Here is a 286,897-nt window from a genome sequence, read left to right as displayed (position 1 = left end):
ATGAGACAGAGTTCCGGAGGAGCCTGAGAGCCAAGGTTCTCCTGCAGTAATGACTAACCTATGCAACACAAAGGAAGGGAATGAAAGTCTTGGTGTGCTAAGAGGGACTTTACCTAACAATTGCAATCAGTGTAACCTGGCTTATTGTACCCTCAATGAATCCCCAACAATAAAAAAAATAAATAAATAAATAAATAAATAATTGCTGTTAAAAAAAAAAAAGAAAAGGAAAGAAAGTCTTGGTGTGCTTCCACCTGACGGCCACAACGTAAGGGGATACGGCTCACCTCCTGGGCGGAGGGCAACTACAACCTGGACTCTACCTAACAAATACAAACAGGGTAACCTAATTGTTTGTACCCATATATCGATCTGAAATCTAAAGAGAAAGAATGAAAGCCACCAGCTTCCAGCTCAGAACAACATATTATGCAGCGGCTGCTCATCCCCTATGTGCATAAGGAGCTCACAAGGCGCCATGTTCCCATGACACGGTTCTGTCGTAGAGACCAAGCATTCTAGCCACTACCTTTTCCGGACTAGTTTGTTTATTTAAGGCAATTTTCAGCCCTGCAAAAAATAAATAAATAAAGCAAGTGCTAGGGACAGAGAATGCTTGTAGAAAAAAATAGTTTTGTATTACTTCCCCGCCATGGAAAAAGACGAAGGTCTTTTGTATCCTTCAACTTTGAAGCAGGATCCTCTCCTTACATTTTGAGCAGACCTATGTCAGCCCCTGTGGGCAGGAGCCGAAGCAAGTGAAAGAGGCTTTGCCTTTGCCCACCTTGTGGCTCAATGGTGACAGTGAGAGATTCAGAGCTGGGTGATCACCAGTAATATCCAAGCGTTCCACAGACACTCAGGCCGCCTCCCAAAAAAGCCTGAGAGAATGAAAGAAAATCAAGAGAACCACCATCCGTATGTTTTTTCTCAGTGCTCTCTCTTTAAGGACGAGCTGCCAGGGCTGTCTGGGATGCTCACACTGGACGTGGCGAGCGATTGAGCACATCCCCTGGTCCTCCTCCCACTCCCTCGAAGGGCAAAACAGCTGCCATTCTTTATTTTTTATTTTTATTTTTGCAGTTTTTTGCCAGGGCTGAGCTTGAACCCGCCACCTCCAGCATATGGGGCCGGCACCCTACCCCTTTGAGCCATAGGCGCTGCCCCAACAACTGCCATTCTTTCACTCATTTCTGACCACCTGAGGCTGGTTGATCCAGCCCTGCTGATCCAATTTAATCGCTGGGGCCTCCAGCAAGATTGAGAGATTGGGATTCACGGTAGCCAGGTGTGGAAATGTGTGTGGTGTGTGCAAGCCTATGTGCTGGAAGTCACGTCTAAGAAAACAAGTCATTGTGGGGCCTTAAGAAATGGGTGTCCTATACCTGAGGCAGGCTTTAAGGGCCCATTGGTTTCCATCCTTAGTCCACAAGCAAGAAGGGCCCTGGCTGGCTCCTGGTAATGCTGAGGACGCAGCAGGGCCCACTGAAGGCAGATCTGAGTGGATCAGGTACTACATGAAAGCAAGGTTCTTAAAGATCTGGACAGTAGAGCTCAGAGGGGTACTGGAGAGCCTGAGGTCACAGGAAGCTGGGAAGGTCAGGAATTCAACATGCAGTCCTCCCTCCCCCCATGCTGGTTCCTAGCCCAGAGCACCAGCCCATGACTAATACGGATCAGAGGCCAACACCTCCTGCCTCATGCAGTAGCACCCACACTCCACCAACACCGCCATGGCTCTAATCCACAGGGGACCCTCTCTGCCCAGGGTCAGACTGGAACTGGGGCTTGCGCTCCCGTGTGAGTTCAATGCAAGTTCAGGATGAGGCCCCAGGTTCTACAGAGACAAAAATTTCCCTCACAGAGCTCCACCTGAGTAGAAAATGTGGGGTCAAAATGTTCTCCGTCCTGTCAACACCCAGAGTATGCTCTGGGGGGCAGCAGCAGTGTCAGCACTGTCCCAGGGGGCTCATTGGATAGGCTAAGGCCTCAAGCCTTCTGAGTGTACAGGAAACTCCCAGGGAATCCATGGGCTGCATTTCTCAAGGCTGAAGAGACCCTGAGGTCAAGGCAGGGGCAGCCAGGGAGTCCTGCCCACTCTGGGGTTCCCTGGCTCTCTCTCTGGCAAGTTCTTGCCTAGCCCCAGGAGGAAGCCCTGGCAGACGCCCAACTCAGCCCTGCCCCAGTGCCACCCTCCCTGGGCCACAGTCTGTGGGCACCCCTAGGTAAAGAGGCCTTGCTGCAGCCAGCGGAAAGCACTGTGTCAGCAGCTCTGCAGCGGGCAAGTGTCAGCAGCTCTGCAGCGGGCAAGTGCAATTCAGATGCACTTCCGGAGAGCTGCTTGGCTGGCTGCAGGAGCTGGGAACCGCTCCTCACAGGAGGCTTGTGCCTTGGAGCTTGTGGCTTTTAGAGTTTGTCATTTAGTGCCCAACGTCCCTACTCTTGACAGAGAGGGTGTATGGGAGGGCCTCCCCAACACTCCCGTTCTGTGCCTTTGGAGGAAGGGAGAGCTCCCTCCCCTAAGAAACCCAAGCAGAAGCCACGGCAACCCTGGCCCCTACCCGGGCAGGCTTGTTCTGGGCACTTTTTATGCATTAGTCTCCGGGGATCCTCAGGTCACCTGATGAGGTAGGGTTTGCCTTCCAGATACAAGCAACTTGATAACCTGGCCAGCAAGACCCAGGTGCAGGGAACTCTCAACGGGCAGATACAGCCCTCTGCCCCACTGGAGCCATCCCTGCTTCAATGTAAGTTCAGGAAGAGGTCCCAGGTCCTACAGAGAGTGGAATGTACCCCACAGAGCTCCACCTGAGTAGAAATGCAAATGCATCTGTGGGGTCAAAGTGTTGGGGTCAGTCCCTGTTACTCATGGTTTCCCACCCCCCATCACACTTCCCACAGAGCAAAAAAGGTGCACCATGAGCCTTATTTGGATCAGGGCTTATTAGATGTTGCCCTAGCCCATCTGGGCTACTATAAAAGAACACTCATGTATATCTCCCAGTTCCGGAGGCAGCTTGGAAGTCAAAACTCAAGGCACAGTGTCCAGTGAGGGCACCTTCTCCTGTGTCCTCACATGGGGCAAAAGGCGAGGCAGCTTCCTGGGTCCCCTTTTGCAAGGGCATGAGTCCCATTCCTGAGGGCCCCACCCCGTGACCTGATCACCTGCCCAGAGCCCCACCTCTTAATGCCATCACCTGAGTGTTAGAATAACAACACACAGATGTGGGGGAGGGCACATTCAAACCCCAACACATTCGCTTTTTAGCACTAAAAAGAAGAGAGAATTTTTAAGTCACAGATGCCCCTCTTTGAGTCCTGGCTCCTCCCCTTTTCAGCTTCCTGACTGAAAAAGTCCCTGAGACAGGAGCTCTTGTCCCAGTGACTGATGGAGGCTCTCTCAGAAGAAGGGCTCAAGGAGAAGGGAGGAGAAGCTCAGCAAGGCTCACCTTGATGGTGAGCAAGGCAGAGCAGGTGTTCCTTTTTAGACTTTCCTTTTCTGCCTTTGCGGCCCAGTGGCAGAGCTCACATATGAGGTGTTAAGGCATGCTTTTCCACTTTCACTCCCTGCCATTCATCTTGAATTTCTATTCACGCAAATGGTAATAATTCTAAAACCATGCTGTGACCTGGTCTTAGCTCAAGGGGGCTCTCCAGCTGAACTGCCATTCTTCCACAAAGAGTGGGGCTCACATTTTCAGAAGGCAGGGGCTCCTGACAGGAGGCATGGTGCAGAGGGATGGGGCACCTCTGGGGACTCAGGCTGTCCCTTGACCCCTACAACCCTCTCACCTCCAGTCAACACCTGCCATTGGCCAAATCCAACCAGAAGGCAGCAGGCAGCAACCCACACAGTGCCCTCCTCAGACAGGCACAGTCAGGGCCGCAGAGGATGCAGGGCCTGTTAGAGAATAACAAGCACAATTTGGATTGTGCCTCCACACAAGATTTCTGATTTTTTTTTGTGCATGTGGATAACACAGAGTTTCACTGTGTTGCCCAGGTTAGACTGCCATTGCATTAGCCTAGCTCACAGCAACCTCAAACTACTGGGCTCAAGCAATATTCCTACCTCAGCCTCCCAAGTAACTGGGACTACAGGTGCCCACCACAATACCTGGCTAATTTTTCTATTTTTAATAGAGACAGTGTCTTGCCCTTGCGCAGGCTAGTCCTGAACTCCTGAGCTCATGCGGTTCTCCTGCCTTAAACTCCCAGAATGCAAGGATTACAGGCATGAGCCACTGCACCAAATGATACCAGATTTTTAAACTCATTGTATTAATTGATATTTTCATTACTCAAATTAGTGCGTGAAATCATAACATTATTTTTCCCACAACCAAGAGAAAAATGGTGAATTAACAGGGAAGGCTTGGGTTCTATTTGAAACCCTTTCCTCCCTGGCCTGCCCCACCCCACTCGGCTTCCTTCCTTCTAGGAGCTAGTTAGAGTCCTATGGCCTTGTTGAGAGACCTCTCTTTGCAAGAGATATCCCCCATGAACACATCCACACCCCTGCTGTCTACGAGACATTTCTGATGAAGTGGGCATACCTGGTGGGGACTGGGGCTAGGGTGGGGCACTCAGGGAGATCAACGTCCCGGAGGGTTTGCTTCTCAGAGAACAGGATCTGTCTCCAGGAAGAAAGCTGAGGCTCAATGGCGGATCAGAAAAAGAAAGAAAGGAAGAAATTGTTGTGGCTTCTCATAAAATATAAGATCTTCAAATTGTGAAGTATATCTGCTCCATTCCTATACTGGCTTTTGGTAAAGGTGTTTGATGAGGATGTTGATGAACATGTGAGGATGGTGGTGATGAGAAAAGGGCAAACCCTACCCAATTCTCACAATGTAGATAAACCAGTTTTGCTGCTTTATTGGTTCTGTCTCTGATTCTTCCTTTGAGTGCTCAGCATGCAGCCATTGGGGACCACATGGCGGGAAGCTCCAAATGTGCTCCAAGGAACACTGCATCCTTCCACCAGCCAACCACCAGCACAAGCCTAACCCAGACACTGTGTCAGATGCAAGGTAGTCAAGGTTAAACCCTGTCCCTCTCCTGCGGAGCTCTCAGGCTGAGACACAGGTCTCCCTAATGTGTAATAAGAGTTGTGAGGGAGAAGGGGAGGGGGCATATGGAGAAGTGGGAAGGATATTTGGAGCTCCAGTGACACTACAGGGACACCAACCTGTCCAAGGGCAAAAGGGGGCAGGGGTGTTAACCAGTGAGTACAGGATGGTGCCAGAGTCAGGGGCATGCACCTGGCAGTGGTGCAGAATATGGAACAGTGATGGTAGGGTCAATGGGAAGCCCCAGGCCAGCATTCTGGGCTGAAGAATCCACACTGCAGGTATAAAAGAGAGAGGCAAGCATGGTGAGGGAGCTCTCAGAGACACCACTGCAGCAGAGAGGGCAAGAGTTTTACCCTTGAATATCTCCTATTGCAAAAATTTGTGAGGACAGGTCCCTGGCCTGGGAAAAGCAAAGGCACCACAATGGCAGCCTTGCATCTATTCCCCATACTTGGGCTTCCCTGCAGACCTACCTTTAGAAGAGGACTGAGAAGGTGAATAGGAGCAAACCTAGAGGATATCCCCAGGCAGTGACAGTCCTCAAGGCTGTGCATGAGCTCCGCCTGCCTGAGTTCTGTACCACTTTTAAAGCTGTCACCCCATCCTGCCTGTCCCCTGGGACACTCAAGCTTCTAAGCATGACATTTGTGTATTTGTGCTGCTACATCTGAAACTGGATAATTTATAAAGAATAAAAATTTGATTCTGGAAATTCTGAAGGCTGGAAGTCCAAGACCAAGGCACCAGCAGGTTTGGGGTCTGATGAGGGCTGCTCTCTGCCTGTAGAAGGGCACCTTGCTGCTGTGTCCTCCAGGGAAGAAATGCTTTGTCCTCACATAGTGGGAGAATAGAAAGGTGAAAAGGGAACTAAACTCCCTCAGTCAAGCTCTTTCATAGCAGCATTGGTTCATTCACAAAAGCAGAGCCCTCCTGACCTCAACTCTTGGGACTTAGAGTCTAACATATGGATTTTAGGGGGCACAATCATACCACAGCCCATGGCCCCATCTAGCAAGCTCCAGAAGCCATCCTCTGAGCCTGCAGTGACCACTGACAAATGCCTACTGACAGCTCCTCAGAGGATGAGGTCAGGGGCACACCTCAGCTCCTAGTTTAATCCCCAGGACCCCTGCCTTATTTCATTTGAGCCACAGGCTAGTGTTGACCTCATATGGACACCACAGGGGTCTGATGACCAGCGGTGAGGAGAGCAGGGCTTCCCCTGGCCTAACCTCAGCTGCCAGGTTGCTCCTGGGGGACTCTGAAGGTAAGACAGTCCCTTTTCCTTGGAATGGGCTGTGCTGTTTTGAAGGGGTCTGCTTCTCCCTCAGTATAATCAGGATTCAGGGCAGAGGACTCAGTGTGGACAGGCGGCGCTAGGTGGTTACATTCCTGCCCCAGCAGAGTCCTGCTGCTTCTCCTGCTGCCACAGGCCCCTCCAGCACCTGCAACCCCATAGCATGAGGAGTTTTTTCTCCTGAGTCTTCCCTGTGCCTTTGGAGAGGCCAAGAATGCCCCAGGAGCTGGGACCACAGGGAAAGAGAAGAGCTGCCTACTCTGCTCAACACCATTAAAGGGAAAACTCTCTCTCCAAACCCTACATGGGCAGCATGACATCCCCACCACCCACCAGGACCCCAAACCCCTGGTCAGCCCAAGCTGATGGTGTGATGACACGTGGGCCAAACACCAATTCCCTGGACTTTGCTTTGATCATTGTTTGGGGTTTGCAGATCTAGGACTTGAGTTATTTGTAGAAATCCAAGGGCACAAAATGAGGGCACCAAGGTTTTCAGTGAGTCTTCTGATAACTGAGCCTAACCCACAATTCTTTCCTCCTTCCTGGAATGTTAGCATTAAATTCCTGCTTAGTGCAAGGAGTTCCATGAATTGCTTGGCTGCCATGAATCACTCTAGGGAAATTTAATCTTGCTACAAAACAGAATATTTTCTCCAAAGAGTGTCTGTTCCTTTCCTTTCAATTTTGTTTTTGACTGTTGTATTGATGTTGTTCCTTAGAATTTTATTTGCCTGAACTTTATCATAATAAAAATCCAACAAATTTAAATTATTCTTCTGAATTTCCCCACTCAGGGAAGATCAAATGTAAGTGAGGATGGGTATAGCAAAAGAGACAGTGTCAAAAACCAAAATCAATTCAAACAACCATGTTGCATCACTGCTGGGCTTGCAAACCTCAAACCAAAGCAAACTCTAAATGCTAAAATAAATGAATCATGAAACCCAGCAGCAAATTCCATCTCCTCTCAAGGTGATGAAAGGAAACCACATCAGTGGCTTGGTTTGAGATAAAGATGGCTAGTGGTTATGGATGAGAGACCTACTTTGGGGACAGCAGGAAGAAGCTTTGACATTCTTTCAATAAGTGTTCCCATAACTGACTGACTGTCAACCTTGGCTTCCAGACAGAAAGGCACAAGCTTTTCCTGTATCTCATTGATCTGCTTTCCCCACATCCAGAGGCTAGAGAGATGAACTACTCCTTGTAACAGGAAGCCTTGAGCAACAATGACCAAAAAGAACTGTGCTTTAACCAAAAAAAAATTGCATTTCAGGAAAATTAGGCCAAGTTCCAAATGTCACAGGCTACTGGAGTGCCCACTTTCCCATCCCATCCTCCTAACTGCTTTCTTCCTCTGGAGAATTCTGAACTCCGGGGCCAGCTTTCCTGTCCTGGGGCCATCAGCTCAGTCCCTCAGTCCCTGATCCAGATGCTGGGGGCGGCCCCAGAAAGCCAAGGAGGTCCTTGGTCTACTCTGAGAATAAGGATCCTTTGGTTGTGAAAGAAAAGCCCAGACCCAATGAGGAGGTCTGGACCTCCTGACTACAAACAACTTCACCTGTCTGCGCCCCTTTTCTCATCTCCAAAAAATAAGTAACAACTCCTCTTCCTTCCTACACTAAGAATCTGTGATTTTACAGCACTTGGGAAAATTTGATTTGGGGTGTGCTTTTAGGGATGGAAATCAACGATTTCAGTGACCCTCGGGTTTTTTACTCCACAGCTGCATGTGAGGGAGGGAAGATTGCCAGTATTCTACAGGCCTGAGTGGGCTCCAGGCTAGAACTAGGGACTGGACAAAAGCACAGACCCACCCACCAACCCCCAGTGACATTGGAAGGACCCTCCTCCAGACACTGCCACTCCCTTTGTGCACTCCCCACCTTGAATGCTAAGATGGAAACCAGCCCCCACCCCTACTCCAGGCAGGTGCCCAAGTACTCAGAGTATCCCACCTGCAAGTAGAGCCACTGTTTATTCCTTGAACTTGGCTGAGCTCCAGTGCTGAATGGGTTCTTCTGCAAACAGCTCAAGAATACACACAGTTGGGGCGGCGCCTGTGGCTCAGCGGGTAGGGCACCAGTCCCATATGCCGGAGGTGGCGGGTTCAAACCCAGCCCCGGCCAAATTAAAAAAAAAAAAAAAAAAAAAAAAAAAAGAATACACACAGTTCATGAAACAGGAACTGCAGGACCAGGGACCCAGGGTGTCTCTGGAAAGAAGGAGGAGCCCTGTGCACTACTGGGTCACGTGAGAAAAGGGGAGACACACAAGGTTTAAGACACAGTACAGGTAGACCCAACTGGAGCCTGAGAGTTGGGGGCAGGGGAGGAGGGGACCTTGACATTCCTGGCCATGGGGTGTTTTAATTACATATTGCTGTATAACAAGTAACCAGACTCAGCCATTTTGAACAATACCTATTTATGAGGTCACAGTTCTGTGGGTCCGAAGTCAGGTAGGCTCAACTAGCTCCTCTGCTCAGGGTCTCAAAGGCCAGAACCAAGCTGTCAGGCATGCTGGCTCTTCTTTTTTTTTTTTTTTTTTTTTTTTAATACACATTTTTGTTGTTGTTGTTGGGGATTCATTGAGGTACAATAAGCCAGGTTACACTGATTGCATTTGTTAGGTAAAGTCCCTCTTGCGATCATGTCTTGCCCCCAGAAGGTGTGGCACGCACCAAGGCCCCACCCCCTACCTCCTTCCCTCTCTCTGTTTTTCCTTCCCTCCCCATAACCTTAATTGTCATTAATTGTCCTCATAACAAAATTGAGTACATAGGATTCATGCTTCCCCATTCTTGTGATGCTTTACTGAGAATAATATCTTCCATTTCTATCCAGGTTAATACAAAGGATATAAAGTCTACATTTTTTTTAATAGCTGAATAGTATTCCACGGTGTACATATACCACAGCTTGTTAATCCATTCCTGGGTTAGTGGGCATTTAGGCTGTTTCCACATTTTGGCAATTGTAAATTGAGCTGCAATAAACAGTCTAGTACATGTGTCCTTTTGATAAAAGGATTTTTTTCCCTCTCGGTAGATGCCCAGTAATGAGATTACTGGATCAAATGGGAGGTCTAGCTTGAGTGCTTTGAGGATTCTCCATACTTCCTTCCAGAAAGGTTGTACATGTTTGCAGTCCCACCAGCAGTGTCAAAGTGTTCCCTTCTCTCCACATCTATGCCAGCATCTGCAGTTTTGAGATTTTGTGATGTGGGCCATTCTCACTGGGGTTAGATGATATCTCAGGGTTGTTTTGATTTGCATTTCTCTAATATATAGAGATGATGAACATTTTTTCATGTGTTTGTTAGCCATTCATCTGTCGTCTTTAGAGACAGTTCTATTCATGTCTCTTGCCCATTGATATATGGGATTGTTGGCTTTTTTCATGTGATTAATTTGAGTTCTCTATAGATCCTAGTTATCAAGCTTTTGTCTGATTGAAAATCTGCAAATATCCTTTCCCATTGTGTAGGTTGTCTCTTTGCTTTGGTTATTGTCTCGTTAGCTGTACAGAAGCTTTTCAGTTTAATGAAGTCCCATTTGTTTATTTTTGTTGTTGTTGCAATTGCCATGGCAGTCTTCTTCATGAAGTCTTTCCCCAGGCCAATATCTTCCAGTGTTTTTCCTATGCTTTCTTGGAGGATTTTTATTGTTTCATGCTTTAAATTTAAGTCCTTTATCCATCTTGAATCAATTTTTGTGAGTGGGGAAAGGTGTGGGTCTAGTTTCAGTCTTTTACATGTAGATATCCAGTTCTCCCAACACCATTTATTGAATAGGGAATCTTTCCCCCAAGGTATGTTCTTGTTTGATTTATCGAAGATTAGGTAGTTGTAAGATGTCAGTTTCATTTCTTGGTTTTCTATTCGATTCCAAGTATCTATGTCTCCATTTTTGTGCCAGTGCCATGCTGTCTTGACCACTATGGCTTTGTAGTACAGACTAAAATCTAGTATGCTGATGCCCCCAGCTTTATTTTTATTACTAAGAATTGCCTTAGTTATACGGGGTTTTTTCGGGTTCCATACAAAACGCAGAATCATTTTTTCCAAATCTTGAAAGTATGATGTTGGTATTTTGATAGGAATGTCATTGAATAGGTAGATTGCTTTGGGAAGTATAGACATTTTAACAATGTTGATTCTTCCCATCCATGAGCATGGTGTGTTCTTCCATTTATTAATATCCTCTGCTATTTCCTTTCTGAGGATTTCATAATTTTCTTTATAGAGGTCCTTTACCTCCGACATAGATTGGCTGACTGGATTAAAAAACACAAGCCATCCATTTTCTGTCTGCAAGAAACACACCTGGCTTCAAAAGACAAATTAAAACTCAGAGTCGGGAGGCAGAGCAAGATGGCGGCTGAGTAACAGCTTCCTTGCATCTGGGCACCGTGAGTCTGGGGAGATAGGACTCCGGGCATCTCTGGCTGGTGGGATCTGCCTATCATCACCCCTGCGAGGATGCAGGGAGTCAGCGAGAGACTTCTGGACCTCAAGAGGAGGACTAAAACAGTGGAAAACCGGCAAGTGGTCATGTGTGTTCAATCCGTCTAAACCCGCCCGCAACTGTAAGTTCAGTAGCAGTGAGACTGCAAACCAGAAAGACCTTACCTGTGAACTATTTTGGTGTCTTTGGACTTGGCACTCAGTTGAACTGCCTTGGGGAAAGCCTGAGCGGGAGTGCGGAGAACTTTGGCCGTTGTCTAGGGCCCCAGTCTTAGCTGCTGAGCCAGACAGAGCTAATAGTGTTTGGCTGTGGGTCACAGGGAGCCATTGTGAGCGATCTGCCCCGGCAAGCTCTGCCCTCAGGGTCGCAGAGCTAGAATTGGGTGGGAGCTGGTAACCCAGCGACCAAGTAGCCTAAGGGCGGGGTCTGAGCCGCCTTGCAGCCCTAACCCTCGGGGGCAGAGTGAGACCAGTTTTGGCACACTGGGTAATGGATAGCCACTTCAGCAGTGATTCCAGCGACAAGCACTTTCCTGGGAAAGCTTCTGCTCAGCAAGTTTACAAGTTCAAAGTGCCTTTTAAGTGGGCTGAAGAGAGATTTAGGGTATCTACCTGCTGGGGTTGGAGAAATCAGCAGCCTCCAGTCGTATCAGAACTGTGATTAACATCTCATACACCAGAAAACCACGTGTTGCCCAGACATTATTCAATAACATATACATACTGCTTTGTTTTTGGTTGAGTTTTTGTTTTTTTTTGTTTGTTTGTTTGGTTGGGTTTTTTTGTTTATTTTGATGTTGTTGATGTTGTTTTGTTTTTTAAGTTCAACCTTTTCCATACAGATCCTTTTTCTTTCTCAATTTTTCTACTTTAATTATAATTTCCCATTGCTGCCTTTTTCAATAATTAGAACTTCATTTTTGCTAGTGTTTCTACCACTATTATTTGATTTTCCACCCAATTTTATCCGGTAAAGTTTTCTGTTTGCTTGTTTTGGTTTGATTTATAGCATTTTTGTCTTTCCTCTCTACTTGGTGGAGGTGGGGTACTGTGTCTGATCAGGTTAGCAAAGAGCTACTGACCTCAAGGGAACCACCCGACTGGGCACCCACAGAAGGTGGGGTTTTTTTAAGGTTGTGTCAAAGTACCCTACTGTACACCTATATTGCTCTGTCTCCCTCTTTCTGTGCCTCTCTTCTTCTTGTCAATATTCCTTTTACACACCCCCTCTCCTTTCTTTATTTTTCTTTGTTTTTCTTATCACTCGGTCCTCCTCTCTTTCATCCCTTTTTTGGTCTTCATCTTTCTCACCCTTCTGGTCCTGTAACCCTTAGTCCACAGGCACGAGAACTTAAAGAGCAAGAGGAAGTGAAAGGAAAATTAGGGCAAGGAAACAGATAAAAGAAATCACTCATGAGGAAGAATCAGCAGAAAACTCCAGGCAACATGAAGAACCAGTCCAGAACAACCCCGCCAAGGGACCATGAGGTAGCTACTGCAGAGGATTCCACCTATAAAGAAATGTTAGGAATGACACAAAGGGAATTTAGAATACACATGTTGAAAACAATGAAAGAAATGATGGAAACAATGAAGAAACTGCTAATAAAGTGGAAAATAACCAAAAGGAAATCCAAAAACAGAATCAAATAAGAGATGAACGATATGAAGAATATAAAAAGGATATAGCAGAGCTGAAGGAACTGAAACAGTCAATTAGGGAACTTAAAGATGCAATGGAAAGTATCAGCAACAGGTTAGACCATGCAGAAGAAAGAATTTCAGAGGTAGAAGACAAAGTTCTTGAGACAACTCAGATAGTAAAAGAGGCAGAAAAGAAGAGAGAGAAAGCAGAACGTTCACTGTCAGAATTATGGGACTTTATGAAGCGTTCCAACATACGAGTTATAGGAATCCCAGAAGGGGAAGAAGAATGCCCCAGAGGAATGGAAGCCATACTAGAGAATACTATAAAAGAAAATTTCCCAAATATCACCAAAGATTCTGACACACTGCTTTCAGAGGGATATCGGACCCCAGGTTGCCTCAACTCTAACCAAGCTTCTCCAAGACACATTGTGATGAACCTGTCCAAAGTCAAGACAAAAGAAAAGATTCTGCAAGCTGCCAGGAGTAAGTGCCAGTTGACCTACAGGGGCAAATCCATCACATTGACTGCAGACTTCTCTAATGAAACTTTCCAAGCAAGAAGACAATGGTCATCTACCTTTAATCTACTTAAACAGAACAATTTCCAGCCCAGAATTCTGTACCCTGCTAAGCTAAGCTTAAAAATTGACGGAGAAATCAAATCATTTACATATATACAAACATTGAGGAAATTCACCACAATAAGACCAGCTCTACAGGAAATACTTCAACCTGTTCTGCACACTGACCACAACAATGGATCAGCAGCAAAGTAAGAACTCAGAAATTAAAGGACAGAACCTAACCTCCACACTGATGCAAAAGATAAAACTAAGCAATGGACTCTCACCAAATAAGACGAATAGAATACTGCCACACTTATCAATTATCTCAATAAATGTTAATGGCTTGAATTCCCCACTGAAGAGACATAGATTGGCTAACTGGATTAAAAAACACAAGCCATCCATTCGCTGTCAGCAAGAAACACACCCGGCTTCAAAAGATAAATTAAACCTCCGAGTCAAGGGTTGGAAGACAATTTTTCAGGCAAATGGAATTCAGAAGAAAAGAGGAGTTGCAATCTTATTTTCAGATACATGTGGATTTAAAGTAACTAAAGTGAAAAAGGACAAAGATGGTCACTTTATATTGGTCAAGGGAAAAATACAACAAGAAGACGTTTCAATTCTAAATATTTATGCACCCAATTTAAATGCTCCCAAATTCTTGAAACAGACCTTAGTCTGAGCAATATGATATCCAATAATATCATAATAACAGGGGACTTTAACACTCCTCTTACAGACCTGGACAGATCCTCTAAACAGAAATTAAACAAAGATATAAGAGATTTAAATGAGACCCTAGAACAATTGTGTTTGATACACGCATATAGAACACTCCATCCCAAAGGTAAAGAATACATATTCTTCTCATCTCCCCATGGAACATTCTCCAAAATTGATCATATCCTGGGACACAAAACAATTATAAACAGAATAAAAAGAATTGAAATTTTACCTTGTATCTTCTCAGACCATAAAGCACTAAAGGTGGAACTCATCTCTAACAAAAACGTTCGACCCCACACAAAGGCATGGAAATTAAATAATCTTCTGTTGAATAACAGATGGGTGCAGGAAGAAATAAAACAGGAAATCATTTACTTCCTCGAGCATAACAACAATGAAGACACAAGCTACCAAAACCTGTGGGATACTGCAAAAGCAGTTTTGAGAGGAAAATTTATCACTTTAGATGCCTACATTCGAAAAACAGAGAGCACATCAACAAACTCATAAGCCATCTTATGGACTTGGAAAAAGAAGAACAATCTAAGCCTAAACTCAGTAGAAGAAAAGAAATATCCAAAGTCAAATCAGAGATCAATGAAATTGAAGGCTGGCTCTTCTTAGCTGAGGCTCTGGGGAAGAATTCACTTCTGAGCTCATACATGCTGTTGACAGAATTCAATTCCTCACACCTTTAGAAATTAGGTCCCCATTCCCTTGCTGGCTGTCAGCAAAGGGCCACTCCCAGTTTCTAGAGACCACCCTCACTCCTTGTTTTGAGGGCCTCTGTCTTTGCAAAGCCATCAGTAGCGTATCTAATCCTTCAAACATCTAGAGTCTCTCCCTCTTCCCCAACCAGCCAGTCTGCTTTTCACAGGTTCATGTGATTAGATTTGGCCCATGCAGAGTATCTCCCTATTTTCAGGTCAACTGATCAGTAGCCTTAACAACATCTGTAAAATCCCTTAATCCCAAAATCCAGGGAGTAACACCAGGAGGCAGAGATCAGGGGCCCATGGTGGAATTCTGCCTCCTGATGAGACGTCTGCTGGGACATCCCTAGGAGGAGTCTACGGTTCCATCTGTCAGTGGGGCTTACAGGTGAGAGGCAGATACAGACCTGACCAATAGCTGGTGGGCCCTGCTCAGAGAGGGTGCCCATCCTGGATCAGGATGGGCAAGGAGACTTGGGGGCTTCAGGGAGTCCTCCTGAGACATTCACAGGATTTCTGTCAACAGAAAATCACTCATCTCTGGTATGGCTTTGTGGAATCCTCATGCTCTCAACAACAAGGAGATCTTCATGTAACCTTCACCAATTTGCAGCCTGACACTGTCAGCTCAGTTTCAAGCCTTATCACAGTTACCTGGATAGCTCAGTCTCAAGGGTCCAAACATCCATCCTGTCTATTCAGAGGACAATCCTGCTGCAGCCTGTACTCCCCAAGAAGCAGAGTAAACCCACCTCTGTCTCTTTTCTGTAACACATTCTGCCACCATTTCTGATCGTATTGCCCAGGATGGTGTAGCTTCTGAGATGTTAGTTATAACTCCTTTTCCTCCTTATTAGAAAAGTCAGGGAGGCCTGGGCCCATTCTGTTCTCCCGGAAAAACTGTGTTCTGTTCCCTAGCTCAGAGCCTCCCTGGGGAAACTGCCTTATCACAGTTAGCTGGAGCTCTTTCAGGCACGCATAGCCTTCTGCCAGCCTTCACCTGTGCCATTTTCCTGAGGACGGTGTCAGGGTGTGACAGGCAGCCCCCACCTCCTCCCATTCTGCCCCTCCCCCTGCCTCAGCAAGTGCACAGCCCAGGAGGATGCTCTTCCTTCAACCCAAGAGGAACAGCTGGTCTCTGTCGGATGCGCTGAGGCACTTAGGAAGAGGCAGGAAGATGGAAAAGGAAGCCCAGAGGAGCTTTCATCAGCATTCCCTGTGGGACACAGCCCAGGACACAGCCATGGACTGGGAGGAACTCAAAACAGCCACATCCTTCCATCTCTCCAGGTTCCTCCAACCAGAGGTCTTCCTGTTACCCTGAAGCTTCAACCAGACACCCCTAAAAGTGGGGGGCCGAGGCAGTTTAAGGTACAGGGCTGGACACTGAGGAAAAGGATGTGAGGGTCAGGAGCAAGAGTTGGGGGAGGATGGAGACAGGAGCCCAATAGAGAAAGTGTCATGCTACAGGCTGTGACTCACCCTTCACTGATGTCACCCACCCCATCCCTGGCTGCTGAGCTGTGAACCCACTTCAGAGGTGAGAACTGGACACCGTGGGCAGGGACAGGGAACAAGTGAGGAACCACATGGTCAAGGCCTGGGGGCTTATGGAGAGAACTTCTTGTGGGCTGGAGCACAGCAGCACAAGGCCACAGGTCCTGGGAACTGGGGCATTCACCTCTCCTTGGGGTCTCTAGCTCGTCTAAGATGTTCAGGGCAAGAGCTTCACAATAGGTGAAGGCAGGAAGGACAGGGACAGGGAAGGGAACAAGAGACAGGGAGGGTAGAGGGAGGCGAAGCAGGGATGGAGGGCAAAATGCAGAGGCAGGGAAGAACTCAGTGGGAAGCCCAAGCATGGTCTGGGAAGGCTTGGACTGGAGAAAAATAAGAAAAATGGAAATAAACTGGAGATGGTGAGAGGAGAGAGGCAGAGGATGTTCATAACACCAAAATGTCACTGAACACAGTCAGCAGCATAGTTTTTAGTTGACTTGCAGAGATCTTATAAAATTGGTGATTGGTATGGGAAATGGTGTCCCTGGCGCTCAGTGTTTTCATTTCCATCTTCATGGAGCTCTCTAGGTGTGAGTGGGGTAAGGTTGGCCCGGGGATGCAGGGCCTCATACCAGCACTGTCAGGGCCTCCAGGCAGCCAAGGGCTGGTGGGAGTGCATGCCTAGCCCTGTACATGGCAGGCTCTCAGGAAATGCAGCTGTATTGATGACAGATGAAGGAACACATGTTTGAACCACATGGGAGCAACTTGTGTCCCACCCCCAAGCCCAGCAGCCCATGGTAGGGCTTTCCTCATCCACTATAGGAGTTCACAGAGACCTTAAAGGTGGGCTGGAAGCCATGCACCCTGATGGCGCAACCATCACTCCCAGAATCCAGACTGCTCCAAGCAGCCTTTGTTCACCCTGTATAAGTGATCTTTACTTGCACACTCCTACTTGCCAAGAGTAGTAAAATTATTTAGCAATTTTATTCTAGAAGATAAAGAAAAAGATTGAGCTAGACTTGAACACAGGGCTACTTAGAAGACCAAGTATAAGTCTGCCCTAGCACAGAAATTGAAGCCAGGTCATCATGCCAGGCATCCCGTGCTCACCAGCTGGTCCCGCGTGCCAGCTTGGCCACCTGGCCAGCGGCTGCTGGCAGCTCAGACACGCCATGTGGGATCATGCCTCATTGCCCCCAGTAATGTCATAAAGTCTCCCCATGGTGACTGGAAAGACAATTCCTTTTTGACCTTTAGGGGGACATACCCGGGTGAGGAATATGGGCTTACATCTTGGAAAAACAACAGAAAAGCACAAGAATCTCAAAAAAGAAAAAGAAAAGCAAAAATGCGTATCTACTTACGGTGTTGACCTCACAAGTCTTGCTTTGTTTTCCAACAGCCTTACTTCCCCTCTGGAAAATTCGCTTTCCACTTTTTTTCAAGTGGCTCCTCGTAAGCCTCAAGAGCAATACACATCGTGCTATGGAGGCTAATGGCTTAATAAAATGTATAACACAGAGAATTATTGCCTTTAAAAATAAAATAAATCTCAGATCATTTTGTCCTGTCATCTTACCAGGGAAGGAACAAGGAGACCTCAGCTCCCTGTGTGGGCAAGACCAGGCGTGGACTAGGATCGCCTGAACCTACAAGCTTCTCCTGCCATTATTTCTGGATTCACTTCATCTTCTCAAATAGTTTTGTCAGTGTCAATTTTTACAGCAATAATCAAACGCAAAACATTTTTAAGTGAAAAATGAGTATGCATGGTTGTCAGGGTGGGATGACACTTAAAATCCTTCAAACAGCAGGCATCTTTCTTGTTTGGTGAGAAATGCAAGGTGAACAGGAGTCCCTAAGTGGACCACAGGCTGGAGTGTGCGTTATCACACTGGCCCTGGAGCCTGCTGAAGCCGTGAAAAGCCGGCTTCTTCCAGGTCATTCAGTTACATGGGGGCTGCAACAGCATATTAATAACAGGAGCAGGAAACAAAACCAACACATGGGGAGCCAAACACAGCCTCTTTCAAATTGCTGTGTGTATTCATGTATCTTACACAATATTTACACCCCGGAGGGAAAAGGTGATTAAGAAATACACCAGCATAGACCCATGGTCAGTTACAGGTGGTTTTATTTTTTCTTTAACATTTCTGTATTTTACAAGTTCTCTGTAACAAATGCCTATAACTTATAAATATAAAAAGTTACCTTATGAAAATAGCCTATCTTTCCAAGATAATCCCACAAGCGCTCCGGTACCTGGAAGCGCATGGCAATAGGTGTTGACCTTGGAACTGCCTAGATCCAAACTCCACTAGTTCACTTGAAGTTCGGTGGTCTTGTGCAAATGCTTTCATTTGTTTTTAAATGCTATTGTCATTAACATTCACTCAGCACTTTCTAGATGCAGGACGTTGGACTCAACAGTCTGCATGGGTCACTTCAACACACATATAGTACTAATTAGCATATAGTATGTTTCATCAGGTAGGACAGTCAGAAATGTCAAGTGCCATAGTGTTTTCATAACCACTGCCCTCTGGGTTAGTTCATTTTAATAACATTAAAAATCCATTCATCAAAAAAAGTTTTTTTGCACAAACTTTAGGCTTGGCCCTGGGTCTGAGCATGCATTTTTCTTCCTTGCAAATTCTCCTAGCCCCTGGGGCTTCACCGAGTGGCCTCACAGCAAGCTCTAATCAGAAAAAGGCAAAGGCTGCCAACTTAATGTTCTACAGGGGTCGCCTGGCCAGCAGGAGGATCTGTCCGCCTGCTCTGTGCAATGTTCTGCTGAATTTATTCATTTAAGGGTACATTTTAAAGTAATTATTCTCCCTTTGTGTTTACAATAGCATGTTGTGGCAAAGGGCCATTTTGCCAGAACACAGACTGGTACAGCTAGGCCCCACAAAACTGCTCTGCAATAAGAAAAACCTCAAGATTTTGAGTAGCTAATAGGTAAAACATTAATGAAACTTGGGCACAAACACAGCTGAGTTATTTCACTGGGCTTCTGTCTCATCAAGGGGTAGATGTTTTTAAGAGCTGATAAATGGGAAACAGGATGCTTTCATTATAAGAAGAGTAATTAAGCTCTTAAAGTTTTCCTGTTGTCTTGTGAATGCTTCCACAATTTGGAGACAATTTAAGTGGCACTCAACAAAGTAAATCAGCCACCCCCAAGGGCTGCTGATAACTCAGCAGAATGTCTTTCTTAGAAAAAACAGTACACTATCCCTCCTCTGCCCAGAAGGTTCTTGGCCTGCAGCAGCCTGGCTGACTACACAAGGGCCCACATGTATATCCCCCAACGAAAGAAGCCATAGTTAGGCACTGGGAGCAAAATCAAGATGGTTCTAATAAAAAAAGATTGATTCCATTTTTATATCTAGACCCTTCTTAAAGAAACTCATAGCTTAAAAGATTTAAAATTGTTTCCTTCCGTGTAAGTCTTTAAATGGAATGTGAATAGCAGGAGTCCTTGTAATGCCAATGTGGGCAGAGAACACCCAAAATAGTAGATAGCAGATGCCAGGCCCCCTGGGAATTGCTCACGCCTATTTATACAGATGCTACCTTCCACTTTTTGCTCAGATCTTCCAAGTTCTAGCACAGCCATGACAGAATGATGACTCATACTTAAATGCAGTCATCAGTGTCATATTTGATATTAATACCTTTGTAACATTACTTTGTGTCAGAGCACTTAAGAGGAAAAAGTTCCTGAAGGAACAGCCTGCCATCATTCCTCAGGGACCACAAAGGGCAGGGCCTGCAGAAGGCAATGCTCATTGTGCAGGGCTGCTGCGGCCTTCTGCAAGCTGTTCAGATAAGCAGCTGTCAGAGGAGGGAGGAGGGGAGACAGAGGTCACTGCTATCAGGCTGGAGGACAAGCCTCTAGCTGCAGCACAGAAGTCTTATCTCAAGTATGCAAGTATGAAATCTTCCTAAAAAGAGAGAAACAGGAGCTGGGCAGCAAGTTCTACTCTGCCAGCCTGCCTTCCCCCTCTGCTAGGGCCAAGGAGCCTGTAATTCTTGCCCAGCAGGAAGAGGGAACAGGTGCCATCAGTCCCACGGAGTTCCAGCAAATCTGAAACCCTACTCACCACCTCCCCTGAAAAAGGATCCCCTACCCTTAATAAAGACCATGAGTTTGTTTCAAAAAGTTTATTGTAAAATTCAAAGCTTCAACAGCAGCATCCTTGAGAAAAACGAAGCATTGCCTGGATCCGTTTTGAAAAAGCAGCGCAGTCTGCTAAGTCCGTTGCGGCTCCTGCAACTGTACCAAGTCCAGACCACGGCGCCGTTCCCCTCCTTCCTGCCGTGCGCAGGCTGCTGAGTCACGCCTGCCCGGCCAGTCGGTGCTTCCCGGCCCTGCGGCCAATGTCCCCGCCTCGGCCTTCCTGGGCGAGCAGCCGCTCCGGACGCTTTGCAGAGTCCTCAGCTCGGATCAGTCTGTTCCTGCCGCCGCCAGGCCCCCTCCTTGGGAGGACGCGCCTCCTCGCTCTCCAGGCGCCCCCTTGCCTGCCAGTCTCCACGCGCACTCGGGCGCCCTCCGAGGGCCCCTCCACAGAGCCAGCCGCGCACTAGGCGCCCTGGGGCGTTACCATGTCGATCAGACCAAGGTCCCGTCTGGGTTGTCACTCGGGGAGGGTGATGTTGGGCACCCAGTCGTTGACGCTGCGGCTCTCCTCACAGAACAGGCTGAGCTTCTCCAAGGCTGGGTTCTTTCGGGTGTCCTCATTGGGATTCTGAGTGAGGGGAGAGAGAAGGGGTCAGTCTGGCTGGCTGCGGGCCGGCCGAGGAGGGAAGCAGAGACCCGGGAGGGGACGGCACTCACCGAAATGAGGATGCAGTGCAGGTCGCCCGGCGCGCCGGCCTCGTCGCCGGCGCCCACGATAGCCGCCAGCCGCTGCACATCGCCCACGCGCACGATGTCGATGTCGTTCTCACAGCAGAACGCCTGGATCAGGGTGAAGTGGATCTGCAGCGCTATGTCACCCTCGTCCTCCTCGTCCGCGGCCAGCACGCAGAAGGTCACGTTGTCAGGGTCCCTGAGGAAGCAGGAGCGAGCCAAGGTCAGAACCAGCCACCCGAGGTCTCCAGTCATCATCGCCTGGATTCTCCGTCCTTCTCCCTCCGCCCCAATCGCCCAGGCCGCATCCATACTCACACGTTCAGGACTTTGGCTGACTCGTAAACGCCGGCAGTGAGGCAGCCCTGGCGCTGCGCCGACAGCAGCAGTTCATGTAGAGCCTTCCCGGCACCCTGCATCCTGCGAACGAGCCAGCGTCATGAGTCGGAGCCAGCCCGGAGGCGCAGTGGAGACCCCAGGCCCAGCCACAGGGACGCACCCCGGCTCCCCAACTCCATCCCGCACCCCAGCTCCAGAACAGCGTCTGCAGTGCTAGCTCCCCAACCCGGACCCGGTGCCCGCGCCCCCGCGCTCGGCTCGCACCCTGCGAACTCCTACCCTGGTGGACCCCGAAGGCCGCCGCCAGACTAACCGCACTCTCCACACCATCAGACCCACCTGGCAGTGCTTTCCGGAACGGTATCCTGGCTGCGGACTTCCTCCAGGGTCATGGTGCGGTAGGAAAGCAGCAAGTTATCCACAACCGGAGAGGGTGGGAGTGGAGCGTACGCGAGCAGCTCACACACAAATGACAGCGGAGACGGCGCGCCCACCACCTGCGAGTACGCCCGGGTGCCGCTGTGCGTCCTTATATAGGCCGGCGGGCGCGGCGCCGCCAGCTGGCGCGAGGCTGCGAGCCCATTGGCCAGCACCGGCTTTCTGATGCAAATGAGACGGGGAGCCCGAGGCTCGTGCCAGAAGGCCACGTGGGGAGGGGTGAGGGGGATGACAATGCCCTCAAATCTGCTGCTTTTGTCGGGATGTTACCAGGCAGACTGGAGCCTGTAGATTTCATCAAGCCTTTCATTTTTTTTGAAGTCCTTAAAAGGAAAACGTTAAAAAAAAAATAGAAAAGAAGGAAAGAAAACTCGTTTTCTATTACGATACTGCTGCAATTTGCGAATGCACCTTTGGAAAATCCGAAAAAAATTGTTTTTGCGTTTATTAATATTTCTACCTTTCTATTTTTTATTTAATTCTATTTTAAAGTTCATGAGACTGTTGCCTTGAAGCCGGAAATTAAGATAAAAATTAGCAGCCCCACTTTGGGGCTTGCAAAAGGCAATGGTCATAGCCTCTGCATGACATTAGCCGCCTGGATTGGACTGGTGATGCCTGCGGTACACACTCAAAGCCCTTCCTGTCAGCTCTGGAAGGTCCTACCCCACCTCCCTGCCTGTGGCCTAGCGCTGTGGGGAGCCGGGTGGGGGGAGGTGAGCAGATTGCCGCCGGCGCACGCGGCTCGTTTGCATTTCTATGGAGGGCGCACAATAGCCGAGGTCTGGCGTGTGGCGGTTTGCGTTGGGGACAATCAAGGCTTTCTCTTCATAGCAACACTGTCCACCTGCCGCTGGAAGGGGTGGGCAGGGCCGGGCGGTGCGTGGGGATCGCCAGACAGCTTGGCACGTGGGGTCGGGATAGCGTGCGGTTCCCCTGGCCTGGGGGCGCGCCCCTGCACTGGCCCCGCCACATAATTCCGTGCCACGCGGGCCGAGCAACCGCTCCAGTTGGGAAGGAAGCTGGGCTGCTGCGCAGTATATGCGACCTAGTGCCTGCCCTCCCGCCCGGCCCCCGCGCTTGCCTCCGGGACCCCGCGCCTACAACCCCAGGAGCTTGGGGCGTGCAGGTCGTGAATCCCTTTACGGCGGCGCCATCTGCAGGCCAATTGGAAAGAACCTGGCCCACTGTTTCCCAGCCCCCACCTCCCCGTACACACCCCCTTCTGTTGGCCTCTGGTGTGGAGCATGGGGTGCGGGGCGCGGGTAGGTCACGGAGCGGCCCGGCCGGACCCCCTGAGCCCTGGCTAAGCTGTACATTAGGTGGGAGTTCGAGAAAGCGCTGCAGAACCCCCAGAGTTACCCTGGGCGTAGAGGGTGGAAGGAAGCTCCTACCTCCTACCTGGTACTGAGGAAGTCAGCCCACATGGCTTAGGCTATTTTGAAATATTTTAGTTACGGAAATATGCATATAGAGAAAGGTTTTTTTCCAGTGATAGAGTAAGTCTGGAAGGGCTCACAAGAGGGTTTAGTAGACTATAGCTTGCTGTTACTTGGCCATACTAGCTGGCGCTTTCCGACGGTTCATCCACTGAGCGCAGCACTTTTGGCGTCTGCTTCTTTCTGTGCTACATGGAAACGCTAGCTGGGGACACTTAGTGCCCCCCTGTTCTCGGTGAAATCTGGGAGACCAGCCAGGACAGTGGGCGGGCAAGGCGGATTCTCTGGAAGCCCGGGCCCTGCTGCAAGACTGGAGCGACAGTGGGAAAGAAAACAACCGGATGGCTTTGTCCTTTTCATTCCCACTTTCTTCAGGTGGGTGGTGAAAACACCTTGTACTTCTGCGCTTGTTAAAGGGAAATTTTCTTTCTCTTGCGGTTCCAGGCAGGCACGTCTGCCAAAGCGAGTAGCTGGCATCTTGCGCCCCCAGGCGGCGTTCTGGCTAAGGAGCGCTGCAAAAGCGCGCGCTTCCCGGCTTCTGAGAAGCTTCTCAGAAATCCCAACGTGTCTTGTAATCGTGGGGGCAGGTGGCTTCATGACCCGTTTTTTTGCCACGGTTTCCTTTCTTTTTTTTTTTTCTTAGTGTATAAAATGACTATGTGCTTTGATTGGATAAAATATAATAATTTTTAGGTGATTGAGACTTATTGGTCTTTTTAAAGTATTAAATATTTCTTAAAATGTATGAGTTCCAGGTCCTCAGGAAATGTTAGAAATTAGACTTATCTGTCTGAGGTCACAATGTGTTGATGCTTCCGTGATATATACACCAAAGGCCCTGGTTCACAACAATGTAATTTATCAGTGCAACAAAATTGCACTTGTACCAACAAATATGTACAAGCAAAAAATCAATAGACAGAAAAGACTTAATGACATCTTAGCATCCTCCCTCCCCAATTTACAACACTAGTAATCTGTACACACACTAGGCCAGAGAAAATGGGGACCAGACCTGATGCTTCAGCCCCTTCTCCTACAAGAAGGCCACCTAGAAGGAAGGCTAGTCCTGGCTTGGGGGACATTTTCAGTCCCTGCCAAGCCAGCCCAGACCAGAGGGATGACTGGCAACTCCTTGGGGCTATTCTACTTTGCTCACATTGTTAAAATATTCAATTTCATGAAAACTGCCTTTCTGACACATGATATGGCTTCACATGGCTTTGTTAAGTCCGTTCCGGCACAAAAGCCCCCATCTCAATCAGGCAAGAGCCATTTTATCTGGAAGCAAAGTTGGCCTTCCATCAGACCCACCATCACCCTGAATTTCAGACAAATGCCAAAGTTGCTAAGTCTGGGAGGCTCCTGTCAGGGAGAGGGCAGTACTTCTCTGGAAGACATTTGACAGTAAGGAATGCCCCAGCCCTCCTAAACTGCATGCAGCAAGGGACTTTGCTGGCTTTGTGCCTCAAGTCACATATGCCTACAAGTACAATGTCACCCCAAACTCCCTGTACTGCACCCCTAAAACTTAACTTTAATACTGTTAGTGACAGTGCCTTTCTTAAAGAGAAATCTTCAGAGATGCTCTATTTTAAAACTTTTTGGAAATGGTTATACACTAGTTTAACTGGTCTTTTTAGCATGTTCTCTGAGATGCACTTCTCCTTTTCATGGCTTGACTGGGACATTGGTGGGGGTATGACCTTCATTTGGATAAGGAAGGAAGTAGCCTTTAAGTAAGCAATAAGCTTTATAACATATGCCTTGCTGAAATTTCTCAAGTTATTTGCATTTGAAGAGTGCACAGACATTGTCATCAAAATAGCAGGTTCCTGCCTCTTCATGTCTCCTGATCAATGTGCCAGAATCCACCATGACCCAACCTGAGGCTACAGGATGCAGAAAGGTGGTGCACAAGCCCCACATTCACTGCAGGTAGGGTTTCTTTGTCCTATAAAATGTCTTAAGAAAAGTCAAATTCATTGCTACCTTTCAAGATCAGCAACATTCACATAAAGATCTAGATTTCCAGCTTCTATTGGAAAATGGGAAGATTTGGCCAGCATGTGCCTCTAGTTTCCTGCTGTGGTAACCATCACCAGGGGCTAGGGGCACTGGACACCCCACTCTGCTCTCCCATTCACCACAGTGCCCACCAAATCAGCTGACAAACCCCTCACTGCTCATTTACATTACCTGCTCATTTGCAATCTTTGAAAATAAACTGAAGTTTGAACCACAGAATAAACCACCAGGCTCCTAAAGATGTGGTCAAGAGGTTAAGCACCATTTGCTTCCCAGATTGTGCAGGACAGTTTGTCCTGTGTCAGCACGGGGCTCTGGGCTGGGTCAGCCCCTTTCCAAATGGTCCCACGTTGCTCTCACTAGCCCCCATCCCCCCATTTGTCCAGCCCTTCCTCAAGGCAGGACAAGTCTTCTTGGGGTCCTGTGTTTCAAGAAGAGTGTTGGTGTTGGGTTTTTTCCCAAAATACTCCTGGATGATGAGTGGGCATCAAAGAGTTAGTGACAATACTGCATTAACTCAAAAAAAGAAACCAAATCTTGATGTAGGACATATGTCTATTAGTTAAAACCCAGCAAGGACATCATCACGTACTCGTCACCAGCACCCCATACCCCCTCCTCCCCAGGGGCAAAAAATGGACCTGTAGGTGGGGAGGCTTCCTGGGACAGCTGAGGTGGGGAACAGGGTGCTAATAAAGGGCCCATCCCCATAGCAAAAGCCGGACATCTCTGGTCAGTCCTCCTCATGGAGAGACTTTCTAGAACAGCAGTTCTCAACCTGTGGGTCGTGACCCCTTTGTAACAATGAAAATACATCGCGTCATGAGGAAGGTTGAGAACCTCTGTTCTGCAAGAAGCAGTTATTCTTTAATGACCATTGCATAGCATGAGAGAGAATAATGTTATCCCTAGAAAAGCTTGAAAGTAATGGGAGGGAACAAATTGTTCATGCATTTGGTCCTTTCTCTGTCAACAGTAGGAGAGGATTCGTGGCACCTGTCACAGTCCTAGATAGTGACAGGCAATAGTCCTCACCATAGCTGAAAACCCCTGAGATGTGTCAGATGTGCCGTTTTCCCAGCCTGGCCAGGTGTCCAAGTCTCCTGCACCTTGGTTTTCCCCATTTATGAAATGAAGACTCTCCCCTTTACCACTCACGAACCTCATGGGGGTTTTCTGAAGATTACTCCTGGTCACCATTTGCCCCACAGATGGGTTTAGTTTGGTGAGCAGTGTCCTAAACCGCTTACAAATTCAGGTCTAACCTGTCTGAGTCAGAGAGAATGGACAGTATGCATTCTCCATGTCACACGATGCAGTCCTAAATGTCGAATTAGGCTTTCTGGCATGGTATCTCCTGCCTGGGCCCTGCAGGCATTTGAGTTTGGGGTAAAATTTCTTTTTCTTGTGCTGCGGGTCTGTGGCTGCCTTTCTGAAAATGTTAACATATAAGTACTACATATATCCCAGAGTAATAAAATCACAGAACTTCCAAATCCCTTATGTTCTGAAAGACAAATTAAAATGAGTGTATTAATAACCACCAGCCCCCAAAGCAGTTAGCTGCTTGCTAACTTTGACCTGGGGCAAAAACATTAATGTGTGATTTAAATCATGAGGTTAAAAGAATTCATACTTTTCAACCACTTACATCTTTATTACTTAAGGTCTCTAAAGGAAGTGCATTGAAAACCGTAAGGAAATTTTCATTGCAACATTCTTTTAATAGTGAAAAACTAGGCTCGGCACCCATAGCACAGTGATTAGGGCATCAGCCACATACACCAAGGGTGGTGGGTTCAAACCCAGCCCGGACCAGCTAAAACAACCACAACTGCAACAAAAAATAACCGGGCGTTGTGGCGGGCGACTGTAGTCCCAGCTACTTGGGAGGCTGAAGCAGGACAATCGCTTAAGCCCAAGAGTTTGAGGTTGCTGTGAGCTGTGACACCTCTGCAATCTACGGAGGGCAACATAGTGAGACTCTGTCTCAAAAAAAAAAATAAATAAAAGTAAAGAAAATAGTGAAAAATTACAAACTGTAAAAGGAACTGCTATTAAGTCATGGTGCAGTCATAAATGAAACTTTATGCAAACAGAACAAAGGTTTTGAGAGTATTGGATGGTATAGTGCTCATGATATCATGGGGAAAAAGCAAGATTCAAAACTGTTCAATTCTAATTTTGCAAAAACATTTTTAGTGCACATCAATATCACTGTATAGAAATGATGGTTGTGTCATGAAGTGATGAGGTTATAGATGATTTTTTATTTTCTTCACTATGCTTTTCTGCGGTGAAACATTCTGGAATTCAGTTTTATAGAACACACACTGAAACTTCTCAAGCATAGTAACCTCAGTGCCAGATGTCCTCAACCTGGATGCTCTTTAGGCCATTGTGCCCTGTGATTTTTGACCATATGGTAACAGACCCAGAAGCCAGATGCCTGTGGGGCTTTGCTGCCAAAGAGGGAGTCGCTAGCCCATGACCTTTGATTCCTAAGCGGCACATCTTGCCTTTGACGCTGATCTGTTCCCGAGACTGAGTGAAAATCGTCATAACTGCACTCAGAACTTAACTCTGGCATGACTGGGATCAAATCTCAGGCACTGAAGGAAAGCCAAGGCCAGGAGCCAAGAGTCAGAGCTAAACTCCTGGAGTGCACTGTTCTGTAGACCTGTAGACACGTGGTTCCCTGGAGTGCACTGTTCTACAGACACGTGATTCACCACGACCCTCAGGAAATATGCTGCGCACATCATAGCAAGCAGCAATGGATAGTATTATGTTTCACTCCCTTCTTGGTGAAAATGCCAACTTTCCAGCAATGGATTACAGCAATAAATTATGAAAATTGTTTCCATTGTCTACTTAACTCATCAGAGAGTTCTAAAATTTCAAAATACTTAAGTATATTCAATGTGATTTTGAGACTGTTATAGATGTGAGTCAGTTTTTCAGAGTTGACTTTCATCCATTTGAGAAGAGAGGGGCCAACTATTGAGTACACTGTTAGTATCAATAGTATTGTTATTATTTTATTTACCAGATCTTTTAGGGCTTCCTTTGTGCTAGGTACTATTCCATGCCCTTTCAAAACATCTTTTACTCCCATAATAATCCTGTTAAATAGGTAATGGTATCACCATTTTACAGATGAGGAAACTTGGGTACAGAGAGGTTAAACACCTTGCCCAAGGTCACACAGCCAGACAAAGCTGAGCGTTCCAAACTCCTCTCAGAACCAAGAGGGAAGAAATGAACTTTGCTATAAAGCCGTCTCTAGAACCTTGAGAACAAGCCATTTGACCACCAAGGACAGGAGGTCATCCAAAAATCTTTCAAAAGATTTGAAAACCTTTTATGGTTGTCCTCAGGAGTCCTGAATCTAGGGCTGTCTGTCCCAGATAGCATGGTTCAGGGTGACATCTAGTGGTCAAAGAGAATATCACATCCGGATCTAAAAAGTAGCCCCTGCGGCTGGGTTGGTGCAAACCCCCGAGCACGGCCCCTCCAGCTTGTTTCTAGTGAGAGCCCTTGTCACACAATAACATTAATACTCAGACGCAGCAGACTCTGGTGGCAGGGAACTCAGATCCCACTGTGCTGTTGATGAGCAGCCTCTGAGCGATCAGGCAGACCTAGAGATGTTTCTGCAGGGTTTGGTGATGACAGGCAGCGAGAACGGCCAACCGCAGAAGAACACGTATGTGTCGGCTCTAGTGCCCACGCCCACTTTCAAGATGACAACACTGAGTTGCAGGGAGATAAAGGGCACACCTGAGGTCCTGCAGCTGCTGAGGGAGCCGGGATTCTAGCCAGCGTCTACTCGCCCCAGCCGCAAGCTCTTCCTGCCACACCACTTGGGTGGGTGCTGAGTGCACAGCCAGACCTCTGTGTGCGTCCGGCTTTCCTTACAAACTTGGGGTTACTCTGATCTCCCCACAGCCTTTGGACTTCTGTATGCCCCTCATCGGCCACATGATGGGAAGTGTGTAGACAATTTTTTCTTGCAAAACTTGGGAGGGACCTACAAGGCAACTTCCTCTGACACACTGCCCATGTTCGAAATGTCATCAGCAGGCTTTTCACCTGATGCAGAGAGCCTGTCATAGTTGGTGTCCACTCACGGCAGGACACCCCAGGCTAGGTGAGCACTCTCTCCCAAGAGAGGTTTAGACATGCGGTAGACATCAAACTCATTCGACAATAGAACCCCTTGTCATGGACCACAGAATGAGGGCTCCCCAGAACACAAGTTGGGGGTGCAGTTCCCAAATGTCTCCCAGCCTTAACACAGCATTGGGGTTTGATTCATATACAACGGTGGTTCTCAAAGCATGGTCTCCTCACCTGGCAGCAGGAGCCCTGAGGCTGGGACCTGAACATCTGTGTCATAACATAACACACCCTCCCCTGCAGTGCTTTCTGATTCAGGCTCCAGTTTGAGAACTACTGCAATAGGGAACAGGACAACAGCTGTGACACCCTGCCCTCCCTACTTCCCCTAGTGGCCCTCCTTCCTCACTCTGTCAAAAGAATCCCATTTCCAGTTTCTGGGGCTCTTTCATGAACCTGATATTGCCCTGTTGTGACGAGTGACATGTGTGCCTTCTGTCATGGTGCAGAGCGAGGTTGTCAGTCCCTGCCCCTGACCTCCACAGTGCACCACAGTGTCTGCCCACTGAGCCAGGCAGGGAGACCGTCTCCATCACTCCTGGCCAGTGCAGGATAGTGGGAGGACACCAGTAGCTCAGAGCACTCCTGGGAAGGGCAGAGAGCACAGCCCGACAAGGTGGGGGAGACAGAGAAGAGGCGAATCTCAAGTGGGAAGGCCAGAGGAAGATGTGGACAGGAGGCAAGCAGGAAGGCTCCAGAAGAATAAGGAAGAGCCGAAGGGGCGAATGTGAAGCAGCAGACACCAGCCAGCCCTGACCCCTGCCTATCCCACTGACCACTGAAGGGGACAGATAGAAAGTGGGTGGGGGACCCAAGGGGTGCTATAGAGGCTAAGAAGCTCCCAGAGAAAGGGACTTCAGAACTGTGATGGGGAAATGAGAGAGTTCTCCAAAATCAAAAGTAGCAGAGAGAAAACTTAACAGTAGAAGTGTTTGCCTAGAGCCACAGGCTACAGGGACAGGGCCCTCCCTCCAATGTCAGTATAGCAAATATTGGAGTGGGCAGATGGACTCAGGCCCCTCTGCAGCCAGAACAGGAGCCAAAGCCACAGCAGAGCTGGCCCCACCCCAACTCACAGGGATGCAGATGTCAGCCCGCACACGCGGCATGCTTTCTGACTGCACTTTTATTGCTGCAAATTGGGCCAAACTCACCAGAAGTAACGCAGTGACCCCTCGCAGGAGACTTTTGTGGCAGCTACTCAGGTCACACGAGGCAACAGTCTGAGGCTGAGGCCAGCTGGCGGCCCTGACACAGCCCCCGCCCCATCCCCCAGAGCAGACGCTGGCCTGGGACCACCCCTGGGCTCAGCCAAGAGACAATGGGTGAGATCTGCTTCGTAGGCTTTGTGGATGTTAAACACAGAGTCCATCCAGCACCTTCTTGATCTTTTCCGAAGCACTGGAAGGTTTCAGCTGGGACCATGGGCCTCCCCACCCTGGAACTGCATGGCTCAGTTAGGAAGTCTCCCTGTAACTCAAGGGTATGACATTTCGAGGGGAGACTCCCATGATTTGGGTCTGAATACACACATTTACAGTTTCACACAGTAACATTAACTCAAAACTCCAGAAGCCTGTTGGAAATTACCAGTTTCTGCCCTGACACCCACAGACATACTTGGCCAGGCCAGGCCCCTCTGTCTATATCACAGCAGGGGACAAGAGTAAAGCGGGAGCAGAGACCCTGATGCCTTCGCCCTGAGGGCTCCCTGAGTGGCCCACACCTCCCTCTCCACTCCCACTCTACTTAGCTTGGGTAGCTCCAAGGATCCAGCCCAAGTCATCAGACAGAGCCTCTCAGGCAGTGGTAAAGCTCCCCCCCCAAGTGGCTTCATATAGATTCATATAGGATTCATATAGACACAGCATCTGCTTCCAGGAACTAATAATATGAGACCAATTTTAACATTGTACCTTCCAGGTCATTTTCATAAAAACATGGAAACACTCCAGAAAGAGAATAATCTTCACCACGCATGAACCACACACACCTGACTCTAGTCTCTTCCTGACCTTAATTCAATCCTCCCACCCCACGGCCTCTGAGGAGCCAGGGACAGCTGCCAATCGGGCCGCCACCTCCTGGTCAGTTTGTAGTTTGTGGCCTCTCCTCCTTGGTGGCAGCAACTCTTGTTTTGTGAGTAGCACCCAGGCCATCACTGTGCACAGAAACCATACGTGACATCACAGGTGCCTAAGACAGGACTGCACACTAACCTGTGGCATCATGACGGTGGTCATGGCTCAGCACCTGCCGCACAGTGGCTGCGGCACCAGCCACATACCCCGAAGCTGGCTGGTTTGAACCTGGCCCGCGCCAGCTAACGAACGATGACAACTGCAACAACAACAACAACAACAAACTAGCCGGGCACTGTGGCAGGAGCCTGAAGTCCCAGCTACTTGGGAGGCGGAGACGTGAACGGTGTTCGTGTCATATCCTTCTTCCTTGAACGGCTAGAAGGTTTGTCATTGTTCCCCTGAAACCAGACCAGAACAAAGGTTCCCCTGAGTTGAGCAGACCCTTTTGTTGTGCTATTTCCTTTTGCCATTGTGAACACTAAAATATTTGATAATAATAATCACAGCCACTGAGCACTGCAGAGCACACACGCTCTCCCTTTGTTTTCACAGCAGCCCCGTGAGTGGCACTCATCATTACATTTTAACTAATGGGGAAACTGAGGCTCACAGGCATCTGGCAGTTTGCCCAACATCCCAGCCAGGAGAGTCAGGACAGAATCTTGGCCCTCTTGATCACATTGGAGGACTGCCAAAATCTTCAAGGGAGAAGAACCCTTATTTCAATATATAACCAAGATGTGATAAAAACTGTTTCCTCATTTATTCACTAGAAAAGTGGAAGAGGCCAGTTAGCCGTCTGCGTCAGTGAGATGAAAGGGCTTTGCTGCTGTAACATGCTGACCTAATGGAGGACAATGGAGTTTGTTTCTGTCACAGTAGTTCTGAGGCCAGCTGTCCAGGTGGGCCAATGCAGGTGCCCGGGACCCAGGTCCCTCTGCAGTCATTGCTCCCTCATTCCCTGGCTGAGATTCATTCTTATGGCAGCTCTAGGAGACTAATACAATCCCTACAGTCAGTTTAAAATGTGTCCAAACTTTCTTGACCTGATTTCCAGCAAAAGATGGAGCCAAGTTCACCTACCCTTAAACTTGCACCTGAGGACAAGGATGCAGTTGAAGTGCTGCCACCTGTCAGGTCATAAAGGTAACAGCCTGGCTCTCTCAGGAGCTCACCTAAGATCCAGCTGCCATGTTCTGAGGAAGCTCAGGCCACATGAGGAGGCCATGTGTTCTGGGCAACAGCTCAGTTCAAATTCCAGCCAACAACCAGTTTTGACCATCAGACATGGGAGTGGAAAGCACCAGAGATGACAGCTGTTGCAGAGAGGCCCTGAGTGGGAGAGGCCCAGCTCAGCCCAGCCAACCCCCAAGCCTGCAATGCTCATGAGCAAATCACAACACAACGTTTGGAGATGTTTGTTAGGCAGCGATGGAGATCTAAAAAGCTTTTTACCTGAATTGGTTTTGTACCACCTGGCTTTTTAAACATAAGGGACACAGTTATAATAACTATCTTTTAATGCTCTTCTTTGCCAAGGATCAGTTCTGGGTCAGATTCAATTGATTGATTATTCTCCTCATCATGGGTCATATTTCACTGGGTGCTCGATTATTTCTGTATTCTTAACAAAGTTCTGTATTCTTGAACTTTGTTCTGGAATTAAGATTCTTAAAAACAGCTCAGTCCTTTTGAGTCTTGTTGGATGGGTCCAGAGCAGACTATGTCCTGGGGCTAGCTAGCTCATCTCCACCATTGGGCTGAGACCTTTTAAGTACTCAGCACCCTACGGACTGTATCTTTTTCCAGCCCTGCTGGTGGGAACAGGCTCTATTCCCAGCCCTCTGTGAGTTCTGGTCTCTCTAATCCTCTGGTGGGTCTGTCGCACCACACAGTCACTGACCAGCACTGCTTAATACTGGAGGGGTCCGTTGCACATCTCTGGATCCCCTCCCCCCCATGTAGCAGTCTCCACTGGCTGCAGGGCTCTGCCCTGGGAAGTCCAGCACCTGGGCTTCCCAGGCTCTCAGAACCAGCAGCCCAATCCCAGCAGCACACCAGGCTCCATGGGGCTCTCCCATTATGCCACACCCTGGAAACTCCCTAGACAGTCCGCTGGGGCAAGGGTGGGACTCATCTCATTTGCTTCGTGTCTGTCTCAGGGAGCACTCTCCTTCCCTCTCTGATGTCCAATGTCATGAAAGGCATTATTTCACATGCGTTTGTCTGGTTTTCTTAATTGTTTCAAGCAGAAGGATAAATATGATGTCTGTGACACCTTCTTGGCTAAAAGTGGAAGTGTTGGACAAGTGCTTAATGTGAATCATCCTTTTCTGGAGCATAGAAAGTATATCTGCTTCATCTTTGTAGCTCCCAGAAAGTCTAATCCAGTGCCTCATACATTTGCTGTGATCAGGAGATGCTTATGATTAATTCATTCACTGAGTGGGAAGAAATGGTGTTTCTTTGCTGAAGACTGGGGAAATAAGGAAGATGAACCACTTTGCAGCTGCTCCAGAAGTAGACCATTAAAATATGGCTTTTATACATAAAAGAGTACATATTTTTGTTTTGGAATTTTTTAATGTTTTGAATGGTGAATATGTGTTGAACATTTAAAAACAAAAGCAAAGGTTAACTGGCCTACACCATACGACTGGATAGGTCAGACTACTGGAAGTACTAATACGCTTCTTCAACCTAGGAATTCATTTCTAAGGAAATGCAATGCTGTATTCATAAATTAATGTGTGTGCTCATCTGACAATTATTTGATGAGGACATCCATGTGCCAGCCCATCAGCACCAAGATTGGTGACGGCATGCTGGCTCCCCAATGGGCCCAGGGCCTGGCACAGCAGCTCAGTGGTGTGTCTATTGCCACAGCCAGGACAGCTCCCTGATGCTTCAGGGCCCGTCACACCCCGACCCCACTGAGGAAAGCCCACTTGGGGACAGGGAAGGCTTCTGGCCAACACCCAATGCACCAATACCCAATGCACACAAACGCACAGGCCTATGGCAGAAACCCTACCAATTAACGGAGGAAATTATCTCTCTTCTTTTTTTCAACAAATGCTGCTAAAACAATTGGGTGCAAATTTGTCCTATGCAAAAACAAAACAAAAAAATACCCTATCTCACAATATAGAAGAATAACCTAAAATGTATTATAGATCTTAATGCAAAAGCTGAAATATTTAATAGGAAACTTCTGGAAGAAAGCATAGAAGAAGGTCTTGGTCACCTGGAATTAGGCAATGATTTCTTAAATTGGACCTAAAAAATGAAAACTATATATTAGAAAATTACTGAAGGGGATTTCTTCAAAATTAAAAACATATGTTCTTCAAAGGACTCTATTAACTCAAATGAAAAGGCAAGCTACAGACTATAAGAAAATATTTGCAAATCAGATGAAGGTCTTCTATCTAGAATAGACAAAAAGCTGTTCCAACTCAAAGTAAGATAAACAATGTGCATTTTTTTAATTATCAGAAGATTAGAACAGACAATTCAGCAAAGAAGTTATCATGTGGCAAACAAACACATGAATATATGCTCGACATCATCATTGGGGAAATACAAATTAAAACCACAATGAAATATAACTGCACACCCAGCAGAGTTTAAAAGATTGCTAATGCCATGTGTTGGTGAGGGCGTGAGACACTGGAGCTCTCACATACAGACATACACCTGGCTAGAGCACAAAATGGTGCAGCCACCTTTTTTTTTTTTTTTTGAGCCCAAGTTTCACTTGCTCACCCTTGGTAGAGTGCGATAGCACCCATAGCTCATAGCAAATTCAAACTCATGAGCTCAAGAGATCCTTTTGCCTCAGCCTCCTTAGTAGCTGAAACTACATGTGCTCACTACAACGCTCAGCTATTTTTTAGAGACGGGGTCTCACTCGTGCTCAGGCTGGTCTCAAACTCCTGAGCTCAAGTAATCCACATACCTTGGCCTCCCAGAGTGCTAGGATTACAAGCGTGAGTCACCACACCCAACCTTGGTGCAGCCACTTTAGAAAACAGTTTGGGAAAAGTTGCTTATAAAGTTAAAACACATATTAATTACATGACACAGCAATTGCACTGGTTGGCATTTACTGAGAGATAAAAATATATGTCGACAGATTTACATATGAATACTTAGCAGTTTTATTTATAACATCTAAAAGCTAAAAGCAACCTTTTTTCTTTTTTTTTTTTTTGAGATAGAGTCTCACTTTGTCACCCTGAGTAGAGAGCTGGGGTGTCATCACTCACAGCAACTTCAAACTCTTGGACTCAAGCAATCCTCTTGTCTCAGCCTCCCAAGTAGCTGGGACTACCACCACCCACCACAAAGCCTGACTATTTTTTTAAGGATGGGGTCTTACTCTTGCTCAGGCTGGTCTCCAATTCCTAAGCTCAAGCAATCCACCCACCTTGGCCTCCCAGAGTGCTAGGACTACAGCTTTTTGGCAAAAGCTAAAAGAAACCTTAATGTCCATCAACGCTGAATGAGTTGGCACAGTGTTGTATACCCATACAATGGAATGTTACTCCACAATAAAAAGGAAGAAACTACTGAGTCACTTTTCAATGTGGATTAATCCCACAAGCATCGTCCACTGATTCTAGAAGGAAAAAAGTAGTGACACAAGCAAATCAGTGGTTTCCAGAAGCTGGTGGTCAGGAATAGGGGCTGCCACAATAAGGTATGAGGGAAGTGATTGGGTGATGAAAATGTTCCATATACAATTACAGTGGTGGTGACTAGACTACAGTATGCAGTTGGTAGAATTCTCTGAATTGTATGCTTAAAATTGTGGTATTTTATTATGTATTAAATTATACTCCAATAAAACTGACCAAATACATGAAAGAAAAGAAGCATTTTTAAAACATATGCCTAGTTTAGGGCTACTAAACTGAAAATTGAAAGGAGGGTAATAGTTTGTGAGTCATATTAAATTTGAAATGTTTAACCATTAACCCTGGATCAGTAATTTAGGGCAACAGAAATCAAACGTGGGGCACTACACCATCTAGTGGTTGCATTGCACATTTACAACGCCCACCGCAACCAAGCAAAGTTGTCCCACAAGTGGCAACATTGCAGTCTATTTAAAGATATTAATGTTACACATTAGCATGAAACGTCCAGAGAACAAAACTTAATTACTAAAAGTAATTTTATAACATTTAAAACCTATTAGTGATAAAAGGTTGAGAAAACTGAAAAGGGAAGAGTGTTATTCACTTTTGAACAACCACCAAAATCTTGAGATGCTTTCTCTTTAATTAGAAACAAACAAAAAATTACTTGCTATCAATATTATTATTTAACATTTTTCTGGAGGCTTCATCTGGTGCAAGTGATTAAAAAATAAATAAAACAGAAGGAGGAGGTATAATTATGTAAAAGAAGGAGATAAAATTATCACAATTGGAGGATAATAAAGTAATATACTGAACAAAAAAGAGAATCATCTTAAATTTTTTAAAATGCATTAAGTGATTAGATATAATGTTAAATGACATGAAATTGATAGCTTTTTTCAAAGTGCTAGGATTAAAGGTGTGAGCCACCAGGCTGGCAGACCTATGGGGTTTTTTTTTTGTTGTTGTTGTTTGTTTGTTTGTTTTGCAGTTTTTGGCTGGGGCTGGTTTTGAACCCACCACCTCCAGTATATGGGGTCGGCGCCCTACTCCTTGAGACCCAGGCACCGCCCAGCCCTATGGTTTCTTAATGGAAAAAAAATGAACAGAAAATTGAATTTTGCTTCTATTTATCTTGCATGTTTTATGGAACACTAATGAAAATCCCTATAGTATTGTTTTTAGAACTTATTCAAGTAATTAAAGTTAATCCAAATACCAATTGTGTACATAGGTATAAACACCACATTGTGTTGCATTTTTTTATACTTTGAATATACTTGGCATCAGACAAATGCATAGAACTTTAAAAATAATCATACATATGTGGGCATATCACTGTAATCCAAATTTATAGAATCATTTGTTACAAAATATGTATCTGACTGAAATGACAAAGCAGTTTTAGAAAAATATATATTTTATTGTTCATTTAAAACCAAAGAAGTTCAACTCTTCAGTATAAAAATTTTAAGAATTGCCTTAAAATGTATAATCCAGGATTTTTCAGATAATTGTTTCCTGATACTATAACATGGCTAATAGTATCACACTGATCAGGAATGAAGAAAAAAAGATATCTGAAACAATATAGTATACTTTATTGTCATTGCACATAAAATATGGTTCAGTGAGAAATATTTACACATATCCATCATGTGGTTTGTCTAGCTGGTACAGTATGTTATAGACAAAACATGGCTTTCCTTCCAGAAGGCAGAGACGTTTATGTTGGTTTGTTACCAGCCACAATACTGGTTTTATTTATCCATGAAAAATTCAATGAGAAATATAAACCAGCTAACTTACTTTATTTCTTTTCTCAAACTTTATTTTTTAAGCCACATATCAGACAAACCTCAGAGAGAATTAATATGTGTAGAAAAGGGAAATTAATGAAAATCTGAAAATGTTTTGAGCAGCGCGGTAGCTCTGCAGAGCAGTTTGGGAGCTAACTCCATTGGGCTTTGCAGACTCACCTCAGTGGCAACTGCAAAATGGGAGTCAGTAAACATTGGAAAATCAAAACTTTTCTAAGATTTGGCTTTACTTGAAAAAAATTTCAAGGCAGGCCCAGTGGCTCACACCTGTAATCCTAACACTCTGGGAGGCTGAGGCAGGTGGATAGCTTGAGCTCAGGAGCTTAAGACCAGCCTGAGGAAAAGTGAGACCCCCATCTCTAAAAAATAGCTGGGCCTTGTGGTGGGCACCTGTAGTCCCACTCAAGACGGAGGTGGGAGTATCACTTGAGCCCAAGAGTTCAAGGTTGCTGTGAGCTATGACACCATAGCACTCTACCCAGGGTGACAGAGTGAGACTCTGTCTCAAGAAGAGAAGGGAAGGGAAGGGAAAGGAAGGGAAGGGAAGGGAAGGGAAGGGAAGGGAAGGGAAGGGAAGGGAAGGGAAGGGAAGGGAAGGGAAGATTTCAATTATTAGAGTTGCTAAACATGAATCTAGGAACGGTAAAGGTGACCAGACATACCGTATAAAGCAAAGTGAAGATTTTCATGAAAACAGCATAGAATCTATCACAGTACTGAAGGACTGTGATATTCCAACTGAAACAAAGCAAAGTGAAATATCAATGACAAGAGAAAAACAATCAGGTTATCTGAATAAATTTTACGAAAACATATGTATTGTATGTAACAAAAGTGGAAAATACATTAAATGAAAAGTTCTCTCAAGTTACTGAATCGTAAAATGTGGCCAAATGACAGATTGTGGGTTGAATATGAACAAGAATTTAAAAACTCAAGCTAACTTCATAAATAGTTCGTTCCAATAACCAATTTTCATTGATTTGGTTGGCCATCTATGAGCAACTGAGCTTTGTTGAATCCACTGCAGCTAGTTCAGTATGCACAGAATCCGAGCAGTTCCATCTTGTGAGCAAAGCCGTCACCGTGTGCTGACCATCTGTTGGTGTCACGGTCAGGAGAAGGCTGCAGGAAGCTTCCTACTCTCAGTCAGGGTTCAGATGTGGGCCCCATTTACTGATTACCTGAAGCAAACCACGGATTGTGCCGATCGTTTCAAAACTTCATCAATGAAGTTTTGATGACTCAAACATTCAGAATGTTTTGCTGAATGATTTACACTACTGATTTCATCACTCAACACATAATTTTTTATACAGGGTGCAGTTTATTTTTAAAAAAGAGAATATACTTCTACTGTTGGATTTATGTATAAATCTATGCATCCTTCTGCATTTCTGTGTGGGATTTGTGTGGGTTGTCAGACACGGTGAGCCCCAGACTTCTGCAGTCCCACAGCCCCACTGGCCTCCCTAATGCCACCAAGCAGGAAGAGCATATAAGTATGGCTCTTTAGTTGGCAAGCTAGAGAAATTGAATCTGGGGAACTTAGAACAAACAAAAAATACGGGGCTTCTATTCCATAGACCATAGAAATGAGACAGCTGGGCAGCCAGGCCCTCAGATGCTTGGGACTGCCCCCCCAGGAAAGGCCCCACCAGCTCAGCTAGCTCTTTAGAACTTTCTGCAGGCTCACTTCTCACCCCTCTCCATTTTTGTGTGTCTCAGCTGAAGATGCAAATTTCTGAGAAAGAATCAAACTGGCCAGCTGAGGTCATGTGGTGAGAGTGGGTACATGCTGTGAACCTAAGCTGGAGACAGGGTACTTCTCTTGCCCAAGGAAGGGCAAAGCTCAGGGGAGGATTGAGTTTTAATGGCCCTGTGAGAACAGAGCAAGGGGTTGGCCTGTAGATGTTGGAGAATTATAAAGTCCAGGACCCCAGAAAGGCTACACTCAATGGCAGAAGATGGTAGAAAAATCCACCCACCGCTCAAGGGTGACAGCAAGAAAACATGTCTTTCCTGTTCAAGGGAAAAAATACTCTCCTGTGAAAGTTTTCAGTCTCCAGTGTTAACACGGGTTTGGCCTTTGCATGTGTACTATCCACATGACCTAGGAAACCTCAAGGCAAGATACGACAGTCCCTGGTTTGATGGCACCAGGGAACATGACAGAAGCAAACTTATAACCTTCTGGAAGGAGGCACCTCAGTCCAGGCCCCAGGGAACGCCCAGAAGTAAAGCCAAATACAAGCTCACGATCCAAAGTCACAAAGCAGGCAAGCAGTGAGCCCACAGAAGGGAGTCCGCAGACAGTGAAGGCAGGATCCATCTCCCCCAAACCACAGATCCCAGCATCACTAGGTACAGAATATAAAGTAAGTTTGAGGCGAGAGATAAAAAAGGGAATTGAAACCTGAAAAAGGAACTAAATACTAAAAGAAAGTAAATGTCTATTCGAGGTATAAAATTCTTTTTCCACTCAGCTGCTTCCAAGTTCTTTGTTCTGAAAAATTTGATGGCAGACTTACAGAGGTATCGGTTGGTAGATCATTAAATTATTTTTGTCTCAGGTGGCGCCTATAGCTCTAGCAGCTAAGACGCCAGCCACATACACCAGGGCTGGCGGAACCCGGGCCTGCCAAACAATGACAACTACAACTAAAAAATAGCCAGGCGTTGTGGCGGGTGCCTGTAGTCCCAGCTACTCAGAAGGCTGAGGCAAAAGAATCACTTAAGCCCAGGAGTTGGAGGTTGCTGTGAGCTGTGATGCCACAGCACTCTACCGAGGGCAATAGCTTAAGGCTCTGTCTCAAAAAAAAAAATTTATTTTTGTCTCTAAAAATAGCCAGGCATTGTGGGCCCAGCTACTTGGGAGGCTGAAGCGAGAGAATCACTTGAGCCCAGGAGTTTGAGATAGCAGGGAGCTACGACACCATGGCACTCTACCCAGCATGAAAGTGAGACTCTGTCACTTTCAAAAAAATGAATAAATAAAATAAAATACAAAAAGTTTCTTTTAAGGTAGATCCCTATATATGTTTATTTGGCATGTCGAAGCAGGAGTACAAATTCCATCCATACATTGTTATTTTTGTGAACAAGTTTTCTCTCACAGTATAGAATTAAAGACAGAAAGGGAGAAGGAGGCGGAGAGAGATACGTATCCAAAATGAGTTTACCAGGGCGGCGCCTGTGGCTCAAGGAGTAGGGTGCTGGCCCCGTATACCTGGGGTGGAGGGTTCAAGCCCAGTCCCGGCCAAAACCAAAAAAAAAAAAAATGAGCTTACTAGCAATGGCAAACTCTGCCGCACCTCAGCAATAAGTGAAATTCTGCCTCTGATATCTGAAGTATTATAATTGAAGAACAAAAGGATCACCTAGCTCAAAAGGAATTAATTGCCAATAAACTTTACTTTTTGTGTTTAAAATTATCCACATTTGTGAAACATTCTTTAATGTTTTACTCTAATAATTGTACTACCAACTCAATCCAGAAGATACATATATTTAACTTTAGAACTTATGCTCATGGGGAATTTTAGTCTATTTATGTGGAATTACTGCCTATGTTCCTGTACAAGAAGATCGAGATGGCCATACCAAATTACCACAAAATCTGTGGCTTAAAACAACAGAACTTTATTTCCTCACAGTTCTGCAGGCTGAAGTCTGAAGTTAAGCTGTCAGCAGGCCCACACACCCACCAAAGGCTCTAGGGGAGGATCCTTCCTGCCTCCTCCAGCTTCTGGTGGCCCCAGGCATCTGTGGCCTGTGGGCACATCACTCCATTCTCTGCCACTGCCTTCCCTCCATGTGTACACCTACTTCTCAAATCTCCGCCTCTCTTGTCTTATAAAGACACCAATTATTGGACTTACAGTCCACCCTAATCAAGATCTCAGACTTGAGATCCCTAACTTAATTAGACCTGCAAAGATCCTATTTACAAATAAGGTCACATTCACAGGTGTCAGGGTCTAAGACTTGGACATATATTTGGGGAGACATAATTCAACCCAATATAGCTTCCAAGAATTAAAAATAGGCCAGGCATGGTGGCTCATGCCTATAAATCTAGCATTCTGGGAGGCAAAGGCCAGGTAGATTGCTTGAGCTCAGGAGGTGGAGATCAGCCTGAGCAAGAACGAGACCCCATCTCTACAAATAGAAAAACTAGCCAGGTGTTGTGGAAGACTTTTGTAGTCCCAGCTACTTGGGAGGCTGAGGCAAGAGGATCACTTGAGCCTAGAGTTTGAGGTTGCTGTGAGCTATGATGCCATAGCACTCTACCCAGGAGTGACAGAGTGAGACTGTCTCTCAAAAGAAAGAATTAAAAGCAAAATACAAGAGGACACAATTTTGTAGGAAAATCAAGATACAAATATGAGTTCAAGGCCAGACACTGTGGCTCACACCTGTAATCCTAGCACTTTGGGAGGCAGGGGCAGGTGGATTGCCTGAGGTCACAGGTTCAAGACCAATTGGAGCCAGAGGGAGACCTTGTCTCTAAAAATAGCCAGGCATCATGACAGGCACCTGTAGCCCTAGGTACTTGGGAGGCTGAGGCAAGAGTATCAATTGAGCTCAAAAGTTTGAGGTTGCCATGCGCACCACCTCCTGCCCTGTTGCTGGATCCAAGTGTGTCACACTCCGGAGCTGCTTCCACAACCAGAACTCCTCAGCTGGGGCAGCCCCAGAGGAACTACACAGAGTCACTCCCTACAAAGATCCAGCAACAATAGAGTGATCCCACTGGAGTCTAATCTTGGAGAGACACCTCCCCAACTCTGAGGACAGTCAGAGGCAACGGTGAAAAACAATCATGAGGCAAAATCAACAGAAAAACTCTGGCAATGTGAATAATCAGAGTAGATCAACTCCCCCAAGGATCAATGGGGCAGACACAGCACAAGATGCCATGCACAAACAAATAGCCGAGAGGTCAGAAATAGAATTCAGAATCTGGATAGCAAATAAGATCGAATTAGAATTCCAAGCAGTAACCCAAAAGATGTCTCAAGACTTCAATGAATTCAAAGACCAAATGACGAAAGATGTTGACACATTGAGACAAGAAGTTGCAGCCCTCAAAGATCTGAGAAACACAGTAGAATCCCTCAGTAACAGAATGGAGTAAGCAGAAGAAAGGATTTCTAACACTGAAGACAAAGCTTTCGAATGCTCCCAAACCCTCAAAGAGGAAGAGAAATGGAGGGCAAAAACAAATCACTCTCTCAGAGAGCTCTGGGATAATTCAAAGAAAACCAATATTCGTCTTATAGGGATCCCCAAAAGTGACAAAGTGGCTTTACAAGGCACAGAGTCTCTTCTCTATGAGATTGTGAAGGAGAACTTTCCAGACATGCCAAAAGATTCTGAAATTCAGATACCAAACAGTTTCAGAACTCCAGCATGACTCAACCCAAATAAGACATCCCCCAGACACATCATAATCAATTTCACTAAAGTTAATATGAAGGAGAAAATTTTGAAAGCAGCCAGACAAAAGAAAACCATCACCTACAAGGGCAAGAATGTTAGAATAACTGCAAATCTCTCTGCTGAAAACTTTCAAGATAGAAGAAGATGGTCATCGACTTTTAATCTCCTAAAACAAAAATAACTTTCAACCCAGGATCCTGTACCTAGCTAAACTGAGTTTCATTTATGACAGAGAAATTAAATACTTCAATGACATTCACATGTTGAAGAAATTTGCCATAACTAAACCAGCTGTCCAGATATTCTCAGACCCATCCTCCATAAAGACCAGCATAATCCTCCACCACAAAAGTAAACCCACCCAGAAAATTCTGATCAAATTCCAACTTCCACAGTCGCAAAAGGATTAAAAATGTCCATTGGACTCTCGAAAGGCTTATCAATATTCTCAATTAATGTGAGTGGTTTAAATTGTCCTCTAAAGAGGCACAGGTTGGCTGACTGGATACAAAAACTCAAGCCAGATATCTGCTGCATACAAGAATCACATCTTACATTAAAAGACAAATATAGGCTCAAGGTGAAGGGATGGTCTTCTATACTCCAGGCAAATGGAAAGCAGAAAAAAGCAGGTGTTGCAATCCTATTTGCAGACACAATAGGCTTTAAACCAACCGAAATAAGGAAGGATAAGGATGGACACTTCACAGTTGTTAAAGGTAATACTCAGTATGATGAGATTTCAATTATTAATATTTATGCACCCAACCAGAACGCACCTCAATTTATAAGAGAAACTCTAACAGACATGAGCAACTTGATTTCCTCCAGTTCCATAGTAGTTGGAGATTTTAACACCCCTTTAGCAGTGCTGGATAGATGCTCCAAAAAGAAGCTAAGCAAAGAAATTTTACATTTAAACTTAACCATTCAACATCTGGACTTAACAGACGTCTACAGAACATTTCATCCCAACAAAACTGAATACACATTCTTCTCATCAGCCCATAGAACATACTCCAAAATTGACCACATGCTAGGCCACAAATCTAACCTCAGCAAATTTTAAAAAACAGAAATTATTCTTTGCGTCTTCTCAGACCATCATGGAATAAAAGTTGAACTCAAAAACATGGAAGCTAAACAAACTTATGCTGAAGGATAGATGGGCTATAGATGAGACTAAGAAGGAAATCACCAAATTTTTGGAACAAAACCACAATGAAGACACGAATTACCAGAACCTCTGGGATCCTGCAAGGGTAGTCCTAAGAGGGAAATTTATAGCACTGCAAGCCTTCCTCAAGAAAACGGAAAGAGAGGAAGTTAATAACTTAATGGGACATCTCAAGCAACTGGAGAAGGAAGAACACTCCAACCCCAAACCCAGCAGAAGAAAAGAAATAACCAAAATCAGAGCAGAATTAAATGAAATTGAAAACAAAAGAATTATACAACAGATCAATAAATCCAAAAGTTGGTTTTTGAAAAGATCAATAAAATAGATAAACCTTTGGCCAACCTAACCAGGAAAAAAAGAATAAAATCTCTAATTTCATCAATCAGAAATGGTAATGATGAAATAACAATAGACCCCTCAGAAATTCAAAAACTCCTTAACAAATAATACAAGAAACTCTACTCTCAGAAATATGAAAATCTGAAAGAAATCGACCAATACCTGGAAGTATGCCACCTACCAAGACTTAGAGACTTAGCCAGAATGAAGTGGAAATGTTGAACAGGCCTATATCAAGTTCTGAAACAGCATCAACTATACAAAATCTCCCTAAAAAGAAAAGCCCAGGACCAGATGGCTTTACATCAGAATTCTACCAAACCTTTAAAGAAGAACTAGTATCTATATTACTAAACCTCTTCCAAAATATAGAAAAAGAAGGAATATTACCCAACACATTCTATGAAGCAAACATCACCTTGATCCCCAAACCGGAGAAAGACCCAACAAGAAAGGAAAATTATAGACCAATATCACTAATGAATATTGATGCTAAAATACTCAATAAGATCCTAACAAACAGAATCCAACACATAAAAAAAAATTATACACCATGACCAAGTGGTATTTATCCCAGGGTCTCAAGGCTGGTTCAATATATGTGAATCTATAAATGTAATTCAGCACATAAACAAACTTAAAAATAAGGACCATATGATTCTTTCAATTGATGCAGAAAAAGCTTTTGATAATATCCAGCATCCCTTCATGATCAGAACACTTAAGAAAATTGGTATAGGGCGGCACCTGTGGCTCAGTCGGTAAGGCACCAGCCCCATATACTGAGGGTGGAGGGTTCAAATCCGGCCCCAGCCAAACTGCAACAACAACAACAAAAAAAAAAAAAAAAAATAGCCGGGTGTTGTGGCGGGTGCCTGTAGTCCCAGCTACTTGGGAGGCTGAGGAAAGAGAATTGCTTAAGCCCAGGAGTTGGAGGTTGCTGTGAGCTGTGTGATGCCATGGCACTCTACCAAGGGCCATAAAGTGAAACTCTGTCTCTATAAAAAAAAAAAAAGAAGAAAGAAAGAAAGAAGGGACATTTCTTAAACTAATAGAGGCCATCTACAGCAAACCCACAGCCAATATCGTATTGAATGGAGTTAAATTGAAATCATTTCCACTTAGATCAGGAACCAGGCAAGGTTGCCCATTGTCTCCATTGCTCTTTAACATTGTAATGAAAGTTTTAGCCCTTGCAATTAGGGAAGAAAAGGTGATCAAGGGTATCCACATAGGGTCAGAAGAGATCAAACTTTCACTCTTTGCAGATGATATGATCGTATATCTGGAAAACACTAGGGTTCTACTACAAAACTTTTAGAAGTGATCAAGGAATACAGCAATGTCTCAGGCTACAAAATCAACACCCATAAATCTGTAGCTTTTATATATACCAACAATAACCAAGCCAAAAAAACAGTCAAGGACTCTATTCCTTTCACAGTAGTGCCAAAGAAGATGAAATATTTGGGAGTATACCTAACAAAGGACGCGAAAGATCTCTACAAAGAGAACTATGAAACTTTAAGAAAAGAAATAGCTGAAGATGTTAACAAATGGAAAAACATGCTCATGGCTGGGAAGAATCAACATTGTTAAAATGTCTATACTACCCAAAGTAATATATAATTTTAATGCAATTCCTATTAAAGCTCCATTGTCATATTTTAAAGATCTTGAAAAAATAATACTTCGTTTTATATGGAATCAGAAAAAAACCTCAAATAGCCAAAACATTACTCAGCAATAAAAACAAAGCAGGAGGAATCACGCTACCAGACCTGAGACTATACTATAAATCAATAGTGATCAAAACAGCATGGTATTGGCACAAAAACAGAGAAGTAGATGTCTGGAACAGAATAGAGAACCAAGAGATGAATCCAGCTACTTACCGTTATTTGATCTTTGACAAGCCAATTAAAAACATTCAGTGGGGAAAAGATTCCCTATTTAACAAATGGTGCTGGGTGAACTGGCTGGTGACCTGTAGAAGATTGAAACTGGACCCACACCTTTCACCATTAACTAAGATAGACTCTCACTGGATAAAATATTTAAACTTAAGACATGAAACTATAAAAATACTTGAAGAAAGTGCAGGGAAAACTCTTGAAGGAATCAGCATGGGTGAATATTTTATGAGGAGGACTCCCCAGGTAATTGAAGCAGTTACAAAAATACACTACTGGGACCTGATCAAACTAAAAAGCTTCAGCACAGCCAAGAACATAGTAAGTAAAGCAAGCAGACAGCCCTCAGAATGGGAGAAAATATTTGCAGGTTATACCTCCGATAAAGGTCTAATAACCAGAATCCACAGAGAACTCAAACGTATTAGCAAGAAAAGAACAAGTGATCCCATCTCAGGCTGGGCAAGGGACTTGAAGAGAAACTTCTCTAAAGAAGACAGGTGCAGGGCCTACAGACACTTGAAAAAATGCTCATTATCCTTAATCATCAGAGAAATGCAAATCAAAACTACTTTGAGATATCACCTAATCCCAGTAAGAGTAGCCCACATAACAAAATCCCAAAACCAGAGATGTTGGCGTGGATGTGGAGAAAAGGGCACACTTCTGCACTGCTGGTGGGAATGCCCACTAATACGTTCCTTCTGGAAAGATGTTTGGAGAATACTTAGAGACTTAGAGACCTGGCATTCGATCCTATAATTCCTTACTAGGTTTATACCCAGAAGACCAAAAATCACAATATAACAAAGACATCTGTACCAGAATGTTTATTGCAGCCCAATTCATAATTGCTAAGTCATGGAAGAAGCCCAAGTGTCCATCGACCCACAAATGGACTAGCAAATTGTGGTACATGTATATACCATGGAATATTATGCAGCCTTAAAGAAAGATGGAGACTTTACCTCTTTCATGTTTACATGGATGGAGCTGAAACATATTCTTCTTAGCAAAGTATCTCAGGAATGGAAGAAAAAGTATCCAATGTACTCAGCCCTACTATGAAGCTAAATTATAGCTTTCACATGAAGGCTATAACCCAACTATAGCACAAGACTATGAGGAAAGGGCCAAGGAAGGGGAAGGGAGGGGGGAGGTTAGGGTGGAAGGAGGGTAATAGGTGGAGCCACACCTACGGTGCATCTTAGAACGGATACAGGCAAAACTTACTAAATGCAGAATACAGATGTCTACATACAATAACTAAGAAAATGCCATGAAGGCTACGTTGAACAGTTTGATGAGAATATTTCAGATTGTATATGAAACCAGCACATTGTACCCCTTGATTGCACTAATGTACACAGCTATGATTTAACAATAAAAAAAAAAAGTTTGAGGTTGCCGTAAGCTATGTGCCACGGCACTCTTCCGGGGATGACAAAATGAGACTCTGTCTCAAAATATATATGAAAATATATTAATATTTTTTTAAGAAAAATATTAATGATATATATTCCTGACTACAAGATTGATGGATTTTTTTTTTTTTTTTTTTTGTAGAGACAGAGTCTCACTTTATGGCCCTCGGTAGAGTGCCGTGGCCTCACACAGCTCACAGCAACCTCTAACTCCTGGGCTTAAGCAATTCTCTTGCCTCAGCCTCTCGAGTAGCTGGGACTACAGGCGCCCGCCACAACGCCCGGCTATTTTTTTGGTTGCAGTTTGGCCGAGGCTGGGTTTGAACCCGCCACCCTCGGTATATGGGGCCGGCACCTTACAACTGAGCCACAGGCACCGCCCAGATTGATGGATTTTTAAAAGGAAGCTGATGAGTGTGACATCATAAGATTTACTCTATAATGGAAATTTAACATTCTTTAAAGTTATTATATAACTTTTATATTATATAAAAGTTATATTCTTTATAACTATAATAACTTTATAGTTATAAAGTTATTCTTTATAACTATTTAAGCTTATGATGAAATTTTATAATTGTTGATTTTATAATATACAACAAAGGATACGATTTTTCAAAATTCTTACAGTGAGGATTAAAGACCAAAGCTTCTGAGGACCTTTGTCCTTTCTGGGACACCCTTGCTTTAAGGCTCATGGGACCCCCAGAGGTGGGCCAGGAGCCACCCAAGGAGAAAGGAGCCACTGGCTCTTGGAGCAAGGTGTGCGGTAAGAGGTCACGCCCAGAAACACCCATTCTCCAGCCCCAGTAGACTGAGCCACATTGTAGGTATGACCAGTGGTGGAATCTGGCTGCACACTGCCAGGCTCTGCTCTAAGTGAGAGAAGGGTTGGTATTTGGTTTTTTTTTTTAACCATCCATTTCTCCTACGTTGCATCCTTCTGTGTAGGGCTCCATCCCAGCCTCCAGACAAATCTTGCTCAGCAAACTCCAAACACAATTGCCTTGTGCTGACCTTGTGGAACAGAAAATTACTACTGAAGAGCTTCGTGATATCACAAGCATAGATCAGCTGGAAGTAACAAAGACCTCAGACCAACTGAGTAGCCGTCAGCCACCAGAGGCTGTCTGGTGGCTTGTCCCTGCCCATTGCTGTGCCATTGCTGTGAGTGCCCCCTGCCCACAGCTTCCTTTGTCCTCTGTGAACCGCTGGCTGTCGGTGTTTGGCCCTACCACTTTCTCTTCCCTAGGCCTCCTAGACACCCCACTTCCCAGAAGCCACTGTTCCCTTTGTGATCAACCACCCAGGAGGTGCTGTGTGGGGACAGTGCCCTGGCACCCGCCCGTCGGTGACAGAGTCCTGTGAGGACACCCAGCACACAGGGAGGGCCAGGACTGCCTGGGGAAGACTGGAAGCTGTTCTGCTAGAGGCTTCTCGGCAATGCTGGTCATTTCATAGGGACAGTCTCTGCAATCTGGGGACTGGTCTCCAGTGGAGGCGCATGTTCAGGGATAGGTCCGTGTTGACCAGATCAAAGACCAACATGCTCATTCCTTCATTACCTACTCCACAAATGTCAAGGTGAACCAGATGAACCACTGTGGGGCAAGGAGAGGTTGGGTATTGGCAATTTTCTATCTAATATTTTTACGGAGACCCTCTATATCTCCTGCACATGTCAAGTACTGGCACTAAGTGGAATTAGACAGCTAAGGTCTCTGGCCTCATGCAGGTCAGTCCATTCCAGAGGCACATGCAGTGATCTGATGTTAAGTCATTTTGTTCACAGTAGAAAAACTATTCCCTTCCCAATCCTCAGGCCTTAGGACAATGTTACGTATCACCCCATTCAGGCTCCGTGTATCTGGGAGTGTGTATGTGTGTGTGCAAAGATGTGTGAAGGGGCTGGGATAAGGGCAGTGGTCCTGCTCTCAGGATACTGCCGTCCCATCACACTGGTACCCTAATTGCCACATCGTATCATCTCCAGTCCTTGTCCCTACCATCTCTTTCTACATCTAGATATAAGGTGACCAAAAAAAAAAGATATAATGTGACCAACGTAAATTGAATCAGGACTGAGAAGCATCGGAAGACAAGTTGGACAACAAATATGCAATGGGTGCCAAAAAGTATGTAAACATTGAGGGTGGCGGGTTCAAATCCAGCCCCGGCTGAACTGCAACCAAAAAATAGCCGGGCGTTGTGGCGGGCGCCTGTAGTCCCAGCTACTCGAGAGGCTGAGGCAAGAGAATCGCTTAAGCCCAGGAGTTGGAGGTTGCTGTAAGCTGTGTGATGCCACGGCACTCTACCGAGGGCCATAAAGTGAGACTCTGTCTCTACAAAAAAAAAAAAAAAAAGTACGTAAACATTATAAGAAAGGAAAAAACTGTATTAAATATGTAATACCCAAGTTACATTTGACTTCTGCAATTGTCAGCATGACTTGTATTCATCTTTTATTACCAGTATATATTGAGTATTACAATTTTAATACAGTTTTTTTCTTGAGATGTGTATACATTTTTGGCATCCTCTGTATAATACTCCTTCTAATAATGAAACTATTCACTTTTTGGAAAAATAGGAAGCTGATTACATATATTAGAATAAAGGCAGCAGGCCCATGAATAATGTAACACAGTCAGTAATGAACAAGAAGATTTCACTGGAGAGGTGGCTGAGTACCTGATTGTTCTGTTTAGCATTATAACTAGCATTTTCCTTCTTTTTTAAAAATGTTGATTATTGTGACAACCCTTATGTAAATAATTACAGAAGAAAGAAATTGTCCCAGAAGAGACCATTACAAATATGAGTAAATTAATCTGGAACTTAAATATTGTGGGCAGACCATGCTGTGGTTAATCCTTAGCGGGCCTCCTTTCCAGGGAATAAAATAGGGCTTAATGAAGTGGAAAAGACAATTTACTAAGGTGATAACTGTGGCCTTAAGGAATTCTGTAACTATGGCACCCAAGTCATACCTAGTGTTTTTCGAAGCCTGCACCTGGCTCTCAAAGTCTTTTTTAAATTTCTCCCTAACTCTCCAGAGTCCCACAGTGTTGGAAGGAAAACATTCAAGGCTGACCAACTTAAGGATCTTGGAGATATTGAATGTCACCCACAAAGAAGGAGGCCAGAGAGCCAAGGAAGAGGAAGTCCTTCCAGGAGAGTTAATGGAGCCGCTTCCTCATGGCCACAGTGTGGTGGACAGTACTGGGAGCCGGGCTGGGAAGAAGGCACAACTCTGGCCCTGGCCCTTACAGGCCTGGCTACTGGAGATGGGTTCTGAGCTCCCTGAATCCAGCTCTGTGCCCCCTGCATCAGAGAGGGCAGGTCTCAACAAATGCTTGAATGATGGACCTAGATTCAAGAATGACGGACTTAGGCATTCCCACAACACAAAACAGAAACATTCCAGCATCCAGCATTTGGACTCATGAGGGTTGTGGCCACCAAGGAGCCCTTCAGACAGCCAAAAGCTACAGCCAGCTCTGAGACCTTTTGATGGAAGAAGTGAGGCTAAAAACATTCCACAAAAGTTTGAGAACTGGGAAAATACCCATGTTCTTTACAAAAGTAGGAATTAAAATTGTCTTTGCAGTATGATCCCAATTTTGACAATTTTTATGTATAGGCATGCATTGAGCAATTTGAGAAGAATACCACAAAATCTCCCAGGGGATAAAAACTGAATTATGTGACTATAAAGTTTTTACTTTTTATACTTTTTTGTATTTTCTCTGTGTACTACAACAAGCAGAATTTACTTTTTTCAGAAAATAATAAGTACTTTAATTTTTCTAAACTTATGTTATTCACTTTAAAAAATATTTATTTATTTATAGCAATCAAAAACATGGAAACAGCCCAAAAGTTCATCACCAGGAAGCGGGGATCACGGACACACCCAAATGTGGACGAGTTCCAGGAACACCACACTACAGTGACACTTACGTGCCCTGTTCAACATGTGGAAATGTGTGCGTTAGCAAGTCAAGAGGTGGGGTTCTGACTTCTTTTTAAGACCATCAGATAGAACCCATCCTACTGATTTACAACTAGATGAGCACATTGCCTATGCGCAGGACCCCAGAAAACATTCAGGAAGTTTGGGTTTTACTGGCACCTGTTTCTTAATGTTACATCTTCACACTGAGGCATCACAACTGAGTCCCCCTGAACTTTCTTAGAACTCTGGCCAGCCTAGCCCTTTCCCTGGAAGCCACACACCTGGACAGCGGCTCCATCTGAGCGTGGAGCACCCGCCCTGCAGAGGACAGGGGACAGCCTACCACATCTTCCTCACGGTCACACCCCTCTGCTGCCAGTCAGAGGCCATGGCTGCTCTAACTCCCAAGTGGCTCCTGAATCCATCTGGCGCTCTCCTCCAGCTCTGCACACCGAGGTCAGAAAAACCATTATTTTCCCCCGGACAGCGCAGTGATGTTTGCTCCAGTCCTTATAGTGTCTACACAAGAGCTGGAGTGAGTACCAGGTGACGTAACAAGCACAGAGCTGATGTTCTCCTCAGCCTGCTCTGTGTTTTTTGGTGGCTTGACATTGCTCTAACACTATGCAGTCCAATTAGGCAGCTACAAGTTATATGTGCTATTGAGATTTTATTTAATTAAAAATTAAAATTCACTTCCTCTGTCATGCTAAGTGCATTTCAAGGGCTATGGGTACGGTACTGAATGCCGTAGAGCTTCTCTCTCAGCGCAGAAAGTTTTGCTGAGCAACACTGAATCTAGAAATAAAGGAGGACCTTCAACTGACCCTCTAGGCATATCAGTCTTCCCAGCCTCACCTCCCATGATGTCCCCCTCACCCACCACCCATTAGCCATTCCAGTCCTACTGTCCCAGAATCCCTTCCACCTCAGGGCCTTTGCACATACCATTCCCGCCTCCAGGAGTCCTACCTCTGCCCCTCCTACCCCTTCCACATGCCTTGTCCAGCTTTTCCTTTTAGAATTCAGAACTTACTGGCTCAGAGATTTCCCTGCCTTTGCAGATGAGGTCAGATCCCCTTGCAGAACAATCTCCTAGCTCCCTGTACTCATCTTTCAAAGCACTTAAGATGATAGCATCATTGTAACTTAGGTAGTGAATCGTATCATATCAGGGGCAGCAGAACCAGGAATAAGAGCCAAACACTCACATGCGTTCAAGTTGCCCTTTAGTACTAAGATTCAGAATTCCAGGAAGACAGGGAGAGCACTCTCAAAGCCTGCCTTACTTGGAGAGAGTGTCGCAGAGCTCTCTCCCCTCGCCAAAGTGACTATCTTCAGCTGTACATCTTCCAGGCCTCTGATCTCCAGCTGACGTGCTCAGTGTTTGTGACTTTCCCAGGCTGTACATGTGGCGGTTTTTCTTCATCCGAGGGTGGTCATGGCCTTCACAGTGTTGGGACCAGGAAGACTAGGTGACGTGACTGACTGATAACCAGTTAGATTATTAAGTAACTTTTACATCTGGGGGGTGGTGAGGCTGTTTCTCCTCTTACATTCCCCACTCTTACTTCTAGATCTCATATCTATGAGGTTTGTTTTAGATTTGTAAGACAATTTCCAGGGCATTGCCATGTTCTTTGTAAACTGCCATGGCACTGGTGGGTGTAGATTTTTACTATGTTAATAAGGGTAGTTTATTCTGGGACACTGTTACCTCAACTGTGTGTATGTCCCAAAGACCCACTATTGAAACTTCAGTTGTATCTCTTTGTGGTTTCTCTGTCTTTTTTTGGTCGCTCAGTCTTTGGAGACCCTCTATTGTAGACCAAACACCTGGTCAGTCTTGGATAGCCCCTTGACACGTCATCTGTTCTTTCTTGGGAGCCCCTCTCTAGAGTCCTAATCAGGCTGTTCCCAAAACAACCCAAGTCATTATGACCAAGTCTGTCTGTCTGTCCATGTCAGAAAGTCCCTAGGATATTGATTAGCCTCTATCTCAAGGCAACTCACCTGCAAGGTCCCGATTAGCTTCATTCCCATGACAACTCAGCATGATGGCTCAGGCCCACCTGACTCAAGTCAGTCAAGAATAACCAAAATAACCTGTGTCTGCCACCCACCTGCTCATGTATAACTAACTGCCAGACTTCACATTTCACTCTCTTGTTTGCAGAGCCCAATTCTTTGGGAAATGGGCCACTAACCATTCTGACTGCTTCCCGCTGAAAACGGGCAGTGTGAGATGTGAGCTCTGCTATCAGCTCTGTCAGGGAAGGAGAGAAGGTCCATCCAGAGGGCCGCAGTCAGTGGGGAGCAGTTGCTCATAAGCATGGCGGAGCCCCACGTGGTCTGTGGTATTTCGTTACAGCGAGCCAATTGACTAAGACAAAAACACACAGTGAGGGCGGTGCCTGTGGTTCAAGGAGTAGGGCGCCGGTCCCATATGCCGGAGGTGGTGGGTTCAAACCCAGCCCCGGCCAAAAAAAACACACAGTGAACTACATTCAGGTGAAATGATGTCAGGGAGTTGCTCCAGCGTGAACAGATACCCACAGGAAAATGTGAACTTTAACCCCTGCCTCACACATACACAGAGAGGAGTATCGGATAGATTATGGATCCAAAATCAAAAGTAAAGCTGTCAAACTTCTAAAAGAGACCATAGACTTTCTTCATTATTGTAGTATAGACAGAGTCTTCTTAGACAGGTAAAAGCAAAAACCACAGAAGAAAAAATTGGCAAATTAACCTTCATCAAAATGTAAAATTACTGTTCATTAAAAGACATCACTAAGAAAATGAGCAGGCAGCCGCCTACTGGGAAAACACATTTGCAACACGTGCACAGTTGAGCCTCATTATTTCTGAAAGGTATGTTCTATAAAGTGCCTCAAACACCAATTTAGTGAACGCTGAACCATGTTCTTAGGGGAAATAAGGTTCCTGGGAGCTTCTGGTGATAACAGTTTCATCCGCTGATGAATCCATAATTTTTGTGTGTTTCTGTTTAAAGACACTTTATGAATCCTCACTGCTGAGTCATTCACAGCAAGTAGCTCCTATCTGAAGGAAGCGTCTCTGGCACACGAGCTTTGTCCACAGGGCAGCTCACAGCCTTCTTACACTCAGGAACACCAGACAGCACATTAGCACTGTGCTGGGCTTCGGCCGTTAAAAACTGTAAAATTCCAACCAAGTTCACAAAAATGTGAAAGATGCGGCATTAAATAGACCACGAAAAGGACACTTCCTTTCCTCATGACAGCTGAAACAAGAGGGCAGAGCTTCACCTTGCCCGGGCTCTGCTGGGAGCGGGCAAACGTCAGATCACTCACATTTTCGTGGCTCTGGGCATGTCCACAAATGACCACAAAAGTGCCTAGTATATTGATTTGGGGGGTTACAAATAAATTTATCAAGTAAGCAATTTGGAAAAATGGAATCCACAAATAATGAGGATCAACCTATGTGACAAAGGATAGGTATCAAGAACATAAAAAGGAATTCTACAACTCTAATAGAAAGATATCAGTGTTTTCAAATGGACAAAAGATTCAAACAGGACAGTTCATCAACAGGAAAATGCACATTTAAACCATATCGAAACACCACAACACACCCTTTAGCATGGCCAAGACGTAAATGACCAACAACACAAAACGTGGGTGGGTTTGCAAAGTGCAGGAAGCACTGTCATACCACGGGAAATGGTCACTTCTCTCAGAAAACATTCTGGCACTTTCTTACACAAATAAACATTGCTCATCGTCTAATCGAGCAATCCCACTCCCAGGTCTTTACCCAAGAAAAGTGAAGACATTCACACACGCACGCACGAACACACACAAAGACTTGCACAAAAAGTTCAAGAACCTTTATTCACAATAGCCCCAAACTGGAAACAGCTCATGCCCTGGCCCTTGTAACCCACGAGCAGCCCAGCTCGCCCACATGGGAGGACACATCATTGCAATAGGGGTCTGATCTGGGGGGACGCACCTCCTCTGTAGAATCAGAAGGCCTCGCACTGGACCAGATGCCCCTTCTTTTTTTTTGAGATGGAGCCTCACTTTATCACCCTCAGTAGAGTGCCATGTCATAGCTCACAGCAACCTCAAACTCTTGGGCTCAAGCGATTCTCTTGCCTCAGCCTCCCAAGTAGCTGGGACTACAGGCACCCGCCACAATGCCTGACTATTTTTAGGGATAAGGTCTCCCTCTGGCTCAGGCTGGTCTTAAAACTGAGTTCAGGGTAGCACCTGTGGCTCAATGGGTAGGGCGCCGGCCCCATAAATTGAAGGTGGCAGGTTCCAACCCAGTTCCAGCCAAACTGCAACAAAAAAATAGCCGGGCATTGTGGCAGGTGCTGGTAGTCCCAGCTACTCAGGAGGCTGAGGCAAGAGAATTGCCTAAGCCCAGGAGTTGGAGGTTGCTGTGAGCTGTGATGCTATGGCACTCTACCGAGAGTGACAAAATGAGACTCTGTCTCTTAAAAAAACAAAACAAAACTGTGAGCTCAGGCAATCCACCTACCTTGGCCTCCCAGAGCTCTAGGATCACAGGTGTGAGCCACTTCACCTGGCCCAGGTGCCCCTTCTATACTTAGACTACACCCCACATCCTCCTGTCTCCCCACTGGCCTTCCTGTGGTGGGGATGCCAGACTGACCCCTGGCCCTGGAACCATCTGCCCTCAGTCCTTTATTCAAATCTCATCCATCCTTCCAGGACACCATTAACCCACCTACCCCAGGCCACCTCTGACCCATCTCAACATCCCTCCAGGGCGGTTTGTCCTAATCCCATCTGTCTGAACAATTGTTTCCTTGGTTCTGTCTCGTTTCTTTGTAATCAACACTCACTGAGCACATCTTGGGCCCCACACACCAAGCACTTCAAGTGTATTTTCTTATTTAATCCTACAACCTGCAACATTGTGTTAGCGTTCTTCCAGAAGATGCTGAGGCAGTGCCACCAGGCTGCCAGCTGTTTTGTAAAGATGCAAACCCAAGCTGGGAGGGAGGTGCAGCAGTAGCCGAGAAGGAAGGGCGAAGGTGCTGTGGTTGGGGTAGGCAGGAGTGGCTAGAGGTCAGTGCACCAGCAGGGCCTGATGAGCGGCAGCAACATGCCCCAGGGGCACCCACTGCCCCGCGCCAGCCCAGCCAGCAGGGTGCTGGCAGCAGCAGCAGCCTGGAAGACGGGGACAGAGACCCTTCCCCAAATTGCCAACCCCAGGTTCTATAAAACCCCAAATGGCCCATGGCAGTCCTGGAGGCCCCAGAACCACTGAGTCAGACACATCTGACCTCAAAATAAAGGGGTTGGTAATGTCCAGCCGGAGAGGTCATGGGAAAGTGCACCAGCACTCGTTCCACCTACGCAGGGTCTGTCTTTCCACCTGGGAAAGCTCACTTCCCTCTTCAGTGACCACTGACCCAGTGTGCGCTGCAGGAACCAGTCCAGGGCCTGGCGTGCAGAGGCGGCAGAGACGGACAGGGCCCGCTCACGCAGCTGACACACAACAAACAGATAAGGAGAACATGGGGTTGTGACTGGAGGGAGACAGGAACTTGCAAAGGAGCAGGACGTTGTCAAGAGGGCAGGACAGTCCCCAGGGGCACCTCCCTGGGCCTCAAGTATGAGAGACGCAAGAGGTAGGAGCTGGGAAGGAGGCCAGGGGAGCCGCAAGCTGTGCAGATAGACCCATTTTCAGCACCTTGGGAGGCCGTGGAGGCACTTGGAGGGGTTTTGACAAGAGAACGGTGTGGTTGGACACAGGTTTCTCGGGGATTCCTCAGCTTCTCTAAAGACTGGATTTGGGGGCAGGGATTTGGGGGCCTCCTGCAGCATCAAAGCAAAGAAGAGGCTGGCAGGATGCAGCAGTGGGGGTGGGCGGGTTCAGGACACAGTTTAGGAGCAAGACCTGGTGATGGACTGGAGAGAAGAATCAAGTGAGTCCTGGGCTCGTGGCCCTCTGCTGGCTGCTGAAGGCTCCATCCTCCTTACCTCCCTGCTACTTCCAGGTGGAGAGGATGCACCCTTTGTGCAACCCCTCTCCTTTCATCACCCTGCTGATCAAGTACAGCAGAGGTGATGAAGCTTCCCTTTTTATCTGGGCACAGTGTAAGACCCTCTTGCCCAGGTGCATCAGGAAGATTCTCCAGCCGGCCCTGCAGAACCAGGGCGCTGGGCGCTGTCCCTGAAGAAGTCCCCCACCTCCTCTTCCTCAGCGGAAGGTGCCTCCAGCCCTTAGCCGCTGGGAAGTTAATGAAAGGATCATAATGGCTCTCTATGACAATGAATTTGAAATTACATAGATAACAGGCACAGTTCTAGGAAAAAAACAAGTCTACCAAAACTGATGCACAGGAAAGTAGAACATGGGAGAAGCCTTAAATCTTTTAAAGAAATGAAATCCCTGGCTCAGTGCCCATAGCACAGTGGTTATGGCACCAGCCACATACACCGAGGCTGGCGGGTTCGAGCCCAGCCCTGGCTAGCTAAACAACAATAACAGCTGCAACAAAAAGTAGCCGGGAGTTGTGGCGGGTGCATGTACTCCTAGTTACTTGGAAGCCTGAGGCAAGAGAATCACTTAAGTCAGAGTTTGAGATTGCTGTGAGCTATGATGCCATGGCACTCTACCAAAGGCAACAAACTCTTGTCTCAAAAAAGAAGGACTCTGTTCATCAAAAGAGATCATTAAGAAAGCAAACATGGACAAAACTAAATGATAGTGGATGGTGCTGAGAGGGACAGCTGGTTATAATAGGGGGATGAGGCCCTGGGGAATGAAGAGCCCCAGTAGCAGGCAATGTGTGAGCCAGAAGGAACTCCCTAGGCTGGCCATGTGCCCTTTCTTGAACTGAGTGGTGTTTATCTGGAGGTCTGATTTATAACAATTAATTAAGCTATAGTTCACACATTTTCTGAGCTACTATGAATGTGTATCATACTTCACAGCAGAAGAAAGTAAAAATACCTATATAGATATTTAATCATTTTTAAAATCCACTAGGACAGATTATGTGGATTCATTTTTGAAATGGATGGCACTGATAAATGAGCTATATTTTCAAAGGAAGAAAAGATTGTGTGTATGCTGCAAAATTCTTCCCTGCAGTCCCCAAACCCTCCCCATAGGAGCTCCAGGAAAAGACTCTCTCCAGTCACTGCAAAGACTTGACAGGAATGAGCCTCTGTGTGAAGTTAAACCTGCCTTCTCCTGACTGCTCCACACTGCCCTGCACAGCACTTGAGACAACCAAATGTCCTGGAGAGACGGCTCACAATAAACAGTGACCGAGACTCAGCCATCTGACCAAGGGGGTTCCTTGCCCTCATGTCTAATTCTTGCAGTCAGGTGGCAAATACTCGTTGGAGGTGAAACAACATCAGATGTAAAATTCCATTCTGCACAGTGGAAAAACCCAGTGTGTTCAAGGACACTGCAACCAGGCAAGCCAAAGGACGCCGAGCGGAAGCAAAAGAGCTGGGACTAGCCCGGCTGGTGGACCAGCCAGATGTGCTGCATCTCTGCATCAAGACCAGCTTTCTGGGGACTGATCTGACAGCTGAATGTTTGGGACAGCCAGCTGGAAGTAGCTCCAAAGCAGGGGTAAAGGTTGTCGAGCAAAGTAGTGAACAAAAAACACTGAATGATTAACACAGAGAAAAGTCTTGCTCAGCCCTCCATGTCCAGAAGGACTTTGCCAACTTTGAGAGTAACAGGCTGCAAGGACTCAGCAGACAGTTCCTTGATGTTTCATCAACTCCAAAGACCAAAGAATTAAGCAACCATGAGGCTCAAAGCACAAAGCCAAGAAGATCTACTTAGCTCTGAGTTCAAGTTATTTTTCGGGCATTGAGCAGGGGATAGAAAATAAATATTTACTTTCCCTTTATATTTTAGGGGAAATAAGTTTTGGGGGATGTTCTTAAGACCTGAGATTAAGAGTGCTTTAAGTAAGGAAATAAGTGTTTAGATTTCCCATGCCATAGAAAGGAATCGAAATCAGAATTCCTTTCAAAGTAGAACCCTGAGAAGGACTGGCATCTATTACAATTTAAATATAAAAGAGAAACAGATGTAATTTTATTTAAGACATGTAAGTGTTGGTGAGGATGTCGAGTAGCTAGAACCTTCATACATCGCTGATGGGAAAGTAAAATAGTACACCACTTTGAATTTTTAAGCTTTTTTTTCTTTTTTTAATTAAATCATAACTTTGTACATTGATGCATTTATGGGGCTCAGGGTAATGCTTCATATACAATGCGAAATGCTTACATTGAACTACGTAACACATCCATCACAATTATACTCATTTCTTAATAGTTTGAAATGTACCATTGCATCGTGAGTGCAGCCACTTTGGAAAACAGTTGGGTAGTTTCTTTGAAAAGTTAAATATAAACTTATCATATGACCCAGGAATTTTGCTCCCACTAATCCGTCCCAGACAAATAAAGATATTCATCTATACAAGGACTTTACATGTATGCTCATAGTAACATTATTCATAATAGCCAAAAGGTGGAACAACCAATGACCATCAACTGATGAGTAGATAAATAAAATCTGTCCTATCCATTCAACAGATTGTTATTTAATAAAAAAGGAATAAAACCACTGATACATGCTACAACATGGATGAACCCCAGAAAACATCTAAGTGAAAGAAGCGAGGTGCAAAGAACACCTAGTGCATTGATAGGAAATGTCTAGAGAAAGCAGATCTGTAGAGACAGGAAGCAAAGCAGCGATTGCCTGGGGCTGGGTGCTCGGGGCTGGAGGGGGGTGCTGAGAACTGACAGCGAGTGGTCACAAAGTGGGTTTGGCGGGTGATGGAAATGTTCTAAAACCGGATTGTGTTGATGGTCGCACAGCTTCATATATTTACTAACGTTTTATTGAACTATACACATAAAATGGGTGTATTCATAGTCTGTAAATTATAACTCAATAAAGCTGTTTTTGAAAAAAGAAACAGAATACAAAAAGAAATGAGGAATAGATTATTCAGCAAATAGTGTTGGGGATATTGACTATTTAGGGAAAGAAAGCAGCTTAAATTCTGACTCACATTGCGCATATTGAAATAAACTGAGTTTTATATTAGCCAAACTATAAAAACTATCAGATGAAGAAAAGCTGGTTAATAGGTAACTAATTCCAACGCCAGGAAAAGGCTCTTTAAGTACCAAAGCAATGGGGAAAAAAACATGAAGGAAAAGATATGATGACATTTGACTATGGAAAAGGTTTACACTTAACTGCATACAAAAAACAAAATCAAAGTTAGAAGATAAAGGACAGACCAAACACATTTGCTACAAATGTGACAGGTGACAGGGTTTGTGTCTTTGACATTTCTATATAAAAATCAATAAAAATAATGCCAACATTGGCAATACCCAGAAGAAAGTCCTCCGGTGCAACCAACCCAGCCCAGAGACCAAGCTCACTTCTCCAGCCTGTCTTCCTCGGCTCACACACATTTCACGCCCAAACATCTGTTCTGACCCAGCCCCATAAGAAGATGGGGGTGGTGGTGGCTTTGGGTTCTGACTACACCAAATGCTGGGGTGAGAATAGCTCTGACTCAGCCAGGCCACCTCCCCCCAGGAGGGAGGGGCTCTGCCCACCAGACCTAGGAGCAGAAACCACCTCTTGGAGAAAGAGCTGTCTCCCTGCAAGAGGAAGGTTTCAAGCAATTACAAAATTTTGCTTTAGCTTGAATTTGTTAACAATGTTCTTTCTGTCTAAACACAGGGAAAAAGAAGAAAGTGAGCCAGTGTGCGTGGAGAGATGTGAGGCTGATGAGGAAGGCGCGAAGCCTGAGAAATGCACCCAGGCTGGCAGGAAAGTCTGCGTTCTCTGTAAGACAGACGAGAAAGCTCCTCTCTCGGTTTTCTCTGCATCTACTTAACTGGGGCTCCAACTATGAATCTGCAGGGCTGTAAAATTCAACCTCCCTCCCCCTGCCACACTCCCTAGGGACTCACAAAGGGCAGCACCCCTTCCCCAGCATCCCATGCCCTGCCCTGGGGCCAGCACCCTGGGAGAAAGAAACCATTTCTGTTGCCAACCAGCAGCTATTCTCCTCAGAGAAGGCCTCACCCCCCACCCAGAGTTCTCTTCAGGGCACCCCAAGACCTCCCTGCCACTTTCCCTCCCTGGAATCTCTCCCCTCTCAGCAGCACACTCAGCTTCCCCTCCACAGTGAGCTTGGGATTCAACACAGACACACATGCCACACTCACACTACACTGCACACACCACACTCACACCATACACACAGCACACAGGACACCACACACACAAACACACACTGCATACCACACACAACACAAATCACACACCATACACTACACACACCACACTCACACCAAATACACATCACAAATCATATATACACCATACACCATAAACATACACTACATCACACACAAAGTACACAATGCTCACACCAAATATGCACACATGCTACACACACCCCACATACAACCACATACACATATACACAATAGCACACCACATACCAATCGCCACACACACCACACAATACGAATACATCACATAATCCACACATACCATATACACACCACACAACGCTCACACCTTACGTCCATGCATACCACACACAACTCACGTGCACACCACATACATGTACCATACACACATCATACACACCACACATCACACACAAACTACACACCATACAACACCACACCACATACACCACAAACCACACATAAAATATACACACCACACATCACATATACACAACACGCACACCACACATACCTTATACACACGCCACACCACACACACAACGGACAGTGCTCACACTGCACATGCGTGTATACCACACACACCCGTTCACATGCATACCACATACACAAACAACACCATATCACATACCATACGCCACCCACACCACACACCAAACACACCACACCACATACACAAACATACTATACCATGTACCACACACATATACCACAAATCACACACCACATGCATCACAGACATCACACACACCATACACACATACCACATACGCACATATACACCACAACACGCACCCCACACACATTCATACACAGACCACACACACACACACAAGCTATCCCATTGGCTTAGTAGTACCTGTTTTCCACCTTGAAAAAGGTGGCAATGAAGCATAAGGAGTTGGCCATTTGCTTAGAACAAGGGGAGGGAAACTTGGAACAAAGGCAACCCCTCTCTGACACATATACACATATTGTGTATATGTGTCAATCCTGAAGCCCCATTTCCCAAACTACAGAGGAAATAGTAGCAGCATTTGTCCGCTCCACCTTAGACTTTTTTTTTTTTTGTAGAGACAGAGTCTCACTTTATGGCCCTCGGTAGAGTGCCATGGCATCACACAGCTCACAGCAACCTCCAACTCCTGAGTTTAAGCGATTCTCTTGCCTCAGCCTCCTGAGCAGCTGGGACTACAGGCGCCCGCCACAACGCCCGGCTATTTTTTGGTTGCAGTTCAGCCGGGGCCGGGTTTGAACCCGCCGCCCTCGGTATATGGGGCCGGCGCCTTACCAACTGAGCCACAGGTGCCGCCCTCCACCTTAGACTTTAAAACAGAAGAGAAGAGTATCCAATGGGCTGAAGAAGAGCAAAGGTTCAGAGGAAGGCTCTAGATGAATGTTGGTAGATGTCTTAAAGTCCAAAAGCTTTGTGCATAGAGAGAAACGTCCGGGACTAGGGTGCTGTGTCTACTACCCCGTTCACCTCCTTTAAGTGACTAACATTCCCCTGGGAAGCCTCAGGTTCTCAAACGTGGGCACACTTGGAAAACCCATGGGGGCAGCGCCTGTGGCTCAAGGAGTAGGGCGCTGGTCCCATATGCCGGAGGTGGCGGGTTCAAACCCAGCCCCGGCCAAAATCCACAAAAAAAAAAAAAAAAAAGAAAAGAAAACCCTTGGAAAGCTCATTAAAACCCACTTGCTGGGCCCCTTCCCCAGAGTGACTCAGCCGGTCTGGGGTGGAACTGAGTTCGCAGGTGATGCTGCCGCTGCTGCTCTGGAAAGCAGAGTGGGAGCTGCTGCTGCTGCTGCAGCAGCTGGTAAATGAGAAACGTCCCAAATTCAATCAGATGTCCCTAAAATAGGAAAAACATTGATTGCAAACTCATACTGTTCTCTAAACATTTCATTAAAAATACAAAACTAATATATCAGTTGTTCTTGAATTTTTTTTAAGAGATAGAGTCTCACTTTGTTGCCCTCGGTAGAGTACCATGGTGTCACAGCTCACAGCAACCTCCAACTCCTGGGCTTAGACGATTCTCTTGCCTCAGCCTCCCGAGTAGCCGGGACTACAGGCGCCTGCCACAACACGCAGCTATTTTTTGTTGCAGTTTGGCCCGGGCCTGGTTCGAACCTGCCACCCTCCTTCCGGATGTGGGGCCGGCACCCTACCCATTGAGCCACAGGTGCTGCCCTGTTCTTGAATGTTTTAAACAGCTTAAACAGCAGGTAAAACGCTTCTAGGCAACATGATAATAGTTACAAATAGAATCAGTACATGCAAAGTAAATCTTTATGAAAGTGTCAATACTATGCATCTTAATTGGCTTTTCATGATCACTATTCTGATTCTGATTTCTATTTCTATTATCTTTATTCACATTTTCTCCTAAGGGCATATTTCACTCCCCTAAGGAAAGGGCTGTTCTTGGTTTCTGAGGCTGAAGCCTGCAAAGTTGCAATTACTGCCTGCAGCTCAGTAACTCAAAATCAGGGCATGCCCCTTGGGTGTACCTTCCTAAGCAGTTACCCCTGAGCCCTTGCCTGGCAGACACACCAATTTTTATAGTTCTACCTACACTGTTACAGCAGAAACTATCCAAATTACAAACTCTAACCAAGGAATCAGTGAAGGCTTTTGTGACCTAGTCTCTTCTCTTGTGTATGCTGAAGCCAGTCAGCACATGCTGGCTTACAAGAGCCAATTGCTGGTTTTTTAGGAACCTCACAAGCTGTTTATTGAACACAGCCACTATTTAAAAAAAAAATAAGTTATATAAACTTAGAATTAAATGCATTGTATTAAGAACAAAGGCAATAAATACTCAAAACTCATTGCCTCTTACTTATTTTACTAATGTTTGTGCTTTTGATAATATTTGCATCTCTTACATCTGCAGGATAAAAATACTGGGCATCTCTTACGCCCTCCAGGAATGTTCAGGGACATGACCTTAGTAACTTAAAGTTGGCCATCATGGAAGTACTTACACCACAGAAATCAGTATACCCTGCAAATCAGTTTCCCTCACTGGCAATAATGAAACAAGTGCCAGTACAACATTAGTCCTGTCTTCACAAAAGAACTGGACAAGTTTACTTTAAAACCACAGGCCTTGAGAGTCTTTTGTGCAAAGCTGGTTTATTTTATTTGCAGCTTGTCCTGGGTGGGAACTGTCCTTGTTCTGGTGGGTCAGTTACAGTGACAGTGTGGATCACTTTGATTCACTGAAGCTTGGACTTATCTTCCTTATCAACCGAGGGGCCCAGAGACTCGGCTTTCCACCCCACTCCACCACAGAGCAGCGGGGCAGCCTGTGCACAGCCCCTTCACATGAGCAAACCTCACCTTCCTCGTCTGTAAAACGAGAGTGATATCACTGTCTCACTGCGTGCTTGTCAAGTTCAAACGAGAGAAGGAATGTGCAAATTATAAGATGCTGCTTAAAGTGAATCTGATCTATTTAATACAAGACCTATGTTTTAACAAGAATATAGACATCGAAAAAGAAACTGCCCATCAATGATAACTGAAACGACACCCAAGGAACCATTCTCTAAATAGACAGCAAAATCATACTTAGGAATACCAAAATCTGGTTTAGAAAATCAGATAGGAAATATACTGAAGGAGAGTTAAAACAAATAAGCAACAATCTGTCCAGGGATAAATAATCCGAAAGCTGATATTCCATGCAAATGCTTGGGAATTTGCCTGGCCAATGACATCTTGCTATAGCAGTAGCTGTGGAGACTTGATCACCTAAGATTATAGGAAAGAAAATGAGTAAACTGACATACTAAGATGGAGAAGAATGGAGTGGGAGAAAAAGATAAGAGAAAAAGAAAAGGAAGGTTTAAAAAGGGAGAAAGAAAAATGAAAGAGGAGAAAGAGAAAGTGAAGAAAAGAAAAATAAAGTAACTCCCCTGCCAGAGTTAGCAGTGGTTGAATATAGGATGGTAGTAGCCCCAGAGAGACAGGAGAAATGGTTAAGTGGAATTGTATTGTATTAATCTCTTGCACTTTGTGTGGGATGGCACAGCACTAAGTTGAAGTTAAGAATGCATATTCTATTTCCATTGTGGGTTGTTTCTGTTTGTTCTTTTTAATGTTCTCTTGCCTCTTCCTATGCCTGATTAAATTTGTTTACCAGACACTGTGTTTGAAATTATTTGTACAAATAATTTGAGGTCTGAAAAGATTTCTGTGACTTCTGTGAGGCTTCTGGCCAACTAGCAATCTGGAAATACTTAACTGTGTCTTCAAAACTTGATAATTTCTGAGCGCCTGGATGTCTCAACACGGGGCTACAGTCTGTTCAAAGTGGGCTTTTGTTTGCTTTTTTCTTTCATTCCGTTTTTGTCTTTGCCTCTGACTCACTGTACCTCAAGAGTAAAGCCTGTTGGGGGTTCCAAAATACAGAAGATCACCATGGGCAGCCCCAGGACTCCCGTGCCCCAGGTGCCTCCCCACATCCTACCAAGATGTCAGACACACTGACAGACTGCTCAGCCACCTCTATGGCAAAGTGACCCAAGTGTCAGGCCCATGTCTGTGAATTCCTGTCTGCTTTTGCACCTCTGTCTGGGAAAGCCTCATTTCCAAACTAGCTCTCTGATGGTTTCTAACAAACTTTTAAAAATATTTTTTCCAGCTCTTCTACCTATCTGGAATTACCTAGTCTAACATTGTTGGAAAGTCTCAATGTTTTAAATACAGAGAGATAATGAAGTTTAATTAGTAAATATAAAATAGTCAGTACGTTTAATTAGTCAATGGAAGCATAAATTAGTAAATGCACAGAATCGGGGCTCATGGCCCAAATGTATTTATTCATTGGTTCATTCATTTTTTTCATTCCTTAATTATTCAAGAAAAGCTGTTAATCACGACCATTTCATTGGAATAGGATGTAACCTGCAAAATCTCCTTAAGTATACATGCTAGACGTTGTTCAGGGCACAGACCCACCTGGGCATGGCCCGAGGCCATGGCCAGAGTGCAAGTATTTGGAGTTTGGGTGACCTGTGGAGACCTGAAGTAAGTGGGGACAAGTGGGGAAAAGGTATGAGACAAGCTCTGGCCCTGCTGGCTGTGGTGGCCCCTCCTACACTGATGCAGAGAGGCTCCTGCCTGTCCCTTCTCCCATCTCAGTCAATATGCTAATGTGCCCACGTGTGCTGGGAGCCTGACCCACCCACCATGACAGGGCCCTCATGGGCTCCGTGAGCACCCCCAGCTCTGCTTTCAGGAAGGAGAAAGTGGCTTTCGGACAGATCAGGGAGCAGGGTCCTGCACTGCCCTACATCTGGGGCCCTCACAGTTCACACCAACAATAGAATTGTCTTTTCACTTGGATGGATTTATGCCCGTTTCTCTGGGGGAGCACACATCAGAATGGGCAATAAAGTCTTCTTTCCATATCTTCATATTGAAAGAGCTTTTCAGCTGAATTTTTAAAACTACTGTTCACACATGCCTTCACACATTTACAGACACTGGGGGAGCAATGGCCATCTGTAGCTACCATTTGGGAGAAGGATACAAAAATGCAAATCCAGAGTTTTCTCTCTATCACCTCACGACAAATTATATGTTACATGTATTTGTGAATTGCCTTAAATCCTTCCTGGAATGAGGCAGGTGTCTCTGTCTAGGTATCTCCAAAAGCAGACCCGTAGGCCCAGGTAGACACTGGTAGGTTTTTTGGCAGATGATTCCAGAAGGCACAAGTGAGAGAGCAGGGGACTGAGGTAGGAAAAAAGGTGGATAGACCCCCAAGGATATCCACGGGTAGGTCACTGTGGGCAGCTGGCTTAGGCCCAGCACAGAAGCTCTGTAGAGCCACATGGAGAACCCTGAAGAATTGCCCTTGTGAGGGATGAGATGTGTCACAAAATCCCCTGCACTTCTATCATAGTCACACCAGCCTATGGGGGACACCCCTCAGAGGCAGGAAAAACTCTCAAACAGAGAAAAGTGCTGCAGGCGCCAGAAATGCGATTCTGTCCACTTGCTGCAGCTGCAGAAGTCAGGTAGATCTCGGGGATTCGGGGTGGAGCACCAATAGCATCTGTACCCTGGGCCGTATAAAAAACAAAGCAGCAAATCGGTGATCCTGTGAAATGAGCTGTTTAAGTATGTAAATAACTGATCCTGGCCATATGTCCTAGCATAGTAAGGGCAGTTCGGGTGTTCCTGAACTCCCCTTCTCCCCCGCCACCACATTCACACCACCTGGAGAAATGCTGGCTTCCAGCAGAGCCTACCGTGTGAGCAGGAGGTCTGCAGGTATCTGTGGAAATGAGTTCCAGGGACAAAGGCAGCAGTCACCCTCTGCACAGTAAGAAATGAAGAAGGATAGTGACTTCCCACCCTCCCATAAGAGAAGAAAGGCAACTCTACCCAAACATGGGAGCTCTGGCCTCTCCCCTCTGCTTTGTCAAGGTCGGCAGGTATAAAAAGTGGCTTTCAAAATCTTAGAGGGTTAGGACAGACTTCCAGTCAAATGTTGTAGGATAATCATTGGCCACCTCCCCAAACAACCCTAAAATAAACATAAAGGACTGAAAGGTATACACCTATCTATGCCCAACAAAGAATTTGTATCTGAATATACAGACAACCCAATAGAAAATGGGTAAAATATAATTTTTGATTAGTGTGATGATTAATTTTATGTGGCAACTTGACTGGGCCCTGGGTGCCCAAATCTCTGAAAAACATTATTTCCTGATGTGTGTGAGGGTGTGTCCACAAGACCTTAGCATTTGAATTGGTGGACCTCCGCAGCGTGGAAGGCCAGCTTCTAATCTGTTGAAGTCCTGAATAGAACAAAAATGTGGAGGGGGGTAGAATTCACTCTTCCTGACTATCTGAGCTGGGATAGCACTAGTCTCCAGCCCTCAGGGCTTCGGGGTCTCAGGCCTTCAGGTTCAGACTGGAATCTGAGCTCTCAGGCTTTCCAACTACACTACTGGCCTTCCTAGGTCTCCAGCTCGTAGGTGATAGATTACGGGACTTCTCAGCCTCCATAATCCCATGAGCCAATCCCCCATAATACACCTCTTTGCATCCATATATACCTACGTGTGTGTGTGAGTGTGTGCGTATCTTCTTGGTTTCGTTTCTCTGGAGAACCCTGGTGAATATAGAAAGCACTACATAAATGGGATAGCTCAATGACCGGAAAGCAAATGAAAGTATGCACTTTCTCATTAACAATGACAGAGATGCAAAATAAAAACACAATGTAACTCACCTACCAGATGGCTAAAATAAAAAAGACTGATAATGCCAACTGTTGGGAAGGATTTAGAGCAACTGAATTCTCTTATGTTCCTGACAGAAATGTAAGTTGGTACAACCACTCTGGAACCATGGAATACTATTCAGCCATTAAAAGAGATGGAGACTTTACATCTTTTGTATTAACCTGGATGGAAGTGGAAGACATTATTGTTAGTAAAGCATCACAAGAATGGAGAAACAGGAATCCTATGTACTCGATTCTAATATGAGGACAATTAATGACCTAGTACAAGGTGAGGGGTGGGGGAAGGGGAGAGCAGAGAGAGGAAAGGAGGGAGGGGCTGGGGATCACGGTATGTGACATACTTTTGGGGGGCCGGACACAATTATAAAGAGGGACTTTACCTAACAAATGCAGTCAATGTAACCTGGTTCAAAAAACTAAAAAAAAAAAAAGAATACGTTACTCACCCTATAAAATACTATATCACAGGACCCCTCCCATTTTAAGAAATTTACCATGGACCCTGAACGTACTGGAAAAAAACAAATTTACTAACTTACTAACCAACTAATGTCACTGGGAAAAATAATGAAAAACAAAAGATTTCCAAATGGGTGAAAGATAGATACCCTGTTGGTTTATAGCCCCCAGTCCATCCCCACTCTCCAGGTAACCAGGTGTGGATTAAAGATAGGAGCCTGAGCCCGCTGAAATCAAGGTGGACAGGCCTGTACTTGGTGATCCTGTCCACACCAACAGCAGTGAAGGTGAATGGCATCCTTGCCTGGATACATCACTCACGTGTGAAACCAGCCATCGATGGGGAGTGGATGGTCCAATGACATCCGGAGCATCCCCCCCATCATACCCTGGAAAAACAGACTACAGACCTGCCCCAGTCACATACCAGGAGCTGGCTGGTCTGTGCACAGCAGAAGCTTGAGGATGAGAAGCAGCGGCTGGGACTGATTACTGATTCTTTGCTTTGGACTTTTTCACCTTCCTTCTTTAATCTTAGGTATAGGACATGATGAAGGTTGTAAAAAATGTATCCAAATGGTAACCCAAACCAGACAAACTATCAAAATTGTGTTATTGGTTTGTCTTATTATGAATATACAGGAAAGCCTGAAGGTACTTGCATATATAATAACACCCAATATAAGATATGCGTCCTCCAGTGGGCCAGCTGTTTGCTACAATCCTTTTGAACCCCCAGAGCAAACTGAATTTGCTATGTGGTATACTGATATCCCTAGAAAGACAATAACTTGTGTTATAACAGAAGGAATACCCAACAAATAAAACAAAATCATGGGTGGCGCCTGTGGCTCAGTGACTAGGGCGCCGGCCCCATATGCCGAGGGTGGCGGGTTCAAACCCAGCCCCTGCCAAACCGCAACAAAAAAATAGCCAGGCGTTGTGGCGGGCGCCTGTAGTCCCAGCTGCTCAGGAGGCTGAGCAAGAGAACCGCGTAAGCCCAGGAGTTGGAGGTTGCTGTGAGCCGTGTGACGCCACGGCACTCTACCGAGGGCGGTACAGTGAGACTCTGTCTCTACAAAAAAAAAAAATCATTAATAACAATTTTGCGCAATGTACACAGCTATGATTTAATAAAAAAATAACAATTTTGCAATATATATAAAATGTGTCTTTTTATATTTTCAATAACTAGAAGTTTTCCATGTAGAAATACCATATATTTGTGATGAATTATTTCTATGTATTTCATATTTTATGTTGTCATGTTAACTTTATGTCTCTAATTTTTTTTTTTTTTTAAGAGACAGGTTCTCACTTTATTGTCCTCGGTAGAGTGCTGTGGCATCCCAGCTCACAGCAACCTCCAACTCCTGGGTTTGGGCGATTCTCTTGCCTCAGCCTCCTGAGTAGCTGGGACTACAGGCGCCCGCCACAATGCCCAGCTATTTTTTTTGTTCTTGCAGTTTGGCCAGGGCCGGGTTTGAACCTGCCACCTCGGTATATGAGGCTGGCACTAGACCCACTAAGCCACAGGCACTGCCCAAGTCTCTAATTGTCAATGGTATACAATGGGTATTTGTATATTGAACTTTAAAAAATAATAAAAGAATGATAAACATAAAAAAAAAAAAGAAAGAAAAAAAAATGGTCTTTCTAGACTGGGTCTCCAGAGTTTTGAAATGTTCATATGTTTTTCTAAAGTAAGAAGATTAATATATCTGTATGTACATATAGACATATATGTATACATATACTTTTTCTAATTGAAAAATTAAAGAGGTGTGATTTCTCAAGAAAAGCCAAAAAATAATAATAATAAAAATAAAATAAAATAAAATAAAAAATCCTCTTTACCTCTAAGAACCAGATCATAAAAATAAGTTAGAGCCTGCTATGCTTTGGATGTGGTTTGTCCCCAGCAAAATTTATGTTGAAGTTTAACTGCCAGCACCGCAGTGTTGGGAAGTGGGGCCTAGCGAAAGGTGTTTGGGTCCTGAGAGAAGACCCCTCATGAATAGTTCAATGTCCTCCCACAGTGCTGAATTGAGTTCTCATTCTCATTAGAATGCAGTAGTTCCCATGAGAGCAGATTGTTATAAAGTGAGCCCCCTCCTCCTGTTGGGTCCCCTTTTGCACGTATATTGAGCTCTGATGTATTGTGATGCTGCACAGAAGGCTTCCCCAGAAGCCAAGCAGACATCACCACCATGCTCTTGGTCTTTACAGTCACCAGAATCATAAGCCAAATAAACCCTTGTTGTTAATAAAAAAAAAAAAATCACCACCCTTAGGTATTCTGTTATAGTAACACCAGATAGATTAAAACAAAGCCCAAGTACAGTGGGAACGTCTCTAAAAATTAAGCCTCTTTGGGGTGTCATTACTGGGGTTTTTTATAATTAAACTTTTTATTTTGTGATTATTGTAGATTCATATGCATTTTAAAAAATAAAAACATAAAGATCACATGTACCCATTCCCTGTGTGCCCAATGAAAATATCTTGCAACACTGTTATAATATCACAACCAGAATATTGACATTGATACATTCAAGATTCAGAAGGGTTTCATCACCATTGGGATCCCTCTTGCTGCTCTTATACAGCCACATGCTCTCCCACAGCCACATGCTCTCCCTCAACAGTGCCTGGGTGCTACTGACCTACTGTTCATTTCTAAAGCTTTGACATTTACAGAATGCTATTTAAGTAGACTAATGCACTGTGCAACTTCTTTATATTAGTTTGAGACACAGTCTCATTCAGTCACCCTGAGTAGAGTGCCATAACATCATAGCTCACAGCAACCTCAAATTCTCAAGCAATCCTCTTGCCTCAGCCTCCCAGGTAGCTGGGACTACAGGTGCCTTCCACGGTGCCCAGCTATTTTTTTAAGAGATGGAGTCTTGCTTTTGCTCAGGCTGGAGAACTCCAGAACTCAAGCAATACACCTGCCTCAGCCTCCCAGAGTACTGAGGTTGTAAGCATGAGCCACCACACCCAGCCTATGTTAGCTTTTTCATTTAGTATAATTTACTGGAGATTGATCCACATTGTTACATTTATCATTACTTTGTTCCTTTTCCCTACTGAGTAGTGTTCTATGGTATGGGATGCCCCAAAGTTTAGCAATATACTCAATGAAAGGTATCTGGTTGTTTCCACTTTGCGTAGATTACAAATAAAGGTGCTATTGACATTTTGTAAGTTTTTTATGTGAATACTTTTTATTTCTCTGAGATAAATGTCTAAGTGTGCAATAGTTGGGTCATACATGTTTAGTTGTATAAAAAACTATCAAACTGTTTTCCAAAGTAGTTGTACCATTTTACATTCCCTCCAGCAATGAATGAGTGATCCAGTTTCTCTGTATCCCCATCAGCACTTGATGTTATCACATTTTTTTTAATTTTAATCATTCTGATAGGCACTTAACAACAATGAGCCGTACTTCACTGTTACCTCAATTTGCATTTCTTTCCCTGATAGCTAATTATGTTGAACATTTTTTCCTTTGCTTATTTGCCATTTGTATATTGTCTTCAGTGAAATGTCTTCTCATAGACCCAACTTGTAGTTGAGAGTTTTTTGTTGTTGTTGTTAAGCTGTTATGTTTTGAAAGTTCTTCATATAGTCTAAATGCTAGTCCTTTGTCAGATACATGCTTTGTAGGTATTTTCGCCCAATCTGTACCTTGTCCTTTCATCCTCTAAATACTGTCTTTCTTTCACAGGTAAAAATGTTTCATTTTGATGATGTCCCATTTATCAATTTTCTCTGCAAAAGCGTCATGCTTTTGGTGGCAAATCTAAGAACTCTTTGACTAGACCTGAAATCCGTTTCCTATTACTTTCCTAAGATATATAGTTGTATGCTTAACATTTAACTCCAAAATCTATTTAAATCAATTTTTGTATGTAATGTGGGGTTTAGGTTGAGGTTTGTTTTTTGGCCATGGATGTCTAATTACTATACCACCATTTATTACAAAGGCTATTATTCACCAGTAAATTGCTTTTGCACATTAAAAAATAATAATAAATTAATAAACATATCATTAAATATAATAAAATATTAGATAAATTATATATCATTAATTATGTATTAGCCTTGTGAATAAATTATGCACAATAAATAATAAATGGTATATATATCTTATACCTGACATACTGTATATTACGTAGCTATATCATTGCATTACATATTATATCATACATGGGTATATTATATGCTTATTTATTTGACATTTATAGTATATATGTGGCATACACAGTACACAGTGGAATCCTCCACAGCAGTAAGAAGGGATGAACTTGGACTTGGTTATGCACATGAGCACCAGGGTGATTCTCACAGTGGGGTGTTGGGTGGGGGAGTCACACAGCCGGTCACCATAGCCCCAGGGACAGAATCCGTGACAGGCCACATGAAGCGAGCAGTCACTCTCTGTTGCCCTGAGGTGTTGTGAGGAAGTGGACTGCAGCAGTGGGCAGGGACCTGCGTGTTCTCCTCCCAGGACTCCAGTTCTATTTGACTTTTTCTGCTCAGTGTATCCATTACCTTGGTGAAAATAAACATAAGTTTTTAAAAAATAACTAAACAAGTCAAGTCAGGGAGACAAACACCAAATGCAGGATGCCTAGGAGCAGGTGGGCCAAGCTATCTGTGTCCTGGGAAGACCACCATGGCCCCAGGGAAAGTGGCCCTCGTGGGCAGGGCTGGGGTAGGGGACATCCTCCCAGGGTTGATGCCCAGGGCTGCAGTTGCCTGGAAGGTGTGAGGACACAGGGTCACAGTTTCCCAGGATAAGCTCTTCCAACACACACACAAACGCACCTGTAAGCACGCATACATAGGCATGCACACATGTACACACACAAGCAGGCACACAGGGACCTGGGCTCGCGTACACACACATGCACAAACGCACACAGAGCATACCCAGAAGAAATGCAAATTGTTCCCACACGTGTGTGCACATCCTGGCTGCACGGTGCTGTGCTTTAAAGGAGACGTGGTGGGGAGGGGTTGCAGTGGCCCGTGTCAGAGCAAGGAGGAAGCAGAGGAACTGGGAGCCAGGCCCCAAGCTGGGCGGGCGCTGTGTGGTACTGCCCTTCCTTCAAGACAGGATTCTTTCTGGTTCACCGAGAGGGCAGCAGGGGCCCCTCTAAGTGAGCAACTCAGGTCCAACGGCTGCACAGGCTGCCGGCTGGCACCACACTTCCCCGTGGCCCTCCCCACACGCTGTCCCGTAAGCTCATCCCCAGAGCACCCACCCCTGCAGTCCATGAGCAGAAGGACAGGCAGCCAGGGAAGGAGGGAGGGAGGTGACTGGGATGGGGAGGGAGGAAAGCGACCAGAACAGGCAGCTGCCGCCGCTCCACCCACCTGACTCTCTTCTCCAGCTGAATGTTTCCTGGCTCACAGCCCCCTCCGGCCTCAGCAGCCAGAGGCCCTGCCAGTGAAATCTCTGGGTTGCCACAGAGCCCCTCCCTCTGCCACTGGTTACCTACAGACAACCAGTAGCCCCCACACTATTCCTCCCTACACAGGGAATCCCTCGCCCTCACCCACCTGTAAGCACGCATACATAGGCATGCACACATGTACACACACAAACACCAGGGCCAGGGCTCCCCGCAGACACACAAGGGAGCCCCTCCACTTGGTGAACTGAAGAACTGAACCCCAAATCATCCCCACCAGGTGACTCAGCCATCTCTGACCAAGGAGATGCTCAGAGCTCAGGCTCAGCCCATCCCTCAGGCTCTCACCAGCCCTGAGGGCCCCTTCCTGGGATGCTGCTCTCACCCTTTAGAATGTGGAAGGGACCACCAAGCATGAGCTGGAGAGAATACATCAGCAACAGCCCTGGCCAGCCAGAGGGGACCTCAGGGGACACAGGCCCACATAGTGCCGGATCCCTGGGTACAGCAAATACAGCAGCATTGCTGTTTACAGATAGGAAAGAGGAAGCAGCTAGGGTTTAAAAAGGTGACCAACGTCCAGCTCTCTCCATGAAGCACTTCATTTCCGCCCCCAACCCCCAGGGATAAGGAAGACAATGGCAGGGGCTTGCCTGTGTATCTTGGGACACCGTTTTATCTTATTCCGCAGGTGACTGCTCTTGTAGCATGCTATTGTCAGAAGGTCAGCATGCATGTACTGTGATGCTTTATACTCCCTGGGTCTGCAGCCTGGGCCCAGCAGGTGGGCTGCACACTGTGAGGGGAGGGGTGCAGGTTGCTATGTGCAGGGAGCAGGGCATGTCTGCACACCTGCCATGCTCAGGAGAGGGTCTACTGAGGTGAGAAAGGAATACTTAAGATTCCTGCTTCCCAGGAGCTTCGAGTCTAGGAGAAAGTGAGGTCCTGATGTGCAAGACAACAGCAGGAATCCTGTAGAGAACAAACACCAGCAAGCAGAAAACTAGTTAGCAACTTGTGGCAGGGGAGGGGCACCTCCCCTCGGCCCCTGCAGCTACTTGCACAAGGCCCTGCGCATCCTGGTCTAGGCAGTTGGCTGAATCTAAGAAGAAAGGCTCACTTTGTTCCAAACGGCCACATCTTTTCTAATGATCACCCCCCAGGGGGCTCTAGACCACCGCTATTAACTATACAGAATTCCCACATCAAGGCAAACACAGGCATCTGCGTGGGACACTTTAAGCATGGGGGCTTGGAACCAGTGTTCATCCTGATGCTACTTTAGTTGCAGGTGTAAATGTGTGCCCAAGTTCTCCATCCACAGGTTACCAAGGATACTGGAGCACAGGAGCATATCTGTTCACTTTCAACAGAATAGGAATGGTGTTTGTTTCCTCTCAACATGATGAACCAGTAATAAAGAGGATGCCCAGGGTAAGAGCCTGGAGCAATTTGTTATCAGGCATAACCCAACAGCACTGTGTCAGCAACAGTAGTAGCTGGGTTTCTCTTTGGCTCTGAGCACAGGACTGTGAGTCAGCACTCTACAGTGGCTTGTCCTGCTACCAGCAAAGCAGCGCCCTTACGCAGTGTTTTCCCAGTTTGGGACCTCACCAGTAACAGTTCCAGACACCAAGGCCCAGTGGCCATCCTCCCCACATTGAAAGCCTGCCTGGCCACTCACCGCTTTCTCTGCTGAGACTCCTCAAGCCCCTTGAAGCCAGCGGGGTGGTAGGGACAGGGCACAGCCTGCACGGCCTTCGCCAGGCCATCAGGCAGCTGGAACTTGGAAATGACCACAAGCCTGTGAAGAGCTTTCCCGCCTTCCCACTGCAGGGGCAGCATGACCAGGCAGCTCAAGTCTCTGAAACATGGCCTACACTCCGATAAGGACAGTTACTACATTTCAGAGAACTGTTTTACAAACTGAAATAACAGGTACAGCCCTAGGCTACCTACGTCAGCATGTACACAAGTTTCTTACACCTCTTAACTTGTTTTCCTTTTTTAAAACATTTATGTACACACATATATATGTATGTGTTTTCTGCATATGTATGTGTATCATAAAAAAAAGCAAAAGATAAATAAAAGAAGCAAAAATGAAAGAGAAAGGAGAGAAAGAAAAGTAAACCGCTTGTGAAGCCTGGGCGTAGTGGCCCACACCTGTAATCCTAGCACTCTGGGAGGCGAAGGCAGGTGGATCTCTTGAGCTCAGGAGTTCAAGACCAGCCTGAGCAAGAGCAAGACCCTGTCTCTAAAAATAGCCGGGCGTTGTGGCAGGCGCCTATAGTCCCAGCTATTCGGGAGGCTAAGCTAAGAGAATCACTTGAGCCCAAGAGTTTGAGGTTGCTGGGAACTATGTTGACGCCACTCTATGTGTGACAGCACTCTACGGAAGGTGAGAAAGTGAGACTGTGCCAGAAAACACACACACACACACACACACACACACGTGTTGCCACCTTGCACACCTCACCATTTCTACCACTTTGCCCACCTCCCTCCTATCCTTCTTCTACACATAAACACACTCACGTATTCAAGGGGTGCGCATGTGTGTTTCACCTTCTGCATTTCTGCATATTATTACACAGGCATGGACATCTTTTGATGCCATTAGGTCTTATTCTTCAATGTTCTTTCACATGCTTGTGGTTTTAAACCCACTTGATATGGATGTGCCAAAATGTATTTAGCTAATCCCAAATTCCGGAATGCCCTCTTCTTTTCCTGGCTGTTCACTCTGAGGCCCTTCTTTTAAAGTAGCCCTCTATCTGATGAAATCACATCATGCCCTCACGACTCTACCCAGACCGCTGAGGAGCTGGCTTTGTTTTGCTTCTGATTTCTCATTCCTTCTTCTGAAATTGTAACACCAAATTGGATAAACAATGGTGGCTCAAAAATTATATATGGATCCTCCGCACACCAAGCTCCTTCTCCCTACTACACACTCATCAAAGCTCTCTTTGGGGGCTGGGTGACATCTCTCAGAGCCCCCTCCTGCCGTCTCTTCCATTTTCTCCCACCCACCTTTGCATCTCAGACCTCAGAAGCCTGCCTCTGCCTTTGGGTTCTTTTGGGCTTACAAACTCCTCAGCGCAGAAGAAGGGAGCCTCCTTCAAGAGCTCCCTTTCTCTTGGGCTAAGGGACAACTGGTGTCTCTTCTGACCCATTGTCACATGTATTAGCGAGCCCCCAGCATGTGTGGCTGTCCATGGGCCTAGAGAATGAGGGACTTCCTGGGGCTCACAGGCTTCTCCCTGCCAGGGGGCACCAGGAACATATCTTCTACCCCAGGGCAAGGTAGGGTGTGGCCATAAGGCCCAGCAGGTCCCCAGCAGCAAAAATGTGCCACATGAGAAACACAACTGTCAACAATACCATAACAGTTTGACAGAAATCAGGACACTTACCACATTTCCACTTGTCTAACAAAGCAAAGATTGCAATTTTTATCTAAAAAAACAGTAAAACTCATTATCTTGATTAAGCACTCTGCACTTATTTCTACCCACAACCCAAATAAAACACACAGGGCCCCGCACATAGATACACCCAGTCTCACACACAGCTGTACACATGGAGGTACACACGTATACCCTGGAGTTGTTTCAGCAGAAGCACAGCATGAAGAAGGCAATGAATGCTTTCGCTCCCCAGTGTTATTTCTAGCACTGTCCATTTAAACTATCATGAATTATAACCTGAGCTAACAGGTGCAAAATTATTATGCCTGGGTGTAATAGGTCACCCAGGAGCAGCAGCCGTTGTTTTAATGAAAAATCCACACAGGTTATGATGCCAAAGAGATCAAAAAACAGCCTCAGAAGGCAGAGCAGGCCTTGGAAATGATTAAATCCATAATCCATAATCCATACATTCATATATGTCCTGTGAGAATCAGAACCATCGGTACCCACCACACATGCACGCACACATCCACCTACATTAGCAGAGCTTGGCTCACCCACCGCTGGCCCCATTAGCGTCACTCCACCCTTCCAGGACACTCTGGCCCAAGCACACAGCTTAATTATTTAAGACAGGAACTTCCTGAAAGACCCATCAACCCTTCAATGGGAAACATCCACAAAGAGCTTCCACCCTGGGATTCCAGGAATCGCTCACCTCAAACCTTTGCCTTGCTGTTCTGTCAACCAGACGGTGACACAGCCCTAATCAAGCCCCACCTCACATCAGATGTCCAGTTCTCAGGAGATCCAGCCCCTGCTGTGCCCCACACACCAAGGCTGGGCGGGGCCTCTTCCCAGATGAGCGGGAAACGCAGCTGGTGGTGTCCTGGGTGGTTGTGCTAACATCTGGGATCCAGTATCCAATACCTGGATAGAAACTATGAGAGAGACACAAAGTTAAGACTGTTGTAAGTGAGAAGCTGCTCCCTTTTTTCCCCCTAGAAAGCCTGAGAAGTCATCATAGCAGAGAAGCCCAAGCTCCACTATCCCAACGGAAGAGGCCGGATGGAATCCGTAAGATGGGTTTTAGCGGCGGCTGGAGTCGACTTTGATGAAGAATTTCTGGAAACCAAAGAACAGTTGCAAAAGTTGCAGGAGGGTAACCACCTGCTCTTCTAGCAAGTGCCCATGGTTGTAATCAGTGGGATGAAGCTGGTGCAGACCCGAAGCATCATCTACCACATAGCAGCAAAGCACAATCTCTTGGCAAAGACCTCAAAGAGAGAACACTGATTGACACGTATGTGGAAGGGACTCTGGATCTGCTGGAGATGATTATCATGCATCCTTTCTTTTTTTTTTTTTTTTTTTATTGTTGGGGATTCATTGACGGTACAATAAGCCAGTTACACTGATTGCAATTGTTAGGTAAAGTCCCTCTTGCAATCATGTCTTGCCCCCATAAAGTGTGACACACACAAAGGCCCCACCCCCCTCCCTCCATCCCTCTTTCTGCTCCCCCCCAATAACCTTAATTGTCATTAATCGTACTCATATCAAGATTGAGTACATAGGATTCATGCTTCTCCATTCTTGTGATGCTTTACTAAGAATAATGTCTTCCACTTCCATCCAGGTTAATACGAAGGATGTAAAGTCTCCATTTTTTTAATGGCTGAATAGTATTCCATGGTGTACATATACCACAGCTTGTTAATCCCTTCCTGGGTTGGTGGGCATTTAGGCTGTTTACACATTTTGGCGATTGTAAATTGAGCTGCAATAAACAGTCTAGTACAAGTGTCCTTATGATAAAAGGATTTTTTTCCTTCTGGGTAGATGCCCAGTAATGGGATTGCAGGATCGAATGGGAGGTCTAGGTTGAGTGCTTTGAGGTTTCTCCATACTTCCTTCCAGAAAGGTTGTACTAGTTTGCAGTCCCACCAGCAGTGTAAAAGTGTTCCCTTCTCTCCACATCCACGCCAGCATCTGCAGTTTTGAGATTTTGTGATGTGGGCCATTCTCACTGGGGTTAGATGATATCTCAGGGTTGTTTTGATTTGCATTTCTCTAATATACAGAGATGATGAACATTTTTTCATGTGTGTGTTAGCCATTCGTCTGTCATCTTTAGAGAAAGTTCTATTCATGTCTCTTGCCCATTGATATATGGGATTGTTGGCTTTTTTCATGTAGATTAATTTGAGTTCTCTATAGATCCTAGTTATCAAGCCTTTGTCTAATTGAAAATATGCAAATATCCTTTCCCATTGTGTAGGTTGTCTCTTTGCTTTGGTTATTGTCTCCTTAGCTGTACAGAAGCTTTTCAGTTTAATGAAGTCCCATTTGTTTATTTTTGTTGTTGTTGCAATTGCCATGGCAGTCTTCTTCATGAAGTCTTCCCCCAGGCCAATATCTTCCAGTGTTTTTCCTATGCTTTCTTTGAGGTTTTTTATTGTTTCATGCCTTAAATTTAAGTCCTTTATCCATCTTGAATCAATTTTTGTGAGTGGGGAAAGGTGTGGGTCCAGTTTCAGTCTTTTACATGTAGACATCCAGTTCTCCCAAGACCATTTATTGAATAGGGAGTCTTTCCCCCAAGGTAAGTTCTTGTTTGGTTTATCGAAGATTAGGTGGTTGTAAGATGTTAGTTTCATTTCTTGGTGTTCAATTCGATTCCAAGTGTCTATGTCTCTGTTTTTGTGCCAGTACCATGCTGTCTTGAGCACTATGGCTTTGTAGTACAGACTAAAATCTGGTCTGCTGATGCCCCCAGCTTTATTTTTGTTACAGAGAACTGCCTTAGCTATACGGGGTTTTTTCCGGTTCCATACAAAACGCAGAATCATTTTTTCCAAATCTTGAAAGTACGATGTAGGTACTTTGATAGGAATGGCATTGAATAGGTAGATTGCTTTGGGAAGTATAGACATTTTAACAATGTTGATTCTTCCCATCCATGAGCATGGTATGTTCTTCCATTTGTTAATATCCTCTGCTATTTCCTTTCTGAGGATTTCATAGTTTTCTTTATAGAGGTCCTTCACCTCCTTCGTTAGGTATATTCCTAGGTATTTCATTTTCTTTGAAACTATGGTGAAGGGAGTTGTGTCCTTAATTAGCTTCTCATCTTGACTGTTATTGGTGTATACAAAGGCTACTGACTTGTGGACATTGATTTTATATCCTGAAACATTACTGTATTTTTTGATGACTTCTAGGAGTCTTGTGGTTGAGTCTTTGGGGTTCTCTAAGTATAAGATCATGTCGTCAGCAAAGAGGGAGAGTTTGACCTCCTCTGCTCCCATTTGGATTCCCTTTATTTCCTTGTCTTGCCTAATTGTATTGGCTAGAACTTCCAGCACTACGTTGAATAGTAAAGGTGACAGAGGACAACCTTGTCTGGTTACAGTTCTAAGAGGAAAAGCTTTCAGTTTTACTCCATTCAGTAAAATATTGGCTGTGGGTTTGTCATAGGTATCTTCAATCAGTTTTAGAAATGTGCCACCTATGCCTATACTCTTCAGTGTTCTAATTAGAAAAGGATGCTGGATTTTATCAAATGCTTTTTCTGCATCTATTGAGAGGATCATGTGATCTTTATTTTTGCCTCTGTTAATATGGTGGATAACGTTTATGGACTTGCGTATGTTAAACCAGCCTTGCATCCCTGGGATGAAGCCTACTAGATCATGATGAATGACTTTTTTGATGATAAGCTGGAATCTATTGGCTAGGATTTTGTTGAGAATTTTTCCGTCTATATTCATGAGTGAGATTGGTCTGAAATTCTCCTTTTTGTTTGGGTCTTTTCCTGGTTTTGGTATCAGGGTGATGTTTGCTTCATAGAATGTGTTGGGGAAGATTCCTTCTTCCTCAGTTTTTTGGAATAATTTCTGCAGTACAGGAATAAGCTCTTCCTTGAAGGTTTGATAGAATTCTGGAGTGAAGCCATCTGGACCAGGGCATTTTTTAGTTGGAAGCTTTTTTATTGTTTCTTTGATCTCAGTGCTTGAAATTGGTCTGTTCAGGAGGTCTATTTCTTCCTGGCTAAGTCTAGGGAGAGGGTGTGATTCCAAATATTGATCCATTTCCTTCACATTGTCAAATTTCTGGGCATAGAAATTTGGTAGAGAGAAACTCTGGCCATAGAGTTTCTGGTAGTATTCAGAGATGATCTCTTGTATCTCTGTGGGATCAGTTGTTATTTCCCCTTTATCGTTTCTGATTGAGGTTACTAGAGATTTTACTTTTCTATTTCTAGTTAGTCTGGCCAATGGTTTATCTATTTTATTTATTTTTTTCAAAAAACCAACTCCTTGTTTCATTAATTTTCTGAATGATTCTTTTGTTTTCAATTTCATTGTTCTCTGATTTGATTTTGGATATTTCTTTTCTTCTACTGAGTTTAGGCTTAGATTGTTCTTCTTTTTCCAATTCCATAAGATCTCTTGTGAGATTGTTGATGTGCTCTCTTTCTGTTTTTCGAATGTAGGCATCTAAAGCGATGAATTTTCCTCTCAAAACTGCTTTTGCAGTATCCCACAGGTTTTGGTAGCTTGTGTCTTCATTGTTGTTATGCTCAAGGAAGTTAATGATTTCCTGTTTTATTTCTTCCTGCACCCATCCGTTATTCAACAGAAGATTGTTTAATTTCCATGCCTTCGTGTGGGGTTGAGCATTTTTGTTAGAGTTGAGTTCCACCTTTAGTGCCTTATGGTCTGAAAAGATACAAGGTAAAATTTCAATTCTTTTGATTCTGTTGATATTTGTTTTGTGTCCCAGGATATGATCAATTTTGGAGAATGTTCCATGGGGTGATGAGAAGAATGTATATTCTTTATCTTTGGGGTGGAGTGTTGTATATGCGTCTATCAAGCATAGTTGTTCTAGGGTCTCATTTAAATCTCTTATATCTTTGTTTAATTTCTGTTTAGAGGATCTGTCCAGCTCTGTAAGAGGTGTGTTAAAGTCCCCTGTTATGATGGTATCATCAGATATCATATTGCTAAGACTGAGTAAGGTCTGCTTCAAGAATCTGGGAGCATTTAAATTGGGTGCATAAATATTTAGAATTGAAATGTCTTCTTGTTGTAGTTTTCCCTTGACCAATATAAAGTGACCATCTTTGTCTTTTTTGACTTTAGTTGCTTTAAATCCACATGTATCTGAAAATAAGATTGCAACTCCTCTTTTCTTCTGAATTCCATTTGCCTGAAAAATTGTCTTCCAACCCTTGACTCGGAGCTTTAATTTGTCTTTTGAAGCCAGGTGTGTTTCTTGCAGACAGCAAATGGATGGCTTGTGTTTTTTAATCCAGTCAGCCAATCTATGTCTCTTCAGTGGGGAATTCAAGCCATTAACATTTATTGAGATAAGTGATAAGTGTGGTAGTATTCTATTCGTCTTATTTGGTGAGAGTCCATTGCTTAGTTTTATCTTTTGCATCAGTGTGGAGGTTTGGTTCTGTCCTTTGATTTCTGAGTTCTTACTTTGCTGCTGATCCATTGTGGTGGTCAGTGTGCAGAATAGGTTGAAGTATTTCCTGTAGAGCTGGTCTTGTTGTGGCAAATTTCCTCAATGTTTGTATATCCGTAAATGATTTGATTTCTCCGTCAATTTTGAAGCTTAGCTTAGCAGGGTACAGAATTCTGGGCTGGAAATTGTTCTGTTTAAGTAGATTAAAGGTAGATGACCATTGTCTTCTTGCTTGGAAAGTTTCATTAGAGAAGTCTGCGGTCACTCTGATGGATTTACCCCTGTAGGTCAACTGGCGCTTACTCCTGGCAGCTTGCAGAATCTTTTCTTTTGTCTTGACTTTGGACAGGTTCATCACAATGTGTCTTGGAGAAGCTCGGTTAGAGTTGAGGCGAACTGGGGTCCAATATCCCTCTGAAAGCAGTGTGTCAGAATCTTTGGTGATGTTTGGGAAATTTTCTTTTATAATATTCTCTAGTATGGCTTCCATTCCTCTGGGACATTCTTCTTCCCCTTCTGGAATTCCTATAACTCGTATGTTGGAACGCTTCATAAAGTCCCATAATTCTGACAGTGAACGTTCTGCTTTCTCTGTCTTCTTTTCTGCCTCTTTTACTGTCTGAGTTATCTCAAGAACTTTGTCTTCTACCTCTGAAATTCTTTCTTCTGCATGTTCTAACCTGTTGCTGATACTTTCCATTGCATCTTTAAGTTCCCTAATTGACTGTTTCAGTTCCTTCAGCTCTGCTATATTCTTTTTATATTCTTCATATCATTCATCTCTTATTTGATTCTGTTTTTGGATTTCCTTTTGGTTATTTTCCACTTTATTAGCAATTTCCTTCATTGTTTCCATCATTTCTTTCATTGTTTTCAACATGTGTATTCTAAATTCCCTTTCTGTCATTCCTAACATTTCTTTACAGGTGGAATCATCTGCAGTAGCTACCTCATGGTCCCTTGGTGGGGTTGTTCTAGACTGGTTCTTCATGTTGCCTGGAGTTTTCTGCTGATTCTTCCTCATGAGTGATTTCTTTTATCTGTTTCCTTGCCCTAATTTTCCTTTCACTTCCCCTTGCTCTTTAAGTTCTTGTGCCTGTGGACTAAGGGTTACAGGAGCAGAAGGGTGAGAAGGTTGAAGAGCAAAAAAGGGATGAAAGAAAGGAGGACCAAGTGATAAGAAAAAAAAGAAAGATAGAGAAAGGAGAGGGGGTGGGTATAAGGAATATTGACAAAAAGAAGAGAGGCACAGAAAGAGGGAGACAGAGCAATATAGGTGTACAGTAGGGTACTTTGACACAACCTTAAAAAACCCCACCTTGTGGGGGTGCCCAGTTGGGTCGTTCCCTTGAGGTCAGCAGCTCTCTGCTAACCTGATCATACACAGTACCCCACCTCCACCAAGTAGAGAGGAAAGACAAAAATGCTATAAATCAAACCAAAACAAGTAAACAGAAAACTTTACAGGGATAAAATTGGGTCAAAAACCAAATGATAGCGGTAGAAACACTAGCAAAAATGAAGTTCTAGTTTTAAAAAAGGCGGCAATGGGAAATTATAATTAAACTAGAAAAATTGAGAAAGAAAAAGGGATCTGTATGGAAAAGATTGGAATTAAAAAACAAAAGAACATCAACAACGTCAAAACAAACAAAAAAAAAACCAACCAAACAAAAAAAAAGAAAAAAATACACAACCAAAAACAAAGCAGTTTGTATATGTTATTGAATATTGTCTGGGCAACACGTGGTCTTCTGGGGTATGAGATGCTAATCACAGTTCTGATACAACTGGAGGCTGCTGATTTCTCAAACCCCAGCAGGTAGACACCCTAAATCTCACTTCAGCCCACTTAAAAGGCACTTTGAACTTGTAAACTTGCTGAGCAGAAGCTTTCCCAGCTTTCTCGCTGGAATCACTGCTGAAGTGGCTATCCACTTACCCAGTGTGCCAAAACCAGTCTCACTCTGCCCCTGAGGGTTAGGGCTGCAAGGCGGCTCAGATCCCACCCTTAGGCTACTTGGTTGCTGGGTTACCAGCTCCCACCCGTTTCTAGCTCTGTGACCCTGAGGGCGGAGCTTGCCGGGGCAGATCCCTGACAATGGTTCCGTGTGACCCACCGCCAAACACTATTGTCTGGCTCAGCGGCTCAGACTGGGGCCCTAGACAATGGCCAAAGTTCTCCGCATTCCCGCTCAGGCTCTCCCCAAGGCAGTTCAGCTGAGTGCCAAGTCCAAAGACACAAAAACAGTTCACAGGTAAGGCCTTTCTGGTTTGCAGTCTCGCTGCTACTGAACTTACAGTTGTGGGCGGGTTTAGACGGATTGAACACATGCGACCATTTGCTGGTTTTCCACTGTTTTAGTCCTCCTCTTGGGGTCCAGAAGTCTCTCGCTGACTCCCTGTATCCTCATAGGAGTGATGATAGGCAGTTCCCACCAGCCAGAGATGCCTGGAGTCCTATCTCTCCAGACTCACGGTGCCCAGATGCAAGGAAACTGTTACTCGGCTGCCATCTTGCTCCGCCTCTCCATGCATCCTTTCTTAAAGCCGGATGATCAGCAAAAGGAACTGGTTGGCATGGCGCAGAAGGCTATAATTAGATACTTTCCCGCGTTTGAAAAGATTTTAAGGGGTCACGGACAAACCTTTCTTGTTGGTAATCAGCTGAGCCTTGCGGACATAATTCTTCTCCAAACCATTTTGGCTCTAGAAGAGAAAATTCCTAATATCTTGGCTTCATTTCCTTTCCTCCACGAATACACAGTGAAAATAAGTAATATCCCTACAATTAAGAGATTCGTTGAACCAGGCAGCAAGAAGAAGCCACCTCCTGATGACATCTACGTGAGAACAGTCTACAATGTCTTTACACCGTAAAACATAAATATATGCCGTAAAACATATCTGTTTATGGGTGAGAATGTGTACCTAGACGCGGCTGTGTCCATTGATTCCAGCTCTGTGCTGTGTGTTAAATCGGGTCCTAAATTGGGTTGTTCACCTCAAGGAGATCTTCCTTTCTAGAAATACCAACTTTTTTTTTTTTTTGGTCCAGTAAATAATTGTCATAGGAAATCTTTTTTGGAAAACCTTTTGGGAAAGGTTGATGTTTAAATTCGATCTGATCGAGTTACTCATTTCCCATAGCTAGTCCCTCCTGATGAGGAGGGGCAGAATCTCATGTTATCCCCTGAGCGTTTTTCTACTCTCTTTATCCTATTTCTAAAGCCTTGCCAGTCTCTTCCTGATTTTTAGTGTCCAATAACAACAAAATATCTAGTGAGTGACTTTCCTCTGAGCTGTAATAAATCAAACAGTAATAATGAATGCAATTGATATTAGCCAAAATAAAGAATTTCTCAATCAAAAAAAAGAAAGAAAAAAGAAACTATGAGAGTATGATTATTTCTTTATGAATTTCTCATTTTATAATTGATAAATGTTACTTTTTAAGCCATTAAACCACAACAGATAAACATTAGTTTATTAACCATAAGATAATCACCTAATGAAAATTAGAAATCAAGTTTCTGAAACCATTAAAGAAGAGAGCTAGGGACAAAAATATGGCATCCAGAATAGGGAAGAGACCCAGTTAAGTAGTAGAAAGCATTTTTTATGAGTAACTGAAAAGGTAGTTGTTAAGAGGCTCTGGATTTAATCATTTCCAAGGCCTGCTCTGCCTTCTGAGGCTGTTTTTCCATCTCTTTGGCATCATAAGCTGTGTGGATTTTTCATTAAAACAACGGCTGCTGCTCCTGGGTGACCTATTACACCCATAATAGCATAAACCTCATCTCTAATCATCACAAACTGCTGCCAAGCAGTGTCACTGTCATCCTGTTACACACAGCAGGAGAGATCTGGGTCTGGCTGGCTCAGCTCAGAGGCAAAGCTATCTGCACGGGCCCAGGGCATCCCGCCCACCTCCACGATGGCCTTCTCTTCCAGCCCACCCTTCCAGGTTCCCAGCCACAGATGCTCACTGAATCAGAAGACAGCGCCCTAAAGCATGTTGTACCCATGACAGCATCAGAATCCGTGACTGTCAACCACAGTGGTATCTCCACTCTTCTACCACCTTGGCAACTGGAAAGTCTAGGGAGACCTGCCGGATAAACCCTCACCCCCCTGACCAGCAGCAATGCCTCCCTCTAACTAGCCAGGCTGAGGACTGCATCACACGTGGGATGTGCCTCGCTGGAGATGGCGCTGCCATGTGCTGACCTGAAGCTCCTCCCCCCACTGGGCTCCTGGGAATGAAGATGAGATGACATCACTTATGTCAGGAGCCATGAAAGTGCCTGGGATGTGGCTAGAGCTAAGCAAGGCTTCCTGCTGTCTTCCTGCTACATGGACTGCTGTGCATGAAGCCAAAGTCCTCCCAGCACCATGGGGATCCCACACCCCATGCAGTGCGGTGAGGGAAGGAGCCACCTCCCGGGAGCGAGGGTAACAAAGCAACTCTGGTCCCATAGTAACTTCACACTAACTGCCACTCCCAGGGCCTTTTAGGCCAGAGAGCTGATGGTGGCAATGACAAGGTGGACAGTGTCCGGCACAAAGAAAACCCAGGTCAGAACTGGCAATTCCATGTGGCAACCTTCCTGACTAGCACTGTCACGAGTCATCCTTTGTCACCTCAGGCCTTCTCCTTGCCCATGGACGTGGGCGGGGATTGCATCCCTCTGCCCAGGACGGGAGACAGGAGGACCAGGACCCCTGACATGCAGCTGGACATTTCTCCCACACCTCACACATCGTCGCAATGACAATGAGGAGAGACAGTATTGTCCTTTCCACTTTACAGCCTGAAAAACTGAGTCTCAGGGAGGCCAGTCAGCTCTCAGGCCTCACGCGGCAGAATCCAGATTCAAAGCCCTCATCCTAGACTATAGGAAGTCAGTCCAGGAGAGGCTTGCGTTCATAGCAGACAATATGCAAAGGACCAAAAGGCAGTGGTAATCATGCATAATAAAAATTTTTTAATTTTATATAATCTGCTTATATATTTAAAAAAAAAAAAAAAAAACCAGGCTGATAGGTTACCTGTCTCTCTGGGTCTCAACAGACTTTTTCACAAAAACTCCGTGGGAGTCAGGAAAGTCCCCTCTTGGAGAAGTCTCAGTCCACCATGTTCCGCTCCTTCCTGTACCACAACAACCATCCACATGGCCCTTCAATCTGACACTGGGAGACACAATGACCACCCCATAGGCATCACATTTTCTGAACTGCACCACTGTCAGAGAAAAATTGTCAACATACATACATGTGTGTGTATTTATTGTATACATATAACTGCTCTATGTATCATATACATCACAAAATATGCACAAAAACTTTTAAAGGCTGAGATAAAGCTGAAAGAATATTTTCAAATGTTCTGCTGAAAAACACTGGCTTAACTGTCCACAACAACCATGATATAGAATCAGCCTAAGGGCCCAGCAGCGGATGAGAAAATGTTGATAAAGAAAATGTGGTATATATCTACACAACGGAATACTGATCAGCCGTGAAAAGGAAGGAAATCCTGTCATTTGCAGCTGGAGGACATTATGCTAAGTGAAATGAGCCAGGCCCAGAAAAACAAACGCTGCATATATGGGAGTGGAAAAACATTAAGCTCACAGAAAGAGCAGAAAAGTGGCTACCAGGGACTGGGGGCGCTGCTGTGGGGAGAGTGCACAGCTCCAGTTAGCAAGGAAGACTAGTTCTGGAGTCCTACTTAGTCACCAACAAGATCCTCTGCATCTCAGGATAACTACAAGCCGGGATCGTGAGTGTTCCCAGGACAATGAAACAATAAAGGTTTGAGGTGCTAGGATATGATAACTACCCTGATTTCATCATGACACAATGTATACAGGTATCAAAACATCACATTTATCTCATAAACATGTACAATTACTATGTGTCAGTTAAAAACAAAAATAATAAAAAAATTTTTTTTGAATTATTTAATTGATTTTTATTTTAAAAGTCTGGGCGGCGCCTGTGGCTCAGTCGGTAGGGTGCCGGCCCCATATCCCGAGGGTGGCGGGTTCAAGCCCGGCCCCGGCCAAACTGCAAACAAAAAATAGCTGGGCGTTGTGGCGGGCGCCTGTAGTCCCAGCTACTCGGGAGGCTGAGGCAAGAGAATCGCTTAAGCCCAGGAGTTGGAGGTTGCTGTGAGCTGGGTGAGGCCACAGCACTCTACCGAGGGCCATAAAGTGAGATTCTGTCTCTACAAAAAAAAAAAAAAAAAAAGTCTATATACAGGTTTTGCCCAGGTGCAATGGCTCGCGCCTGTAATCCTAACACTCTGGGTGGGTGAGACAGGAAGATTGCTTGAGCTTGGGAGTTTGAGATCAGCCTCAGCAAGAGTGATCTCTACTAAAAGTAGAAAAACTGGCCAGGTGTTGTAGTAGATGCCTGTAGTGTCAGCTACTCGGGAGGCTGAGGTGAGAAGATTGCTTGAGCCCAAGAGTTTGGAGGTTGCTGTGAGCCATGACACTACAGCACTCTATCCAGGGTGACAGCTTGAAAGACTCTCTAAAAAATATATATATATATCTTATATTCATAAAAATAATACCCCCCAAATATATATATATTTTGGGGGGGCATTATGATGACAGGCTTTTGAGTGGTCCTGTGATCTCCCCCTTCTGATGTCCAACTTTCTTGCGTAATCCTTTCCTCTGGAATGTGGACAGACCCTGGCAGAGGTGTTGCAACTGTACATGCTTAGGTCCTGTAAGACTATAGCATCCGTCTCGCTGGGAGACGCACTCTCCAGCTGGCTTCGAGGAAGCAAGTGGCCACTTGGAGAAGGCCCCTGTGTCCAGGAGCTAAGGGAAGCCTTTGGCTAACAGTCAGCAGGAAACCAAAAGGCCCTCGGTCCCACAGCATACGGGGCACTGGATGTTGCCAGCAGCCATGTGAGCGAGGAAGCATGTCCTCCCTCAGTCAAGCCTCAGATCAGCCTGTAGCACCAGCCAAGTCTCATCTGATTGTGCAGGGCCCAGCTAAGCTGTACCCAGACTCCTGTCCCACAGAAACTGTGAGACAATAAATGTGGGTTGTTTCAAGTTGCTGAGCTTGCAGTAATATTGTTATGTATGGATCCATTATGAACGCAGACATCTTCCCATGTCTTGACGTGTCTCGGTCCATTTTGTGTTGTCATAAAGGAACATCTGAGGCCGGAACTTATGAGGAAAAAAGGTGTATTTGTCTCCTGTTCTGCAGCTGTATAAGCATGCCACCTTCTGCTGACTGCTTTGTGCTTTGTCAAAACACAGCACAGAAGATCAAAGGGGAAGTGGGCTCCTGTGAGGGAAACTGAACTCAAGGGGAGTCCTGGTTTTGTAACAACCCACTCTCATGGGAATTAATCCATTCCTCCAAGAATCAGTCCAGCCTCCTGAGAGCGATGATTCGCTTACTGCCACAAAAAACAGCACCAAGTCATTCATGAGGGATTCACGCCATGACCCAAACACCTCCCACCACACCCCAGCTCCGACCCTACCACACGGGGCGGCACATTTGGTGGGGACAAACACACACCATATCCAAACCATAGAAGGTCATGTATACCTTTCTCTTTAAAGCCTCATATGTCTCAGTGGGGGTGGTGCCAAGCTGTACTTAACTTGTCCCTATTGACAGACATGGGATGGCCTTTGTCAATCTTGCCACTGTGACAGTGCAGCTCTCACGTGCACCTTACACCCCTGTGTGTTCATGGAGGAGTAACTCACAGAGAGTCTCAGCTAATGCATCTGGCCTATAAAACCCTGATAGGCAAATTGCCTAAATGCCTCCCAGCAGGGGTATCATGGTGGTAGGTGGAGTTTCGACTAGTGGATATGCAGAGAACATCCCCAACAGAGGGGATTGAGGCTGGGCAGGTGCTCGGGGAGACCCAGGGCCCCTCTGGGAGAAGGAGTCCCTGGGGGGCTGTCCTGAGAGAGAATGGAGAGGCAGGAGGGGCCACAACGGGGCAGCTGAGCTCAACTTGGAGCCCTTGAATACTAGCTAAGAAGTTGGAAAATGAAACTGGAGGCTGTGAGGGGTTGATGGAGGTTTTCCTTAAAGTTGGAAAATCAAGAGTTGATAGTGGTCCCTCAGGCCCCTACTAGGTTCAAATCCCTGTCCCTAGAGCTTTTAACAAAGGTAAAATCCATTAAATGGGTCTTCTGACTTGTTTTCTTCCATATTCTCTCAGGAGGGATGACCTAGATGGGTGAAAGTGAAATTATTTTCAAATAATTGAGTCAAAACTTACATTTATCAATTTTTATCTTGGGGGGATCAGAATCTCACTTTGGGAAATGCCGTAAACTCACAGCAATCTCAAACTCTTGGGCTCAAGTGATTCTCTTGCCTCAGCTTCCCAAGTAGCTAGGACTACAGATGTCCACCACAAAGCCCAGCTAATTTTAGAAATGGGGTCTCACTCTTGCTCAGGCTGGTCTCAAACTCATGAACTCAGGCAATCCACCCGCCTCAGCCTCACAGAGTGCTAGGATTACACACCTGAGCCACTGCAGCCGGCCTCAAAATTTTATTTAAAAATTGAAGTAGTACCTCCTTACAAATATATGTATTCAAAAAACTTTGCGGAAGGTCTTGTAACAGCAAAATTTTCATTTTTCTTCTTGGAATAGCAACATTTTAATTTTCCTTCCTTCCCAGAGCCAATCTGATGCCATTGAGTGTCCACTCTGCTCAAATGGGCTCAGCTAGGTGTTCTCTGAGGCAGCCGCAGCCCAGATTGAGGCTGGGCCAGGACCACTTCAACAACCCCTTCTCTCTCACTGGAGAGGACTGAGCATCTGGGATAGCGGCCCTGCCCCCACCACACTCTGTCTCCCTTTGTTTCTCTCTCTTCCCTCCTGCCCCACCTTTCTGTCTCTGTCTTTCTATCTTGTTTCTCTCTCTCTCTCTTTCTCTCTCTCTCTGACACTCTCTGTCTCCCTCTCTCTCTCCCCCTCTGTCTCTTTCTCTCTGTCTCTACCTCTCTCTCTCTCTCTAGCTCTCTGATCCCTTTGTATGGTTTCTTTAGTGGAATCCTCAGAATCTAGCCTTTGTCCCCAGGCAGTGGACATGGTCTCAGAACTCACACAAAGGCCCACACAAGTTCAAGGGGAGGCCGTCCATACTACATCCTGCCAAAAGATTGTCAAAGAATTTGCAGATGTTTAAAACCACCACACTGCCTACCATCTCAGCTGGCCCAGGGAGTTTCAGGGGTCCTTGGGGAGAAGGTTTCTTTCTGAGTCCCAAGGTGTTGACCACTCAAAAGCCTCCCCTTCTGCTCTTGGCTGTCAGACAAAGCCCAGACTTCCCTTGGCCACACAGCCCTCAGTAGCCCACAGAGCCTAGCAGGCTTTCAACCTCCAGTCTATCTGTCTGAGACCTGCACGGAGGTGACACCCGCCAGCTGGCCTCTCCGTCCTTGTCTGCTGACGGACAAGATCAGCAGGGAAAGGAATGAAAGCCACATGGATTTAGGTTGGTCGAAAAAGAATAAATATGCCTGTTTAAAATAACACCTACTCAGGTTGAAATTTTGTAAAATTATGTTTAAAAAAGTAGCTTTGGCTGCAAACATGAGCACACCTATCTCAGAGGGTTTTAAACAACACTACCCTTAGTGGTGTCAGTGAAGTGGTCTGAATATGGAAAGTCAGAACTAGTCCCATTACTCTATGCTGAGCCAGGTAATTTCTCCCCTTCAATTTCCACTCTCAGCACTAGGGCTATTTGTTCACATGTTCCTCACAAAGTAGCTGCCAGAGTTCCAGGTATTCCATCAGCATCCCAAGCTGGAAGAAAGCATTGGGGAAAAGGTATCAGGATGCTCCAGTTCCCTCCTCCATATTCAGAAAATAGCTCCATATCACCCCCTCGAACAACTGATGGCAAAAGAAAGGAGATTACCACAGCCAGTTTAGACCAAGGGACTGTGTGAAGCCTACATTCTCTGAGATCAAGGGCAGGACAGGAAATGAGGAAAAGCCATTGAGTAGGAAATGGGTGATGTCTTTCATGAATGTGATTGTGGGTGGGAGGGCTCAGATATTTAACCAGCTTCCTATTTCAGGCAGGGTCTGGGTTTGGAATTTCTAAATAAAGTCAAATCCCCATTATCTCTGGAAGTAGGGAAAGGAAGAACGCAAATAAGTGCTTATCAAGTTAATCATAGCCAAGATTCCATTCCTTATCCCATTACCCCCACTGAAATCCCTATCCCTTTCCATTTTCTTTTTGAGATAGTACTAACAAAGAAAAAAAATGATCCAATGAATTTCTATTTAGTAGCTACTTGACAGACCTGACTGATTCATTGACTGCATCCAAGCTGGCATGAGGATCATCAGATAGGTGGACCTGAGGCGCACAGCGGGACGGGAAGGCAACCCAAGACCCCAGGGACCAACTAGCTACAATAAGATCTCAAGTAGCTCAGTGCTTATTGTAGTTTCAGTCTTTGGAGCTAGACAAATATTTTACTCACCAAGTGTATGAGTTTTACAAGCTTTGGATTTCTTTTGACCTTAGGGAGAATTTCAAATCACACATCCTATTGGCTTTGTGTCCCTGGAGAATCTTGACGAATACACATGACACCAATAAGTCACCCAGTGGTGCAGCTGTGCCACGCCCTGGGGACAGATGTGCCAGGGCCTCACCTGTCACCCTCCCTGGAGTTACCAACCCTTTCTTGCAATCTTCTAAGCTGAGTGGCACAATCACTTTCCAGAAGGCTAGCATTTTGTCCCAGTAGATATGCAAACATCAATCACACTCTTTGTCAGAAACAGCAATTTGTGCTGCAAGGACAGAAAGACATTTCTCCCCAGGGGCTGGTATCTCAGATGCAGACGGAGCATCCATCCCTCTGTCCGCCAAGCAGTTTGCTGTGTGCTGCGTCCTTTCCCAGGTGGCGTGGAGACTGGGGGCTGATGGACGTCAGCAAACAAACCTTCAGCCGTGGATTTGACTTTATTCAGAAATTCAGCACCCTGAGGATGGCCTTTCACCATGGCAATGCGTCTGTGGCCCTATGGAGGTGACAGGCACACCACAGCCACAGAGAGCAGCCCTGGGAGGTGTGTGGGCAGGTGTCCCTGCCCAGGACAAGGGGACAGCCTCCAGGCCTCCAACTGGCCGTTTGTGAGCATGGTCTACTTTTGCTTGTTTTAGATGTTGGGATACACATACCTCTTGTTTGTTTAAAAGAAAAAAGGGCTGAAAAGTTTTGAAAATATACCCAGATAGGGCAGCGCCTGTGGCTCAGTCAGTAGGGTGCTGGCCCCATATACCGAGGGTGGTGGGTTCAAACCCCGCCTCGGCCAAACTGCAACCAAAAAATAGCCAGGCGTTGTGGCAGGCGCCTGTAGTCCCAGCTGCTCGGGAGGCTGAGGCAGGAGAATCGCTTAAGCCCAGGAGTTGGAGGTTGCTGTGAGCTGTGTGAGGCCACGGCACTCTACCGAGGGCCATAAAGTGAGACTCTGTCTCTACAAAAAAAAAAAAAAGAAAAGAAAGAGAAAAAAAAAAGAAAAAAAAAAAAAAAGAAAATATACCCAGATAACACACGTGCCTTCTAGCAGAAGCCTCGGGGAGGCATAGTTTTTTACCCAAGGCTTGGCCAAAACACTTGGGCTTCCAATCCTCAAGGTTTCAAAGAGAGGATGGTTCTAGATGGGGCCCAGGCCCATAGTACATCTGGCTCTGAGCTTGTCCCCTGGTATTCCTTGTGCCCCTCCCATGCCCCTCCCTCATATGCTCACCCCACTCTTTCATCCTGCAGTGTTGTAGCCTCTTCGTGCATTTGGCTCAGACAAGCCAAGAGCAGCCTAGGCTGGTGAACAAGAGGAAGACCTGGTCGTGGGTGCTGAGCCCACCCCCAGAGGATCGCTATCCCATTGCTCCTCCTGGGCTGGTGGGTGGAAAGAGACGCCTGAAATGTACACCAGAGACGGGAGGCTGGGGCGCTCACTGCCTCTGTCCAGCCACTTCACTTCTTCTGCTGTTCCTGAGACACCGCATTCCTACCACCCTGCTCCTTGGCGTTCTCCTTCTGAGATCTGACCACCACCGACAAAAGAAGTAGCGAGATTCAAGCGAGGGCAATCTTAGCAGTGCCAACACCATTAAATACCTAAAGAAACGAGTTTCTCACGCCGGAATGGCGGGTACTGCGGTGAGGAGGTGGCCCATAAAATTTGCTGCTCCAAAGCTGGTTCTGCCCTTGAGACTTCATGGCCCATGGGCCCTGAGCTGCCTGGACAGAAGGTCCCCCGATTGGCTCCTGGCTGTGTTTCTCAGCCCCACTCTGTGCCAAGGAGAGGAGGAGACGAAGGGGAAATGTTCTCCCAGACCCAGGATTTTGCATCATGATAAGCATAAAAATAAGCCGCACACAACACAGCTAAACTCTCTGCAGGGTGGCCATGGCCCTTGCATCTTGGGCTGTCACTCATCGGCCCCTTTATGAGCAGGAGGTGCCTCTGGATATACCAGAGGGACGTGCTCTAACGTGGCTGTCTGCCGATCACACAATTAGATGAAAACCAGAGTTGATAACGGCACAATGAAAATAAAGTGTAAAACACCTGAATAACTTAGCCATTAAAAGTGTGCTTTTTACAAATCAGCAATGAATCTATTTTCTGCTCTGAAAGGGAAAGCAATAAATTACTTCAAGCTGTCATTGACAGAGGGGACCATACCACATGTGATGGTACCCTGGGATCCTCTCAGCGTCCAGGACCGAAGTTGGGGACAAAGAGAAATGAGGGCATCCAGGGTGAGTCCAGTGAGCAATTCCACAATAGAAATCCACTCTTTGTCTCTTCTGGAAAACACACTTAGCCAGAAAGCTTCTGTCTTCTCTCTTTTAACTGGGATTGCTCCAGAGTAATCTTTTGCTGCATTCTGTATCTGCTCCAGTGAGTAGAGATGCTATCGCGTCTGTAATAAAAAATACAGTAGGCTTTGCCATGGCCACCTTTTCCCTGGCTTCAATTCACTCTCCTGACCTTGCGCTGCCAATGGCCCCTCATCCCCAATGCCATTAGCACATGATGAAGACACCGGGGCTTTGCAAACCACTTTACCTAATGAAGAAGGAACCGCAGCTTTCTGTGTAACAAGAGCAGCCCAGCATGGAATAAGCCCACTCTGCTCACATAAAATGCTTTCGAGAACAGGACTTTTCCTTCCAATTCTCTCTGAGCTAAGAATCTTTGTAGTTGAAGAGGAAAGGGCTGAAAATGGAGACATTCATTATGAAATATTGCTGTATTATGGGACAACAGTACTGAAATTCCTGCTTGCGCCTCACCATGACTTTTGTGTTGCCCACCACCAGCCGCGGAGAAAACAGCAATTTTTCTGAACTCGACATTCTATAAGAAGAATTCCATACTGAAACCCTGTCCAGATTAAGTCTGGCTGAAGCACATTCATTTTTCTTTTTGGCTGATATAATTTCCTGCGAGTTCACTGAATGTGATGATTTGAACAGATTGTGACAACAGATGGAAAAAATAACCATCTGATTTTGACACAACGCTGAGAAATAGATTTGATGAACAATAATTAGAAGAAGCCATACACAGCCAGAGAAGATAATATCAAAACAGTGAGATTTACTATAGGTCAGAAGAGGCTCAAACACAGAAGGGGAGAAAAAGAAAACTATTATAACGGGGTGTAAAAAATGAATTCTGAAATAGAAAAACCGCCTAGAAGACTGCCTGTTTTTGTAACCTTGAAATCCCCAAGGCATCTTTGAGCTAGGCATACTAACCATTTCTATGAAGTAGAAAATCTATAAAATAATGCAGGCGAGTGGCTCAGGACACATATGTGTGTAGTTACGACAGCATAGCAACAGAGAGCTAAAGGGACCCCAGATGTGTGCAGTCTGGGCAGGAGAGTGGGCAGAGGAGACTGGCAGGGGTGTGGGGAGCTTCGCTGCACTAGTAATCTCTGTCCCTCACAGGGGGGTTTGCTGGATTTGTTTTCAAATGCTTTCAATACGGCATGATAAAATTTGAATATTTAAATCATGTTTAATCTGGCGCATGGCCTGAATAAAAAGTGTCTTTAGCCATCGTCAAGGCTGCTCAGCGAGGTGATTGTCCTGGTAACCTGTAAATGAAAGGATGTAGGGAGCTGATCTAAACCCTCACAGACTCTCAGGAAAACCCTTTGTTTTGGTGCTTGTGGCTTCAGGAGCTGAGTTGCCCCCAAGGGCACAGAGAGCAAAGGCCTCGGACTGAGGCTGTGTCTCTTGACCTGGATGAGCTTGAGCCTGAGACTTTTATTTTTAAAGTATGATGCAGGGTTATAACTAAGTAAACAGATCTCCAGTTTCCCCTGGCAGGCAAATGTTTTCAGTCATTAAGTAGTATTAGGCCCATTTAAAGTATTTAATTATGAACACAACAGGAATAAGACCATTTGTATTATGTCTAAAGAAGAACACCTGGAAAACAAGAAAATACATGGAAGTATCCATCTTTTTAAAAAGCTTTCAAACTTCCCAAGTGGGTGGAGTGCTCTGGTGGGTGCATGGGGTGGGTCCAACAGGTGTGATGTCCACCATGATGCCAGGCTGTTGCAAACAGGTGTCTTGGAAGCCCAGGGGCAGCTTGGGTAGGGGAGAGGCAAGTGAGGGGCTGTGCACAATCAGACCTGCAGTGGGCTGGCCCACAGCACATGATCCCGCAGCACACCTCCATGAAGCATGTGCCCTGTAAGATAAGGGAACACCTCATGTCATAGTGAATTACACACCTGGCCCAAGGAACAGGGAAGCTGAGGGAGGATCTGGGTGTTGCTGGAGCAGCAGCAGGCCTGGCCACTGCCCACCCCAGCCAGGTGAGCCAGCAGACCAGCAGCATGTGGTGGGTCGGCCCCCTCCTTCCAAGTATAAAAAAGAAATGTTTTTGTGCTTCACTTCTTCCTTCCAAATAGCGTGGGCCTGAACAACTTGGGGGAGCTTAGCTAAGCTGACTCCAGAGCCATGCACCAGATCACATCCATTCCACAATTTGGTGGTGCCCAGGCTAACAGCCAGCTCCCCACCATCCCCACACACACCTACAAGGAGCCCCCTGTCCTCAACTCGACGATGCCCCTCATGCAATTAGATCCAAGAGTCATTCCTCATGGAGAAACAGACCTATGAGCTTAAACGCAGAGGAGGTTATCCTGGACCTAGACCATTTCTGCTGCTATAACAAAATACCTGGGACTAGGCAACTTATAAATAATAGAAATTCCTTCTCATAGTTCTAGAGGCTGGGAAGTTCAAGATCAAGTAGCTGGCAGGTTCCCTGTCTGGTGAGGGTTGCTGTCTTTGTTTCTAAGATAGGGCTGTGTTGCCACATCCCCTGTGAGTGTAGGAAGAAAGGCAAAAGGGATGAACACTGTGTCCTCACACGCAGAGATGGAAACTCTTTCTTTAAAGCCATTTTATAAAGATCCTGACCCCATTCATGAGGCCTTGGCCCTCATGACTTAATCGCCTCTCTAAGGCCACACTTATTAATACTATCATATTGGCAAGTAAGTTTCAACAAAAAAAAAATTTGAGGGGACACATTCAGACCACAGCATAGGCCAAGCTATACACCTCAGTTAGTCCATTCAGGTCTTTGGTCTTTTTTTTTTTTTTTAGAGACAGAGTCTCACTTTATGGCCCTCGGTAGAGTGCCGTGGCCTCACACAGCTCACAGCAACCTCCAACTCCTGGGCTTAAGCGATTCTCTTGCCTCAGCCTCCCGAGTAGCTGGGACTACAGGCGCCCGCCACAACGCCCGGCTATTTTTTGGTTGCAGTTTGGCCGGGCCGGGTTTGAACCTGCCACCCTCGGTATATGGGGCCGGCGTCCTACCGAGTGAGCCACAGGCGCTGCCCCAGGTCTTTGGTCTTAAAAATGAGCAGACAACCAAGAATTACTAGACAGCTTTCTCAATGAAATAGCTGACCATGAAGAAAACCTCAGGAACTGGAGGAAAAGAAGAGAATGCCATGGAAATTCTGACTTGTTTCCTCATATCAGAGAAGGTATTGAGACCATAAAAAGAACCAACTACTATTTACAATATTAAGCCCTTCAGAGCAAGTGTGCTGATGTCTGAGTCAGAATGTGCTTTTAAAAACGAGACAAATTAACAACTGGATGCACAGATGGCCAGATGAACAGACGTGTGATCAGGCAAGTGTGGCAACACGCTAGTGGTGGAATTAGTGGTAGGTATCCAAGAGCCCCCCCTCTAATTCTTGCAACATTCTGGCTGTTTGGAAATTTCCATAGTTAAACATAGGGGGTGGGGGGTGGGGCGATGAGTGATCAGAAGAATGAGAAAAGAGATAATAGCAGGTAAAAAAATTTCAAAAATTTTTTTATCTTCAAAATCGTGGAAGATAAGAAAAGATGGATGTGTGGTTCTGACTTAGCAGGCAGAGAGAGCTAAGAGCCTGCAGGGCGGAAGTCAGGCATGAAGACAATCTTGGACAGAACCCAGGAAAGTCTCAGGAATTGGAGGTCTCTGAAAGTGGAGATGAGGTGGAAACCAAAAAAGGGGAACTGGGGTGAAAATCTATGCAGCAAAGAGACTTCCTCGTCCACTGCATCCAGGTGCAGGCTGTTGCTTTCTGTCCTCAAAGATGCCACGACAGTGAAGAACAGGGGACTGGCAGGAAAAAATCTTTCACAGTGGACAAGGAAACCCTCCAGCCCTGGCCCCAGCTCAGCCTCAGAATGGGGCAGCCAGGCTAATCCCCACCCCTGCCACCCCTCTCCTCTCCAGGCTCTTTCCCAGGGAGAAGCACAGTCAAGGAGACGTATCAATATAGAAAGTCAAGGTCCTGAAGAATTATTTGGTCCCTGCTGAAGCGTTCTGCAGTGATGTTAGCAATGACCCATCAGTGACCAGTGGCTCCTGCTTGGTTTTGCGTGAGCAGCCCAAGGTTGCTATGAAGGAAGCCTCACAGCTGAAAGAGAGACAGAAACAAATCAATCCATCCAGCACCTCAGAGGAAATATAGAAAACCACAGAGAATTTAAAAATTTCCCAGAAACTAAAATCAAGATTCTCAGATGACGTTGCTTCCATGAAATAAAAATAAGATACTGTGAAAAAGAGAAACTTTTTGAGAATAAAAATAAGAAATAAAACCTGTTGGAAATTAAAATTTAGATAGCAGAAATAAAAATGGTAATAGAAGGATTAGAGGAAGAAGTTGAGGAAATTTAAAAGTTGAACTAAAAGACCAAAAAGTCCAGGCTCGGTGGCTCATGCCTGTAATCCCAGCCCTCTGGGATGCTAAGGCAGACAGATTGCTTGAGCTCAGAAGCTCTAGACCAGCCTGAACAAGAGCGAGACCCTAAAAAATAGCCGGGCATTATGTAGGACATCTGTAGTCCCAGCTACTCAGGAGGCTGACACAACAGAATCACTTGAGCCCAAGAATTTCAAGCTGCTATGAGCTATGACACCATGGCACTCAAGTCCAGGGTGACTGACTGAGACTGTGTCCCCAAAATGAAAATAAAAATAAAGAGGAAAGACCAAAAGATTGATAATAGTTAGAAATAAGAAATAAATCAATACACAAAGACTAATATCTGAAGGACATGAGTTACAGAAAGAAAAAGAAAAATCAGAGAAAAGGAAATTATTAAGAATAATGGAAAAAACACCCATTCTCAAGGTATGTCATGAAACTTTAGAAAACCAGGGACAAAGAGAAGATTCCAAAAGATGCAGAGAGAACAACAGGTCACCAGCAAAGGCCTGCAAACCAGAATGGCCACAGACTTCCCAGCAGCAGCACTGTGAGAAGAAGCAAGGCCTTCCAAATACCCAACCTGGAATTCTACTCAGGCCATGTACCTTGCTTGTCAAGGGCCACTGGAGTTGCTCTGCTCCATCAAGGTGAGGGAGGCACTAAGAAAGACAAGATGTGGATCTAGGGAACAGGTGAAACCAGGAGAGGAAGTCTGGAGGGAAACAGAACAGCAGACCTCAGGGTCCTGTTCCCGTGTGGGGAACACAGCAGGAAAGCAGTCAGCTTTGAGAAGCACATCTTCAAGAAGAAACGGGGTTATGAGTAAAAAACAGCATCAGACTGGCAGGACAGGAGACCTCTGTGTTACGGCAGAGGTGTTTGCTAAGAAAGAAAATGCATTAGAGATCCCAGGAAAACAAGCATGAAAACTGCAGAGCTGTGGTCCACATATGAAGCAAACCAAGTAGTAGCACAATTTGGGGGAAACCGATGAATGATGAGAACAATTATTCTTGGCACTGGAGGCTTTCTTCTGGGAGGGCCATGGAAACAGTGACTTAAAATGCCATTTCCGTCTTAGGACCTAGTTCTGTCACACCACACATAATGCAGGGAAAGATAGTTGTGGCATTAATACGATGAAAATGCTCTCTTGAGTTGTTCTGTTTTTGAAATCAGGGATTATAATATGGAAAATTCAAAATGTAAAAAATAATGCCTTGATAAGAAGATGGAGGAAGAGTATGGGTGGAGCTGGGACCAGGGCATGTGTTTCTTGTCTTACTTAGGGGGTAATTCTACATGCCCCCTTGACCAGGCTGCAGGGTGCCTGGATTAAACATTCTCCCTGGGCATTTCTGGGTGAGAAGACCACTTGAACTGGTGGACTCAACAAAGCAGACGGCCCTCCCCAGTGTGGGTGGGCTTCATCAGCTCCAGTGAGAATCCTCGAATAGAACAGAAAGAGAAAGGAGGGTGTTTGTGCCCTTGTGTCTGCTTGACCTGGGACATTGGTTTTCTCCTGGACTGGGATTTACCCCATTGCCTCCCTTGATCTCAGGTATTCAGACTTAAGTAAGTTACTTACACCTGGGTCCTCAGCTGGCAGCAGGCAGATTGTGGGACTTCTCTGCCTCCACAGTCACATTAGCCAGTCCCTCATAATAAATTTCTCTCTCTGGACAGATAGACAGGTGTACATACATGTCTCCTATTGGCTCTGTTCTCTGGAGAATACTTCTACCGTGGGGACTGAGATGAAACCACTTAGTGAGTAGGAAAAAATAAACCCCGAAGGGTTTAGAATTTGACAATATACAGGCAGCCAATAATGGTACCATTGCCCCTTCAACAACCTGGATTTCAATTACGTGAGTCCACTTATACATGGATTTTTTTCAACCAAGTAGGGATCAAATACACAGTATTTGCCAGATGGGATGCCCAAGTATATGCTGTAGGACCAGTTCCTGGAAGCAATTCCCCATGTGTACCGAGGGATGACTACATAAAAATGTAGAAGGGAACTGGAGATGTGGGGCCAAGTAAGTGCTAAATCCTCATTTCTCATCGCGACAAGCTGCTAGCTACTATCTAATGCTGATTAATCAGGAAATAGAGATATAAGTATTTTATTTTAGAGTTATAGAGGTAATTGCCAGAATCGAAGAATGGTTTCTAAGGGGCTTGGAGTGGGAAGTAGGTGGGAAATAATTTTTTTTTTTGTAGAGACAGAGTCTCACTTTATTGCCATCAGTAGAGTGCTGTGGCGTCACACAGCTCACAGCAAGCTGCAACTCCTGGGTTTAGGCAATTCTCTTGCCTCAGCCTCCCGAGTAGCTGGGACTACAGGCGCCCGCCATAACGCCTGGCTATTTTTTTGTTGCAGTTCGGCCAGGGCCAGGTTTGAATCTGCCACCTTCGGTATATGGGGCCGGCGCCCTACTCACTGAGCCACAGGCACCACCCAGGAAATAATTTTTTTAAATGTACTTTTGTACTGCTGGGTTATTTTTTTGTCCTGTGTCGTTACTTTAATAATGGTTTGAAGTTATTTTAAAAAGAGTGAAGTAGAACAGCATGCGTGCATATTGAAGGATGTCCCTGAGAGTGCAGAAAGAAATTTAAATTATACACTCCCACTTTTAAAATAAATAACAGAAAGGTGATGAGGGAGGGAGGAGGAGGAGGAGAAAGAGAGAGGGAGAGAGAGAGGTGAGATACCAAGTGATCTATCTTGACACCAAGCTGTTTAAAAGACTACATTCATATTCACATATTTCTGGGGAAGAAGGCCTGGAATAAAGAATTTTTTTTTTGAGACAAGAGTTTCACCATGTCACCCTCGGTAGAGTGCTGTGGTGTCACAGCTCACAGCAACCTCCAAGTCTTGGGCTTAAACGATTCTCTTGCCTCAGCCTCCTGAGTAGCTGGGACTACAGGCGCCCACCACAACGTCAGGCTATTTTTTTTTTGATTGCAGTTGTCATTGTTGTTTAGCAGGCTCAGGCTGGGCTCGAACCTGCCAGCCTCAGTGTATGTGGCTGGCGCCCTACTCACTGAGCTACGGTGCCAAGACTGTTTTCTTTTGGGTGTTTTCAAAAATTACTTTTGGTATGTTTCATGATAATTTTAAAACATAAATGATAAGAGGGACTTTACCTAACAATTGCAATCAGTGTAACCTGGCTTATTGTACCCTCAATGAATCCCCAACAATAAAAAAAAAAAAACAAAAAACATAAATGATAAACTTCCATGTTGGAGAGCACTTCCTGTTTAAACAGAGGTTTCCACTTGTATCTCCTTCTAATTAATATCTTGTTTATACTCTTGCATTTTGCCTCAATCATAGAAAATCATACTTTTATTTTGGTTAATACTCAATCTTTGCAAACATATCCTCTTTCAAAATGATTTTGGCTCTGTCTATTGCATAAAGCAACAGTTGAGTGCTTTGCAAGCAGGCATGAAGTGCTGGCCTTGAAGAGGGCTGTCCAGGTCCCAGAGGAAGAGGCCTGTGATCAGCCCGCGGGGGCAGTGGGGAGGGCAACAGTTTGAGTGTCTGTTAATGCTTACACAATGGCCTGATTCGAACACTTCTGTTAGCAAATCCAGTCTCTTAGAACAGAATCTTTCAAACAGGTTACTCCATACAATACCTTTTCAGAAGTGAATCCTGACCAGATAGGAACTATTGTGGACTGTAGGCCTGTGTTTTCATTTAAAGCCTATGAGTCCCTTTACTGTTTCAGGGGAAAAAATAGCACAAGAGTACCCGGTGTTCAGTAAGTGCCTCCCATCAAATGTGATGAAGGATGCTGGAAGGAGAAAGCAGATGCCGACACTCATGGAACATAGTAGGCAAAGCTCAGAGAGGCCAGAGAGGAAAGCTGTCTGGTTGCCAGATGCCTGAGGGTCATGGACAGAGAAAAGAGGAAGCCATAAGGGCATAAGAATCTTAATGAGGCCCTTGATGTTTCTCTTCAAAGTGTCCAATTCTTCATAGCCTGGAATCCCTGAATAATCAAAGGGAAATCCGAGTCACTAAGTTTTCCCCATCCCCAGGTTCAAGGCACCTTCCCCACCAATAGGGAACCTGGTGACCGAGGCCAGCGTGAACCGCCTGGCCTGTCTGAGAGGCTGGCCTGCAGTTCTTAGGGCAGCGGGGGGGGGGGAGGGGGTCCCTCAAAACCTGGTGAGCATCATTGCCTGTGTTTGTACAGATCTTTTGACATGATGGCGCAAAGCACTGATGGTAGCCTCTTACTGCATCCTGGAAGATGCAAAAGACATTAAAACATGTGTAGAAGTCCAAACACCAGGGTCAAAATCCTCAGAAAGGGCACAGCCAGTGAAGAACAAACTAAACTGACCTGATCCTATTTTCTCCTCTGTAAAACAAAGGCAGCACAGCCTTCCCTGCATGTTTCTTTGGGGAAACTGACCCCTGGAGTTGTTCGGGCCAGAACTCAGCCCAGAGGCAGTGTCCGCCTCTCAGGAATGTTCCAGTAGGATTTTTGATAAGTTTGCCATACAGTAGTGAAGGGGCAGCTCGGCCAACCTGGCCTCTGTGGAATGTCAAGCACCCCACCATTTTTAATATACACATTGTCCTTTACTTCTTTGCTTTTTTGTATTTTTTGATTGAGGGATAAGTTACACACATGTGCATACAAAATGCAGAACTCAGTGAATTTTGCCTTAGGTAGCCACCCAGTAAAGATACCCCGCGTTTCTAGCCCCAAACTCTGTCTTTTGTAAGTCGGAATCTACCTGAAAGTAACTGCTGCTCTGACATACATCATTTCATTTGCCTGCTCCGGAACTCCATATGGAAGAATTATATAGTATGACTTTTTTTTTTGCATCTGCCTGACTTCTTTCACTCATAATTATGTCTAAGAGATTCACCCACTTGGCTGTGTGAAGTTCACTCTTTGTCATTTCTGAGCATACTCCATTGTGTGAACACACTACAGTCTAGTTGCTGTTCAACTACTATTGCTGGACTCCTGGATTGTTTCTAGTTTGGAGTAATAACAAATGAAGCTGCCATGAACATTCTTGTATGTCTTTTGTTGGACACATGCACTTAATTTTGTGCATTATACCCAGAAGCGGAATTGCTGGGCTATATGGCACATCTATATTTAGCTTTAGTAGTACTGCTCTGCATTTTTCCAAAATAGCTATTCTACACCCCCATCAGCAATGTATGAGAATTCTATTTGCTCCATGTCTTTGCCAACACATGTTATTTTCAATTTTAGACATTCTTGTAGGTGGACAGTTTTCCATTCACATGTAGTTATATTACAGTGTGTGTGGCAGTCTCCTAATAGTTTATTAATACCTACCCAATTTCCCCGAAAATAAGACATCCTCCAAAAATAAGACCTACTTACAGGAAAGATAAGACGTCCCCTGAAAATAAGACTTAGCACATCTTTGGGAGCACACCTTAAAATAAGACACTGTCTTATTTTCGGGAAAACAGGGTAGATTTTCCTTTCTTGATGTAATAGGCTTTTTGCTGGTTACAAAGTCATTCAACTGGCAACTATGGTTTCAACCCCCCCTTGCAGCTACGTGTGGACCCATGACTAAGCTCTGGTCAGTGGAACTAACAGAGGCGATGTGTGCCACTTCCCCAGTTTGCTCTTAAATCTAATGATCATGTTCTTCCCGGCCTCTGGGATCTACTGACCATGCTCTTCCTCTTGCTAGCTTAAAGTCAGATCCAGGTGGAGGATGGCAAATCTGCACCAATCTTGGGCTACCTGTCTACCTCTGCCAATGTTACATAAGAAGTAAATAAGCTTCTGCCTTGGCTGGACCACTGTAGATGGTTCTTTATTACGGCAGAGACCCTGCACCCAGAGAGACACACTGTGATGACCTGTTTGCCCTCTGGCTCTAACTCACCTAGGCATGTGTTATTTTTGTCTTCTCAGCACCCATCTGTCCATTAGGGAATTGCTACTCACCCAGTCCCGTGGCCCTGTGAGTTTCTGGACCATCACCACAGGCATAGGCACATGGCCTGGATATGACCAGTTGTGGTTCCTTAACCCCGTCCAGAATTGTGGGTCCATGGGATTGGTATGAAATTCAACAGAGGCAATCAAAGTCCTTCTATGAGACTTGAAACATGGAGTGAAAGATCTTTGTCATTGCTTTGGAGTTTGGCTGTCAGGAGCCTTGTGGCAGAAGAGAATGAAACCAACACCCAAATAGAACCAGAGCTAATCAGAGGAAAAGAGGGACAGAAAGAGGAGGGCAGAGGAAGACTGACAAAGGCATCTGTGCTTCTGAATTTACCTCTACCTGGAGCACCTTCAGGTGAAAGTGAGCCAATAGTTTGAGCTGAGTTTCTGTCACTTGCAACCAAGAGTCCTGCTACCTTCAGTAAGGCAATAAAGCTGTTTGGGGGCAATTTTAGACAAACGTTGTATGAGATGCTGGGGATATAAGGTCCTTTTCTTTTAAAATAGTAATTCTTAATCTAATAGATTTTGTCCAGATGGAATGGATGAGAAGAAAAAAATTATTTTTTTCCCCACTAACCTCTAATTGAAATGAAGCATTTCTTTTTCTTTTTTTTTTTGGCCTGGGCTGGGTTTGAACCTGCCACCTCCGGCATATGGGACCAGCACCCTACCAGCTGAGCCACAGGCACTGCCTGAAATGAAGCATTTCTTTCAAGTATCCATGCAGGCACCAAACACAGCCATACCAGTAGTATGTATGGTCTTGCTCCCAGGAGAAATCGCAGCAGTTCTCACATGACATCTCACTTGTCACAGGCCTTAAAATATTGGGTAGCTTGGCAGGACTTTGAAACTATTAGGTATTAAACCTGCTGCTAGAGCATATTTCTTTTTTTTTTTTTTTTTGGCCGGGGCTGGGTTTGAACCCGCCACCTCCGGCATATGGGACCGGCGCCCTACTCACTGAGCCACAGGTGCCGCCCATGCTAGAGCATATTTCAATGTGTAAAAAAAGAAGCAAATGGATCACATTTAAAAATATTTTGGTAATTGTATTTCAGTATAATTGATTTCCTTTCTAATACCCTATTTGACTTTATATATTTAAGTGCATTAGTCTAAAAAGACACCCGTAGACTTCACCAGTCTGTAGAAGCTCAAAACGTAGACCAGAGAAGAAAGAAAAACATGAAGAAATAATTGTAATGGAAGCTGGTGCAGGCTCCAAAGAAGAGATGCGTACGGTGATATCATAACCACAGAGTGGGGTGGGGGACACTTCCTTAGCTCTGCCCAGGGGCGAGGGTGGGTGTGGGAGGAAACCATGTGTGGGCAGAAACTTACCACGTGAGGGTGTTTGCCAATAAGCCAGGGGAACAGGAAGGGCCTGTGGCTCTGGCAGCTGGCAGCAGGTCAGAAAGGTATCGCTGGGGCAGGTCATTTGGGTAGGCAGCGGCACTGGTTAGACCAACGTTCAGGCAGGGTGGCACATCAGTGCCCTGTTCCACTGACACCCCTGGGCCTCCTTCTCTGTAATATTTACCCTCCACCAGTATGACAAAGGATGGCTTGACAATCCATGCTGCAGGCTCAGTGACACAGGAAATAAGAGAGTGCATGAGGACTAGATTACACCCCTTCACCATATTTAGTTAGTACTTAGAGGTCTGACAGCGGAAACACAGTGCAGGGAGCACAGAACGACCATAATGTCTCAGCAAGGCCCTCATTTACATGCTGCTGCCAGTGTCACCCCAAATTTCCAGATTCCGCCTTTTTTTTTTTTTTTTTTTTGGTTTTTGGCCGGGGCTAGGTTTGAACCCGCCACCTCTGGCATATGGGACCGGTGCCCTACTCCTTGAGCCACAGGCGCCGCCCCCAGATGCCGCTTTTAGTAAAAGAGCCCTGCATGCCCTGAGGGGATCCTGTGACAGTAAGGACACAAGAGAATGCTAGGGGTGTCCAGAAGCCCCCAGAGCCCTCAGAATCCTTGGTGGCTTCCCTCTTCCAGATGAAAGACTCTGACAGCAAGGATGTCTGGCAGAGCTGCCCAGGGAGAACCCTTCATTTGGGGGAGGCTGGCCAGGAAAGCAGGCCCAGGGGCCTACACTTTTAGCATCTTTTCCTGGTTGGGGGGCAGGATACGGGTGACCGGATAGAGGTGGTGGTCTAGGCATGGTCCTGCACCAGCCACTGCACAGCAATAGGGGACATGTCTTCCCATCCATGCCTCTGCAGAGCACCTTGTGGTCATATTCAAAGGCCATCTCCCTAGGTTTCCCCCTGGAAGGTTTGGCAGCCCTCCAGAGGGGGCCCATTTCTCCATTCACTGCGCCAACCTTTCTCTAAGTTTAGACTGGACCTTTCACCTGCAGCTATAAGGACAACAGGCCAGTTCTTTCTGAAGACAGTTTCTTCCTCCACTGCTTAAACAGTCTCCACTGGGACAATGTGGACATTGTCTCCAGCCCACCACATGCATATGTCCCTCCCTCCCAAAGTGTGATACAGAAGCAGAGGAATCAGTATCTCTCCCTCATATCGGCTCAGGCGAGGTTTGAAGCTGAGTATTATTTATGCCAGGTAAGCTGCCATAGTCGAGTTTCCGTCTCATATGGGATTTAAATATTATCTATTCAGTTACTGTGTCATCTGCACGTAAGTATGCATTCTGGTGGGGAAATGTAGGGAATCTTTATAAAACATGTCCTCGGTGTCCAAACACTCCACGTTTCTGGGGAAAGACAGAGACAAATCAGTCAACATGAAGTTTTTATATGCTTGAAATGAATATAGGCGTGGGAAAGTGAGTGGGTCAGATGTGAGGCCAGTCTGGGGTTCATTTTGTTATTCTTATGTGGATGTTTGAAATGGTCCACGATAAAATGTAAAACAAAAACAACAGCAATTAAAGGAGAAACCAGGGCACTCTGGCGGTCCTGGGTAATTATGCTTAAGAGAAGGGCACAGAAAAAGCCGTGTTTTGGAGGTTTCATTTAATTTTCTCCTATCCCCTTTGTACAAATTAGGAAAGAGGCTAGAGAGATTTAGGATTCTTGAAGGTCATGATGCCAGAAGTGTGGGCTCCAGATCTATGCTAAGTCTCCTCTCTGTCCTGGGCTGCCCTCTGCCAGGTTCAGAGACAGCAGGCCAGTACCCCTTCTATTGCAAGTCTCCTCTGGCATGTTTCTGAGGTGGCCCCAGGCCTGTCTAGACACTGGCCTGAAGGACATTCTCCTGCAGGGGCGACAGGCTCGTTGGCAAGGAGATCTGTCAGAAAGCTCTCACAGCGGGCAGAAATCCACTTTCTCATCTAATTTCTACCCATCTGTCCTCATTCTGCCCTTCATAACCCCACAGGGTAATCCTTCTTTCCTGGACAGTTTTGCAAATATTTGGGTTCTGCTGTCCTGCGGTATAAGCATCGATATTCCAGGCTGAAGATCCAGTGTGTCCACTTCCCTCCCACGGCATGCTGGCACTGCCTTGACACCAGCCATAGGCACGATATTCTAGGGTGAGCCCCTCCATCTGCTCAATCTGTACTTGCATGTATAGATTCTAAGTACATATCCCTTTTCAGGGCACTAGACACTGTTAAATCAGCCAGTCCTAATCCACTTCTGCTACATTTTAATCCAAATGGGATGTGGAACCTAGATTCATAGACTCCAACAATTGGAAAAGAGCTTGGAAAAGACATCTTCTGCACATTTCCTATAATAGTCCTAGCACTGAACACTGAGGCATAGTGCTGCGGCTTACTGACCGTCCACTTCCTGTGCTCTGCAACTTTTTCAAACGGCCACTCTGTCCTCACAGTGGGTATAATGGACAGCTGAGGCCCTAGGCTACCTCGGAAGAGTCAGAGCTGAGAGTCAACTGGACTCTATCAGATTCCAGGCCCAAACTCCTCAGCAGGTGGGTCATGACCACCATGCAGCAAAGGGAGGAGAGGGGGTGAGCTCCCCACCCCACCTTGCTGGACACCAGCTTTGCCAACTTCATCTTTGCTGGGGCCCAAACCCTGTTCTCAGAGGCCCCATAGAGAACTTTGTGATGCAGGGGCCTTTGGCCATTTAGGAACTACTTAATTTGTAAACTCCCATACTCAGCAGCTAGTGTTCAGTAGGATCCTGCCTCTTGCCCCCAAGGGCAATCCGGAGTTCAGGGGCTCCTCACATTTGGGGGAATCCTGGTTGGTTCTATTGGGAACTGTGTCCCCTTCTTGGGACTGGCCTGTGGGCCTGGCCAGTCACTCCATTGTCTCCCTCTGGGTAGAAGGGAGGTGGCCTGGATGGAGCAATATCATCTTTGAGGGACCCCAGCTCCCCTAACCCATGAGTTAGTCCCAAATAATGTCTCAGCAGAGGTTATACTCAGAGACCATTTGCCAGGTAGAGTGTAAATGGAAGAACATCCAGCAAAGGGTCGGTGTGTCTGCATCCTGCTGCAGACAAAACACTACTGCAAGAGATGCCTGCCCACCTTGCCCTGGAAAAGTGGGAGAGGTCTGGTTTGGACTGTTCTCACCCAGTCAGCAGCCAGTGCTCTCCTGGGTGCCTTCATGCTTTGCTCACACTGCAGGTCAGGCCCCAGCAGAGCAGGCCCACGGCCTAGGGATGCAGGAAACCTTGAGGATTTGGGGTAGGCATGGAAAGAGTGGGGTGTGTCCCTCAGGAGGTGGTGAGGAAGGGGACGGCAAGGCATTTCTTGGTCTTTGGAACCCATGCTTGATCCAGCTGAGACCAGGCCAGGGCAGGGGGCAGCTTCCAGGCTGTGCTGTTGGGGCCTGGGAGAGGGGAGGTAGAAAGCGGGGAGAAAGAAGGGGAGGAAAAGAAGGAGGGGAGAGGAAGGCGAGGGGGAGGAGAAGGGTATTTAAGAAAGTGAGGAAAGGGGAGGGAGGGAAAGCGAGGCTGGAGAGGGGAGGAGGAGGGGCGGGGGGAGGAGGAAGAAAGGGGAGGGATCAGGGAAGGGAAGAGCGGGAGGGGGAGGGGAGAAGAGAGGAGGGAAGGGAGGGGAGCGGAGGAGGGGCCTGGGCGCCCGCTCCGCGCCCTCGGTCCCCGCGCCGGCCTCAGCTCCCTCGCGCGCCGCAGCATCCCCGCCGCCTCCAAGACTCCCCGCTGCCCCCTCCCCGCGCGCGGCAGCGTCTAGTCGTTGCCGCCATTCCTGGCGCGGGAGCTCGCCGGGCCGGGCGCCGCCGCAGGCAGGACGCGCGCTCCAGGTAAGCGTCTGGGGCTGGCGCGGGAGGGAGGGCGAGCGAGGCCCGGCAGGTGCTCGTGGGGGAGGTGGGGGCTGGCCTGGGCCCTCCGCTGAGCCCCTTCTGCGCACCCCCGGCCCCTTCTCGGACCCCACCGGGAGTCTCCTTCTGGAACCCCCTCCCCTTTCCCGCCCCCGACCTCTTGGACTCCTCCCCGGTCCCTCCCTAGACTCTCTCGGGACGCCTCTCGGAGCCACCTACCCAGGCTGGCCCTTCTTCGGACGCCCTTGCCTCCTAGCCTTCCCGGTTCCCTTCCCGGTCCTTGCGCAGGTGGCTCCTCTGGACGCGGGGGCGCTGGGCGCGCGGCAGACCCAGGCTGGGGAGGGGACGGTGCGCTCGGCCAAGCCCCGCCGAGCCCCGGCCCGCCCGGTCAGGCCCCGCTAGGTCGGGCCCCGCTAGGTCAGGCCAGGCTCAGGCCAGCCTGGTCTCTGGCCGGGCTCTCGCGGGCTTCTATTTTGGCGCAGAGGCCACGGCCCCTGCGCGCTGGACCTGGAGCCGCGCACTCAGACAGGTGGGGCAGGTCGGGCCTCAGCAGTCTGGCCGTCGCCTTGGCTGTGAGTGCTGAAGGCCTCGGTTTCCGTTAGGGTTTTGGCTGCATCATTCTGGAACAGCCCAAGAGAATCACAAGCCTTAGCTCGGGCTGCACCTGTTGCCGCCGCCTGGTGAGCTACAAGGGGCTGGCTCTGCTGGGGTTTTGCCAGTAAAAACATGTAAAGGAGAGTTGAGTTCGCGGTTATCCTTTTTATTTACGTGACTTAGTATTTCGGGGAGGGGGTAGGTGAGTGAATGGGTGTCTGTAGGTGGGCGGTTCCCTCAAAATGAGGCCTGTTGTGGAGGACTGAGGGCTGGGCCCTGCATTCCGAAGCTTTTGCCACGTGAAGTTGTTCTGCTTTTGTTTCGAAAACCACCCTGTGTTGAGCACATCCCAGGCTCCTGGGTGGCCAGGCCCCCGGAAGGCCAAGCTGGGGCTGTGGCCTGTGGCCAAGCTTCTCACCCTGCTGTTCTGAGCCTTTTCAAATCCGCCAGGCGCCAATGAGTGGAAGTTTCCTTTTCAGGGAGTGAAGTGATACCTGTGGCCTGTCACCTCACATGTGCTGGGCCTGGGGCCTGCCTGCTGGCTGCCCAGCGCAGGTTATTTGGGAATGTTTACTGTGTCTCAGAAACAGCAGCTTTGGCCAGTGCAGGGCAGGATTCCGGTAGAGATGATAATGCCCCGATTGTCATTTTGACGGTTGGTGTCTGTGCATATCATGTCTTGGTGACCGTCTGCCAGAAGGAGAAGAAAGCAGGCTTGCTCTGAGTATCCTGCCAGGCAGCAGGGGATGGGAGGGTGAGGGACATAGCAGTGTGTTTCTGTGGGTAAGTGTCTGGAACACGCACAACTTTAAGACAAATGGAGAAATAAAAACCCATCTCTGGCACCAGGGCAGCTCTGGGGTCCCTCCCTTGCACAGTGTTGCAAGTCCTCAAGCTGGCACAAGAGCCAGGGGTCTGCCTCCCCATGACGGACGGGCTTCTCTGGTCTGTCTGCAGACAGAGCTGTTGAGTTCCTCTCTACAGCTCCTCACCAGCCCACCCTCCCGACCAGCACAAACACTCTGCTGAACAGGCAGCCTTGCACAGACCCCTCTCGCAGTGGCTGGAGTACAAGGCCGGCAGCCATGCTGCACTAACTGTCCAGGGGGGCCTGGGGCCAGGGAGATGTCCTTGGTGACATCATCCACTTGTGGACAGTCTACGGACTATCTGCAGCTGCCTTCCTCACCCCAGGCAGATGTGTCTAGGCTGATGCTTGGGAGTGCATGCTAATGGCTGCCTTTGAGTAAAGAGGGAGGGGATGTGATGTCCACTGGTGCCAGTACAACAGTGAAATCAATAATGCATTGCAAAGATCAATGGTTTTCTCCATCTTCTGTGCTTCTGGAAGGAGCTAGCCAAGGCCTCTTACGTCTCCCTTTGGGTTTTATTTCCGGTGGGGAGGGAGGGATGCGTGGGTTCAGGAGAATGGCAGCAGACTCGCCTTCTGAATACCTGGACCTGGGACCCATGTCTTCTACCTTTCCCTCCATCCCCATTGTCCATAGATTTTAGACCTACCTGGGCTCTGCTGGCTCTGGAAGGGAGTTCTCTTCCTGATTGTTTTGCAGTTAACAGCAACCTCCCTGCATGTTAAGAATTTGCTTGGTTAAAAGAACTCTTGGAAAAGTGCTCTTAGTACCCTCTACTGGGGCTCCTGTGTGCCTAGGTCCCCAGAACTCAGGCTTTTCTGAGAAGGACCTGCTAACCATCTAGGCATGCAGGGTACCCATGGGGGTGAAACTGGCTGAGTAAAAATATAAAAATGACGGTGTCATCGGCTCACTATCAAGGGTGTTGCTGGGAGAAAGACTGCCTGTTGTTCTCTACTGAGGCATTTATTTCTCTCTTGTACTTGAACAATTCCAGAGGAAGACTGGAAGGTGAGAAGGGAAGTGGCAGAGGCCCTGGGGAGAGAGTCATCCCTTTGGCCCTGTCTGCCCTGCGCTTGGCAGGTGCAGCTCCCACAGCTCTGCTGCCTATGCCATTGCCATTCCATGGCCCAGGGCTGTCCCTGCTGTCACAGGGTGTCTCCTGAGAGCTGGGCCGGTAGGACAGGCTCCTCTGCATGTGGCAGGGAGAGGTTTGTGAGGGATTTAGCATAACTCCACCATGGAGAGGTGACACAAGGTAAGTAGAGATTTATTGGGAAGAAATATCTGCTGATTCAGTCAGGCTGAGAGGGTGTGCCCATGGCCTTCCCTGGAAGCTGGGGTGGGGCATTTCAGCACACCAATTAAAGTGATCCTTGGGATAAACAAATGGCTGCTTTTTAAGTCTCTTTCCAGCTTGTGTGACCCTCCCTGAGTGCATTGTATTTATCTGGGGATGCTGTGCCGGGGGCCCCAGTCCCTGCTGCTACTCCCAGGACATTGACAACAGTCTAAGGGTGCAGAACCCCACAACCACCTTCCTACACAGCCTTTCTGAGTCTGGGGTGGGGCAGGGTCTTGTTATTTGGTCTAAAAGTGTCAGATGCTGCCTATGAAAGCCATGGCTGAACCCCTACCTTAGTGTCTTCTAAGTGGCACCGGGAGACTGTGGGCTTTGAGCAAAGCCTAACCCAGAGCTCCCAGTTAGATTAGCATAAGATGCAAGAATTAGTCCTTTTAGAATATGTCATTTATGAGACAGTTGGACATTTGTTGAGTAAATGATGATTTTAAGGAATTCCTTAATCACACCAGTGGTGTTATGTTAAAATGATTTTTACCCTTACTGAGTATTCACAGATGAAGTGACAAGATATATGGGAGCTGCCTCAGATTAGTGTGAGGTGGGGAGGGTGTGGGAGTGGGGAAGGGTCGGGGGCCTCTCAGTGGACAGTTTGGGGCCCAGGTGAGAGTTTCTAGGTTCATTATTCTGTTCTGGCCACTTTTGTATACTTTTGAAATTCTCCATAATTGAAAGTTAAGAATAATCTAAGAAGTCCAACTTTTACCCAAAAGATGCCAGTGGATCCATTATATCATGAAACAATGCAAAAGCTTATTTTAAAAGATATGCTGATATATTACATGGAAACATTACTCCTTAGTGTAGAAAGTATAGAAGGTCCCATTTACATGCGCACACGTTTGTAGGTGCTTACGCAAGAAAACTCATCTGAATAGACACACACCTTGTTGACCTTGTATTCAACAGATGGTTATGGAACTGCCCCGGGCTGTGGGGACACAGCCCTACGAGTTCCAGTGTCAGCAAGGGAAGGAAAGGTGGAGGAGGGGATGAGCAGAGGAACCTATGCTTCTACTCTGTCTTCCGTGTGGTCTGTTTTTGTTGCAAAGGAATTATTTTTGTAATTATAACATTAAGTTTTAGAAAGGATCTTCATTAAGCAATAGAATATCCTCAGGCACTTTAAAGAGAATTTGATTTTAGCGAAATTCATGTTCTTATACAACTTCATAATCAAATGAATTGGCTTACGAGGCAATCAATGAATCAAGTTATTGACCCTTGACCAGACAGGGCCATGACCAGACAGACGTCGGTACCCTATCCTCAGCAGCAGAGAAGACAAGATGAGGACCCTGAAGATTGAATAACAATATAATCCAGTGACAGAAGAGCCAACCGGAAGACTCAGTACAGAAATGAAGGCAAAGTCTGTTCCAGGGCCTGGTTTGAGCAGGTTCCCACCTCCTGCTGCTGTCCAAGCTGCCCCTGTGGCTTGCTCCATGCGGTTTCAGGGGTACCTTTGTTTTCTTTTTCCATTTAGAAGAGGACATGTTAAGTAACCCAAAGCTGTGATAACAAAAAACATAAAAATGGTACATACAGTATAGAAGTCTGCAAAGTAAAAAGTAGAAGTTGCCTGACCTATTGCCAGATATTAGAGTTGTTTGAACAGACAGAATATGATTTGCTTTCATCCAGAATTGGACGTTTGGCCTTTTAATCTGTGTTTTGATTTTGTGTGGAAGGATACTCACTTGGCCTCCTCTCCTCACCGTGTGCGTGGGAGCTTTTGTTTGTTGTCGTGTTGACTTGTGTATTCCGGTGTGGTGAGGGCACAGCCTGGTGTTGCATTGAGGCTGGTGGCTGGCTCTGAGCTGGGGCACTTGGCAAGGGTGTTGGGGTGTGCTCCTGGTGGTACTACTGAAGCCACCCACCTGGCCCAGAACTGTCCGGTGTGTGAGCGCTGTCCTTCTTCCCACTGGGATCGGCTATCCTCCCTATATCTTCCTCCTTGCTAGGGGCCTCAGAGCTCCAGTGCAGGAAGAGCTGGGCCATCTGGGCCAGGCATGGTGCTGGCTCCTCCAGGCCTGGGAGGTGATGTTCCCACATCCCAGGTTCTTGAGTCACAGACCAAGGATTTTTTTTGTGCATCTGTTTAAGCAGGACAATAGAAAATGGGAAAACAAACCATCACTGGGTCAATTCCTGACTGTCCCCATGCCAGTGGTCTGCAACTCTTAACTTTGTCCACTTGGTAATGTTTCCCTGATTCCCCCAGAAAGTGTTCCCTGGTTACCTCTGAAGTCTGGACTAGAAGGTCCTGCCCCCTTGGAGCTGTGGTCAAGTGGAGGACGAGGGAGGAGGAGACACCTGGAGGGGTGTCTCAAGGTGGTGCGGACCAGGGTTCTGAAGTCAGGTGGCTTGTGGAATGTCCCCCCGGCACATGTGAATAGTGGCAGAAGGGCAGTGGGCAGAGTGAGGTGGGTCACCCGGTTCAAGTGGTGAGGCAGCCCCATTCTGGGGATTCTGTGAAGATGGAGCTGCCGAGGACAAGAGGAGCAACAGAGGAGTCTGGGGTGGCTCCAGGTTCTTGGCTCAGGGAGAAGTGGAGGCACAGTCACTCTGAGACAGCATAGCGGGGGCACAGTGTAGGGGCCAGGGGGACTGCATGGCTCTCAGGTGGTACAGCCAGGGGGACATCACTGGGGAGGAGTCTGGAGGTGGTTGGGGTGGGGGCAGTTAGCTGAGACTCTAAACCTGGTAGTCGTTGCCATAGAAGTGACATTTTGAAAGCTGGAAGTTGGGACCCCCAGGGCATCTGGGTAGGTGGAGAATAGAAATGGCCTGAGGACTAGCCCAGGACAAGGGACCAATAAGGTGTAGAGCAAGGTAGGAAAAGACCTGGGGGTGTCAGGAGGCCACTGTGGGGATGTACTTTGGGGGAGGGTGATCAGTGAGGCGGCACAGGTGAGCACAGAAGATGGCCTTGAGCTAGAGTTAGGCTACAGGAGATTGCCAGTGGTGGGCCCGGAAGCAGCAGCTGAGGGAGTTTCCCAGAGAAGGAGGAGGGGAACTCGGGACAGCAGAGCTGATAACTTTTTTGAGAATTTTTCTGTGAAGAGACACAGAGAAGTGGGGGATGGGGGGCTTTGAACAGATGGGCTGGGAGGGGCCTGTTTTTAGGGTTTGCGTCCTGAAGGGAAATGACAGAGCTGGGTGGCAAAGAGCTGTGAGGTGGCTAGACAGGGCTTCTGTTCAGCTTCTGCGTGTGTTGTCCGTCTGCTAGCCCAGGCTGGCTGGTGACAGCCTGCTTTAAGTGCAGTCCCAGGAGCTCAAAATCCCCTCCTGCAGCTTTGCACTCCAACCGGCCTCCCGGCTAGGTTATTACAGATTAGATTTATTCTTCAAGAGTTTCAGAGTGGAAGCATATGTTTTACAGTTGTTCCCCAAGTTACGATGGAGGTCATGTCCCAAGAAACCCATTGTTGAGTTAAAAATGTCCTAAGTCAAAAATGCATTTAAACATCTACCTAATGTCACAGCTTACCCCAGCTTTCCTTTTAACATGCTCAGAACATCTCCTTACATTAGTTAGACTACAGTTGGGCAAAGCCATCTAATACAAAGCCTATTTTATAACAAAGTATTGACTATTGTATAATTTATTGAATATTGTACAGAGAGTGAAAAACAGAAAGGTTGTATGAGTACTAGGAATTCAGTTTATGCTGTATTCGTATTGCTCTCACACCACTGTAAAGTCAAATAATTATAAGTTGAATCATTGTGAATCGGGAACTGTGTATACTCTTCGTGTACAGCTTCTTTCACTCTTCTTTCACTCTGCATAATGGTTTTGGGATTCTTACATGTAGCTGTGTGTATCAGTACTTGTCTTTTTATTGCTGAATAGCATTTTGCTGTATGGATGCATCGTGATTTATTCATTCACCTGTTTTTCCTCTTGTGTTTCTGTGAATAAGAGTGAGCGGGCTGAAATTCAACAGGAAAAAGACCAACAACCAGCTAAAACACAGGTAAACATCACCAAAGAAGGCATACACATGGCCAACAAGCATGTTAAAGATGCTCAGCACCATTAGTCATTAGGGAAATGCAGATCAAAACCATCTTATACCCCCCTAGAACAGCTTTAATCAAAACAATGGGAATTAACCCGTATATTGAGGATTTGGAGACACTGGAACCCTCATACACTGCTGATGGAAACTGGTGCAGCTGTTTTGGAAAATGGTTTAGAGATTCCTCAAAAAGTAAAACATAGAATTACCATGTGACTCAGCAATTCTACTCCTAGCTGTATACATAAAAGAATCGAAAGCAGGAACTGAAAAACTTATCCATAACTTTTCATAGCAGTACTATTCATAATAGCCAGAAGGCAACCCATACATCAGTGGATGTATGAGTAAGCCAAATGTGGTATATCCATACATTGAAAATTGTTCAGCCTTAAAAAGAAATGAAACTCGGGCGGCACCTGTGGCTCAGCGGGTAGGGCGCCGGCCCCACATGCCGAGGGTGGTGGGTTCAAACCCGGCCCCGGCCAAACTGCAACAAAAAAATAGCCGGGCGTTGTGGCGGGCGCCTGTAATCCCAGCTACTTGGGAGGCTGAGGCAAGAGAATCACCTAAGCCTAGGAGTTGGAGGTTGCTGTGAGCTGTGTGACGCCACGGCACTCTACCAAGGGTGATAAAGTGAGACTCTGTCTCTACCAAAAAAAAAAAAAACAAAAGAAATGAAACTCTCATACATGTGGTCCCCCAAGCCCTGGGCTGCAGACTGGGACTGGTGGTGGTGGTGGTCGGGCGGTGATGGTGATCATGGCCTGTTAGGAGCCTGGCCACATGGCAAGAGGTAAGTGGGGGTGAAGCTTCCTCTGTATTTACCATACTTTGCATCATCGCCTGAGCTCTGCTTCCTATCAAATCAGGGGTAGCCTCAGATTCTCATAGGAACTGTACTGTACAGCTTCAGATTCTCGTAGGAACTTGAACCCTACTGTAAACTACGTGTGAGTTTCTAGGTTGCTCACACATGCTTCTTATGAGACTCTAATGTCCCTGCACCCCCCCCCGAGCCCTGTCTGTGGAAAAATTGTCTTCCATGAAACTGGTCCTTGGTGCCAAAAAGGTTGGGGACCAATGAGGAAGATGAACCTTGAAAATGTTACATCAAGCGAAGGTGGCCAGGCACAAAGACTCTGTGTTGTATGTCTCCTTTTCTATGAAATGCTTGAAATAGACAAATCCTCACAGACAGAAAGCACATTAGTGGCTGTTGCCAGGGGCTGGGGAGGAGAATAGAGGAATGGCTCTTGAGATGGTGAAAGTTTTCTGGAACTAGATGGTGGTGGTAGGTGTGTAGCATTGTGAGTGTACTAAGCTTTATCTTAGGAGTATTTTGCCACAATAAAAAAATGATAAAAATAAGTACTACCTGCATTCATAGGCAAATCTTACTGTGGACTTATGTTTTCCTTTCTCATAAGTCACTACCTACAAGTGGAATTGCAGGTAAGTATGGGTAACTTCATTAACAACTAGCAAACTGATCTCCAAAGTGGTTGTATGATCTTATATCCCTACCACTCGTGTATGAGAGTTGCAGTGGCTTCACATCCGTGTCAGCACTTGCTGTGGTCAGTCTCTTTAATTTTAGCTATTCTAGTGGCAATGTTGTACTGCCCTTATCATTGAGGTTTTAGTTTTTTCATGTTCTTATTACCTATTTGTGTATAATCTTAGTGAAATATCCATTTAGTTTTTTTTTTTCACTTTTAGTTGGGTTATTTGTCTTATATTTGAGTTGTAACAGTTCCTTACTTATTCTGGAACCCAATGTTTTGTCATATATTTGTATTGCAAATATTTTCTTTCCATCTATAGCTTGCCTTTTAATTTTATTAATTACATTATTTAAAGGGCAGACTTTTTAGTTTTGAGCAAGTCCAATTTATCAATTGTTTTAATGGTTCATGCTTTTTGTGTCCTGTTTAAGAAACTTGGCTACCCCATAGTCATAAAGATTTTCTCCTGTATTTTCTTCTGAACATGTTATAGTTGTAGCTTCTTGGTTTAGATCTATTATCCATTTTGAGTTCATTTTTAAATGCACTGAGGTAAGGATCGAAGTTGATTGTTTTGCATGTGGCTATCCAAATGTTCCAGCATCATTTTTTTTAAGCCTATTCTTTCTAGTGAATTATCTTGGCACCATGTTTGTAAATAATTGGCCATATCTGTTGGCTTTTTTCAGATTCTGTTCTGTTCCTTTATGGCTTATTCCATTATGGACCATTCCCAGTACTTGAGGACTTGCTTTGTGATAACTTTTGAAGTCAGATGGTGGGACAGTTTTGCTTCATCTTTAAAATTGTATTGTCAATTCTAGATTGTATGTTCATATGCTCTTTAAATCGGTTGGTTGATTTCTATAGAATGCCTGCTTAAATTTTGACTGAGATTGTGTTAACTCCTTAGATGAGTTGGGAGAAAATTGACATAACAGTATCGAGTCTCCTGACTAATGAACATAGCATGAAATTATTTCTCCATCTGTTTTCATTTTCCTTAATTTGTTTTAGCAGTGTTTTGTAGTTTGAGTGTGCAGACCTCACATGTTTTATCAAATTTATCCCTAAGTATGTCCTGTATTGGATGCTATTATAAGTAGATTTAAACAAATTTTATTTTCTAGTTGCTTATTGCTAGTGTACAGAAATAAACCTGATTCTTTTTTTTTTTTTTTTTTTTGCAGTTTTTGGCCAGGGCTGGGTTTGAACCCGCCACCTCCAGTATATGGGGCTGGTGCCCCACTCTTTTGAACCACAGGTGCTGCCCAATAAACCTGATTTTTTAAAAATATATTTTGCTTATCCTGTGAACTCTAAAGTCACTTGCTTGAGTAGCTTTTTTTGTAGTACTTTGAGATCTTCCATATAGATAATTCTGATGATTATGAATAAAGACCTTTTACTTCTCTCTTTCCAATTAAAATGCTTTTTACTATCAGTGTAACCTGGCTTATTTTACCCTCAATTAATCCTCAACAATAAATTAAAAAAAATGCTTTTTACTTCTTTTTCTTTTATTATTTCCCTGTCTAGGACCTTTGATACAATTTTTCTTTTTTTTGAGACAGAGTCACAGCAACTTCAAACTCCTGTGCCTAAGCGATTCTCTTGCCTCAGCCTCCCAAGTAGCTGGGACTACAGGCGCCCACCACAATGCCCGGCTATTTTTTTTGTTGTTGTTGTTACAGTTGTCATTGTTGTTCAGCTGACCCGGCCCAAGTTCGAACCTGCCAGCCTCAGTGTATGTGGCCAACGCTGTAACCACTGTGCTATGGGTGCTGAGCCGTACAATTTTTAACAGAAGTGGTGAAAGTGGAAATTCTTGCCTGTTTTCAATTTTAGGAGGGAAGATTTTAGTGTTTTTTTAATTAAACATGATCTTAGGTAAAGATTTTATGTGGATGCCTTTTATGAGGTAGAGGAAGTTTTCTAATTTGCTGAGAGTTTTTATCATGAATGGATGTTGAATTTCCTCATATACTTTTTCAATATCTGTTGATTTGACCCTATAGTTTTTCCTTTTTTGTTTGTAAATATGATGAATTATACTGATTAACTTTTGAATATTAAATCAAAATCTGTGCCTTGCATTTCTGGCATAGATCCCAGTTGGTCATAATACATTATTCCTTTTCTGTGTTGCTGGATTTCATGTGCTATAGTTTTGAGGATATTTATAAGGATATTCTTGAGGGATATTATTTTCTTGTAATAGCTTTGGTTTTGGTATCAAGAGTAATGTTGGCCCAACACAGTGCTTTGGGAAGTATTTCCTGTTGATTTGTTATTATTTTAAAATAGTTTGTGTAGAGTTGGTACTTTTTTTACTCTTAAATGTTTGATTGAATTTACTATTAAAGCTAACTGGGCTGGGGTTTTCTTCAAGGGGAGACTTTTACTTATGAATTCAATTCCTTAACATAGAATTATTAAGATTTTGTTTTTGAGAGTTTTTTTTTTTTGAGATTTTGTTTTTGAGAGATACACCTGTCTCCTAGGCTGGGATGCAGTTGCACAATCATAGCTCACTGCAACCTCAAACTGCTGGCCTTAAGCGATCCTCCTACCTAAGCCTCCCAAACAGATATGAGTCACTTTGCCTGGCCAAGATTTTCTATTTCTGCTTGAGTCAGCTCTGAATAATTTATGTGATTTTTTTGAGATATAATTTATATATAGTAGAATCTACCCTGTTGATTATATCTTTCTGTGAGTGTTTGTAAATGCATTGTAAAGGAAAATAAAAATTTAAGGAACCCCTCCAGCCCAACTCTTTAAGCAAAAGGGAAGGTCAAGCCAGGAGTCTTGGAGGCTGAGTCATGCAACTTCCCCTTACAAGTGATGAGCTATTACTGACACTGTGTACCAGCCGGGAAAGGTGACAGGCCTCAGGCATTTGCAAGGACTGCTCCCACAGATCATTCGTAAGGAAATTTCTTCCTGGCTTCCCATAAAGAAGGACATGAGCATTTTTATCTTTTATCTCCAGGCTAAGTCTGTCTCCTAAAACTGAAGTCTGCTCAATTACACTAATAATGTTGATTACAAGTTTATCTTCATAGGTATAGAACAGAGACAGGGTCAATCATTCTTTCACGTAATTGATACTCCCTCACTCTCTTTTTCTCTCAAAAATTCCCTTTATCTTAGGTAAAATGTGGATTTCCAGGACCTCACAAGAGTATAACCATTTGCCTCCCTGCCCATGCCCTCCTCCTTTTCCTTTCTGTGTCCCTCCCCCTTAAATACTGAAGTTCCCAAATGCCCCTTCAGAAAAACAGGCACAGATCCAGATCTTTCTGTGGTCTGTGTTTATCCCAGGTGTGTCCTCAAATTTCAGGTTAATAAATTTCCATTGATGAGATCTTAGCCTTACTCACTTATTTTGGGTAGTAAACATATCAGCATGCAACCATCACCAAATCAAGATATGGGAAATTTTCATAAGGCCAGAAATTCTCTCGTGCCTTTTTGTAGTAAGTTCCTGTCCCCAGGCTGGCAAAAGGAGATCTGTTTTCTGACCCTATAGGCTTTTCCAGAATGTCACATAAATGGAATTGTATAGTTTATAGCCTTGAGTCTTGTTGCTTTCACTCAGTGAAATTGTGCAGGTGTTTGAGCAGTAAATAAAGCAATATGTTCAGAAGAGAGACTGGCACTTGTAGGTGATGAATTAGAAAGGGAAGATCCAGGTGGGGGAGGCAGTTACCAGGGTGGCCTCATCATGAATGATACACCAAGTGCTTTCCACTCATCTCATGGAATCCTGAGCATGGCCCTCTAAGTCTGGATCAGTTCTTCCCCCTTGTTTGCAGCTGAAGACCTTGGGGACAGAGAGAAAAAGAAACTTATTCTTGGGGCCACTTAGGCAGGAAGTGGTTTGGGCCCTGGGGTTGTGATCACAGTATTTAAAGCATGCACCGCAGGGGGGCATTTGGTAGAGTGTTTTAAAGATTTTAAAGATGCAGGTCCTCTGTGGCCATTGACATGGGACTGAACTAGTTATGTATTTTATCTTAAAGAATCATGAATGTAAAAAAGCATTTATTGGAAAGGGTGTTTCTCAGTGTTTATAAATAGAAAATTCAGATGCAACCTGAGCCCGCTCCTGACAGAAATGGTTAGGTAAGAGGTGGTATAAGTAACTTAGTAGATCTCTGAATGTACTAGTGGGAAATATGTTTAATGGGACAGGTATCAATAGAACACTCAGTGCATGAAGCTTCGCACATAGGAAAAACATTGCCCCAAAGGCATTAGACTGTGTCGGGGTAGGCAGATGTTTAGTTGATGTTGTGGTGTTTGTCTTCATTTCCCTGGTTTTCTGCAGTAATTCTTTTTCTTTAGAGTAGCCTTTTATTTTTTACGCCTATTAAGCCATGAATTCATAGGGAACAGGTTCTGGCAGCTCAGGCTCCTTTCCAGGGGTTCTCACAGAGTGAGCTTCTCTGGGTGGAGCAGGTTAGGGTTTCAGTTAAACCCAAGTACCTTTCTCTTTAGCTGCCTTCTTTTTTTGATCATTTTCTTTCCCATGCTACCTCTGCTCGTAGAGTGCTTAATGTGCTCAATACCAACATTAATCCTCTTGGCAAGAATCTTGCCCTTAACTTGTTTGTGTCCAGCAATGCCGACTGCGTGCTGGGAAACCCCACAGACTCCTCCAGTTTTGCCACGGTGACATCTGCCTGGTATGCCTTTTTGAACAGTACCCGTTCCCTGAATTTCTACATCACCTTTCTTATAGATCTGCATGTATGTGGCCAGAGGAACGACTCCATGCTTTTGAAAAGGCCTAGAGAACACGCATCAGGTAGCTCTCCTCTTTGCCTTTGTGTGTGTCATTTTGGTGAATTACTGGAAGATAGCGTCTCCGGCCGAAAGGCTTCTGCGGTGATTCTTGTAGAAGTTATAAAAGAGAAATACAGAGAAAAAGGTCGAAAAACACACACACTACACACAAATACCCTCACACTACACATCCAGCACACACACCATGTACTATACACACACCCTACACGCAGCACACACCTTCTGTACCACTCAGACGTTCACACTCACACACACACCACACACCCCGTGACACACACATAGTACACCATGAGAGTATACTATGCATTTTCTGGATTTGAATAAGAAGCTGGTGGGTGTTCATGGCTTGTTCTGCTCCTAAAGCTCACGAGTGCAGTGAAACCAGCTGGCCTCACGTGCTTCTCCCAGACACAGGGCAGGAGCGAGTGGAGGTAGGCCTGTGGGTTGGAAGGTGGTTGTAGCCATTCTGTCCTGCGCTCCGGTTCCTGGGAAAGCCAGCAATCTTTCCCGTGCCCAGCACCTGTGTGCGCAGCCTCTGTGGGACCTTATTCTTAAGCAGGGTTGTCCAGGCCCTTGGAGGTTCCAGAGGGGCTGCAGGATTATTAAATGAGATGGCTCCTGTAATAGTCCTTCTTGGCAGCCTTTGAACTGGGATGCATGTGGGATTCAGCATCATATTTGAAACTAAGCTTCAGAGAGGTTCAGTGCATGAATAATATTGCCAAAACATTTTAATTGGAGTGTTAAGACGTCGTGATAATCAAGAAGCCTGGCTGGGTGGGTGTCTTATTTCCGGTGCTCATAGACTTGGACCGTGACCCACACACATTTTATATTTGGAGGCCCTGCAGAGGCACATGTTCGCGCGCACATATTGCTGACATAAAACTTTTGTTCACAGTCACTCTTAATTGCCTGTAATGTCCTCTGATATTTTTATTCCCTTACATTTTATCGATAACTATGTATACAACCCCCAGATTGAAAAATACCCTCATGTGACAATCTGGCCATAATTGTGAGTGACTGCAAGGAGAGCTTAAAATTTCAGCATTAAGTCAATTTGTGCATGCCATGTATAGTTATCTTATTTCCCATGTTGGCTGACTGTTGACCGTGGACTTGCTCAGCCCTTGGTTTTCTCCAAGTCGGGCTCACTTGCAGGGCTTCTGGGTTCGGACAGGCCTGGGGCCTTCAGCACAGTGCCTGCACAGTGCGTGCCCTCCCTGGAGCCGGTGTTGGACCACACACCCGAGAACAACAAGAGCAGGGAAACTGGGTCAAAGCAAAGCTCTTGAGCAGGCGGAATTGGATATCTGGCTTGTCTTTGAAAACAGAGGGCACTGGCTTGGCTTTCAGATGTGGAATCCTGCAAAGCTGCTGAGCTCCCTGGGGCCTCGCCTGTAAGCAGCAGCCGCTTCTGGTGATGTTTTGTGAGGCTGGGGGCTCTCCGTGTGGGGACCTGGCGTCGTTGCGTTCCTTCTGTAGGAGCAAGCATAGAGCAGGGCTTCTTTTCAGCAGCTTGGCAAAACCAGGAGGTGGGGAGAGCGTGCTTTTTAAAATAGCTACCAGTCACAGAAGGGCCTGGAAGCAAGCCTTCAGAGTGATACAGATTCCCATTTATTCTCAAGTAACCACTCTGTGACCTCACGAGCCAGTGGGTGCAGGTTTCACAGCAGTTGGAAGCGGGTGTCATTTATAATTAGCACATTTATTTCTGCAGAAGAGAGACAGCGTAGCATAGACGTCTCGCTGTCAGAGGAAGGAACACAGAAGACCAGGCATGCTCTCCTCCACCCCCTTGTCAGCGAGGGGACAGGGCACAGGCACAGCAGCCTTCTCTGCAATAAGGGCTGGTGTCATCTGGAGACTTCTGCTGAGACGCTTAGTATCAGGACTGCTCGGAAGCCTTTTCTAGCACTTGCGTTGTAATTGCTAAAGATGGAAAAACACTTCCAAACACAGCCCTATTCATAAGCTGTGTTGAGCTACCAGTCTGTCCCTGCTGGTGTCATCCTCCCCAGTGTGCTGCGCCAGGGGCCATTCTTTGTTGCTTGAGGAGGCCAAGTGGCGGTTTCTGCTGCACAGAAAATGTTTTCTGCAGAGTGATCCTCTGGAGCTTGGCAGGCCTTCAGCTGTGTGGGGCTGAGGATGGCTTGGAGGCTTCCGAGGGGACTCAGAGCTGTCTCTGGTGCTGGTGCAGTGCCCTTCTGGTGTGGCTCATGTTGTTCTTTGCATTTTGACACTTCCAAGGGCCCATCTGGTCAGAGCTGACCTGAAGAGTGGATTTTGTAGCCTGAGGCTGTAGCCTCCTAATAGTCCTCCGCCTGGCAGAGTGACCTGGGTGTGGTCTGTTCACTGGCCTTTGCTGGTGCATGTTCTATATGGATGGGTCCCAGGAGGGCAGCAGGACATAGGGCCAGCCAGTGGGCAGTGAGCACCTGGAGTGCCATGGCCAGCGTGAGCTGGTTGGAGTCAGGCTCCCTAGTTGGTTCTCACCGCCCTCTTTGTTGGGCGATGGGTCTGTCCTCTGCTCTGGCCACCCGCTGCTCTGGGTCCATTTGCCCAGCTGGGTGGCGGCCCCTCTCCCTGCTTCCTTTCCCCTGCTGGAATCCAGGGAAGGTTGTCCTTAGTAAGACAGCAGCAGCTGCAGTGAGACTCACATCTTCCTACCTCTGCCTTCCTCCTCCAGTGAGATCTCTGTGGGATTTGCTGTGACTCACACCCAGCTTCAGTTTACCGCTGACTTTTCACAGATGGAGCCAGCATGCGATGCCCAGGGCCATGTGCAAGACATCATGGCCCCGGGGACCCTGGTCACCACTCCCCTGCTGACCCCAGCAGAGCTCAATTTTGGCTGGTTTGACTTGTGTACATTGAATTTTGCGCCTTGTCCATATGTGTGCCACTTAGCGCCTGTCTGTGACACTTGGCTCGGGCTTGCCCAGGCCCTTCCTCTCTTGCCTTACCACCTGGTCTTCTCCTGTGTCTGTCCAGTGTAGTTTAAGTGTGCCTGTGTACACCACGTATGTGTGTGCAGGATGCTGGGTTTCCAGGGTGGGGTGGTTCTGGGTGAGGCTTCTGAACATCCTTGCATTCAGGCCGTTTGGTCCTTTAAGGACACTAACAGCCCTCCAGCTTTTATGGCTCCACTTCCTGGGACAGGGGCTTGCCTCAGCCTGTAGCAGTGGGGCGTGTGATTGAGTCTCCTGTTCAGACCTTGCCTGTGGCACCCCACCTCCAGCCCTGCCCTGAACCCTCTCCCTTTAAGAAAGGGCCCCTGAGCTGGCTGCTGCTGGCACCCCGCGGGGGGGGGTGTGTGTCTCTCGGCAGTGCCCTCTGTGCGTCCCACCCCCCTCCACCTGCCCCCTCCCTGTCATTGCTAACGGGGTGCTTCCCAGCTTTGCAGTTTTGCCTCCTGCTGCCTGGGCCTATCACCCAGTCTGCCGCTGTCCACTCCTCAGCAAGCGTGTGACACATGCCCAGCATGTCCCAGGCTCTGGAATTAAGACACAAGGTCAATGGCTAGGCACGGTGGCTCAGGCCTGTAATCCTAGTACTCTGGGAGGCCAAAGCGGGTGGATTGACTGAGCTCATAGGTTCAGAGCCAGACCAGCCTGAGCCAGAGCCAGACCAGCCTGAGCCAGAGCTAGAAAAGTAGCGGGGCATTCTGGTGGGCACCTGTAGTCCTATCTACTTCGGAGGCTGAGGTAAGAGACTCGCTTGAGCCCAGGAGTTTTAGGTTGCTGTGAGCTATGATACTACAGCACTCTACTGAGGGTAGAGGGTAGTGAAACTCTGTCTCAAAAGAAAAAAAAAAAAAAAAAGAAAGAAAAGAAAAAGACACAAGGCCAAGGGCTGGAGGAGAGCTGACGAGGGGTGTTATTTCCAGTGAGAGGAGGGGATGTGGGTGTGCTAGTGGGGGAGGCAGGGACATCCACCAAGGCCAGAGTGGGACGTTGAAGTGGGGAGCAGAGCTGGAACTCAGAACAAGCAGGATGTGCTGGTAGCCGGGCCAGGAGAAAAGCTGTGTTCATTGTTAAGCCATGATAGCAAATCTTGCCATCACTTTCACTGAGCTCTGAGGTGTCTGCCCCCTCCTGTTGGAGCTGGGTGGCTTCCTGTCTGCTTCAACAGTAGAATGTGGTGGGCATATGGCTAAGTGACATCCACTGTGGCTTCTGCATTGTTCTGTGGACAAGTCCATCTGGGAGCCCTAAGATGCCAAGGAGGGAACCAGCTATGCCGTGAGGAGGCCCACGCTCCACAGAGGGCCACGGGGACTCCACTGGGCAGTCCCATTGTCTGGTCCCCTCTGCTCAGGGCTCTGCTGCGTGAGGAGACAAGGCTTCCAAAGACTGTAGCCCCTGCCCATTAAGTGTCCCGGCCTTGGGTCTTATCGGAGATTGGAGCAGAGACCAGCTGACCCCCGCTGTGGCCCACTGGGGCTCCTCACCCACAGGGTGGTGAGTGGGTAATGATATATAGGCTTCTGAGTTCGGTGCATTGTGCTTCACAGCAGCAATGACCAGAACAGCAGCAGAGGTGTCTCCCCAGGGAAAGAGAGTTAAAATATAGGAAAAGTTAGTCAGCACATCGTACTTCCTGTTCACACCAAAGATTCAACAAGTCGTTTTGTAGAAGCACTCCTTAAAAGCAGAGGTCCTGCCAACACAGAGAAAAACTCACATAAAAAAAAAAAAAAAAGACAGCACCTTTTCCCCTCTGAGTCAACATGAAGTTATTTTATAAAGCCTTGGGTGGAGGAGGGGATGGTCTAGGATGCAGGTGCTAGGTGGGAGAGTGGGGTGTGAATGTGGGGAGACCCCTGACAAGGGTGCAGTGAGGATGATGTATCTCATTTCACCCCATTTATGGTCTCTGAATGGGGGGGAGGGGGCTGTTTCCGTCTTCCCTGTAAACTAACCATGATGGAAATGTCCTCCCCCTTGTAGGCTCTAAGGGGCAACAGGGACCAGGCTAAGTCCCTGTGGCTGTCATAACAAAGCATCACAAACTGGATGGTTACAGCAGCAGAAGTTTCTTCTCCCAGGTCTGGAGGCCCGATTCCGGAGGTCAGAGTCAATGCTGCAGAGCCATGCTACCCGCAGGATCTCTGGGGAGAGTCCTCCCTGCCTCCTGCAGCCTCTGTGGCTTCTGGCATTCCTTGGCTTGTAGTGGCATCCCTCCAGTCTCGGCTCTGTCCACACATGGTATCTCTGTCTCCTCTTGCCTGTGCGTATCTTTTACACTTATCACTGTATTTAAGGCCTACCCAGATACTCTAGGGAGATCTCACCTCAAGATTCTTAAGTTTTGCAGATAAGGTCACATCCCCAGGTCCTTCCATCTCCTACAGCACAGGGGAAGGCACTTGAAATGCTGTAGGGTTGGACTAGAGGCCATGGTGTAGGGGGCAGGGACGGACTGGCGGGCATTCACCTTCTCCGTGACGTAATTCAGCAGGGCTTTATCAGCAGGAAAATGGAAACCATGGCTGATCTGCATTTGTGTGAGGCTGTAAAACAAGCGAGCACAGTGGAAATTCGCTGCTTTGTAAAATAACTTCATGTTGACTCAGAGGGGGAACAGGAAAGGTGCTTTCTGTCTTTTTTTTTTTTTATGTGAGTTTTTCTCTCTGTTGGCAGGGCCTTTGCTTTTAAGAAGTGTTTCTACAAGAAGACTTGTTGAATCTTTGGTGTGAACAGGAAGTACGATGTGCTGACTAACTTTTCCTATATTTTAACGGCATTTTTATCGTTCAGAAAACAGAAAGCAAAGACAAATAACTTCCCCTTTGTGCTGGGTAAATGCCATGAACAACCTGCCTTTCTAAGGTTTTTCTCTGCTGTTTTCAGATATGCACTCGTGTGTATATGCACAAGTACACACGCGGTATGTTCACAGAGGTGGTGTTTTCCCAAGCTGTGGTTATACCACGCAGAGGTGTGCAGCCTGCTGTATCTGCATGCCCGGCTCTGTGAGGGCTGTGTACCCCGAGCCTCCAGGGGGTTCTCTCCAGTCTGCTGCACCTTGACCCTTTTCTGGGTTTACATCACATTTGTTCTGGCATTGGTCAAAAGGACATGTAATGACCTCTATAAATGGCAGAGCCAGAAAAAAGAAACTGGTGGAGTTGTTAGTAGCTGTGTGTGTATGTCAGTGTGCAACGTGTGTGCGTTATGTGTTCATGCACCTGCGTATGCACAAGCATGTGTGCGTGTGTGAGTGCCTTCCTGCAGCCATGTGCATGCGTGTTCCAGAATAGCAGTGCAGAGTAAACTGGAGGTCTACATTCTGAAAGGCTTTCCTGGAGTTAGGAGTCTCTTCTTGATAGGAAGCTTACTGAAATTATTTTCCAGAAGGCTTCATTGTATTTTTAGCCAAAAGATAAAACTCATCCCTACTCCCCTGTGGTGCCTCTGGCTTGTGTAGAATGATAGCCCTGGGTGAGAATTTGACACGGTGCCACAGTCCTGTGCCCTGTTTCTCTGGGGTCAGCTGGTCGGCTCTGCTGTCCCTGGACAGTTCAGCCAAGTGTCCTGGGCAGATGCTGTGCATGTGCCCAGATCATTTACAGGCTTTCTGTTGGTGTCCTGTGTGGGGTGCTCATGGAAGCTTCCCAACACAGTCAGGTTCTATTCTGAAGTAGGAGACAGGAGGACACAGTCCAGGAGCATCTTGAAAGCCAGGCATGCTGACTTCCCCACATCACTGATTGAGTGTATTGGTCAGGGCCCTCCAGAGAAACAGAACCGACATGGGAGGTATGTGTGTGTTAGTGCATATGGGCATGGTGAGAAAGAGGGGGTTAGTGTAAGGAACTGGCTTATGTGACTGTGGAGGGTGGAGGTACAAGCCCAAAATCTGCAGGGTGGCACAGTAGACACAGAGAAGGGTCCAAGGCAGTCTGGGTGTAGTGTTCCCTCCTCCTCTGGGGAGGTCAGTCTGTCTGCAGCTGACTGGATGAGGCCTGCTCCAGTACGGGGATTGGCTGCTTTACTCAAGTCTCTGCTGCGTAAATACCTTCACAGAAGCATCAGGAATGATGTTTCACCAAATGTCTGGGTACTGTGGCCAGCCAAGTTGACACATGACATTAGCCATCACTCATGTCAGTGTTCCCAGGTGCCAAGGGGCCCTAAGTGGGCTGTGGGCTGCAGGTGAAGTGTTTGCGCTTGTTGGAGTGTGTGAGAAAAGGGGAAGCCTGTCCCCAGAGGTCACCAGGACAGCACGGGTGGACAAAGGTTGACGTTTCTTAAGTTCTGATCGCCACCAGGAGCTCCCAGGGCCGAGCTCACAAAAGCAAAGCTGCCTTTGCTTCCTGGGGTGGCTGCTTTGTTGCTGTCCAGATGGCCCCACATTTAGGCCGGAGCAATACCTTACGCGCCTCTGGGATGATTTCTGCCATCCTCCCTGCACAGACTGCTTCGTTTTCCCAACAGTTCACAGCAGCGTGTGGACACATTTAGGGGTGTTTATTACCAGGAAGCCTTGGAGCTCTGCCTCTCTGATATTTTCTTTTTCTGGGGAAAAAATGTTTGTGCAAGTTGTAGTCTTATCCTCATTTCCTGCACTTCGGCAGTCTGCTGACCTTGGCCTCCCTGTGCCTGGGATGCTCTTACCAGACCTTTGTGCCATCCTGTGAATTTGGTGGTAGATAATTGCAGAGAATGAGAAGAAACCCAGCCAGGTGGTTGGGGTGGGCCCAGCCTGGCCTGGAAAGGTGCTGCCTGGTGGGTGCAAGGTGAGTGTGGAGGCAGGGAGCTCCAGGGCTGCAGGGTGGGAAGTGGGGGCTTTTCTCTTTTTCCAGCGGGCATGATGTTGGAGGTGAAGGAGAGTGAGTGGAGCTTGTCCCAGGGCCTGGCAGGACTCACAGGCAGTGTAGGCCAGTTCTGGGACTGGCAGTGGTGTGTCCCGTGCCCTGTTTCCTGCTGGCTGAGGCTCAGGGGCGATGCCACTGGAAACTGGAGCTCTAAGAGGCCTGTCCTCACTCCCAGGTGTGTGAGAACATAGGCCTCGGTGCCGCCACTCCCTGGCCTCTGGGGTATTCTGCAATTCTGCCTATCATCATTTCTCAGAAAGCCACGTCTTTCTGGGTAGCCAGGGGCTCCAGGTCTCTCTTGTCTTCAGCCTGCACTTTAACCCTTTCCTGCTGGAGAGAGCCTCCTGGGCCTCGTGGCCACACAGCGGGACAGCCTCTGGTTCTAAAGTCAGGACTGCTGTTCTCAGAAGCACTTTTGAGACTCCCCTGGGGCTACACAGTGGAGACTGTTGGAGGGGCCAGCCAGTCACCAACTGGAGACCAGACTCTGAAGTCTCCAGCCCGTCCTGAAAGTTCCTCCGGGAGGAGGAGCGTGCAGTGCAGTGAGTTCTCTGCCTGGCTTTTTTCTCTTCCTTGAGGGACACATGTTTGTCAGACACAAGAGGCTTGGGGGACAGTGGCTTGATAATCTGTGTTTCAGCTCTTGTCCTCTGCAGGGATGTTCTTGGAATGGTAAGAGTTGAAAAAGGTAACAAAGTATACACTTTAACAAAAAAATAGTTTACAGGTTCGGAAGCTCAGTTGGATCTTCAGGTAAGTTTAGTGCTTCTAACCATAGGGAAAGAAACCAGTTTAAGGGAGGTTTGTGCAGATTGTTTACTGGGTGTTTTCACTGATGCATACAAAGGAATATGGCTCACAATTAAAAATGTGGAGACACTGGTATCTGTTTACATTGTATTTGTCCAGGATAATCTGTGTGATGTTCTTATTTAGATTAAGATGCTAGTGATCTAAACTCAACCACAGTTTAACTGAAGGTTAATTACTGCTGAAATACTTTCAATGTGCAGGTTTGGGTACAAGAGTGTTTGTCCTCGGATTTTATTGGTGCCGTGTGTCTAGAAGTTGCAGATTGCTTTGGACGTTATTGGAGTGAGGCTTCCTGGCAACCAAAGCTGGTGCTGGGAGGATTTAGGCTTAGAATGTGGTGCCGTGTGTCTGCAGGATGGCTGGACAGGGACCAGGCCCCTGAGGGATCCACAGCCCCGCCAAGGGGGTGGCGTCCCTCTGCTCTCTGCCCCGTCCTCCAGGCGATGCTCCTACCTCCTACCATGCTCAAGTGAATTGCAGGGTAAGCACAGTGAAAGTCTGAGGTGACTCATAGCAAGTTGTCAACAGCAATACTGTCTGGAGAGTGTGTTGGGGAGGGACTTCAACCTTTTGAACTTCTTTGTTTTATCTTTGTACAAATATAATTTTGTAAATTTTCTTTTCTGATGAAAAAACAAGTTTTTAAAATAGTGGTAAAACATGCATAGCATCCACATTTTGTGCAACCATCACCACCTTCTTCTCCTTGGCTCTCTCTTTTTTTTTTTTTTAAAGAGACAGAGTCTTGCTGTGTCTTTTAGGCTAGAGGGCAGTGGCATGATCATAGCTCACTGTAGCCCTGTGCTTCAAATGTGGGCTGTGCCCAAACTCCTAGGCTCCTCAGCTTCTTAGTAGCTGGGACTACAGGCGCCACCATGCCCAGCTAATATATCTTTCTTTTCCTTTTTTTTTTTTTTGTTTGTTTGTTTTTTGTAGAGACAGGGTCTATTGCTCAGGCTGGTCTTGAACTTTTGGCCTTAAGTGATCCTCCTGCCTCAGCCTCCCAGAGTGCTGGGATTACAGGTGTGACCCACCATGCCCAATCCTAAGCTTTCCCCCCAACTGACACTCTGTCCCCATTAAACACTAACTCCCCATTGCCCCTCCCCAGCCCTGGCAGCCCCCACCTTCCTTTCTATCTCAATGGCTTTGACTACTTAGGGACTTCATATGAAGGGAATCACACAGTATTTGTCCTTTTGTGTCTGGCTAAAAATAAAGATATTTACAGAGATATTCCAGTCAAATTGGTACAGTCATTTTATTCTTTTTTCCTTTTCCTTTATTTTTAAATTAATATACAGTAAAAATGTTTACTTTGGTGCACGGTTCTACTGTGTACAGTTCTTTGGTGCAAAATTCCTTTTCCTTTATTTTTAAATTAATATACAGTAAGAATGTTTGGTTGGTGCACAATTCACATATAAATTGTGTAACCACCACTGCAATTTCAATACAGAGAAATTCCATCCCTCTCCCCAAGTAATCTCCCCCCCCAACCTATCACACCCTGTCCCACTACTGACTACCTGTGGCTTTGTCCTTGTAATTCACCTTTTCGAGACTATTACATAATCATGATGTGATTCTCCACCTTCCTGATGCCGGGATGGAGAACTGCTGACATAATGGGTCATAGAGTAGCCTCTAGTATAGACTTCTTTCACTTCACCATTATTGTTTCCCAGGGCTGGGATTGTGGCACCATGCCTTCAGTGTGTGTTTAACTTTGTGAGAAACTGCTGAAATCTTTTCTGGGGCAGCTATACCATTTTTTGTTCCCACCAGTAACATTGCCTTGTGTCCTCACCAATACCTACATATTGTTAGGTTTTTTTTTTTTTAAGCCATTCTAATACTGTGTATATTGTGTCTCATTGTGCTTTAAATCCGCATTTCTTTCTTTTCTTATTTTTGAGACAGAGTCTTCCTCTGTCACCATGGGTAGAATACTGTGGCACTACCATCGTTCCCAGCAACCCCAAACTCTTAGGCTCCAGCAGGGCAGGTGTGTTAGCTCATGCCTGTAATCCTAGCACTCTGGGAGGCTGAGGCGGGTGGATTGCCTGAGCTCAGAAGTTTGAGACCAGCCTGAGCAGGAGTGAGACCCTGTCTCTAAAAATAGCCTATGTTGTGGTGGGTGCCTTATCCCAGCTACTTGGGAGGCTGAAGTAAGAGGATCTCTTAAGCCGGAGAGTTTGAGGTGCTGTGAGCTAGGATGCTATGGCACTCTACTGAAGGTCGCAAAGTGAAACTGTCTTTAAAAAGCCCAAAAAGCACTCATAGGCTCAAGTGATCCTCCTGCCTCAGCCTCCTAGTTAGCTGGGACTACAGGCACCTACCACAGCACTGACTAGTTTTTAATTTTTAGTAGAGATGGGGGTCTTGCTTTTGCTCAGTTCTTGCTCAGGCTGATCTCGAACTCCTGAGCTCAGGCAATCCATCCTCCTTGGCTTCCCAGAGTGCTAGGCCACCATGCCTGGATGAATTTGCATTTCCTAATGGTTAATGGCTGTAAAATGTTTTCATGTGCTAACTTCTCATCTGCATATCCTCTTTGATGAAGTAGCTGTGTAAGTCTTGCTTATATTTTAATTGGATTATTTATTTTCTTCTTGGCGAGTTTTGAGACTTCCTTATATAGTCTATTTTTTTACACGTCATTTAGAATTCTTTATATATTCTGAATGTAAATTCTTTGTCAGACATGTGACTTGAAATATTTTCTTCCAGTTTGTAGCTTTTTTTTTAATCCTATGGAATCTTTCACAGAGCCAAACATTTTTTTTTTTTTGTAGAGACAGAGTCTCACTGTACGGCACTCAGGTAGAGTGCTGTGGCGTCACACGGCTCACAGCAACCTCTAACTCTTGGGCTTACGCGATTCTCCTGCCTCAGCCTCCCAAGCAGCTGGGACCACAGGCGCCCGCCACAATGCCCGGCTATTTTTTCGTTGCAGTTTGGCTGGGGCTGGGTTTGAACTCGCCACCCTCGGCATATGGGGCCGGCGCCCTACTCACTGAGCCACAGGCGCCGCCCAGAGCCAAACATTTTAATTTTGATGAAATTCAGTGTATCAATTTACTGAATGTTGGTAGAGTACATAGAAATATGACTAATACTATGTTGTTGACCTTGTACCCTCTGACTTTGCTAAGCTTACTTAATAGTTCCAAGAGCTTTTTGTACAAAAAATAACTTACTTGGAATTTTCTGCATAGGTGATCATTTAATTTTTTTCTTTTCTGTTGGTGTGCCTTGCAGTTCTTTTGCTTGCTTATTTCACTAGCCTAGGCCTTCCAGGAAAATGTTGAGAAAGTGGCGAGAGAGCACATTGTTTCCCGTTCCTGATTGTAGGTGGAAGCATTCAGTCTCCCACCATTGAGTATGATGTTATCTCTGAGTTTTTCCTTGATGCCCTTTGTCAGGTTGAGAGAATTATCTTCTAGTCCTGGTTTGCTGGGAGTTTTTAGTCCTGAATGGCCATCAGAATTTTTTCTATGTAAATTGACATACCCATGTTTTTTATTCTTATGTTAGTATGGTAGATTGCATTTATTGATTTTTATGCATTGAACCAGCCTTGCATTCTGTCATAAATTCCCTTTGTTTGTGGTTCATTGCTTTTATACATATATTGCTGGATGCAATTTGCTGCTACTTTATTGAGGATCTTTGTGTCTGTGATCATAAGAAAGACTGGCCTATAGTCATCTTGGGCTGTCTTTGGCTATGTTATCAGGGCAGCGCTGGCCTCATTTAAGTTGGGAAATGTTTCTTCTTCCTTTATTTTCTGGAAGAGATTACGTATAATTACTATTATTTCTTCCTTAGATGTTTGGTGGAATTTGCCATTAAAACTATCTTCTGACCCTTTTCAGATTTTTTTTTTAGGTTTTTAACTACATATTTAATTTCTTTAGTATTTATAGTATTATTCAGATATTTCATCTTGGGTGAATTTTGGTAGTTTTTTTTTTTTTTTTTTTGTAGAGACAGAGTCTCACTGTACCGTCCGCGGGTAGAGTGCCATGACTTCATACGGCTCACAGCAACCTCCAACTCTTGGGCTTAAGCGATTCTCCTGCCTCAGCCTCCCAAGCAGCTGGGACTACAGGTGCCCACCACAACACCCGGCTTTTTTTTTTTGTTGCAGTTTGGCCGGGGCTGGGTTTGAACCCGCCACCCTCGGCATATGGTGCCGGCGCCCTACTCACTGAGCCATAGGCACCGCCCGAGTTTTGGTAGTTTTATTGAGAAATTTGGTCATTTCCTCTAAGTTGTGGACTCTGTGCATAGAGGTTTTTATAGTGTTCTCTTTTAATGTCTATGGGGTCTGCTATTGGGACTTGGGAATGTATTAACATATTGGGGACCTCAAACCTAATGTTTTAAGCACAGCCTTTGTTTGGAAGCAGCACTGTAGTCTGTGGGTATTGCCAGATTCTCACTGAGTTGTATCCCCCTGCCTTATACGGTACTCCCTGGGGAATAGCAATTGAGGTGTTTTAGTGGGGACATTAAGGCTTTTAAGTCCTGGGATACCACTTGATACCTAAGAGTGATAATACCCAGGCACCCAGTGACCTGCAGGACTTTAATGTCTCGGGAAGTTTCAGGTCACTTCTGTTGTTGGGTATAGAAGTTAGACACACCTGGAAGGTCCAGCTAGCTTTACAGCAGAGGGAAGAAACCCGCCGCCACTGGAGAGTGGAGGAGATATTCACCCCTTTTTATGGTGTTTGAGGTGATTATTTTGAGTGTTATGTTAATAGGCACTGATTTAATGATGCTTTTGTCTATTTCCAATAAAGGCTACCAGTTAGCCTACTTTTAAAAAACCCAGTCAAAATATGGCTACATGGGTGGTGTGTTCTAATGCTGTGTTTAAGCAGAGCTTGCTGTGCCGTTGCTTTTTACTTGGTGGGCGGAGGATTAAGATAGTGTGCTGTTGCTTTTTACTTGGTGGGTGGAGGATTAAGATAGTTGACAGTGGGTGGCGCCTGTGGCTCAGTGGGTAAGGTGCTGGCCCCATATACCGAGGGTGGCAGGTTCAAACCCGGCCCCCGCCAAAATTCAACCAAAAAGTAGTTGGGCGTTGTGGCGGGCGCCTGTGGTCCCAGCTACTCGGGAGGCTGAGGCAAGAGACTCGCTTAAGCCCAGGAAGGAGTTGGAGGTTGCTGTGAGCTGTGTGAGGCCACGGCACTACCGAGGGCCATAAAGTGAGACTCTGTCTCTACAAAAAAAAAAAAAAAAAAAAAGATAGTTGACAGTGTATCCTTCTATATGAATTCTTGTCTGTTTCCATTTTAGGTTGTTAAGTAGACATGTTTTCACTGACGGAGGTTGTTGTGGATTTGGGTTTCTGACCCTGATAGAGTAGCATCTTCTTATGTCAGGGAAAGGGTCTCAGTTTTTTAGTAATTCTCCAAGCAAGATGAGTTTTGCTTCATTTAATTAAAAAATGTGTGTCATGATGGGCTTTAAAATAGAATAATTAATGAGCAATGAAAGGAAAATAGGTTTTCAGATGCAGAGGGTCAGCGGATGCTGGCTGCAGGTACTGGGAGGCATGGTACTGTGTGCCCTGGAGCCATCCTAGGGTGCTGAGTTTTCTCAATGATCAGCAGTCCTTGGACGACCAGGCCCTACCCTGTGACCATTCGAGTTTCTCAGTGTTTTCTTGAAAATGGTTTTGTTTGGCTGCCTGCCGTCCCTGGGATTGTGCTGTGACAGCTCAGGCTGTCCTTCTCTTTCTGTTGGAGGCTGTGCATCCAGCATCGCTGCAGGGATGCGTGTCACAGGCATAAATGCCAGGTTAGGCAAGACCGGAGCAGTGACGCACGGAGCACTAGCCTTGGCAGCCGGTTGGCTGCTCTTCAAGCCGGAGGCTGTGGGATGTGCCACCTGCCAGCCTGTCCTGACTGTGCTGTGGTCATGTCCTTACAACGACTTGTAGGAATTATGGCTTTCTCAAGTGGGATGTCACCCCTTGTTATACAATTAACATATGTTGACCGTCGGAAGTGCAGGTAAGGAAGGAAATGAAAATCGGGTCCTCCACCACGTGTCACGTTTTAGAACTTGCAGTCTTGGTCTCCTTTGAGATGAATTGTAAGAACCAAATGGCCAAGAGTTCTAAGAATGCTGTGGTGTGGGGACAGGTGGGGGGCATCAGATGTGTGTGTTTCCATGAGGTCATTCCAGACCTGCGGAGTTACAAGTCAGTGGCTGGGGACATGAGGACACAAGGAGAGGGGCAGGCTTGTGCCCATACCAAGGTGTGCCATACGTCTGTGTGTGCATGGCTGCCAGGATGGAGGCAGGCATTATTCACTGGCTGGGCGAGGAGAGTCCACGTCTGGTCCTGGAAACTTCCAGCCTTAACCACAAAGGGGGAACTCCAGTTAATTTCCACATGTAGGGTTGTGAACCTTGCAGATTAATAATTCATTTTCTTTCTGGGAGGTTGATGACATTTTATTTTCTGCTCTGATTGCTTGTAAAAGAGTAACAAAGCCCTCTAAGGGGGCTGGTGGAGCTGGTGGCTTAGAACCTTCTAGTTATTTAGTAACGAGCATGCTGTGGAGGTGGGGCACTATCCTTGAAGAAGGCTGCAGTAGTTGACAACAAGCTCTTATCTGTCATTGTCATGTGCGCTCAGCAGTGAGTGCTTGTGGGCCGGCAGCCACCTCTGTGGCTGCACACGAGGACAGAACTCAGGGTCTGGGAACACTCACAGTCAGGTCTGGGTAGTAGTATGATTATCATATTTGGAGTGTGCGGAGTATAGTGAGAAAGCACAGTTGGCTCTGCTTTAGGAGTGAGCGGCTGCACGTCTTTGAGCGATGTTTCTTGAGTATGGCCTTGTTTGGACAGAGGCAGGGTGCTCTCTTGATGCCCCATGTGTTCTGGACAGAAGGGACGTGTGCTGTGACCCTCAGGTATGTGTGTAGCCTGTGAAGGTGGTCACGCGTGTGCTCACCCAGTCCACGGTAGGCATGAACGTGGGGACAAAATCTCAGTGCCTCCCTAGCACCTGGTTTTGCTCACAGAAGGGAAAGGCACTGAGGCAGCTCCCTGTCCAACTTTACAGGCTCTTAGAGGTACTGGAGAAGCCCTTTCTGTGCAGATGGACAGAAAGAAAAGGCGTTTTTGAAAATGAAAACACGTCACTGTGGTGGAAGCTCACACCTGAGGGATCGCCCTGCTTTGTGTTTTTCATTCACACCATTTAGTGTTCTACGCGCCTCGTCCCTTGGTGCTGTGGAAGCCCTCCTTCTGTGGAACAGTCTAATCTCTTGGAAATTCATTCTAATATTCCTTCACTCCAACTCACTCTCTTTTTTTTTTTTTGATGAGGTGCTATTCACATAAAGTGAACCTTATGAAACTGACAATCCCGTGGGATTTAGCACCTTCTCAGTGTTCTGCAGTCTCTGTGTGGCTCTGAGATGAGGCGTTTTTGGCACCCAAAGGGAGACCCCTTGTCTGTTATGCAGCCACTCCCAGCTCCCTTCCCGGTCACCTCCATATCATCTTATGATTCTTGGACTTCTGCTGTGAAGGGATCATAACATCTCATGAGTAATGAGTTAAATAACATTTTAATGTGTGGCCATTTTTAAAGTGCCTCTTTAGCAGCCATGAGCCACCAGCGTTCCCCCCAGACGTGCTGGGTTCTAGGGGTCTCAGACCTTATAGTCTGTTCTCCATGGGGTGTTGTGGAGTCAGGCCTCTTTTTATAGTGAGTGTCTGGTCATGGAGGGCAGGGAGGTGTATTCCGCCACTGGATTTTCCCATTCTTGTCTGTGGGTCTGAGCCAGAATGAGGGGCTCTTGAGAGATACCTGGACATGAGACTCTTAGGCCCCGGAGTGTTTGTTAACCCCCGTATGCTTGGTGCTGTGTCAGGCATGCAAGGTACTTGGAGCCTCGGAGAAGGCATAGTGTTAAGATAAGAGATGCCTCCAAATAAAGAAAGACATCCAATGTAATTAGGAGCACACGAGGCTGTATTACAGTTGTCAGTGTGAGCTAAGCAGAGAGCAGGGCCCTTGGGTGGGGTGCTTGCAGCCCTCCCCCTGTGGTAATGGCCCTGTACCCCTGTTCCCTAAGAGACCTGCACTGTCTGATGGCCGACCTCAGTTTCCTTTGGTGGGCGGGGATGGGGGCTTCACTCAGTGCGACTGGTAGGCTTTTGAACTCTGTCCCCTGTGTCCCTAGCTGCTTCTTTGTTTCGTGTCCCTGGTTTCCCCAGCTGGGGCATTGTACCCCATATCTGAGGGTCTCTCCTTATTGGTAAGTTCCATCTTTTCTCTTTCAGATTCCAGGCACTGGGGAAGTGGCCAGAGTCAGCCTGGGGAGGCGTCCTGTGGTTGACTTGCCCCTGAAGTCCTCCGAAACTCCAGGCAGGAGGCAGGATCTCTGGCCATTTTTTTTTCCTTTCTCTCACAGTTGTCGTCTTGGTGAAATAACTGAATTTCCGGTTACACTTTTAAATTTTATATTTCCGTTATGATTTAAAAAATCCTAATGTATCCCCCAAGCATGTAGTGCATCTGAGAGAAGAGGGGCAGGAACGCGCTCCCTGTGCCTTTTGTGGGGCTGTCCGGAGCAGTTTTCACTGAGGGTGTAAGTCACACTGTCCACTTTTGATGGGCATCTCGTTCTGAAATTTAGCAACTATCTGTAGAACTCTGAAGCCTGAGTCTGAGATGAAAAGGAGGAAAGCATCTCAGTGACCATGAGTCCAAGTTGAGCCCTTTGCTCTAGTTGGCTGCATTTGGGGGTTGAAACAACACAGAGCTGGAATCTGCTTCTGAGACTGGTTGATGTCAACAAGTTTAGTGCCCCTTGTCCCCCCCCAGCAAAAAAGGACAAAGCAGCAGCAGACCTGGATCACAGAGGAGAGGGGCCACACGTGCCGGGGAGGGCCCCATCCCCTGGCCAGTGGAGTCAGCCTCTGGGTGCTGCCCCCTTCTTCATGCAGAAGGTCGCTGTTGTAGATTTTCAGTTCACAGGTAGGCTGTTCTGTTCCTGCTGTTGGTAAAGGACCAAGGACAGCTATAACTGTGAGGTACTGTGGCTTGTTTTGAGTGGTAGGCATCACTTATGTCCTGTAGATGGCTATTGGGGCACTTTTACTCTTTCAACTTAAAAACTTTTCATCATCTCACCACACACACAGACACACCCACCCACACACGCCCCAGAGCATCTGTTTTGTAAAGAAAACTCAGCTCTCTGTGTGGGTATGCCTCCGGGAATAAACCTCTCCCGCTCCATCATGCAGCTGTCTGCTGCTGCTCTCATCAGTGTTACTGCAGGAAGAGTGTTGGCGGCCACATGCCTGGGAGCCCGCTTGTCTGCAGAACCCAGCTTTGTGGAGCTTTGTGTCATAAGTTGCCAGTGATCTTGATTACTCTGAGCTATAATAGCACCGCATCTAAGTTTTGGGCTGAAGTTAGTCAGATGTCCCAACATCTATCTGCACGTATGAAATCAAGTTTTAAGGATTTGCAGCGCCATGATGCTGAGCGATTTCTCAGCATTTCTTCTCAGAGGGAAGATCTCAACACCGAGCTCTGCACGTTGGGATTCAGCAAAGTTTGAGAATTTCCTTTCTTAAACCAAACCGAGTCCAATGAGCCACAGGGGAAAGTGGATTGGTAAAACTCATCTTAGCCTTCTTAAAACTATCCATTAACTTGTCTGTTATTTAAGAAACACGTGTGTGTTTATGCATGTGAGCTTGTGTGGCAGGTGTGTTGTGGGGGGCTCAGGCGGGGAGCTGTGTGATCAGCCAAGTGTCGGCCTTCCTCTGCGTGTGCTGCACATGGAGCTGACAGGTTGGGGTTTCCCTAACAGCAGTTGGGAGCTGCTGCGTGGAGGGACCATGGGACATGTCTGTTGTAGTGTGTGCGGGGTAAAAGGCCACCAATATGGAGCACTGCACATTGCAACTGAGTTGCCCTCCAACCCCCAGACCACTCCACAGTGTGAGAGCCTGTGAGCACCCTCCTGACCGTCCTTGCAGACACTTGCATTTCCTGTGTAGCTGTTCACTCGTACATGGAAGAACCCTCCTGCTCCCAACCCCACCTCCCCATCCACCTTGGCATGGTCTGCCTCCCCATGAAAAGTGACCTCCTAGTTCATTCTTTGTAACAGCTGCATAGCGTTCGGTGTTTGGACAACTGTGTATTTACTGTCTGGGTAGCCGCTGCTGGACTTCAAGGCTGTTTCCATGGCTTTGCTCGTGAAGCTTTGTGTCTGAGCAGGGGCATGGCTCCTGCGTGTCATGGCCAGGTGATTCTGTCTCTTCTCCTTCCCTGGTGGCTCATCCTTTTAAGTGCCCATCTGAACAGCGAAAATGACCATACTGGGTTTTTTGTTGGTTTGTTTTTTGAGACAGGGTCTCACTATGTTGCCCTCCATAGAGTGCTATGGCGTCACAGCTCACAGCAACCTCAAACTCTTGGGCTTAAGCAATTCTCCTGCTTCAGCCTCCCAAGTAGCTGGGACTACGGGCGCCCGCCACAACGCCCTGCTATTTTTTGTTGTTGTTGTTTAGCAGGCCTGGGCTAGGTTTGAACCTGCCAGCCTCAGTGTATGTGGCCGGTGCCCTACCCACTGAGCGACGGGCGCCACCCGACCATCTTGTTTTAATTTGTATTTCCCTTCATAGTGACAGTGAACAACCCCTCCCTTAACTTGCCACTTGCCCTTTAGGTGGGGCTCTAGGAGCCTGGCTGGTTGCTCCAGGGGTCGGGAGATTATTGTATTCTCAGTTTGTTTCTGTGTTTCTCCTTAGTGGGCGTAGCCTTCCCTACTTTCGAGATTATTTAAAAACCCTCCCAAATTCTGGTACTTTTTTGGTTTCTGCTTTTCTTTTCTCTCTTGCCTTCTTCCCCTTCCCCTTCTTCCTCCTCTTCTGATTTGGTTTTTTTTTTTGGGCCGGGGCTGGGTTTGAACCCGCCACCTCTGGCATATGGGACCGGCGCCCTACTCCTTGAGCCACAGGCGCCGCCCTCTGATTGGTTTTTAAGAACAGAATTAAGTTGTCGGACTACTGAGTACTAGCATACGAATCTAAATTGGGGAATGATGGGAAGCTCTGTGTTAGAGCATCGTTCCTGACCATGGCTTTGTTAACGATCACACCAGTTCTGGGTGAGGCCCGCCCTGGCTCCGAGTGTGCCCCGTGTGTGAGCTGTGAGGCTCTGCTGCGCTGGTGCTGAGAGCTGGAGCCAGGCGGGGCCGGGGGAGCTGTGGGGGGCTGCCTCTTTTCCAGTTCTTACTGTCCTTTAGCTGTGATGCCTCCTGGTCTCACCTGGCCAGGTCAGCTGTACCCTGTCACTGACCACTCTCAGAGTCCCTGGGGGGCATTTTGAGCACAGTTGGAGTGAATTTTGTGTGTGTTATGGAATTTGTATATGTATGTATAAGGCAGGGGTGTCCAACCTGTGGTCCAGGGGCTGCATGCAGATTATTTGAGGGCTGTTTTGTTATTGGATCTGATGAAAAGTGTGCACGGACCTTTTCTTTTGCTCATCACTTTTCGTTAGTGTTTGTATATTTAATGTGTGGTCCAAGACAATTCGTATTCTTACAATGTGCAGCAGGAAAAAAAAAAGGTTGAACCCCTCTGTAGGGATTTGGGTCTAAAGTTCAGTCTGCTAACATGTCTCTTTTTCTAACTCTGTCTCAGATTTTGTTGATAGCAGACAGTGGGAAGAAATCGGTGCTGAGATGTTTGATGACACTGATCACCAGGTAAGCAATAAAATCTGCCTTGGAATAATGGCTGTTTTCAGAACTGAATGTCATTGTCTCAGGTGCTCAGCTGTGTCTGTCAGCAGAGCCAGCTGATTATTTTGTGCCCTGCCCAGGTGGGTGTGATTGGAGAGCAGGGCAGAAAATTTTTGTTTGCCCCAGAAGCCCAGGCAGCTCTGAGGGAGTGGTCAAGGCCTGTTTGGGGGATGTGGCTGCAGAGGACTCCAAGTAGGCAGCATAGGGGGTGGCCGTGGGTAGGTGATGCTGGGCTGAGGCTCATGTGGGTGGTGAGCCCAGCACCCTGCGTCAGCACTGGCTTCGCTGGACCAGAGGGACAGAGCTAGGCTGGGAGGTGCCTGCGAGGCCATGCCCTTGTCCGGGCTGGCATACTGTGGAGTTTACACTGGGTCTCCGAAGGTGCCCTGTTGCCCCACTGTAGAGATCTGCAGGAGCTGGTGGTCAGTTGCTTCTTTTCTGTCTCACAAAGTCACACTGGTCCGTGTTCAGGAAGGCCTGGCGGGCCTTGGGGCTGCTGTAGCCTTGTTTACATTGTGCCCCTTGCATCTGCAGGGGTAGGGGGTGGCGTGTGGGACTGTGCTGAGACTGTAAGTGCTGGCCCATGCGGGCCCCAGCGCACAGGGCATAGGTGACGTGTCAGCATGTCCAGGCAGCCCGAGGTGGACTGGCCGAGGATGCCAAGGGGAAGTGACACACCCGATCACTTTCTTGTAGGGCCATGTGCTCTGCTTCTTCCCTGCCCCTTCTAGCCACTGGGATCCAGCATCTTCCTGGCAGGGCCGTCTGTCCTTAGCTGGCTGTTCACTTCTCGTGCTTCAGTCTCCTCACCTGCAGACATGGAGGGGAAGGGGGCTCCCTGGCTTGTGTGGGGCTCAGGGTGGGCCGGCCAGGGACTGTGGGGTTGTGGAACCACATGGGGTATGCCCGGTGCTGTTGTGTGCTCTGGAGGACTATGGGCTCCCTGGGGCCCTGCAGAGTGGGTGTCCACCCAGCCCCAGGGTGAGTGCTGCCCTTCAGTGGCCTGCCAGGGGCTGGGACACTGCCCTCAGCCTCCTGCCCTGCCGGAGGGCATCTGAGCCTGACTTGCTTATGTGCTTGGTTTGGGGGGTGTCTTCTGTGGTTGAGGCCAGCACAGACAAGGCCCGATGACAGGATGGAAATATGTGTGTGTGGGTTGACCACCATCACCGCATTGAGCTAGGGAGATACATCTTCAGACCCCCATACCCCATCACCTGTGCCTGGTCCCAGAGACGTGGATTAAAGGCTTATGCAGCTGTGCCGGGCATGGTGGCTCATGCCTGCAATCCTAGTACTCTGAGGTAGGTGGATTGCTTGAGTTCAGGAGTTCGAAACTAGCCTGAGCAAGAGCAAGACCCTGTCTCTACTAAATATGGAAAAATTAGCTGGGTATTGTAGCAGTGCCTGTAGTCTCAGCTATATGGGAGGCTGAGGCAAGAGGATTGATTGAACCTAGGAGTTTGAGGTTGCTGTGAGCTATGATACCACGGCATTCTACCCAGAATGAAATTCTTCTCTGTCAAAAAAAAGGAAGAAGAAAAGAAAAAAATAAAGGTTTGCACAGGTATGACTGTGTTAGAAGGTGCTTCTAGATGTGACTTTTGTTGTAATGAGCAGGATCTTTAAGTCCCTAAGTCCCCTGGCTGTAGCTTTCACGTCATAGATAGTCTGCTTACAAAAGGCCATTTGAAAAGGAAATATTTAGGAAGATTAAGCTGTATATTCTAGAACTTGGGTTGAAGTGGAAGCAAAAGTAACTTTTAAGGGACCCTTCCCAGTGTGAAGTGGTCCATGCAAACAGCCTTGTTGTCCTTGTGTGGGACAAAGCAGGTGCATCCTTCCTGTTGCCATTTCTGTGGTTTCTATGAAGCAGGGCCCTGGTGAGAGGACAGCCTCTGTGAGGAGCTGACCATTAGGACTGTGAGTCCACCTGGTGAGGACAGAGTCTCGGCCACTGAGACTGGAATAAGTGCTAGAGTGTCCCCTGCAGGCCTCTTGGGCTTGACTGAGGGCCATGGCCTGCAGCTTCCAGGGGCTCCTCAGCCCGGGAGGAAGGAGGCAGGTTCCCTGGTGGTCTGTCTCATGAGCCGGGAGCCACAGGATTCTGTGTGTGTTGTGTGTTGCCTGCGGTTTTTTAGACCTCTCAGACTCGCACATTGTCGGGGGAGAGTGCACAGAGAGTAAACTACTTGGAGTTTTTTTGTTTTTATGCCGCTGGAGTTTCAGGCTTCCGCACCCCCCAACCCCCCAATTTGACACAGTCCTGTAGTCTTAACAAGCATGCTGTGTAAGTGCTGCCCAGGAGTCCCAATGTGCCCCACCTCCCACTTCCCACCCCTCAACAGAGGCAGGGCTGCTTCACCAAGCAGCCAGATGGCCCAGGCCTGAGTTTTAGCAAGTATGGTTCTGATTCTCACAGCCGAGAGCAGGACTATTGTAGATTTAATTAAATGACACTAAATGGGAGGTAATTACTTCTGCTAGTGTTAGGAGACTCAAGAGGTTCTGTCTGGTCCTCTGCTGTAGTCCCATGAGGCTGTTACCTGGAAAAGTGCCTGGCCACCCTCTGTGGGCACCCAGGATGCTGATTTAACTAATGGTGAGTGGTTTGAGCTTTTAGTCTCTGAAGCCTGGGTCTGAGAATAAGCCATTGATCTAGATTATCTCACAGGTGGACCATGCACCCTAAAGCTACTCTAGTAGGACAGGACATGTGGAGTATTAGCACTGTCCAGCTGTTGGACGCACAGATGAGAGGAAAGCCTGGGGCCAGGGGCCACTGGCTAAGGGTTCATTTGTAGTGACCAGAAGCCATATGCTCACCACATTTATATCTGAACTGGCTCCAATGCCAGCAGCTTTGTGTTGGCCATACTGCTTCTTGGTCATTAGATATGCACCAGCTGACCCATCAGGGACATAACACCTGGCACGAAGCACTGGGGGGGTGCGGCCAGTCAGAGCCAGGTGCACCTGCAGTATTAGATGAGAAACGGACTGCAAGGACTCCTCAGCACACACAGCTGTTGCAGTGCCTCTCTAGTGATGTGGGCCATGATCTGTTGTGGGTGTTTATTGGGTTTGATACAAGGTAATTAAAGTGGATACAAGTGAACACCACCTGTTCCTTTTTACTCTGTTAGCCTCATTTCTAGGAAAGCTGTAATCACACATGCAGCTGGGCTGGCATGTGTGGGGACAGCTCCGATCTAGAGCATGCTTGGGTGCCTTGGGTCTGACTTCTCCAGGCAAGGCCTGTCTGGGCAGTGGGGAGCAGCTGACTGATATCCATGGTATTAGGCTTTGGGAGTCTTCAGGCAGCTTCAAGTGCTGTTGTTTTTGCATTTCCACAGTCACAACGTAGTCTACTGGGCCTTATCACAGAGACACCTTCCCCACCGAGGCTGCACGTGTCCTGCGCAGGGTACCAGGCCTGGGCTTTAGTGAGCACAGCCTCCCCGAGAGACTTGCCTCAGCCCAGCTTCTGCCCCCCTGGTTTTTTGTGGGTAAAGAAACACATAGTGCATTCGTGGCTGGTTTTGCACATCACACAGCACCCTGAACCCATTGACTGGCATGCTCAGCCTGCACTCTGTGGTCATGCTGCATTCCTGTGGGGGGAAGGGTCTCTCCCCCCGACTGTACTAGCTTTGGCACCTCTGGAGTCCAGCAGATAGGCTGCCATTCGTGCAGCTGCAGGGCACACGCCAGAGTCCTGGGAAAACACCCTCAGGCACCCCCCGCATCTGCTGGGCTATTTTTATCCCTCAAAGGGCCTATTTTTCTTTGCAGTGAGTGGACTTGTGGATGATGCTGTCATGCTCGCCAGCGGGGCCCATGAAATGAGCCTTTCATTGATGAGCTTCCCGGGTGCTGCGGCACATTCCCATCCACGTGCACAGGCCTCGCAGTTTCTGTTGCTCTGCTGCAGCTGTGTGGATGGAGGCTCCTCAGGGTGCAGGCGGAGCTGTGGCCCCGGAGCAGCCCATCCCCGGGTGGGGTGGCCCAGTTGCCTCCTGCCTATTTCCCTCTCACATCACCCGCGGAGGGCAGGTCCTGCATGGTGGTCACTCCACAGGTCACTGAGTTCCTGCACCAGGTCCCCACGCCTGGGTTGTGGGGCCTTAGCAGAGGAAACAGCATTCTACTGTTGGAGGAGACAGACCCCAAAGGAGGTCAGTAGGTCAGATACGAGTGGGTTAGGTGGTGATGGGAAATAAAGGGAGAAATGAAGCAGAGAAGGGCTGGGGCGGAACACAGAGGAACTGGGATGGTTGGTGGAGCAGAGGCAGGTGGCTTGCCTGTGTGCGAGGAGGATGAGCCCTGGGTGTTCAGGGAACACTGCAGGGAGTGGGTGAGAGGAGGGGAAGTGGCGGGAGGGGGTGAGGGGGTTGGAGAGGACCCCTGGCTGCTGGGAGAATGGACTGTGGCAGGGTATGGCTAGGAACCCAGACAGAAGGCTGTAGGTGGAACAGGAGCAAGGTGGTGGCTCGGGGTCATGATGTAGCAGCATCAGTGGGGAATGGCTCCCTTGGACATCTATTCAGAGGCAAAGCCAGAGGACTTGCTGCCTGGTTAAATCTAGGGTTGGAGACAGCAGGAGGATGCCCTGAGGTTTTGGCCTGAGCAATTGGAAAGACATAGGCTTCTGCCTAGGATCTCTGAGAGGAGTCTTTCAGGAGGTGGGGAGCATACTTTGGGGACATGTGAAGCTTTGGGTGCTTTTAGAGGGAAGGAAACCACTGGGTCCCTAAGCCTGGAGTTGGGGAGATGCCTGGAGTTGGGGAGATTTCTGAGGACTGGCCTGAGGGGTGGTACTGACTAGAGCTGGAGCGTGGAGCTCTCCCAGGGGCAGGTTTGCCTGGGAATGTCCTTGTTTATCCATCTGTCAGGTAGAGATGAGCTGGTAGCTGCTCCTGCCCATGCTGGCCTTCAGCTCTCAGGGGACCTCCATTGAGAGGGGAGGGCAGACCAGCAGGTGTGTAGAAGTAGAGGCGTCAGGTCTAGAGTGGCTGTGCTGGGAAAGGTGGCCGGGGGGCAGGTGGGAAGTGAGATGGCAGACGGGAGGGAATAGAAAACGGGCAGGGTCAGAAGGGAGGAGGTGTGGGGATGGCTTGCAGGGGCTTGAGAATCTCCTCTTGTCTCCTGCAGTCTTGGGGTATGCTGCTGATCCCACAGGGGCACCTTCAGGCGAGCCTGTGGCAGCCTCTGAGCTGGACATGATGGGGAGTGTGGGCAAGGAGCCCACCCAAAGCCCAGACAAAGTTACACTTTCCAAGTGGGTGTGGACTGGGTGTAGGGATGGGGACATGGTCCAGGGAGGGGGCGTCTCGCTCTCCCAGGCAGGCCTGGCACATTTTATCACGCCTTAATCTACTTTTGCTGTGGCCTCAGTTTAAAAGGTGTGGCCACCAGGGTCTTGGATGGCCCACTGTTTGACCTGGTCAAAGGGGGCTGCTCCTTTGTGCCGGAAACCTCAGAGCTCTGAGAAGCTGCGGGAAGCAATCTTTGCCTGGCTGTCCTCCTGTGTAACCCAGAGAGGCCTCCCTGTGTTCACTGTGGAGATAGGATGGTACGTCTTGTTTTCTTTGGCCGTATTGGGAGGGGTGGGGTCACGATCTTGGATCAGGCCCCACTCAGAGCCACTTAGTGTCAGCGTTATTTTGCTTTTTATCCCGTCCCTTGTGATAGACTGAGTCATGGCTCTCACAGAACCAGGTTCCAGCCCCTGGACCCTGTGAGTGTGACTTTATACAGAAGTCAGGTCTTTGCAGATGAGATTAAGTTCAGAGTTTTGAGGTGGGGAGATTATTCTGGTTTGTCTGGTGGCCCTAAATGCACTCCCAAAGTTGTTATAAGAGGGGGTCAAAAGGAAATTAGGTCTGGGGAAGAGGAGAAGGCCCTGTGAGGAGTTTGGGGTGAATTTTGTGCACCCGCTTGGCTGGGCCACCAGGCACTCAGATCTGTGCTCTAACTTCATTCTGATGTGTCTAGGGGGATGTTTCTGGACCAGGATAACCTGTGAATCGCTGGACCGAGTAAAACAGTTGGTTCTCCCCATTGTAGGTGAGCCTCATCCAATCCGCTGAGGGCCCAGATAGTGCAAAAAAATCCAGCTTCCTGAGGGAGAGAATTCTCCTGTCTGTCTGCCTGGGAATAAGCACTGGCTCTTCCTGGATTACACCAGCTTCTAGAACCATGTGAGCCGGTTCCTCAGGATAAACCCCTCTCTCTCTGCATGTCCTTGGAGAGCCCCAACTGACCAAGGACCTCCAAACTAAGAACCCCTCCAGCCACTGAAGCTGGAAGGGGCAGGAAGGGAGCCTCCCCTGGGGCCTCCAGAGGGAGCAAGGCCCTGCCAACGACCTGATTTGAGTCCAGTGAAACTGGCCTCGAGAGTTGGGAGTGAAAACATTTCTGTTGTTTTAAGCCACCCAGTTTGTGGTCATTGGTTGGAGCTGCCACAGAAAGACAATAGTCAGTATAAACAGTGCTTCTGTAAATACTCTTGCCACACTCCAGAGCTGTCATTCTGAGGACTTCAGGGAGTGGCACCCGTGGGCCAAAGGGTGTGTATCTTTTGAATAGATCCTGCCAGATGTGTTTCCTAAAAGATCTAACAGTTCGTCTTCACTCGGGAAGTGCGTGGGGTAGGGGTATCCTATTCCAAACATCTCTCAACAGTGGCATCGTCGCTCTGTGATGGCAGAGTGACAGTTTGTGTCTCCCAGAGTCTTGGTGAGTTAAATGTCCTTGCCCAATGTCCTGTAGCTATTTGGATCCTTCTGTGAACTGCCTGTTGTATTCTTTTACTGTTTCTGTTGGGATGTTCATCTCTTTCTTGCAGGTCTGTAGAAGCTGTTTATTTGTTCTAAGTATTGATCTTCTTTCTCCTGCTTTGAAAACGTGTACTTCCTGTTCTGTTGTTTGCTTATTACTTGCATTAATGTATCGTTTGCCATACAGATTAAATCATTTTACGGTAGAGTATCTCTTTTCTTCTCTTATGTCTTGGGGGAATGGTACCAGTATTTATTAAGAAGATCATGTGGGGGCGGCACCTGTGGCTCAGTGAGTAGGGCGCCGGCCCCATATGCCGAGGGTGGAGGGTTCAAACCCAGCCCCGGCCAAACTGCAATAAAAAAATAGCCGGGCGTTGTGGCGGGCGCCTGTAGTCCCAGCTGCTGGGGAGGCTGAGGCGAGAGAATCGGGTAAGCCCAAGAGTAGAGGTTGCTGTGAGCCGTGTGACGCCACGGCACTCTACCCGAGGGCAGTACAGTGAGACTCTGTCTCTACAAAAAAAAAAAAAAAAAAAGAAGATCATGTGGGTTGTCTCTTGCTATTCTGGCAGGAATTTTATAGTTTTGTGTGCTTGGATTAAACTCTTGAGTGTGTCTCGAATGCTTTTGTACAACATGGAATAAGATGTTTTGAGGGAGAGAGGAGTCTGATTTTATTTCCCTCCAGTGTGTTGGCAGCAGTCAGTCAGTAATCTGTCCTTTGACCAACGATTGAACGTCACCTCTGGGGTCTGTTACATTCTCCATCCTCCTCCGCTGGCCTGTTTGTCTTTTCTCGTGCCCAGGTCCCCTTAGTAGCAGCTTTAGAGTATTTGCTGACAGCTGGCGAAGGAATCCCCTTCACCATGCTTTGCATGTATGATGAAATGCTGCTTTAATAGCGGTTGTAGGGTTCTATCCATGTGTGTCTATCTGAGCTGCTGGTTCTGGCTCCAGGGCAGCAGAGGGTACATGTGAGCGCGTAGTAGCTGTGCAGGTGGGGAGGAGGACCAGGTGGGTGCCGTATTGTACCTGTGTTAGGTATAATTTCTAAAAGAGTATTAAATAAGTGAAATTATAGCATCCAGGGTAATAAGTGGAAAACAAGCCTATTATGTGGGAAATGGTGAAAAGATAATCTCTTGGGTCAGGGACCTGCCCCTAGCTTGGGTTTCCTCTAGGCATGGGTACCCTGACTGCCCATGGTGGGTGAGTACTGTGTATTCTTTTTTTTTTTTTTTTTTATTAAATCATAGCTGTGTACATTAATGCGATCATGGGGCACCATACACTGGTACTGCGTATTCTTTTTTTTTTATTAAATCATAGCTGTGTACATTAATGTGATCATGGGGCACCATACACTGGTTTTATAGACCATTTGACACATTTTCATCACACTGGTTAACATAGCCTTCCTGGCATTTTCTTAGTTATTGTGCTAAGACATTTACATAAGAGCACTTGGGAAAGCATTTAGGGCCCACTGGATGATCCAGAATAATCTTCCCATCTCAAGATCCCCAGCTTAATCTCATCTGCAAAGAAATGATTTCTACATAAAGTCACACTCACAGGTTCCAGGGCTTAGATCTTGTTTCTTTAGGGGCCAATATTCAATCTACTACAAGGGACCCCCCACCCCTCAAAAGCAAAATAATCCTGACTACATATGATTTGCATGTGAGGGTGTGAATGTGGCAGTGGGCACTCAAGGCCCCGAGGGTGCTCACACTGGGGTGCTTGGCACCTTGGGGTCCTGGGTGCTCTGTGCCTGAGCTCCATGGTGATGCCCAGGTTGGGCGGCCCTCCCCCAAGGAGCCCAGTGAGGTCAGGGCCTGCAGCTGCCCGCTCATGACCCTGTCTTGCTTGGCAGCAGATAGAGGTGTGGAGAGAGTTTCAGGTGCCTGACCCATACAGGAATAACCACCAGGATAGGAGGGACATGAGGAAGCTGCCCTTGCAGATCGGCATGGGTTGGGAGGGGGCCAAGGTGCAGCAGGGCTAGGGTGGATCCTCCTGTGGTGGTGGCTGGCCCAGCCTGCTTCCTGGGCAGGGGTTATGGGCAGGTAAGGTCCAGGCTGCACTTTGCAGGGAGGGCTTATATTGTCTGTGAAGCACCTGGAGGCTCCACAGGAGCAGTAGGACCCTAGCACACCTGCTCCCAGGCCAGTGAGAAATCATTTGGGGGCCACGCCCTGTGGGCATCGAGATGGTCACATTCTTTATTCAGCCTCCCACGTGGTTTGCGATTCCCCTGGGTCCAGACCGAGTGCTGGCACCCATTCTTCTCCAGGGCTGCTCATGCCCCGGCCTCCTACCAGGGTTTCAGATGTGTGGGCATGATCCTCTTCCTGCCTGGGAAGTCCCCTGGGGGGCTGATGGGGCCAGGCAGTGGGCTGTGAGTCACCTCCTGGGGAGAGGGGCTGGCCTTCCTACCCTTCTGGGTAGCTGGAGTCCTGAGTGGGGCAGAGGCCATGTAGGCTCGCTATGGAGCTGTAGGGTACACCTGCTGTTGAGTCTGGTCCTTTAGGGTGTCACGTGTTTCTCTAACCCAAGTGAAGGTCCCTGATGTATCCCAGACTGTGAGGCAACAGGCTCGTCCTTGGGTGACCTAGATGCAGTTTGTAGACGACAGCACACACGTACGAATTGGAGCTGACTCACGTCTGCCCAGGTCTGGCGTTTCCTCCTTGGGAAAGGGCGAATAGGACATGGTTGGTATGGCCACAGTGGGCCTGTCAGGGCTGGGCCAGTTGTAACCCCACCAGGAGCCTGTGCCTCCCATAACTGTATCCTGATAGCTCATGGTGGAGGGGGTGGGACTGGGGGCTTATTCTCTGCCAGCTGCTGGGGACTTGCAGAAGTAAAACTTGTCTGTCTTTTCAGATTTTGCCTTGAACCGTGTTTCTAGCAAGGGGAGAAAGATGGCCCTGGCTAGCCTGCCAGTTAATTTTATGATAGCTGCAGCTGGTGCCTGCCCCTCCCCCCTCCCCTCTGCTCCATGCTGGGAAGTATCTCTTTTGAGGTTTTGCCACTGTCTGGTTTCCTGATCGTTCTGCACTTAACAAATGAGGTCTGTGCTTTCCTTGCAGAGCCGATACATTTAACAGAAGACTCTTGGGGACTGGCAAGCCTGGGAAGACCTGGCTCCTTGTCAGGGGGTCAGGGGCTAGAGTGGGGGCTCAGGCAGCTGAGCCCCTGCCACTGACCTTGGCCTAGGCCACCCTGGGGCAGCAGACTGTCTTGGGCCTGAGGATGTGGCCTGGTCTGGGGGAGAGGGAAGGAGATGCAGCTCTAGCTCGCGGAGTGCCTAGGAGAAGGGGCTGAATAACACACTGAGCTCGCCAGCCTCACCATTGCTGGTCCACGCATCTGTAAACCTGTCAGGACTTGGGTATGTCATATGACAGAACCTGCTGGACAGAGGTGTTCAGATGCAGTTGTCCGTGAACTGTCTGTTGGGTTCCTAGAGAGGGGTTTGTCAGATCAGAGGCCAAAATAGTAGGGGTGGGGTTGAAAGGTGGGAGAGTGGGAAGGGGTTAGTCAGAACCCGGGCACTGAAAGCAAAGTGGTTGGACTGTGTTGGGGCTGAAATGACAGAAGAAGGTGCTGAGGCACCCAGGGCAGAAGCAGCAGGGCCCCCAGCTGGGGCAAGGGGAGCAGTGCCCCCAGTGCCTTAGTGTGTTCGGAATCATTTTTTTCCTTCCTCTCCTGCAGCCCTCGGGCTGCCCCTCCCTGTTCATCATAGCCGGTCACATTCTGATCCTGCAGTGACCTGGGGATGACTTGCCATGTGGCTGTGGGCACAATGGCCTGGCCCCACAGAAATCTCCAGCCAGATCTCAGGGCTGTCCTGTCAGGCTCTCTCTTGCCCCAGACCTCTGATCTACTGCACCCCACCCTCTGTCTGTGGACTCACACGTCAATGCTGAGTTTCTGGGCCCTCCAGGATGGCCTGTGCTCCAGGAGGGGCCCAGCGGAAGGCTGAGTCCTGTCTGCGGTGTGGGCAGCAGATCTTTCAATGTGGGTGGCAGGTCTGAGTGGGATTGGGATTAGGATGTAACAGTTTAGGAAGCAGCAGGGGGCAGGAAGCCAGCCCCTGAGTGGTTTGCTGAGGGAGCAGTTTGCCCTGGGGAGTGGTTTGTTGTTCTTAGAAGGACTGGCTGGGTGAACAGGTCAAACGACTTTGGAAACTCTGAAACAAATGGCTAAATTAAGTGCTACTCTGGCTCCTGGGCGAGAAGTGGCTACAGTAGTCAAGTTGGGGCGTGCTCCCTGACGGCTGACTTTTTGCCGTTCAGGTCAGGCCCAGGGCCGTCTCCCATTCTCCGCTCCTGACCAGGCCAGCTGATCTGCAGGTCTCTGGGCACCATGTCCCATGACTCCCTGCTCATACCCGGGGCACCAGGTATCCTGCCCACTGGATGAGTTCCACCAGGGCAGTCCCAGTCCCGCCTTGCTGAACCTGTGCTCAGTGGATGTCTGGCTCACAGCAGGTACTTAGGAATTGTTTGCAGAGAGGCCAGATTGGGTCTTGCACACTCAGAGGAGGAAGTGGCCCTCTTTTTCTGACACACAGGGGCACCGTCCCCAGGCCTAGCTGCTTTGAAGGGTTCCTGGCTGAGGTGGGGAAAAGCAGAGGGAGCTCCGCCCTGGGGGAGAATAAATGGGATGGGTGAGCATTGGATGGGGCTAACAGGTGGTCAGTCAGTGACCTACATTGTTTGGAGTAAAGACTTAGGATTTTAATCAAAAGGCAAAACAGGATCTTCAGCAGAAATTTTGGAAACATTTTCACAGTTACACTGTAGAGGGGTGGGAGAAAGGTGCAGGGGCTGCCATGACATCAAGGGAGGGCAGTGTGGTCACTGAGTGCTGGCTGGAAGCAGGAAAGAGCTGAGGCTGAGTCTGCAAGGGAGAGAAGTCAGCAAGATGAGTGCGACTCCAGGGCTTGTTCTAGACGGGTGTGGACAGAGGAGGCTGTAGCCTAGGTTGCTCACTGGCTGAGGGTCAGCGCAGAGGTAGGAGACTGAGCCACTGTAACAGTTCTGTTCTCTCTGTGGCCTGTTACTGCTGAGAACACAACCAGGTGGGTGTTCGCCGTCCCCAGCGCAGCCCATGGACCCAGCTGGTGTGCTCAGCTGTGGTTGGCCTGGGCAGTGATGTGTAGTCACTGGGCTCCTGGGCTACAGAGAGTGGATCAGTGCTTAAAACTGGCACTCCACCGAGGGTGGTAAAGTGAGACTCTGTCTCTACAAAAAACAAAACAAAACAAAACTGATACTGAGGTGTGGTGAGCTTGGCTGTGGGCCGGTTAGCGCTCATTGGGCCAAAACTTGTATAGTGGCTTCTTCCCTCTTGTGTGTGTGTGTGAGTGAGGAGAAAATACAGTATAGGCTTTTAAAAATAGACACTTGTGGGCGGCGCGTGTGGCTCAAAGAAGTAGGGGCGCCGGCCCCATATACTGGAGGTGGCGGGTTCAAACCCGGCCCTGGCCAAAAATTGCAAAAAAAAAAAAGGAAATAGACACTTTCTTTTGCTTTTTACTGTAAATCAAATTGACTCATTAATGCACTCTGGGGCCCATGGGCTGTGATGAGCATTAGATCAGTCTTTTGCTGAGACAGCACCTTTTAGATGGCAGTGGAATAAAATTTGGCATCGTAGCTATTTATGTGCATGGTAAAAGTTGGTGTCGGAAAACATTAGTGTCCCTCTGGCTAATTAAAACCTTAATTTCTCCCTCCCTCCTGCCTTCCTTCCTTCCCTTTTTTGTGAAGTCTCTAATCATGGAAGAAATATTTTCCTCCAAGAATAAGTGTTCCTCTTAATATTACTTTAAGAAATATTGCTTTAAGAAAATTGCAAGTCTAATTATCCTCTTAGGCAATTTACAGACCAGGGTGTTCTCCACTCTCAGCCACTAGATAAATCTTAGAGGTAAAGAGTGTTCAAAGAAACCCTAATATGTAAACCAGGTAACTCATACATTCTAAATCTATAAACCTGGTCTTAAAATTAAAAAGCATCTTGTAGGGGTTACAAAAGTTATTAAATGCATAAATTGTATTTAATTCTAGCTAAAGAATACAAAGAAACCTCCAGTTTATTGCCTTGAAATGTCTTTAACTCTAGAAACATTGTTTCTCATGAAGATAACAGTGGCAGAAGAAAGTGGTTTCTGTAACATGGGTTTGACTGCATCCTGTTCAGCTCAGCTTGAGTTACGGTGGGTTAATATTTCATCTAATTTCACGATCCCACCTCTGTCGTTAGCTGGGAGTTGTGGTTACATGGCTCCCCCAGTAGACGTGACTTCTTGGTCTTTGATGCAGCCACCACAGGAGGTACACGTCTTCTTTGAAAGTGGTCCTCACAGCAGCCTGGGCGCAGCATTCACAGAAGCATGAGCCTAGCACCAGCCGAGGCCCCTGGTCTTCACTGTCCTGTGTCTCCTATTTCTTGTCTCTCAACTTGGGACAAAAGCCTTTTGTTCTCACAAAAGGCTTCCCAGAAGAGAAGGGGCTCCCAGATAAGGCTGTTCCCTGTGGAGTCTGTTGCTCCTTCCCTACCCGGTGCTCAATGTGTTTCCCCAAATTTCCCCCACATCTCCACCCCTCCCGGATGTTAGAGACCAGTGAGAAGGCAAAGGGCTCAGTGCTGGGCACTGCCTGGGTGCTGTTCATTTGCTTTATTTATTTATTTTTGAGACACAGTCTTACTTTGTTGCCCTCCGTAGAGTGCTGTGGAATCAGACCTCACAGCAACCTCAAACTCTTGGGCTCAAGCCATCCTCTTGCTTCAGCCTCCCCAATAGCTGGGAATACAGGTGTCTGCCACAATGCCTGGCTAGTTTCTATATTTTTAGTAGAGATGAGGTCTTACTCTTGCTCAGGCTGGTCTGGAACTCCTGAGCTCCACCTGCCTGGGTCTCCCAGAGTGCTGGGATTACAGATGTGAGCTATCGCCCCCTGCTGCACTGTTCATTTTAGCAGATTGGATGGGTTCATCCTTGAGGCTGGGCATGAACCTTGGTTGCTCAGTTTAAGGAATTTTAGGTTTGGCACCTGGGCTTCTCAGCATGGTCCTGTCCTCCCGGTGACCCAAGCTGTGGGCCAGCATCCCTGGAACCATAAAATGGGTGTGGCCTGGCCTTGTCTTGCTTACTTCCAAGGTTCATGGACCTAACGTGTGGCTGTCACCTGTGCCTGTGGGGTCACTTTCCCTTCACCAGAGGCAGCACCTGGAACCTGCGCCTGTTGCTGATGGCACGTGTGGGTCAGTGCTCATGGTCACTGAGCTGGCCTGTGTCCCAGACCTGCATCACCCCATCTCAGGGCCCGTAGTGGCAGTGAGAGCTGCTGTTGCTGCTGCCTGCTAGGCAAGGTGTGGAGGTCAGGTCATTGCTGGAGGGGGCAGAGTGCAGAAGCTGGAGGCCCCGTCTGCAATGTTGGGGACTCAGGCCAAGCCTCCCACCTGCCCTGCTGCTTTTTTTTTTTTTTTGTAGAGACAGAGTCTCACTTTTTAGCCCTCGGTAGAGTGCCGTGGCATCACACAGCTCACAGCAACTTCCAACTCCTGGGCTTCAGCGATTCTCTTGCCTCAGCCTCCCGAGTAGCTGGGACTACAGGCGCCCGCCACAACGCCCGGCTATTTTTTGGTTGCAGTTTGGCTGGGGCCGGGTTTGAACCCGCCACCCTCGGTATATGGGGCTGGCGCCTTACTGAATGAGCCACAGGCGCCGCCCTGCCCTGCTGCTTTTCCCATAGTTGTTTGCTTGTTCAAGACCAGGTGTGGCAGCCACAGTGCTGTTGGGCACTACTCACCGAATCTCGCCTCCCTACGTGCTTGGGACAGGTGCCTGCAGAGTAGAAAAACTTCTGGAGCTGGGAAAACCGCTCCGCACGACACTGCGAGGTGCCCTCTGGTATCAGGCTACCCTCAGGGGCGGGATGGTGGTGGTGAGGCAGAGGGAGCAGCCAGCACCCTGCAGCTCTTAACGGCAGAGGCCATCTTTTTATGGGAACATGCTGCCCAGTTTGGTGGTCACTCTGCCCAGCTGGGAGCAGGCTATCATGCTGTATCAAAGTATCCAGCAGCTCTGTGCACGTTATCTCCAAAATTTCCCTTGGCTGCCTCCTGACCGAGTTGCCTGTTTGATCCCTGTGTCCATGGTTGGACCTGGGTGCTTGGAGGGCCCGAGTGCCTTGCACAGGGCCAGTGGGACTCTGGCCACACCTGCCTCTCTAGGACTCCCCCTCCAGACCCACATCTGTGGCTCTATGCAGAGAGAACCTGGGCAACAGAGCTGTACCCCATCCTGCCCTGGAGCCCTGGGATACTTGGATGACCACTGCAGTAGCCAGGCCCACATTCTTCCCTGCCACTGCAGAGGTTGGCTCTTGGTGGAACCTGTGCCCCTACCTGTTTGGACATCAGCACACACAGTGTGGGTGCTGGGCTTCAGAGCCCCTTCTCCCTGGGCTATACCCCCAACAACCTCCCTGGCAGCCTTTCTCCTTCTCCCTTGGCCAGACCAGCCCTGCCCCACATAGCCCTGAAGTAGCCCAAACAGGAAAACAATTGGGCCTACATCGCTGAACAGCCCTGCTGTTTAAAGGGAGGAGAGTGGGACAGGCTTGTCCCACAGCCTGTGAAGGCTCACCATGGGGCCTTGTCTTGGATGCTGAAAGGCGGCCTTGTGGCTAGTAGAGGCCCTGCTGATGACAGAGCCCTTGTAACTCCCAAGGTCAGGACAGACGTCCCAGGCTGGCAGAGGCCCTGCATGAGGGCTAGATGGTGGTCTGAGCACTCATCCTCCCTAGTGGCTAGGAACATGCTGGCCAGCTGGAAATCAGGAAGCACGGTCCCAGGACAGGTGAGGCCCAGGTGGGCAGGGGCAAGGGCTTAGCTTTTCCTTACTTGTGTGAGTGGTCTTGCTTCCTAGTTCTGTGCTGATCAGTGAGAGTGAGCTGAGTGAGCAGGCCTAACTTTCTAACCCTGAGGTACCAGGGCCCAAATGGCCACCCTTTAGGAGGACTGGAAGAAAAACACATTAAAGTGAATGTTAACAGAATTCACCCAAATTTTTGCACTTCTGGGCTTTGATGGCAAAGAGGCACAGGACACCATCTCAGGAATCCATCTGTCTGTAACTGGTCAGCAAGCATGTGAGGCCAAGGAGGAGGCTGTGGCTGTGATTTGGGAGGGAGGTTCCCTTAGCTGGGGGCTGTCCCTGGTCCCTTTTCCTGGAAAAGCCGATTCAGTGTTCACTGGGGCACATCATAGCAGGGGTGGTCTCTGGGTCGCTGGAAGCACTCGTATGTCCCTTTCATTTATTTAAAATGCATTAATCTCTCTGTTTCTCCATCTGGCAGCCACCTGTGCTGTGCCTGCTGCCTTGCGGGTGTGGCCCTGGCGGGTGCGCCCACACGAAGCTGTAGGGGGCTGGTGCAGCCAGGCAGGGCCAGGTGGGGCGTGGGTGGGACCTGTGGGACTTGCTTTGCATAAAGCCCCGGGTGTGGCTGATGTTCAGATCTTTGATGACACACAGGTCTAGGGTGGCCTCCTCTTGCTGGGTTCCAGGAGTGGACGGGCAGGGCAGGCACCCCTTCTAGTATTGCCCAAGAGAGTGAAAGTGGGAGCCAGGCCCTGTGCTGCCCCAAGGGTTGGGGGAGGGGCCAGAACATTCCAAAACTGTGCCTGCGGATCTGGAGCCCTAGCAGTAGAAACCTAAGAAAGGGGCAGAGGCACCGGAAGGCTGGGATTGCTGAAGGCAGGTCCTCAGACTAGAATTTACATAGGAATGGGGCCTGTGAATGGGGGTGTTTGTAATCCTTACAAAATTGGGGTAAAATTTGCATCTCGATGACTCAGCCAGCCAAGATTCCCCCGTGGAATGTGCTGGTCTCCTTGTGGTTTTCCAGGTCTCATTAACAGTCCCTTGTATTTTTACCAACTAGCAATTCATAAAATAATTACTACCTATGGTTACCATTGTCTTGAGTTTGGAGGAGGGCAGATTTCTTATCTTCCTGGAGCCTCAGAGGTTGTGTGGCCTCAGGCCCCTCCCTGCTGTGCCCCCCCCCCCGCCCCATACATACACTTCCTGCAGCAGTGGGCTCTGAGCTGTCTGGCCAATGCTAACTCAGCTCTCAGACTGACAGAAAGGTTTTGGACTTCCTGGCATTAAAAAATATGTATTAATGACTTCCTAGCATTGGGGGACTTTACTTTAAAATCTTGTGTTTTTTCTAGAACGAAAGGAAATAAAGAATTGTGCCCACACCGGGGTACACTTCCAAAGGTACGGCTGCCCCTTGGACAGGGCCCCTGCTCTCTGTGGGCCTGGCCTGGCTTGCCCAGCACCCCTGCATGTTCCCTCACTGGACTTGGAGGAGGCTTGGAAGCTCAATTCTAAAGTTCATGGCTGTATTATGCCAGGGGTCTGCAGGAGGCTGATTGGTAGCCCCCAAGACACTTCTCTCCTCATCATTAGAACCAGTATATATATATAGTTTTTTTTTTTCCGTAAAGGAACTTTGCACATGTGATTAAGTTAAGTAATTTGAGATAAGAAGATCATCCTGGATTGTCCAACTGGGCCTGGATATTACACAGAGTTTCCTAGGAGAGCGAGGGAGAAGGGCAGAGCAGGGAAGGTGCTGCCCTGCTGGTGGAGGGAGAAACAACTTCTATTCTACCCTCTGTTCTGTTTATAGGGCTTGTGGATTAAAGTGACAAAAGACGGAGTAACACAGAAAAGACCTATAGACTATGATATTTTTACATGCATGAGTTGTCACAGAAAGGAAGTGAAAACCCAGAGAGAGCAGTTAGCAGTTAGACTTGGGTTTATATACCATTTTAACAAACAGTGATAAATTGTGCAGAAGTGACTAGACAAAGGAAAGGGGTTTAGGCCCCTAGGGGGCTATAAATTATGGAAAGGTACCTAGAAATAATATATGGTGAACAATGGTTGCTTAGGGAGACTTGTGCAGACTTAATTCCTTGTCATCTCCAGCCTTCCTGGTATGGGAGAGGGGAGCATCTTTACAAATGGAAATTTATGTCACATTTGTGGAGGGAACGTGTGCCCTGCTTTTAGGCAGAGAGGGAGAGGGCAGAGAGCTCTTCTTGTGTTTGCTATTTCTTGGTTGCCTTTAGCTTAACATGTTCCTTATGCTAAAGTGGCATATTTGGGGGAGGAGCATATTCTGGTCCCATTCACTGCCTGAACACAGGCAGCCTAGGAGGTAGACCAGGCAAAGTCATAGATTCTCCCTCTGACAGGAACATGATGAATGCCTGGACGTAGCCCAGCGCCTGGTGGGATGTCTGACCCCCAGAACAGTAAGGTAATTTAATGCTTGTTGTTTTAAGCCATTAAGTTTGTGGTAACTTTTTGCAGCAGCCACAGAAAACGACTCCTATAAGACATGTCTTATCTTTAAAGGAGCTTCACAGACACTTAGACAAGGTCAACGGAATCTTTACTGGACAGAAAAGAAAGTGTAAATCTGGGGTGAAATTGCATGATACAGATCAGGGGTATTCAAACTTTGGTGTGTGTGAGTCTCCTGGAGAATTTCTGAAAGCTCACAGGTACTGTGGGGCTGAGAATGTGCCACCTGCTACTGTCCCCGACAAGCATGATGTGACACTGTCTGGACCACAGATGCTGTGTGGCTTTAGCGTGGAGAGCAGCGTAGGAGGGTCTGAGAATATTGCCCACTCACAAAGGACAGGTAGGATTTGATGGCAGGAAGAAAAAGAAGGGTGTGTGTCTTGGAACAACCCTGGGGAGGGCTTCGCCCAGCTCCACTGAAAGGGAGCAGCCTTCAAAGGGGCAGGTGCAGTCAGAAAATGTTAGGCCAGGCTGGCCAGATGTTGAAGGGCCGCAGACCTGTCTTCCTTTGTCCAACACCCCTCCTTGCCCTGGGGACCTTTCCAGGTTGTGTGTTTTCAAGGCTGGGCAAGGGTTACAGTCCCCGGGTGTGCAGAAAGGAGAGGGCAGTGTGAATGGTCTTCCCTAGAATTTCCTGGTTGGTATGCCCAGAAAGTGGGGTGTCCCCAGCAGCACCAGGCTGTGCAGAAACCTCGCGGCCTTGCTGCTGGTGGTGCTGTCGAGGGTGGCCAGAAGTTCCATGCCCAGGTTGCTCAGGGTGGCACTGCTGGGCACAGGTGGGATGTGCTTCCCTGGACCTCTATGCTCTAAGAGAAAAGGGGGCTGAGGGCCTTTGTCCACTGTCAGCTACTGGCTGCTGAGTCCTGAATCACATAACCTGTGCTGGGCTCTAGGGGCACTGTGGCCGCTTGTTCACCTTCAGTGCACCCCTGCCCCCATGGCCTGTCCTCGTCTCCCCAGCCTCTCACAGCCTTGACTCTGCTGGGACCACTTACCCAGCAAGTGAGGGAACACTGGCCACTCCTTGGGACTCAGGAGCTTAGCTCTTTCTGCTGGTATGTTTGCTGGGGATTCAGCATCTGAGCCCCCGCTGCAGTAGTGTGGCTTTCTAAGCTGTGCAGTGTCGAGCTAGTGAAGCATTTTGTTAGACAGGCCAGAGGGTCTTTCTCCCTTTGTGGATGGGTGATTTGGCTTGTTCAAGGCACTTCCTAATGGTTGTCCCTTATCAGGTTGAGTCAGCGGAATGCTGTGTCTGTGACCCTGGCAACTTGGATTTGGAAGGAGATTAGGGTGTAATTGTTGATGCTTATGTATTAGAGTGTGTGGATGGGAGGGAGGGTGATGTGAGAACAATTGTGAAAGAAATGGTACCATTTCAGCCAAAGATAGTAATGATGTTATTGGTGTACTTGCCACATGCTTCCCTGGAACCTGCGCAGAGGAAGATCTCTCTATCCAAACAGGTCAGGAGACCTCTGGGGTGAGGTCTCTTATCCCTGACCTATAGGCTGCAGGGCTGGGATGCAGTGTGGGTCTCCTCACCTCCTAATTTATTTCAGAGTTAGGTCAAGCTGGCATAACATAGGCATGCACGCACCATACACAGCACATATACATATACACGCGTGTATACACACCACACAGACCGCACACAGCACATATACATATACACGCGTGTATACACACCACACAGACCACACACAGCACATATACACGCGTGCATACACACCACACAGACCACACACAGCACATATACATATACACGTGTGTATACACACCACACAGACCATACAGACAACACACAGCACATATACATATACACGCATGTATACACACCACACAGACCACACAGACCGCACACAGCACATGCATCACACACATTTGCATTCTAGCTGATCGCAGATTCCTTCTGGAAGTCCACCTGGAGTTTGTGGCAGGCAGATCTTGATGGAGAGTGAGTCTTAGTTCACAAAGTGCCCAGCGCTCTTCTGTTGACATCCTCCCTTCTAGAAGTTTTCAACAGCCTGGCTTGCCCCTCGATTGCGACCACTAGCTTCCTACCTTCCACTTGTTTTTCACACGTGCTGGGGTTGAGGCAGCCCTGGATGGTGGAGCTGGGTAGAGGGGCTGGGTTCAGCTGGCACCAGGTGACCAGGTGGCCTGTCGTATGTTACTGCTGGTTTGCGGCCGAGGTCCGGCTGGTCTTAGAACATGTACAGCCAGGGATGATGTCATGTCTGCAGTGCCCATCACTCGGCACTCATGGGGTGTTCTGTGTGCTGGCCAGCATGTCCTGCAGACACGGCAGGTGTGTGAGGTTTGTGTACAGATACCTGCCCACATTCCCATGGGGTCTTGTGTGGCTTGTCATAATGTTCCCTGTCACATGTCCAAAGGTGGTGTGACCTGTGTATGCTGCAGAGCCAGGTGTGGTACACTGGCACCAAGAGCCTTTGAGAGACACGGCCCCAGGTGGCAGTGGCAGTCTGTCCACAGTTACCAGGGACTTACAGCAGCCTGGGGATCCAGCTGCACCTATACTTACGGGCAGGGCTGACACACAGCAGCACTTGGTCCCCACTGTTGGTGCTGAGTATGGGGTCCCCATGAAGGCTCTGGTCTTTACCTCTTGCCCAGGATATGTGCTGGCACTTGTCCAGTCCCAGAGCCAACCCCTACACCCCCAGCCACCATGCACTCCTGATGGTGTTCCCTTGCTCACTCTGTCCACAAAACTCCAGTTTTCCCATGTCCTCACCAACACCTGTCATTTTCTGTTTTTTGGTTGTGGCCACCCCTTGAGTGTGAGGTGTTTTTGCTTTTTACCTTCATTTTCACGTGGCCACCAACATCATTTTCCAGCAGCACCTAATCCACTCGTGCTCAGATCTGCAAGTCCCCAGAAGGTGTGTTCCACTGTACTGGTGGGGGGGCAAGAAGGGGAGAGCCAGGGGTCTGAGTGCTGCATGCCCCCTGCATCTGGCTCTGGACAGCATTCAAAGCCTTGCTGTGGCAGCCAGGATTGTCTTCAACTTTTGCCTTCTGTTAACAGCCTCTTGACCTTAGATTTGGGCACTCAAGTCCCCCAGGGGTCCTGTCCAGCTTTCCAGGTGCATGTGCCAGCTCACCAGAGCAGCATGTGCTACCACTGCCCAATCAGGCCACCTGTCCACTGGTCCTCACTGCACCGTTCCCCAGCCCTGATGAAGCATTTGTGAAAAGTCTTTGTGCCGTTTGCACCTGCGTCCTTGTGCCAGGTTGTGGGTCCCAGTCTTTTGCTCCTCTAGACTATCAGTGTTGTTGGAGCAAGGGCAGTGGGGGTTTGGTGGTTTGTCTGCCACCAAACTCTAGCGCCTGTCATGGGTCTGGACCGGGTAGGCCCTAGCAGGTGTTAGGGGGAGGGTGGATTGACTCGGAGGCCCCCACCAGGCTGCAGGGCTGTGGCTTTGTGCTGTTTATGGACTCGATGGTTCATTGCTTCTGAGACCCAGTCCTCCAGGCAGCCACTGCTTGCGAGATTGCAGGGCACCTTTGATGTGACACTCCCCGAGAGAGAGCAGTCTGGTGATGGCCAGGCTGACTCGCACAAGCTGCTATCACTCCATCAGAGGATTCCTGAGCAATCCTGGGTGTCTGAAGCAGCTGGTGGCTGAGGTCTCTGCTGAGGAGGTGCTGTGGGTGGCAGTTCCACGCCTTGCCATGGGCCTTGCTCCTAGGTAGCTGGCGGAGGTGAGTGGGGACTGGGTGCAAAGGGCCAGCTGGGGCCGTTGGTGTTGGCACCTGGGAAGGCAGCACCGTTCCCCAGGTGGGCGTGCTGCCAGCAGGGGAGCTCCCTGTCCTGACTTTTGCAGACTGGCTGTGTGCGACTCCGATGGCCCATCCTATCCCTCATGCATCGTTTCAGTCTCTGTACTTTGGAGTATGAGCTCAGGTCTTCTGTCAGGGACCATCTTGAGTGCAGGCTGGGCAACAGGTCACTCTGGGAGTCGGCACTCCTGTGGTGCTGTCCAGGTGAGCAGGTGCTGTCCCAGGGAAAACTCTTCACCTGCCTCAGCAGTTTCTCCAGGGAAATGTCATTGTAGAAAGGGCAAAATGCCAAACTTGAGACCTCTGATTTTTAAGGCTGCTGTTCTTGGAAGGTTTAGGCACAGCTGCTGGGTGGGGGCTACAATTTGATAACCCCAAGCCATTCTGTAGTAGGAAATTCTAATAATATTACTGCTAATATGAGTAGTTAACAGTTACTGTGTGGAGTGGTGTAATAGATAAGCCAGGCACCGAGCAGTGGCAGAGGGCTCAGTAGCTAGTGAAGTGGGAAGGCGGGCTGCAGCACCCAGGCAGACTGTGAGTCTCTGAGAAATAAATGGATGGGTGAGAACTTTGCAGGGCAGAGGTGCCCGTTAGAGGTTTGGGTGAAGTGAGGAACCAGAGCTCCCATCGGGGTCTGGATTGTGCAGATCTCAGTCCACAATCCAGATGGACTGGCACAGGATCCAGAGGACCTGGGAGTGTGTCCCTGAGGATGACAGGAATGAGCTTGGGGATTCAGGGCCACCTTCCTATTTGCTGTGGGGTAACTGGGGTAAAACCATTAGAAAAGAAATCTGGGGAAAACTGCTGTTGTTTGTAAGCAGCATAATTGATTGTAAGAATGATACTGAAAAATGCTTACAGTAAAAAATTAGAAGATACAGGAAAGTCCAAAGAAGATATTTAAAAGGCCCCTAAAAGTCCATCTCCCAGAACTAAGCACTGCTGGCCTTTCTGGAGGCTGCTCCACCTGTGTGTGCAGGTGGTGTCTCAGCCATGGCCTAGCAAGCTCACCTGCCAAAGCAGGAGGTGGAGAGCTGGGAGTCCCCATCAGCCAGGCTCTTCCCCTGGCCGTGACTGTGCATGATTGTGGGGGTTTCGTTTATGTTTTTGCATGAATAAGCTCGCCCTTAAGTGCTGTTTTATCTTCTCTCTGCATTTAATAATACATTGTGTTTATGTGTAATTGTCAATAACATCGACCTGCATGGTTTGCGCTGCCTACATAGTGTGCTATATAATTATGATTATTTATTTAACCAGTTCCTAATGGGTGCACGTTTGGAGGATGGATTTTTACTGTTACTGCACTGTGGGATAAACATCTTGGGCTGACATCCTTTTGAGCTTGTGGAATTGCTGAGGCCTAGGAACTATGCCCGTCAGACTCTCCAGGAAGCAGAGGCCCATTTCTACCCTCCCCAGTAAACCATGACCAGGCTGGTTCCTCTTTCTCCCTGGGAAGATGTGGCTGTTTCTCCTCCACCAGTTACCACCTACCACAGGGCTCGGGCTCCTGCCCTGGGTGGGGCTTTGTAGCCAGGAGCAGTCACCCCCAGGCAGGGCGTCACAATCAGTTTTCTCCCGCTGAACATTAGGGGTGTCTAGCCCACCTGGACAGTGGGGGCCTTGCCTCTCAGTGCAGGTGTGTGTGTCAGGGGGCTGCTGCAAGATGCTTGGGCTTTTGGTGCAGAAGGGAGATGGTCGCTGGGGAGTTTCTGGCCTGGAAATTAAGAGTATCGCTAAAAACTTCCTTCTGGTTCTGAAATTTTGTGGGATATTTTCTTACCTCCCAGTAATTACTCTCTTTGTGATGAAAATGTTTCCAGAACCTTCTGTCACCTTTGAGTGTGACCTGTTATCCTAGCCTGAGGCCTTGTCCTGCCCAGACAAGCTTGTGACTGCTGCCATCTGCCCACCAGTCAGGGTGAAGTGGCAACGTTGGGAACAGGTTTTATAGTTTGTAGTGAGGTTTATCACTGTTTGTGTTTTCATACTGCCCGGTGTGACGCAGCTTGACACTGTGCAGAAACCCGCAGCCGCATTCTTCTAAGCCTATAACTAGCCACTCTTAATTTACCAAGTGGGTTTCGGTTTGTGAGTTGTTCAGTTCCCTCCTAAGCTTTTATTTTTAAAGCTAGCAAAGACCACGCATCATGCAGTCTTGAAGGGCTGCCTCCTGGGCGCAGGGCAGCCCCTGCCAGGGTGGGTGCACCGCAGGGCCTGGAGGTTCCCTGTAGCCACCTGAGTCCAGGAGCCTGTTCTTGATCAGGGCCCACTACATTCCTCCCTGGAGGCAGATTTGAGATTCGATAGCAGCCCAGGTGTGCTCAGTGACAGGGCCCGGCCCACCTGGGCAGTCTGATGCGAGGGGGAACTCGCCCTTTCTGGGTCAGTGGTGTTGGGGGTGGACCCTCGTCAGACCCCAACACTGGTGTGGCTTCCAGAGGTTTTTAAGCCTTGGTTTTCTTATCTGTGAAAGAGGGAAAGGGACAATAGTGGCTCTTTCAGAGCTGGAGGAAGGATCCCTAGGAGAAGTGAGCAGGTGTCTGGCAGGTGGCCCATGCTCAGCAGGCACTGGCTGCCACCATGCCATTGTCTTTGGGTGGCCTCAGTTGCTTTCTTCCTGCTCCCTCTCCCCACCCTCCAGAAGGTTTTCTCTAGGCAAAGTTGGTGCTCTCGGGTGCTGCCTCTGAGTGAAGATGAGACTAACGGCTTCTGGCCGCAGGAGCATGCTGGGGTGGCCCCTGGGATGGGAGAGCCAGGCCCTCTCGACCCAGGCTTCCCTGTGGGTGACCAGCATTTGGGGCGGTGCATGCTCTTGAATGTGCTGCTTCATGGGTCTAACCAAGGCCAGGACTGAATATGGAAGGGGAGACTCCATCCCAGGGACTCACAGTCATCCTCTCTGTATTCTGGTCCTCTGGAACAGTCACACAGAGTCTGTGGTGACTGGAGGGTCTCCGGCAGCCCTGAGGGACCCAGAGGGGCAGAGCCTGGGGGAAGCACTGTGTTGGCGCTGACAAGGGTAGATGTGAGGAGGACGGAATGTCTACTTTACCGTGTACTTGACTGCAGCTAGCCCATGTTGGGACCTTGTTTTCTGCTCTTCTGGATGACATTGCCTTTGGTGGTGTGCCCATCACTTTGCACCTAGAGGTGGGTTGGCTGTGCATGCTGAGGTTTCTGCAAGGGGTCGTGGTTCTGGTGCAGGGAACAACAGTACTGTCCTGGTGGGAGTGGGCCTGGCTGCATGCACATTAGCTATGTGCAAAGGGTGCAAAAGGGCTAGGAGCTGGTCTGCGCTGTGTGACCTCGAGCAGCCTCCCTGCCTGTGCTGCATTTTCCTCCTTTCTGAGCTGAAGGGTCCAGTTCCTCAGTGGTTCTGAGAAACCAGGAGTGAATGTCTACAGAACTGAGAACCACACCGGCCACTGAGGAGTCTGTCTGCTTCCCTGTGCTGCTGCCCGGTGCCCTGGGGGTGGCACTTGGCTCTCCACTGGTCTTTTGGGTCTGGCCTGAGTCCCTCAGGCTCTAGTTCCCCTGCAGTGATGGTGTTGGGGCAGCACCAGGTGACATTGCACGTGTGGCCCAGAAAGAAGCCATGTGGACCAAACTAGGCACCCACAGGAACTGGTGGTGGCCTGGGCGCCATGCTGAACTTGTGACCACTGAAATAGCAAGAGCCTGACCAGGAAATTGTGCAGCACTGGGGCTGTATCCATGACCTATGACAGGTCAGCTGTGGTCAGGCAGCTGCATGGCCTCGGTGACATGTGTAGGTGAGAAGAAATGACCACAGTGTCTGAGCAAGGGACTCGGGTTAGCCCTAAGTGGCCTGCCCACAAAGAAGACCACAGGAGTGCCCCCATGAGACACCCACCCCCCACTGCTGCAGGTGGTCACTCTGACTCTGTGCAGAGGCAGAAGGAGGGGGCTCTGAAGCCAGACAGGACCTGGAGAGGGAACAGCCCCACAAGGACTGCCCCTGCTGCGGCATCATGGCTGGCCAGCCAGGAAAGGCCTGGGGCCCCGTTTCTCCTAGCAGCATGGTGCGTCTTTCTGGTAGGTCTGGGCAACGGGTCGGTATTAAAAGAGAATGACTTGTAGGGCTTTTGGTGGGCGGCTCGCAGGGTCAGTACTATGTGCCACTGTTCACAGAATGGGCCATTATAGGTAGAGGAAAGCATATCATTTCCTACCAGCTGCCTAAATCCCCTGACTAGAAAAACAGGTGAGTGGAACATGGTGATTGTGCCTTTCAGCATGTACGCGTCTTTCCAAAGCATCCTGAGTGGAGGCCACCCGTCTGTACTGGTGCTGCCTCAGGCCTGTGTTTGGGCCCAGCCTGTGCCCCGCCACCTGTGTCCTTCCGTCACCCTGGGGTGCTGGGAGAAGATAGGGTGAATGGGGCCAGCACAGTCTGCGCCCTGCGAGGTGGGCTTCCCTTCACAGGCCATCTGGCCACGGTCCAGCTGAGCAGCCTGTGCTTTAGGAGCAGGGGCTGGGCTCCTTCAGGGCCGTATCATTGTGCTTGGGCAGGGATAAGGCAGCAGGGCCATGGGTCCAGCTGTAGGATGCAGCCTCTGTGGGAGCGGGCAGCATAGCTTATCTTGGCATAAGAATGTTCTAGAACTTCTAAACTTTTCACTTGATCTGGGTTCCTGTGAATTGTGATGATGCTTCTGTCTCGTAATGGGGAGAGAGCTCTGGCCTGTCCATATGTCCTTTTGCTACGTCCCTAGTGGTAAATACACCTGTCCCTGTGAAGAAACATACCTCCTTCTTGGGCCCTCCAAAAGACAGAGCAATGGCCAGTTAGCCCCCTGCCGGGGATTTGGACCTGGAAGATGACAGTGCACAGGCAGTGGTGATGGTGACTCACTCACCCCATGTCACCCACAGTGTCTCGCACATTCTGAATCATCTGGAAGGTGCAGCTCAGAATAGGAGAACCCTCACTTATCACAGAATTGCCCTCTAGAAAGGCAGTCCCTGGTGCAGGCCCAGGCTCTTTGGAGTCAGCCTCATTAAAGTCCACGTGGAGGGGCCACCTGTGGGAGATTCCAGGCCAGCAGGACTGAGTTCCGGTCGGCAGTGCAGTGCAATGTGGGTGAGGTTCTTGCCCCCATTTGGGGGCTGTGTAGTTAATCCCTGGAATTGGGGGTCCACTTGGTAACTTCAGAGACCGAGTCTTCCTTGGGCTTCATTTCCTGCTGGTAGCACAGCAGTGGTCACCCCCAGGCCCCTGCCGTCTGTGTGATGCAGGGGTATGTTTCCCTCAGAAGAGTCTCACCTGATCTCACCCCCTCCTCAACCCACATGCAGTCAGTATTCTTAGAGCATCTGCAGCAGTTGGGGTCCCACAGGCTCAAGTGGCTCTTTCCTTTTATGTTTTCTCCCCTGTTATGACACACCCCTACCCCTCCGGCAGGGAGTTGAGGAACCACCTTGCTTGGTCTGGAAGGGAGGAGAGGAAATGTCGGTAGGGTGGGTTGGGGACTGATTAGGGGACTGATTAGAATTCCCTGGATTGGACTGAGTCATCCTCTTACCCGGTACTGCTCTCTCATAACATTTCGCTAGAAGGTGCTTGGTTATTTGGAAACTTGAAACTACTTGAAATCCTGTCCATTAACAAGGATACAGTTGGATAGTAAGTGTCTTAGTGGCAAAGGGGGAATCCCAGTGTGTCCCTGTCGCAGACAAGCTTAGGTTGGTTTTTTTCCAGGGCCACGTGTGGCCTGTGGTGTCTGCTCCTTCCTGTCTCAGCTGTTTCATTTTTAGTGCTTTTGTGATGGCTGCCATTGCCCAAGGTGATCACTGGGCCCACTTTGATGGGATGTGGGCTGCTTTGGCTTGAAGGTGGTTAAGAAGTAGCGGAGTCTCAATAACGAGCTCTGTTGAAGTTGCTCACCCTGACATGGAGGACTAGGGACCCACAGTGGATCAGACCAGTGGACCTGAACGTGGCGTCCACACACAGTGATGTGGGAGCCCCAGATGATGATTCTTTTGTTTTTTGCCAGGAGTGAGGTGAACCTGGGACTTTCGAGGATGCCGCATGCAGATTCTCTAGCTGCCCTGAGGCGGGTGATAGCCACATCCCAGGAGGGAGCCTCGCGCTGACTCAGGCCCCTGCCCATTCTGTTTTGGTTACAATCTGTGGTCACATTGGCCTAACTATGTAATTTAGGTGTATATTTTTAAGGAATCACTAAAGATAAAAGTAAAGAGAGTGGCATTTTGTGGTTTTGAGTCTTAAAAAAGAAATTCCCACTTGGACTCAAGCCTGTCCTGAGGTTCCTAGGCCTGACCCTGTGGCTGGCTCCTCCTTCCCCATGCCGGGTGGGGAGGCCTCCTCCTTACCTTTGCAGCTAGATTGGGTCTAGGGGCAGTGGGACCTGGGGAACCCCAGCCTAGAGGAGGGTCTGGTCCTCTTCTGAAACTGAAGTGCTCCCCTGTGGACACTGGAGGGGACCAGGAACACGTCTGGGTGCAGGGTGCCACATCTGGCAGCCCACAGTCTCGAACCAGCTCAGGGTTCCCCATAGTTGCAGCAGATTCTCTGATGCTTTCACCATTAGTAAATGGTGAAGAGAAGGAGCCATTGGTTCTGAAGCACCTGTCTGTGCCCAGGTGTCCTGGAGGAGGAGACCCGGGGTCCATGGAGCATCAGCTCAGAGCACCACTGTGGAGCATCATAGTCACAGGCAGCCCTGAAACCAAGAGCCTTTCCTGGCCCCACTGCGGAGAAGGCCTGGGGACTGCTGCAGAATCTGAGGGCAGCCTCGGCTCTCACAAATGGCCCCAGACCATTACATTTTTATGAGCCTGTTTTTCCTCTTGGCAGCAGGGTCAAAAAACCACTTCAGACCCATCAAGCTGAGGGGAGTAGTAAAAGGCAGCATTAAGGCACCAGTTTTAGGAAGAGGAACATCAATTTAGGTGTACACAAATCACAGAGTTGAAACCAGCAGGGGGATTGATGTTGGCCTAACAAAGCCTCCTTCTCCTTCCTATTGCCTTTCTGTTGGGATGTGGTCAAGTGTAGCCAAGGGACTCCTGTTGGGCTTTTCCCACATGGGCTTGTACCCACCTGTACTATCATGTTATGTTGCTTGTTTGTAACATTTTGACTTACATCCATTTCTGCAGTCTGGGTGTGTATGTATGCCATTTGTGTGTCCTCATTTCGTGCAATGTCATCTGGAGGTAGGGCTGAGTCCCCTGTTCTTCTTGGGGAGTAACTGAGGGAGGGGAGATGGTGGAGGAGGGGAGTAGCTGCGGGAGGGGAGATGCTGGAGGAGGGGAGTAGCTGAGGGAGGGGAGGTGCTGGAGGAGAGGAGTAGCTGAGGGAGGGGAGGTGCTGGAGGAGGGGAGTAGCTGAGGGAGGGGAGGTGCTGGGGGAGGGGAGTAGCAGAGGGAGGGCAGGCACTGGGGGTGGGCAGTGGCTTATTCCAGCTCACACATCTGGTACATGGCAGCGCTAGAACCTGAACAGGGCACCTGAACAGGACAGGTTGTCCTTGGAGCCCACACTGCAGCCATTGCACTATGGTGTCTCTCCGGTTTAGGGGAGAGTAAAGAAGCACTTAATGAAGGTGTTTAATTGGCTTGAAAGAAGTATAAAAATGTTCGCGCTAGGCGACTTGTGTTTTATGGCATAGATTATAGTGTTTGTCAAAAATTACTTTAGCTCAACTAACTGGAAAATTTTAGAAGAGAGTCGAATGGCAATAGATCATGGAAGTTATGCACGGTTATTTCCTAGTAGGTGGGAGCAGACCTGTCAATGTGATGAGTAAAAGTCCTGAGACTATTTCACTGCTCCCCAGATAGCGAAATGGCAGAATCCGCCCTGTGACTGCCTCACTGAGTCCTCTCTAAATATCATTTTGACTTCCACCTAGAAAAGGTTTTTAGTCAAGTTTTGCCAGTGGTTAAAATTGGTCTTTAGAAGTGGAAAATTGGAAACAATAGGAATGTGTGCTGTCATATTTAGTTGGCCATTACAGGCTGCTGAGGAGCTGCATGGCAAGTAGTGTGGCGGTGCGCAGAGAGAAAAGCTTGGGGCAGAGACTCAAAATGCCACGTGCACAGGGGTCCCCCAGCCCCACAGGCTCTATCCTCTTTCTGGGAGCCCAGGCCTCTGTCTGGCTGCCGCCTGCCTGGGAGCCTGCCTTTGCCCTCCCTCCTGAGTAGTTGCTGTCTGCCCTCCCTGAGGCGGGGCCAGAGCTGGGATTCTGCCCTCTCCCTGTGACCCTCTCCAAGTTCCCCAGCACTGGTATCATGCCCTCCAGAAGTGAGCACTGAATGAGTCAGAGTTTCTTAGAATGAGGAAAATGTCAGAATAACCACCAGTGTCTGTCACGTCTGTCTGCTGCTCTTGAAAACTTCCTAATGAACACCTCTTCATACAGTTACCTCTGAAGTTGCCAAGCCATGGGATCTTATCTTAGGACTATGACCTGTTTTTTAAAACTGTCAGAAATGTTTTCTTCTCTAGCCTTTCCTGAATTCTTCAATTTTTCTACGATGATTACATCTTAATTTTAATACCAGATTAGAAATATTTCAATTTGAAACTACGTGCTTAAGGTAACAGTTCAAAAAATTGTGAAAAAATTGTGCTCCTATCACCGACTGCACACACCCACTGCCAGCGGCACGCGGTTAAGTTGTGATCTCGTCCTTTTACCGTACGTGCACAGATGCACATACATGCACACGTGAAAATGGCCACGCGCCTTTTGCCTCCTCACATGGGGCATTCTGCACGTACTGTTGGGAACTTTGGTTTTTAAAAAAATCCTGTTTTTACCTTTCATAGTGCTTGTGAGGAGAGACTATTACCTTGCACCGAGCAGTGGATCTGGGGCTCCCTTTCATACCAATGGCAGTTTATTCTTTTTGAGAGTTGTGTAGTGTTTCATCCTATGGGTGTCCCACAATTTGAATACCAAAAAAATGACATATCTACTCTATGCGTGCGCGCGTGCGCACGCACACACACAGATGGACTTCTGGCGTCTCCAGAGTTTTCCTGTTGAGTAGCCTCATGCTGGGCATCTTGCTCACATGGGATAGATCTACATTGAGTTCTTGGTGGAGAATTGCTAGGTCAGAGGGTGCAGACGTGGCATCTCGGCAGCTGTTGCCACACAGGGTGACAGGAGCGTCACCCTGCACTTTGCAGCTGCCCTGTCTCATGGCTGCCCTCTCAGTGAGGCTTAGTGGCATCATGATGTAATGTGCAGACCCACCCAGCTGGGGCGTTTGCTGGAGTGCTGACTGCGGTGATGGTGGCGGTCCCCTATTGCACCTGTGTTGGGCTGGGGTGAAGAGGTTGAGCAGAAGGGCCTCACGGCCTCCTCTCTGTGCACTGACCACCACAGTAGCTCTTCCCATCAGAGTCTCCAGTCTTTGCTTCCAGGAGTCTGTGGATGCTCACCCAGCAAGCCCCAGCACAGAGCCCCCTGCCCCTCGGTGTGCCCAGGTTACCGCAGTGGTGGGGGTCAGGTGTGCTAGCAGCCAAACCTTGCTTTTTATATCTTGTTGAATCTTCTTTGCAGGACAGGTGGTGGTGGAACTGGCTTTGTTTCACAGGTGGTGACTGTTATAATTAATATTGCCTGGTGCTTTGCTAGGTGCCAGGTACTGTTTCAAGCTCTGCACATAGATTAATTGCGGGTCCTTACCACAATCAAAGGAGGCAGGTACTATAAGTGTGCCCACTTTCTGGTGAGGAAGCAGAGGTCAGCAAGGGTCAGTAACTTCCCCGAGAACACATAACTTGGAGGAGCCAGGCCTGGGACCTGTCCCTCCTGCCCATGTCTTCTCCACATGCTGAAGGACACCTGGCTGCTGCTGAGGGAGACCCTGGGAGGGGAGGTCATGTTTGCAGAATTGAGGCCGGATGAAGGCGCTGCCCGAGGTTCTGTGCTGTTGGCATTAACCTCTAAATAACTACCCTTGAGGCCTGGGCGTTGGAACCCAACTGCTCCATGCTGTTGGGGAGGGACCCGCTCAGGGCCAGGTCCCTCCAGGGGGGACCATTTCTCTTTCTGGATTGATTTCATGGTGCCTGTGTTATGAGGGGCTGGGCAGTGGTGCATGCTGGCAGGAGGAGTGTAGGTCTTCCTTCTGCACTATGATAACAGCTAACTGTAACTGCGGGGTCTCGTGCTAAGGAAGAAGAAGAAACATCGTCGTCTTGGTGAAGGGCAGAGATGCCAAGGCCCTGACACACTGCCCAGGAACCTGAGGGCAGCTGCTTGTGGAGAGTAGACAGGGACCCTGGGCTGGGGGGTGGGAGTCGGATGTTTTATTTGAGTCATTTGGGACTGTTGAGAGCCAAGCCTCCAGGCCTATTGTCATCTGTTCTTCAGCACCCTGAAATGCATTTGATTCAACCCACAGAAAGAGCAGGTCTGGGTTTTTATTTACTAAAGTGATGAGGCTTATTGAATAACTTCTCCAGAGAAGTTTTTCAGTTTTAGAGTTCTTGGCATTCACATTATTTGTCTAACCCTCTTCTTCATGTGTGACCCCTCCTCCTTTCCTTGGAAGTGTTTTTGGCACGGTCTCCAGGCAGTTACTGTCCCCTCCCGCCTGTGTGATGGGAAAGCCCATGGGAACAGGTGGGTGTGGTGCTCTCGGGAGCCTGTCCAAGCTGATGGGAAGTGACAATGCTGGGTCCTGGGTGGACATGGCCTTTTCCAGGAGGGCTGCTTCTATAGCAGCTCATAAAAGAGGCAGCCATTGCTGGAGGGAGGACCCCAGGATCCATCGATGGAAGCTCCACCAAAGTGTAGCTAATACATCATGATCTTTTCTGATCACTGCCCGAGGGGCTCCTTTGCTAACTTTAGGTGTCTGCCCAGGGCTCAGAGGCTGTGTCCGATGGACACCATGTGATGGATGTTGTGTCCGAGGTCCGGTTCCCTGGTGGGTGTGAGGGCATCTGCTGGGAGGGGGAGCTGGGAGCAAAGGGCCTGGGCACAGGGCTGGGGGCATCACTCAAGTTTCCAGGGAGAGCCCTCTCCTTAGCTGGCTTTAGAAAAATATCAGTGATTGTATAAGTGCTGGAAGCGAAAGGAAAACAAACAACCCCCGCCCAAATCCCTCTGTACCCCAGAATGTGCTGAAGTCTGGTTCTAATAGTTAAGAATTACACGAATCATTTCTGATACGGGAGGGACCAGTGTCACTGCTCAGCCAGCCTCTGCATGTCCTTGGTCCTATTTGCCGATTTGGTTTTGCGACTGATTCTCTTGATTGGATTGTCAGTGATGTTACTGGGTTGGGGATCGCTGTCTTGAGGGCTCTACTCTACACTGTAAAGAGGTGACCCATGCCACTCCACAGTGGATGATCTTCTGTTTGGCTTAAAAATAGCCCTCAAAAATAAAGGAGGGTGAGCATCTGGTTCTTGGAAATACGTGTATTTCCGCATTTTCCTTCTTTGCTGCATGAAGACAAATTTTAAAGGATACTCACACATCTGAAGTAAGTAGACAAATAGAGGTTACTGTTCTGATTCATGGACTCTGCTGTGATTGTGGGTTTGTATTTGACTTGCTTATTTTGCAAGATAGTGGCTGTGGGGAGGGCAGGGGACCACCTCCCGTGCTGGCGCCCTGTGACAAGCTGGGCTGGACTTGCCCTTTGTTCATGGGTGAGCGGTTGCATGGCCCTCACTCTGTCCCAGCACTTACAAGCCAAGCTGATCCTGGGTCGGGGGTTATCTGCCAAGGAGTCTAGAAGTCTTAAAAGAAATTGCAAGAGTTTTTCTTCTTTGCTTTCTAGGAGTGATGCTGAGTTTATGAGGATGGACTGTTTAAGGGCTAAAGTATCCTTGTCTCCATTATTTTCAGAGCAAAGATTTCTGAAGATTCCTTTGTAGAAAAGACTGGAAGGTTTTCAGAGACACAAGATACAGGTAAATCACTTTGTTTCCTGATCTGTATTCTCAGTTTAGAAGTGTTGGATACCTTGTAGAAAACTCAGATGGGCAGGTAGATGGTCCCTGCTCACTGAGGGGTCGGGGGACAGAGGTTTGGCTTGGACTTGGCTGCACCCCTTAAGGTCAGCACAGACAGGTGCTGGGTCCCAGGGTGGTCTGTCTTTTACTTCCTTTCTCATTGCTTTGCTGCACTCCCCTTCTTTTTTCCTGTTCTCTCTCTCTCCCCCTCGGCTCCCCTCATCATTCCCTGCCTCCTCTATCCCCTTCTCCTTTCTGGGCTGGTCTCATCTCTGTAGCTGCTGGGGCTCAGCCTCTGGTGCAGGTACCTGAAAGCTTGCATTTTTCTGGAAGGAGGGGCTGGGAAAGTCTGGTGTAAGGACAGGGCTCTCCATGTCTCCCTGCTGTGGATTTGGGTGATTTGGGGATTAATCTTAAATTTGGTCAATTCCAAGACCATGTATATTATGGATATTTTCAGTTTTAGAGGAAGAGACATAACCAGGTTAATTTGTGTAAAAAAAAAAAAAACAACAAAAACAAAGGAAAGCCCTGCTATTTCCTTTGTGCTTGTCATATTATTCATGTGTCATGATCGGACCCTGCTAGGTTGTTGATTCTGCCTGCTTTCAAAAGGCCCTGCTATCAGCCCTGCTATCAGCGTTCCCTGATACAGCAGTAAAAACACAGTTTCTCTGCCAGGAGACTTAGCATTAGCTATGCTTTCTTGCTGGTTATGTGCACACATTTTTACTAAATTACCTGGACTACTGGGGTGAGGGTTCTGTTTTTTCTTATGTGTGTTAGATTACTTTATTAGGCGTTTCACACATTGGTGCTTGTGTTACCGGTCTTTTTTTCCCTAGGATTTTCCCCCCTTCTTTTACCTTTGGATTTCGTCCATCTCTTGATTAAAAAAAATATTTTGAAAACTTCGCTGACTTGGCGCAGGTGAGGCACGGTTGTTTTTGTATTAAATACCATGTGAATTTTCAGAGAAGCATAGTTTTTCAGTGAATTAAAAACTTTTCTTTACAAAGCAATAAAAAAGTATAATTCATTTTTTAAAAAGCAGATCTCTAGGTATAGGGGAATTGAAGCAGGGACAATTCGACCCATTCTGTACCACGGTAAGCAGGAAGAGAATTCTGGTGTGAGAGCCCAAGAGGACTGTCTCCTCCTGCGGAGGCATGAAATATATGCAGAGAAAAGAAGCCAGTTTACATTTTTATGTAAAAGCAAAAGGTTCAATGAAATGGCAAGAAACAGTCACCTAAAACAAGACAGGTTAGCGTGTGGGATGGAGCCTCTGCTCCATGCTCCACTATGTTAGCCTTCACTGACGTGAGTACAGCACAAGTGAGGCACGGTTGTTTTTGTATTAAATACCATGTGAATTTTCAGAAAGGCATTGTTTTTCAATGAATTAAAATCTTTTTTTTTTTTTTTTTTTTGCAAAGCAATACTAAAGTATAATTCATTTTTTTAAAAAGCAAAGAGAAAAGTGGTGTTTCCTGGCTATTCCCCTCCTCCCCAGAGGTGACCACTGTCACAGTTGGATGTGTGTCTGTGCCATGGGTTCCATGTCATAAATTGCTCTGCACGGCTTCTGCAGGAGGGTGTGTCGTGCTCACAGGCAGCTCCTGCCTGCTCACTGAGGTCTCTGACCCCACTGTGGCACTTTCCAGGCTGCCTATTGACCAGCCCCTCCCTGAGGAGCTGCCCAGCTGGCAGCATTTACGGTCCCACTGTAGGGGGTCCTCCCTCAAACAGGGAGCTTTGCATGCAGGCTTGTTCTTGGGTCTGCTGCCTGGGAGTTGCTGAGGACAGGAGTGTAGGGAACACTTTGGAGATTCAGGCTTGCCCCCAGAAATCCTTTTCCCACACCTTCCCCAGCGTGGCCAGCAGTGGTCTTTTAAATTTTGGCCTGGTTTGTGGCCAATAAATGGTATTTTATTTTAATTTGCATTTCTTTACTGGAGTTAAACATCCTTGGAGTTTTATATTTGAAGGTAGAAAACTTCAAGGTATAGGACAATTAAGAATGCCAATATACCGAGGGTGGCGGGTTCAAACCCGCCCCCGCCAAACTGCAACAAAAAAATAGCCGGGCGTTGTGGCGGGCGCCTGTAGTCCCAGCTACTCAGGAGGCTGAGGCAGGAGAATCGCCTAGGCCTAGGAGTTGGAGGTTGCTGTGAGCTGTGTGACGCCACAGCACTCTACCAAGGGCGATAAAGTGAAACTCTGTCTCTACAAAAAAAAAAAAAAAAAAAAGCATAACTTTTCAACATGTAACATTGTATGTATCTTTTACATAATTCTGCCCACTTCACAGGCAAATATTAAAAGCACTGGTTTTAGTGGCTTTTCAGAGGCTCCTTCCGTGTAAATGGTGTCCTCTGGCCTTTTGGAAACATCTCTGTGGCTGTTTTTTACCTCAGACCGGGTTCCCCAGGGTGCCAGCAGCCCCTGAATTGAGTCACTATCTCTGTCAGCTCAAACAAAATACTGTAAACTGGGCAGCTTACAAACAACAAAAATGTATTTCTGAGTTCTTGAGGCTCTGAAGTCCAAGATCAAAGTGCTGGCAGATCCGGTGTCTGGTGGCCTGGCTTCTAGGTTCATAGATGGGCCTTCTCACTCTGTCCCCAGTTGGAGGAGGATGAGGGAGCTCTCAGTGGCCTCTTTTATGAGGGCACTAATCTCATTCGTGAAGGTGTTCCACCCTCATGACCTCATTGCCTCCCAAGGACTCCAGCACCACCACTTAGGATTTCAGCATATGGATTGGGGGGACACAAACATTCAGACCACCATGGCAGCACCATGAAAGACAGAACACCAGTCGTCCCTTCAGGGTTAGCATGGTCCTCCCCTGGGTGCTGCCACCACTTCCTAGAACCAACTCCACACCGTGCCCAGGAGCCAGTGTCCGGTCTGGAGACTTTTGGCCATCCTGGAGGGGACAGCAGGTCAACATCAGGCCAGCGGAAAATGGTCTTATTTTTGCAAAGGTTAGCCGGTCTGGGCCCAAGGATATGTGCACATACCACATGCCCTCCAAAAAGAGGCAGTGTCACCTGTATTCTAGTCCAAAGAGTGTATCTGCATCTCTGCGGTGGTGGCCACTGCCGGAGAGGCCCTGCTCCCCTCTGAGAGGCCCAGTTCCTGCCTCACTCTGCTTACGTGCTTTGTAACACTTGTCCTGTCGACCTTGCTGATGGGTCGATTTGTGTGTCCATCTTGTCTACAGCCCTCTGTCTCCTTCTCTGGGCTCTCTGTCTAGGGTTTAGGGAGTGACTGAGGTTTCTAATCCTGTCTGTGGCTTGCTTGCCACTTTGAGGAAGTGGCTTGGGGATGAAGTGGGCGTCTCTGCAGTGGTTCTGGCCCCTGCTCTTGCTGGGTGTGTCCTGTGAGAGGCTCCAGGGCTGGGTGGTCCCTGCAGAGCTGGTGCTGGTCTCTGGGGACTGTTTTAAGTTCTAGGAAAACTGAAGTTGGAATGGTCAACTGTTATGCTTGTGACCAAGAGAGCTCTGAAACCCAGTTCCTGATTCCTGATGGGATAAGGCCATTTTTCCTCAGTTTGCAAGGTGGTGACATCAGCGCAGTAATTGTAGGTGGGGGAGGGGATCCCAGGGCGGTGGGGAGGGCTGTGGTGCTTTCTGCTCCCCAGCACCTGGCCCACTCCCAGCTTGGGGGTAATACGTGGTGACTACATGTCCCCTGTCCTGACTGCAGGGGCCAGGAGGGCATCACGCTTCACCTGCCCTGTTGGGGCAAACCCACTGAGATTGGAAATGAGACACCAGAACACACTCTGCCAACTGGTTGTAGACTGTGAGATCTGTGTGACAACTGCCTGTGTTGGGTTGGCTGGCCCACAGCTGTCCCCCAGGATCCCTTCATGGTTTCCCTGGGGAGCCAGGCAGGGTGCTTTAACATCCTGTAAGGGATTGGTATGCGTGCTGACACCTTCTTATAGTAGTGACTGATACCCTCTGTGATCTGCTCCAGCTGTCAGACAGCATCTCAGGAAGGAGCCGAGGCACAGTGGCTGGACTGTACCTAGAGGACGTTTTGGCTCATGGTTCCTGCCTTCTAGGACCCTGGCAGTCACTATTCACCTTTAAGATGCAACAGAGTAGCACATGCTTATACACAGATCATACACATGCATGTATACATGCACTGGCACATATGTGCACACATACCAGGGATATATACATGTGTATGCATACACACAGACGACACATGCATGCATACATGCACTGGCACCTATGTGCACACGCACACCGCACACAGATACATACATGCATATGCATAGACAGATACGCACATGCAAAAATCACACATGCACGCATATATGCACTGGCACAGATGTGCAGACATACATTACACACAGATGTATACACATGCGTGCACACAGATACACATACACAGATCATACACATGCATGTATACATGCACTGACACAGATGTGCATACATATATCACAGATAAATATACGTGTGTGCACACAGATCACACAGATGCATGCATACATGCACTGGCCCATATGTGTGCACGCATGCACAGAAGCACACATGCATATACACATGTCACACAGGTGCACGCATACATGCATTGGCACAGATATGTGCATGTACATATTATTCACATTTACACATGTGTACGCACACAGGCATGATTGCATGAGCACACAGACACATGCATATAGGTGCACACATGCACACATATTCAGAGATACACATGTGCACACATATACACACATAACACACATGTACATGCACACAGACATGCACATGATTGCTGGGTATCCCAGTTTTCTCTGCTGTGACCTCCTGCATCACACCCCCTAGGGTAGGGAGCTGCCATCTGACAAGCATTGACAGGCCAGGAGTAGGGAGGTACGAGCCTTCCCCTCCCCCAGTTCATTTTCCTGACATTTAAAGTGGGCTAAGCGCAGTCCTTGTGAGCAGCACAATTACGGTAAGTAATGGGAGTGACATTTCATAACCCTGTCTTTCTAATGGGCTCCTGCATCAAGCCCTCCTGTCTGAGTGTGAAGGGTGACAATTTCACACTGTCAGGGCAAAATGCATGTTCATAAGGCTCAGCTCCCAGTGGGATACCTTTGCTTTTTAGAAGTGCTCAAGAAAGCCAGCAAAATGGCATTTTATCTGGTTGTTTTAATTTAAATATTTAGAGTGAGGTCCTCAATGTGACTTCCCATCAGTGATTATAGATCCGCTGCTCCTGGAAGAACACACAGGGCCAGAGATCTGTGTGGGTGTGGCATGTGCTCTGCTCAGAGCAGTCTTTAAATCCTGTGAAACAACATGTGCTTATTGAAAAGGAAAAAAGAAAAGATCAAACCTTTCTAATGCCATGAAGCCAACTGTTCAGCCTCTCCTGCTCCCCGGGAGGAGCTGTGTGTGGCTTGGACCCTTCCTGACCTTTGCCCACTCATGTGGACTGTTTGAAAGACCATTTGGCTCTCATGTCAGCCACCTAGAATCAGTCTGCTGATGAGCTGAATAAAAATCCATGCCAGGAGGCTGGGTGTCCGTTCACTGTCCTCAGGGTGGGGTGCAGAGCCAGACATGAGTGGCCCTGCCCTGCTGGGCTTAACCCTCACTCTGCTCCTCCTCCATGGTGTGTGAGTTGGTCCAAGGTAAAGGTGATTAAGAAAAAGGTTTTTCTTTTCCCCATAGCTGGATGAACACATCAGCGATTGCTCTGGACAGCCCTTAGTGGGCGTTCAGAAATGCCCAGAAGGGGCTGCTGGCTCTTCTCCAGGCATCTGCTGAAACTGCCTTGGGCGAGTTGGCTCAGGCACATTCCTTCAGGGAGGGGTCAGTCCTTCCCAGGGCTTTGGCTGTGAATGCAGTTAACAAGATTCATCTGACAGCTCTGTTCATTCTGGAGACCTGGATTGGTGCAACTTTCCCCTGGTGGTGTCTCCCCTCGCTTCTCTCTAGCTCTGGCCTCAGTCTTCTAGAGGGGATGTTTGTGTCCCCCGTTTGCCTAGCCCCAGAAGGGACTAAGTCCTGGAGACATGTTCAGGTCCTTGTGCCAAGTGGTGTAAAGACAATAGAGGGGAGGGGGCAGGGGGCGGGCCAGCAGCACTTCCTGGAGAAGAATGTTCTGGAAGAGGGAACAGTATGTGCAGAGGTCACCAGGGCTTTAGGAGGGGTGGGGTATGCAGGACGTGGAGGGGTGAAGTGGGAGATGCTACATGGCTACTCAGCATGCGTCCACTCTGTGGTGAGTAACCCCCTTTCCACTTAGTGTTTGAGCCCCAAAATGCAGCTGCTGCCAGGACCCAGGCTTTCCCCTGAAGGGAGGCTGCCCACAGTGGCTCTGCACTGCCTTGGATTCGGAGCTCTTTCTTCAGTTCAGGATGCTGGGAACCAGAACACTGATGTCCTTTTGGGTTGTTTTGTCAGAGTGGCCAGTGCACATGATTTTAAGGAGAAGTAGTCCTTGCATAGCTTATGAGAGAAAGCAGCACTTGCCCTGAGACAGCAAGGTTCAACTATTTTAGCCATTTTTGGTATTTCCTTCAAATTGGCTACACCTGTACTTCCTGGCTTTTTCCTCTTAGATGCTTCCTCATGATGGGAGGTGATAATTGCTGCCTCTGACTCTTGTCCACTGCCCTCCCCCGGGGTTGATTGTAATTTTTCCTCAGGGCGCACCACTGGGCTGTGATAAGTACATTCTGATTACATTTCCATTCACAGACCATTCTTGCTTCCCCTGGGGTTAATAACTGCTTCATTTTTTTAGCTGTATCTGTTTACTGATTCATTCTCAGCCTCTTCGCCAAAGCTTTAAAACTCTCACCTCTGCCAGCAAACCCAAGGTTGCTGTTGGAGGCCTCTGTCTGCAGCTCCCTGGGCCTTCTCCTCCATGCAGGCCTCTTCCTCTCTCCTAAGAAAGAAGAGCTGGGAAAGGGGAAGCAGCTCCTCATCTTGGCAGAGCAAATTCTACAGTTGCTTTCTGAGAAAGAATGTGAGGGAGGTAAGAATGCAGGTGTGGATCCTGTTTCTGTTCTGCACTCAGGTGGTTGATAGTTCAGCTGAAGAGAATTCTAGGTGAGAAGTCTTCTTCCCTTGAATTTCGCCACACGCTTTGCTGTCTCTGGGCCTTCCAACAGGCTCTGGAGAGGTGATTGCTGTGAGGCCTGCTTTTCTTTCTGGAAGCTTCATATCTTCCTTTGATCCCCAGGGTTCTCGGATTTCAGGGCGCCTCTGATGTGTCTGCTATGGGCAGGCCCCCTCCATTCATTGTGCTCCTGGCGGCTTTCATTCTGAAAACTAGCTGCCAGGATATTTTGTTGATGTTGCTGCTTGAATGATTGCTCATTCTTTGCACTCTCTCCCAAGCACCTGCTAGTTAGATGCAGCACTCCTGAATCCATCATCCAGTTCTCATACTGTTGCTCTTTTTTTTTCTGTCTCTGTCACATTGTTCAGCTTTTCGGAGCCGTCCCCAGTTGGAACATTTTATTTCTTTCATCAAAATTTTACTTTTTATGCTTGGTTCTATTTTCTCAGGCTGTGTTTCTTTGTGACTGCCTCACTTCCCCGCCGGAGTTTCAACTCTTTTGTTCTAAAAACTCAGCACCAGTGGTGTCCAAGAGAGTTGGTGTAAACACGGCCTCCATTAAAAATGAAATATGTAGGCTTAAAGTTAAATAAATTACACGAAACATAAAGGTAAAGTACTCAAAGCGCTTTGCTTCCTGACTGCGGTGTGCATTTTGCTGTTAGCATGTTCTAGGGGTTGCGTGTCCATCATGTCTGTGTGGTGAACATGCTGTGCGTCTCTCCCTGGCTCTGTGTTCAGTGACATCATGTTGGGAAGTTTCAGAGAAGCATTTATACCCATTTATACCGCAGAGACCAGCATGCCTCCCTGCGCCCCAGGAGCCAGTTGTTCAAGTTTGCCAGCAAGCTGCTGGCTACTGCTTACCTAGTTTTCTTTCTTTCTAGCTTCCAAAGTCATCTCTTCCCCTTCCTCCTTTTTTTTTTTTTGAGACAGGGTCTTGCTCTGTTGTCCCAGGGAAAGTGCAATGGTGTTATCATAGCCCATTGCAGCTGTGAGTCCAAGGATCCTCCTGCCTCATCCTCCTGAGTAGCAGGGATTATAGGCTCACACCACCCTGCCTGGCTAATTTTTGTATTTTTTGTAGAGATGGAGTCTTCTTTTTGCTCACATTGGACTTGAACTTCTGGCTTCAAGCCATCCTCCTGCTTTGGCCTCCCAAAGTGCTAGGATTACAGGTGTGAGCCACCATGCCTGGCCACCTCCCTCCCTTTTTATTCTTATGGTTTATGTCTTTTTAAAGTGTCATTTCTTTGCGTTTCAGGAGAGAGTTGAGATAAATCTCAGGGTTCTGAATACCAGTTTCCAGAGAGAGAAAACCTCCCTTCTTTAGGCTCTGGTTCTAAGCCTCACTGCAGCACACCACAGAGGACCCACTGTAGTTAAGAGACCTAGACGGGGATTTTTTTTTTTTTTTTTCAAAATGGGTCTGATTGTTAAAGGAATTGGATTGTTTATGGACCATTGCCCTCCAGTAGAGATTCAACTTTGAGTATTTGACACACAAAATGAACCATACTCTATGGGCCTCATGTTCTACAGCCAGAAACTGTCCCTTGGTGTGGACGCTCACCTCGTTCAAGTGTCCAGCCCAGCAGCCTTCAGATGGGCTCCTTTTATGATTAGCAGGGACGGCCTGGGGCTGTTTATCATTGGTTTTAAAAGAATTTGGTTTTTAGATCAGTTTTAGGTTTACAGCAAAATTGAGAGATTTTGAATATGTACCTTTGCCCCCAATACCTGCCCCTCCCCCCCCCCAAGAACTGCTCACGAGTGGTGCTTTGGTGACAGTCAGTGAGCCTGTGTTGATGTGTGATTGTGCAGAGTCCAGCTGACATTGACTTTGTGTTGTGGACTCTATGGGTGTGACAGATTTATTAGGACATGTGCCCACTTGTGCGGTATCATAGAATCGCTTCACTGCCCTGAAATCCCCTGTGCTCTGCCTCTTCCTCCTCTGCCCCTACCCCCGACAACCACTGATCTCTTGAGCGTCTCTGTAGTTCCGCCTTTTCCAGACTGTCCTGTAGTTGGAATTATACAGTGTATAACTTTCTCAGATTGACTCTTCCTTTAAACAAGAATGTAAAGTTCCTCCCTGTCTTCTCTCGGCTTGGCAGTGCCTTATTTTTAGCCCTTTTTAGTGCTCCCTTCCCTGGGCTTTCCTCGCAGCTGCCTTCTGCCTTGTGTTTGTAGGCTCTGCATCTGTCCTTGGAGAAGCTGTCCCTTCTCTATGCCTGGTCTCTCATCACCATCTCTTGTTCTGTCACAGTCCATAGCCATTTCCTCTGTGTGTATGGACCTCTACCCAGCTGGGGGACACGCCACTTCATTCCCCACTCTGCAGTCGCCTGAGGCTGGGTGCGCTTTGGGGAGCCTGCATCAGTTTGCATTTCAGTGGGCTGGGACTGTAGCCCTCAGGCCTAGGCCCTGGCCTTTGTCATGTATGTGGCAGTAGCTGGCCACCACAGCCCTGCCTCCTCCTCTTCTCTGGTTGTGTGGAGCTGGTGTAAACGCTCATTGTGTGAGTGTGCAGCCCTCTGCTGCTGAAAGGGGTGGGACTGTGTGGCCATGTCTCTGCTTCTGGCTCTCACCAGCAAAGAGATGTCTGTCACACAGAATGGAGAGGCCACGCCCCTAAAAAGCCACGGAACTTTTGTTCCAAAAGGTGGGGTAGACAGTTTTTAGTAGGAATTTTTAAGGGACTCTGTGGATAGTTTGTCATTATTGCCATGGTGCTTTTCCCCATGTCTTAATCAGTATGATGAGAACCGAGAATGACAAGGACAGCAGGACCATATTGGATGTTTCCATGCGCTGAGCCCTCCTGGCTGGTTGCTTCTGCACAGCCTTTCTTGCCGTGCGTGGGCTCTGGGGAAGGGGAGGGCGAGGCCTACTTTGTTCAGGCTTAGCTGGAGTTCCTGTTATATTTGTCAGGGCAGGGAACACTGTCGTTACCAGATGCTCATTTATCAGCTATATATCATTATCCGATAAATAGTCACAAATGAGCTAATTGTCTTAACAATTCTGTAGGCCAGGAGGGTCTACTTCTCATACAAGTAAAAAGTGACACCATTATGGTAAGGAGTTGCAAGTGTGCCCAGAATTCAGAGTATCTGAACCTATAATTTAGTGCGTTTTCTTCATTTGGACCTTGTATAGGAACCATTGGCTGTTTGGGAGCTCCGTGGGGGGCAGCTTTTGGGAGCCACTGTTAATTAAAGACCATACAGGGGAGAAGCCTCTCGGGTAGATTAATGAGACTGTGATGTGGTGATGTGTGGTGGGACACACACAGGTGACTTCTGGAAGAGACATATTTGGAAATGTTCTGAGTGGTGTTGACAAGCAGAAGGAGCAGACGTTACACAGCCTTGCAAGGCACTGAGCTCTGGGCATTTAGGTGTGGCCAGCACAGTGTGGTGGATGTGACAGGGGAGAGGTTGGACCGAGGTAGAGCAGGGGCATCCAGGGCTCCGATGGCCTTGATGAAAAATGTGGGTTTTACTCTGAGTAATGGGAAGGTATGTTAGAACATTTCAGGCGGGGAAATGACACAGTCTAATTTACAGTAAGAACATTAGTCACTGTTCCTGTGTGGTGAATGGATTGTAGGGAGTTTGTATCAGTTTAAATTGTATCTGTTGGTAATAAAAATCTGAAAACAAGTAATTTAAAGAGATTAACAATCTGGAATAGACAGCAGAAAGCAGGTGCAAAGTCTGCACTGTGTTACCAGAGTCTCAGGCTTGAGACCCCTTGGCTGTTCTTAGAATGAGCCCTTATCTCATGGTCACAGAAATGGCTGCCAGAGGCCAGCCATCAAATTCTAGTTGCAGAGCTGAGGACAAAGGCAATTCCTAGCTGAGCCAGCCTCCTTTAAGGAACTTTCCTGGAATTTCTGTCTAATAAATCCTACTTCCAGTTCTTTGGCTGTAACTGTGATCAGAGAAGCTGGGAGATACAGTGTTCTCTACTTTTGCACACCACAGATTGGTGCAAATTGCTGAGTATATGCCCAGGGCTGTACTGATGCGTTGGCCTCTGTCACTGCGTTGTCGTTGTAATGTGCATCCATTCTTGGGTGTGACTGTGTCTTGTTCCTGTTGTGGAAACATTTGGTTCATCTATTCACAGGTTGATGGACCCCATAAGTCTCCAGATTGCGGCTCTTCTGAATAAAGTGGCTTGTTCTCCTTAGCGTGGTTTTGGCGACTGTGATGCTTTCTCTGGGGTCTGCACCTAGGATAGTATTGCTGTGTTACGTAGCTCGTGGGTTTTCCAACCAACTCAGTTATGTTGTTTTCATTTCTTTTATGTTAAAAAACTCCCATTTTCTAGCATTTTATTATAAGACTTTTTACACATGCAGCGAAATTGAAAAGAATTTAAAGTGAGCACCTGCTTGCCCACCATCCGATTCATCATTATCCTTTTTCTAGGCTGACGTCGTTACCTGTTTTATCCATTCTCTGTTCATCCCCTGAAACTGTTTTTTATTTAAGAGAAGTGTGTCATTAACACATGGACCGCCCAGTGCCTGGGGGCACGGATCCTGTGTGCCCGGAGGGGTATGCCCGGCCTGTGAGTTTAGCTCTCCACGGCGCTCTGGTCTCCCCGGCTGTTCTCCTCACTAAGCATTGCGGGAGTTAGGAAGCCAGAGTCTCCAAGGGAAACAAGCCCGGGTTCTGCTCCCTTCACCCTCAACTATCACCAGCTGGACATAGTGGCTACGCAGGAAGGAAGCTGGGCAGATCGCCAGGCTGATGTGTCTGCTGGGTGCCCTGCCGCCCAGCCTCGGGTCCTCATTAGTGTACCTGTCCTGTGTTCCAGGTGGGGCTGGGGAGCAGCAAGCACTGATTCCTGGCGGCTCCCAGCTTTGCTCCTCTGTCCCCTCCTAAGAGCCTCCACTCCCTGGGCAGCAAATGGTTCCCCAGCAAATGGTTCTGTGGTGAGAGGGCAAGAGGGGGACACTGAGCAACAAGAAGCAGGCCTGTCACCCTCCACGTGTCCTGACTTCCTTTTCCTTTCTTCTCAGCATTGCTTCTGAGGGCACTAGAAGCACCAAGTGGCCTGCGACGCTGCAGTGGTGAGAGTGGCCCCTCCTCACCTAGTGAGCCAAAAATGTGGATTCTTGGGGACTCTGCCACTCATCAGCTCCAGGTTGTGCTGCTGGCCCCGGTCTGGGGGTGTTGAGCAGCAGCTGCGGGAACACGCCTGCCCTGGCCACCTGCCATCTCTGAACCTTTGCTGCTGAAGCCCCTGGTGGCTGCCCCTGCCCATTAAGGATGTGCGCCCCCATGGAGGGGCTACTTACGGCCCTCTTGGTGGTGTTTGGGGTGGCAGTGGCCTTTGCATCCATACCTCGGATCACCTGGGAGCACAAAGGTGGGTACTAAAGCTTGTGCAGGTGCTGATGGCATGAGGATGGAGAGGGGACTCACTGCTGGGATGCTGAGGGGGATGGCTGAGGACGGGGACCCACTGCTGAGGTGCTGAGACAGCTGGCGGGGACATGGCAGTTGATCTGCTGCCTTCTCTGCTCCTGGAACTTTTGTCTGAATAGAGAGACCTAGGTGGCTGCTCTTAAAATAGGCTTAAATAACTAGAATATTCTACAAGACTTGTGCAGGCCCCAAACTTGGTTTCCGAATTGGAGTCCCCTGAAAGGAAGCTTGTCTCCCTCTATCTGGTGCTGCTGGAGGCCTGCTCTGGCCTGGCCCCCAGGGGCTGGAGAGGAACAGTGGCTCCTGTGAGTACAGCTAGTCATGCAGGTGGCTGAGCTCTGGGCATCACTTCACGTGTTGTCGTTGGTTTTTTGTTTTAGTTATTTTGTCTCTTGGGAGATGTGTCTTGGGACCCCCGGTCTTTCTGACTCAGTGCATTGAGAGTGTAAATACCCGAGTGGGACCCGAGCAAGGTGCCGCTTGCAGGAAAGGCTGTGTGCTGCCTTGGGCAGAATTACAGGCCAGAGAGGCACGGTGAGGGTCTGCCTAAAGCCTGTGTGTGCATCTCTCTTCCAGGAAGCATTAGAAAGACAGAAAGCATTAGCACCTGACTCTTAAATAAAGCAGATCCTTGGTGATATATAGAAAGCCAACTTTGACATGTTCAAATTCATGCCAGGACTGTTGAAAAGAAAACACAGCTCCTTAAAAAATAATGCACATTTATGTTATTCCTAAGCATCCATTAGTTAAATCTTCCTATTCTTTTTTTTTTAATCTTCCTATTCTTAAGTAGCGATTTAGGCAATTACCTAATAAGCAAATCAGTGTCACTTGTCTCTTTGTTCTGCATGTTTGCAGTTATCACTGAAAATTGCTTGGTTTGACAGAAATTTCTCTAAAATTGATTCTTCAAAAGGTTTTGAAGTAAAACTTCTTTTTCCTAAGAAAATCCTAAATCATTATATTCGTGGTGGACCTAACCTGTGGGTGACTAAGGACACATAGCCCGGAGCTGGGCAGGCAGATGGTAGGAGCATCTGTGGAGTGCGGGCTCCGGAGCAGGGCGGGAGGTCAGGCTGTGAGCAGGTCCCACACAGACTTGGTGAATTGTGGGTCTGCTCCAAGGGTGCCTGGCTGTGGCATCAACGGGGAGTGACTTCTGCTGCAGCTGTACGAGAGGCAATCCCGCATGGCCCTTCAGATGTGACAGCACCCAGGATTTGTGCAGGTGTAAGAATGCTCCTTTGGCTGTTTCTCCCTTTCCCTCCTCTGACCCTGCCCCTTGCATCCCACAGAGGTACAGCTGGTACACTTCCATGAACCGGGCATCTACAACTACTCGGCCTTGCTCCTGAGCGAGGACACAGACACCCTGTACATTGGTGCCCGGGAAGCGGTCTTCGCTGTGAATGCGCTCAACATCTCCCAGAAACAGCATGAGGTATGTCCTGGTGTCTGCACAACCCACCTGAGTGAGTAACCTCTCTTGCCCTGTGCAGGCCGAGGGCTGCCAGCACTTCCTTATGGTGCTGCCAACGGCCGTGTAGCCCCATTGGTTGGCTGGCAGCTCCCATGCGGACCACTCTCTTCTCAACTTCCATTTTTGAACTTTTTATCATGGAAAAATCTCAAACATGCCCATGAGCAGAGACAGTGGTATCGTGAGCCCTGTACCTGTTGTGTCTTCCACAAGGCCAACCCTGTGGCTTTCAACCCTGCCTGCTGTGTCCTCTGCTTCCAAGGGCACCGAGGCAAATCCTGATCCTTGTACCTTCAGTCTCCATTTCTTTTTTTTCTTTTTTGAGACAGTTTCACTGTGTTGTCCTCAGTCTCCTGAGTAGCTGGGACTACATGCACCTACCATAACACCCAGCTAATTTTTCTGTTTTTAGACGAGACAGGTCTTGCTTTTGCTCTGGCTGGTCTCACAACTCCTGAGGTCAAGTGATGCATCTGCCTTGGCCTCCCAGAGTGCTAGGATTACGTGTGTGAGCCACCACGCCTAGCCCATTCAGTCCCCGTTTCTAGGAGCCAGCCTCAGTTTACTTGCTAAGAAAGCCACTCTTCACAGCCCCATGTTACTCCTGCTCCCTCACAGTATCTGTTTCACTTCTCTGTCTTCTATGCAACCTCTGCTGGGTGTCAGGGCCTCAGGCTCGGCTACTTAGGGCTGGTGAGAGGCAGGTTCCTCTGGGAGGTGGGCCTTCTTCCTCCAAAGCCTCAGCAGCCTTTGACCATCAAAGTCTGGATCCACATTTCATTTAAAGATCACAAAACCTGATACCCTGGTTCCACCTTTTCGTCTTCATTTGTTAGAAGTCATCTACCAAGGGGAAATGCCATCACCACCCATCATGGTCCCTAGAGTCCAGTTCTTTGGGAAAGGCAGGGCAGGTGCTTGAAATCTTTGCCTTTGCCACCAGCTTTCAGAATAATGAGTGAGTTCTCCCTCAGAAGGGCAACAGTAAGTTCTTTGATTGTTTGATTTTTAGTACCATAGGGAACTCATGGGTTTAAACCTATTAAATGTGCTTTGACCTGTTACAGTTACATCCTCTTTCACCCTTGGCTAGTGGCAGGCAGCCTCTTCAGGTTGGCTCCTGCATCCTAGCGTTTTGGAGTAGTTTTCTTGCTCTTTGCAATCAGTCTGTTCTGAGCTCGTGTTGTACGTTTTCTGCCCATATCTATTTTTTTTTTACTCTTCAGGATCTGGCATGTTTCTTAATGTCTGTTTGATGCATAAATGAGCTCTGAGGCTCGGCACCTGTAGCTCAGCAACTAGGGTGCCAGCCACATCCACTGGAGCTGGAAGGTTTGAATCCAGCCCGGGCCTGCCAAACAACGACAACTACAACCAAAAAATAGCCGGGCATTGTGGTGGGCGCCTGTAGTCCCAGCTATTTGGGAAGCTGAAGCAAGAGAATCGCTTAAGCCCAAGAGTTTGAGGTTGCTGTGAGCTGTGATGCCACGGCACTCTACCGACATAGTGAGACTCTGTCTCCAAATAAATTAATAAATAAGCTCTAAGCACTCTCCTATACAAAGTCTTTCACACTGTGAGGCATTTGGGGCAGGATGCTGTGGTCTCACCTCACTCAACCCGTCGCCTTCCCGGCGTTGGTTAAGTTCCCTTTCTCTGAGCTTTTTCCTGACCACATGGGGAACTGTGGACAAGCTTCATATGTGCTGGCCTCACATATGAACATGTGCTGTGTTCAATGAGAGCAGCCGTTGCTCAATTCATGGCATTACAGTAGTCCCGTGGGTTGGGGGAGAGGCTCACGGGGCTATTACACTAAAAAGAACAAATGAAGGGACCTGGCCAAGGGTCAGGGAAAACCCCTGTGCATGTGGTCAAGGGCCTGTTAAAGTTTCTGTTCTCTTGCCCTTCTGCATTTCATGTATGTTAATGATGAAATCATCTGCTTTTTAATTTCTAAAGGAAGTTGCCATTTTAAATGCAACTTTGTTCTGCTTTCCTGTGCGCTAACTCGGACTTCCATTTCTGTGGAAATACCCTCTGTTGGTGCAGTGTTCACTGCTTGGGCACTTTGCAGGGACCCGCTGGGTTGGTTTACAGTGGAGCCTATGTGAGATGCCCCTCCTCATGGCCCTCAGGCCCAGTGCTGTGCGCTTCCTGACCTCTGAGCACCACACCTGCTGTGAGCCTCAAGACTGAGAAAAATGTATTCTTTTTTTCTGTCAGTCATGGAGTGTCACTCAGGAAGGGGGGCGTTCAGGGAAAGGTGAGGCAGAGAAGACAAAGGCTCTCTAGCCTCTCCCTTTCATCTTCTGTTGCTTTCCATCCTGTGCGGTCTTTGGAGGGTCAGGGGCAAAGGCCTCCGCCTCCTGGCAGTTTCTGTTCATGAGTCCAGCCTAGCTTGAGAGAAGAGAAAGCAGGGAGCTGGCTCTGACTAAGCAGGGCGCCTGAACTAAGAGAGCCGAGTCTCTCCATCACTCCCATCTGCGGTCAAGGCACAGGTTTGAGGGACTATCCTTCTCCTGTTCCTGTCATAGAGTGAATGTGGAGACTTTTTTTTCTTTTTTTTAAACTAGACTCGAAGGCTGGACGCAGTGGCTCACGCCTATAATCCTGGCACTCTTGGAGGCTGAGGTGGGAGGATCACTTGAGCTCAGGAGTTTGAGACCAGTCTGAGCAAGAGTGAGATCCCATCTCTATTAAAATTAGAAAAATTTGCTGGGTGTTGTGATGGGCACTTGTAGTCCCAGCTACTTGGGAGGCTGAGGCAGGAAGATTGCTGGAACCCAAGAGTTTGAGGTTGCTGTGAGCTAGATGATGCTACTCTGTGTCCGGGTCCCAGCCCCGGGGGCAGGGTTCATTAAGGCCTGTGGAACTGGTGCAGCCGACTGAAGAAATAGAGAAGTATGATAAAGAAAGAGGCAGGAGACACAGAATAGAATTTTCAAAGGTGGAAGCTCAGGGGACCACCGTCTGTTAGCGGGCTCCGGTGAGTGGCCTCAAGTGGCCTCCATTCACATAGCTTTTATTGAAATCTATCTGCCCAAGTAGTGAGCTGAGGGAGGGAACAAAGACACCAGCAGTTTCTCTGAGTGAGCCTATCAGCTCCTATTGTTATTATTACTAACTTTAAGGATTTGAGCCATTTTGGAGCATCTGAAACTTGGGCCTTGTGTAGGGGAAGCCTCCTGTCTAGAGTCACAGACACAGATTCCTAGGAAGGTATTAAGCTCCACTAGTTCACTGTGGAGTCAAATGCCACTAGCATCAGTCTCCTCTGAGGTGGGAGAGGCTTTTTCCTCTCCTCACTACCACAGAGGGTTTTCTTCTGCGATAGGGATGTTTAGCCTTTCTGCCCTTATCTCAGGGCTCAAGCTATTCCCTTGGTCTCTGCCCCAGCCATATGCAAATCTCTACAATCCGTATCTACTTTGTCTGTTTAATGGGCAGGAAAGATCCAGAAGGTGTATCTATTCTAGGTCTCCTCATAATCTCTTTTATGAGATTCCTCAGATTCCTTTATGACACTTCCTCAGAGTGTTCATAGACTCAGCAGGGTATTGGTGTAACCTGTATCCCCAATAGGTCCGAATTTCAGGAAAGGCTGGAAACTTGTTCAGATAAGAAATTTAGCAATGGCTAGCTTAAAGTTAAACTAGCTAACTTTTCTTTGTCCTGACTCCTTCAGCTTACTTTTTAACTTTCTCTTTCTCTAGGGGTGCCCTCCCCTGCCAAGAATGGGGTCTTCAGTCCGTGTTCTGCCTGCGACTCTATCTCAAAAAAAAAAAAAAGAAAAGAAAAAAGAAATGGGACTCTAGAGTCACTTTTGAATGGATGGGGAAAAACTCCATTTTGATGTCTGATGATACTTAGAGTTTAAGTTTTTGACAAAAAATTTAATTCTCTTTACTTGCAATAGTTTTGTTTTTGCTGTTCTTTAGTAGTGAATAATGGGAATTTGGAAGCTGTCTTCCAGGCCCCAGTGGTTTCAGGAGTAGGTAGGATCACAGTGAGAACCTTCGCGGCGCTCCCGGGCCTCGGGGCCTGCTGTCTGAACCTCCTTTGCCTCTGAGAATTTGTCCTCTCTGGAGAAGCTCGTGTACTTTTTGAACTGCAATTTTTTATACTATCACAGTACCTCTTAAAAGAAGAATATGCACTGAAATGGATGCATTCCTCCCACAGGTATATTGGAAGGTCTCAGAAGACAAAAAAGCAAAGTGTGCAGAAAAAGGGAAATCAAAACAGGTAATTTCTAAGCTACAAAAAAAAAAAAAAAAAGAAAAAAGAAAAAAAATAATCCCAGGTGAGTATGTCTTAGTTATTTTAATCTGAAGGCCACGACTGCTGAGCTGCAGACCAGGCTTTCAGTTCGGGTTCTGTTGTCCTGTGGGCCTGGTTATGTTACCATGACACAGCTGAAGCCCGTCCCTTCTATCCTGAGTGTTGGAATTGGGTCTTACATAGCACATGCCACACATAGTAGGCATTAACAAAGTTTATATGGATTGAATGTATCTAAGTGTCCTGAAACTTTGACTATAGGAAACTATTTTTGATGCCCACTGGTGGTTGGCTTTAGGCTTAGAGGGGTTGCTTCCTCTCTCCCTCCCTCCCACTAGGGTACATATGATTAGGTTACATTGTTTGCGTTTGTTAGGTAAAGTCTGAGTTATATTTCAGTCTTTCACCCCCCTTTGTGCCATATCTCCTGTGCTGTACCAGTTAGGTGGAAACTTACCTACTTCCCTCTTTCCTCCTAGTATATTTCTTTCTACAGCAGGGGTCCTCAAACTTTTTAACCAGGGGGCCAGTTCACTGTCCCTTAGACCGTTGGAGGGCCAGACTATAGTTTAAAAAAAAAACAAACAAACAAACTATGAACAAATTCCTATGCACACTGCACATATCTTATTTTGAAGTAAAAAAACAAAACGGGAACAAATACAGTCATACCGCCTCATGTGGCCCGCGGGCTACGGTTTGAGGACCCCTGCGAGCATGTCCCCAGTAAGATTTGAGATAAATTCTTGTTGCTTTTTTTAGTCGCCACATCTTTGGCGAGTCTTCATTAGGGGCTGAAATGAAATCCTGTTAGGTACCTGGGCAGCTTGTGGACACCACAGAGTTACAATTATGTGGTCTAGCTCGAGGTTCAGGTTTGCCTAGGGTAGACTCAGGGTCTCAGGGACCCTCCTGCTGCACAAGATCAGAGTAGGCATGTAGAGAGGAGCCCCGCAAACTTGAGGTGACAGGGCAGGACCATGAACACACATGGTGGCAGAGAAGCTGGTGTCAGTGAAGGAGGGTCTGTGTGTGAGGGCTCAGGCGGTGGCGGGTGCTGCAGCTGGGTGCAAGCTGACCATGCTTTCCTCCTCCTCCCAGACGGAGTGCCTCAACTACATCCGTGTGCTGCAGCCACTCAGCGCCACGGCCCTGTATGTGTGTGGGACCCATGCGTTCCAGCCGGCCTGCGACCACCTGGTAAGGCCAGTCGGCACAGCCTTGTCAGTGGTTAAAGCAGGGAGGGTGCCTGGCAGGTGCAAAGCAGTCTCCACCCGGCAGAATAGGGGGTGTGCCTCAGGGCAGCTGTGGCCCCTCTGGAAAGCCTCTCCCAGCTGTGGTCAGGAGCCAGTGTCCAAGGCTGAGGGTGGGGCAGGGTTCAGGGTACCGGTGACCACTGGCACAGAGCATATGGTAGGGGAACATTCTAGAAAGTGAGGAAGGCCTGACTGTGATGGAATCTGGGTCAATTGGGAAAGTTAGGACTCGCCCCTGAATGGTGTGTCTGTACTTGGTCATGAGTGGCAGCATTTGGTGTTGGCTGTGGGTATGCACTTGCCTGTTGAACCACTGTCCTGGGTGACCACTCCAAGGGCCATAGGTAAGTGTGCTGAGCCTCTGTCCTTTGAAGTGTCACTTCCCTGACTCTGCCCAGATGCGTTCAGCACCTCTCCCCCGAGGGGCCTCAGGAGGGCCCTATCCCACACGTCACAATTAGAGGAAGAGATTCAATTTCAGCATCTACTGGAAGAAATTCTTTTTAACCAGATAATTTGGTGAATAATTTGGTAACAGAGAGAGTAGAATTTAAGTAAGTACATTTGAGGATTGAAAATGAAGCACATTTTCTATTAAGTACCTCTTTATTTAGTGATACGGTGATACACCATACTTAGTGTGTCACCATACACTGGTGACAGAACATGTGGTAGGGGAACATTCTAGAAGGTGAGGAAGGCCTGACTGTGATGGGATCTAGGGTCTACCTATTTACCTGGTAAAATATGCTGTAATGAAAAACTTAGTTTGCTTGAACCCTAAAATAATTGGAATTTAAAAAAAATTTCCAATCTGGAGTCAGAGATAAATGACAAGACAAAGTCTGCACTCACTGGAGACCTCCGTAGGAGACCCAGGTCTTGCACACAGTTTGGGGTGAGGTTTGCAGCTTGGATCCTGGCAGTGAAAGCTGATCTGGGGTGAGGGTGCTTCTGGGGACCCTCCGTCCTCAAAGACAGATGTTTCTTTTTGCTTTAGTGCAAAAACTAAAAATGTAATTGTGCTGGAAACATTTTGCACATCAAAGGATTTTTCTGGATGAACTCTAGTTAATAGGAAGCTTAAAGCACTGTCATTTAAACTTATGTTCTTAGACATGTCAGCTTGAGAGGTAAGGGGATTGTAATTTTCCTTAATACTTTTAATGAAAACTTTCACACCTACAGAAAAGACAATCACTCATGTCTATACTAGCAACCTAGATTACACAGTTGGGAATGTGTGTGCTCATGTGTGCCTGTAAGCATGTGGGTGCTTGCTGAACTGTGACCTCTGCCTCCCAGAAATCTTCACAAACATCTCCTAAGAACCGTGATACTTTCCTGTATAACTCATACCTCAGACAGTGTGCAGCAGCTCCCTAGTACCGGCTCATAACCATCTTGTTTGCATTTTCACAGTGGCCTTCAGATATCCGTTTGAGGTGTGTAAGTTGATCAGACCAGGTGGTATGATCTCTTATCACCCACTTGATACTCTGTGACCTCACAGGTGACACCTGTGCAGTGTGGTGTTTGACCCGGCCTGCTAAGTTTGAGGCAGCTGTTCTCCTGCTCAGCACCCTTCCTGCTGTGCTGCTGAGGTGTCCAGACAGCCTCCTTGGGCAGGGATGGTGGGTGCCCCCTCTCTGTTATGGTCAGCGCCTGTCCTTCTAAGCGCCTGTAGGCTCTTGGGTATGGAGTGACAGTCCCACTCTTGCACTCTTGTTTCCCAGTGCTCCCTGGACTTCCAGCAGGCTTGCTCTGTCCTGTCCTCCTGTCTGTGCTGTCCTGATGGACATTTCTTGGGTTTTGCCTGCTTTTCTGCTGGGAGGCTCTTTCTCCTTCACTTGTACACGCTTGTCGTGTGCTTAGCGACAGAAACATCTCATCTGTCATTTTGTAGATGTTTCTCCCAATTTGTCACTTATCGTTTAACTTTGTCATGTTATGCCTTGGACAAGAGCTTCCCAGTTCTTTCCACAAGAACTAGCTCTGTGTTTTTTATTGCTTGTGTGGCTTTGGGCTTTCTTGTCAGGTAAAGAGATATCCCAAGATTGAACTGCTTTGCCCACACTTGCTTCTGGCGCACCTCAGTTCCATTTTCAATATTCCGATCGTTAATCCACCTGGAATATGTTTTAGTGGAAGGAGGGAGATGGTTTCTGCTTCTTTGTGTGTGTGTGTGTGTGTGTTACCTGTTTATTGGATTGTCTGGTTCTCCCCACTGCCTGGAAGGCCTCCTCTCCTCTAGACAGTAAGATCTGCACACGAGCTTCTGATCTCTTACGGAGCACATCTTGCCCTGGCGGCTTTGCTGTGCTGGAGCTGTAGCACTGCCAGCTCCCTTTTATAGATTGGTAAACTGAGGCTCTTGGGAGAAACTTGGCTAGGCGTCAAAGCAAGGACACCGAGGCCCTGGCACCCAGACCCAAGCTGAGTGACACCAGGCACAACTCCAGGGGCAGATTCACGGGGCTTGACACTCATTTGCTCTGCCCTCTGAGTGGTCCAAGAATGCCAAATCTGTAAAGTAAATAGTACACAGACACATTATTCCTACGGAGATTGGGCCATTTTAGGGTGTACTTTCTTTCTATTCAATTGTAGAACTTAACATCCTTTAAATTTCTGGGGAAAAATGAAGATGGCAAAGGAAGGTGTCCCTTTGACCCAGCACACAGCTACACGTCCGTCATGGTTGGTGAGTCCTGTTCCTCAGCTCTTGTCACCCCGAGGATTTGGGGGGGGCATGCCAAGATGGGACCCTTTTCTGTACTGTCTTCATAGCTTTGTTTTGATATCACTTGTCCTTAGAAAAGGAAGGTGTGACCCTGCATGGACCCTTTAATGAGGGTTTTTGGGTTCACTGGTCACAAGATTTCCAGGCACCACCAGAAATCGTCACTTGCTATCTATCGTTGGTGCCTGTCATTCGGATGGCCCAGCCATGTTGAGCAGATGCTCCTGTCTGAAGGGAAGGTCTGTGCCCACTCCACGTGTGGCCCACGATGGTCTCTGCGTGGAACAGCCTTAGCCTCCCGAGCACTTGCTGCTGTGTTCATCAGCATTTTCCTGGATGTGGGAGTTACTTGCTTGTGTTTAGTTATTGCCTGGTGACTCAAAAATACATCTGAAGGTGGACGCCAGAATATCTACATAAAAGCAACAGGAGACACAGGGAGCATGCACCCCAGGATCAGGGAGACTGCCCGCGCCTTTCTCTGGTAGCTGGTGGCTTAATTGAGTTATAAATAAAAACAGGTTGGGTGTTTGTCCTGGTATTCATGCCGTGGTTTAAAGGGCTGGTTTCTTCTTTCTTCCTGGCCGCTGCAGATGGAGAACTTTATTCTGGGACATCATACAATTTTTTGGGAAGTGAACCGATCATCTCCCGAAATTCTTCCCACAGTCCTCTGAGAACGGAGTATGCGATCCCCTGGCTTAACGGTAAGGAGCAGAGCTACGCGTGTCTCTTCTCGTGAGTGTTCACTGTGTGGTCTCCGAGCCCTGCAGGTCCCCTAGCCAACGTCAGCCCCTGTGCAGTGGGGACAATTCTGGAACTGCTCAGAGCCTAGGGGCATCTTGTTTTTTTCTCCTCTCTGCTAACAAGACACTTTTAAGATGGGTTATCTCCCTCTCCCCGCTCCCCCTAATGAATTTGGAAGACTTCCATAAAAGTGAGATTCCAGTGATAAATGGCAAACTCAAACTAATCAGATGGGCTGTGATATAATTTCCAGTGTGGAGTGATGCAGGTGCTGGCACTTCCTCTGTGCCCAGCCGCCAGCACTCGCGTGGCTGGGAGCTGGGTACCTGCTTCCTGCCAGACAGCACACGTCTGAGTGTGACCCCGGTGTGCAGAGGGCTGGTGCCTGCTCACGGGGGCTTTTCTCGTGGGTGCCAACCAGCAGAGCCCTGGGTTTTGAAGCCCCGGATCTGGGGGCAGATCCCAAGGTCTGAGATTCAAGACAGCAGGCTACTCCTTCAGGGTGGGGCTGCCACAGAGCTAGAGTCTCATGGCACCTAGATCTAGTGGCTTGTTTATTTGGGCACATGCTGCTTAAAGCAGCAAACATGTGTCTTACAGTATGTATCTGAGGCTGATATGGGCTGGTTCTCTGTAGCTTCCAGACTGCGTGCTTGCCTGGGCTCTTGGGGGTGAACCTGGGGCACCTCTCTGAGGCAGGGGAGGACAGGGCAGGCACCATCTGGGCTCAGTACTGGACCCTGGAGTTTATGATCGAGGTATGCCACATGCACCCTCCAGATGTCCTTGCAGAGAGCTCCCAGGCCCCTAAGGCTGTGCTGGCCAGCCTGGTGACCCACGTGGGAAATGGGCAGCCACGCAGCTCTGTAGCTCTGTGTGCAGGGATAATCGACGTCATCCTCTTGCAGAGCCTAGCTTTGTCTTTGCTGACGTGATCCGGAAAAGCTCGGACAGCGCCGACGGTGAGGACGACAAAGTCTACTTCTTCTTCACGGAGGTGTCTGTGGAGTATGAGTTTGTGTTCAGGGTGCTGCTCCCACGGATAGCGAGGGTGTGCAAGGTGAGCGCCATCCCACCCCGGCTTTCGTGCGGCTCTGCCATGGCGATAGTGTGCCCAGAAGGTTGGTCACTTCTGACCTTCCTCTGAACTTTCCTTTGTGGCACAGATGCCGCTCGTGGGCCTGTCTGGTGCCGGGCCTTCCTTTCTTGGTGATTCTGGTGTTCTCTTTGGAGACTGAGGGGATGCTGGGCACCCCTTTTTGTGATCCACTGGCTTGATGTTTGTAGGAGATTTGGTTTTTATGCAGCTTCCTGACACCTCCCCTCGGTGGTAAAAGCTAGCTTTCCTGGTTTGTATTCATCAGAGCTGACATTTCCACTTCTGGCTCTCTTAACCAAAGAGGGAAACATTAACTGGTTGCTGAAGATTAAAGAGAGAGAACTGGTACTAACATTTGTCAAAACCCAGTTTGAAGAACATACTGCAGGAGGGAGGATACCTTTAAAATAACCAACTGGAGGTACAGTGCTCCACATGGTCCGTTCTCTGCAGCCCCGAGACTGCGTGCTTGTCGGGAAGTGTAGCCTGGGCTCTCGGGAGAATAGCTTTTGGAGTAGATCTTAGGAAATCTTCAGGTGGCCCAGGGGGCAGTTTCTGAGAGGAGACGGACAGGCCTTAGGCAAACCACAAGAAACCCCACAAGACACAGCAGCTCCTGTTTGGGCTGGCTCAGCTTGAAGCCAGTGAACACGCATCCCTCAGGGACACTATTGACCTACAGTTGCCTTGTGGCCCTTCTTGCATATTGATCACCATGAGAACATCACAGAAGCAGGGATTTGTGCCTATGGCACACAGGGTGCTTTGCATCTGCCTGGACCTTCTCTCGCCAGATCGCTGACCAAATCCTCCAGTTGGTCCTCCACCCATGGCTGTCACACTCTGTCTTGCTGCCAGGGAGATCATCTTACAAAGTGTGAATGTGCAGGGCAGCCTGGTGGTTGGTGAGGTGGACGGGCACTCCCGGGCCAGGGTTCCTTGCAGGCACGCCCTCTTGCCTCGGGGCGGCACTGGCTGCTGGGGCTCGAGCTCTCTTCTGCTCCTGTAGCTGTGGCCACCAGAAAACCAGGGTCAGACCTGCCTTGACCTTGGCGGGTTACCTGTCTCTGGGGGTTTCTGTGAGCAGTGCCAGGGAAGCACAGCACAGCACACCTCCCTCCCCCAAGGTCTGCAGCTTCCGTGCTCTTCCTTTTCCTTCCTTTCCCCACAATTGTTTGAGCTCCCGGGCAGAGGCCATCTGAGCACAGACCCTGTCCACCCACCCGGGGCACATGGGCTTTTCACCTGCTCCCTGAGACCTGGAAGCCAAACTACACAAATGACCAAAGACACGCCAGAAATTATTCTTTGGTAAACCCTCAAGAAAGAAAATGTTATAAAAAAGCACTTTGATCGGGGCAGCACCTGTGGCTCAGTGAGCAGGGTGCCGGCCACATATGCCGAGGGTGGCGGGTTCAAACCCAGCCCCGGCCAAAACTGCAACAACAAAAAAATAAAATAGCCGGGCGTTGTGGCGGGCGCCTGTAGTCCCAGCTACTCAGGAGGCTGAGGCAGGAGAATCGCCTAAGCCCAGGAGTTGGAGGTTGCTGTGAGCTGTGTGATGCCACGGCACTCTACCGAGGGCAATAAAGTGAAACTCTGGCTCTACAAAAAAAAAAAAAGCACTTTGATCACACAGTAGAGCTGGGGAGGGGGCATTGTCACTGTGTCCATAATAAGTAAAGACTCCAAATTTATATTCTTCTACGTTCCGATTTCATAGTTTCAGCATTTCTCTGCAGATAGATGGAGTCGTGTGTTTATGACTCTCTCAGCTATCAGATCACTGATGCCTGTTAGTAAAGAGCTTAGTAGGTAGAAAGCTCTTGACAGGTAATTTGGGTAGGAAGGAAGTGATGATCTAGTCCCTCAGAGATAAAGGGCTGTGGGCTGCAGGGCCAGATGCTGTCCAGTGGCAGGAGGCTGCCCACTGCCCATGTAGCCCAGAGTGCGTTTGTTGATAGGCCTTGATAAGCCAAGTGTTCAGCAAGTCCCATGAGCCCCAGGGCAGAAGACAGAAACGTGTGACACAGAGGCTCACCTTTGCATTTGTGGGGACAGTGCCCGGCATAGGGCAGCTATGGCTGTTTCAATTGGAATTGAATGAGCTTTCAGTGGGAAGGTTTTTGTCGGTTTTGTTTTGTGTGGGCTTTGTTTTTTTTTGGAGACAGAGTCTCACTGTGTCGCCCTAGGTAGAGTGCAGTGGCGTCATAGCTCACAGCAACCTCAAATTCTTGGGCTCAAGTGATCTTCTTGCCTCAGCCCCAAGTAGCTGGGGAGTACAGGTGCTCGCCACAATCCCTGGCTAGTTTTTCTACTTTTAGTAGGGACTGAGTCTCACTAGTTTCAAACTCCTGAGCTCAAGCAATCCACCTGCCTTAGCTTCCCAAGTGCTAGAATTACAGGCATGAGCAGCTGTGTCAGGCCTTTGTTTTGTGGTTTAATCTGGGAATGTTCTCTGGCCCACGCTGAGACTTAGAAGTTGTGCTGGGAGCGGTGACTGTTTTGTCCTGGCTGGCCTGGGCAGTGCCATGCCCCTGAGTTTAGGGCCTGCTCACAGGGTCCTCTCTCCTCACACCGTGTCTTATCTCGGGGATTTCAGGGGGACCAGGGTGGCCTGAGGACTTTACAAAAGAAGTGGACCTCCTTCCTGAAGGCCCGACTGATCTGCTCCCGGCAAGACAGCAGCCTGGTCTTCAATGTGCTGCGGGATGTCTTCGTCCTGAGGGCCCCGGGCCTGGAGGTGCCCGTGTTCTATGGGCTCTTCACCCCACAGCTGTAAGTTCCTGGCCGGGGTCCGTGCCCTGCCTGTCTTGCTGCCCATCAGCCAGTCACCATGCCTCCCTCCCTCGTCCAGGAACAACGTGGGGCTGTCGGCCGTGTGTGCCTATGACCTGTCCACGGTGGAGGAGGTCTTTTCCCATGGGAAGTACATGCAGAGCGCCACGGTGGAGCAGTCGCACACCAAGTGGGTGCGCTACAACGGCCCGGTGCCCAAGCCGCGGCCTGGAGCGGTGAGTGGGGCCTAGGGTTGGGGGCTGTGATCAGTCTGCCCCTCCAAGGCCCAGAGCAGGACCTCGGTGCAGGTGCTGGGACCTCCTCACAGCCCAGGGACTGGAAGAGCCAGTGAGCACAGCCTGCCCTTTCTCTGTGCTCTCTTTTGCATGTTACATAATAGCCATTGCCAAATACTGCCCAAGCAAGAAGGCCCTGCCGCCTGAAGGACTGTTTTGCGAAATTAACATTGCATAATACAACTGGGTCTGTTTCATTTTCAGTTTCCTATAGAGAAACACAGAATTCCTGGCACTCTCATGAGTTCTACCACCATGGGTTCAGAAGAGTCACATTGTTTTTTTTCCCCTAAAAAATGAATTTCATGTTGCAATTAGTGCGAGCTTCTAGGTTTCTTTGTGCCTGCTCTCAGGGCAGTGTGCTTGGCCCTCAGTGGGGCTGTGGCCTAGGCGGGAGTGTCCCAGTCGGCAGAGCTCCCCCAGGGCTGGCTCCCTCTGTGGGGCATCTGTCCCCAACGCGTCATTGCTCCTGTGCATTCTGTTAAGTAACGTGTTCGCTTTGGCCAAGGATTTTGGTTTACTCTTGTCAGGGAGCTAGGACAGACAAAGAACCTTGCATGCTCTTCATCTTTCATTCTATTTATAATGGGACTGTTTTGAGCAATGTTTAGCATTCTTCTCTTCTTAGGGAAAAGCTACAAGGAAGCATTCTATTTTTCAGTTTCAAAAGCTTGGTTAAGTGTTTTTCATTTATAAGTAGATAAAAATTCATCTGCTGATTCCGTGCCATGAGATGTAATTCTGTCTTCCGGAGATAGTTTACAATGGTGTCCTCTGGGGACGTCAGGGGAAGGCCACCTTATTTGCGGTTACCCTCCTTTCCAGAAGTCCATTCTGTGGTTCTCACATTTCACACCTTGTGGAAGTCCCGAGGTGTGTGCAGAAGCGTGGGGTGGGTTGTCTGGGGCTTTGCGTGCTCACCATGGATGACTTTGCTCCCGTAGTGTATTGACAGTGAGGCGCGGGCGGCCAACTATACCAGCTCTCTGAACCTACCAGACAAAACGCTGCAGTTTGTTAAAGACCACCCTCTGATGGACGACTCTGTAACTCCAATAGACAATCGGCCCAAGCTCATCAAAAAAGATGTGAACTATACCCAGATCGTGGTGGACAGGACCCGGGCCCTGGACGGGACCATCTATGATGTCATGTTTATCAGCACAGGTGGGTTCTGAAGGCTCCACAGGGATAGCATGTCTGTGTCTTCTGCTAGGAAAATTACGAAGGTCAAGTAATCTTTTGCAAGTGGATCGGAGGTCTCCCTCAAGGTGACCTGAACGGTTTATTTACGGCATGAAAGGACTTTTGAGAAGGCACCACACCAAGCAGCTTTCAGATCTTGGTGACCACCAGGCCACCTAGAGGCTTGCTAGATGTGCAAGTCCTGGCCTGGGGCTGGGTTGGGCTGGGCTGGCAGGGGCCGGTGTGAGAGTCGGCCTGGGAGGAGGCAACAGCCCTGTGTTTCCTAATAGCTGCAGAAGACCCTAGCCCTGCTCCTCTACTAAGGAGCTGGGTTTGAGATGTACCCTGACTTGCCATGTGGGCACATCTGCCCCAGGTCGTGGGCTCTGAAATGAGCGCTTCTGGACCAGGTCGTGGGGTAGCTGGCAGGTACCGCAGCCTGCCCTCAGAGCCTCCCAGCCAACCTCGCTTGTGCCCTGCCTCACCTGACTGCCTGGGCCCCTCCTGGACGACACCCTGCGGGTCAGTGGAACTCAGCAGCAGTTTCTCAATGCTGTGATGGCAACTTTGTTGACAAAGGGCTATTTTGGCATCAAGAATGGAACATTATTTTTCACAAAGAAACTAAAAGAGCCTATAACACTTGCATATCTGATTATTTATTTCAGTTGTTGATTTTTCCAAAGGCTTTTTCTTTTTCATTCCTTATGCAAAATTGTCATCTTTTCTAAGTATCTTATTGAAGAAATGACTAGAGAAGGAAGAAGGGAGAGTATTTGTTTCTGTGGTCATTTTCCTTGGTTTTTCCTTCTGGGGCCGCATCACTGATCAGTAGCTTTGCCCTTGCAGACCAGGGAGCCCTGCACAAGGCTGTCAACCTCGAGAGTGACATTCACATCATCGAGGAGACACAGCTTTTCCAGGGCCCAGAGCCTGTCCAAACTCTGCTGCTGTCTTCAAAGAAGGTAAAGTGATGTGGGTAGTTGGGCCAGGTGTCTGCCTTGTATGGTAGCTTTGAGTCTTAGTGACCACAAGTCACCAAGCTGGAGTTAGGCACTGGGTAGGCCCCTTTGTGTGGCCAGGTGAGCTGACCTTGGGACTGCCAGCCAAAGTGGTTCCTGAGCTGTGGGATCTGAAGTTTGGGAAAAGGAAAGAAGGCAGACCTGGGGAGACAAACTTTCTTTCCAAAGTTGCCAGAATGTCCATGACTTCTTGCAGGTTTATGGGCTGTGGTGAGGTGGGCATGTGCCATCTGAAAACACATTCTCATGCCCTGAGCTTGGCGAGACTGCAAACTTATCGGTGGGGTGTGGTGTTGATGCAGCTGACTTGTCAGCATAGACATGTCCCAGCAGAAATAATGTGACATGACTATAGAGCTCTTTCCACCTTAACACGGTGCTTTCCCCTGCGTGCGGGTGACAAACCTTTCCTGTAAGAGGTGGTGAGTCTCAGAGGCCATGAGGGCCATGAGATCTGGGCTATGGCTGCTCAACTCTCCAGCTGTCGCCCACTGACTGTGGCCAGGGTATACATGAGGGTATCTGCCTGTGGAAATCTCCGAAGATTTCAAATATCACAAAATATTATTCATGCTTTTTTCAACCACTTAAAACTATAAAACCCAGTCTTGATTGGCCGGCAGTATAGAAATGGCCAGGGGACTGGCTTTGGCCCCCAGCTCAGAGTTGGCTACCCTATCCCAGGTCCACAGTGACCTAGAAGTGTCACTACTAGTGAGAGAACACAGCAGAGCACAGGCTGGTCCAGATCCCCAGCTGCACCATTTGTGGCTGTAAGCCGGAGCAGGCCAGCCTTGTCTCGTGTGCCTCAGTGTCCCCATCTGGACAGTGGGATGAAAGCAGCTCATCTTTGGGTGGCTGTGAGATACTATCAAGGATTATCAAGGCCTATCAACAAATGTACTCTGTGTCATATGAGCCCTGTAGAGTGCTAAGAACAGGCTTGGCTCTGCAGGAGCCCAGAGAGCCTGTGTTGGAAGGAGGTAGGCTGGATGGTGCTCCCATGAGGGGCTGGCCCCGCTCCAAGAGCTGTCCTGCTGAGGGCTCACTGGTGGGAGGCACCCTGGGGAGGACGCTGCCCTGTGACTGGGCAGAGCTTTTCCTGGGTGGGGATCTCCCCAGCTGGGTCTGAGAGCCCCACACTGTGACCTGTGCTAAGCTCATGGTTCTTTGGCCATGCTTGCAATTTCTGGTGCCTGCCCTGGGACTGCCAAGACCCCAATGGCCAGGCTACCTGTCACTAAACTTCTCCTCCCTGCACCGTTTCTAAAGCCTTCTTTCAGCGTCAGTCTGGGCCTGTCATCCCGCTGAGAATGTGGCTGAGAATCTCTGGTTTTTCTGTGGCTGAGAATCTCTGGTTTAACCTGCACAACTCCTTGGCAGGGGTGGGTAGATACCCACGCTGGCCCCTTGGAGGGCTGCCTCCCGTAGCTGGCTGCTGGTCGGTCCCCAGGCGGTGAGCAGAGGAAGGAGGCTCTTCTAGCTGGGCAATAACAGGACCACCTTTTAGGACTGGCACATATTTGCAGACATCTCTCGAGAATCTTGACCATAAGCTTATCTGTGTCCATAAGCTTCCGCAAACTCCTGTTATGCGGTTATCTCCCCTCTCTGCTCCTGTAGCGTGTTTCCTCCTAGGTTCCAAATGGAAATGAAATAGCTTGAATGAGCTATAAGCTGTCAGGTACTTGGTGTCTGTGGGGGTTTTGCCTGTCAGTCTCTAGAAATTCTGGGAGCCCTGGCGATTTGAAGGGTGGGTGTTTCAGCTGTTCCCCCAGCCCCACCCCAACCTCATACATAGTTGAAAGAAGTGCACCCAAATGGCAGACTGGAGCAGGCATGGAATACTCACCAGAGTAAAGTTTGGGCCCCTGCTATGGACATCCGAGAATGAGGCTCTGCTCCACATGGTCACTCGGGGACCCAGGCTGGCAGAGGCCTCCAGGGCACATAGGCCCTGACCCACAAAGGTGGAAGGAGGTAGGGAAGGGGGTTTCTGTGTAAGAGGGAGTTAGTGACAGGTCAGTCCTGTGCTCAGCTGGAACCCAGTTGCCTGGCCACACCAGGCAGCTGTCAGACAGGGAGCCTGAGGCCCAGGAGGGAGAAAGTTGGTGGGTTTGGGGAAGCCTTGCTGGTCTTGCCTGGCCACCCCACTCAGTTGCCTGGGAGAGGTGGGATTGCACCCTGCATGCTGGGAGTTCCACACCTTCCCCTAGGACCGGGGAGGGCCCCAGGAGGATTTGGAACTCCCAGCTGCACAGCCATGGCAGCAGGAGACACTGTTCAGTGGTAAAAAGACTATGTTCCCTGTCCCCTGCCCCCATCAGCCTCTCCCAGGGCCATCAGTGAACAAGAAGGAGCTGGCCTACACCCTCCCTGTGTCTTGTCCCCTAATGACAGGTGTGTGTCTTTGCTTTTTATTGCAGTGAAAATACATCACATGACGTTTACTCTCTTACTCTTTCTTCTCTGTACATCTCAGCGGTGATGAGAATAACCTTGCTAGGTGACTCATCTCCAGAGCCCTCTTCATCTTCCCAGGGAGTGCTCAGCTCCCTGAGCAGTCACTCCCCGGTCCCCCTCCCGCAGCCCTGGGCACCCACCATTCTGCCTTCTGTCTCTGTGGCTGTGAGTGCTGTAGGTTTCTCCTCTCAGTGGACTCACACAGCATTTGTCCTTTTGTGACTTGCTTATTTCACTTAACATAATGTCCTCAGGGGTCATCCCTTTGTAGCAGGTTGGAATGTCCTTCCTTTTAAGGCTGAATGGTGTTGCTTGTATGGACAGACCACATGTTGCATGTCTATTGGTTCCTCAGAGGACACCTGGGTTGGTCCCACCTTTGTGGCTCTTGTGAATAGTGCTGCTGTGAACACAGGTGTGCAGACACCCCTTTTAGTCCCTGCCTCGGTCCTGTGGCCATATGCAGCAGATATGCTTTGATGGTTGCTGAACCCAGAGAGTTGGCCGTGGCTGCATTTTTACCAGGACTCTTGCTAATGGTGGCATATAGCCAGGGTGGCAGAGGGCAGGGGAAGAGCTTGGCAGCTCATTCGACTCTGGCCTTGTCCACCGTCACCCCCACGTGCCTCAGGCCCTGCATATACACTCACTGGCAGAGATAGTTGCCAGGCCAGGGGAAGGCGAGGTGGGAGACAGGGTCTTTGAGGGTCAAGCTGCCTCTTAGGTGCCTCTCTGAGGCTGCGTGGTGCCCAGTTAAGCTTGCTTTTCTCTTTGCCTTTTAAAAATTCTTTGTCTTGAAATAATTTTAGGTTTATAGAAAAGGTAAGATATTCTGAGAGGGTGTCACTTCTCTTCTAGCCAGGTGCATTCATCTGAGCTAAGGCGCCGTCCTGGGCACCTGTGCCATTTGGAGCCCAGCCCCTGATACCCCCAGCCCCCACACCCCTAGCCACCTATGACCTTCTCGGCTCCTCCAGGATCACTGGTTGCATTTGGGGCATCACATCTCCTCTGTGTCTCAGTCTGTCCCTGCGTCCTGTGAGCCTGGGACTCCCGGACATGATCAGTCAGGCATCTGTGGCCTGTCATATGTTTTCTCCTGAGGATCATGGGTCAGAGGTCTGGGGGAGCCACCTGAGAGGCTGCTGGGGATGTGGCATCCCCACGATGCAGTGCTGGTGCAGTGACCACCAGCACTGACTCTAATTCTGAGTCAGTGCCATCTTTTCCTATGCACTATGCACCAGGGGTGGGGTTGTGTGGGGGCAGAGTGAGCCCCTCCTCTTGGGGACAGTGTGTGGGTGTATGAAAACCCACAGTCACCTCTACTTACGTGGGGGAGGGACTTGAAAGCTGCAGGAACACCCCGTTCTCCTTTGGCCCACCGTGTTCCCAGCTGCCAGTGGCCTGCCCGCTGCAGTCTCTGCTGGCTGTCCTAGTGGAGAATTCCCCTTTCTCTCTTCCCTTCCATGCTTACCCACTGGAAACTGAGAGGCGTGTTCTGCTGTCACAGCTGTATCACTTGGGCTCCAGCTGGCCTTGTCCACGACAAGCAGAGGTAGTCCTGGACAGACCTGGCTGAGTCTCCTGCTGCCAGGAAGGGTTGCAGCCCCAGAGGCTGGCCCCCATAGCCCTCCCAACCCTTCGCAGCTGCTGCCTGCCTCTTGCTGGAGTGAAGGGTCAGGGGGGCTCCCCTTGGCCACCCAGTGACACCTGTTCTGTTGTGCATGAGCATCCACACTGCCTTCCAAGTGTGTCCCTGGCAGGAGACCCTTTGAAGGTACCTGGCATAGGCTTTGTCACCAGGAAATAATTTCCATACCTCCATGAGCCATGGAACACATCACCCTTGATCCTTTCCATGAATGTGGTGTATGTGCGGCCTCGTTTACCTGAGTTTCCACTGATGTGGATGGGGCAGCACTGGGCCGGGTTCCCTCTGCCATTTGTGTAATTGCAGTTTCCATCCACTGGGTGGAGCTGTCAGGGTGGGGCTTTCTCTCATGTATCTGCACCCACACAGGCTGGTCTATGACCTGGGGCCTTTGGATTCCTCAGAGCCTATGGGTCTGGGTCAGCGGCAGGGACTGTGACCTTCAGCCAAACCCTGATGTTGGTTCTGAACATGCCCTTGAAGATGAAGATTGTGCTTCATCTGACTCTAAAATACTAAGTTGTATGTAAATTTGGGTATCTTGTGATGTTAACCAAGAGGTTTTTCTGGGATATCGAGGTGAGACAGATTCTTCCAGGCACAGTAAGAGGGTTCATTGTGCCACCTGCTAGTCTGTTGCATGCCCTGAGCTTCAGGAGGGTGCAGTGTGGGGCACCTTTTCTCCTGCTGACCTTAGTTTAAAAACAATTGACCCTGGTGATTGCCTGAGTCGGACACCGCTGGTGCCGGCGGGCTGAGGGGATGGACCTGAAACCAGAGCCATCCCAAACTGGGTGTTCTAGAGGGTGAGAGTCAGTCTGTTCCCCACTCTGAATGTGGCCACACAGGGCTGGGCGGCTGCTCTCCTGTCTGTGTGTTCCTCTCTCACACACGTAGATATGTGGAAAGTGAGAGGTGTCCCTCCCATTATTCTGTTTGTCTTTTATATAATATCTACCTGGAGTCCTCCCTGTGGCAGGTCCCTGCTGAGTCCAAGGACTCTGTCCACGGGCACTCACGTGCTGGCTGGGGGATGTGGTTGGTGGTGGTGCCCTGAGTCCTCATCTCACCTGCAATGAGGCAAGGAGGGTGGCCGAGAGCGTCAGGCCAGCGCACCCACTCCTGGGCGGGGACCCAGAGGGGGCACTGAGCAGTCTCCTGCCCCAGAAGAAATATGTGCAGGGAAGTGCTCTGCCAGCAGGGAGGGCCGGGGCAGCAGGGGCCCAGACAGGGGAGGGAGGGGTTCAGACCCAAGGCCCAGTGATGCGATGCTGCTGGAAGACCATGTTCACGCTAACCTGTATTCACCTGAGGTTTTGTCTGACCTTGCCCTGGTTCTGACTTGGGGAGGTCCTGCTCCCATCCCTGAAGATGTTCTCCTCAGGCGGTGGAGGAAGCACAGAGCCCTGCTGGGCTATGACTGTGCCTGACACCAGTTCTCTTCTCTGTCTACATGCACAGGGCAAGAGGTTCCTCTATGCTGGCTCCAACCTGGGCGTGGTCCAGGTCCCCCTGGCCTTCTGTGGGGAGCACGGCACCTGCGCGGACTGCGTGCTGGCACGGGACCCCTACTGTGCCTGGAGCCGGCAGGCAGATGCCTGTGTCACCCTGCACCAGACTGAGGACCCCAGCAGGTACGGGGTGGGTTGCTGTGTGTGTCCGGGTGAGTAACGTGTGTGGTGGTGCGTGTGTATGGGTGCCATGTGTGTGCGGGTAACGTGTACAAGTGTGCATGTGTGTACGGGTGAGTGACATGTGTGGGTGATGTGTGTGAGTAACGTATGTGGGTGCGCCGTGTATGCAGGTGAGTAATGTGTGCGGTGCCGCGTGTGCGCGGGTGACGTGTCCAGGTGAGTAACGTGTGCGGTGGCCGCGTGTGCGCGGGTGACGTGTCCGGGTGAGTAACGTGTGCGGTGCCGCGTGTGCGCGGGTGACGTGTCCGGGTGAGTAACGTGTGCGGTGCTGCATGTGTGCGGGTGACGTGTCCGGGTGAGTAACGTGTGTGGGTGACGTGTCCGGGTGAGTAACGTGTGCGGTGCCGCGTGTGCGCTGGTGACGTGTCCGGGTGAATAACGTGTGCGGTGCCGCGTGTGCGCTGGTGACGTGTCCGGGTGAGTAACGTGTGGTGCCGCGTGTGCGCGAGTGACGTGTCCGGGTGAGTAACGTGTGTGGTGCCGCGTGTGTGCGGGTGACGTGTGTTGCTGAGTAACGTGTACGGTGCCGCGCGTGTGTGGGTGAGTAACATGTGCGGTTGTCTTCCAGCCAGTTGGTCCAGGAGATGAGTGGCGACGTCTCCAGCTGCCCCGGTGAGTGGCTCCTCGTCCTCCCAGCTCCTATGAGGGCAGCGAGGTCTCGCAACCATTCATTCCCTGGTGCTTCAGTTCTGTGTCATTGTGTGCCTTCTGTTTTCCTTTCCCCTCTCAGAAGAGAGGCCACGTGTCGGGTAGCAGGCCCTGTGGCCTATTGCAGAAGAGCGTGGAGCACCCCACAGTGTGTTTGCTGGGCACCCTCCCCATCCAGAATTGCTCTTTCTTCTGCTCAGCTTGGGGCTCATGAAGCAAAACCTAGACCTACCCTAACTGGGAAGAGGGGACCCCTGAGAGATTGGTCTGCAGGCAGTTGAGGAACTGGGGTGGTGTTTCCCTTAGGTCCCCAGCTGGGCTTTCAACCACCTGTGACTGTCAGACACTGATGAGAGGAAGGATGGAATCAGGCCCCATGTCCCATCCTCAACAGTTGCTAAAGGTCATGGTCTACAGGCAGTCGTGCCCTTGGGTTCTGTGCCCTCCAGTCCCAGTAAAACAGCTGTCGTCAGATTGTGACACACGTAGGAGGGGGCTGAGGTGCACGGAAAGGGCGACTTCTCTCAGAGCCTCTAACTGGAGTATTGTGCATTTGCTGCCACCAGACACGAACTGGCCTCTCTGCCTAGGCTCTTCCCACCTGGTGCATTTCTTCCAGGATGCAGGGGTGAGATGCGGGATTTCTGCTGCTTGGAGCCACCTCCAATTTCTTTGTCCCAGTGGGCTGCCATCCAGAGCTCATCTCTTTGCTTTTTGCTCACGCACGTCTTTATTTCCTTAGTTGCTCTGGAAGAGTCCGTGTTGCTCCAGTGGGTGAAACTCTTATGTCATCTTGTGGGTATTAACCTATTTTTAAAAGAAGTTAGGTAGCAAACAGAGTTGTTGATGCTGTGCACGTTTATTTTGATGTTCCAGATAAAACTAAAGAAAGTTACCGGCAGCACTTTTTCAAGTGCGGCAGCACAGCGGAACTGAAATGCTTCCAGAAGTCCAACCTGGCCCGGGTGTTCTGGAAATTCCAGAACAGTGTGCTGAAGGTCGAAAGCCCCAAGTATGGTCTCATGGGCAGAAAAAACTTGCTCATCTTCAACCTGTCGGAGGGAGACAGTGGGGTGTACCTGTGCTTGTCAGAGGAGCAGGTCAGGAATAAGATGGTCTCCCGGGTGGTCGCCAAGCACGTCCTCGAGGTGAAGCACGTCCCGGCACGTCCCGAGCTGCCCACCTTGCCAGCTGTTCAGACGGAAGGCAGCTGGATTGCCCCCAAAGTGTCAGCAGCATCCATCCCAGGGTCCCCTCCCCCAACCCCTGCCGTGCAAGTCAGCTCCCCCAGGGCCGTCACCGCTGCCCCCAGGCCCACGCCCACCAGCACATCCTGCGAACCAAAGATCGTCATCAACACGGCTCCCCACCTCCTCTCCGAGAAGACCATGTACCTCAACCCCAGCGATAACCGCCTCCTCATGTCCCTCTTCCTCCTCTTCTTCGTCTTCTTCCTCTGCCTCTTTTTCTACAACTGCTACCAGGGCTACCTGCCTGGACACTGCTTAAAATTCCGCTCGGCCCTGCTCTTTGGGAAGAAGAAGCCCAAGTCGGATTTTTGTGACCACGAGCAGAGCCTGAAGGAGACGTTGGTGGAGCCGGGGAGCTTCTCTCAGCAGAACGGGGAGCAGCCCAAGCCAGCCCTGGACACCGGCTATGAGACCGAGCAGGACACCATCACCAGCAAAGTCCCCACAGACAGGGAGGACTCGCAGAGAATCGACGACCTCTCTGCCAGGGACAGGCCATTTGATGTCAAGTGCGAACTGAAGTTCGCGGACTCGGATGCGGATGGAGACTGAGGCCGGCCAGGCATCCCCACCCACGCCTCGGCTGTGACACGTCCACGCTGGGGGGTTTTGTGTCTCTCCCGTTTGGTAGCCGAGTCTTGGTAGCACTGCGTAGGTTAGCCCGCGTCGAGCAGCCAGCCTCAGTCCTCTGTCTGTTTTCTCTTGGGTTGAGCCTGTGACTTAGGTTCTCTTTGTCCTTTTGGAAAATGACAAGCATCACATCCCACGGTCGGTCGCAGTACTTTATGGAGTCCCGTGGGCAGTGGTGCAGGTTTACCTGAGCCCTTTTTGTAGTGGGGGAAGATGGTTTGACCCCCCGGCTGAGAAGAGCATCCCTTCGGCTCCCCTCCTCACGGCAGCCACTAAAAGATAATTCATTCCAGATTGGAAATGACATTTTAGTTTATCAGATTGGTAACTTATTGCCTGTTGTCCAGATTGGCACGAACCTTTTCTTCCACTTAATTATTGTTTTAGGATTTTGCTTTTTGATTGTGTTCATGTCATAGGTCATTTTTTTTTAGTTACTGAAGCAGATGTTTTAATATTTAGAAGACGTGCATCTTCTAGATTTTGTTATATATTGGGATAAAATATAGTTTATGTTGCTTACGATTCTCAGGGATAAACTTACTTTTGCTAAATGCATTCTTTCTGCTTTTAGAAATGTTGACCAAAACCATCTCTCGAGCACGCTCACCTTCTTTTTTTTTTTTTTACTTTATTCCTCGAGAAAAGTATCGTTTTCAGAGAGATTTGTTTTTTCTATACTTTTTTTTTTCCTTCTCTTTTTCTTTTTATTCTCTTGAAGAGGTCTGTCCCATGCCTGTGAGGCGGGTTTGAGTGAAGGAAGGTGGCCTGGGCAGCCCAGAGCCCAGGGGGCAGTTAGGGGGTGTCTCAGAGCTGAGAGAAAGGGTGTGGCATGATCAGTGCCCATGGCTGCCGGTCAAGACTTCCTGCCAGACAGATGGAACCTTCACAGGACACCTTTGGTTTTCTGAGCATTCCTGTCTCTTTTGGCTTCAATTCTATGACCACTGCCTGCCCAGACTTTCCCAGCAACCTAACTGAGCTGTACCTACTGAGCTGGGCCTCTGTGGACAGGGTTGCTGGCCAAGGGCTGTGACCACGTACCTGTAAGCACACAGCCGCTATTCCTGACCTGCTCCGCCAGCCACTGTCTTAAAGATGTGAACGGGTGGTATGATCTCAACATTTGCTAATTTTACACTCCATCTCCCTGCTTTGTAAATACCCATTGAGAAGAGACTCTTTTTTTCCCATGGCAAAGAGCAATAAACTCTGAATTTTTGTGTGCCTGTGTGGACAGTCTTGTCTTCCAGCATGATATGATTTGACCATTCTGGTGTGAACATTTGTGTTTTATAAGATTTACCTTGTTTTTATTTTTCTACTTTGAATTGTATACATTTGGAAAGTACCCAAATAAATGAGAAGCATCTATCCTTGATTTGGGCAGGATGTTCCTTAGTGGAGTCGGTGCAGCACCTGCGCCCTGTGGCTGGAGAGGCGGCTGTGCTTCCTGCCGCTTCCCCGCATGGCCAGGCTCTTTTCTCTTCCGCCCGACATGTCCGTTTCTTGCTGTGTCTCGCCTTCTTCACCTGTGATGTGCCCCTGGACTTCTTCCTCAGTGCCCTCTCTTTTCTGTCCTGTCTCGCAGCTTCATCTTCTAAGCCTTTCCTTCCTCCTGGCTCCTCCTCCCTGTCCTGTCTGGGCCCTGATTCATCTTCCTCTCCCCGGAGCCTCTGGCCGGCCTCAGGCACGGGCCCTGAGAGCAGCTCACGGGTCTCCTTGCTGCCACCCTTCCTGAGTGACCAGGCGCAGCAGGTGCATTCGCTGGGGACCTTCCACCTCTTCTGCCAGGCCACAGGTGAGTCAGGGCACTGCGTGTGCCCTGTGCCCTATCTCTATCTCTGTCTCCTCCCAGGGTCAGGCGGGCTGTTGGGGCCTCCCCCATGGCTGGCAGTCTTCTCACTTTGCCTTTACAATCCATAGCTGTCATAGCTGGGTTGAGCTGACCCTGGGTTGAGCTGTTTCATGCTTTCATTGTGGGTCATTCTCAAGGGAAAGTGTAAGAAGCATGAAGCTGCTCCTAGTAGGTAGCAGGGGTCAGCCAAATTTTTGCTCAAAAAGGCAACCGTTAAGTATTTTAGGCTTTGTGGGCCCTGGGCTCTTTGTCATGCAACTCTGCTCTGCTGCTATGCTGTGAAAGCTGGCAGAGGTGGTTTGTAATGAGTGGGTAGGGCCGTGTGCTAATAAAACTTTATTTACAAAAATTGACAGTGGGCCAGATTAGGCCCAGAGGTCCCACTTTGCCAACTCATAGGATTTTGCTCCTGTTTCTGCTAACAGTTTGGAGGGTGACAAGTGGCATTTGGAAAATTTTTCAAATTTTAAAAGATTAACTTCAGGCTGGGTGCAGTATCTCATGCCTGTAATGCCAGCACTTTGGGAGGATGAGCTGGGAGGCTCACTTGAGCTTAGGCGTTTGAGGATACAGTGAGCTCTCATTGCACCACGGCACTTCAGACTGAGTGACATGGTTAAAAAAAAAAAATTTCGGAACTTCCAGAACAAGAGTTGTTCTAATGACTCATTTTATGATGTTTAAAATCAGAAAAGACTGAGAGTCTAGGGTGCTCCCTGGGGACACAAGAGGCATTTGCCCTGGATTGGAAAATATTCAGATGGGATCTCTACTTTGGAAAGATGGGGGCGGCCAAAAACATTCTACAGGTGGATCCCAGGCTCTAGGCAGCTCCCACTGGCATAGGTGTGTGGTCACCTGAATGATCAGGTGATATGGAAAGAAAAGGAGTGGCACATGCCAGCCTGCCTGGGGTAGGAGTGAAACAAGGAGGAAGGAAAGCGATCTAGTTCATCTCTTTCTTAAAACTTCTAAACAAACTTCCAGAAACTCCTACAAGTTTTAAGCTGCTGTTCCCTGTTAAGCTCTGAGAGCCTCAGGGTGGCCTGTGTCAATGCAGCAAACTGGCAGTGGACAGGAACTGTGAACCTGCAAGAGTGTGGAGCTGGACCTTTGGCCAGCTTGCATGGTCGGAGCCACGGGGCAGGGCCCGGTGGGCCGCTGTGGTCACATACACAGCTGAATGTTGCTCCTCACCAGGTATTTACCTTGGGGCAGGCAGGCCAGAGAAGTCCTTCATAGCAGTGAGGCCCTTCACAGGCCTGGGATGGGGTTAATTTCTCTCCAGATGTTTGATCGCATCTGGGCCCTTTCATTCCCCATCGAAGCCATAACCTGGGAGGACTGTGAGGCCCTGGGGAAGGACAGGCTTAGAGGAAGGGGCAGCTTAGGCCCTTTTCAGGGTAGGCACGGCCCGTGGTGAACCCGGAGGAGCTGTGGTTCTGAATTTCCCGAGTCACCTTTGGGGTTGAGTCAGGGTCTGTAGACAGTGCAACCTGCAGCAGAGGCCACCATGTGGCTGAAAGTCTCAATGACTTTTTAGGGAAGGTGGGTGCCCTGTTCTGTGTACTGCTGCCTTAAGGACTGTCCCCTGACAAAGGAGTCGTTGAACTATTCTAGATGAGGCCCAGGGTCCAGGGACTGCAGTGAGACTATGGCAGCGTGGGTGGGGGCTTCACTCTGCGGCTCCCAGACCAGGGCAGGGTTGGTTTAGAACCTCAACCTGGGGTTTTCTCTTTCCTAAAATGACTGCTTTCATGGTAGTTATGGTAGTTTGGAGGCTATCTGATTAAAGGCCTAGCAAAGTATTTTTAGAATATGAGAGGACATGCGTGGCATCTTTAGTTCCATGTGCCACTTCCTGGCATGCACAGCTCTGTTGGGTGACCCTGTGTCACGGGGCAGTGTCTCAGCCTCTGGGGGGTGCTGATGGAAGGGAGGCCAGTGGTGAGACTTGCATTTGGGGGCTGGGCCTGCCCCCGTGTTGGCTCCATACCCAGCTTCCCCCAGGACCTGCCTGTCACCCGGGAGACTTCCCCAACTCCCTTCTGTGCTTTTAGCTGGGAGTCAGAAGGTGACTTGATGTGCTCATCCATCTGGGAGAGGTAGAGCCCTCCCAGGCCAATACCCTTCTTGAAAGGGGATCGGAGTAAGTCCACACAGGGAAATGCCCCTGTGGTATGTGCAGAGGGAGGGGCAGCAAGGGGAAGGATACCAGAGACAAGAGTCTGGTATCATGTGCAGAGAAGGTGAGAGGTGGCTGTGCAATCAGAGTGCCTCCCATGGTGGGGCAGAGCTGTGGTGGACAGGCTGGCATAGATAGATACGAAGGCAGGCAGCAAGCTGCTTTGGCTCCTGGTAGGTGGAGAGGCTGGCATCCCAGGGGAACATGCAGAGAGAGCTTGAGGCCCAGCAGTGTGGGTTAGGACCCCCAAGTCCCATGTCCAGAGCATGCGCCTGGCTGTCCATCTAAGGGAGGGAGAGGCTGTGCCTGTGGGCCCGTGCAGGAGCTGTGGAGAGAGATGGGTCACCCTTCACTGGGTTTCATCTCTGGTCTGCCCAGCACTTGCCTCTGGGAAGTAGAATTGTCTCAGTGGGTTTCTCATGTGGGTTGTAGGATGAGGTGGGAGGATCACTGATGCCATTGGTACAGGTCAACTGGGGTGAGTGGGGACAGCAAGGTCCTGAGAGGGGAAGTTATAATAGCTTGGGGGGTGTCTCATTGGGAACATCCCTTTTGTAGTACCCCAGAGATGATGCAGGTTGCAGCTTCTGGCAGCCACTGTGTCCCCTAAGCTTGGCAGTTGGAAGGGCAAGATTGGCCATGGACCAGAGCTCCCATGGCCCTCTGAGCTCAGAGACGAGAGGTCCTCAGGGCCTCCACGGCCTGACACTGCCCGTGGGAGCCACTTGCCAGCTGCTCTTGAGTCCTGGGGGACCAAGTGCACCAGTGGGACCTGGAGCAGCTTGAAGTGCCCTCCTGCCCCGCAGTGTGCACCTGCATGGGAGGGACACTGCCTTGAGCACGCCCATAGCTGTGACACAGCACATTAGCCCACACCTGCGTTTGCTGTCTCAGCTTTATGTTGCTTCACTAGCAAGTTCATGTTCCTCATGTTTCACCACTCTGACAGCTGCAGGCGACTGGGAGAAACACCCCCCCCCCCACCTCACATGGCAGCACATGCATCAGACACACGATACACATGCACACACGGACACATGCGGGTAAGGGGCGGGGCGTGCTGGAAGCAGTGGGCCTGGGTCCCGGAAGCACCTCTCCCAGGCCCTATCTGGCTGCTGCCCTGTCCCCCCACCCTGTAGGATGTGCTTCTCTGGCACACAGCACCTGGGGAACGGCCCACTAGGACTGGCCTTCCTCCCCCTTGGCCGGGCAGGTTTTCACATTCTGCACCTACCAGCCATCTCTTCCTGACGGGCACCTGCTGTCTAGCGGGAAGGTGAGCAAGAGTAGTCCCTTCTCCCTGTGACCCTGGCCCCTGTGGGGGTCATGGGTCTGGCCTCATGGAGGCCACTCCTGCCACAGCACACTGTGACTGTGTCCCCCTCAGACCAGCTCAAACTGAGGCATGTGTTGACTTTTTTCCTTCTAAACTTGTTCTATGAGCTGGTGCTGGTTCATTACAGGGAACTTTCAAAAGTCCTGGGATTCAGCCCTGTTCAGTGTCTGACGCATCAGCACGTCTGGCCCAGTTGCTTCCCTGGGTCCCCAACGGTCCCCTGGTCACTTCTCTGTCGAGTCCCTGAGTGGTACCAGGCCTGTGACACTGTAGGGCTGGCTTTGCTAAGCCATCCCACAGTGCATACTGTGATGGATAAAACACTCCCCTAGTTTTATACACTGCCACCCAGGGCTGCCCCCAACCTCCGTGACTCCGAGGCCTGTTTCCTGTCATCTCCTGATTTTCCCAGTGGGGACTGTGTGTGCATGTGTGTGGGTTCTTTCTGTCTAAAAGCACACTGCACACCTGACTTCCATTCACAGTGCCTGAGGCCTGATCGTGGTTGGGGAATGTTCTGGAATCTGGATTTATTCTGCATACAGCTTGCTGCCTTTCATTTGCAAATCGTCATCAGGGAGAGTTAGGGAAACACAGCTGGGCCCTACTTATAGGGCTGTAAAAGCCAAAGCCACATGCATTCGGTGGAAGGCGTCCTCTAGGTGCCCGCACAGCCGCTCCTTTCTGCACTTCCTCTACGGTCTCCGATGACGTGAGACATCTCACAACTTGTTATGAGAACAAGCTTTTCATTAATTGATGTCGCCCAACTCTGAGCATGTTTCAGGTAGGCTGGGTTAAGCCGTGAGGTTTGATACGTAGGTGTATTAAATGCATTTTTGACTTAGGGTATTTTCAACTTAACAGTGGGTTTATTGGGACATGACCCTCTTGTATGTCCAGGAGCACCTGGGCTGACGAGGACAGAAAAGGAGTTTGAGCTGGAGGAAGGGCTAAGTTAGCATATGGTCGTGCTCTGCCCCCTGAATTAATGACCTTGTGCTCCTCGTGGGTCAGTTGGAATAAGGCAGATAGGCAGAGAACCACCTCAGCACCTGCACGAAACCAGCTGTGGTGTGTGGGGCATCTGTGAACGTGCATCGGCCGAGGTGTGTGGTGATGTGTGTGTTTGTACTCGTGCATGCACAGTACAGGCTACACACGTGTACTGACACATGCACACACAGAAATAGATCTATATAATTTTTTAACCAAAGCGGGGTCTTTCTCCACCAGGGCTATCTTTCTGTGGCAAGATGAGGCCCATGTCATTTTCAGAGCTAATAATGGCTCCTGCATAGTAGCCTCAGCTCTTCTGATTTGGGATGGCCTTTTGTGTTTTATCTAAGGTGTTGGAGGTCTGAACTGTTAAACCAACTGGTATCAAAGGGCAGCCACCCACAGCGACTGGCCCAGCAGGTGCTGGAGCCTGAGGCCCCCAGGGCCTCCCAGGTTTCTTAAGTAGAGAGTTGTGGAGGTCGATCAGCCTGGCCCTTGTGTTGAGGGCATAGGGCCAGGGGGGGCCTGGGACCCTCTACTCTGGACCCTTCTCAGCCAGGACAGTTTCCCACCTTTGAGGGTGAGACAAGAACCAATGTCCACTGACCTGATTCTGGGAAGACTGTGGCATATCCACAGTCTGCAGCTAGTCAGCCACTGCAGCGAGACCCCCACCCTCTAGAAGCTTGCAGGGGTACTGTGGGGAGCCACCCAGCCTGGTGGTGATGATGATGGATGGTTGTGGGAGGACCTAGGACTTTGGCCCAGAAAGAATTGTGTGATGGTCTCGGTCTCGGAGGGCCCCACTGGGAGATGGGAAAAAGGACACTCTCCTGGCCCGCCTGGGCAGACCCAGGGCACAGCCTTGGCCTTGCAGAGCTTCCTGTCCTCACAAGGGGCAGTGCCAGTTGGGTGGCCCTGCAGATGGACTTTAACTCTCACTTTCCCTCTCTCTTTACTCTCCTCTGCATTCACAGTTGGATAGTTTAAAAAAGGATAAATGGAATGTAAGTACTTCTTTAACATCTTTAATGCCTGTTACGATGAAGTGCACATTTAAATACCTCTTACTGCTGCTGGAGAAGGGTCGCACACCGGGTGTGTGGTAGGCCTGTGCTATGCCTGGGTGTGTGGGGCTGTGGGAGATTTGGCAGGCGACGGTTGCTGTCCATGGGGCTTGGGGGTGAATTTGCTCCACCTAGATTATCCACCCCCTGTGGCTTGGTCATGAGAACCTTCTGGAGTCTCAGTGGCTCCAGCCCCCGCCCTCTGCACTGAGGCCTCAGTGCAGGTCTCCATCTTGGGGAGGGGGGTGGTGGATACTGAGCAACTGAGGAATGGCACATGCATTGTGGTGTTATGAAGGGCATTCAGCAGTGAAGGAAAGGAAATAGAAGTTTCCCTGCACATGCAGTTGAACCTCCATAGCTGACCACCTTTCTACACTGAAACCTCAAGTTGATCTAATGTTCATACACCGAACATGCACCATATGTACATATCAGTATAGTCAGCCTCAGCCCTCATGTTGACCACCTCCCTATGTTGACCAGTTTGCTGTAGTCCCTAGGGTGATCCACTTAGAGGGGTTCTACTATATTTGTAGATCAATCAAAATATCTGTGGCTGGAGTTCACAGCACTTTGGGAAAAACTAGAGTGATTGGATTAACAAAAATTCTGCACAAAAAACTAAACTTGCCCATGAGGGCTCAACCACTAACCTAGGATCAGATGGGCAGCCATGCAAAATAGGTTAGGAAACTTTCGGAAATGTCATTATCATTGTTATTATTATACAAGCAGTACTTGTTTGTTATAGTCAATTGGGAAACTCCAGCAAAGTATAAAGCCACCACAAATTCAACCAGCCATCTGGAGGTAGCCACCGCCCATCCTGACCATTTTAAGATCGTTTCTCCGTGCATATATGTGACTATGTCTACACATACAGTACTCACATGGCCTGGCCTGAGCCACACCAGGACAAGGAGCCGCAGGGACAGAGGAGCACCAGCAGACAGCACAGAGGCACCAGCAGCCCCTCGCCTGCCTTCTGGAGCCCTCATGGTCCCAGCTTGCTCTGGGTGTGCACATTCCTTCCTGGGCAAGAGCTTAGCAGGTGCTTAGCCCTCTCTAGCCAAGAGTGGAGCTGCCTTGGCTTACTTGTGCCCTGCAGGGCAGGGACTTTGAGCCTGTCTCTGCCAGGCCAGCAGCCCCAGGATGAAGCCAGAGACCCACTGACCTGCTTAGTAGACCTGACTTGGGGCTTCCCCCCATGCTGGTGTCCACAGCTCCCACCAGCTACCCTGGAATGAATATGGGGCCTCAGGGTGGCCGTCAGATTGGGTCACACAGCCTGCTGTCCCTGAGGCAGCACTCGGCCCTCGAGGAAGCGCAGGCAGGGCATGCTCTCCCTGCCTCATCCTCACCTTGGTCTCTGGACAACCGAAGCCAGCCAAGGTCTACCCTGGAAGGGTCAGATAGTTGAGAGTATAGGAAGTAGTTGGCTCCTAGCTTTATTTTTCAGTAATTAAGATAACAAGCTCAGAATTTGAAAACAAGAGGTTTGGGGCAGAAGCCACAGAGGTTAGGCCCTGGGCCTGTCTGTGAGGCAGGAAGCCCAGGGTGGGTGTGCTAAGTTTTGTGGCCCCAGGCAGGGCCCAAGTGCTCCAGCGGTGGCATCTGCTCCCCTCCAAGACCTCCCCGAGTCTCCCTGGGATGGGGCCATCATCCTTACTCAGCGTCCCAGCCCCCGTCCACACAAAACTGGCCGAGCTCTGGGCCTTTTGGTGCCGTAGGGAGAGTTGCCATGGCCCTGGTGACCAGAGTCCTTGGGGCTTCTCTATCCACATGGCTGCCTGGCCAGGGTGGGATGGATCACTGTTTCAAGTCTGCAAGACAGACAGTGGCACAGCATTGCAAAAAAGTCCCAAGAGTGCCCACTTGCATGTGCTATGGAAAAGGTCAGAGGGTAGGAGGCCAACGGACAGGTGCACTGGGCACCATGAAGCCTGCTTCAAGGGAGGTCCAGGGATTAACTTGTCACTTTAGATACAGCTGGGACAAAAGAGGCCCCCTTACCTGGGTAACCCCCTACTGGGCCAGCTTTTGTGGGTCCTACATGGGGACTCCGGGACATGGAGGTGGAGATGGTCTGTATGCTCCCAGGTCCTGCAGATGTCCGCTTCGTCTGGGAGAAGAATGGGCGAGTTCTGGAGACATGTGCCCCTGTGCAGACCCATGCACTACCCGATGGCAGGGTCCATGTGCTCAGCTGGCTGCGGGATACCATCCGGGAAAGCACCGAGTATCGCTGCTCTATCTTCTCCTCTGCCGGGAATGAGACCTCCAGGGTGCAGGTCGCTGTGATGACACCTGGTAAGTGATTCCCACACCCCCTGCAACCCTTTTAGGTGATTTCCCATTAATGTATAATGGTAAATGTAGTGAAAATGCGCTCAGACAGAAACTCACTTGCGTGGTGGCATTTGTTTTGGAATTAGGTGTTGGCTTTACACTGAGGAAGATGCAGATTCAAGCTGTTCACTCCCTGCCTTCTGCCCTACTCCACTGTGTGCACTCTCACTGTCTCCCGTCTTCCCAGGGAGGGGACTGTTCACATCTTTAGGGCAGCTGAGCCTGTTAGGCCTGCTGCTCCACTTGCCTGGCCCTCAGTGTACACTCAGCACCAGGCTCCAGGGTACCCAAGTTGCCCCATCCGTGCAGACATGTTGGTGTCCTGCCAGGCTCCAGAACCTCCTAGCCAAGTTGCTTGGGCAGCTTGCCCTCTGCTCCAGGAGCCCACGGGCTGCCCTCGGATTGCCCTTAACCTTGAGGGTGGAGTGTTCCTTTCTTGATGTGCTGTCTTTTTGTGAAGTGTGCTTTCCAGCACATCCCACAGAGCATGAATGGGAGGTGCCAAGACCCGGTGCTGCTTTTCTGTCTTTACATGTAAATGGGAGTTGGCTGGGTCTGTAATCCTGGCCTGAGAATGGCTGCCCTGCAGCATTGATGCAGGTGATGTCACCCTGTCTTCTGATGGGACCTTGAGGGCTTTTCTTCTCTGAAACCTTGTATGATATACTTTCCAAGCACTGTGAAATTTCAAGGTATCTTGGTTTTTGCCTGCCTTGGCCAGACTGTTAAATGTGGAAGCCCTTTCCCATCAACTCTGGGCCGTATCTGTTTTTTTTTTTAAAGACAGAGTCTTACTCTGTTGCCCTGGGTAGAGTGCCATGGCATCATCATAGCTCACAGCAACCTCAAACTCTTGGGCTCAAGTGATCCTCCTGCCTCAGCCTCCCAAGTAGCAGGGACTACAGGCGCCCACCACAACATCAAGCTAGTTTTTCTATTTTTAGTAGAGATGGGGCCTCATTCTTACGCAGGTCTGGAACTCCTGAGCTCAACTCCTGATCCACCTGCCTCAGACTCCCAGAGTGCTAGGGGGGAGTACAGGTGTGAGCCATTGCACCCAGCCACATACTGTTGAATATTCAATACTTTCCACTTGCTATTATTTCAGGAATTATTTTTCTGAGAAGTAGGACTATTGGGCTACTTGAATTTTCCATTTCTCATCTACCCTTTCCCTCATATGTTAATTTCCCTCAGTTTTCTCCTCCAAGCCATAATAGTGTCTATAATTCTACTACTGTCATGTTTTTATCTCCAAGAGCCTTTTTTTTTTTTTTTTTTTTTGAGACAGAGTCTCATTATGTTGCCCTTGGTAGAGTGCTGTGGCATCACAGCTCACAGCAACCTCCAACTCTTGGGCTTAAGAGATTCTCTTGTTTCAGCCTCCCAAGTAGCTGGTACTATAGGCACCCGACACAATGCCTGGCTATTTTTTGGTTGTAGCTGTCACTACTGTTTGGCAGGCCCAGGCTGGGTTCAAACCCACCAGCTCCAGTGTATGTGGCCGACACCCTAGTCGTCAGGCACCAAACTTCTAAGAGCCTTTTGTTTTTATTGCATTGTTTTGGGGATGCTTATATTCTCTTCACTCTGAGAATACTGATCGATTTTTTTCTAGTTTTCTTCTTTCTTCAAGGCACCCTTTTCTGTCTTGCCATCCTTCTCTTGGATGGCTCCCATAGCTGTCTTGTGACGCGATAGTCTGTTTGCAGTTAAGAGAGGGGCACAAAGAAAACCCTAGTTCTCTAGACCAGCGTTTTTTTATTTTTACAATTTTGGGCTGGGTTTGAACCTACCATCTCCAGTATATGGAGCCTGCTCCCTACTCTGTTGAGCCACAGGCACTGCCTGAGACCAGTGTTTTTCTTTTTATTTTATTTTATTTATTTTTTTGAGACAGAGCCGCAAGCTGTCACTCTGGGTAGAGTGTTGTGGTATCACAGCTCACAGCAACCTCCAACTCCTGGGCTCAAGTGATTCTCCTGTCTCAGCCTCCCACGTACCTGGGACTATAGGTGCCCACCACAACACCCGGCTATTTTTGGTTGTCGTTGTCATTGTTGTTTGGCAGGCCCAGGCTGGATTTGAACCCATCAGCTCTGGTGTATGTGGCTGGCGCCTTAGTGGCTTGAGCTACAGGTGCCAAGCCGAGACCAGTATTTTCCAACCTCATTTATCTCACGGTGCACTTGAACCTGTGGTTAAACTTCCACAGCACACTTAAATTACGTTGATCAAAAAAATGTGTAAAAAAAAATTCTTACTGTGCTTTGAACTTCTTTTGAAATTAATGATCTTTAAAAATTTTCACGGCATATGTAAGATCCTCTCATAGTACACCAGCTGAAAATCACTGGTCTCGCCCCTTCTCCCCAAGGTGTGTATGGACTGGCAGCATGAGAATCACCTGGGAGCTCATCAGAATGACATCTCTGCCCTTACACCCACCTGCTGAGTCAGAACTACTCTGCAGGTGATCAATGTGCTTTAGCCAAGCACTTCTCCACCCCAGGGATCTTGCCAAGTAGACTGTCACTTAGCAGGGCTGGATGGGGGCTTGGCGTTCAGCACATCTGACTAGCTGCAGCCCACATCTGGAGTGGTAGGGCTTTGCCCTCTAGCACTGAACCATGCCGTGAACCTTTCAGTGTGGACTCTGGTGGCAGTACCTGGCACAGAGCCCATCTGTCCTGTGCTCTCCTGGGGAATCAGCAGTCTTTCAGAGCCCAGAAAGGCAGTCCTCTGGCTGGGCTACCAGGTGATGAACAGCCTGTGAAGCACCAAGCATCTTACTTAGCACAGAGCCTGAACTTGCAGACAATTTTCAGGTTGTTCCTTGCTTTATGCCAGCCCTGGACTCAGCTGTTTTGGGTCTGCTGACTCAATTTATGCTTATCCCTCTGTCTTCCAGCTTCTTGCTGTTTCCTTCCCTGCTCTGTCCTTTCTCAAACATTTATCTATGTATACAGAGGGTACCAAAAAGATGTATGCTTATTTTAAGAATGGAAAAAGCTGTATTAAAATTGTAATATATACTGATAAATGTTTGTCATCTTGTATATTATAATTTTTTCCTTTTTCAAAATGTATATACATCTTTTTGGCACCCTTTGATATACTTTTCTAAAGGGTCCCTTATTGTCATGTTTGTGGAAGTTCAGGAGAAAAGTAATTGCTACATACACTCTGACCTGAGTTTCGGTTCTTCTCATTTCTGTAAAATCTCCTGCCTGTTCTGTTCCACAGCTGCTGTTAGGATGAAACAGAACCGTCACATGAAGGTGATTTACCATTGTGAAATCCGGCCCAGGAGTTAGGTGAACAAGTGCTGTCTGCTATGTAGTCATTAGGAGAGAAGCACCGAAGCACTGGGCAGTTGAAGCCTATTCATGTTTTACCTTGTATCTAACTGACTGACTTTATGAGATAGGTGCTGCTGTCATCCTCACTTCATAGATGGTGAGAAAAAAGCCCAGAAAGGTTAAGTGACTTGCCTGATGTCACATAGCTCGGCAATCAGTAATGAGCAGGACCTGACTATGAATACTGGCATCTTTATGCACAAGTTACTCTTAAGGACGGTAGACACCAAAGAGGCACAGAGTTAAAAGACATAATTAGAGCAGCAAAAATACAGTTAAGTATTTTCTTATCTCCCTCCCCCACAATGTTTTCTAAAAGTGTAGGTGGTGTTGTGTTGGAGCTGGGTATGTTTAAAGAGTAAAATGATTCTCTGTTGATGTGAGGTCCCCCACCCCACTCACCCCCACATGTTGTTACAATCAGAGGTGTTCCTTTTTGAGTTAGGAATTATGCCTAGCATGGGCATGCCTGTAATCCCAACATTTGGGGAGGCTGAGGAGGGGAGACTGCTTGAGGTCAGGAGTTTGAGACCAGCCTAGAAAATATAGTGAGAGCTCATCTCTACCAAGAAAAAAAAAAAAAAAAACCAGCTGGGTGTTTGTAGTCTCAACTACTCGGGAAGCTGTGATAGGAGGATCACTTGAGCCTAGGAGTTTAAGGCCGTAGTGAGCTATGACTGCACCACTGTACTCTAGCCTGGGTGGAGTGGGACAATGGCTCTAAAACAAATAAGCCAATCCCCGCTCCCCCAAACATAAAAAGGATTAATGCTAGAGCATCCCCCTCCCTTTCAGGGAGGGCTACCCCACAGGCTGGGTGGGTGCCCAGCACGTAAACTGACCCATGGGGCTTCTTAGTTCTGTTCAGCACATTAATTCTGCTTTGTATCTGAAGGACTCTTGTTCTCAGAACCAGTTTCTGAAATCAGTGACAAGAGCCTGTAAATGATACCTTCATTCTTATGTTTACCAAAAATAGCATGGCTGTGTCAGGTTTGTGCTGTCATGACACAGCAGTAACAACAATCAAAATCCAGGATAAAGCATATGTAGGAGGCTGTGGAGAGTGAGTGGCAGGTGCTGTAATGTCCCCAGAGCATACAGCCACGCTGGCTTCCCAAGATGCCACCAGCCTTGGTGAGAGCCACCCTCTGCTCTCCAGGGAAGAGGAAGCCTTGCCCAGGGTCTCTGCAACTCCCCACCAGCATAAAGTTAGCCCCTCTACCAGGCAGGAATACAAAGTGCCAATGTGACGTTGGAGGGCAGCTGCCACCAGGCACCATCTATCAAACTGCTGCTTGGGAGCCCCTGTGGGTACAGGTGAGGCCCAGGATCACATGCTGGCCCCTGGGCATGCCAGCAGCTCTGCTGTGACCCACTTCAGCCTGGCGGAGGGGCCTCACCAGTGGGCTGTGCTCCTGAAGCAGGTTAGCAGGTCGCAGGCAGGCCCATAGCTAGAGCCCACCCACTGCACCCAGGGGCCTGAGGGGACAGGCAGCATTAGAGATGCTGCAGATCCATGACCTCGGCCTTGCTTGTCTTCCAGAAGCAAACCACCAGGAGAAATGGACCAGAGAGCTGGCTGCCTGGCAGGCCATGGTTGGGGAGCACGGCCAGATGATGCAGAGCTGGAGGAAGGCATGGGTACGTGGCTGCAGCCAGGCCCCACAGGGTTGGAGGTGGGCCCGGCACATGCCACCTCTGGATAGTCTTGCAGGGACCCTTCTGCCATGGGCCCCCGTTGATTCCTCTCAGCTGCTTTGTGAAACCTGCAGCCCCAGGGGAATCCTGAGTCTTGCAGCAAGGCTGGAGGGGATCAGGAATCACTGATAAGGAGAATGCGGTGAGGCAGTGGGGTTGGGGGGAGTACACAGGCAGGGCTTGTTGTCTGGTTAAGATAGGACCCCATGGCCACCCTACCCCAGGACAGAGCACTCAGTCACTTCTTTGACCAAAGTGGAACTCTGGGCAGTGGGGTTCCCTCCTGGGTACCTCAGGGAGGCATACTGGAGGAGCAGGCAGAGGCTCACGCTTCAGGCAGGCCCCCCCCATGGAAGTGGTCCTGCCAAGGTTCCCAAGTTGCTAACTGGCTTTCTTGGCTGCTATGAGAAGCAAAGTCTAGAGACTGCACAATAGATATTCTGCCAAAGTGTAGGGCAAACCACAGGCCTCAGGGCACTCTGTGGGTTAAGTTGCTGCCAAAAGGTGGGGAATTTACAATTGATCCTTCCATAGAGAGAGCAAGCTCCCTCTCCCCAAAACCACTTCCCTCTCAGAGACAACGGGGGTAAGCAGGCAGGCTGGCCAACCCAGGAGTTGGTGGGAATGGGCTGCTGCTTCACCTTTCTGTCCCAGGTGGGAAAACCATGCCTGGTGCTTGGGTCATCAGTTCTTCATGGAAGGAGACTCAGGACACTACTGATGTGCCTGGAATTGTCTAGAGGAAAAATCAGGGTGCAGAGTAAGAGTGGTCCATGTGTTCTGTCAAGGATTCAACTGCTGTGTTGTTCTTTTAGGAAAGCTGTAGCAAGGACACTGTGTAGCCACCAGGACACAGTTCTCAACCCAGACCCTGACCAGACCCTGCTGCACTGGCCATGGCTACCTCTGGAGAAGGACCAGGCATCCACAGTAGCGAGGTGTCTTGCCCCAGCCTGCTCTACATGGCCATTAGAGCCAGGGGTGGGGCAGTGGGAGAACATGGAACCTAAATGGGCCCGTGACAGGGACCGGGATGTCTTTAAAATCACATGCTTCAGTGTAACAGGAGGGTCTGTCTGGTGGAAGTGAGTAACCAGGATGGCTAATAGGCTACAGTAGCACCTCTGACTGACACTAAAACAACCGTGTTGGGTACAGGCTGCTCCTCCAAAAACATTCATCATGTCCTGAGGACCACTTCTATAAGATCCCAATAACCTTACTTTATGTCAGCCACCTCCCCCATTCCCCAGCCGACAGAGTCAGCACAGGCAGCTGCTGCTTTTACTGGCGAAAATCAAGCCATGCCTGCCACTTCTCCCACCCTCAGATTTAGCCACAAATCCTTGAAGGTACATGCCGGGACAGAAGGCGAGACTCCACATGCGATGCTTTGCCGCCGTCTGGGAGGGTATGTCTCTAGTCCCTGTGTTCCTCACTCACCTCAGATACCAGCTCTCTGCTCTACTCAGGCACTGCAGGTTATGTCTTTGATGTATGCCGTCAGTGCTCAGCTTCAGCAATGGGACACCAAGTTTGTATTGAGGTAGAAAAGCCAAACAGGTCAATTATGCAAATCTCCTGGGGCCATGTTAAATTTTCTCGACACAGGCATGAATCTCAAGAGAGTGTTTTGTTATACCTGTTCTTGAGTCTCTAATTATTAAAGTTGTATCTCCAGACTCTGTCACTGTGTGTGAACTTGTCCTAAAGCTGCTCAGCCTTTAATCTTACAGACTCGTCTCTTCTTGTCTGTGGAATGACAGTTTTCATGTCTACCATGAAACCAACCTTCTGTGCTCCTCTGTGATCCTAGCAAGTAACAAGCATCATCTCAGCTATACGACCACAGCCTGGCCAGCTACTTCCCAGGCTTGTGCTTGCCCATGTGGCCAAATGACGCTCATGCTGCTCATAGGCCATCACATATTCATAGTCTAAGTTTTTCTATAAAATACCGAACAGCTCTCATTGTGGTACCTGCTTGGAAACAGCCTCAGCAGCTACAGGCTGCCAGTGACATGCATCAAGCTCCGGGCTTGTATCACTGATGCCCCTTCTGTGTCTTCCGTGAAGTATGGATCTAGAGCACTTTCACACTCAACAGTCACACACTTGCAGTTTTTGTAATACGGTGTTCTGTTAGGAAATCTAATTATGAGGGTGAATTTTTGAGTCCTTTCAATGTTGGAAAAAAATGAAAGTACGTTTGTTCAGTTAGATAACAAACAGTCCGTGGCACCTGGCTGCGGTGCTGTGCTTCCTGAAGCACCTGGTGTGGTGAGGGAGCCAATCAGCCCACAGCAGTGGTCTCAGCTGAGCCTTTCCTGCCCAGGAAAGCAGTGGCGATGGTATCACTAGGCAAGTGCAGGTGAGAAAGGGGAGGTCTGAGCAGGAAACCTCTCAGAAGCTGAATGTATGTTAACCCACCTAGTCTGTGAAAGCTGCTTTTATTCCTAGATCAGTAAAACGAATACCACAGACCTAGAGACCTCTAAGAAAAGGCTTTTTGTTTATGAAATTTTAAAATAATAGCTGCTCCGTGCAGCTGACAGGGTATTTGTTCCCCACAAATTAATTTCAAATCTCCCACTTTCAAACTTACTACAGTGGATCTGCTACCTACTGATAGAGGGGTGGTGGTGCAGGAAAGACCTCACTGCTCCTGCTGATGTGGCAGAAGGATAGCATGTGGAGGGGACTCTGGGCTTGGAATGCCTTCTGACCTGGCTGACCACATTTAAACAGTTCAGAATGGGTAAAGACTGTCAGGGCTCACAGTGGTCACAACGAGCACCACAGATGACAGGGGACGGTTGCAGCCCTGCCCACAGCATGCCATCTCTGACTCATTGCAATTTTATCTCTGTGTCACTTATTTCTCAGTGGTACAATAGCCGGCTGGCATGACTAAAGTCAATTAGCTGTATTTTCAAAGCCAAACAACACCCTACTTACTTGATGAACAGAAAGCAGTGAAAATCCTTTCCTGCCATAGGCTTTGGTGAAATGAAATGTGAGTGCAGGCCAGGACTGAGCCAGGACATGTGTGGCAGGTCTGTGCAGGCCAGAGGCTGTGGCTGTCACTACTTTCAGACCCTGCTCAGCCCCCTTCACTTCAGGGCCAGAATGTCCAAGAGGAACAGTCAATTAAGACAGAGACCACTGATGAGCTTAAGGTCACCAGAGTCTGGAGCAAAATTAAATAATTACTCTTTATTCAAAATAAATAAACCCTCTTACTTACAAGGAAAATAGGAAAGTAAAATCTGTCCTCCTCTGAGACAGAAACCACATTCAGAATATGTTCATTTAAAAAAGAAAGAAAAGATTTATAGATTATTAAACTGAAATCTAGGAACTTCAATACACATTGTTTCTCTGAAAAATAAAGACTGAAAGAAATAATTCATGTCAAAAGTCATAGGTTTAGAAAACCTATTTTCCTTCTGTGGCTCATTTGAGCAAATCCTCCAAGTATCCCCAAATGAAAGCTGAAAAGCAACATGCCTGGGAAAGGGCCCTTCCCCACAGTCCTGCTCTGATGCCAGTGTTCCTGCAGCCCTCCGTCAGGTGGCTCCCTGCAGGACTGGGCTCCTTCCCTGGGGAGGGGGGGTCCCCGCTGGCAAAATCACAGCACCAGCTTTCTGCAAACTCACTCACTTGGCTCAGCTATTCTGCAATGGAGAGGAAATTTCCTTAGCAGCCAAAGTACTCTAAGTACCATGTTTTCCAGTGTTTTCCAGATCCACAGTGTGCTCAGAAAGCCAAAGCTGTATCACCAGGCTTTTAAGAAATTTCCACCGGAGTATATATGAACAACATTTGATGGGCTCCACAGTTTTAAAGGCCTGAGACACTGCTTCACATCCCCTTTCATGCAGTGTCTAATTTCCAGATTCAACAGTCATACAAAATACATTAGGTCAATGAAGAACTACAAAGAAAAGGCCCCAAAGTCTTTGAAACCTCCCTCTCCTTACCCAAAAAAACACACACAGGAAAGAACTCTCTTGCTATAAATTCAAGTTCATCATCTGAGAGGTAGAAGCTTCCAAGGATTCATCTAGCTCCAGGGCACATCGACTGTACACTTCCAGATGTTTTTTCCAGATTTCAACTAAAAGGAGAAAACAGATCAACAAGTTAGAAAATTCCTATCAGAAAATCAGTGGTATGACTGAGTGGACTTGTGGCCACTGCCCAGCAGATCACTGAGCTCAGGAGCCCAACAGGGGCTACTCACTGCTCCCAGTCTGCTGGGCCAGTTGAGCTGCATCCCGCCCCCACCCCCGGCCCCCGCCAAGAGAGCTCACAACTTTAGGAAACCCCGCCTGGCTTTCCAACCCTGTCTTGGGTACAGCTACCATTAACTCTCTGTTAGGTGACATCTGACTTGAATTATAAGACAGCCACTGACAAGTCCTGACAATGTCCAAAGTTGAAAACACCTCTTAGGCAATGGCTTAGGCTTACTGGGACTGATTATAACCATCTTGGCCTTGACTTACTAGGCCTGACTACAGCTGGTTCTGGCTAGATTTCACCTTGGTTGGACTTACTGGGCACTGTTACAGCTTGTCTTGCAGCATCAATGGCCAAACTGCTCTCCTGGGGATGCTAATTGAAGCTGATAAAGAACTTAGAGGACACTCAAAATGACACAAAATCCTCCACGGATCACTCACTGTAGTGTGGCTCTTCTTTTTCAGTGGGGGCTGGGGGGCTGTCTTCTACCAAGCAGATGGGGCCCGCCATGGGTAGGCTGGAAGGGACCCGAGGCCCAGGCTCTCCAGACGGCTCCCGCTGCACATTCTCCAGCATGGTCTTGTACGCCTGCCGGGCTGCCATTGTCAGCTCAACCATCTTGTGGAACTGGTCCTTAGGCACAAGCAAGAGCACACAGATGAAGTCCTCTGACTAGTGAGAAGATGGGGGTCCCCTGCAAAGTTAACAACAGTGCCCTCTGCTGGGAAGCAGAGGCAACTCTGGGTCCTGCAGCCCTCCTACCCCGGTGTCTGGGGGGTGCCAGGATGCTGCCCCGGAGGAAGAGTGGGCTAGGCTGACCTCTCCGGCACCTGCCTGAGATGCCTCTATGTCAGCACAAGCCCGAGAGCCAAATTCAAAACCAGACACTCTGTGCTGTCAAGGAGTCAAAGGCCACCATTCTATGAAATGCTTTTGCCTCAACGTTCTCAACGCCAGCCTACTAGTAGGGACTGCTGGGACCCACTTTCTCCCACAGCCAGGGACTAAAGGGGCCTGTGCCCTGCCCCTTGTCTCACCTGGGCCCCATCGTAGCTGAAGATCCCCACCACACTGACAGGAACTGCTTTGTTCAAACTGCGCCCCAGAGCTTTGCGGTTGAGAGCAAACACAAAGGGAATGTTCTGCTCACAGGCATAATCAATAATGGTGTGCAATGTGTCATCCAGCCCACCTGGTCAGAAGACAACGAAAACGACAGGGAGACACATCACATGCAGCATGGTGTTGATACTGTTTGCAAAGTACTTTTTCTACAAATGACAACATGCCTGCTGATGATTTTATACTCACATCAGCACCATCGCCAAATCTCACCAAGAGAGCAAGTCACAGCGACAGGGAAGAATTAACTCTCCAAAAGAGATACTTCTATGACGTAGTAAAACACACAGCTTACTTTATGCCGGTGGTTCTCAACCTTCCTAATGCTGCAGCCCTTTAATACAGTTCCTGTGGGTCGTGACCCACAGGTTGAGAACCACTGCTTTATGCTAATGAGAAAAATTAAGTATTAGCTAAAATTACCGAACACTTAACCACGTGCCAGGCCACTGATCAAATGCTTCACACATATTAACTCCTATATCCCCCCACCAAATCCAAAAAGCAGGCAGATGCTTATGTCCCCACTTGGAGATGGAAAGCCCAAGGCACAGACAGGTTCGGTTCCTTACCCCACATGGTACCTCTGGTTGGGGCACAGGGTCTGGCTCCCGAGGGCTCACCATGCTCTACTCTCTGACCCTGCTTCAGAGTGAGGCACAGTGAAGGGAAGGAGATGGAAGGGGCACCATGTGCAGGCCTCTCCTGGCCACTCTGAGACCAAAGTACCTGAGAAGTACCCACACCTGCATCAGAAGTGAGGCAGGAGCCCAGGGTGAGGCTTCAAGGGGCCCAGCGCAAGTCTTTGTACCCTCCTGCGGTGGCCAGTTAGCATGCAGTCAGAGAAAATGACTCCGTGGACAATGGCAACACAAGATCACAGGAGGCAGGAATGAGTATGGCACAGAAAATGAAAGATTTATAGAACTTCTGCATGCTCTTAACATAAGAGAAAATTGGAACAGATGAAAAGGTATCTAAGCTCTCGCACAGAATGATCCATGTCAACTTTACATTTACCTAAAATTTTTAACATTTTAACATATTTTACTACAGATAAGATTTCTCTGAGAAAAAAAACTTAAGGAAGAAATGTCAGGCTAGTGGATGGAGTTGAAACACATTCTTCTTAGTAAAGTATCACAAGAATAGGAAAGCAAATATCTAATGTACTCAATACTAATATGAAACCAATAGAAAAACACAAATTCAAGTTGTAGGGGGAAAAAAGGGAAGGATGGAGGGAGGATGGTAGGCTCTCAGCTAACAGGCATAATGTAAGGATATACAGCACCCTCCCCCCCACCCCCGCCCCCGTGAAGGCTCACCAACCACAACTTGAACTATACTTGAGAAATGTAAACAGTATAACATATGATCTGTACCCTCATATCTGAAATAATAAAAAAAAAAGGCCAGGTTAGCATCTCCAGAGATTAAAGCATAAACAAGGTGATTCAGATTGACAGAACATAGAGTCCAGAAATTTAATGGAAACTGAGCATGCGCAGAGCAGTGTTTCCCCCAGTGGAGGAGATGATGGCAGATGACTGGTGGGGGGTGGGGCTCTGCAAAGATCCAGTGGCACTCAAACTTGGCATCTTAGACCAAAATGTATTCTACCTAAACATACAAAAATGAAAACATGGAAGGATCAGGAAATCAACAGAATTTTAAAAACAAATCTTTAATAACACAAGAGTGGGAAGGCTGAGAAATGATCAACACCTAGATGCAAGAAAAAATAAGTAAAAAACAACAATATAATAATTAAAGTTTCTACAGAGCCAAACAGATTCTACAAAAAATGGCCAAATGATAAACCAGAAAAAGTATTTGGAACTCTTATCCAATGGGCTAACTTACGAAAAATGGTACAAATCAATCTAAAAAAGATAACCACGCCAAAAGACAAATGGGCAACAAATATAAACAGTTCCTGGGAAATATCTAGGGCTTGATGCTGACCCTCTCAGAAGAAAACTGCTGATGAAAACTGGACAAGGTAGTGCAGTTGAGCAGGGAGGAAGGCCACCCGCTGCCCTGGGATGGGCTGTGGCCATCATGCCCCCTTCTACCAGGTATTTATTTAACTTAAAAGATACACATCTTCACAAAACAACTGTAAGAAACAACAACCGTTTGCAATTGCCAAAGTTACCATCTGGTACCTAATTACATGCAGATCATCTCATTTTCAAGAGAGGCACTTCTCCGATGCCTATTCTCCACCTGTGGGAACTGGAACCAAGTTCTGCAGGTGGTTGGATGGGAGGTTAATTTTCTAAGCCTCCAGCCCTTATTTCTGCCTATTCCCTGCCCTGTATCTAAGTGAAACATATGGAAGGCAATGAGGAGGCAACCTCCTAGGATATAAACTTTGAAGAAAAATAGCAGTTCTGGACAGGGTGGGAGAAAGGGGGGGACAGGGCAGAGGCGAGGGGTTCCTTAGGTATAATTACAATGAAATATTTTTAACTTGTCAGGAGAGACAGTTAAGTTCCCCTAACATCAGATGCATGTCCCTCAGAGTCTCTCTCTGCCCAGTGTCCACCCCATCCCCTAGGAATGAATCACAAATGTTACCTGAGCAGTGTGCAGGGAAAACCCAACATAACAGGCCTGGCCACTGTCCTCTTAAGTTCTGCTTTGGCTGAGATCTGTGAACTTGAACTGCAGGAGGCTTCTCACCATTCTAACTAATAAGAGTGGCTTCTGTGCCTCAGCTGTGTGTGAACACTGTGGTTTATGCTCAATACCTGCTTTCCTTCTGGAGTTTAGAACTTTGGTATGTGCTGGGCAAACAGTGCCTGTGTGACTGGCCTCTAGTAAAACCCTGAGCACTGTGTCTCCAATGAGCACGCCTGGCAGAATGCACTTCCCATAGATTGTCACACTTACTGCTGGGGAATTAAGCGTGTCTTGTGTGATCCCACACCACTAGGACAGACTTTTGGAAGCCTGCGCTGGGCTTCCTCCCATCTGCCTTTTCCCTTTGGTGCTTTTGCTTTGCACCCTTTCACTGTAATCAGTGACAGCCACAAGGACCACTATATGCTGAGTCCTGGGGTCCCCCTAGCACATCACTGAACTTGGGTATCCCTAATGCAAACAATGCAAGTCCAGATTGTTTTGCTGAAACAACCTCCCACCCAATGCCATTTAGTAAGAGATCAAAGCATGAATACTTTAATAGGTGACCTGCTGAAGTACAAGTGAGCTCATGTCAGATAAGATAGATGCTCAGCTCAGATAAATAATTTCCATTTAAAGTTCAGAACTGGCTCGGCGCCTGTAGTTCAGCAGTTAGGGTGCTGGCCACATACACTGGAGTTGGTAGGCTCAAACCTGGCCTAGGCCTGCCAAACAACAACAACAACAACAAATAGCCGGGTGCTGTGGCAGGAGCCTGCAATCTCAGCTACTTGGGAGGCTGAGGCAAGAGAATCACTTAAGCCCGAGAGTTTGAGGTTGCTGTGAGCTGTGATTCCATAGCACTCTACCGAGGGCAACATAGTAAGATTCTGTCTCAAAAAAAAGTTCAGAATTATGAGGTAAAATGCCACTCTGAGCAAGTATAGCACTTCAATATAATTCAAGGCTGTAATACTAATACTAATTTTCACTTTTATAATGATCACAAGACATTGGCTATCTTATCCAACTGACAAATATTTACAAGATATACAACCAAGTATCTTATGCTTCAAAGCAAAAAAAATGTAGGAACCAATGATAAAACAAATGCATTTTAAGTACATAACAAATCCTTACCATGCCAATCAAGTAAAAACCTAACCTCATGTTCTGCCATGACAGAGAAGCAGAATGGTGGCTTCTAAGGAAGAGGGGGATGACTGTAGACCAAATATATAAATATGTCTGTCTTTTTCTTCTTCTTCTTCTTTTTTTTTTTTTTGAGACAGAGTCTCTCACTATGTTGCCCTTGGTAGAGTGCTGGGGGTCATAACTCACAGCAACCTCAAACTCCTAGGCTCAAGTGATTCTCTGGTCTCAGACTCCCAAGTAGCTGGGACTACAGGCACTGGCCACAACGCCTGGCTATTTTTAGAGATGGGGTCTTGCTCTTGCTCAGGCTGGTCTCAAACTCCTGAGCTCAGGCCATCTGCCCACCTCAGCCTCACAAAGTGCTAGATTACAGGCCTGAGCCACCTCGCCTTTTTGTTTTCTTAAAGATATGAATCCAGAGGAGAATGTGAGTGACAAGAAAGTTTTGGAAACAGAAATGCAAATGGACAACTGATATAGCAGACTATGCCAACAGTGGGGAGAGTCCAGAAAAGCCAGACCTGGACCCAGAATCCCACAAAGCTCATGAACAGGAAGCACAGGGGTGAAGTCAGGTCAGGAGACCTAGCAGGACACTGGTAAAGAGGCGAGTCAGTGTCTAGTCCATTGGCCCCAGCCCTGTGGTGAGGCAGGGCACGAGTATGCGGGATGTAACGCATCACCGGTAACAGTGGAGAGAAGGTAGAATCTCTAAAGAACACAGGGAACCTAGGCCTGATTTTCCCCTTAATAAATCCCATGGCCTACTTGATCCCATTAGTTGTGTGGATATACAACAAGTAAAGAAACTACCAGGGAAACATGTGGCCTGTTCTTTCCAGTGACCCAGAAAGGCCTCTGGGGACTGCCAGACATACCATTAAGTCACTGAGAACTCCTCTGCCATATTCTAGTCAGCGCTGGCCCTGTATAGAGCTAGGACAGGGACAAGCTGCTGGGCTGGGAATGAGGAGGTGCGGCTGCTGCCCCGGGGCTGCTGGGGGCTTTAGACATGTCAAGAAACCTCCAGGCTTCTGATGTGAAACAGTAGCTGCAAAGATCATCTCTAAGGGTTCAGCCCCAGGATCTAGACTCATCACCTTTAGTGCAACCTTGGTCAAGGTGAATTTTACACATAGAAGAGAGGAATGGGGCCAGGGAAGGGCTTGTGAGTGATCCCAGCCTAGACGGAGATGCAGGGTGCCCTAAGCAATGGTGTTCTGCTCCTTTCAGTTCTTCTGTTACTCAATCTAGGAAGGATACAACATGGACAAGCAGGTTCTCTGGGAGCCAAGATGGTACAAGCAACGGGGTAAACGAGATGTCACAGAAGACAGTTACTGTCACCTTACCCAGCACATCAAAGTCTAAACAAAATATGCCTTCCAGCTAAAGTAAAATGGCAAGTATTTAGATAAACCCACCTCTGTAATGAGCGAACAGATGAGGCTAACCACAGACAGAACAACTAAATGTAAGCAGACAAATGCCCTGGCTTGGCTGCCAGGCACAGCATTTTGCGGTGTCTGACCAGTGACCATCCTCAGTTCCAGAGCACCCTGTGTGATGGGAACACATCATCCCCTGCTGTCAGAGGACTGTGTGGACTGGCTGGAAACCCATGGTGCAGGATTACGTGACCCTCCTGCTTTACAGAAAGTTAGACATTCAGTAGTCCAGCAATGTGGGTCACAACCCCTTTGGGGGTCGAACAACCCTTTCACAGAGGTCACTTAAGACCATCCTGCATATCAGATATTTACATTACGATTCATAACAGTAGCAAAATTACAGTTATGAAGTAGCAATGAAAATAATTTTATGGTTGAGGGTCACCACAACATGAGGAACTGTATTAAAGGGTCGTGGCCTTAGGAAGGTTGACAACCACTGCAGTAGTCAATACATTTGAGAAATAATTATTCAATTTAAAACAGAAACAAAAAAAAAAAAAAAAAATGAGGTGCCAAGGCCTTAGCACAGTCTGCCCAGGCGTGTGGCCAACCACGAGGGCAGTAACCAGCGTCTGGGCACACACCACAGGGCTATTACCTTTCGACTGGATCTTCTCACAGTTGGGAGAAATGATGACACATTTCAACTTTTTGAGCTTCAGGTGTTTGAGAACTTCCCTCAGCCCCAACACAAGTCGGCGTTTGGTCTTGGCCTTAACTGGATCTTTCTGGTACATACGGTCTTGAAAACGGACAAGTTCTTTGAGAAGGTCCGTAACACAAGCATCCACTTCCTTACTAAGCATCTGGCTGCAGTAACTGAAAGAAATATCAAATATCAGGAAACTACTACTGGCTGTGACCCTATGTACTCAGGGAGAAGAGATGTAGACAGCATGAGACAAGAAGTCACAATGTGACAAGTAATATTAATCGAAACTGAATTCCTGACTGATTCGATTTTATGGAAGGTAAATAAATACTGGGGCTTCTTCCCTCCACTCCCTGCCTGCTGCCATGGTTTGCCACAGGACCCTGTCTCAGCCACTCTATGTATCTCCCCATCGTGAAAACTAATACTTAAGAGAGATCATTCTGGAAGAAAAGTGCACAGAAAAGAAGGCAGAGTGAACAAACAAGGTTACAAGAATCCTGCCCCTAAGACATGGCATAAAAATTAAACCACCAAATGTCACGTGTCATCACCTTCCTAACAATTTCTCCAATCTCAAACCTGGACTAAAGATACTTCTTTCATCACTATCCAAAGGACAGAAACCTCAGCAGAACCAGATACAGACACCATGATTAGGCTCTCCGAACCTATGTATAACTAGACGTGTCTGGCTACTTCCAACCATGAGGGTTATAGTGCAGTGTGGCCCAACTATGTGGGTTTATGGTGCCCAGCACTGTTAGGGCGAATCAATGCCAGATTGAAACTTAAGTCAGGGGCTCACTCACTCCCTGAATCTGCGGCTGTGGATCTTGGGGAAGGCGGCGTGGTCAGGAGCAAGGTGGCTGGCCTCTATGTCCCCCTGGAGCTCCATGCCCGGTGGCTCTTCTGACTTGCCCTCAGCCTCAGGAGTGGAGGAGACCGATTCATCTGTCCCCCCTGGACCTTCGCAGAGGAAAAAGCCATCCTATGACATCTGAAGGGCCCCATACACACACTGACAGGCTGGCCCAGGGAATCTCACTGATGGGACCAGACGCTACACAGATAAAACTCTGTGGAGAAGTTTACAAAGGGCAAGGAAACAGACTGGATGCCCGGGGAAAGGGTGAAGACAGTCACACCAACATTCTGACTAGCCTGGACATGCACCTCCTCCCAGTTTACAAATTTATTTTTATTGTTGTAAAATATACATAAAATTTACCATTTTAGCCATTTTTAAGTGTGTAGTTCAGTGGTCAAATTTAGTTTCCCCACTTGATTACCTCTACAGACCACCCAAATGCAAACCAAGTATCAGATCGCCAAGGGAAGGAATTTAAAAACGTACAAACCACCACAACCCCCCAGGAGGGCAAGAATAAGACAATGACTCATGAGTGGTACGGATGGGGAGCACTTGCAACTTTCACCCACCCTAATGAGATAACTAGTAGAACACTGGGCAATTCACTGGACAGAAGCTACCAAAGCAACTCCCCGCTGCCCCTGGCAATGCCCAACAGGAGCAAGTGCCTCTGCCTTCCAAGACACACACGCGACACTATCCACAGCAGCTTGATTTCTAACAGCTTACCCCCTTCCACTACAAAGGTGGAAGGACTGTCTGGGACAGTTTGCTAAGCGCAGCTCATTCTATTCAGGGCTATCTTGTTTGGAAGTACTTTTTAAGATGCAAACAGAAGTCAGTACCTGAGGAGTCCACCTGCTCAGGGGCCAGGTCATCACCACCACTTTCTCCATCTTGCCCACCATCACTGGCAATAGCTGGGCTTGGGACATTTTCCTGGAGACGCTGCTGCTTTCTCTCTTGCCGTTCTTTCAAAATAATCTTAAAAATTAAACCAATGATTAAAACATCTAAATGCTTGTACTTAGGAGATTTTCTTTTGTAAAATAAAGTACCCAAGTTCAACTTGTTGCCAATTTGCCTGTGTGGCTTGAGAGCGGCCATGTGCTACCTAGTTACCAGAGGCTGGACCTACCCTCACCCCAGCCTAGAGCAGCACTTTCCTCCCCAGGTGCACAGAGCAGACACATGACAGGGACCTGGGCCACGAAGCCAATTCTGCTGCTGAATGCTCACCTTAGCAAATACACCACAGGGCTGCTGTGAGAATTAACCAAAGGAATGCATGCAACTGTCCACTGGAAGGGTGGCATGGAGTGCAGCCTGTGCAATGACTCTAATTAGCTAGGGTGAGATAGGGGTAGAACGTGTGAAAGGAAAATACAATTCCCTCCATTTCTGATTTTTCTGTCTATGTCATTGCAAAGGTTAAAAAAAAAAAAAAAAGAAAGAAAGAAAGATCTTCCTTCCTCCTTCTTTCCCTGCTTCATATGCTTCATCACATCAGTCTGGAAGGTTTGAGAATCATAAACATACCTTAGTACAAAACGTTTGAGTAAGGCTGGGCACAGTGGTTCACGCCTCACTCTGAGAGGCTGAGATGGGTGGATTGCCTGAGCTCAGGAGTTTGAGACCAGCCCGAGCAAGAGCAAGAGCAAGAGCAAGATCTCATCTCTAAAAATAACCAGGCATTGTGGCGGGTGCCCGTAGTCCCACCTACTTGGAAGGCTGAGGTAAGAGGATCACTTTGAGCCCAAGAGTTTGAGGTTGCTGTGAACTAGGATGCCATGGCACTCTACCAAGGGCAATTAATTGAGACTCTGTCTCAAAAAAAAACAAAAAAAGCTTGAGTAATATAAAACCTTACAACTTAAACATCCTAAAAGCTGGAAATAAGAAATTGTGTGCACACCTTCTTCAGTGAGGTTGGCTTCTTGGCCTTGGGCACCTCCCTCTGCTTCCCCTTCTTCATGAGGGGGGCACTGGAGTCCAAGGGGTTGTGTGGTGTCTTCACCTGACTGAGGCGCCGGCCCCTCTCCCCTGATGAGACTTCTTTGGAAAGGACTGGCACTGCTCCAACTGCAATACAGAAGGACAAATCCCTCAAGGTCACCTTCTAGTGGCCCTACCCAGCTCCTGGACCTTGGTTTGCCTTGGGGTTAGCTCAGGGTATCTGAAGGAACTCCCCATGACTCCCCAGCATGTCCCTGCAACCCTTCTCATCTTTGTCAAATAATCTCTTACACATTTTTGTTGGGAGTGATTCTAAAGACCTTCAGTATCTCTTGAATGAGATCCCCCCAAAGTATCAAAAATTTAAGACAACCCACCCTCCTATCCATGTAATCAAATCACCTACATTTCTCAGCAGAGTCTAATAACTTTGTGGAATTCATTTTTTGAGTCAGGATGGTTCTAGGTGGTGCTCATTGTTGCTCTGGTGAGTAAGTCCCCCTCCACCACCGTTTTCAGTTGGCACTACCTTTGCAGAACTTGACTATTGGTTTCTACACTTGTATCTTCTCCACATATCTAGCTATTCTAGCTATCTTCTAAGGCCCTTGTAAGATTCTCAAGACATTTCCAATTGAGTTTCTAGATACAGGTTTTGTCAAATCCCATTATATGTAGCTGGGGGCAATCCCTCTATATCATCAGTGAATTACTATGATTACCACTGAATATTTCAATTTAATTCTCTTGCTCTCAATTCCACACCTCGATCACTATTTGAAGGAAATAGTTAAATTCCTCTATACTTCACCTGCTGCTTGTTAATTAGGAAAATGTCCAAACACATACCAAAGAGAGAAGAATGGTAAACAACAAAACCCATGAGATGACTGTCTAGTTTCAACAACCATCGATAGTTTTCCAAATGTATTTTACCCAACCTCCTTTAATATTGAAATATGTTTTTAAATAATTGGTATTTTATTAATCAGTTATACCCATTAACTCTCACCTGTCCAATTCCTTGCTTCCATGCAAAGCGTTTAACGTACTCAAGTCACCAAGACAACACTATCTGCCTCCCAGGCCACTTCTTGCCTTAACTCTGCCAGAAGGGGCTTGCTAGATTGAGTATGGTCATTTACAGTGCTGACCTTTAAACATGGAAGGAGAGGCAGTACGGCCAGTCTAGGTTGCCATTTTAGGTGGACAAGCAACAGATGGGCAGACCAGTAGAGATTTACAGGGAGGAGTCTAGGGAAGACCTGTCATAGGGATCATCCTTCCATACACCCTGGCTGACCACAGGGCACATGGCATGGTGCCCAGCAAAAGCAATTCCCAGCCACCCATGCACCCCAGCCAATGATGGAGTCCACAAGCAGGCCCAAGGACACTAAGCACCAGGAAAACTTGACCTTGGCCTGAGGATTGAATGCACCCTCGGTTCACTAAAAGCCATCAACAAAAAGTAGAGACTTGAGTGTGGCCTCTGACCCATCACTGCTATGTAAACACAGGGGTAACCCTAGAAAAGCAGGCAAAAGATAAAAACTATTAAAAAAAATAAAGAGACATCAGCAGCTTCAGATCGTAAGGCACATTTCTCTTTTCACTACCGAGAACACAAAAGTCAAAAGCCAAATATAAGTAAAAGTCTCTTCATCAATTTCCTTGGATAGCTATTTTCTTTTAATGTGGTGTTCCAAAAAAACTGCTTCAAAAGCAAGAAACATACTTAAAAGACTATAATAGCAAATTTGTATGTTACCTTTTGCAACATATCGTAAGTTTTAATGCCTTAGGCTCTGACATTTGTCAGAGGAAAGAGACAGCCACACCAGTGCTGGTATAACACTGCTCTCAGGCAGGAATCTATTTCTACAGAATGCAGTTTTCTAACCTGCACAGAAAGATCACAGGGAACACAGGGCCCTCAAACAGACAAGATTTTCAGCAACACAAAGTCATTACATCAAGTAGAAACTCCTCATCTTTCATTAAAATCTATTTCTTAAAATCCTACTTAAAAAATCCTACTTAAAAAATCCTATTAAAAAAAATTTAAATTGTGGTAAAATATATGACATAAAATTTATCATTTTAACTATTTTTAAGTGTAGAACTCAGTGGCATTGGGCGGTGCCTGTGGCTCAAGGAGTAGGGCGCTGGTCCTATATGCTGGAGGTGGCGGGTTCAAACCCAGCCCCGGCCAAAAACCACACACACAAAAAAAAATTCAGTGGCATAAATTACATTTACAATATTGTACACTCGTTACCACTACTTCCAAGATCTTTTCATACCCCAAATTGACACTGTCGTCTTCCCATTCCTCTTTTCTCTAATTGGTAGCCTCTAATCTGCTTACTGTGATTTTGCCTACTAGAGATACCTCATTTATGTGGAATTATATGGTATTTGTGTGTCTGACCTGTTTCATGTAGCATAAAAGTTTCATTCAAACCCCCGTCCTTATCCCCACCCTGTGGCCTCACTCCTGGGCTATGGATGTGGCCAGAAGGGACCAGGCATGTCAAGACACACCAGGCATCCTCCCCCGCTAGCCCGCTTGAGAGCTGGCACTCTGTCCACGCTCCACATTGCCGCAGGTCCTCCTCATCTCCTGGGCTTCAGACATAGCCTCGTCCCTGAAACATGACTCAAGATTTCAAACTTAAGAGACCTCATCTGTGTCATGACTCAAGATTTCAAATCTAAAGACCTCATCTTTATCCTCACTGGCCCACTTGAATAGATGAATTCCTGACGGAGTGATAAAGGCCTCCCATGAACAAACAACCCATTTTCTCTTTTGGTACTCATGAGACTGCTTTTTTAGGACCAAAGTATACATTTCCTTACTCAGAAGATAAGGAAAAATACGGCAAACCAAATAAGGAAAAGGTTTTAATGAAGGTTTACGGGAAATAGCTAACAATCTGAAAGTGAAATTTTCAAATCAACAGGAATCAACTTAACAATGAAACACATCTGATACTGAAGAAAAAGAAACTAGTATTTCAATGGAAGATACTGACCATGAAGAAAAAGCCAGCAACGAGGATGTAAGCAAAGCAATTGACATAATCACCCCTAAAGCTGACAGAAAGAAGAAAGCAGAAAAACAGTAGAGACAGAGGCAGGAGCCGTGACAACAGCAATAACATCTGTTAATCTACAAGTGAGCTGATTCTAAAACCAAGAGGCAGACCCAAAACGGTAAGACAGCCCTGTCCTTCAGAGAGTGACATGGCTACTGAAGAAGACCGAAAAAAGGGGAGGGGGGGAGGGAGGCGCGCAAGAGTAAAAACCACCGAAAAAGCGGCTAAAAAAGGATGAAGAGGGCCAAAGGGAAGAAGATAAACCAAAAGAGCCAGACAAAAAAGAGGGGAAGAAAGAAGTTGAATCAAAAGGAAAAATTTAGTTAAAAAAGGTTACATCAACCTTTTATTCTGAAGGAGATGATTAAGAAGATGAAAAGAAGAAAAAAGGTTGGGAGAAACTTCCAGAATGCTCACAGAAGGAACATGCTGAAAGGCCAACATGAGAAAGCAGCAGACCAAAAACATAGCAGGAGGAACAAATGGAAGCTGAATACCAAACATCATGCAGTCTACAGTAATAAAAGCTGCAGCTCATTTTGGCCGTTAATCCAGTTACGGAAAAGATAATACAAGTGGAACAAACAAGAGATGAAGATCTTGAGATAGACTGATTAGACTGAATTACCCCTTCCCTACCTTTGATGGAAGAAGGTTCCAGATTCTAAATTGAGGACTTCATTATTAATGGCATTATTACTATGTTATTATTGTTAACAAAGTTTCCTGTAAGGTACACACTTCATATTAAGGTTGGCCATCATTTTTGTATTTTTTAACCAAACTTAAAATGAAGGTTTGTGTCTACAATTATAAAAAGCTGAGAAAGTGGTGGCTATAACATTATTTCACTTAGAAAATATACATTTTGTTTTGAATGTGTTTTAAAGACATTTAAATTGGAATAGCAACTACACTCACAGAAATTGAGCAGTTGTGCCATTCCCATTCCCTTGACATTCCTTTGTTATTTCTTTAGAATCTTAATTGCCTTTTTTATCCTGAGAGATTAAATAGTAGACTTATTAAGAAAAAAAATGAAACAGTAATTAAAATTTTAAAATAAAGTTTATTTTTAAAATAAAGTTTCATTCATGTTATACAATGTATCAAAATTCATTACTTATTTAAAACTGTACAGTAGTCCACTAATGTTTACTCATTTATGTGTCGATGATTAACATTTGGGTTGTTTTCATCTTTTAGTTATTGTGAATAATGCAAAAAACCCTGGCATACAAGTGTGAGTATTTTTAATTTCGAAGGGTAAGTATTGAGGAGTGGAATTGCTGGGCCATGTGGTAATTCTGTATTTATTACTTTGAGGAACCATCAAATTGTCTTCCACAACGGTTGCCAAATTACATTCCCACTGGCAGTGTATAAAGGTTCCAATATCTCCACATTCTCATTTTATATGTTTTTAATTATAGTCACCCTCTTAGGTAGTAAGTATTTCACCATAGTTTGATTAGCATTTCCCTACCAACTTATGATGCTGAGTACCTTTTTCATGTGAAGATTGGATGTTTGCATGTCTTTTTTGGAAAATGCCTTTTCAAGTTTTTTGCTCACTTTTAAAATTGGACTATTTTATTGTTGAGTTGTAGGAGTTCTTATATATTTGATAGTGGATATTGATCCATGATCAGACATACGATTTGCCTATTCTATAAACTGTTTTATCATTTTCTTGACAATGTCTCTCCTACCTAAAAGTTTTTAAATTTTAATGAGGTCCAAAATTTCTTTTATTGGCCCATGCTTTTGGTGCCATATCTAAAAATCCACCGTCCAATCCAAGGTCATGAAGATTTATTCATTTTTTCCTAAGAATTATAGTTTCAGCTCCTGTATTTAGAGCTGAAACCACTAACCCATTTTTATTTATTTTTTTAAGACAGAGTCTCACTTTGAGCCCTAGAGTGAAATGGTGTCACAGCTCACAGCAACCTCAAACTCTTGGGCTTAAGTGATTCCCTTGCTTCAGCCTTCCAAATAAATGGGACTACAGGCAACTGCCACAACGCCTGGCTATTTTTAGAGATGGGATCTTGCTCTTGGGTCAGGCTGGTCTTGAACCTGTGAGGCAATCCACCTGCCTTGGCCTCCCAAGTGCTGGGATGAATGCACCTGGGCCCTCAATTGACCCATTTTTAGTTCAAAAAATTTTTGTCTAGGCCTGGGAGTGTTAAGGAGGGCTCTGTGCCCTGGGCTAGAGTACAGTGGCACAGTCATAGCTCATTGCAACCTACATCTCCTAAGCTCAAGTGATCCTCCAGGCCTGGCCTCCCAAATAGCTAGAACTAGTGGCACACACCACCACGCCAATCTAATTTTTCTTTTTCTTCATTTTTTGTAGAGACAAGGCCTTAATGTGTTATCCAGGCTGGTCTCAAATTTCTGGTCTCAAGCAATCCCTCCCTCCTCAGCCTCTCAGCTAGGATTACAAGCCTGAGCCACCACACATGGCCTTGAGTTCATTTTTATCTATGGTGTGAGGTAGGGGGTATGACTTTATTTTTTTGCGTATGGAAATCCAGATGTCCTGGCATCACTTTTAAACAGACTGTTCTTTGTCAAAAATCAGTTGATACATGGGTTTATTCCTGAATGCTCAGTTCTACTCCACAGGTCTATGACTAAGCTTATTTTAGCACCATGCTATTTTGATTATAAATAAATAAGTTTTGATTACAAGAGAAAATATTAACAACATAATTTATGTGGAAAAGACTTTCAACCACTTGCTGGAGGTGAAATGACTCTTTTACCTGAGAACACCACTGGTTTGGAGGACTGCTTTGCATGCTGGGAGTGCTGCTTCTTCTCTAGTGCTGTCAGCATTCCCCCCAAATCCAACTGTACTGGAAGCTGGCTCTTCTTTATACTATTTTTAAAATTATCCTAAAAAGTTCAAAAATCGTTAAGTTTATTTATGATAATACACAAACTGTGCTTTTCATTTTACAAAAAGTATTCATATGATTACAGATAAAATGAAACAGATTTAGAGACTATAAAAATCTTAAAATAAAAAAAAAAACAATCCCACGTTATCTGCTGATGTTACTGTGATTATTTCCTTTTTTCAGAGCACTGGGTTTATATGAAATCACCTACATTTCTATCTACATCACCACTGTGAGTTAACAGTGAATACCTACAGACAAGACACTGGGGCTCTCTATAAAGCCTTTGACTACAGAAGTAGTCTGTGTGAGAGGCTGCCTGTTTAGCACTATTGCCTCATTAGCACCATTCTCTTTTTAACTACCCCAGGGAAACAACAAACGGCCATGAAATCATAATGGTAACTCCAAAAGTCTACACAAGCCCAAATCATACCAGCAGATAACACTAAACGTAGATACAAAGTTTAATACACTTGAAACAAATTATTTTTGAAATGGCTGTGATTTAGGTTTTGAGGATGTATAAAAAGTTGTTCAGGGAGACAGCTGGGAGTAGTGGCAGACACCTATGGTCCCAGCTACTTGGGAGGCTGAGGCAGGAGGATTGTTTGAGGCCAAGGGTCTGAAGTTACATGGAGCTAAAATCACCCCACTGACCTCCAGCCTGGGCGATAGAATGAGATTTCATCTCTTTAAAAAAAAAGTTGTATAAGGAAGCCCCATGGTATGTCCTAAGGTACCGTGTCCCATTTGCTTTAGTGTACTCCACTCTGCCAAATGTTCTTTTCCCTGACACTGAAAACCCTACTGACTGAGGGGTCATGTCAGGGGAGCTCACCAAGTACCACAAAGGCAAGCAAGGAGACCTCTTGCAGGGATGGAAGGTAAGCACATTGTAACATGTGAGTTAAAATTGTTAATTCACACAAAGGATTAGAATATTATACTTTTCATAAATGTGAAACTAATCTTCCTCCTTTAAAAGGCAAAAAGACATGAACATGGTAGAGAATAAATGGCTAAAAGTATGGAAGTTCCCCACTTAAATTATGAATCACAAGTTCCCTCCCGAACCTACAAGTGGGGAAAGGGCGCAAGGAGAAATCACCTCCCCTTTGGCTTCTGTTTGGACTTCACAGGATAAAATTTTGGTGTCTCTCTTATTTTTCTTCTGTCAGACATTATTGCCTTGGAAAGAAATTCTATCGCCTAAAAAAAATGAGCCTACATTTTTTTCTTTTTTGAGACAGAGTCTCACTATGTCACCCTAGGTAGAATGCCATGGCCTCACAGCAACCTCAAACTCTTGGGCTTAAGATTCTCTTTCCTCAGCATCCCAAGTAGCTGGGACTACAGGCACCTGCCACAACACCTGGCTATTTTTTTTGTTGTTGTTGCAGTTGTCATTGTTGTTTAGCTGGCCCGGGTCAGGTGCAAACCCTGCTAGCCTGGGTATATATGGCCAGCACCCTACCCACTGAGCAATGGGCACTGCATTTTTTCTTTTCAATTAAAGTTTCATAGGCAGTTTATGTCCCCTCTCCTTTCTGACTTACCAACGGCTGTTACCAATAGTCATATTACAAAAGTGACAACACATCTTAGCTTAACAGCATTTCTATTTCAACACAGTGGATGCCGTTCTCCCATAAAGGGATGAATCAAAACAAAACCACCTGACTCAGTACACAAAGAAGTCTGGAAAGCAGTTAAGAGTTTAGTTAAGTGAGAATAGTTAAGCCTAAAGTAATTGTGGTTTCCATCTAAAAATTACCTGTGGCTGCTGTTTAGATTGAAATTTCGGTGACTCTACTCTGTCTCTTCTTTCAGATGCAACTGCCAGGTTGGGAAACTCCTCGGCATCCTAAGTAAACCACACACCTTTTAGCTCTATTAATCATGAGGACACAACTATGCCAAGCACAATCTTTTCACTGCTTATATTTTCTGTCTTTAAAAAGGTCTCACAAAGATGTTCAAGGTGATATTAAATAGCTGCATAACTGTCATGTAACCACAGTTGTATTACATCCACACCCAAAAGGGAGAGAGAGTGCCACCAAGGCGCATTTGAGGTGTCTACAGAACTGACCTTGGACCACCTTGGCACGACAGTATTCATACACCTATTTGTCAAAAGACTATACTTTTCATTAGAGAACCATCAGATCTAGATGCAGATTTATGTCGCGTGATTTGTGCAGAACCCATCCTAGTAATAGACAAAGGTAATAGGCCTACTATAAAATTTTTTTTAAATAATTTCAAAACATCATTTTGTCAATATTTTAGGTGCTCTGGAAAAAGAATTATGAGGCAAACATGGGGCAGAAATATGAATTATTCATTGGCCTAAACATAATGCTTCTGCCATGTTAGCAGTTCTTCCAACATGTAACCTAGCTATTCTGAAATGGATGTTCTGAGAGCCTTGGGAACTGCACCCCCACCCTGGGTGTGTAGGTATGCCCTGGGCAGCACCTGTGAGAGCCTTCTGCCTGCACCTGAGTCTGGCATAGTAACATGAAGAACACAACCAGCCCCATAAGAAACACAGGGCCACGCTGGCTGCTCAGGGTACACAACATTCATGGAGTACCATGGGACAATAATTAAGGGGCACTCACTTCTGGAAGGTCATGAAATACTGACTGAGGTCCATGCTAGACCTATAGTATTTTACGTTTGTCTCTACAGTGAAGCACTTTACAATAAGATTTCTGGATAGAAAAGGAGGCCCTGCAAAAGCCAGCATTCTAAAGCAAAGAAAAAAACAGGTAGTGGGGGGAAATATTAGTAATATGGCACACAAAGTATTAAACTGCAATACGTGTGGTTTTGCCCCTAGACCATTCATCTATTCAAATGTTCACCGAGTGTCTGCTCTGAGACAGCAAGAAGCCAAGTAAGAAGTGAGAAGGCTGTGTGACTACTATTTTATCTAGCACTAAGAAAATGGTCTCTAAAAAAATACTGGAGATGTTCACTGAGGAACCCATGTTTCTATTAAGAAAGACCCATTTATCACACAATGTGAGTAATAAATATAAATGTACTTCAATCCTTGGTGGCTCTTGAACTGTCAGGATTTCGTATTTTGATTTAGACTTTTCTTTCTTTCTCTTATTCTTTCTTGAGGCTTCTTTTTGTTCAAGGTCGCCACTTTGTGATGCTTTACACTAGAACAAAAATCAGAGCAAAAGTCAACAGTTTTTAGGGTATTCAACAGAAAGTTTAATACCATGTCTCAGCAAAATCAAGATAAAAAACTGTATATTCACATGGCAATTTTATTCAGAGTTAGGCTCCTCCCCATTTTCTAAGGAATCAGCATTCAGCAGAGAAAATCTGAAGGGAAAAAAATCTGTTAAAATATTAGTAACAAGTCTAATCCCTTTGGAAAACTGGTGCATGTGGACAATCTAGTTTTCAGCTTGAGGCAGCCATGTTTTCTAATGATCCTACTGATACCAACTTGACCTCCCCTTGTAAGTCCAGGTGGGGCACCTGTCAGCATGACCAAATGGTTCCTAGTCTGTACATCAAATCTGTCTGCACAGCAGAATGATCTATGGAGCCTTCTAAATCAAACGCGCATCCCAGACATGCTAAATGTGACCTCATCACTCTCACGACCCGTCAGCCTCTGGCTCTTCTGCAGGTCAAATGTGCTTTGGCCCCCAGGCCTACACACCTGAAATTGGGTAGGCTAGAACTGCTACTTCATTTCTGTCTAGCTCTAACTCTCTTTTCTCTGGCTTTGCTTCGTTTTTCTCTTTATATCACTAATCACCATCTGATATGTTCTGTATCTGTCTGCATACTATTAGTCTCTCTCCATTAGAGCAAGGCTTTTAAAGGGCAAGGAACTTCTTATGCTTTGGGCCTTGCTTTATCCTCAGTGGGAATTTACCATTCAGAAGTAAAAGCTTCAGCAGCTATTAAAAAGAATGTTTATACACTGAGCTGGAGGGACTGTCCACATTTTGTTAAATGAAAAAGGCAAGCTTTAAAAGTAACGTGTAAAAGAAAAAAATTAATAAAAATAAATAAAAGTAATGTGCATAGAATACCTGCATTTAGAAGCATACACAAGAAGAATGTGTATAGAATACTTTGTTTTTTAAAAAACAACAGAAACCCCCGTCTATCCTTATTTATAATTTCATGAGCCTGAGGTAGGACATATGAGAGACTGTTAATGAAGGCTCCCTGAGGGGCTGGAGAGACCTTTTCCATAACTAGGTATTTGTAATTTTCTTATCTTCATTTTAGAATTTTTCTAAAATAAATTTTTCTTACACCTATATTTAAGAAAATAGTTTTTAAAAGATTCTGGGAAAATAAAACTCTGCTAACTCTTAGAATATTAAATTGGCTTGGTACGTGACATGGCAGTCGGACAGTAAGCTGGTGTCCGGTCTGTTCATAGCTGCCCAGACACATACCACAGACAGCCAGAAGGGTTCCACAGAAAGCCAAGTTCGGTATGTGTACAAAAGGGAAGGCCTTTCACCTATGTGTACTGCTCTCTCTCTCTCCAATACATGCTGTGAGGAATGAGCACATGTCTGCCTTATTGTAACTGTCACTAACAGATTGTAAATGTACAGCTACCACTTATAGGGAATGGGCTAATGACATTTTTCGATATCAAAAAGCATCCTCACACTCAAAAAGACAGGAAAACATTGCACTAAATATGACCACATTTCAACCTAAAATAGTATATCTTTACACTATGAAAATTAAGGCCAATACTTATACTACTAGAACAAACAAACAAAAAAAAAACCCCAAAAGACAAAACCCTTCTAAAGAAATAAATCTAGGGACAAATAAATATGCAACTTACAATTGTTTAAGGGAAAAATGTATTCTGAAATGCTACCTTATAATAAGTAAATAAGTTGCAATTAACCAAAACTCGTTAATGTATGCCAGATGATCACAAAATGTGGGATTCAATTATTTTACTACCAGTATTCTAGTACTGGTAAAAGCCATTTAAATTCAACATACAAAAGACTGGGAAAGAAGCAAAAGCAATTTTATACATACAATAATAATGTTTAAAGAATTCTAAATGGTTCTCACAGACATTTTAAGTCAATAGGTCTAAAATATACATTCTCTCTCATATGCAAAAGCTAGCACTTGTATTCCTTGACTGACAATCTATTCTTTTTTTAAGGTCTAAGTACAACAAACTCAAACTAGTGACTATAGTATAGAACAAAACACTTTCACAGTTAGGATCTAAGGGGGAAAAAAGAGAATATTCAGTGCACAGACCAACATAATCAAAATATGATGCACAACTTTATTTTCCAATCTTTTTTTTATTGTAATACAATACATAACAACGTAAAACGTATCACCTTAAATACTTTTAAGTGTACAGTTGTGGTATTTCTCAACAGCTCACATTGTTGTGCAATGATCACTACCATCCACCTCCAGAACTATTCCTTTTGCAAAACTAAAACACGAAGTCCATAAATAAATAAGTTCCCATTTCCTGTTCCCCCTAGTCTCTGGCAACCCCATCTTACCATCTGTGTCTAGTGATACATACCTTTTGGGCAGGATGAACCATGTGTTTCTCTTTGTGGGAGGAAGGATCCGAAGCAAAAACTTCAGAGGATGATAGACTAACATTTTTAGGATCTGCTGATGAAGCAATGGTCTTTAAGTTTATCATGGAAGTAACATTTTTAGGGGCTGGTGACAGTTCTGTAGATAATGTCTGCCGAACAACATAACCCATTGGTGTCCAAGATAACTCTGCTCAAAGATAACCAAAATTGTTGAACAATCTCAACAGTAAAACAGAAATTCCTTAGTTACTCAGACATGCATTACATGAGGTAACTGCAAAGAGCATAACTAAATTTAGGTTGTCATTCAAAACATCCTCCTGGAAACCACAGCAGTCGCTAAACTTGTTTTTCTTCTTGGAGCATGCATGCTGAATTTTTTTCCCTTTAGCTTGTATAAGGTTCATTTTCCTATAAACTGGTTTTTTAACTTGGGGTGGTGGTAGACAAACGATAGTTTTGGTTAAAAGACAAATCACAATAATGCCCGCATGGCAAACACACAGAATTAATGAGCTAAAGATCAAATTTGGGCCCTACTAACCTTGATGTGTACCTTTAACATCGAAGTCAAAGATCACTAGACTTCAGCTAGCACAATAATTTATTTTTTTTATTTTTTTTTCTTAAATATGCATATCTTTAATATATATATATACACATTTTTTTGAGACAAACACTCACCTTGACGCACTTGGTAGAGTGCTGTGACGTCTTAGCTCACAGCAAGCTCAAACTCTTGGGCTCAAGTGATTCTCTTGCCTCAGCCTCCCAAGTAGCTGGGACTACAGGTGCCCACCACAACACCTGGCTTTTCTTTTCTTTTTTTTTTTTTTTTTTTGTAGAGACGGAGTCTCACTTTATGGCCCTCGGTAGAGTGCCGTGGCCTCACACAGCTCACAGCAACCTCCAACTCCTGGGCCTAAGTGATTCTCTTGCCTCAGCCTCCCGAGTAGCTGGGACTACAGGCGCCCGCCACAACGCCCGGCTATTTGGTTGCAGTTTGGCCGGGGCCGGGTTTGAACCCGCCACCCTCAGTATATGGGGCTGGCGCCCTACTGACTAAGCCACAGGCGCCGCCCAATAATTTATTTCTTTTAGAACACAGGCTTAAGAACAGCAACACTACTCCTTAGATGCCCATGAAACTCTATATGCAGACAAAACAAAAGGATAATCATCAGGACATGGGCAGGTGAAAACCTGTCAGCAGCCAATGGCTATCCCCAAGGGTAAGACAGACTCTTTTCATCACTACAGAACTACACATCTGCAGAGCAGCCTTTGAAGTACAAATCTTTACTGAACCTCATAGAGTAGACCCTCCACAGCTGACCACATCCCTACACTTAATCACCTCAAGCTGACCTAATTATTTATTTATTTATTTATTTATTTATTTATTTATTTATTTGTAGTTTTGGCCAGGGGCCGGGCTCGAACCCACCACCCCAGTATATGAGGCTGGCGCCCTACACCTTGAGCCACAGGCACCGCCCAAGTTGACCTAATTTTCATAGACTAGACATGCACCACACATACATATCAATACAGCAGAACTACTTCCTTAGGTTGACTACTTCTGTGTGTTGACCAGTTTGTAACAGTCCTTTGGATGGTCAACTTACAGAGGTTCTACTGTATATATCAATCATGAGAATGTAAAAGAAAACACCCTATACATAAATGTGGAATAGCTTTGTAAAAAATTCTTCTGTTTGGACAGGCCACTATAACAATTTCAAATGCAGAATCTATTGAACTCTCTCTGAGTATATCACTTCTTGGCCAGGACATGCTAGATCAGCTGCCCAAAGTGTGGCCTGAGACTCCCAGAACCCTTTCAGGGGTCCATGAAGTCAAATCTGTTTTTCCAAGAGTATGAATGCATTAGTTGCTTTTCTCTCTCTCTCTCTTTCCCTCCCTCCCTCCAAAGTACCAGGCAGTTTTCTGAAGGACTATGAAGCAGCTAGAGGTCATGGCAGATTTATAGAGCCAGATGTTAAAGAGCTGCACAACTATGAATCAGGACTGCTCTCCTCACTATAGATTCTTAACTTTGAATAATGGTTTTTATTAAATATGCTATGTTAAAATATAATACATTATTGTTACTTTAAACAAATTATTTTTAAAAAATTATCGTAACTTTGAATATGACAAATATTGATAGACGCCACCCCCATAAACAGAAGCTCTTTGGAGCTTTCAATTCTTTTTTTTTTTTTTTTTGAGACAGAGTTTCACTTTGTCACTCTCAGTAGAGTGCTGCAGCATCATAGCTCACAGCAACCTCAAACTCCTGGGCTCAAGCAATTCTCCTGCCTCAGACTCCCCAGTAGCTGGTACTATAGACACCCGCCACAACGCCCACCTGGCTATTTTTTAGAGACGGGGTGTCACTCTTGCTCAGGGTGGTTTTGAATTTGTGAGCTCAAGCAATCCATTGACCTCGGCCTCCCAGAGTGCTAGGATTATACGTATGAGCCCCAGTAATCCTGGCTGGAGCTTTTAATTCTAAAGGGTATTAAGGGTCTCAAGACCAAAAACTTTTGAGAATAAATAATACTGAAGGAAAAAGTCATTTCTGAGTTCATAAAATTTCTCATTTAACTGGACATATATTTCTTCTTCTTCTTTTTTTTTGAGACATAGTCTCACTATGTCATCCTTGGTAGAGTGCTGTAGTACCACACCTCACAGCAACCTCAAACTCTTGGGTTTAAGTGATTCTCTTGCCTCAGCCTCCCAAGTAGCTAGGAGTACAGGTGCCCGCCACAATACCTGCCTATTTTATTGTAGTTGTCATTGCTGTTTAGCTGGCCCAGGCCAGGTTCGAACACGCCAGCCCTATTGTATGTGGCCGGTGCCCTAACCACTTAACTACGGGAGCCAAGCCATTTAACTGGATATATATTTCATTTAGGATTCTTGTCTCTTATTTTACATTCCCTGTGTAAAGTACGTGGTATCTCATTTACTTATTTTAATTTTCTAAACTAATATTAATTTTAGGTTACCAACAATGCATAAGCTGTCTAAAACAAAAACCATTCTGACTGCACTGGAGGTAAAAATGAACTTGAGTCTGGTCCGAAGGTAGTGCTTATCTCAATTGATTGAACACTCACAGTTAGTTATAGATTGAATTCCTTGTTTACTCTTTCCCCCCTTCTCACTACTGCACTTGACTTTATCTGAAATGAACTTAGAAAATACACAACTCATACTTAAAAATAGTATTTTGTAGCCACCCTTACCTCTTGTACAAGAAGAGGAACTGGAGGCAGCAATAGCAGTTACAGATTCACCTGGATTGTTTTTCACCACTACTTCACCCTAAAAAGCAAACACATTAGATGTTGTCACGCGAGTTCAAATTAAAACAAGGAGATACTACTACACACCTATTAGAATGGCCAAAATTCAGAACACTGACAACAAGAATTCTCACTTGCTGCAGGTAAGAATGAAAAATAGTATGGCCACTTACGAAGACAGTTTAGCAATTTCTTACAAAACTAAACATACTCTTATAAGATCTAGCTATGACATACCCTGGCCATTACTCAAAGGAGTTGATAACTATGTCCACGCAAAAACTTGCACACAGACATTTATAGTAGTTTTATTCATAACTGCTACAACTTGGAAGCATCCAAGACGACCTTCAGTAGAAGAAAGGTCACACATGGGATACTGTTGAGCACTATAAAGAAATGAGCTCTATCAAGCATGAAAAGACATAGATGAAACTTAAATGTACCTTACTAAGCAAAAGAAGGAATCTGAAGAGGCTACATAACTGTATGATTCCAACTATATGACATCCTGGAAAAGGCAAAACTGTGGAAACAATAAAAAGATCAGCAGTTGGCAGGGGATGTAGGGAGGGAGAGATAAACAGGCAGAGCGCAGAAAATTTTTAGGGCAGTGAAACTACTCTGCACCATACTACAATGGTAGACACGTCACTATACACTTGCCCAAACTCATGGAAAATATAATACCTAGAGTGAACCCCATGCCAACTACAGCCTTTGTGTGATGATGACGTGTCAATGAGGATTCATCATTTGTAACAAATTTGTGCAGGATGTTGATAAGGAAGGAGGCTGTTCATGTCAGGGGGGAGGGAACATATGGGAAATCTCTGTCCCTTCCTCTCAATTTTGCTGCGAACCTAAAACTGCTCTAAAAAATAGTCTATTAAAAAAAAGCCAAAGCAGTTAGTTTCTAACTATTTCATATGAAAGCGATCAAGTAGTTTTCAAAGCAACCATTTAATTTTAAAATATAACTTCCCTTTCCATTCTTAAAATCTGCAAAATATATACTAATTAAAAATTCAAAACATGTAAATACATAATGTGATAAGTTAAATTACTTCCTTCTACCAACTCTTACTCTTTAGAGGAAAAAATCATTCACTGCCCATAGCTTAGTATCTTTCCACTTCTTTGCCTACTATATAAACATTTGCATATCATTTTTACAGGGATTCCCAATAACGACCACACCCATATATATAATATTGTACAACTTCTTAAAAAACTTAACATACCACAGACAACTTCCCAGGTCAGCACAGACGTGCCACACAGTTCTTAAAGCCACAATACGAGTGTACGAATGTGAAAGCCATCACTCGATATGCCCACAGACCAAAGTCCAAAACAGTCCATCACAATGCTCACAAACACAACAAACACAAGCCTGTAGTGCACGCCCCTTAATGGAGACAGAAAGCTGCCTCACACACCAAACATAAGGCATAAAACGCATGTATATGGAGGGGAAATGTGAGTATGTCAAAAGTCATCTCAAAGTGATCAACAGCAGAGGTAAAAGTCAACTGATAAATTCAAATCTGAATCCATTGAACACACAGTGTATTTAAAATAATTTTTAAAATTTGTTTCACAAATTTATCCACTGCTATTTCATTACATCTGAGTCCAATAAAATAATTAAAACACAGCTTGTTCTTTAGTAAATATAACTCTTATGCTTACCAAGGCCAGTAACAAAATAGAAATAGGTTACCTGTTCCCAAGTAATTAAAGTATACATATTAATATGAGAGAGCAAATGCAACACTTATTTTCAAAAAATATTTAATGACATGAGAAAAATTCCAAAAAAGTTCTTTTAAATTCAAACACAAGGCTGTACATACTTACAATCCCAAATTGAGAGGAGTCCCCTTCAGTTTCCACAACAGACCATTAAAAAGAAGATTAAGTGTTAAGCACAGTCTTCTCTTGGTTTGGAGAAGACTGGATTTCAAACAATCATATTTTCTTTTTTCCTTAATATTTTTCTGTTGTTAATAGACATTATTATTATCAGGAAAAAAAGTTTCTGTTATAAGAAAAATTAAAACAAAAAGCCCACACATAATTCAAAAGATGGTTTGAATATATCATACAACATAAAAATCACACATAATCGGTGACCCTGTCAGGCATACTCTCACCCACCCATGTGCCTACTCCGAAGTTTACAGAGTGTCCTGTACTACTTCTGTGGGATGCTCAGAAGACTCTGCATGAGTGTGCACTTGAGTGATGAAGATGGGGACCCCCATGACTTCAGTCACTGCACACACCCACTTCAGGATCCAGGGGGCAGGCATACATCCACTTGATAGCCATAGTCTGCCTGACTTTTCACATCTCTTTAATGGGAAAGCACCGTGGTAAAATAGAGTGAGCATCCTGCAGAGGAAATGCCACACAATGCTGTATATTCTGCTCTACTACCGAGCCTTTCCTAAATAACTAAGAGAAGTCCAAGGACAGGAAACAGATTCCCCCTTAATTCAAGTAAGCAAACTGGTGAGGTCAGTTTTGTTACCCGTCTTCTCCTTTCCTTCCTACCAGCACAGACCCCACAGCTCCCTTCAATGGAAATGTTTTAGAAGCCATTGTAAGGACTACTAACCCAATACCAGTTTTTCCTGAAGTCTCAAATAAATCCATGAGGAAAATGCCTCAATGTGGTGAACTAAAATTTTGAGACCAAATGCTTAATATAGTATAACTTAAAATTATTAGGCAACAAACTGAAAGCACCCATTGCAATAACTTTTGCTGAATTTGGTGTATCGTTACACATTCAGATATGTGTAACAAACGGAGATGTACGTAGAAGGCCTGGAAAACTCGTAAGTTATACTCTGAAGTTTTCAATATTACTAGTCCATCTTTTAAAAAGTCTTTTTGTCTGTATTGGATAGTGCAGTGCCTTTTTGTCAGAAGGCAAGGCCAAGAGTGGCGTGTACAAAATGGGCTGTCAAAGCAGCTAGGCTCTGTAACAACTTTTTCCTTTTGTGGCACTACAATTATCATGAAGCTCCCAAATGAAAAAAAGGGTATTAGGTGACTCTTTTAAAAGAACAGCTATACTAGGTAGTTCAAGCAGAGGAGGTCATCTATAGTGCATCTCTTCCCGAGCTCCATGGATTTCATAGCTTACATCAAGATTGAAGTGAGGTAACTGAAAAGGCGTGTCACGAGGAGAAAGAGAAAGAGAACAATCCTCAACTCACCTCTGATAACACTGCAGCAGGTTTTACTACTTCTCTTAGAAGAGAAATGTCCGTGGAAGTGGAACGGACAGGTCCCCACTTGGGTTGCTTTTGTACTGCTGATACATTATTGTTCTCTGGACCCTGTAGTTCAGGAAAATCCAACCTAGTAAACTCAAATTCAGGTTTGGAGGGAGATGCACCCTTTGCGATGATTCTGGATTTCCTGTCTGTTCGTTTATGATAACCATCTGTAATTATAGAATTAAAAGAGTAAAAATTTAGGTAGCATTTGGTGACGGTACTTAAGTTTAAGTTGCAGACTAGAAAATCTGTTGCTATTTATCTACAGATTGTTGTTAAATCATCTTGACTTTCACTAATGTTAATCTTTTTGCAAAAGCACAAAGCATAAATGACCAGAAGTATCAATCACTCTGGTTGGGCCATCATGCAGAAAAAACAAAAAACACTAGAAATTTTAGTACAGTACATTCATCACATAACAATATTTGGTCAACAGTGGACTGCATGTAGAATGGGTGGTATCATAGAGCTAAAAATTCCCTATTGCCTAGTGAAGTCATAGACTTTGTAACAAGGCAGTGCAACAAACGCTTACTCAGTATTCTTTTTTTGCAGTTTTTTTTGGCTGGGCCTGGGTTTGAACCCGCCACCTCTGGCATACGGGGCCGGCGCCCTCCTCTGTTGAGCCACAGGCGCCACCTGCTTACTCAGTATTTGCGGTCACGCCATGTTAACAAACCTACTTCACTGCCAGTCTACAAAAAATGGCACGTGCAATCAGGTACAGTACATAGACCTGATAATGATAATAAACAACTGTTACTGGTTGATGTATCTACTATACTGTATTTTTATCATGCTAGACGCAGGCGTCCTCAAACTTTTTAAACAGGGGGCCAATTCACTGTCCCTCAGACTGCTGGAGGGCTGGACTATAGTTAAAAAAAAAAAACTATGAACAAATTCCTATGCGCACTGCACATACCTTATTTTGAAGTGAAAAAACAAAATGGGAACAAATACAATCACGCCGCCTCATGTGGCCCGTGGGCTGCAGTTTGAGGACCCCTGTGCTAGAGTATACTGCTTCTACTTACAAAAATAAATTTTAACTATAAAACAGCCTTTTGCTCTTAGGCTACACATCTCCCTTATTTAAGAAGGTATTTTGAAGCTTGCAATCATTACCTACAGGCAGGTGCTTCAGAAGGTATCGAGAAAAAGGTATTTGTCCTCATAGGAGATAACAGCTCCATGAGTATTACTGCCCCCGAAGACCTTCTAGGAGGAAAAGATGTGGAAGCAAGAAAGACAGTGATATTGATGATCCTGACCCCTGTGTAGAACGAGGCCAATGAGTACGTTTTGGGTCCTTGTTTTTAACAAAAAGTTTAAAGTTAAAAAAAAATTAAATTTTTTAAATGGAAAAAAGCTTATAGAATAAGGAAAAGAAAGAATTTTTTTTTTTATAGCTGTACAGTATGTTGTGTTTTAAGCTGTTACTGCAAGAGTCAAAAATTAAAAACAGTGAAAGGTCTATAAAGCTAAAACTTTATAGTAAATGAAGGTTGATTAACTACTGAAGAAAAAAACTTTAATAAATGTAGAGTAGTCTAAGTGTATGGTGTGTATAAACTCTATAGCAGTGTATCATCATGTCCTAGGCCTTCACACTCACTCCTGCAAGTTCCCTTTATGCTAAGTGCCCTGTACAGGTATATACCATTTTTTATCTTTTATACAATTTTTTTTTTTAGAGACACTCACTGTGTCGTTCTTGGTAGAGTGCTGTGGCGTCACAGCTCACAGAAACCTCAAACTCTTGGGCTGAAGTGATTCTTTTGCCTCAGCCTCCTAAGTAGATGGGACTACAGGCGCCCATCACATTGTCTGGCTATTTTTTTGTTGTTGCAGTCGTTTAGCTAGCCCAGACTGGGTTTGAACCCACCACCCTTGGTGTACGTGGCTGGCACCATAACCACTGTGCTACGTGCGCCAAGCTTTTTATACTGTATTTTTACTGTACCTTTTCTATGTTGAGATGTTTAAATACATAAATACTTAGCAATGTGTTACAACCTCAAGTCAAAATGGTGTCCTCTGAGTAACCACGATAAACAGATCTAGCGATTGTTTATGACGGAATTGAAACCACAAATTCTCCCACCCTTTAAAACTCTGTCAACTAACACCAGAGAAGCTATTTCAGCAATAAATGTGGTCAAATACAGTGCAAAGGATATGGCTGTAATATGCTTTTACTTAAGGACACGTTTTGAAGTTTGTGGCATCACCTACTTGCTATGTGACCTCAGACAAATTCTTTGCATGTATACTAAGGTCATGACAGCTTCCGAGTCCACAATGCAACAGGTACCACATTGTAATATCCTCCCTGGAAGGAAAGGTCCCCAGAAGGGGACCCCCTTGCAAGGGACACCCGATGCCCTCAGCCCTGTCAGGCTTCCAAGTCTTACTTCTTGGAGGAACCATGATGAATGCTCTCACAGAAATAGCCATGTAGAGAATAGCAACATTTGTGGGGCAGATGAAGTAGGTTGGCATTATACTAAAGAGTGGGTTACTTTTACCTGATTTCAAACTATTCTCAGCATGAATGGACAAATGATGCAAACTTTTAGCTGATTTGATCTCAGATGATAGAGTTCCATCAGCCCTTTTACCATCTAACTTTTGCTCATCGTAAGTTTTCTTCTCATCATAGGTTTTTTTCTGCAGGAGAGATTACAACATGAAATAAGAAATGCTTAAAATAATAAATAATTGAGTATTCACAATTCAATCATTTCAAAAAAGATTAAACCAAAAAAATTTTTTTTTTTTTAAAGAGATGGGTCTCACTATGTTACCCAGGCTGGAGTGCAGTGGCTATTCACAGGCACGATCCCACTACTGATCAGCACGGGAGCTTTGACCTGCCCCGTTTCCAACCTGGACCAGTTCACCCTTCCTTAGGCAACCTGATGGCCCCCCGCTCCTGGGAGGTCACCATATTGATGCTGAACTTAGAGGTTAAATACCACAAAAAGATACGCAATGATTAAATATGGAAAAACTTACTAGAATTCTTCATATTTTAAACATTAAAGCAACCAAATCGAAAGCATAATGAAACCATACCATTTACTCACCTTAAGCAGAGCTTTCGTTTCTTGTGGGAGAGGGCACATATGCTCACTTTGTGGTTTCACTGTTTGAAAACCTCGGTAACAACTGGGTTGGTTATAATCATATTGGGAGCCAGGCACTGAGCAAATATTTTGTGTGGAGTCAAGGGTGTAGTGAGAATAGGCGTACGGATGAAGAGTCACCTCAGAAGATAAATATTGAGGTGAGAAAGTTGAAGCTCCAAAGCCCATATCTTCAGTATATATTTTATGCCTAAATAAAAGGGTAAATTTTAGTTGTAGATTTCATTTACAAATCCCAAAACTTAATATTTTGTAATAAACAAATTCAAACTTTTTAATATTTAGTATTTTTGAGATCATTCACTTTAGCACTGAAATATCCTTCATCAAAAGCCAAATAAACCCTCTGAGTGTTTCTTTCACTCCCTGCAAAGAAAGCTGCTGAGCTGTTTGTTTTTTTCCCTAATAAGCCAGAGACATCAACAGACTCTCTTTTGTGGAAAGTCTCTTTCAGCAACCCTGGCCAATATCACCCTAAAGACAACCCTCTCCACTGAGAGGGTGCCCAACAGCCTGCAGCACCTCCCTCTAGGGGCCCCTGGGGCCTGAAGTCTTCTCTAGCCCTTGGCCACTCCAAGCCTACACTGACTCTCAGTGGCAGGGAGCGAAGGGGACACTACAAGGCACTGTGCCTGGGAACTACACACCCTACTGACAAGACAAATGCCATCCTCGAAAACTGCTATTGCCTCAATTTGCTGAGCTACAAGATTAAACCAAAATATTATTTAACGCTTACTTTTTTTTTTTTTTTTTTGTAGAGACAGAGTCTCACTGTACCGCCCTCAGTAGAGTGCCGTGGCGTCACACGGCTCACAGCAACCTCTAACTCTTGGGCTTACGCGATTCTCCTGCCTCAGCCTCCCGAGCAGCTGGGACTACAGGCGCCCGCCACAACGCCCGGCTATTTTTTGGTTGCAGTTTGGCCGGGGCTGGGTCCGAACCCGCCACCCTCGGCATATGGGGCCGGCGCCCTACTCACTGAGCCACAGGCGCCGCCCTTAACGCTTACTTTTAAGCAAATTTGGTATAGACTAGATTTCAACCATTTCCAGTGAAAGCTGATACAATGACAAAATGCTAAGCAGCTGAGTTAAAATACAAATCAGAATTTCCTCATTCCCACAAATAAGCACCAGCAGATGTTTCTATGAATTTCCAGAGCTATACCAAAGCGTACTGGTACACTGCAAGGCAGGAAAACCCAAACCTAATTGTGACACATCCTGCTGTTTTTCATACTGCTGGCTGTCAGGAGGTATGTACACAGGCACCACCTACTAGAAATCATATTTCTAATCTCTGCAAGTAAAAAAGCCTGTAATGGATAAAAAAGGGCACCACTAGGGGGCACCTGTGGCTCAAAGGGGTAGGGCACCGGCTCCATATGCTGGAGGTGGTGGGTTCAAACCCAGCCCTGGCCAGAAACTGCAAAAAAAAAAAAAAAAAAGGGCACCACTACTTACAGGCTCTACCTGTAATACACTAAGGAGAATGTTGACTGCTTTCACTTCTATTCAGTACTTGGTTATACACAGCTGTGCACGATTGTGTGCTAACTCATATTTTGTAATAAATTTACATCATGTAAGACCTTTTACCTATAGACAATTAATTCCAACAATGAAATATTCCTAATCAAAAACCAAACCTTTTTTACTGATCTTTTTTCTGTCCCAAAGAACACCTGGCCTAGCACTGCTCCAAATAGAGCACTGAGAACTAGTTCTTAGAGAAAAGGAAGATTCAAAGCTTCACTCCATTTCTTGCAAGCTCCTGTGAATTCTGTGCTTTACTCTGTGTCTCAGAAAATCTAATGGGGGGCAAGTTTCAGGTGAAAGTGAAGAATCTGTTCTTCCTAAGAGAAGACAGGCAAAGAAGGGTTGATAGCAAAAAAAGAAAGAAAAAAAGTGAAGAAAGATATCTCAAGTCAAAAAATAGACAAAAGAACAGACAAACAAAATGTAGTGAGGTGGTGGGCCCTAAGGGGAGACGCACCATACCCCAACAACAACCCCATCCCTTCTCTTATCTTAAAGAAGGAAGTGAAAAGCAAGCAAGAACTGAGAAGGGTGAGATAATGGGGCAAGGATTGGGAAAACAGGATGAGGGTGCCAGGGAGGCCTACTAATTACATAGTTTTTTTTTTTTTGTTTGTTTGTTTTTTGAGACGGAGTCTCACTTTATTGTCCTTGGTAGAGTGCTGTGGTGTCACTGCTCACAGCAGCCTCCAACTACTGGGCTTAGGCGATTTTCTTGCTTCAGCCTCCTGAGTAGCTGGGACTACAGGTGCCCGCTACAATGCCAGGCTATTTTTTTTGTTGTTGCAGTTTGGCTGGGACCGGGTTCGAACCTGCCACCCTCTGTATATGGGGCCAGCGCCCTACCCACTGAACCACAAGCGCCGCCCATAGTTCTTGTTCTTAAAATATTTTTGCTTAGTTCACCAATAATTGCCAGTAATCGCAAGTGCCACAAAACTGCTTTTGTATACATCAGATTGTGAAATCTGGTAGCTTGCTTTGCTTGCTTGCTGACAGTTATTTTTAGCTCCATAAGTTAACCTATATAAATAAACTCTGTCCTCAGGTTGGATGCTGCTGCCCCTCCTGATTTTCCATCAGAGGGTAGCCGGCTGGCCAGTCTTAAAATAGACTCCTATTGGCCTTTTCAATTTGTCTGGTGGCCTTATATCTCGTGTACCATAACATTCTAGAGGCCCTAGCGAGATACCTGAGTTTTACCCAGGCCATGCCCACAGGTTGCGGCTGAAAGGCCAGCCTCCAGATGGCTCAGGGGATGGCCGCTGAGAAGACATTCCTCAGCCCTAAGCGAGAGACTGCTCCTGCTCCCCAGCCCCAACCACCCAAATTAATTGACTAAATTTGGATAACCGAATGGAGTCGTCAGGTCTGGATTTCATTGGTGAGTCTGTTTTCGGAAGTACTCCAGTGGTTGGACGCAGCCAAGGAATCTGGGTACTGAGCTTGATAACTGGGCTGTGGAGCAGCCAGGGCCTCAAGCATCTGGTTTCAGGTGTCAGCCTTCTGAGAGCTGACTCAGGGTTCCCTTTGGTGTTGTGTGTGAGTTGGTGAGAGAGTGAGTATTAATGTGAGTCCATGACCCGACGGCTACAGATTCTGAACTTTTTCAAAAAGATTATTATATCCCTCGCCTGCAGAAAATAACAAAACGGATTGCTGCCTGTTGCCAGGGATGTGCTCAGGTAAATGGTGCCACTAGCCCCAGGATGCCTGTTGGAACACGACTACGCAGTGATTTCCCTAGGCAACAGAGGGAAGTAAGACTTCATTGAGATAAGTCGCTCTCAGTATAGGTACAAATATCTCTTGGTGTTTGTTGATACCTTCTCTGGATCGACTGAGGCTTACCCGACTAGGACAGAAACAGCACCAGTAGTAGTAAAGAAACTAATGGCTGAAATTATCCCCCAATTTGACTTGCCTCTAAAAATGGAGTCTGACAATGGCCCAGCGTTCATCCCTCAGATCACCCAGGTATTGGCTAAAACCTTAGGTATAGACTGGAAATTGCACCGTGCTTACAGACCTCAAAGTTCAGGGCAGGTAAAAAGAATAAATAAGACACTGAAAGAAACTTTGAGTAAATTACAGTTGGAAACTGGCAAAAACTGGGTGAGCCTCCTTCCCTTTGCCCTCCTCCATGTGCGATGTACCCCCTATATAAAAGGTCTTACTACCTATGAAATAATGTTCGGGAGACCCCCACCACTGATCCCCCACTTGGGAATTGAAAGGGCAGCAGAACTTAACACACATTCGCTCCTCAAGTCATTACAGACTTTGCAGACTTCCTCCCAGAGAGTGCAGGAAATAGTGAAAGCTGTCCATTAGGATAGTAAGGAAACTTCCCCCTTGGGAGAGCGGAGCCACCTGCAGCCTGGAGACCTGGTCTGGATAAAGAAACATCACCCTGGGATTTACCACAGGCTTTTATTTGTTCATTATATATAGTATCAATAAATAACCAGTATTTTCCAAGGCAAATGCTGTATCTATCAGATGACTTCTATTGATATTTCTTTGTTTTGTCCTTTAAGATAAATTTAGAGGAGACTGTCTCATAAGATAAATTTAGAGGTACATTTGTTTTCATCTCCACTGAGTTCAAGCCTATGTAGATTGACAAGAAGAGGAGCACAGCTCATGAATCTTTTTCTCCTTTAGCACCTAGTGCTTTCAACGCAGTAGTCTTTGAATTATTAATTCCAAATGAATAAGTGAAGTACCTTAGAGGGCAGTTAAAGGTACTAAAGGGAGACAGAGCCTGTAAAAGGTTATACCCCTCCTTCAAGGAAAGATGAAGACAACAATAGAAAGAGGATTTAGGTTGCTATGTAGTGGAACAAGAAACAGGAAATAATTTTGTTTCAGAAAATTCTACTCCTTTTTTCCCAGAGGCAAGATATCTCTATTTATACACAATCTAACTTAGTGTTGCAATTTTAACCTATATTAGAACTGCCTAGATTATCAACTATGTAAAGTTGCATCCTTTCATCCCCACTTTAAGGGCTCCTTTCCTTTATAATCCTTACCTTTTGATTTAATACCTCCTTTAACCTTAATTGTTTTCTTGCTGGGAGTGAAAACTGTAAGCCTATCTTTTCCTTAGTTCTAAATAATTTTTGTTTTTTAAAGTTAAAGCTAAAAGAAGATGAGGTTAAGAAGCTTAATTTTTAAATATCCTCGAGTCTCTGATTAGTGTCCACTCATTTTACTATCAAAATGCTGCTTTAGCCATGTGAATGTTTTCTACCATTTTTCTGAGTAACCACTGAGCGGATGGTTTTGAGTTCTTTTCAGTGAGCAAGATATATTTTTGCATTTCTTAATGGGAGACACTCAAGCTAGGGAACAACTCAAATGAAACCCATACTAACCTCCCTTTTGAAAAGGATGAGATCATCGCCAAAATGTGGAAACAGCCTAAATGCCACCAACCCAGGAATGGATTAACAAGCTGTGGTGTATGTATACCATGGAATACTATTCAGCTATTAAAAAAAATGGAGACTTTATATCCTTCGTATTAACATGGATGGAAGTGGAAGACATTATTCTTAGTAAAGCATCACAAGAATGGAGAAGCATGAATCCTATGTACTCAGTTTTGATATGAGGTCAATTAATGACAATTAAGGTTATGGGGGGGGAGGAAAAGCAGAAAGAGGGACATAGGGAGGGAGGTGGGGCCTTGGTGTGTCACACTTTATGGGGGCAAGACATGATTGCAAGAGGGACTTTACCTCAGTTGCAATCAGTGTAACCTGGCTTATTGTACCCTCAATGAATCCCCAATAAAAAAAAAAAAAAAAAAAGATGAGATTATAATGGAAAAATTGGAAATTTTTATCAAATACCAAATGCTAAAACATAAAGGTAGGATTGTAACTACTGTCAAAAACTACAACTTTCAGTATCTCCTAAATACACCAGCTATCTGATTCATTCCAACTTTCATTTTTACAAATATAATTCTAGAATTTATAGGCAATACAAACTTTTTTTTTTTTTTTTTGAGACTGAGTCTCAAGCCATCGCCCCGGGTAGAGTGCTGTGGCATTAAAGCTAACCTCAAACTATTTGGCTTAAGCGATTCTCTTGCCTCAGCCTCCCAAGTAGCTGGGACTACTGGTGCCTGCCACAACACCCAGTTATTCTTTTTGTTGCAGTTGTCCTTGCTCAGCAACCAATGAGCTACGGGCATTGCCTACAAACTATTTTTAATCACACATTCCAGGCACACATTCAAAAAGGAAATAAGTTTGAACCATATCCAAGGAGCATAATGCACAAAGATTCTTACTAGGAACTTACTAAGAACTAAAGCTGATGCAGTCCTTAAAACTAATCTACAAATAAATCTACACAATTATGTCGATTAACACTTGTTTGTCTAAATTCAGCTAAAAGTGGAAGCCATTTTGTACATACCTAAAGAATGAATCTTGAGAAGGAAAAAAAAATTTAAAGAAAAATTTAAACCTTCCTTCAACTCAAATTTCAAAGAATTTAAACCCCAAATTTGTGAACTCCATCTCCATAGAAATCTCCAGCAAAATGGCCAAAAGCAAAACCCAGTAATTTCCAACCAGGTTGTTAGTCCCCACTCCTTCCCTGAACAAGATTAAAATGTTTTATCTTAAAAATGAGCAGCATGTTTATTTGGTTCTTTGCCCTTTTCCTCTTCCCCCCACTTGCCATTTCATCTCTCTTTAGATACATGATGTACTTTTTTTTTTTTTTTTGAGACAGAGCCTCAAGCTATCACCCTGGGTAGAGTGCGATGGCATCACAGCTTACAGCAACCTCCAACTCCTGGGCTCAAGCGATTCTCCTGCCTCTGCCTCCCAAGTAGCTAGGATTACAGGCATCCGCCACAACGCCCAGCTATTTTTTGGTTGCAGCCATCATTGTTGTTTGGGCGGCCCCGGGCTGCATTTGAACCGGCCAGCTCAGGTGTACGTGGCTGCTGCCTTAGCTGCTTGAGCCACAGCATGACGTACTTTTAAACTGTTTGAACAAATAAACCTGGAATCTGCATTCCCTACTAATAAATACACTGTAGTCTTTCTCCCCTTTCTTTGCCCAGAATAACATAATGAGTGTGGAGGGAAAAAAAGGGGAGTTAAAAAGTTCGAGTTTCTGGCACAGGATACACTTAAGCTGTGGTACTACTGGCTCACACCATTCTTGGATGAAGAGCATTTTCTTGCCATCTGCAGAACTTCACTGGGCTAACATGTCTGAAAGCTAATCGATATTAAATGCAAGAAATAAGTCCCCTGGTAAGGTAAGATGTTTATAAACATACATACCCTGTCACTGGTCGTTCCTGAACAAAAGGATAGTATGTGGCTGCACAGCTAGGAAAGACACATGCTTCTGAAGACTCTGACCATGCCACATTTAGCCCAGAAAATTTGGGGACAAACGGTTTGACATCTGCTGATAACTTGATGCCCTGGGGGGAAAAATGAGGGTTTGGCTACAAACATTCAGAGCTCAACCAAAAGTAAACAACCCAAAGACAGATGTTTCAGTCTAACAGCCCCAGAAATGCTACTCCAATGTTGTATAAAAACTTCTGCCTAGTAAAGACAAGAATTTTGGTTGCTAACAATTTCTCCCAAATGATTAAGAAAACCAGTCATCCAAATATTAACAGTGAAAAACAAGGACAACCGATTAAATGGAAACAAAATCAACCTACATTATATAGTTAAGGGCCACAATTGCCATTTTCACAAGTTTAAATTTAAAATAAGGTTATTTTACCTCTCTCAGCTTTAGTTAGGGATAACTAAGACCTGTAGAATTAGGGCGGTCAAATACAGACTTGGAGTGTTTATAGCAAGCACCCAAAACACAGTGCGTTAAGTTTATTTCCATTAATTTTCTCAAAAAACGCTGCACAAAAACATTTGCTTTTTACTCATGAATTACCGTCTTGTTTCATTGAAAAAAAAAAAACAAAATCTTACTTTCCTAAGAAATCCTATCGCTATAAGCCTTTGGATTTGACTTTTTTCCTTTTTAAGGTACGTAGTACGAGATTTGCTTTCACTGAATTTCATAACCAAGGTTTTTAACTAGTCTAAAACTAAGGGATGCGACTGCCAGGGCTCCACCTAGTGGTCATGTTGAGTATGTAGCACGGAGACGACATTTAAGGAAACTCAGGATGCTTTGAACAAGCTTCTCCTCCCCGAGAGCGCGGGCACCAGCCAGAGGTACCCAGCCCTGACTGTCGGGCGTGCTGGGGCAGGACAACCGTCAGTGGCTGCGGTGGCACCACACCCTAAACACGGGGCTATCCATGGGCGGGGTCTGCGGGCCCAGACCACCGCCCTCAGGCGGGCCCGGGGCGGAGCCCGGGGATCGCGGCCGCCCATCCGCGCTCCCTCGCCTCCGGCCCAAGACCGCCGCCAGCTCCGTCAACGCACAACCGAGACCCCGGGGCGAGCCGGGCAGACAGGCTGAGCTCACCGAGGGAGCGCCTGCCGGCCCTGGCGGCCCTTACCTCGCCTTTGGGCTCCCGCGGCCCCTCCGACGCCATAGCGGGCGGCTCAGAGGAGGCCGCGCCGGGAGAGGCCAGCAGCCAGCCCGCCGGCTGACCGGACAGACTAAGCGGCGTTTCCGCCCTCGCAGAGGGCGCTAGGAAGTGCGTCACAGAAACGCGACGCGGCCTGTCCTTCCTTCCGGCCAGAACTGCCGGGCATGGGCCCTGGCTATCGCAAGCCGCACGTGGCTACAGGGGAAACGACCCTGAGTCGTCTGGGCTGGGACCTCAGCGCAGGTTATGGAACCTCTCGTCTGCCGGAGATGCGAGGCTATCCGACATAAATTCTGCAGAGGGAATAGCCGCTACAAACTGAGGCCGTGGTTTACTTGTGTCCTCTGGACCTGGCATTGGATAGGAAGGCTCCTTGGACAAGGGGGCCTGGAAAGGCCACTCACTGAAGGGACTGTTTAGGAAGCGCTACCTGACCCATCCCAGGACTTTACCTACGATTTCTTAAGGTGACTTTTAGGGATGTTGCACACCCTCCAAGTCTTACAGATCTAGACCACCTACAAGACTATTGGTGTCCTCAATTCCCAGAAACTGAAGGCTTAGTTAGAATTAACCACTGAAAGGAATTACATTTCAAAATTGCCGTTTCTTTCCAAAATCAAACATGTGCTAGGACATTAAACATGTTATAGGAATTAAAGTGGTAAAATCTACTTTGGCTCTAATTTAAACATATCCCTGGTCAGACGTAAGAATATTATTTCCGTGGGTGGGAAAATGCTCTACGAGAGGGAAGAATTTGCCAAATACTGAGAAATGTCTAAAGTACAGCAAGGATAGGAGACTAACCAATAGGTACCTGGAAGACCACACAGTAGATCTCAATAGATGAACGTGGCTTTGGCTCAGATGCTTAAAGGTGCAACGAGATTTGAGGAACAGAAAATGTTTCCGAGTAATAGACACCGTTTACCCGAAGAGGGTTTATCAGGTTGGGGCAAGTTATCTTCTGTTCTATGCAGACTGAGTAACCCTATTAGGTATTTATTATATGCAGGAAATGCAGGCAGCAGCTCCAGTTCTATCCCACATTCAGTCTTTGTGGGTCCCACATGTTTACTAATACACCCCTCTAGCACCAGAAGTCTAGGGCTTCCCAAGAATCTGCTAGACTTTAAGGAGTGGCCGTTACCCCTTCTTCTCAACACTATTGATAGGATTTACTCTAAGAATGTGATGAAGTTTACTTAATTTTGGCCATTTTTGTCTTGGATCATTACAGGGGACCTCTCCAGATGTGTCCTGTGGTGATGACAGTGGAGATTGGGAGTAGATGCTAGGCTGCTGCTCATAACCACCTTCAATATTTATTGTGCTTCTTATGTATAAGGACAGGCTTTCTAAAAAGAAGGCTATTATGTTTACTGGCTGCTCATTTAGAATGTTTCTCTAGTATAGCAGATGTTTTTCTAGTTGTAGCCTGTGTCTGCATTTAACTTAACATTTTCCTAGCAGCTAATTGGGCAATCTAAACAGATGCAAAATGGCATATGAATGTATTTTATAGTACTTTTGAATTTAAAATGCTATAGGAAAAACAATATCCCCGTTTAAGAAATGGAGAAAAGGGTTAAAGGTTTTCTCTCAAGACCAGTGCAATTCAGTAGGAGTTCTTAGATAAGTGGAAGTAGCCCACATAGTATTAATATTAGGGTGGGCTTTCTCTGTTTTATTAGGCAATTCGTTATGAATTAAGCAATAAAACAGTAAAATCTACTTTGGATCCAATTTAAATACATTCTTGGTTCTTAGTTTCTTCCTAAGTTAATTAAATGGTACCTCCATCACACCAAGCTATTATAAATTCATTCAACATTTTATTTATTTCCTCAGAGCTAAAATTATAAAACTGAAATTGAACAATCTTAACAGTCACAAATTAACTATAAGAAAACAGACCTCAGTAACTTCAACTTCAAACAGTGGTAAATGCAACATACAAACTTTATTTAACAATAGTAACAAGTCAAACAGGCACTTATATTAAGAGAAAAACTGACTAGAAGAAATTTTATCTTAAACATCCTACAGTAACCTACTTGCAGTTGCATTTAACTGAGCTCTGTTGCTGTGAATAATACAGCTCATGCACAGGTATGGATGAATGATTTGTACATTTTTCAAGTATTCACTGAATACTACCTTATATACACATATACATTAAATTTTGAAAAAGATTCAATTGACGATCCCAGATATACTTCATTTTTGTTGATCTTTTGGAAGAGGTCGTCTAAAGAGAAGAATATGCGGCTCTGTGGAAAGAAAATGTTTATATCATTTTAATATAGTATGGTGAGTTTTCATATACTCAACAAAAATATCTTAAATGAATTTTGCTTCAAAGTCACTGTCAACATTAAGAAAATCCAATAATGAAAACATTCCTCCAATACTGGAATTATACCCATTCTGAAGAAAAGGAATAATAAGTAAAAAAGAAAGGTTATCTCTACGGGGAAAGACACCTCACCCAAATCACCTACTGGATGTCACACTAATGAGTGCATCCCCATAAACTGTTTCCGTGGATGGAACCCAGGAACTTACAGTTAGGTTCCTCAGTTACTCTTATATTATCTAAAAAAAGACCATTAGAATTTTAATTATGACTGTGATACCCAATCCCGAGTTAGAGTTTCTGATGCTATTTTTAAAAAGGAGTAAAAAGCAAGATAGGTTTATTTCTATCTACTTCAGCTTCTACAGCTTATCTTTGAATTCTGTTGAAAGGATTATAAGTACTTTTAGTTAGATTTACTGATAATCCAAAAATAGAAATTATCCCCACAAAGTTCACATCTATTTTGCTATCTAGTATCTGGAAAACTTTTGGTTAATACCACATAATAGCCTACGGCATTCACACACACATATAATCCAGTAGCACAGTTGAGTTCATAGGCATTTAAACTTTGATATGGTAGATACACTGGAATTCTAGTGTATCTTTGGGATACTACTAACAAAGTCAAATTTTAAAATAGAATAGCTTTTATTTAATGTCTGAAGTTGTTTTTGCAGGTGCATTACTTTTACTCCTGTGGCATTTTGTTTACAATGCAATTAGAACCCTCCAGGGAATTAAGAAATCCGTCTTTTAAAAAAAGTGAAACTTAGCACAGAATTACCTTTCAATTATCATTGAATAAATGTCAAGGTCACTAAAAAAATTTCCCCAACCATAACCATTACTATTTTGATTCAGTTAATACTTTACTATATAGCCAAACTTACCTGGCTCATGAATCATGTAATGAACCCAGCCTAGACTCTGTTGGACGCCGAGTCTCCTCCACTCTTCTTCAGACATCAGATGGGTTTTAGGTACTTGTTTGGAAAGTTCTCTGGGTAACATGACATGCCTGTTAAAAGATATAATGAAGTATCAGTGTTCTGCGCCTTTCCTACAATTATGATTATATATGCACCTTTAAGATGCTTAAAAGTTTTTTGAGGATTTTGTCCTCAAAGTTCTTCCAACTGTTACATTCCCATTGGGGTCAGTCTTGAGAACTATTCCCTATAAACTTTAATTCTGATTTTTGATGACCTATGTTCAGATTAGGGAGGTTAAAGTGTGCAACCCCAAATCAGAAGGCACTTTATGTAGGGCTAAATTTGACCAAATATTGCCCAAGATATAAGAATAAAATACACAACATATGAAAAATGTCCTCAAAGGAAAAGAACATGTTCAACAATTTTCTCTCCTTCCTGTCAGATATAATCAATGAGCAATAGAATCAATTATAAATGGAGAATGGTAAAGCAACCAGTACATCACACACTTAACGTTATTCAGTTTCTTAGAGAAATGAAATGACCTTTATTAAACCATCAAGAATACATATGATTGTAGCTTTGTGAAATTCTTTTTTTTTTTTTGGTAGAGACAGAGTCTCACTTTATGGCCCTCGGTAGAGTGCTGTGGCCTCACACAGCTCACAGCAACCTCCAACTCCCGGGCTTAAGCGATTCTCTTGCCTCAGCCTCTCGAGTAGCTGGGACTACAGGCGCCCGCTACAACGCCCGGCTATTTTTTGGTTGCAGTTTGGCCGGGGCCAGGTTTGAACCCGCCACCCTCAGTATATGGGGCCGGCGCCTTACCGACTGAGCCACAGGTGCCGCCGGAAATTCTTAATCTATCAGCACCTCCTCTCCACTTACTGAGCCCATAACCCATTTTAAGTACCAAGCTGTTATCAAATTTAATTTCAGGCTGTGGTGGTTAAATACTGATTTAGTATTATTTACAGGGCAAACTGAACTTCAGAACAATTATATCATGTTGCTAAATTGACACGAAGCCACTAAATCCTATCCTTATATTCTTACTAGCTAGAGTGGTTTTTTTTTTTTTTTACCAATTCTGGTGAATGATAGGGTGATTCATAGTAGCACCAGTTACTGTACACATTCTTAAAATGCTGCTTTAACATTTAGCTTTTATTAAACACTGTTTTTTGTTTTGCCTCCCAGGACACAAAGCAGAAAACATCTCTTTTAAGGCTCTACAAATAACCTGTTATTTGTACCCTCTACATTAACTCTTAAGTTTCAAAGCAAAATGTAATGCTTTTGTACCTTTTCAATTTTATAAAAAGAACTATCTACATAAATGTAACAACTTATTTAGAGATGTAAGTTACTACCCCTTCCTTCTCCATGAAAGAAAGAGGCTTTCCCCTTCATCAGGGTTTGATTATAAAGGAAAAATGCTTTTTTTTTTTTTTTTTTTTAATTTGGCCGGGGCTGGGTTTGAACCCGCCACCTCCGGCATATGGGACCGGCACCCTACCCGCTGAGCCACAGGCGCCGCCCAGGAAAAATGTTTTAAGAAGCATCGAGCTCACATGAGGACTCTACCTGTATGGAACTGTGTGGAGATAGTTTTCAAACTTCACATAAAGGAAATTATTTCCAAAATCCAACATCTATATCAGTTGGAGTACAAAACAGTGCTAATTACAAATCTGTAAAGCCACTCAGAGAAATCCTTATTTTCATGTGAAAACAGACTTCCATGATAGTAGGGAAGGAAAAAAGGAAAGGCCACCCACCATTATGCCTTTAGAAGAACCTAAGCTCGAGTAAAAAGGCTAACTTTGTAAACACAAAAAAGAAAAAAGCCAAAGATATAAATAATTGCACACTGGGAAAAACAAATACTAATTTTTGAAATGTATATTGCATGCTACACTGCTGTATACAAACTCATGCCTCAGTGGTATATTATCCCTATGGTTTCCCGTTAAAAAGTATCTCTGCGGGGGAGCGGGGTGCCTGTGGCTCAAGCAGTAGGGCACCAGCCCCATATACCAGAGGTGGGGGGTTCAAACCCCGCCCTGGCCTTAAAAAAAAAAAAAGTATCTCTATCCAGTTTCATAAAGTGAAGTGGCTTGGCAGTCAAGACAGCTCTAATTTATATTGGATTAAAGTCAATCACTTCAGATATGACAGGATTTTTTCCTACATATTACCAATACAAACCACGTAGTAAATTAGGTTTAGCGCCTATCATCCACGACTATGTTAAGTACGTTAAAACTAATAAATGGAACCACTGCTGTAAATCTGAGGACTATCTTAATTTTAATACCCGAAAACAAACTTATACAAACCCATCAATCCTTATCCAGGGGTGTTCAACCTGTGGCCCACGGCTGAATAGTGAGGACTTTTTTTTGCTTCTTTGCGGTGTTGGATATCGCATGTACACTCTTTTTGATGCTAATTAGCTTTCATTAGTGTTTGTGTATTTAATGTCTGGTCCAAGACAATTCTCATTCTTCCAATGAGCAACAGAGAAAAAGGCTGGATACCCCTGTATCTAAACACTTGGAGCCAGAAGTGTTTCAGAAGTTTTCCAGGTGTTAATAAGGTATTAGAGCTTATAATTGTGCCAACATATGACTAGAACCTGTGTAGCTTATAGTTACTATAAATTAAGATAATCTACTTGAAATTTACCATACCAGAAAAATTGGGGGATTTTTCTAGGTAGGAATATGATAGGATGCAAGTATTATTCATTTGCAAAGCTGCCTAAAGAAATCTTCAGTTTTCTTCCTGTGAAGATAAACTTCACCAGGAAGGGGAAGAAAGAGAAAGCACCTTTCTTCCTCAAATAGCATTCTTGGAAAAGTCGCCTAAAAGGGCAGACAGAAAACTATTCAGCCAAGGATGGCCTAGGCTTTATCGCCCCTAAACTTAGTGGCTTCCCAGAATGCAGCACTCCAGTCTGTACCCCGCAGGACAAGAGGTTGGCCCGGCTGAGGCCACGCCCAAATTAGTCAACAAAGCTCATTTTAAACGCCCCTAATCCCACTTGCTTTTAGTTCTGCACAGCTTCAGAACTCAAAAGTCAAAAACCCGATTGATCTACGCTAGCGCAAAAAATGCTCAAAATCTACTCAATTTGATAAAATTGAGTAAAAATGGAACCCCTTTATAATAATGCTATGGACTAGTAAAGACTTGGGTTAACACATAATCGCCCAAGTCACCACGCCCAGCAAATCTTACCAATTCCGTCAAGTTTATTTTTCAGGGATTCCCTCTCAGGATTATTTTTAGTACCACCAACTCCAAAAGCAAACGCAGTAAAGCGTTTTCCACTGGCTATGTTAGCAGGTCAAAATTACTGTTCTAAACTAAGAACTAGTAACAGTTCAACACCCGGGCAGTGACCGGAGTGGCAGGAAGGTGAAATCAGCCACATCGCTGCCGCCGGAGGAGCGCGCGGCTCCAGGCGGACTCTCACCCGCCCCCGACTTGTCACAGAGCCAGAAGGAAGCCTAGCCCCCGAACCAGTCACTCGGCCCCAGCGGTTTCCTGTCTGGGTACCGGACGCGGCCAGTCGGCGGGGCTCCCATGCCCTCCGAGCAGACTGGACAAAGGCCCGGCCCGCCCAGCGCGGCCGCACACTCAGTGCGCCCGACTCCCCAAGCGACCTCGACCCCAAACCTCAGCCCTCCGCGTCCCGCCTAAGCCTCGGCCCCAGGCCCTGGCCCCCGGCCGACCTCGACCCCGCTCCCCCTCGGGTCGTCCCCTCTGCGCTGAGGGAGCCGGCCCGGGGCCCGCGAAGGCTGCTCACCGGTACTCGTAGTGCTCGTCGAAGTACTTGTCGGAGTAGTAGATCTGCTTGTGGGCCATCGTGCGGGCGCGCAGCGGTGCAGAGGAACGGGAGCGCGAAGAGAGGGCGCAACGAACTACACGTCCGTAACCGGCCAACGAAACGACTCGACTGAGCCTAACGACCTCAGGCCCAACGATCCCGATTTGAATCCGACAGCCCACCTCCGATTGGACAACAGCACCGACCAATCACCTTCCGCGGAAGCCGGACTGGCTGCCAACCTATCGTCGCCTCCCTTTCGCAGCGATTGCTTCCCGAGTCAGCCAATCAGAAGCCTGTTGCGAGGTTAAAGTAGAAGATTGGTATAGTACGGGGTGGAAAATACCCTTGATGGGCAGGGGCGTAGTCAAAGAAAGGCGGAGCTGAGACGTTAAGGGCTACAGAGCGCGTGCGCAGGAATGTGGAATATTCCAGGGCGGCGGTGCCGTTGGAGCTGAGGGTGGGTTTGTTGAGCTATCGCGAGGTTTGGCATAGGCCCGGGGTAGGACCGGCGCAATCCTTTCGCGTTTAGGGATGCCTCGTGATGCATGGTATTGCCTTGGGCTCCAGCCTCAGTCCTAGGAAAGGAAAGAACGGATGTGTTGTAGTGTGTAGGAGGAGCCTGGCGGCGCGGCCCGCTGGATGGGAGGATCCTCCGCCGGCGCCTAGGCAGTGCCCTGGGCTTACCCTCCGCAGAGCGGCCGCGCAGCCGCTTCCTGCGCTTTTCCGGGTGTCTTTCCCTGCCCCGCGCTCCAGTCGTGTCCTTGTGCTTCCAGAGGGTCTGGGGGCCCGAGCCCACTGATGGGACGCCGGGTCGCTCACCCCTGCGCTCCAGCTGCTCGGGAGGGTTGCTTCAGCCCGGGAACTTGGGACCAGCCTGGACAACGTAGCGAGACTGTCTCCAGAAAGGGGGTGGGGGTGGGGCTGCAGCCCCTGGGATCTCTCTGTAGTCTAACCTACTGACCAAAACTAGAAGAGAAGACAAGGCAGGGAAAGTTCGTGGAAACAGATACTCTTAAGCCGCCAAAAATAACATCAACTAGGGTAATGGGAATACAAGTGATTTTTTTTTTTTAAATAGAGACTGGTCAGTTCGAGCCTGCTACGGTAAAATGCCACGGGCTGGGTGGCTTAAAGTCAGGGTTCTGGAGGTTGGAAGTCGGAGATGAGGGTGCTCCGCCTCTTGGTTCTCACGAAGGCGCTCAGGTTGTGGACTGCAGCCCTTACCCCCCTCCCGCCCCCACTTGGTATGCCCCTTTTTAATGATTTAATTCTGTTCAGGAGGGGTAGGGTGGGATACATTTCTGAGATTAAGGATTTTTTCTGAAAGGCCATCATGTTCGAGAAAGTGTTTGGATTTCTCCATTATTCTCTGTCCGCAGACCTCTGGACATTTCCTGCCCACCATTGCAGTTGCACATTTGCTTAGGTGCTATTTGTCCCTCTGCTTGAGCTACAGTGTACCGTGGGAGGAGTCTCTATAGGGAGCAGGTCTGTTTTGTTCACCACTTTTGCTCAGCCCATAGCAGAGTCACTTGCACTTGACCACACAGTAAATTGTAAATAAATTTTAGGCATAGTAATATAAGCCTAAATAATCAGGTGTAATAGTTACTGCGATAGTGAAGATGTGAACAAGCTGTTATGGGGGAATAGATAAGGAAATTATTTTCTAGCAGAACCTGCAAGAGAAAAGATTTCTGGGAGATGTTTTTTAAAAGAAGGTGTAGATGCTCCTTATGATGGGGTTACATTCCTGTAAGTTGAAAAATCCTTAAGTTGGGGCGGCGCCTGTGGCTCAGTGAGTAGGGCGCCGGCCCCATATGCCGAGGGTGGCGGGTTCAAACCTAGCCCCGGCCAAACTGCAACAAAAAATAGCCGGGTGTTGTGGCGGGCGCCTGTAGTCCCAGCTGCTTGGGCGGCTGAGGCAAGAGAATCGCGTAAGCCCGAGAGTTAGAGGTTGCTGTGAGCTGTGTGACGCCACGGCACTCTAGCCAAGGGCGGTACAGTGAGACTCTGTCTCTACAAAAAAAAAAAAAAAAAAAAAAAAATCCTTAAGTTGAACCTAAATTGTCCCCACCTGTATTATGAAAATTTTCAAACTTAGAATACTCAACTATGTACAGATAGAACATCCCTAATCTGAAAATCCAAAATGCTCCAAAATCCAAAGCTTTTTGAGGGCTGACATGACCCTCAGTGTCTGATTTCAGATTTTCCATTTAGGCCTGCTGCACCGGTAATGTAAATATTCCAAATTCCAAATAAATACAACACTTGTGGTTCAAGCATTTCTGATAAGGGATACTCAGCCCGTACCAACTACTTAGCTTTAGCATTCACCAATCATGTTTCATCTATCCCCCCCTCCTTTTTTTCTAGAGTATCTTTAAAAAGAACGCAGATTTGTTATTTCACACGTAAATATTTGGGGGCGTATCGTAACGGTGTGCATCTGAGGACAGTTTTTAAAAATATTTAACCACTGTTACTGTTATAATTGGAGTCCCTCAACATTGTTAGATTTCCTGGATTGTCTCACCAATGCCTTTTACAGTTGTTTTGTTTAAATCTGCTTCCAAACTTGGGCCTACACATTGCATTTGGTTATTGCTTCTTTTAGTCTTCTTTACATAATCCCTGCAAGCACATTCCTCACACACATCATGCATTCTTTCATTCCTCCCTTCCTTCCTCCCTCCTTCTCTCTCTGTTTCTGCTTCCCTCCTGTCTTGGGTAGAGTGCTGTGTTGTCACCCTAGCTCACAGCAACCTCAGATTCCTGGATTAAAGCAGTCCTACTGCCTCAGTCTCTTAAGTAGCTGAGACTATAGGCACCTGCCACAATGCCAGGCTAATATTTCTATTTTTTGTGGAGAGGGGGTCTCTGTCTTGCTCAGGCTGGTCTC

General features: G+C 47.0%; 4 protein-coding genes and 2 pseudogenes across 18 annotated transcripts; 3 read left to right on the top strand and 3 right to left on the bottom strand.

The window, feature by feature from the left end:
* Positions 1–20,161: 20,161 nt before the first annotated feature.
* On the bottom strand, positions 20,162–21,730 carry GADD45G (growth arrest and DNA damage inducible gamma). The gene is made up of 4 exons (XM_053578899.1): positions 21,543–21,730; positions 21,183–21,284; positions 20,850–21,063; positions 20,162–20,760 (listed from the first exon to the last, which is right to left on the bottom strand). Exons 1-4 carry the CDS (start codon positions 21,593–21,595, stop codon positions 20,650–20,652), a joined length of 480 nt encoding a protein of 159 aa, XP_053434874.1. The 5' UTR covers positions 21,596–21,730; the 3' UTR covers positions 20,162–20,649.
* A 57,068-nt stretch (positions 21,731–78,798) lies between these two features.
* Positions 78,799–87,348, top strand: LOC128598185 (glutathione S-transferase A4-like; annotated as a pseudogene).
* Positions 87,349–112,774: 25,426 nt separating this feature from the next.
* On the top strand, positions 112,775–234,945 carry SEMA4D (semaphorin 4D). 13 transcript variants are annotated; one of them, XM_053578847.1, is made up of 19 exons: positions 112,775–112,989; positions 146,538–146,602; positions 192,763–193,112; positions 194,470–194,615; positions 198,840–198,902; positions 200,040–200,138; positions 202,805–202,898; positions 203,531–203,644; positions 204,593–204,744; positions 207,386–207,561; positions 207,641–207,797; positions 208,802–209,024; positions 209,892–210,007; positions 215,643–215,815; positions 216,444–216,487; positions 219,995–220,204; positions 227,952–228,161; positions 233,109–233,206; positions 234,079–234,945. In XM_053578847.1, the coding sequence occupies exons 3-19, from the start codon at positions 193,013–193,015 to the stop codon at positions 234,103–234,105; spliced, it is 2,202 nt and encodes a 733-aa protein (XP_053434822.1). In that variant the 5' UTR covers positions 112,775–112,989; positions 146,538–146,602; positions 192,763–193,012; the 3' UTR covers positions 234,106–234,945. The 13 variants fall into 13 exon arrangements, with proteins under 13 accessions (XP_053434822.1, XP_053434790.1, XP_053434813.1 ...); XM_053578815.1 differs by lacking the exons at positions 219,995–220,204; positions 227,952–228,161; positions 233,109–233,206; positions 234,079–234,945 and adding exons at positions 180,523–180,587; positions 217,400–219,784; XM_053578838.1 differs by lacking the exons at positions 146,538–146,602; positions 219,995–220,204; positions 227,952–228,161; positions 233,109–233,206; positions 234,079–234,945 and adding exons at positions 180,523–180,587; positions 217,400–219,784.
* A 1,522-nt stretch (positions 234,946–236,467) lies between these two features.
* SECISBP2 (SECIS binding protein 2) lies at positions 236,468–277,383 on the bottom strand. Of its 3 annotated transcripts, none has more exons than XM_053578856.1 (17): positions 276,816–277,383; positions 275,611–275,756; positions 268,689–268,938; positions 268,128–268,269; positions 265,531–265,760; positions 262,238–262,316; positions 258,956–259,164; positions 256,434–256,556; positions 255,152–255,241; positions 253,237–253,369; positions 247,318–247,484; positions 246,248–246,386; positions 245,341–245,497; positions 244,475–244,695; positions 238,549–238,703; positions 237,952–238,144; positions 236,468–237,383 (listed from the first exon to the last, which is right to left on the bottom strand). In XM_053578856.1, exons 1-17 carry the CDS (start codon positions 276,849–276,851, stop codon positions 237,280–237,282), a joined length of 2,574 nt encoding a protein of 857 aa, XP_053434831.1. In that variant the 5' UTR covers positions 276,852–277,383; the 3' UTR covers positions 236,468–237,279. The 3 variants fall into 3 exon arrangements, with proteins under 3 accessions (XP_053434831.1, XP_053434838.1, XP_053434845.1); XM_053578863.1 differs by having other exon boundaries at positions 258,956–259,050; XM_053578870.1 differs by having other exon boundaries at positions 258,956–259,047.
* Positions 249,531–253,228, top strand: LOC128576677 (PC4 and SFRS1-interacting protein-like; annotated as a pseudogene).
* A 1,412-nt stretch (positions 277,384–278,795) lies between the features above and the next one.
* Positions 278,796–284,827, bottom strand: CKS2 (CDC28 protein kinase regulatory subunit 2). Its single transcript, XM_053578793.1, has 4 exons — positions 284,677–284,827; positions 283,969–284,567; positions 280,107–280,234; positions 278,796–279,124 (listed from the first exon to the last, which is right to left on the bottom strand). Exons 2-4 carry the CDS (start codon positions 284,025–284,027, stop codon positions 279,072–279,074), a joined length of 240 nt encoding a protein of 79 aa, XP_053434768.1. The 5' UTR covers positions 284,028–284,567; positions 284,677–284,827; the 3' UTR covers positions 278,796–279,071.
* Positions 284,828–286,897: the final 2,070 nt, after the last annotated feature.

The sequence above is a fragment of the Nycticebus coucang genome, chromosome 2 (assembly GCF_027406575.1).
Source record: "Nycticebus coucang isolate mNycCou1 chromosome 2, mNycCou1.pri, whole genome shotgun sequence".
Taxonomy (NCBI): Eukaryota; Metazoa; Chordata; class Mammalia; order Primates; family Lorisidae; genus Nycticebus; species Nycticebus coucang.
The sequence above is the reverse complement of the archived record's forward strand: the minus strand, read 5'-3'. Positions and strand labels throughout refer to the sequence as shown.

Excerpts from the sequence above, each read along its gene's own strand:
- GADD45G (XM_053578899.1), bottom strand. The coding sequence starts at position 21,595 with ATGACCCTGGAGGAAGTCCGCAGCCAGGATACCGTTCCGGAAAGCACT. Across the intron at positions 21,064-21,182 it reads TCAGCCAAAGTCCTGAACGT|GGACCCTGACAACGTGACCT; the intron begins GTGAGTATGGAT and ends CTGCTTCCTCAG. Across the intron at positions 20,761-20,849 it reads TGCACTGCATCCTCATTTCG|AATCCCAATGAGGACACCCG; the intron begins GTGAGTGCCGTC and ends CCCCTCACTCAG.
- SEMA4D (XM_053578839.1), top strand. The coding sequence starts at position 193,013 with ATGTGCGCCCCCATGGAGGGGCTACTTACGGCCCTCTTGGTGGTGTTT. Across the intron at positions 202,899-203,530 it reads CTACACGTCCGTCATGGTTG|ATGGAGAACTTTATTCTGGG; the intron begins GTGAGTCCTGTT and ends TGGCCGCTGCAG. Across the intron at positions 204,745-207,385 it reads GGATAGCGAGGGTGTGCAAG|GGGGACCAGGGTGGCCTGAG; the intron begins GTGAGCGCCATC and ends CGGGGATTTCAG.
- SECISBP2 (XM_053578856.1), bottom strand. The coding sequence starts at position 276,851 with ATGGCGTCGGAGGGGCCGCGGGAGCCCAAAGGCGAG. Across the intron at positions 268,939-275,610 it reads CAGGAACGACCAGTGACAGG|GCATAAAATATATACTGAAG; the intron begins GTATGTATGTTT and ends CCTTTTATTTAG. Across the intron at positions 255,242-256,433 it reads AAGAGCCACCAAGGATTGAA|GATGCCGAGGAGTTTCCCAA; the intron begins GTACATTTATAT and ends TGGTTTACTTAG.
- CKS2 (XM_053578793.1), bottom strand. The coding sequence starts at position 284,027 with ATGGCCCACAAGCAGATCTACTACTCCGACAAGTACTTCGACGAGCAC. Across the intron at positions 280,235-283,968 it reads GACGAGCACTACGAGTACCG|GCATGTCATGTTACCCAGAG; the intron begins GTGAGCAGCCTT and ends ATCTTTTAACAG. Across the intron at positions 279,125-280,106 it reads TTACATGATTCATGAGCCAG|AGCCGCATATTCTTCTCTTT; the intron begins GTAAGTTTGGCT and ends TTCTTTCCACAG.